The following is a 287,135-nucleotide window of genomic DNA, read 5'->3' as shown; positions in this document are numbered from 1 at the left end:
ATAAATACTTTGTTTGCTTGTTTGTTTGAGAAGAAAATGCAGGTGATCCCTTGATGGGGATGATGAGGGTGGATTCAAAGAACCAGATGGAGGGTGCTGGGACCATTTCAGTCTTTTCAAGTGTGAAAGATTCCCCAGCCTTGGCTCCTGCCCAGTGGTGTGGTGAGAGGGTAGGAGGGTCCTCTCCAGGCTTGGTGGCTCCCGATGCTCTGGGACAATGGCCAGGGCCCCAACCAGCACAGAAAATGTTTACTCCCCATGAAGCCTTCCCATCCTAGAAACACTCCATTTATTTAAGAGCCATGGTGCCAAGAGAGCTTTCTCCCTGCACTTAAACCTTGAGTACCCTGGAGTTTCAATCTTTTATGAAATAGCTTTTCATTTTTCCCCTCTCTACTAAGGGCTATTACAAGCCACTGAGTGGTTCTTCGTACATCAATTTTTAATCTTGTTAAGGTGGGTTTTTTTTTCTTTCACTTGACCAATGCTCAGTTCATAAATAAAACATCAAAAATTTGTTCCAGTTCCTTCTTAGGTTTTGTTTGTGTTTGTTTTAGTGTGGTCTCCTCCTGGGGAGGAAGAAACCATCAGATACATCACTATCTGGCCATGTCCTTCGCCCGCGTACAAACCTTCCATGGCTCCTTATTGCCAACCAAAGAAAGCCCATGATTTGCTTGCCATGACTTGGCCCAACTACCCTTTCTAGCTCAGCTTCTCTCTTCCAACACACTCCAAAAGCCAGGAACAACTGCTGTTCCACGCTCCAAATGGAGCATACTCCATTTCCAATCTTCCTGCCTCTGCTCACTCCATGTTCTCTGTTGGGAATACATGGAAGACACTTGGAGTGATTTTAATTTAATATTTTCTATATGATCCTCTCGAGTTGTGTTTGGGTTTCTGCCTTCCTAATTTTCCCTTGTTCCTTTGTAGGTAAGGCTGCAGCTTAACAAACATTGACTCGAGGTCAGACATATCTAGGTTTGAGTTATACTTTGTGACACTAGTCAAGAATTGGTAGTTCCATTTATTCATAAAATAGAGAAATGCCTACCTGATAGAGCATTAATGAAGATTAAATACAAATGTATATGTAAGAGTGCCAAGCAGTGGGCCTGGCATGTAGTAGGACTTTCATAAACATGAAACCTGAGTTTTAGGCAATATTTATGTATCTAACTACACCTAATTATCTAATTATGTTTGAAGCACCTGCATATTCATAACTTAGATTCAATAGTTGATAACATCTGGCTTATATGCTTTGTCTATCACCTAGCTCTATCTGTGCACATTCATCCATTATCTACATTTCTATTTATCTATCTAGATGTGTATAAACATCTGTCCTTTTTTTTTCCTGCAGCACTGAAGGAGGTGTAAGACACAATGATTCTCTATCCCTCATATATTTAAAAATAAGATATCCATAACCAAATGCCATTTTGCACCCAAGAACATTAACACTAATTTTTATTGTAATCCAATATCCAGTCCTCCCTAAAATCCCCCACTTGTCCCCAAAACATCTTTTATAGTTTTCCTTCAACCAAGAGCCAATCACAATTCATATATTGCATTTGACCATTATAGTTCTTCTATTTTAATCTAAAACATCTCTCTCACACAGGCCTTTATTGACTTTAGGAAATACTTGGCCTCTGTCTTGTAGAATATCTACATTTTGAAATTTTCTTATTGTTTTCTTCCAAGAAAACTTAACTTTTCCCTCTACCCCTTTTATGTTCCATGAACTAGTTGGCATAGACTATAGGTATTCCTAAAATGATCAACTAGGGCTTAATTCTTTCCTTTTCAATACCAAGTTTCAAAGTAAGGACTTGGAGTAATGGTCACATTCAGTGTTGGCATCTGAGTCTTTCTCTCTCTCTTTCTCTCTCTCTGTCTCTTTCTTTCTCCATATTCACTAAAGATTCATGAACTTTTAAATTCATGTAGTCCATTATAATCCATTACTTTCATTATTGATTTTGATACTTGGATTGTCCTAAGTTGGCAAATGGGAGCCTGGTCAAGCCAACTCCTGTGCCTTTTTAAAAAAAAATCTCCCCCATTTTCCCCTAACATAAATTTTGAAATTTTTAAGCATCTGGAAAATTTGAAAGATTCTTCCAGTGAACACCTATTGCACAGCACCTAGATTCTACTACTCGCATTTTACTAGAAGTGTTTGATCGCATATCTGTCCTTCCATCTACTTGTCCATCCACCCATGAATTCATCTAGGTACAATGTGAGAATTCAGTTTTGTGTTTTCCCAAGTGACTGTCCCGTTGCCTTATATCATTTATCTTAAATGTCTCTATTTCTCTGAGGATGAGATTCCTTCTTTAACAGCATCAGCTTTCCATTTGTAGTGGGTCTATTTCTGGTCTTTTAATCCCATTCCATTGATGTATCTGTCAAATTATGTGTCCATATGATGTTTTAATTTCAGAAGCTTTCTTACATGTTTTAGCATCTAAAAAAGCTAGTTCCCCTTGCCATTGCCCTATGATTTTGATGTTTTTCTGGATGTTCTTGCTTGTTTCCACATGAACTTTAAAATCAAGGTGTCTTTTTCCAGAAAAAAGAAAAATGCTAGTATTTTTGCTGTGATTGAGCTATGTTTATATTACCTTTGGATATAGTAAGTTGCCTTAATATAAGAACATCTATGGGGATGATCACATTATTTTTATTATTGGAATTATTAATATTTAGAATTGTATTCATTTCCTAATATTGAACCATCCTTGAATTGTTGTAATAAGATGTGGTTATATGGATTGTTTTAAATGTGCTGTTGGATCTGTTGATAAAATTCAGTTTAGGATTTTTGTATGGCCATTAATAAAGTTGAGGTAGATCTGCAGATTTCTTTTTTGCACAATATTTGTCAGGTTTATGTATCAATATTATTTTTATGCAAAAATTCAGAAGTTTGCATTCTTTTCTGTTATTTGGAACAGTTTCAATGGCATTGGGATTATCTGATTTTCAAAGCAATGGTAGACAACATCTGAGCCTGGAAATTTTATGGAGCTAACTCTTTCATAACTTTCTTGTTATTGTGAAAATTGATCTATATAAGCTACCCTCATTTGTGTCAATTTTGGTGAAATGACTGAGCTAACGGATGCCCAGTGAGCTGATAAAACATTATTTCTAGATGTTTCTAGATGTGTCTGTGAGAATGTTTCCAGAAGAGATTAGTATTTAAATCAGTAGACTGAGTGAAGGAGATGCCTTCCCCAATGCAGGTGGCAGCATCTGATTCATTAAGGACCTGACTAGAACAAAAAGGTGGATTAAGGGGAAATTCTCTCTCTGCTAGAACTGAGACATCCATCTTCTCCTGCCTTCAGACATCAAAGCTCCAGTTCTTGGGCCTTTAAACTCAGACTGGGACTTAAAACATTTTCTCCTTCGTTTCTCAGAATTTGGGGTTCAGACTGGAACTACACCATCAACTTTCCTGGGCCTCCAGCTTACAGATGGCAAATCATCACAGGACTTCTCAGCCTCCATGATCACATGAGCCTATCCCTTGTAATCTCTTTCTATATATTAGCATATATGCTATTAAGTCTGTTTCTCTGGAGAATCTGACTAACCCTACCTAATACAATGAGTTAAGCCTATCTACATTTGCTGATAGGCTTTAAGTTTAGACCCGGTTCTGTCCTATTTTATATCATATTTATTGTATACTTTTGTGATGGTATTTTCTTTAAAATAGAAATTTTTCTGGTTTATTTCATGTTTGTGTTTCCCTTGGTTTCTAGAAAGAATTGTGATTTTCTTTTAGTGGTTTTGTCCACACTAATGCCTTCATTTAGCACCCTTGTTCCCCCTCTCTTTTCTTATGTTTTCTACTATTTGGTTTGTTCATTGTAAATAGTATTCATTTGATATGCAGCAATAATGAACTTTTTCCACTTTGTTTTTCCTCTCTGCTTTCCCTTCTTTAGTTATATAATTCCAATGTTCTCAGAACAGATGATGTTTCCATATGATTCTTCTACAATTGTGGAATTTTGAGGTTGAATAAATCCAATGATCAGAATCAGTCTTTTGACCAGTGTTTCACCAATCATCTCTGGATTGGGTGAAGTTCTTCCCCTGGTAGATTCCTCAGGAAAGACATGACTACAATATTGTGTAAATCTTTGTGTATGTGGAACTATTTTTCTTAGTCTTAATATTGAAGACCAGATGATTGGATATAAAATTCTTTCCTTCCATGGTTTTATATACTTGAGGGTTTAAAAAAATTTTATTTATTTATTCATGAGAGACACAGGAGAAAGGCAGAAACATAAACAGAGGGAGAAGCAGGCTCCCTGCAGGGAGCCCAATGCAGGACTCAATCACAGGACCCCAGGATCACGACCTGAGCTGAAGGAAGACGCTCAACCACTGAGCCACCCAGGTGCCCCTATACTTGAATTTCTTGAATGTGTTACTCTCTTGATGACTAGTTTTATATATTCTTATTGAGAAATATAATGCCAACATTTTTTCCCTTGCTCTCTATGTCTGAAGGCTCAGATATTTTCTTTTACTTGAAAATCTAATATTTTCTTTAAGATAGGACTTGGCATTCACTGCTCTAAGTTTCCCCAGGCAAACAGGGAGGGTTTTTGATATTTAAATTTACATCTTATTTTATTTCAGGAAGTTTTCATGAATTAGTACTTTAAGTGGGAAGTTCTGGTCCATTGTTTTCTTTTTCTAATTCAAAACCCCCAATTATACATATATTGGTCTTTGCTTATGTTTTATATCTATCACTTTCTCTCTAACCTTTATTTTTTATTTATTTTTTTTTATTTATGATAGTCACACAGAGAGAGAGAGAGAGAGGCAGAGACACAGGCAGAGGGAGAAGCAGGCTCCACGCACCGGGAGCCCGACGTGGGATTCGATCCCGGGTCTCCAGGATCGCGCCCTGGGCCAAAGGCAGGCGCCAAACTGCTGCGCCACCCAGGGATCCCTCTCTCTAACCTTTAAACCATTTCTTTTGGCTTTAGTTTCTTGACTCTCTTCATTTCCATCCAATTGATTTTGCCTGTTTTTTCCTTGGGTACCTCATAATTTAATTTTTTGTCTCGTGTGATTTTAACTTTTCTTTCCATTTATTTCATGCATTTAGCCAGCTTCCATTTTTTGTCTTCCTATTACTTATATCTTCCCTTTTCCTACTTTTGAACTTATTTAAAAATGCTGATCTTTAATATCTAAAATTTCTTGTTGAATGATATTTAGCCCCCCCCCCCACCGAGTCATTGTTACAGTTTTCCTCCATGCCCTGTATTTATCTCTGTGTGTGTTTATTGGCTAAAAATAATTGATTTTCTGATTCTCATTTTCTAATTTCTTTTTAAACTTAGTGTGGATTCTGTGGGTTTCTTAAAATGTTTATTATTATTTCTTTAGGTTGGATCTTCCTACCAGGTGAGCATAAAGAGAAGAGGGAGGAGTTTGAGTGGTTTGTTGGATTCTGGGTTTGAAGTTTCCATTCCTTTGTTGCTACAGATACAGGCCAATTCTTTAAGACACTGGGTCTTTTTTATCTGACTTAGTCTGATTCTTTGATAGTGTCTTGTTTGAGTATTTTGGATTACTTTTTCTTTTCACTACTATGAAGCTAAATTATATTCTCCTTTCCAAGAATCTTTCCTCTCCCTGGAAGCAGTACAGTCTCAAGGCTGACACTTCTAGGATGCCACACTTCATGGATCTCTCCTTTTTTTTTTTTTCCATAGTCAATATTTAATCTGCCAGGACTCAGACCCATTCTTAGTGGTGCTTTCTTACTCAGGATGGTGAAATACCTCTCTTTCTGGAAGTAAAATCTGGTTGGTGTCATCCGGGCTCTATCACTCTTGGACTTTGCTGCCCTGATCTCTATTCCATGCAGACTCTGTCTGGAATTACACTCTGCTATGGACTCGGATTCAATTCTACTGAATGCAGATGTTTATTTTCCCACATACAAATAAACTGAAGCTTCCAGTATTTTCTGACTCATGGTTATGCCATAGACATGAGTGAAGAGTAATTTTATCTGCCCTCCTTGTTCTGTAAAGTTTTTAGAAGAATGTATAGGGAGCTTTGAATTCAAGCAGCTGTTCTTATCCTTCGGTATCCTGAAGGACAAATACAATCTTTGAAAATTATTAATGAATGCCATGAATGGTCCTAATTGGCCAATAATTGCCAATTCAGATAATTTTATTCTTCCAAAGGAAGCACCGTGTCATTCATTTATTCATTGAATTGATACTTATTGAGTGACTATTATGTGCTTGGTACTGAGAAAAATCTGACTTACCACTTGTTAAGGTCCTTGAGAGGTAGCTAGTGCAAACATTACCACACTCATCTCACATATGAAGATTCCCCCTTGCCCATTATTATGTAGGCCCATCAATCTCCCCCCCCCCTTTTTTTTTCTCTTTTAGAGAGAGGGCCGGGGGGAGGAGCAGAGAGAGAGAATCCTAAGCAGGCTCCATGCCCAGTATAGAGCCTGGCTCAGGGCTTGATCTCAAGATCCTGAGCTGAAACCAAGAGCCTGATGCCCAACCAATTAAGCCACCCAGGGACCCCTCCTCTCTTTCGTAATTACATATGCCTCAGGACCACTGTACTTGTCATTGCCCATCTACTTGGAACATTCCATCATTGACCTTTTTTTTAATCCTTCAGATTTAAATATCATCTCTTCAGCATCCAAGTAGATTTCTTCCATATTTATCTCCATTATTCTGTTGCTCTACATTATTCAGTTCCTTTATAGCTCTTATCAGTGTATATTCTGATATTTATTTTTTTGCTCATCTGCTGATGTGTATTATCTGTCTCTCTACTAGACTGTAAATCTCCAGAGGGCAAGGATTGTGAATGTGTTCAATTACCTCTCTCTACCTCGTAACTTTCAAAGTGCTGGGGACATGGTAGGACTGCAATAAATATTTGTCAGATGAATGATGCCCAGAGAGAGTAGGCAGTTAGCCCAAGGTCACACAGCAGGTTAATGGAGGAGCCAGAATTAGAGTCCTGGTCTCTCCAAGCTAAGTGCTCTGTTCATTAGCAGCTCTGCCTCTGCGGAGGGGTTGCTGTCTTCTCTCTGGGAGTAAAAGACAGATGTTCTCTATTTTTGCCTCAATTAACCTTCTAAAAAATCTTCATACTCGGGATGAATATGGGGGAACTTTTGTGATTTTTAAAAATTAAAGCAATTTAATTAAATTTCAGGCCCCAGTGTTCCAAAATCAGCCATGAAAACCCAATCCCTGCATTCTTCCAGGCAACCTAAGATCTGACTGGAAGGGTTGGGGGGTGGGTGGACAGTGATTGCAGACATCCAACCACTCTGCAATCAACAGGCTTGCAGTGAGCATTCACTAGGTGCCAAGCAAGGTGCGGGGCGCCGGGGAATCGGATGGACGTTTCCCTGCCTCCTGGTTGCTCCCAGTGCCCGAGTCACTTACAGAGCAGTGGGTGAAGTGTTATGAAATGGGAAGAACAGGATCCGAGGAAGCTCAGAGGGGACACCTAATCCAATCTCAGGGCTTCCAAGAGGAGGGGACTTGAAGGATGAGCAAGAATCAACCAGCTGAAAGAGGAAAGTGAGTATAACGGGCAAAGGACTCATGGCCCAGGTGCTGGAAGGAATAGAGCACTTGAGATGATTCCTGGGGCTTCAAGGTGGAACCCAGAGAGCTGGCAATGTGACGAGATAGCAGGAGGAGGTAGGGCCCAGGTCACTGAGAGACTCAGAGGTGGTGGCAGGAGCCAGATCGGGCCATGAGTGCCTTGGGGTGCAATGGAAGAGTATTCCACTGGGGACGGAAGAGTATTCCACCGGGGTGTGATGTGGGCAGGCAGGACCAGATGCAGAAAGGACCTCACTGGTGAGTATGTCCCTGCTTTGCACAAGGAGCCCTGCTGGAGGTTGCACACCTCTGGTGATGGGCAGCTCCTCTCTCCTCGACAGCCTGCATTGCTCTTACCAGAAGAGAATTCTTCCTATAATGAGCTGAAAGCTGCCTCCCTGCAGTCTGCACTCAACACAGCTCTGCCTTTTCTTCTCTGAGCCAGTGTCCCCGGAGTCCCTTGACCATGACGACCTTGTGAGACGCCCACAATGCTGAAAGGCATTGGCCCTGTTACACCTCCGAAATGGGTTTCTCTGGGGAGCCAAAGACCACCCCACGATGCCACTCCCACCGCCAAGGACTGCGGGGCAGATGGCCACAGGTTGCTCTCCAGCAAGGACTCTGACCCATAAGCACTAAGGCTCAAAATGCAGTGGCTCTTGTGGCCAATGCTGCTTCAGCCCAGAGGACGGAATAAAGCCACCCTGGTATGTCCCACTCCTGGCTTCGGCTCCCCTGTATCCCTCTCTCCGCTTTGCTGACCTTGCCCCTGAGTATGTGCCTTGCACCCCTTTAATCACTCCAGGTGAGCCCAGTTCCGGGCTCTTGGTTGATGCGGACCCAGGCTCGAGCCCCAACCTCTGTGCCCCAGCGCCCTGGCCGGGTCTCAGCCCTGGGCCCTCACTTCATCTTACCGGTCAGCTCAGCTGAGCCCTGCATGACACTGTGTTATTAAGCAAATTCCACCAAATGGAAGTATCTGCTGCCAAGCACATTTCACAAGGGAAAAGGGAATTTTCATCTATCAAAAGCGCATTTATTTCAAGGGGGTCTATCACTCACTGAAATTCACAAGAGAAAGAGAGTCCCAGGAAAATCAAGGGCATTTGCATTACAATCCACCTCGATGCCCAAAAATATCCCGCTGAACATGCAGAATTTCAAGGAAAAGACTGTGTTTTGCTTATTTGCAGGAAAGAAATGAATGTTCAAGAGAAGGGGGGAGCTGACGTTTAATATCTCAGACGTGCAAAAGAAAGCATTCAGTGAATTTTGACCAAAGAATCACCTTTGACCTTACAAATTTGGGAACAGGCCCTGGCAGGGGTGGCAAAGGGTCCCCACACAGGACGGAAGGAAAGGCACCGCACGGAGGATAGTTTCTTGGGATGGACCGAAAGGGTGCGGAGCTGCATGATCTTGACCTCTCGGTGCCTCTGGCTCCTTGTCTTTGAATGGAGGCAATGGGAACAGGTCATCCTAATAATTCTGGGTGCACCCTGCAGACGTGTCTCTCAAATCTCCCTAATGGCTGAGGAAAGGGACAAGCACCCGGCCCAACACAGCTCCCTCCCCCCACAGGAGCAGGCGACAAGGCCCACAGGCCCAAGGCAAAGTGGAAATGCATCTCAAGTTTTGTGCTTAAGGCTAAAAATTAGTAAGATTTGCACCCCACTTCATAGTAGCTTTGTGTTTATAACAGCAAGTGCTTGCAATGTTTCCCAACCAGGGGCAGCCCGGGTGGCTCAGCGGTTTAGCGCCGCCTTCAGCCCAGGGTGTGATCCTGGGGTCCCGGGATTAAGTCCCACATCGGGCTCCCTGCATGGAGCCTGCTTCTCCCTCTGCCTGTGTCTCTGCCTCTCTCTCTCTTTCTGTCTCTCATGAATAAATAAATAATATAAAAAATATTTCAAAAATGTTTCCCAACTAGGTGGAAAACCAAAAATCTACCACAAAAGACTTCCTACCTGGCTCATAGGTTAATGGGGGAGTCACTCTCCATAACAACGCAAGTGCTGGTCACCGGACACATCCTCTATGCCAGTTATCATGCCGAGAGCTTGCCAGCTATTCTTCAGCTCAGAGAGAATAAGTAAGTTGCCCAAAGTCATGCGTAGAAAGTGGCAAAGTAGGACGGACTCCTAGTCAAGCCTGTGTGACTCTAAAACTCTTGACAGCTGAGTCTGGCACTGCCCAGGAAAGGGGTTGCCCTGAAGGGTGATGACACTCTGAAAGTTAGACTCCAGGCCAGTTTTCTTCTCTTAGCTACAATATTTTAAGAATCCAGACTTAGGGGGATCCCTGGGTGGCTCAGCGGTTTGGTGCCACCTTTGGCCCAGGCTATGATCCTGGAGACCCTGGATTGAATCCCGCATTGGGAGAGCTTGCTTCTCCCTCTGCCTGTGTCTCTGCCTGCCCCCCCCCCTCTGTGTGTGTGTCTCTCATAAAAAAATAAAATCTTTAAAAAAAAAAAAGAATCCAGACTTAGGTATATATGTGAGTTCAAAGATTTTTCATTTTCCTTCTGTAAGACCCATCAGTGATGTGCAAGGGAAGAGCCTCAGAAAGTGATAGAAAGGTTCATGGTACAGTCAATGTTCTCCAGATAACCTCAGAAAATCCTCTGGGGTACCAGTCAGTAGAGCGAGTGGCTCTTGACCTTGAGGTCATGAGTTTGAGCCTCATGTTGGGTGTAGAGATTACTTAAATAAATAAATGTCCAAAAAAAAAATTCTCGATGATAGCCTTCTGTTGAGAGATGAGATCACTCGCCTCCTTGCTCCTTTTTTTCTCCAATGCTCAGCAGAGCCCGTTCCCAGTGAGGAAATCTCCCAGGGGCCTCAGGCCTTGGAGGGTCTCTAATTTTCTGTGACTCCTAGCATTTTCACCTTGTGATATTCTTACCCCCATCAACTTTTTCGTCTGGGTCTCAGACTCATCTTGGGCAGTAGATCATTCGGTTTGCATTGCAGTTGTCTGAGAGGGACCAGCCTGAAAAAAAAAATCTCTTAGATATTTTTAGAAATTCAGTATCTGTGAACCACATTTCCAAAGGTTTTATCCCCTCTCCCTTTATCCCCTTAAACTACTGACCTAAGACTGTAGGGGGCAGTTTTCATTCATTTTGCCTTCCAGCATCTGAAGCCCTTCGGGTCTGTAACTGTGTGCAGAGCGGTGCACAGGACCACGGACAGGCAGTAGGGTGGTTTTCCCCCATTAGGGGTCCCTCACCGCTTGGCAAATCCCTTATTGGCATCTCAGGAAGCGCCCCCTGGCTTTGGGGGTGCTTGTAGCCATCAGAAGTCAGTCGGGCCCGAGCCCATGACCGAGTCCACTTCCCCCCACCTGCCAGCAGCCAGAGCCATGACCGGTGGACCTGAGGCAGGTCGCACGGTCCACTTCCTCCTCCTCTGAGCTCCAGCATCAGACTGGGGGGAGAAGGGTCAAGACCTCCCCCTACGCCCCTTCTTGGACCTGATGCCCCTGGCGCTGTGGGCTGAGAGGAGAAGGCGAGAGGGAGAAGGCCCTCTTCACTCCGCCATCTGGGCTGGGTCCTGCCTCAGTTGGCCCTTCCAGCTTCTTGGGCCAGCACTGATGAGGGTCTGCGCCTTCCTGGGCAGCAGCCGCTCACGGGGCAGGGCTTCCTGTGGGTGCGCCCCAGATGCTTCAGACCCAGCCCTAGTGTGGTCCCTTTGGCTCCCTCAGCTCCCCCCACCCGCCGGCCGCCACCCCACAACCTTCTGCCTCTGCAGGGTCCCTTCCCTGCCGGGCAGATCTTTAGAGTGGGGTCCTGGCAAGATCGCAAGACCTTGGCCACCCTTCATCTGATCTACTGGAAATTTTGCACGCTCTCTCTCTCCATCCTACCTTCTCTTCTCTTCTTCTTGCTCAAAAAGGACCAAAGGGCAAATGAGCAAGTCTTCTGCTGAGTAAATACTAACCTGTTTTTTTGCAGGCAACTTCAGTCTCTATGAGCGAATTTCTTGGAGCCCTTCTGCATCATCGGCCTTGGGGCAAGGAGCAGCACCCTGTTCTCCCCCATAGAGTAAACGGAGGCAGGGGAAACACACTGTCCTTCCTATATATAGTTCACTCGTTGCCTCTCCCTCTAGTTTCTGTATCTGCTCAGCTGAGTCTCAAATAGACCCTGATTGGGGTGCCCCACCCCACTTGTTCCTGGCTCTTTAGAATCCAGAGTGCTTAGTGTTAACTCTTCATCTTCACTTTGGGGCCCTAATTGCAATCTATACCCCATTATACACAGTTGGACAGTTTTCGTCTCTACGAGACAGAGTGCACCTCTTGCTGTGAAAAGATGAGTGGTGCAAACCCACTTTCCCAGCCTCCCTCGCAGCTGGGGTACAGGTGTGCTACCCAGCTTCTAATGTCCACATATTTAACCACACATTTTGAGTTAGAAACCAGCAATATAAAGAATTAGAGACCTTGGGCAGCCCGGGTGGCTCAGCGGTTTAGCACCTGCCTTCGGCCCAGGGCATGATCCTGGAGACCCGGGATCGAGTCCCACGTCGGGCTCCCTGCATGGAGCCTGCTTCTCCCTCTGCCTGTGTCTCTGCCTCTCTCTCTCCCTCTGTCTCTCATGAATAAATAAATAAAATCTTAAAAAAAAAAAAGAATTAGAGACATTGTGGAAATTCGATGTGGCAACAAATGGCAGCAGCCACTGGAGCTATACCCAACCTCTTGGGGCCACAGTGACACCAGCGTGAGGGTCCCATGTCACTGGGGTCAGTTATGCAATCCACAGAGTCTGTGCAGCCACTATGTTGGTAATATCTTCGTGGGTGCCATCTGGCCTGGGGCCCTGCTCTGGGCTGCACAGGCTCTGAGCCTCCTGGGGTTCTGTGGTTGGGCCCAATATCTGCTTAGTATGTTCCTTAAACCTAGCACCCTCCCCCATCACAGCTTAAACAAATGTGTGGCAGTGTAGTTAAGAGGGCTTTCAAAGTTACTTCCTGTTTCATTACATATTTGTCAAAAAAGATGATGAATCAAACGATGCTATTTTTGGCAAAAGTTGCTTTAAAAAAAAAAAAAGCCTCACCAACACACTGAAAAAACTTGAGTGGAAAACACTTCTAGGCAAAGAATCGTTAGTGGCTGATACAGTAGCTACAGCTGCCCTCGTATTGTTGCAGTGGCTTTGATGAGAGCTCTTCCGCTTAAGCTTTGACCGCTGTGGGATTGATCCCACCTTCACAAGTACCCTGGATTTTTTTTTTCTAGTTGATATTGTTCTTGATTATAAAATAATTTTAAGTAATATTTTTAAAAATTCACCGGTTTTTTTTAACCATCCAGAAATTTTATTCAGGTTAAGTATCCAGTGTTTCATCTAATACTTAACAACAACCCCACGAGACCAGAATAATCATTCCCATTTTATAGATAAGGAAACCGAGGCTGGCCAGATTAAATCACCTCAGTCTTTCAGGCAGTTGTTCAAGTAGGTTCGTTCGGTTGATGACGTCGTTCAGTAACAGCACCTTCTCCGGGCTCTCTTTGACCTAAAAAAGACTTCTTCTACACTGCAGGGCGTAGCATCTCCTTTCTGTGCTTCCCGAAGTGTGTCTGTCATGGTTCCAGGGTAGAGAAAAAAGCCTTTCTAGCTGGTTGTAAACAGAAAGCACTTTGTTGCACAGTCAACGGGGAAACAAAGCCTGGGACAGGTGTGGAGAAGCCACTGCCAGAGCCACATGGCCAACCTGGGCCACCAAGGAGCTGCTGCTCCTGCCCCTGCAGGAAGCCACCTCTGCCAAGTTGTGAAGCTGCTCTAGACCTATCTCACCTCTGCTCAAACCTGGAATGGCAAATGGATGCCTGACCCTGATCCTTTCTATAGTCAACTTGCTTCCTAAGTCAAGTCTAGAACAATACAATAAAGAGATCAGTATTAACTCGTGGTCAGCTTGACACAGATACAGACGATTATGTCCTGAGAAATGTGTAGATACGTGGCTTAGGAAACACCCATGTATTCCCTTGATTTGTCAACTGAGAAGGTCCAGAGGCAGTGACATCCTCGGAGCAATGAACACACCTCACACCCAGGCCTCCCCCTCCTACCCATCAGGCCAGGGAGCCATGCACATAGAGACCCGGTGTGGGGGATAAAAGGGAGGCAGTGACAGGGAGAGAATCCAGGGGACCACAGCTCTTCAGATTGGGTGGGAGGAGGAAGAGTGTAAGAGGAGCCTCAGGGGAGGAAACCAGAGGAAGAGCAAGAGGGAACATAGTCACAGACCAAAGGGGTCTTTCTAGACGGATCAAGGGGCCCGCAGATCAAATGCTGTTCAGAGGGGCTGAAAAGTGGACATGGCAGGTGACCTTGATAAGTCAAGGTCAGTGGGATCGTAGTGAGATCCTTGTTCAAACAGTGGGATCTTAGTGCGATTTTGATGGGCAGAGAGCAAAACAACGTTCCAGGCTAAAGAGACTCAGAAAAAGAAGGGAGTCAACGAAGAATGAGCCATGTTTAGGGAACGAGGGAGAGAGAGGCGAAGTCCTTGGAATTTGCAGGTCTAGGAATTCCGACTATACTCTGTAGACGTTAGGGAACCAAGGCAGGGTGTTGAGTAAGAGGAGTGTAATTAAGAAAAGACAAACTTTTTTTTTTTTTTTTTTAAGACAACTGCACGCATGGCTCCTCTCCGGGAATACTGAGATCCAGCCAGATTTCTCCAAAGTGTAGTGTTTCAAGAATTAGGACCCAGTGCTTCCGCATCGGTCCTTATTAGGATTGAACAGGGGGAAGAATTCGTTTCATGTGATTACACGGAACCAAGCCACTTCCGGATGCACCTACACTTGAGGCTTGGGGAAATGGCATGTGGAAGATACGGGGACTAGTAATTCTGATGAGGATTTAATTAAGAACTCAATTTTCCCTGACTTCCAATACTGACTGCCTGATGTTTCTTTAATAGGAACTGTTGGTATGTTCTAATTACGGAGGGTTATTTATGGGATCAGGTCTCATCTCTCTGCTCAATTATGTTTTGTTTGGGAGATTTGCGTACTTTTATGAGTCTGGTTCTTAATTGAATCTATTGTCTTCCCCAAAGATGCACTTAGTCTGGGGACCTATTCGTTGTGGCTTTTCCTTCCTTCACCAGCGATCTTGCCACCTCTTGCCTTTCTCTTCCTCTCATTGATAAACCCCTAAGCCATCGGGAAGGAGACTCCCTCCCTTCCGATTCTCGGCACTACCTACCGTTGTGCTCCTGGCCCATGGCTTGGCTTCGCAAACTCAGCTTATAGCCCTTCCTTTGTATTTTGGAGACAGAGTTCTTTAAAACTGTGCCTGGGCATTAAATATCTTTGAAATTCTGAGAAAACGGGAAATCTCAGGTGCTTGGCGTCAAGAGACATTCGATATTCTGAACTGGAGCATATTTATAGATGTTTCTTTATGGAGGAAAGATTTACTGATTTACTATCCTGGAGAGGTTCTCAGCTGTGGGTAAATCACAATTAGGTCTTGGAAAACTGATATTGGTGTATTATTTTGTAGACTGGATTCCTTCTGGCATTGCGAGATGACTCTGTTTCCATAACAGACATGGATCCACATTATTTTGAACGGCCACATACGTATTCTGTGTTATGGATACATGATATTGTGTGTGACCAACTTTCTATTGGTGGATGTCCAGGTGGTTTTCAACGTGTGACGAGTAACTTTGGACATGCATCATTGTGCATATCATAGTTCTTGCTGAAAGATTGATTCCTGGGGGCGCCTGGGTGGCTCAGTTGGTTAAGGGTCTGCTACAGCTCAGGTTGTCATCCCAGGGTCCCGGGATCGAGCCCCATATGGCATCGGGGCTCCCTGCTCAGAGGGGAGCCTGCCTCTCCCGGTCCCTCTGCCTGCCACTCACCCTGCTTATGCACGTGTGCTCTCTCTCTCTCTCTCTCTCGAATAAACAAAATATTGAGAAAAATAAAGGATCAATCCTGGAAGGCAGATTGAGAATCCAAGGGTGAGTAGGATGTTGAGACTTTTAAAGACTACAGACTACCAGCTCCATCAGATCAGATCTCAACTGGAGCTGAGGGTACAAGTGGGGAAATGCAAGCTAATCGACTTAAAGACAATACTGGTCATGGGACGCCTGCGTGGCTCAGCGGTTGAGCCTCTGCCTTTGGCTCTAGGCGTGATCCTGGGGTCCTGGGATCGAGTCCCGCATCGGGCTCCTTACAGGGGGCCTGCTTCTCCCTCTGCCTGTGTCTCTACCTCTCTTCCTCTCTGTGTCTCTCATGAATAAATAAATACAATCTTTTAAAAAAAAGACAAAACTGGTCATGATGAGATCGGGTCAGTGACAGTCCCCTGTTGAGGCACAAACCTCAGCGCCACCATGATTTTCTAAATGTCTTTACCCCACTTCTCTCTTTGCAGAGGGTGGAGCATATGGTGGGTGCGAAATAAATGCTTGGTGGCCTGAACTAAGCCAGCATCGAAGTCTGTAACCGCCCTGTTCCTTCAAAGTCCTTTCAGCCCAGACTTCGTGGGATAAAAGCGCAACAAAGGAGGAGCTGGCCGAGGGGCCTGATTTATCATCATTTTGTGATTACAAGGAAGAATTTCATCCCACAAACATCCTCTGTCTCTGGTCATTTACATTTCTGATTTTGATTCTGTGGCCTTTGAGACATGAAGGAAATATGTAATAGAGGGAAAATGTGAAGTATTAGTGCAGTCGTTTATCATGTTCATTGAAGAGCGGTATTGATTCCCTGGAACGTTCCTGAACCCAGGGATGCTTCCCGCATGTAAAGATGGCTCTCCCGTGATACACCCCTCTCTGTCTGCTCAGCAGGGTCACCTAAGCCCCCAGGTACCCTCCTGGGCACTGATGTGGGTGTTTTCTGGGGACTGGGACCCCTCCTCCCTCCCCCCCCATGGAGGGAGCTGCCCTAGCTCTTATGTCTCTGAATCTGACGGACGCTCAGGTCTGATTCCAGAGTAGCACGCTCCATTAGGCCAGTGGCCATTGCTGTCTGTTTCTGAACCCACTTCTCGACCCAGTTAGAGCCTCATGAGGCCATGTGCTGCCATTTTCTCTCTCATTGGTCTCAACCTGCGACAAGAGGTCTGCATCCACTTTCAAGTGCTGCCGTAGCAAATTACCACAAACTGAGTGACTGAAAAAGCACAGCCATTTATCTCAGTTCTGTGGGCTGGAAGTCTGTGCACCATACCCAGCTGGGTCTTCAGCTCAAGGGCTTGCCTGGTGGGGGCTGGGCTGGGCTCTCACCTGGAAGCTCCAGGACAGATTATGCTTCTGCGCCCATTCAGGTTGTTGGCAGAATTTGGCTCCTTGTGGCTGTAGGACTGAGTCCCCGTTCCCTTGCTGGTTGTCAGCCAGGGCTGGGTCTTTGCTGCCAGAGGCTGCCTGCATTCCTTGTGGCTACTTTCCATGTGGCTCCTTCCAGCAATGCGGCCAATTGCTCTCTCTCTTTTCCTGTGGCATGTCTCCAAGTCCAGCTGGAGAGAGTCCTCAGCTTATAAAGACGCCTAGATTAGGTCACCTGAATAATCCAGGATAACCTCCCTACTTTAAAAGTCCCTTTCAAAAAAATAAAAATAAAAGTCCCTTTTGCCATTATAACCTAACATGTTCACAGGTGCTAGGGAGCCAAATGCGGATCTTGGGGGTGGGGGTCACTTTGCCCTCTTCAAGGGATGATGGCAGGAATCCAGCCATCCTCACTGCTGTCTCTCCCACAAGGTCTAGCAGGGGGCCCAGTGCTCCATCCCCCTGGTGTCACCCTTCCTCACTCTGTGGAGGTCTCTCTGTAGTCCATGGTCCCAGCCAGTTTAAGGGGAAATTGGCTTCTGTGCAAATAATGTCAGTTATCTCTTCTTCCGGTATAGCACTTTGAAACGGCTATAGCGTGGGAGGTGAGGAAACAGGCTCAAAGGGGGCAAGTCACATGGGGGAATAAGAGCTCCAACAGGTACTGAAGTCACTCCACAAAGGCCAAAAGTGGGTTTCAGGTCTCCAGGCTGCCAGGCCATCACTCTTTCAAAATCTGGAAAATTCTCTGCAACCAGAAGCCAAGTAGCTGAGGAACATATCTTCCATTTTTCCAAGAGAATCCCAGGGGAGAAGTTGGCAAGCCAGTTGGAAGTTTAGCAGGCTGTCACTGGGCTCCAGCTGCTAAGAATTTGCAATGGCAGGACTCCCCTATAGTGAATGGCATACTCTGGTCGTTGGCACAGCCTAAATGGAGACACCAGCTTGGACAAAGCTTCCCTGCCTTTTCCAAGCTGACACATGGCTCTGACTTGGCCATGGTTCATCTCTGGGTAACAGTTTGAAAGAGAGGAAAGAAAGTCAGAGAATCACAGAACAGTAGAGCCAAGAGACTATTTAGAGATCATTTAATCCAAACCCTTCACCTGATTATAGAGACAGAAAACGAGGCCCACACTGATGGGGAGATGGCCCAAATGAGCAGTAGACTCATGGCTAAGACCCAGCCATTCTTCTTTCCAGAGCAGATCCTAGTTCTCAGCTCCATATTATTTTGGTCCTTTCTGTGTGGCTGTCCTGTGGGCCTACCCATACAAACCACAGCATTAAGACTTACACTTGTGTGTACGTGCAAGAACACACAATTTGTGTCTACCCACACACATGCATCAGTAGTCTTTTCTTTTTCTAAGATTTATTTCTTTTAGAGAGAGAAAAAGAGTGGCAGAGGGGGAGAGAGAGTCTCAAGAGAGTCTCCACTGAGTGTGGAGTTCGACTTGGAGCTTAATCCAGGACACTGAGCCGAAACCAAGAGTCGGACATTTAACCCACTGCCCCCCCCCCAGACACCCCTACCAGCAATCTTGATAGAATTTCTGGTTGAGAGCCCAGACTCTGGGGCCAGGTGATGTGGGTTCAGATCCCTACAATGCTAACCTCAGGCAAGTTACTTAACCTCACTGTACCTCAGTTTTCCCATTTATAAATGAGAAGAATAATAGCACCTTTTTTTAATAGGGTTGCTTTGAGGATTCACTGAAATACTATACGTAAAAGGCTCAAAATGGTCCTGGCATATAAATGCTGAGAAATTGCTTGCTATTGTTATTTCTAAAAGGGTTACCGCCATGCCTGCCTGCTGTTCTCTAGGTTGGGGAATAATAATCCAATAAAAGTAATAATCCCATACAGCAATATTCACAAGCTGAAATGCCCACGGGGGCCAGGAAGAGAAGTGGGTGGGGTGTAGGAAACGTTGTGTGACCCCCTCAACTCTATTTGACTTTCCATTTTGAAAGAGAGATGAACCGAGAGGTACATTTCTCTACAGTAGGAAAAACAACAGTCAAGCATGGTTGAGAAATGGGGACTGTGTCTTGGCCTCAGTGGCAAGGACAAGAGGGAGTGGTGGGGTCTGTGGTGAACTGGAGCAGTGGCCGGCCCAAGCCCTGTCTAAAGGGATGGTCGCTACTCAGCTTCAGCTGATTGCTGCCATGTGGGAATTCAGATCTTTGCTGTCAGATCTCTTGACTTTTTTTTTCTTCCAAGAGAAGCCAGAAATCTGCATTTTTAATGTAAAATCTTCCAATTATTAAATGTTGGCTCAACTCTTTGCAAACATTGGATGAGCCAAACTAAACATCTGTGGACCAGATGCAGCTGCCAGGACTCAGTGTCTGCCCTATATTTGTGTGCTGTACTCATCCGTCTTACTTAATCCTACGGCGCCCACATGAGTATCCCCGGGTGGCTATCAGGGACCCCGTCTGGGGATGAGACGCAGAAATCCAGCGGGTGGCCGCCCTCTGCAGGTAGCTCAGCTGGTTGAAGAGGAGCATCTGAGGATAAAGACTGGATTTTCCAAAGAAGGCTGCGCCCTCGTTTCTAAGATTGGTCCTTTCCTTCTCTGGGCTTTAGTTTTCCCATTAGCAGAACAGATAAAGACAAGCTGGGTTCTCTCCCAGGTGCTTACTGAGGACGATCCCCGCTTGGAGCTGCCCCTTATCTCACATCCCAGAGTCCTCTGGGCGGTGCTCTTCGTGGGAGGACGCGTCTGCTGGTCTCCTTGCTTCCCTTCTGTTGGGGGAGCATTGCTTCTCCTCCCCATGCGTGCCTCGGTGGAGCCGCGGAGGGCAGCACACAGAAAACCTCCTCCACTGGCCAGTCTTGCTTCTCCCTCCTCCTGGCAACAATAGCTAATTCGCTGTAGAGCGGGGGAGGTGACCCAAGCAGGGTCCAGAGGGACCTTCTCTGGGATTGCCATGCAGATGCTCGGGAAATGGAAGCACTTGCTTTCTTGGGCTTGGGAAGCTGGGGCTGCCGGTGGCCGGGTCCCCACCACATTGGGAAGACGTCTCTGCACTAGGAGACCAAGAAGCCACCCTGCAGAGGGCAGAGTCAAGATTCACATGCAGAGGGACGGTTGTTGGTTCAGAATCCAGTCCTTGGTTCCAGGGGCCTAGACCCTGGTCCCTACGCTCTTCCTCGGCTTCATGGGCTACCTCATGATACGCGCCCATCCGTAGGAACCGGGCAATTCCCCCAAGCAAGTTGGATTTCCCTTAATTGCAACTAAGAAGTTCAGATGATTGCTACTGGCTTCTAGGGTCATGAGAACATAACCGTGCAAGAGTGGGGCCGGAGCAATCTCGGTCACTACCACATCCTCAGGTTGGGAACAGCACCTGGCCCGCGGCAGGTTCTCGGGAAATATTTGTTAAAATAAATAATGCGTGAATATTACCTCCTAGAACCCTTATGCAAACCCTGCTAGGGAGGCCTTGTTATCTAAAGCGCCAAGTGATAAGGGCCAAGTTCACCAGCTAGGTAGTGGCAGTGGCCGGGTTCTGACATTACTCTTAAACCTGAAACTGGGGATGCCTGGGGGGCTCAGTGGTTGAGCATCTGCCTTGGGCTCAGGTCATGATCCCAGGATCGAGTCCCGCATCGGGCTCCCCACAGGGAGCCTGCTTCTCCCTCTGCCTGTGTCTCTGCCTCTCTCTCTGTGTCTCTCATTAATAAATAAAATCTTAAAAAAAAAAAAAAACCCTGAAATTGTAACGCCTCCCAGCCCGACAACCCCTTCTGACCGGTTTCCTTGCCTCCCCTCATGCAGGGAGCAGACTGATCTTGCAGAGGCACTGACTTCATTTAATCCTCTCCTGCTGAAACCCTTTCCTGGGGTCTCCGGCCTGCCAGTCCGTTGCTGGGGCTGGAGCCCACTGCAGGCCCATTTCCCACAATCCGTGCCTTTCCCACCGCCTCCCGCTGCATGGCCTTGTCCTTGGGCAGCACCCACTTTCCGGACAGAGTTTTCCTGCCTGGTGGGCTCCCCCTCACCCCCGTCTGATTCTGTGAATCTGTTCCAAGTTTCTGGCGAGTTATTGAAGGCTCAGTTTTAAATCTTTTTCATATGCAAGTAGTTTATTCTCATTAAGAGAAATCCTATCTTCTGCTTGTATAACTCTGTCGGTTAAATCCGTTAAGTTTATTTGTGTTTGCCCAGTGGTAATTTTTATTGAGAGAACATCTGAAACCATCTGCAGGGAGGAAGATGAAGAAGCCCACGGAGTGCCCGGGCTCTGGGCCTGAGTTTCCCGGCATCTCCACCACCCAGAGCGGCTCCTTCCGTCCATGGGAGGCTGACCACGGGGTTGCTCATCTCTGGGTCCTTTTGAGTATTGAATTTGCATAGGAACAGCCTTGACTTTTAAGATTTCACACTGTGTGTGTGTGTGTGTGTGTGTGTGTGTGTGTGTGTGTTGGAGGGGCTTTCAGAGGAGGGTGGTCCTTAAGAGCCAGGTTTAATAATTTCATGCAGGGTGTAATGAGCAGTTTCCTGCCTTCAGATGAAGGGGAAAGGCCCAGAACTGATCCCCCTGGATGTAATCACATCCTCCTCTGAGCCCCTGCTGCACTTTGTGAAGCCCCTGGCTCCTCTTTTCCTCAAGCCAGATTCATCTACCTTATTCCCCTTATAGGCTCTGGAAAACCTTGAGTAAGGGCTGTGAATAATTCGTCTACTCCCTAGCTAATCCGATAGAGTGTCTCAAATATAGTAACCTCTTTTCATGTTCGATGGATGTGATGGATGGATGGATGGATGAATGAATGATTCCATGAACATCATCCCCTGCACACAGCTTCTGCCTTCCCGGAATGTGTACTGTTGAGACGACCACAAGTGAATGGCCCCAGGAGTTCCGGGGAGGTGATTATCATTGTTCCTGTTTTATAAATAAGCCTTTTTAAACATTTGTTTTCTTATCTTTTCTTTAAGGGGAAAAAAAAATCCTCACCTAGTTAATCAAAAGTTTCCTGTGTCGGTTCTTTCAATGCAAATTGCATTTCCCAAATAACGCAGAACAAAAGATAACCACAATTACAAAACCAGGCAGCTCGGAAAGATAAACTGTAGATATCAGAGCAGAAAAGAAAACTTACACAAAACTTTGTCAGCTCCCCTCATTCCCACCCAGGATTTTTCGCATCTCATTTTGATTTTAAAGAAGCTTATATTAGGACGCCTGAGTGGCTCGGTGGTTGAGCATCTGCCTTCGGCTCAGGGCGTGATCCCGGGGTCCTGGGATCGAGTCTCACATCGGGCTTCCTGCGTGGAGCCTGCTCCTCCCTCTGCCTGTATCTCTGCTGCTCCCTGAGTCTCTTATGAATAAATAAATAAAATCTAAAAAAAAAAAAAAAGCTTGTTTTAGATTGAGCTTTCTACTATAAGTAGGTTGTCCAGATAGATGGTGAGCTCCCCATCACTGGAGGTAGGCAAGTGGAGATTGGATGGCTAACATTGGAGAAAACAAAACAGAAAGTAATGGAATAAAATACAGAGAATAGTTGAATAATGGGCTCTAAAAACCCCAAAATGATAAATTCAACTCCCTAACTGGGAGACAGAAGATTATAAGAATTAGGGTCCGACAGTCTTGAGGCTGAATCTTGGCTCCAGTGATGACTAGCTGGGTGATCTTAAGGAAATGACATGACTTCTCAGGTTAAATGACCCCTAACTTTTAAAGAACCTTGCTGGCACAGAGTAAATTAAAATATGCTAACCTCCTTTATTTTACAAGGAGGAGCAAGAGAAGATTGGCCCAAGCCTGTCTCATCCCTGGAAGCATACCTGCCCGCAAGGTGACCTTACGTCACCTCCTGCCTAGAGACATAATCGCTATCTCCCGTGTGGGAACTGGGTATGGCCATGTGATTTGCTTTGGCCAATGGGGAATTTGCAAATATGGCACAAGCGGAGGCTTGCAAAATACACTTGGGAACCCTTAAACCGTGGCCACGTGAGTGAGCCCAGCCCAGCCTACTGGATGGGCCGAGACATGCTACTTCCCCTTCCTTCCTTGCTCTAGCCAATATGTGAGTGTGAGGCCGTTTCACACCCACCAACCCTCAGCCAACCCACCAGCTAATAACTATAGAGCTGTCTGGTGGGCCCACACGCTCATTAGCGATAATAAAATTATTGGTGTCTTAAGCCAGCAGGTCCTGGCGTGATTTGTTACGCAGCAGAAGCTAACTGTTACAAGTGGATTGGGAAGTTAATTTGCCATTTAATAATAGGAATCCATGAGGAGCTGAAATTTGCTTCTCAGAAACTCACTGGAGAAGTGACTTTGTCCTAATGCAGGTGTATCTCCTCATGCAAGAGCCATCTCCGTGAACAGAACTGTCAAAACACAGCTCAGTTGTTTGTCAGGCTTTTAGCCAACGTAATCTGCAGAAATGCACGCTGTGCCCAGAACAACAAAGTTTAAAGCTTGGGCTGCTAAATGCCATTTCGGCCGTATTTACACCAAGGTTGCATGCCAGGGAAACCCACCGGTCCTCCTGGCCAGCAGGCTGGCTTGGGGCGTCGCTGGCATTCTTCCTCTAGGATAGATGATCTGTGATCCCCGGGGAAAAGCAGAGAGATATTCAAACATTATTTAGAGCCCACTTTAATATTACCTAAAAAGCGCCATTCACAGCCTTTGATGTCTTAGCTTGGTAGAAATAACACTTCCCTCATCAAAAAAGTTGTTTGATCCCTGAATTCCATTTTTTTTTCCTTTTAGATATTAACTCAGAGCATTTCAATCTTCCCCGGGGATGAAGCGATGAAAGCGGGCAGTTGATTTAGTGACTATAGTTATTTAACGTTATTATTACTGCAGACCTGAAAGGGGGCACTATCCCTTTCCTGTTGACGATGCCCCGTTCCTGTCCCCACCCCCACGGGCCCCATGCGGCCCCACGCCGGTTCCCACACCATCCCACCCAGGATAGTGGTAGCTCTTCTCCCGCCTTCGCCTTTCCCACCCTTCCAGGCCCTGGGCCTCCGTACTGCTGGCGTGATCTTTTTAAAAATGCCAGTTGCATGTGATCCCCTCGCTCAGAAATCCGCAGTAGCTCCCTATTGCCCAGGCTCCTGGAAAGTCCATCTAGGATCATGGTGCTGGCAGGGTCGATTCCTTCTGAGAGTTAGAAGGGAGGATGTTCCGTCCTTTCTCCTAGCTTCCAGGAGGCTCGGGCAATCCTCAGCTGGCAGATGGCATTTTCTCTGTGTCTTCTTGTCACCCTCTGTGTGTATCTCTCTTTGTGGCCAATGTCCTCTTTTTCACGAGGTCACTGGTCATACTGAATTAGGGCCCGCTGTCACGACTTCACCTTAACCTGTGCATCTTCAAAGGCCTTATTTCCGAAGATGGTCATGTGCACAGGTACTGGGGTTAGGACTTCAACGTCTTTTGGGTGGGATCACTCAGCCCGTGACACCTGATGTGGGAGGCCTGTCAGGGGCTGTGCCGTCTCCCAGTCCCAGGGATGCCCAGTTCCGGCTACAACATGATCATGGTTATGTCTGAGCTCCCATTTCTGTCCTGCCACCTCCTGGGTCACTTAGGTGCTCTGTGCCTCAATTTCTTCATCTTTAAAATGGGGATACTATGGGGCACCTGGGGGGCTCAGTGGTTAAGCGTCTGCCTTTGGCTCAGGGCGTGATCCCGGGGTCCTGGGATCAAGTCCCTCACTGGAGCCTGCTTTTCCCTCTGCCTGTGTCTCGGTGTCTCTCATGAGTAAATAAATAAAATCCTAAAAAAAAAAAAAAAAATGGGGATACTACTAGTACCTTCCTCCAGCGGATTGTAGGCAGGGTTAAATGAATTCATGTAAGTGAATCCTGCGAAAGGTGCCTCGCTCGTAAGAAATGTTTGGTGAATGTTAATTACTATTATTTTTATGTTTTTTGAAGCCTGCCTTGTTTCTTCCCTCCAATGAGGCTCTCACTGTCCCCAAATAGAAGGTTGTGGTACCCCAAGGTCACCCACCCCACAAGGCCTCAGGACGAAAACCCTGACCTCGTTCCCAAGTCCTTGGTCATGAGGCTCCGAGCCTCCCCTTGTCCCCGGTCCCTATGCTGCTCACTACTCTTCTGGCTCCTTTCTGTGATCCCAAATGGTTGCAAGGTTGAGCCATGAAAATCTTCATTTTCTGAAAATCCTAGCTTCCAACGCGAGCTAAATGCCCTAAGTGTTAGCAGCCGTTGTTCTGTTTCGTGTTAATTTGTCACTCGGGGATACGGAGGGGACGAGAAAAGCCTTGAGCACTGGGTAATGGATTTCTCCAGAGTTCGCCCCCAGTCTTCATCAGCATCCTAATTATTCCACACCTTTTTAATAGAGGAAGCATTAGCATTCCTAAACTGCGTAGGGGTCTGATTGAAATAATGTCTCCTGAATTATCTTTTCATAAACCGAAAAAAATAAATAAATAAGTGGGAAGCTCCACAGACACAGCCTCCTCCCCCTGGGTGGGTGGCCAGCCAGGGGAGGTGTGAGGGGACGGTGCCCGGGATGTGGCTGCGCTTGACCCCCTCAGGGTCACTGAGGACCCACAGTTTCCTTTGCTCCTCCTCCTCCCAGTCCTTCCTCACTGTGCTCATCCCCCTGTGGCCCAGTTCACACTACTCCTCCTCCTTCAGGAAGCCTTCCCTGACTTCCTTCCCTGGTTATGTGTAGAAAATATGCCACCAGACCCTGTTCTGAAATCTCTCAAGTACCACTGGCGTCCCGTGGGTGTGGCCCTTGCCAGCTCGAGAGGGAACTTCTCGAGGACAGAGCCCCACTAGAACCTCTGTAGCTGTCAGCATAGGCCCAGCCCCTATGAGTCTCAGGATATAGCTGCGGACTTCACAGCCTGATTCTCGATGCAGCCTGGCCCCCTCCACCTGTTTCCCATCTCCACTGCCCCTCCGGATAGCGCTATTCCAGAAGGTTCAGCTAGCGGCAGTGCAGTGCAGAGAGGAGCTCAGTGGCAAGGGACATCTTCCCAACAGCCGCTGGTCTCCGCAGGGAACAGGCTGCCCTAGAAGATACAAAGCTCACCATCCCGAGGAGCATCCGAGCAGCTGATGGGAGACCTTCTGTGGCTCGAAGACTCTAAGGGTCCACGGCTCCAATGTCCCCAGGTTCCAGGGCCCTGTGACACTAGGGTTTCATTCTGTTGCTCATCGTTCTTTGCAAAAGGAAGGCTAGCCCCTTTTAGGAGCTCCCGGGCAGTGTGTGAAGACAGAAATGTGGAGCCGACACCCGCCACTTTGTTAAAACTGGTACAAACAGAACATCTCACATTTCAGAGCTGTCACTCCACTGAGAGTCATTCACATAAACAACAAGGTCCTCGTGGGTTTGATGGCAACACAAACACCACTTGTGACTCAATTAAGGAAGCGGTAATTAAAAAGGGGGAACAGCATGCAGTCTCTCCAATCACATCTTCCCACTGGGGCCTGGCCCACTGGATCGAGTGGGACCCAGGGCACTTGGGGGGTCTGCCCTGGGGCCTGTGCTCCTGGTCCAGGCAGGCGTGCCTGGGTGAGGCGCAGCGGGAGGGAAGACATGGGGACATGCCTCAGGGAACGTCCCATGTGCCACACCAGCAAGTGGTGTAAGTTAATAAAAATTATTGCAAATTAACAAAGTGCATGTGAGGGGAAGCAATGGTGCCCCCTGGAGATTAGCCACAATTCCTTGGTTCTCAGATCATCGTAGCCAATATTTTTAAATTTTTTACTGTCTTAAGAACTTGGAGGTATTGTCATATCGTTCTCATGAGATAAGCTACCGTTTGTGGCTCCATATTTCCAGTTAAGGAAACTGAGGCACAGGTCTCAGGTTGCTCAATAAGAAGAGGCAAAGTTAGGATTTAAACTCTGGGAGTCTGCTCAAGAGCTTACTCCCTGGGGATCCCTGGATGGCTCAGCGGTTTGGTGCCTGCCTTCGGCCCAGGGCATGGCCCTGGAGTCTCAGGATCGAGTCCCCCATCGGGCTCCCTGCATGGAGCCTGCTTCTCCCTCTGCCTGTGTCTCTGCCTCTCTCTCTCTCTCTCTCTCTGAATGAATAAATAAATAAAATCTTAAAAAAACAAAACCAAACTCACTCCCTTAATCACTATGCTCAGCTGCTTCTCACCTTCACGAAATGCTCTTTCCTAGGCACGGGCCCCCTCATAATAGTCAGCCTTGCCAGTTGTTAAGTGCCTACTCTGTTCCAGAAGTTGGGCTGTGCGCTTGACACAAAGGATCTCGTCTTATAAAGTAGGTATTATAATTAGCCCCATTTTACAGATGGAGAAATCTAGTGTTGAGAGATTAAATGCTATCTTTTATCCAGCTGAGAGACAGCACCTGGCATTAAATCCCTATCTGCCTGATGCCAAATATTCCAGGCTACGCTGCTTTCTTTTCATTGTATTTGGGACAGGATTGGTCAAGGCCAAATAGTAGCCTAGCAGATATCTTTTCACTTGTATCCTGCTAAGCTATGAGTGTGCAGGGAGAGGGCTCAGTAAGATCAGTAAGATCATCCTGTCCTTGAGGGCTGCTGCAGTTTGAATTGTGTTCCCCCAAATTCACATTGGAGCCCTAATCTCCAACTTGACTGAACTTGGAGATAGGGTTTTTAAGAGGCAATTAAGTTTAAATGAGGTCATTAGGGTGAGGTCCTAACCTGATGAGATAAGAAGAGGAAGGGAAAGAGATCTCTCTCTCTTTATGCACATGTACTGAGGAAAGGCCATGTGAGCACACAAAGAGCCGGGGGCTGTCGCTAAGCCAGGAAGAGAGAATAGAACTCAACCATGCTGGCACTCTGATCCCATACCTCCCATAGTTCCCTCAGAGCAGTGCAAAGATACATTTCTGTCATTTAAGCCAATGAAACTGTGGTATTTTGTTATGGAAACCTAAATGGACTAATTTAAGGGTCTGATAATTCTTTTGAAGCATTAAGGCCAAAGCATTGTGGCAAGCTGGGACTATAGCTGACCCATCATCTATCTTGTGGGTGACTGGATGGCTGGATAGATGGTTAGATGGATGAATGGGCAGATGTGTGGATGGATGGGTGGGTGGGTGGATGGACGGATGGACGGGAGGATGGATGGATGGATGGATAAGTGGGTAGATGGGTGGATGAATAGATGGATGAGTGGGTAGATGGGTGAATGGCTGGCTGGATGGCTGGATAGATGGTTAGATGGATGAATGGGGAGATGTGTGGATGGGTGGGTGGCTGGGTGGATGGATGGATGGATGGATGGATGATGGATGAATAAGTGGGTAGATGGGTGAATGGGTGTCTGGATAGATGGTTAGATGGATGAATGGGTGGATGCATGGATGGACGGATGGACGGATGGATGGATGGATAAGTGGGTAAATGGGTGGATGGATGGGTAGGTGGATGGATGGATGAGTGGAAAGCTAGATATACATGTATTCACCCAGAGTTCGAAGAAATGCCCATGGATCAACATTGGTCTGGTAACTGTTCCATATCCAACTTGGTAGCTTTTCCACCATTTCTTCTCACCTTTTGCAGATGACCGAGATCACGGAAAAGAAGCCTCCGTCAACTAATCTGGATGCTTCTCAGTGAGCTGCAGGCCTGACTGCATGACCGGTGGATTAACATTCTGTTCCACCCTACAAGGCGGCTCTCAGATGTATTCGTGACTAGCACAAATACACTGAACAACCACATTCTGAAATGACCCCAATGTAGGCATCTAACTCTATAAGTCACATCCTCTATGTTCAAGGCAGGATGTTGTTTGGAAAGATTAACAGCTGTGGGACCCATGCTGGGGTCCTTGGGTCCAGGCTTAGCTTGGAGCTTGGCAAACATTTCCTAGACACCTACTGTCTACTGGGTCCCTTAAAGGGCTGCCCAAAACAGAGAGGTGAACCCCATGCCTGCCTTGGAGGAGTCCTCAGACTTATGAAGCCTCCACCCTCTAACCTCAGAAGCTCAGCAGGTTCATAGAGTGTTGACTTTCACCCCCAACCCCTGCCCACCCAGGCGAACCAAAGGAAGACACATCCACCCTCTTCCAGGGAACAGAGCACTAAACAAAGTGGAACAGAGAGCAGAGTCCCCGAGGACAGCAGGCTCCAGACCACAGGGCCGTGTCCACGGTCAGGTCTAAGGGCTGAACAAGCAGAAGAACAGTAAAAGGGCAACAGTGGAGTAGGAAATTAGAACAAATTTTATTTTGTGGGGAGGGCATGGTGGGAGATGGCACAAGGAGCTTAAATAGGAGGCAGAGCCCAAAACATCAAGAAGGCAGAGGGAGGGACGTGTCTTTTAGGGCAGCAGACCTGGGGTGGGCTGGAAGATAGTGGCAGCTGCCGTGTGCTGAGCACCATGCACCAGGCAAAGTGGGACATCCGTGGGCGACAAGGCCAAGCCTGAAACGCCTGTGCAGTGTTTAGCCCAGGGCCAGGGCCACAGGAGGAACAACTCTGTGGCATAGGTTGTATTTTCCCTATTCTTTCCCTTGAAGAGAAATGAAAGGTCAGAGAGCTAGAACCTCAGGCCCCTGCCCCAAATTGACCAGAGCCATGACTCCCATCCAGGTGTATGCGGCCCAAGGACTGTACACCTTCCATCCCCACTTCTGCTGCCTCCCCCATAGGTGCCCTGAAACAGGCAGGACCTCTCCCAGATGTCTCTGGCTCTTCTTTTTTTTTTTTTTTTTTTTTTTTTGTCTGGACGATGGGTTTGGGAACTGAGGACTGGATGAATCCGTGTGACAAAGCAATGTTGCGTCAAGTTTGTGGGGTGTGGTCGCTCATTAAAGCAGCGCAGGGAAAACCGGGGCCGTTAACAGCGTTCAGTTCTGAGCTTTGAGCATCATTCATGACATGAGCCCACTCAATCCTCACCCAACCCTAGGAGGCGGGGACGACGCGCATGTTCATTTTACAGGCCCGGGGTTCTGGGGATCTTTCACAGCATCCCACGGCTGCACGCACAGAACCCGCTTTCCCCTCGGTCACCTGCATCCAGACCCCATCCCTTCCTCTCCAGAGAGCCCGAGGAGTGCAGGCCCGGTGCCCAGAGGGGCTCTCCCTGATGGTGCGTGCCCTTTGGCAACGTGCTGAACCTCTCGGGGACGATTCGTCTCTTAAATGAAGATTTAAATGCAAGTGCCCAGCTCACTGGGGCTGTTGGGAGGATTTCAGGACATGATGTATGTAAAACAGCCCCGTGCTTGGCACATGCAAGTGGTAGGTGAATGGCAGCTGCTATGAGAGCCAGGAGGAGGAGGAGGGGGAGGAGGAGGAGGAGCACGTTCCCTGCTCCAACTTGGCTCTGTCCTGGGACACCCCCTGGGCTGAGGTGAGCCAACCTGCTGCAGCAGCCATGGCAAGAAGCACCACAGGCCCCACACTGAGGCTCCTGTCTCCCCGAAAGTCCCTTTCTTGATCCCAAGAGCCCCAGAGCCTCCAGGGAAGGCAAGGAGCTCCATAAACCAACATATTTCAGGCAAGGCCATCATTTGGGCTTGTAAATCAATAGGCTTTCCTCGGCCATTTGCAGAATCAAAGGCAGAGTCGGCTCCAGATAATGCATCAGGCCACGGGCCCAGGGGGCGGAGCTGTCGTCTCCAGTCAGCGAGAAGGAAAATCTGTGTCCTCTCCCGGGCGGCGCTGGTGTCACCGGGGGCTGCCCACCCCGTCTCCTGCGTGAGCCAACGTGGGGCAAGTGGCCGTAGCTGTCGTGTGTGTGTGTGTGTGTGTGTGTGTGTGTGTGTGTGTGTGTGTGGTGTCTAGAGACATTTGTTAGGGGTTTTGTTGATGGTGTTTGTGTTTGTGTGTGGGGGGGGTTGTTTTCTGTTGTCTTTTTTTTTTTTTTTTTTTCCGAGAGGCCATCAGCATTCTGGCAGCGCCCTGAGAAATTCATCAAATTATTTAACCTTTGCTGGAATAAATAATACATGTGCTTTCTCAGGATTTATTCTGATTAAGCCGTTCTGGAGTGGTGCCAGGCCTGAGCCCGCCCCAGGAAAGGCAGGAAGGAGGCTGGTGGCACAGGATGGGAAATCAGGAGGCCAGCTGAGGGCTGGAGGGGAGGGCGCCGATGAGGCCGGAGGTGGACCCCCGTGGGCCCCTCCGGGGCGGTGGGACCGAGAGGAGGAGGATCAATTCCAGCAGCCCCGGCCGGCTGGCTGCCCCGTCTGGGCCGAGGAGGGAGGCCCAGTGGAGGAGCTGGTCCCGGGGCTCGGCGATGCGGCTCAGGCTGCGGGGACGCCTGCGTGTGCGGGAGGCTGAGAACCCGGAGGCCTGGGTCTGCCTCCCCGCTCTGCTCTCCGCCAGCTGCGGCCCGGGCCTCTCTGGGCGTCCTCGTGCACACGTACTTGCCCCCGTGGTGTCTGTCAAGTGCAGCATCTAATATCTGTTGAGTGCTCGATGCATATTAGGTTGGAACGTAAGAAGCTGCGGAGACGCTCCCAGCTTTAACCTGCAGAAGGCCGGATCCTTACGGCTCAGCCCAGGCGCGTGTGTAGGGACAATGGCCCCGCCACCGCGGAGCGTCCACTCCGTGCTCTGGCCTGTGAGCCTTCAACAAATAGCCTGATTTAACCTTGGATCCTGTGAGGTCTGTACGATGATCATGATCCTCGTTTTTCAAATGGGGAAACCGAGGCCCAGAGAGAGGTCAGTGAACCTGCTCAAGGCCACAGAGCTGACGATGGAGCCCAGTTGGGATTTGAACCCGGTGTGGCCCCAGAGCTCCTCTCAGTGGTACGTCCTAACGTCACTTCTGCTTTGCCTTCCCCTGAAGAACACCGCCGCGGTGCACGGGGTGAGAAAGACAGAGAAGGCTCTAGGTTTCCAGATGTGAGAGCCTGCATGGGGGGCGAGTGGGAGATAAACTGGAAAACCTGAGCCCCTCAATGACATGAACTTTGCAGAACCTCGATTTCGGCGAGAAGCTCTAGATAAACTGCAGAGACATGGATGGCGGGGCAGTGGGGACTGTCATGGGTGGGACTTTTGTGCCCACAGGTGTCAGAGGATCTGAAAGACTTTAGAGGTGGTCCAGAAGCCAGCCACAGCAAACACATCTCTAGGAAAAGCCTGTGGATTCCAGGAAAAGGAGCCCGGTCCCCTGCTGGTTCCCACCCAGGTCAAGCACAGATACTACATAGCAAGCAAGTCTTCGACAGTGTCTGAGTGACACCACACAGAATGCCACAACAGGGGGCTTCAACAGCAGAGACCTACTCGCTGGCAGTCCTGGAGGCCACAAGTCCAAGGTCCAGGTGTCAGCAGGGTTGTTTTCTGGCTTGCAGGTGGCCACCTTCTCGCTCTGTCCTCATATGGCCTTTTCCCTGTATGCACACACTTTTGGTGTCCCTTCTTGCTCTTATAAGGACACCAGTCCTGTTGGATTAGGGCCCCACCCTCATGACCTTATTTAATCATCTCCTTTAAAGACCCTTTCTCTAAATACAGTCCTACTGGCAATTAGGACCTCAATATATGAATGGGAAGGGGCGGTCCTCTGGACCAGCAGTCAGTCCAGAGAATGCTGGACAGAGCTGGCCTGACCCCAGAGGTGAGTGGAGGAGCTGGGGAGCCAGGCCACCCAGCCTACCTCAGACTGGCGAGTCCCTTCCCCTTCTGGGTCCTCAGTTTCCTCTGCTGCTCAGTGGGGTGGTCTCCCCTCTCCACAGTCCCTTTGAGCTATCACACTCTGCTTCTCCAGAGGTCTGCACAGCCAGGAGAGTTAAGCTGGGGCTCTGGAGTCGCGTGCATGAGTTCAAATCCAGCTCCGCCACTGAGCATTGTGTGGCCTTGGGCAAGCGACCTGAGCCCTCAGAGCTCATTTCTTTATCTGCCACCGCGAAGGTAATCGCAAATCCTACCTCGAGGCCGAAAGGTTTGGTTAAATGAGAGGATTCCATGGATCACCTGGCTGGGAGTGGGGATCCTGAAGTAGCACCTGCTACCCTGGTGATCAGGAAGGTCTGGGCAGGGCTGCTAGGAAGCTGGGAACAGAGGAGGGTATGAGTGCCAGGAGGCCGGAGGACTGTCCCAGCGAGGAAGGCACCCAAACCCCAAACCCACCTAGGGATTCAAATCTCAAAGACCTCAGCATTTCCTTACCTGCCCAGTCGACTCCAGTCCGTTGCTCAGGAGCAGAACCCCGGGATTGGAAGGAGTCACAATTGCCCGCCGATAACCCCAAATAATCTTTCTTGAAACCACATATCATTTTCCTCTTAAAGAACCGAAATCTCTAATTAGAGTTTGCTCTGAACGTTTTCTCTTTGAAAAAAAAATTAAAAATGTATAAGCCCTCCTGTGTCACGTATGTATATTTCATTGCCGCATAATTGGGATCTTTGTCAGTAACCAGGGGTAGCGGGCGACAGCCTTTTAACCGGCTACAGATGCTAATGTGGAGAGAGACGTTTTCTTCCCTCTTGCTCAACTGTTCCAGCCAGAGCCTAGAGTTCTCCCTAATAAGTATTTATGTCAAAATCCTTTTTGGGGAGTGGGGGGGAGAAAGAGCAGCTGTAGCACAGTTGAAAGACGGGTCTCTGATTACAGTACGCCAGCAAAGGGAGGGGGGGATCATTTTTAGAGTGAAACAGTGTTAATCAAGTTAATCACAAAACCCGCGCTATAATTGCTTCTGCTCTCAGACAAAATTTTACTTTTATCTAAATTACTAAAGTGAGGAGAGTGCAATCCACTCTAATTTAGCTTTTGAGCTAAGGAGAAAGCGTGTGTGGAAGGCTGGAGAGGTTTTTAAACATCAGGAGAACTCATGCTATGGAATTCAGCTCCCCCCTCTCCTTCTCCCTCTCCCCCCTTTCCTGCCCTCCCTCTGCCCCCCCCCCCCCCCCCCCGACTTCCTTCTTTCAAGATAGCTCAGCCCTGAAGTTAAAAGCACACAGACAGTCCTGGATCTTGAGCTCTGTTAACAAGTTGCCTAGCTTCTCAAAGTCCTCAGTTCCCTCATCTGTGAAATGGGGATGAGGACGGTACGCACTTCAGGATTGTGGGGTGGATCAAATGAATCAACGGGGACGGAGTACTTAGGATGGTGCTCAGTGCACAAACACACACACGCACACACTACAGGGAAGTATTACTTGCTATTCTTACTCCTCAATATTTCTTTCTTCCTTTTCCACGTCTCTTCCTCCTCCCCCTCCTCTTCTTCCCTCCTCCTCCTTCTCTCCCTGCCTCCCTCTTCTCTCCAGACTCCTGCCTTCTGTTGCTAAGCACTCACTCCTGTCTGCAGGGAGCTCATATTCTGGTTCTCAACGAGTTCAGATACAAGGAGGAATGTGGGCCTGGACGCGGGAGAATACGGAGACATTCTGGGGGTTTGGACCAGAAAGGATCCCTTCTTCCAACTGGGAAGTCAAGAAAGTCTTTGTGGACGAGGTGGCCTTAAAGGACACTACAGATGTGGAGTTAGAAGGGTGGTGGTGGGGGGACCCAGGTCGAAGGCCCAGCCTCAGCAGCGGGGGTCTGGGGGCGAGCCCGCGGGTGCAGCCAGCGCAGCGATGCTACGGCAGACCTGGGTGCTGCCAGCCGATGCGGCCCAACCTCCACTTGCCCCCAGATCGCCTTCCTTCCCTCACTCCCAAGAGCCCCCGATTGGCTCCCCTGAACCTCACGCCCTCCCCACCCGCCCTGCCCCTGGCCCCACGTCTCCCCGCAGTGGCCTCCTCGGGCCTTCCAAATCCACGCTCAGTCCAACGAGGAGCTGATGTCATCCAACTTGCCCGGAAACACAGATTAGAGAAAACACACACAGTCAATTTAACTGGCAATTAAACAGGCTCCCCTATGTAATTAGCGTCAAGACAACTCACAATTACTACGGGGCGCGCGTTCGCAGCCGAGGCTCCGCGTTTCTATAGAGCGACAATTACTGGGCGCTAATATCCTAATAGGAAGCAGAGGGAATCTGTGGAGCCCTTTCAGGGAGGCCGCCCATCCTGTCCCTCTGCACTGTAAATAACGCTTTGTGAGCGCAACTGTAAAATTAAGGGGGGAACGCTTGAAATGATGCAGAAGAGAAATATTTACTCTGGTGAAAGTAACTGATTGCTCTTCCGAGATGACTGATGTCAGGAAGCCCGCCCGTGCACCGCGTCCGTAACAACCAACGCCCTGTTGAGAGCCTCCGGGCGCCGGGCCCACTGCTACGTTACTGCCCTCGGCTCTCACGGTGACCCGCTGAGATCAGAGAGGTGAAGCGGCTTGCCCCAGCTCACATAGCCACAGAGCAGGCAGGTGCATAGAACCCCCTGCGCAGCCACACCTGCACCCTTGCACAAAGCCGCCTTAACACACAGCTGCCCTGGGCGGCCTGGCCCAGCTTACAGCCCGTCCCCAACGCTAGCTAGCCATGGGCACACAGGGTCTCCGAGCGGGCCGAGCTAGCTCAGGGCCAGCAACGAGCCTGCGTCACTTGACTGAGGCAAGGAACATCTGAAAGCACTGGGCACGGCGCTGGGCGCCCAGTAAGCCTCCTCCTTCCTCTTCCCTTCTAACCCCTTAGAAATAGCCCTGAGAGGAATCACAATGGTCCCCCAAACTAAAAACCCAGCAATTTGGAACATTTAGCCAGGCTTAATGCATAAGCTTAGCTCATCAGACACCTTTAGCAGTAAAATCTGCTCATCCACACCACTGGCAAGTTGGTGGACGTACCCGTTAGCCAGAGCTGCGTAACAAATCACAAAACTCAGGCTCTTAGAAATAATGATTTTTTTAGCACGTACTCATCTGCTGGTCAGCGAGGGTTTGCCTGGGAGCCTCTTCTTCTCACTGCAAGTGTGGGACTTGGTCGGGCAGTTTTGCTCCATGCATCTCCCAGCATCCTTGGACCAGTAGGATGGCCAGGGCATGCTCTTCTCACGGGGATGGGAGAGATGGACAGAGATGTACAATGAAGGCCTGGTGGGACGCCTGGGTGGCTCAGTGGTTGATGTCTGCCTTCGGCTCAGGTTGTGATCCCTGGGATCAAGTACCATATCAGGGTCCCCACAGGGAGACCCTGCTTCTCCCTTTGCCTGTGTCTCTGCCTCTGTGTGTGTCTCATGAATAAATAAATAAAATCTTAAAAGAACAAGGAAGGCCTGGGATTGGCTCTGGCAGGACACTTCTGTCCACATGCTCTTGATCACGTAAGTCACATGGCCAAGCCCGAGTCGCAGAGCAAGGGTGTGGATATGGGGAGGAGTGAAGAATCAGGAGGAAGAGAGGCATCCAACTTAGCACAGCACGATGAAACAACAAATAAGTAGTTTCTTTGTTTAAAAAAATCGGTATTCTAAGGGGTAAGGAACTAGCGGCTAAAGGAATATGACAAAGCTTTCATTTCAGCCTCTGAGATCATCCCAACTAGCTCCCAGAGCTGTTGTGGGATTCAAGTGAGATAATCCACATAAATTACCCAGCGCCATTCCTGACAAGTCATCTGCACTCGGGAATCACTGCCGTCCCCAGGACTGGGATCCCCCAGGACTGTCCATCCCTGGACCCCTCGGTCCCCAGCAAGCCAGGATGGCTGGTCACCCTAACTCTCCGCATCGCCCCAGTAATACAAGCTAACCTTCCTTTGGCAGGGGTGCGGGGTGGGGGGGGTAGACTCTTCCATTTAACCCTGGCAACCACTCTACTCAGCCAGGGGCCACAGCTCGCCACTGCGGCTTCGTGTGGGACTCGGGCGGTGCTGGGTAATGCGGAGGATGAAAGATGCGTGCTCAGCAGACTCTTCCCTCAAGGGGCTGACAATTGAGAGAGTGAGATAAAGAACGCATGTATAGTAAAAACTGTGACACAAGGGAAAAAGTGGTTCTGGCAAATCCAACTTCCCCAAGGAAGGCGAGGTTGGGATTTTTCAAAATTAACATTGATAGTTTTTTATAGCTACTCTATCTTGATAGCCAAGGTTAAGAGTCTGGCTTTGGAAATTCAGGGGAAAATATGTCTGACAACAGTTTCCTTGACAAAAGGAATTTGACTTAGTTCTCCCACTAGGGGCCTTTTTCTAAATAGATTTGTTTACAAATTGGAAAAACTTTTAAATCAACCAAGGGTGGGTGGGGGCTGTCCCACCTTCTGTTCCCTGGAAGCTTGGGAAAGAAGAGGAATCTATTCAGGGTGCTCTGGGTAATGTCAACATTCCCCCATTTACTTAGAAATGGATATTAAATCAAATTTATCAGTCCTGAACATTCATCTTTCTCCTTGTAGCTGGGTCCTTTAATTTTACATTTTCATTGTTTTAAAAAGCCATGGGTGAGGTCATATATTACTGGGAGCACAGCAAGCAAACGGAGTGTTAGGCAAGGAAGCCAATTTTGGCCTCAGCTTGGACGTCTTCTAGAAGAGCCAAGCCCAAAGGTACAACCAGGCACCATGGAGTGATTTTTGAGAACATCTTAAGGAGAGCTTGGGAGCTCAGTGCCCCATGTCTCTTCCCTTGTGGGCCAGATTTTGATTCACTTTTGCTTCAGTTAAGCTAGGCAGGAAGCTCACTTCTTCCCACCCTCCCACCTGCCCCAGAACCAGAGCTCCAGCCCATTCCTAGGGTCTCCAGGTTCTTCCAGCATCCAGCAAACTTTTCACCGAGGACTCTGTGGCTAAACAGATCAGCCTCGGAGAGACTAAACCAGACACGGGCATAAACAATGGCAAGGCAGTGCCAGCCTTGGGAGGTCCAAGGAGCAGGCCATGACATGTGTGATGAGGGCAAGAGTCAGGAAGGCTTCTCAGAGGACATGGTGTCTGTGCTGAGCCCAGCACATCCACGACACCTTCTTGAAAGCAGGCGTGGCACAGAGCCAATCAGCCTTCTCCCAGCTGGGGGGCTTTGGGTGAGTGGTCTCCGCTCTCTGTGCTGTTTCCTCGTCTGCAAAATGGGGGGTGATGATTATACCTAATTCATGGAGGTCCCATGAGAGTTAAATAAGATGATGGGTGCTGGGCACGCAGGAAATTCAGTCGTGTACTTAACTATTACACATCAAACTCTAATTTGATGCCGGGCACTGCGCAGGGCAGGTGAGTTCATGGTGGACGGGGCAGACCCAGGCCCACGAAGACGACACAGTACCTTGTGCCTGGGACCCGTGCACTACCTGGTGGCTGGCATCAGTATCACTGCACCCACCTCGACCCACGGAGGCGAAACAGGGCACGGGGGATACCACCCAGATGGCCACGGTTCCACGAACGCCCTTCGCCCTCAGCTGGGAGGCACTGGATCAAAGCTTTCACCCCATCATCTCTAAAAGGCAGGGAGAGAAGGGAGCTTTCCGAAGGCGGGAAGTTCACCCAGTGTTCAGGTGGCAAAACCCGAATGCGTATCAAGCTCTCGATTGGAAAGCAGTTTGGGGGCCCGAGGACCCCACTGTTCCCATTCTACCCCCCCACCTTGTTAGTGAGCCCACCGCCTCCCTTGTAATGACAGTGGTGATGGCCACAGGGCCACCGAGTGCTCGCGGCGTGCCAGGTGCTTACGGGTCTGATGTGACCTCCTGCACCCGGCGGGGGGCTTTGTATCAGTGACTTAGCAGAGGTTTGTAAAACCCTGTAAACCAGCCCCAGAGTTTCTGATCCAGTTTCTGGGCCTGGAGTAGGACAACAGAATTTGCATTTCTAGCAAGTTCCCAGACAAGACTAATGCTGCCGGGACAGGATCCCAGAGGTAAGGTGACGGGCCCAGCCACACAGCTAGAGAGAAGCAGGGCTTGCAGGGTGCCGGGCTGGCCTCATTTGCTTGGGAGCGAGGGGTTCTTGGGGCTGTGCACCTTTCCGGGCCAAACCAGGCCAGTCCCCAGCAAACCCGGGAGCTGGTCACTCCGATTTCAACCCAGACCTGAAAGATTTGTGGTCACGTCCTAGGAGCTCTGTGCAGTTCACAGGGGGGCCTTTGCGTCCGTGAACACTATCGTTATAATATTAACAACCACGATTTATTGAAAACTAATTATATTTCGTCAGGGCCCATCCGAGGGCTTTGCGCCAAGATCACTTTGGATTCCTAAGAAGTTGGAACCATTGCACGTTACAGTGGGAAACCGAGGCATGGGGAGGAGGCGACCTGTCCAGGCCACACAGCTATGAAATGGCAGCGATGAGACCCCGTGCTGTGCCCCGGGCCTCCCTTGGTGGCCTCCCCCTGGTGGGAGAGAGAGAGAGTGAGAGGCTGGAGCCCTCGTGCTGGAGCCAGAGTCCTCAGGTTCAAGTCTCAACACAGGTGTTTGCTGGTGGCATGACCTTGGGCAAGTCACTTAGCCTCCCCAGGCCTCTGTTTCCCTGATTGAACACGGATATCATAATATCCTAATGGATGTGGAAGCAAAAAAATATTTATATGTCTTGTCATCACTGACTTCAAGTCCTCCCTGGCGCCCCTGTTATTTCCCTATAACTCTCTTTTTCTGAGGCTGTTTCTAAGTTCCAAGGCCCCTATGTAATGGTAAGGTGTTAGGGACACCTGCTGGTGTCACCCCATCCTCAGCCATGGCCCCATGCCAGGGGGCCATAAGTCGTCTCCATGTCCCCTCTACAGGAACTCTTGAGGTGCTCCTCCTTTTGTGCCCCCTTTGGCACACCTGGCTGGGTATAGGGACCTCGGGGAGAAAGCCGAGGATCCCCTCTCTGGGGATCCCAGAGGCCCCTAAGGCTCCCCCTGGGATGTGAAGCCCAGGACCCACTGGTTCACGTCCCACACATTTTGGGGGTTTATCACCCCCCAGTCTTGATTTTTCAATTCGAGCTGCCACCTGTGGTGCTGACTTCATTGCTTGCTGAGGGGTCACACCCCGCAGAATACTAGCCTGGTGACTGAGCCGAGGGCAAGGTCAAGTGGCAAATGGAAATTCGATCCTCAAATACTCATTTCTGCTTCAGAATATTGTTCCACCTACAAGAAAATAAGTTCTCTGTGGCCACGACCCAGGCCTGTGGCCACAGCACGGCGGGGCAGGGAGCGGCGGAGGCCCTGTCCTCCCCGCTGTGCACAAGGCCATCGTCTAACAAATCAGGGTGGGCATGAGGTTATGTTTCTGAGCTTTTAAGGAAATTCCTGCTGGCGAGGACTTGGCTCTCACCACACAGCTGACTTGACAAGACCAACAGGCCTTGACTTAGAGCAGGTTGGAGAGAAACGTGGCCCATTCCTGGGGCCCCATCCCCCCGGCTCTCCCATCTAGGGGGACCTCTACTCTGGGACCTGACAAAGGAGGGGGAACTAGCCAGCCCAGGAGTGAGAGGAACGGTGTGGAGGGAACCGCATGTGCGAGGGCCCTGAGTCAGGGAAGCCTTCCAAGAGACCCGAAGAGGAAGAGGCCAGCGGCTCGCCTGGGACTGAACCACGCCGTCCCTCTGTGGGCCTCTGTCGGGACGTGGGATTTCATCCCAAGGGCGATGGGAGCCACTCAAGGTTTTCAAGTAGAGGATGACAGGGCCCACTTGCGAGCTGCTCTTTGTCTCCAAGGTATGGATGTTCCTGGGGCGGAGGGTGGGGTCCGTGGAGAAGGGTCCCCGGGTGCCTGCCTGACTTTTAACCAGCTCTCCCAGGCGCTCTGGGCGGGGAGACCGAGGCAGCCTCTGGCAGGTGGAGGAGGCGCAGCAGCAGAAGCATTCGGGGGGGTGGGGGGGCGGTCAGGAGATCTGGAGAACCCGGGCCCCCAGATCCTCCCCTGCCTCCTGCCCCATCCCCCTCATCACTGGGCTGGGCCCGGGAATTGAGCTGTGGCATCAGCCTGCACATGGCGAGCTCTTGTAATTAAAGGTCTGCTAATATTTCCGCTGGAAAGGCAATTTTCTGAGGGCATCTGGGTTTTTTTTTTTCTTTCTTTCTTTCCTGGGTATAAAGGAGACTGGGCAGGGCAGGCTGATTGTGCATGCGAGACAGGTCTTGAGGTCGTTATGCGAGTGTTAATGTTCCGTTACAATATACAGTAATGAATTGGGACTTTCAGAGTAATAGCAGTTTGTGCTATTGGCCAAAATGAGTGTATTCATCTTAATTTTTAACATCTATTGCCTTGGAGAAGCTTTTGTAATTAAATGTTTGGTTGCACCAGCAAATAAGAGGAAGTTTCCTTCACCGGATAGGAAGGACTTTCTTAGCTTCATCCAGCAACAATCCTGGCCTTATTTGCCTTCCCCACCCTCGTAGCGAGACTGAGGTTGTGGTTCATTATAAGGAGGGACTTTATGATGACAACAACCGACTGGGAATGGACTGAACTACCTTCTAAGGTAGTGAGTCCCCCGTGGCCGGTGGTATTCAAGCCCAGCTTGTAAACTGCTGAGCTCTAAGGGGGATTCCGACATTTGAGAAGGGATTAGGATTTTCGAGCTACAGGGGTTTGTGTGTGGGATCCGCACAGGAACCTCTTTCAGCAAGGGGGGCAAGGAAGGTTATGTGGGGAATTTATCACCAATTGACAGGATTTCAGTGGCACCTCCCTGCTAGTGGAAAGTGGCTTCTCATAGATGACTCACCCCTTCTGCTCTTTTCTGGTCACTCATTCCTGCAGGCCCCAGGTGTGGTGGGGTCTTCTGAGTCATCGCATACACGTCACATGGAATCTTCTTGAACGTGATTCTGAACCTCAGACTTGTTGCTTCTCTGATTTGCCTTCTTAAAGAAAGTGGTCGGGGGGCACCTGGGTGGCTCAGTCGGTGAAGCCTTCAGCTCCGGTCATGATCTCGGGCTCCCTGCTCGGCGGGGGGCCTGCTTCTTCCCCTCCTGTTCCCCATCCCCCTACTTGTGCTCTCGCTCTATCAAATAAATGAATAAAATCTTAAAAAAAAAAGGGGGGGGGGTCAGGAGGGCTAAGGAGGACTTGGTGGAGAAAGTCCCTTCTGGGTCCCCTACAAGGAGGGACCTTGTCTCAGGATTGGCATCTCCACCTCCTATACATCAGGAATCGGATTTGAGCCAATGCTGGGGATTTGGAACTACTTCAGGGATTTCTGGAATGCCCCATCGCAAGTTTAGGGCTCGCGGTGGCTCCCTGGCTGAGTGTCTAAACTGGAAGGGAAGGTAGGGCTCTTTTGGGGAAAAATCTCCAGGACTTCATGCTGACCTTTGTTTTGCTCAAGGGACCCCGGTGCCATCACGGGCTCCGGTGTCCCTCGGCCAACCCCATCCTCGTCCTCGATCGCCCGGCCTGTGTGCCTTGCCGGCTTCCTCCCTGTGTGCTGTCCCTCCCCCACTCTCTGCACCCCGAGCTGCTGGGCTCAGGGGAATGAATGAATGTTGTCAACGGAGGCCAGAGCGCTTTCAGAATCCCCCCTTCCCGGGGCCCCTGGGGGGCTCAGCGGTTGAGCGTCTGCCTTCAGCCCAGGGCGTGACCCCGGGGTCTCGGGATCGAGTCCTGCATCGGGCTCCCCGCAGGGGGCATGCTTCTCCCTCTGCCTGTGTCTCTGCCTCTCTCTGTGTGACTCTCATGAATAAATAAATAAAATCTTAAAAAACAAAAATCTGGGGATCCCTGGGTGGCGCAGCGGTTTAGCGCCTGCCTTTGGCCCAGGGCGCGATCCTGGAGACCCGGGATCGAATCCCACGTCGGGCTCCCGGTGCATGGAGCCTGCTTCTCCCTCTGCCTGTGTCTCTGCCTCTCTCTCTCACTGTGTGCCTATCATAAAAAAAAAAAAAATCTGTATTTCAAAAAATAAAATAAAGTAAAATCACCCCTTCCTGCCTCCTGAAGTCAGTTAAAACAGAAGCTTCCAGCCCCTTCCTCCTTGGCCTGTCTTCCCCTTGAAGGCATCTGACTGCACCAAAGCCACGATGCCTGGTGTGGGGCCCACACTCTTGAGCCCACAAAAGCCTTTCAGATTCATCATTTTATGTGACCCGCCCATCTTCAGGTGGGGAAACTGAGGCACAGAGTCTCCAGAGCAATGGATGGCAGAGAGGGGACCACCCCCCGGGTGCTCTGATTCGCAGCCCGGCGCTGGCACGGGCGCCCGGGCCTCTGCACCTGCCCGGACGGGGCCCAGCCCTTCTTCCCGGCCGCAGCCACGCACACCTCGGCTCCGGCCTCCCCTTCTGATGTCCTCGGAACGGCTCCAGGACTCGTTCGTGAGGGCTTTGCCTCGGTAGGCAATTACCTGAGTTCATATGGTTAATTGAAATATTCCTTTTCCTAGAGTTTTAATTCATCCAGCGTAGTTTCAGGAGCCACAGATAATAAGACCTAATTTATAATTAGGGCTTATCAAGAATCAGCTAATTTCTAGACCCCTCATTCCCAAGGAGGGAGCTGGCGGGGTGGGGGGCTCCTCTTCTCTTTCCAGGGAGTTGCTACCCACAAAGCTCAGAGAGGCACCAGGGAGGGAGGAGGATTGATTGGGAGCTGGCCCTCCATCTTGGACAATTTATTAATTGGATTATGGGAAATCTCGGGCCCCAGGCAAATCCCAAGGAGCCACCACTGCCTCCCCTGCTTTACTGGGAGACTATTAGGCACAAAGACAAGAGACCGAGGCTCCACTCAGCCTTTCAGGAGATGAGAGTCTCTAAAGAAGTCACTGAACCCTGTCTGGCCTCAGTTTCCCCATCTATACAGTGGCCTGGATTATCTGCCCTCCTGGCCTCCCAAAGCTCCCGTGGGAATTTCATAAGGCAATAGGCAGGTGCGTTTCAGGAGCTGTCACAGCCCCTTCTGGGGCCTTTGTGGCTGAGATAGGCCTGAAAAACAACACAAAAAGGTGTCTGATCCCGGGAAACTGCCTCAGGGCACTGGCCCAGACCCCACAGGTGGGAAGACTGGGGGTCTGCCTTTGACCCCAGCTGTCCTCGTGCCTGGGTTCCTGAGCCTTTCCTCACCCCTGCATGTCTCGGGGCCCTTGGGCTTGTCTCCCTGTTGCTTACCTACTGCAAGTTCCACTTAACCCTGGAAGCAGCTCAAACATTCACCCAACCACTTTCAGTGTCTGGAAGGGACTTTGAGTGTCCGTGCAGAGGCAGTGGAGAGTGGACAACTTTGGAATCATATAGGCCTGGGGTCAAACCCATGTTCTGCCCTTTACTAGCTGTGAAGTCAGCTTTTCACCAAAAGAAAGTGACAGGAGGCAGAAATCCAATTCAAATGATCTTAAGCTAAAAAAAAATAATAATAAAATAAATAAATAAAAAATTACCTACTGTATCTAAAACCCAGGGGGACGGGCTTTAGGTATGGCTGGATCCAGGTGTTCAACAAGGACAACTGAACTCTCTTTTCCTCCCCAACTCTTGGCTGTGATTTCCTCTAGAGTGACTTCATTCCTCAGCAGGGTTTCACCTGTTGGGGAAAGATGATGATAGTTCATCGCTGGGGTGAGCAAGAGGAAGTAGAATGAGCCTGATACTCAGACTGAGCAGGATTTCCAGGCAGTCAGAAAAAGTGGTTTTGCAAAGAAAAAGAGATCGGGAAGACAGAAAAACTTATAATCTTAAAGTGAGTCACTCATGCCATCTGGTCTTCTGTTTTCTCATCTGTAAAATAATGTCAATAGCAATGTCATAGGATTAATATACAAGATTCATAGACAAAAATCAATTATATTTCTGAATAGTAGCCATAAACCAAAAACAAAATTAGGAAAACAATTTCATTTAGAAAAGCTTCAAAAAAGAATAAAAATACTTAGGAATACATTTTTTTTAATTTTAAAAAATTGTATTTAAATTCAATTAATTGAACATGTAACGTAGTATTGGTTTCAGAGGTAGAGGACAGTGATCCATCAGTCTTACATAACCACCCGGGCTCGTCACATCACGTGCCCTCCTTAATGCCCATCACCCAGTTACCTCATCCCCCCACCCCGCTCCCCTTGGGCCACCCTGTTTGTTTCCTATGATTAAGAGTCTCTTATGGTTTGTCTCCCTCCGATTTCACCTTGTTTTATTTTTTCCTCTCTTCCTCTGTTTTGTTTCTTAAATTCCACATACGAGTGAGATCAGAAGAGAATTGTCTTTCTCTGATTGACTTATTTCACTTTCACTTATTTCTAGTTCCATCCACATCATTGCAAACGGTGGTTTCAATTTTTGTTTTGATAACTGAGTAGTAGTCCACTGTGTGTGTGTGTGTATCTCACATCTTCTTTATCCATTCATCTGTCGATGGACCTCTGGGCTCTCTCCATAGTTTGGCTACTGTGGACATTGCTGCTATAAACCCTGGGGTGCAAGCGCCCCTTCGGATCGCTACATTTGTATCTTTGGGATAAATACCCAATTGTGCAATTGCTGGGTACCAGGATAGCTCTATTTTCAACTTTTCGAGGAACCCCATACTGTTTCCCAGAGTGGTTGCACCAGCCTGCATTTCCACCAGCCGTGTACGAGCGTTCTCCTTTGCCCACACCCTCGCCACATCTATCGTTTACTTAGGAACACGTTTAAGAAAAGAAGTATGAGACTCATACACTAAAAACTGGAAACATTTTTGAAGGAAGTTAAAAAAGACCTAAATAAATGTGGACATCCTGTGTTCATGGAAGACTTCATATTGATAGAATGGTAACACTCATCAGTTGAGCGACGTATTTCATGGAATCTCTGCAAAATCCCAGCTGCCTTTTCTTCAGAAATTGACAAGCCAGGAAAGCCTGGGGGGCTCAGCGGTTGAGCATCTGCCTTCGGCTCAGGGCGCGATCCCAGGGTCCTGGGATCGAGTCCCACATTGGGTTCCCTGCATGGCGCCTGCTTCTCCCTCTGCCCGTGTCTCTGCCTCTTTCTGTGTGTCTTTCATGAATAAATAAATAAAATCTTGAAAGAAAGAGAGAGAGAGAGAGGAAAGAAAGAGAAGAAAGAAAGAAAGAAAGAAAGAAAGAAAGAAAGAAAGAAAGAAAAAAGAAAGAAAGAAAGAAAGAAAGAAAGAAAGAAAGAAAGAAAGAAAGAAAGAAAGAAAGTTGACAAGCTAACCCAAAAACTCGTATGGAAACGCAAGGTCCTGAGAATAGCCAAAACAATCTGGAGAAAGAAAGATAAAGTCAGAGAGCTCGCAGCTTCAACCACAACTTCCCAATGTCAAAACTTCCTACAGGGCAGCCCGGGTGGCTCAGCGGTTTAGCGCCGCCTTCAGCCCAGGGTGTGATCCTGGAGACCCAGGATGGAGTCCCACGTCGGGCTCCCTGCATGGAGCCTGCTTCTCCCTCTGCCTGGGTCTCTGCCTCTCCCTCTCTCTCTCTCTGTGTCTCTCATGAATAAATAAATAAAATCTTAAAAAAAAAAAACTTACTACAAAGTTACAGCAATCAAGACAGTGTGGTCTTGGCATAAGGAGAAACATAAAAATCAATATCATAGAACTGAGAGTGCAGGAGTAAATGCGTACATCTATGGCCAACTGACTTTTCAATAAAGGTGCCAAGACCATGAAATAGTTTTTGGATAAACTGGCCATCCACATGTAAAAAAATGAAGTTGGACCCTCCTCCTCATGCGTTATTCAAAAATTAGCTGAAAAAAAGGGGATCCCTGGGTGGCTCAGCGGTTTGGCACCTGTCTTCGGCCCAGGACGTAATCTTAGAGACCCGGCATCGAGTCCCACATCGGGCTCCCTGCATGGAGCCTGTTCTCCCTCTGCCTGTGTCTCTGCCTCTCTCTCTCTGTGTGTGTCTCTCATGAATAAATAAATAAATAAAATCTTTAAAAAATTAGCTGAAAATGGATCATAGACCTAAATGTGGGAGCTAAAACTGTAAAGCGCTTCAAAGAAAACATAAGTGTAAATCTTCATGACCTTGGATTAGGCAACGATTTCTTAGATATGGCACCAAAAACATCAGAGACAAGAGGAAAATAATTTGGACTTCATCAAAATCTAAAACTTTTGTGCTTCAAAGGACACCATCGAGAAAATTACAGAGAGAATGGGAGAAAATATGTGCAAATCACATATCTGATAAGGGAATATAGGAAGAAATCTTATGGTACAACAATGGAAAGATAAATAACCCAATGAAAATGGGATTTTTAACCAGATATCAAAAGATTTGAAATACGCATTCCTCAAATGCGCACATCCTCGAAAGAAGACAGGCCAATGGCCAATGAGCATATAGAAAGATGCTCAACAACATCATTAGTCATTAGAGAAATGCAAATCAAAAGCACAGTGAGATCCAATTTCACATCCTCTCAGGTTGCTATAATCAAAAAGACGAGCAATAACAAGCATTGTTGAAGATGTGAAGGAAACCGAGCCTTCCCCGTGCGGCTGGCAGGAGAAAGACGGCGTAGCTGCTCTGGGACACGGTGTGGCAGTCCTCCCGGAGCGAAGCACAGAGTTCCCGTATGACCCAGCACCTCCACCCTCAGCAGTTCTCCCAATTTCAAGAGAATTGAAAGCATATGCCCACACGGAAAAGTGTATGTGAATGTTCGTACCAGCATTATTCGTAATAGGCAAAAAGTGGAAACTGCCCGAAGGTCCATCAGCTGCAAGTTGGATAAACAAGACGTGTTCTATTCATGCAATTGAATATTATTCAACCGTAAAAAGGAACAAAGTACTGACACATGCTGCAGCATGGATGAGCTGTGAAAACATCACGCTAAAGTGAAAGAAATCAGTCACCAACGGCCACATAGGATGTGACTGCATTCACATGAAATGTCCAGATGCGACAGCTCCGTGCGGATAGAGAGGAGATGGGTGGTTGCCAGGGGCTGGGGAGAAGGGGGCGTGGGGAGTGACGATGGGCGTGGGATTTCTTTGTGGGGTGATGAAATGTTCTGAAAGTGGACACGGTACGATTGCACAACTTGCCAAACGTACTAAAGCCACTGACCCGTGTACTGCGAAAAAGACGGCTTGATGGTGTGATGGTCAATTGTATGTGTCAACTTGCCTAGGACACAAGGTGCCCGGGTAATAAGAAACATTATTCTGGTGTATCCTCGACGGTGCTTCTGGAGGAGACGAGCCTTTGAACGAGTGGACAGAGAGAAACAGACCTCCCTTCCCAGTGCGGATGGCCATCGTCACCCCCATGGAGGGTGTGAAGAGCACAGAAAGGCGGAAGGAGGTTGAATTCTCTCTGCCTGGACTGCTTGAGCGGAGACATGCGTCTTCTGCTGCCCCTGGACCAGGACTTACACCACTGGTGCTCCTGGTTCTCAGGCCTTCGGGATGGGACTGGAACTGTGTCGCTGGCTCTCCTGGCTCCGTAGCTCACCACTAACAGATTGTGGGACTTGGTCTCCATAATCACGGGAGCCAATTCCTTATAATAAATCTCTCTTTTTATATTTCTCTTAGAAATATATATTTATATATATATGTTATATGTATATAGATAGATATAGATATATATTTATATCTATATATCCTATTGGTTCTGTTTCTCTGGAGACCCCTGACTAGTACAGATGGTATGTGAATTATCCCTCAATAAAGCTGTTATTTTAAAAGCTGGTATCGAAACATCCACCCTACAGGGTGATGGCGGAGAAGAAATGAATTGTCGCACCTAAAGCTCCTAGCACAGGGCTAGGCCCACAGTCAGAGCAAAGCGTTCATTTTCTTTCCTTTCCCAACAAACACTCCCCCCTCTTCCCTCCATCACCCCCCAACCCCCAGCTCCTGAGGTAGAACTTTGAGGCATTCCACAAAGAAGGCTGCGCTATGCTTGGCTACTCACAGAGCAGCCAGGGTGGTTATGAAGATGGCTGGGCTGGTCTTCCCTGATATTAATGAATTAGATATTCATTTCCCTAAGAATGCATCAACCTCTCCAGCAATCGCGGGAACCTAGGGGGAGGCAGATGCAGCTCTTTTAATCCACACAGGCCCCGCATCCACTTTGATTCAAAGGTTTCACTCTGGTCGGTTTCCATGAGGGGGATGCTTTATTAGTTGGCGATGACAGGCTAAGTGAACTCAGGTACTGGGTGTTTGGCTAAGGATGACGACGAGGCTATTTTAAGTCACTGGAGTTCAAGGGTACCTGCCTCAGCGCTTTTGTTTAAATTGATTTGTAGTCCTGCTCGCTTGACCTTGCTGCATAAAGTAGTTCCAAGGGGGAAAAATAGAAGAGAGTAATTCTAGCCAAGGGAGCAGATGTGTCCCAGCCCCCGGCCCCTCCTGCATGGGAGGGAACCCACCGCCGAGCTGACCTTGAGCGTGGGCTTCGACTGCCACGTGGTCACCACACAGGTCACGGTGGTCAGTGAAGGGCCCAGCAGGGTGGTCCGGGTGGGGGAAGACCCAAAAAGAGGGCCGATTGCCCAAGGTTGCAAAATGAGTGAGAAAGTGGGGATTTTAATCCAGGTCGGCGTAACTCAAACTCCTCCTGTCGGGTCTTAGGAAAATATTTAATATTTATTAAGTGCCTTTCACAGTCCAGCGAGTGTCTAATGCTTTATGGACATTGGCTCCTGTAAGTCACACAGCAGCCAGTGAGGTGAAGGACTATCAGTGTCCCCATTTTACAGATGAAACTGAGTAGTTTGCCCAAGGTCGTGGGGGCAAGTAAAATGGCAGAGATGGGATTTGAGCCCAGAGACGGTGCCACCAGAACCGGCCTCTTAGCCATCACACCAGGCCACCTCTGTTTGCTTAGGACATTGTGCACCAAAAAAAAAGAAAGGAAAAAGAAATCAGACTGTCTGCCAGGGCCTAACTTGGAGAGTTCAGCTGTCTGCACGGACCAAAGAAACCTGGGAATTGTCACATCCCCCAAACCACCCCAAACCACCCCAAACCGAGGCGAGCCAGAGGATGTTGCTTTGGAATCACTCCTCCTTCTAGGTGCACGGAGCCAGCGCGCAGGTTCCACGCCCGTGGGTGGACCGTGTTTCCTGGCACCGCCGACCCGTCCTCCTTCCCGGGCCTCTGCTCAGAGATCTGCACCCTGCGCCGCCACCGCGCTGGGTGGGCTCCAGGCCGACCCCTGCTAACGCTGTGCATCCTTGGCTGAGTCACTTAACCTCTCTGACCCCCAGGCCCCCGGTACGAAAAGCATAAGGATATCGGCTATTCTCACAGGGCTGCTCGGAGGATTCAGAGAACTTTCGGGACTTGGATTTGGAAGAAAGGACCAAAGGGGTGAGGAGTTCCTCATCCCCAATAGAGCCCTCCGCGAGGGACGGGGTGTAATGAGAGGGAGTGACCGGTAGGTGGCAGTGCTTCAAAGCGGCCCGTGGGACGCCCGGAGGACCTTCCTATTATTAGGCCTTGCTTAGCAGGTCCGTGGAAGCTCCCCAACCCCCCACCCCGACCCCCCACCCCGTACCCACACCCAGAAAGGGAAGAGTGAGGCCCACAGAGCAGAAGTGCAGCAGGCGTAGAGCAGAGGTGCACCAGCATCATGCCCAGGCCAAGGTGGTCTCTGAACATCTTCCATCCTTCAGTCCCTATGTATTAGGTCCCTAGCGGGTACAGAGGCTGTGGGCTTGGCCCGGATATTGATTGCTCCAAACTGGGCGGTTCCCAGTCCAGTCCAACTTCCATGTCTGCCACCCCCCGCTGCTTCCTAGGCCAAGCTCACTGGGATAAGTCTTCACCCGCCCTAAACTGGGTACCCAACAGGGAGAGGTTGGTTGAAGGCACTCCAGATCCACTCGAGGCCAGGGGACCTTGGTCTTGCCATGTGACCTTGGCCAACACCATCACTGGTAGGTCACGAAATCCATTTAGTGGGTGTGTCATTGTAGAAGAATTTTTAAAGTACTAGCATGTATCTGTCATGGTAGAGCTGGACGTTTTATTAACTGTTCCAGCTTTATAGACACAAACACACCTGTGACAAGCCCGTGTGTCCTTGTGCGCATGCACACACGCGTGTGCCTACTACCCAAAATGCCCAATGTGAAAGGGGTCCTGTCTTATCTTGTGCATCACAGTCCTGGGTCTGAGAAGCCCCCTGAGGAGGATTCCAAGGTCGTATTCCACATCCAGGGCCTCCTGCCCTTGGCCGCCCTCACACCTGCAAGCTGACCCCGGCGCTGCCCAGGCCCCCCCTACCCAGTGGGATTTCCACTTGTGGCCATTTGCTTCCTGGGCAGCAGGAAAGCTGGTAAACTCCTCCCTTCATTATGCAACAGTGGGACAGCAAGCCCACGTGGTTGACAGTCCCCCATCTACAGGTGAGAAGGTGGAAGCTCAAGGAGGTGACCCAGCCTGCCCGAGGCCGGGAGCCAGCAAGTGCAGGGAGGTGAGACCTGAGCCAGGCCAAGCAGGGCCCTGACACCTCCCTGCGTTGTGCTGCCCCAAGCACAGGGCCTGGAACCCCTTCTCCCAACAGAAGTAACAACCACTTACCAGCACTTCCATTTCTCTTCCTCTGAGTCACTTTTATTTTCTCTCTCACTCTCAAGTTTGATTGAATTTACACTTAATGAATCCAACTTTGTCATTTAGGGGATGTTGGAGCAATAAGACCTGACAAGGCGTGAGTGATGATGCAATCAGCTGCTGGGGAGCTGGCGGGCAGGCGGCAGGCGAGGCCCGGAGCTGGGAGCCGGCCCTGCTCCCTCCCCGGGGTGCTGGCTGCACCTGCTCGGCTGGGGTTGGGGCTCTGGGAGGCACCCCGCGCCCTGTGCCCTGGGAGGAGAAGCAAGACTGGGTGAGGGGGCCCTCAGGAGTCACTTTATTTAAGCCAAGATCGAGAGCAGACCTTTCAGATCAGAATGGGTAAAGGGTCAGGTTGCAAAAGAGGAGGTCACCGAGATGGAAGGAGGGCCTGCTGGCTCCACACCCTTGGGCGACTCCCTTCACTCTCTGGTCCTCTATCCCTCCACCGGGAAGGCGGGGCAGGGGCCCAAGGAGGTTGCTTTGCTGGTTGTAAGGATGGGGGCTCAGGCTCTCGTCCCAGTTTCAAAGGCGGTGGTTTGGCAGCAGGTTATTAGCTGCCTGGAAGTCTATTGCAGGGCTTTGGCTTTGGCTTGATGAAGGGCTGCTGCCCCACCCAGCGCCCGCCCAGGGGCGAGGCTGGCAGGAGGGCAACAAGCTCTGAGAAGACAACAAAATGAGAAATCAGGGATCCCTGGTGGCTCAGTGGTTTGGCGCCTGCCTTTGGCCCAGGGCCTGATCCCGGAGTTCCAGGATGGAGTCCCACATCGGACTCCCTGTAGGGAGCCTGCTTCTCCTCTGTGTCTCTGCCTCTCTCTGTGCGTGTCTCTCATGAATGAATAAATAAAATGTTTAAAAAAATGTAAAATGAGAAATCATTACAGTGTGATCTCACTTTGGTTAGGGGAACCGGTACACACCCAGGGGGAAAGTGGCCAGGAGAATACACCCAAAATGTTCACAGTCGGGGTAGAATTTTGTGCATGTCCCCTTTCTTCTTTTTTTTCTGACTTTCATTTTATTTTATTTTCCCCCTTCTTATCTGAAATTTCAAATGTTTGTTTGTTTGTTTATTTATTTATTTATTTTTAAAGGATTTTATGTCTTCACAAGAGACACAGAGAGAGAAAGGCAGAGACACAGGCAGAGGGAGAAGCAGGCTCCATGCAGGGAGCCTGATCCTGAGTAGAAGGCAGCAGCCGCTCAGTCGCTGAGCCACCCAGGCATCCCTCAAACCTTTATTTTTTAGTGAAATAAAGCACACATCCAGAAGAGTACATGACACATAAATGTGAAGTTGAAGAAATAATTATAAAGTGAACCACCTGCAGAGGCGCCTGGGTGGCTCAGTCCGTTAAGCAACTGCATTTGGCTCAGGTCATGATCCCATGGTCCTGGGATCCAGCCCTGCGTGGGCTTACCTGCCCCGTGGGGAATCTGCTTCTCCCTCTGCCTCTCCCCTTGCTGATTCTCTCTCTCAAATAAACAAATAAAAATCTTGAAAAAAAAAATGGACCACCTTCACTGCCACCCCCTAGGCCTCTCAATGCCAGACAAACCATTTGCCAATCGTTTCTTTGTTTTTATTTTTTTTATAGTTTTACTCCCAGAGCAGACATCCCATCCATTAAAGAAAAGTTTCAGGGCTCCTGGGTGGCTCAGGGGTTGAGCAGCTGCCTTTGGCTCAGGGCATGATCCCGGAGTCCTGGGATTGAGTCCCACATCGTGCTCCCTGCAGGGAACCTGCTTCTCCCTCTGCCTCTGTCGCTGCCTCTCTGTGTCTCTCATGAATAAATAAGTAAAATCTTAAAAAAAAAAAAAAAAAAGAAAGAAAAAAAGTTTCAGTGGGAAGGATTGTGACTGTGAACAAAGATGGATCAAAGGGAGAACTTTCCAGATTCTTAGATTTTTCCCTTGGAACTCAGGGGAGATGTATCAGGTTAAAGCAGAAGATTGATGGGCGTCATCTCCATGTCCTAGAAAAGCCTCAAGCATATTTGGGTGTCCCATTTAAAACATGAGTAGAGTAATACTGAAAATGAAGAAAAATTCCCACAATCATTGCATTACAGGTATGAGTAGAGAAAATTAAAATTTACAGAGAGCATTACAGCAAAGCAGTTAGCTGGGATTCGGAGGAGCTGGGTCTAACTCTCAACACCGTCCTCAACGAGTGCTGTGGCCTTGGATAGTCGTCCTAACATCTGAGAAGCCTTTGCTTCCTCGTCTGTAAAATGGGTTGGTCAAGCAAAATGGCACAGGCGATTGAGTTTTGCAAAGGGCAACACAAATGCCAGGGTTTTCACGTGAAACCACAGGACAGAGAGCAGATCTTTCAGAAAGTCCGTTTCCTGACATCCATGCCCTTACTGCCCATCCCACACCACCCCCTGCTCGGGGCACAGGAGATGCAGAACTGAGGAGACACAGCCTGCCTATAAGGCTGGAAGGAGAGCCCAGTTTGAAGTCAAAGTCACCCCTGTTATTATTGGGGATCTGACTTAAGTGGGAAGGTTGGGGGCAGGGGCAGGAACAAGTGACTCCCTGGTGAGGCCTGCTGTCCTGCCCGCACTTTGCAAGAAGGGATTCTGATTCTGACTCTGCCCTCCCGTCTCCTTTCGGGTGGTATATGTCTTCAAAAAAGTCGACAAAGTTCTTCGACTCCTCCTGAAATCCCACTGAGGTCAGGAAGGCTCTGTTTATAACCATGCATCAGAGCAGAGTCCTTGACCATTTTTAGGGGGGGCCTGTTACTGTCTTTGACAGTCTGGGGGAGCCTGTTAACAGATCCTTTCTCAGAATAATGTTTTTAAATGGAAATAAAGTACCTATATTTAAGTGCATATGATTTTTTTGATGAAAATATTTTATAAGATTGCAAAGAAAATCAATTATATTGAAATACAGTCTTCAACGTATTAAAGGAACAAATACAAGAAATAGTAATAGATAAGTTGCCTTATTAAGGCATTAAATAACAAGCTCTAGCGACAGGTCTAACAGCTAACACGAATCTGAAATAAGAATGACCCCGAATGATATTTCGAGACGTCTGCAGCAACTGTATTGTGATAGAAAAAACATCTGTGATTTTTTTTTTCTATTGGTGGCACATCATAGTACTGCTAATGTGACTGTGGTTTGTTGCCTACATTCAAAGGGGGAGGAAATGCTACATTTCCGTTACAAAATTAGTGAAAGTAAAAAAAAATAAACACGGCTTTCCCCCCCCATCCGAATTTACAAACCTCCTGAACTCTAACTGGACACCTCCGGTTGAGAGCCTCTGCAGGTGTTGGAAACTGTTTTTAGTAATAATGACGTGTCCCACACTGCATCACTCTGTCCTTTTGGGAAAAGGTTTTATCTTTTTATAAACACAAGAACACAAAGAGCCAGTCACCTATGGAGCCCGAGGTGGCAAAGGGGGAGCAGGGAGACATAAAGGAATCCCAACCAGGGTGCAGGTTTGGGTCAGATACCGCCCCTGCCACGACACCACCACCTACTACAAGTCCATACCATGTCATACATTGGACCAACAGACAACTGGCCCAAAACAGGGCATGTGACGATCATGAGAAGCAACTCAGTTAGTACAAGGGGCAAATTCCATTTTAGATGCTTTTCAAATTTAAAAAAATAAATAAATAAATAAGTAAATAAAGACCTGAGCTTGCTGCTTTAGATCTTGGAAAACAGATTTCTCTGCCCCACCCCCGCCACACAAGAGAACTACAAGGACAATAGCCGGCCGGAAAGAAAGATAATAGCAGGAATAAACAAATTAGGAAACACAAAAACAGTAGAATCGGTACAGAAAACCAAAAGCTGGTTCTTTGAGAGTGGTAATAAAACAGACCAACCTCTGGCAAATATAATCAAGAAAAAAAGGCCCAAATGAAATCAGAAATGAGGAAGTGATTACAATGACAGATCTAACCGATGGAAAATCTCAAGGGGGGACATTGTACATAATTCCTTAGCAAATTTATTTTCAATCAGCAACTAAGCAGACAATGGGGGACAAAAATATAAAATAATCCAACCGAGTTGGCAAGAAATGTGGGTTAGATCAGCAAACAAGGAAAACTCGGAGAGAATGAGAGATTTATTAAAGAATGACCCTCCCCACCCCTCAACAGGACATTTGTACCGACCCTGAAGTCTCTAGAGAAATCTATCCAAATTTTACAGGAGAGTGCATTTCCATGTTACATAAATTATTCTTTAACATAGGAAAAATGGTTTAAAAAAACTGCTAATTCATTTTGCAAGGCAAATGCTGTCCTGATTTTAAGCCCCGATATGGAATTTTTTTTAAAGGAAACAGGATCCAATATCATTTGAAAGAACAGTCCCAGCAAATAGTGTTCAGCAGCACATTAAGAGGCCTAAAACACCATAACCGCAGAGGGTTTCTCCAGCAATGCAAAGAAAGTTCAGCACAAGGGTATCTATTAATACAACACATCAGATCAATAGATTAAATAATATGAACCATATGCTCATCCTAATGGATGCCAAAAAATGCATTTCAATAGATGTCAAAACATTTTTAAAAATAGGAATAGAATGACACTTCCTTAACATAATAAGGATCTATTTAAAACCAAGCCAGCATCCTTTTTAATGGAAAAACATTTGAGGTTTTCCCATTAGAAAAGGGAACAAAATAAATAAGGTCTCTATCACCATTATTATTTAATATCATATTGATAAATCTGGCTGATGTAATAAGACATGAAAAAGAAACCATAAGAATAGTTATTAGAAAGATAGAAAGCTGCGTTCGCAGATGATATAATTATAGCCTTTAAAAATCTGATGTTCTCATCTAAACTGCCATTAGCAGTAATACAAAAGTTCAATAACTGGCTAGCTATGGATACATGATAAGTATTTTAAAAATCAATAACTTTCTTAACTAAATGCAAGGAAGACAAGAGAGGAAACAAAGAATGAGATCCAATTCATAATCAAATATAACTAATTAAATACTCAGACATAAACATGGGACACAAAAAAATTCAGAATTTTCTTGGAAAGCATAGTAGAAAATCTGAATAATAGAAAAACATCACGTTTCTCAACAGAAAGTATAAGTATTCTAATTTTCTGATTTAGTAATTCAAGATAATCTCAGAATAATACAAAAGGATTTCTTACAGAATTTGACAATATGCATTTAAAAATAATTTTGAGGACACCTTGGTGGCTCAATTGGTTAAGCCTCTGCCTTTGGCTCAGGTCATGTCCTAGGATGGAGTCTGGCACCATGGACTTCCTGCTCAGTGAGGAGTTTACTTCTCCCTCTCCTTCTGCCCCACTGCCCTGCTCATGCACACACTTGCACACATGCTCTCTCTCTCTGTGACTCTTTCTCTGTCAAATAAATGAATAAAATATTTTAAAATAATAATTGTGAGGTGTGCCTGGTGGCTCAGATGGTTGAGCATCCAACTCTTGATTTCAACTCAGGTCATTATCTCAGGATCATGAGATTGAGCCCTAAATCAGTCTCCATTCTGAGTGTGGAGCCTGCTTAAGATTCTCTCTCTCTTCCTCTCCCTTTACCCCACCTCCCCCCAAATAAATAAATAGATAAATAATTCATTAATAAACAATAACTGAAATAAAGTAGTAGAGCAAATTAAATCTATAACTTGATAAAACCGAAGGTCTAAAACCCAATGATGACAAAAGAGAATTTAACATATGAATAGGATGTCACAAAAATGATAGGAAAAGGAAATGCCATGGAGTAAAGGAATTAGACAGTAGACAAGCAGAGAAATCAGTTTCGGTGTACACCTAAAAATAAATTCCAGGTTTAGAAGGGATCAATCAAAAAATATAGAAGACACAGTAAAATATAGAATGGTGTATTTATCCTATCTAAGAAATAATAATAGGCCAGGATAGAAGAAATAGAAATTCAAAGAAGAAAAAATGATAAAGTTGTATCATAATGCTAAATGTATGCAAACACAAACTGAAAGAAAAAGAAATTAAGAAAAAGATTGCTATCAAATGGGCTTCTGACTACTTTTAAAATTTTGATGTTTTTGAGAATCTGAAGAAACTTAGGATCTTTTCACATATATATATACAGACATGCATGCATACACATACATAAAGAGACACGGGAACACACACACATTCACGATGACACATACAGGCCTACATAAATACACATACACATAAATGGTAGGTATTCTTGTATGAGGATAGTAGACTTCCTAAGGCTCTCTGTGGCCCCAAGATTAAGAATACCTCATCTAGACAACATAGAGTACATTAAAATACGTGAGAACACCCCAAAGCCAAATAAATGAGTAAATGACATGACCAAACAATTCACTGAAAAGGAGATAGAAATAGTAAATGCAAGGACAAATGATCAATAGGCATAAAATATGCTCCAATTTTTGTCTACTAAATTATCAAATTGATATGAAACTGATTTTTAAAAGCAAACTAACGTTGATGAGGTTTCAGGAAAATTGCCACATTGCTGGTCCCTTTTGAAAGGTAATTTAAAATATCTCACAAGAGCCCCACAACATCAATACTGTTTGACCTAATTGTCCTTTTTCTGGGAATTCATACTCATGAAATAAATTTTAGGAACAAAGCTCCTCAAGACTTTCATCACACCATTTATGAATAGTGGTAGTGCAAAAGAAGAACCCTATAAATAGTAGAAGAAAGGACAGGGGACAGCTAAACAATTTGAGGAATCAACATAATGGAATAATATATGGCCATTAAAATGAAAATGATGAAAATTTAAAACTGATTATGATATGTTAAATTAAAAGGTAAAATGAAGTTGTGTAATTTTTATTACAAAAATGATGGTGAATGATACATTTATTTTTTAAATGGTCTTTAATGTAATACATGAAATGCTTTATTTAGGCTAAGGTTGGAGAGGACATCACACTACAATAGAAAATGACAAAGAGAGGGATTATAGAGACAAATGGGGCTGCTGGCAACTCAAAACCAGGACCTCTGACTTCATCTAATTGTGCACAGGAGCTATCTGAGACAATAGGGCCTTAGGAACTTCTATGATGAACTGTTAGCTCCCTATCCATCCGTTCTCTCTCTCTTTTTTTCCACCTTCTTCTTTCCTTCAAGTGGGTGATTTTTATACTTCATAATCATGATTTGAGTTCCTACCTCCCCAAATCCTATCAAACTGGTAAAACATTAAAAACCTCTGTGTCATTGCTAGAATACAAAGTATTTTAAAGTAATGTGATATAAATGAGCTCGGATTGAAGGAGACAGAAGTCCCCCACTCCTGTAATGTAACCCTCCTCTAGAATGCAACCTCCACATCTGTCTTTTTCCACTACTGAATCTTAAGCACCCAGAACAGTATTTGGCACATAGTAATGACTTAATAACTATGAGATGGATGGGTGGATGGGTGGACAGATGGAGGAATGGGACAGAAAAAAACCCACCAAAGAAGCAAAGACAAGAAGCTTGAAAAACCTAAAACTCTGAGCAAATCATGGCTGTAGAGGACTACATGATGATAAAGAGGAGCAAAGCAAAAGATTTTAGGAACTGCTGCAGGTCCCTACTCAGGGCACTCAGCTGTAGCATTTGCCTGATTTTTCCCTGGGATACACTTAAAGGTGGTGCACTGAGTCAAGATGGATAATCAGACTGGTTGGATAAGAAGCCTGTGTCTCCCACTAACTGAAATATTAATAGCAAAATATGCTTCATTGAACCCTGAATGTCCCTGGTATGTAGGACCCTTTAGTAGAGATCCTTTCCAATCCCTGCTGGCATCTGGACCTAAGACTTCATCCAGATGCATAGAACCAGGGGCTAGCATAGAAGGGGAGCCAAGAGGCAGTGAAAAGAGAGCTAATCTCAATCCCAGGAATGACTTGAGTTACTGTGTCTGCCCATGCCCACACCCAGAGAGGGTGAAAGAATATGTTCCACAGAGAGGTGAGCTTCCCTACCAAATGACTGCTTTATAAATAGTTATAACCTATAACCTGTGGTAAATTGAATGCCTTGACTAGAGAGCCAAATCTACAGAAACATAAAATTTCTCTTTCTCCGTGTTTGAAATCAAAAGAACTGAACTTCCTCCTCTGACAAATTTTCTCTGCAAACCCAGACCTGTCTTCAAAGGGTAAGTAAAGCAAGGACAAGCATCAAATTGTTACTTTCACCTGGAATTAAATCAGATATATAGTCTGGACAAAAGTTCCCCTATGAAACAGACTTACTTCAGAAAAAAAAATAATATAAAATTTATATTTTCCATGAGATTAGAAAATATATTGTATTTATGAAAAGATAGTAATCTGAGATAAGACAATTTTACTTTAGGATGAAAAATCATGATTACAGAATTTTTAAGTATACTAGGGGCAGTGAAGAGCATATTAAACATTGAAGAAAACTGAATTAATAATTTAAATTGACTGTTAAAAAAAGAAAATCTCTTAGAATTCTGAGAGAAGCATAGTGAAATGAAAGCAGATGAGCAAAAACATCAGAGTAAATCTATAAGTGGTGATAACAGTTTGAGGGAAAGCAGCCACCAAGGGCAGGAAAAATTAATTAAAAGAGTACCTACCTAGATATATCCTGGTGAAATTTCCAAATGTCAAACAAGGAGGAAAGGAGTCAAAGATTAATAGAATTTAAATTTTAAAAATAGGATCAACCAAAATAAAAATAAGAGAATACATGTAACTTGTGAAGGAGTGGAAAATGAGAAAATAGAAAATATGAACGATGTAACCAAAGACAGAAAGAAAATAAAAAACAAAATGAAAGAATTAAGAATGTAGTAGTCATCACGATAAATAGATCAACAGTTGAAAGACAAAAGACAAAAATCAAAAGACAAAGATTATCTTATTGATTCTAAAAGCAAACTCAAAATGATAATGTTTAAAGTAAAAGAATGAGTAAAGAGATATAAGGCAGCTATTAGTCAGCAAAAGAAATACAGGGATAATATTAACATAAAAAATCAAGTTCAAATCAAAATCTTAAATAAGAGAGGGCTAAATTGCTTTGATAAAAGTAAAATTCCCATGTATGATGTCATGAACTATAGGCACTAAATAATATGGCATTACAAATAATACAAAACATTCACAAGGAGAGGCTTTACAAACACTACCCACACTTTCATTTCTGATCATGATGGAATAACTGGAATCAGACTAGCCCTCCTGCCATAAACATCTAGAAAACTGAACATAATACATGAGGCAACTGAGCTCAGGTAAGTCAGAGATGACCCCAAAAAATTACCAATTATGGGGGCACCTCACTGGCTCAGAGGAAAAAGCCTGTGATTCTCAATCTTTGGGTCATGAGCTTGAGCCCCACATTGGGTGTGGAGATTACTTAAAAATAAATAAATAAAACTTTTTAAAAATTACCAATTATGTAAAGACATCTAAAAATGCAAGCAGTAAAGAAGAGAAAAATCAATGTATTGAAACTGACCCAGAAATGATATAGATGAGTATATAAGAACATTATGACAGTATTATAACTGTGTTTCATATTTTTAAGAAGCTAGAAAAGGGGGCAGCCCTGGTGGCTCAGCGGTTAGCTCTGCCTTCAGTCCAGGGCGTGATCCTGGAGACCCGAGATCGAGTCCCACATAGGACTCCTTGCATGGAGCCTGCTTCTCTCGTTCCCTCTGCCTGTGTCTCTGCCTCTCTCTGCGTCTCTCATGAATAAATAAAGTCTTTAAAAAATAAAAAAAAAATAAATAAAAAGAAGCTAGAAAAGGTAGCGTAAGTTATGTGTAGACACAGTAGATGTAAAAAATGACCCAACTCAACATTCTAGAGATGAAAATCACAGTATCTTGGATAAAACATGCAGTGGGATTAACAGCACACTTTGTATAGGAAAAGATCAATGAAGTTGAAGATGTGACAATAGAAACTATCCAAATTGAGGAACACTTGGGTGGCTCAGTTGGTTAAGTGTCTGCCTTTGACTCATAGTCTCAGGGTCCTGGGATCAAGCCCCACATTGGGCTTCCTGCTCAGTGGAAAGTCTGCTTCTCCCTACCATCTGCTGCTCTACCTGCTTGTGCTCTCTTGCTCTCTCTGTCAAATAAATAAAATCTTAAAAGAAAAAGAAACTATCCAAAATGAAACAGAGTAAGTAAAAGATGGAGAAGATGGAGTTATAGTTTTCCTTATTTCTTCCATTAAATAAAACTAAAACCCTTGGATTTTATATATATATATATATATATATATATATATATATATATATATATATGATAAATACACCATTGTACATCTCACTGGACCTTCTATATTTTTTTAATTGATCCCCTCTAAAACTGGAATTTACTTTTAGGTGTATACCTAAACTGATTTCTCTGCTTGTCTACTGTCTAATTCCTTTACTACACGGTGTTTCCTTTTCCTGTCATTTTTGTGACATCCTTTTCATATGTTAAATTCTCTTATGTCATCACTGGGTTTTGGACCTTTGATTTCATCAAGTTATAAATCTATTTTGGTCTTAATACCATACCATTTCAGTTATTGTTCTTTAATGACTTACTTAAATGTCATTTATTATTATTGAAAAACTAGGCATTTCCAGCAAAGAAACAAGAAGTCTTAGGAAAGAAATAGAAGACATGAAGAAGACCAAATGGAAATGTTCCAACTGAAAAATACAATAAACAAAACAAAGGACTCGATGGTTAGGCCCAAGAGTGGAATGGAGAGGATACAGGAAAAAAAAAATCAGTAAACTGGAAGGTCCAACAATTGAAATGATCCAACCAGAGCAACAGAGAGAAAATATACTGAAAATAAAAGATAAACAAGCCTAAGGAGCCTGGGAGACCATAACAAAAAATATAATATTTGTGTCATCAGAGTGACAGAAGGGAAAGAGAAAGATATCAAAGCTGAAAGGGTGTTTTAAAAAATGGCTGAAAAACTCCCAGTTTGGCAAAATATATAAATTTTCAGATTCAAAAAGCTTTAGTGAATCCTAAACAAAACCCAAAGAAATCCACACCAAGAGTTTCATAGTTAAATTTCTAAAAACTAAAGACCAAAGAAACACACAAAAAAAGAAAAAAACAACAGCTTTAAGGCAGTAAAAGACAAATGACACCGTATCTAGGGAAAACAATTCGGATGACAAAGGGGTTGTTATCACAGAGGCCAGAAGGAAATGACACAATATTTTTTTGAGTGTTCAAAGAAAAGAAATTTCAACTCAGAATCCTATATCCAGAGAAAATATCCTTCAAGAATGAAGGATAGGGATCCCTGGGTGGCGCAGCGGTTTGGCGCCTGCCTTTGGCCCAGGGCGCGGTCCTGGAGACCCGGGATCGAATCCCACGTCGGGCTCCCGGTGCATGGAGCCCGCTTCTCCCTCTGCCTGTGTCTCTGCCTCTCTCTCTCTCTCTGTGTGACTATCATAAATAAATAAAAATTTAAAAAAAAGAATGAAGGATAAATCAAGACATTCTCAGATGAAAGAAAACTAAGAATATTTGTTGCTAGAGAATTTACCCTAAAAGAAAGGCTAAGGAAATTTCTCTAAGCAAAAAGGAAACAATAAAAAAAAAAAAAAAGGAATCCTGGAACATCTGGAAGGAATAAAGAACACAGTGGGCAAAAATATGGGTAAATACAAGAGACTCTCCTGTTGAATCCTCTAAATTATGTTTGATGGTTGAAGAAAAAATTATAAGACTATTTGATATGCCTTAAATTTTATATAGAGGAAATATATCTGACAATGATATATAAAAAGAGGAGGGACATAGAGTCAAGTAAAGTTTTTAATTGGTAAATCAAGAAAACTAGTACACTGTGATAAGTTATATACATATTTATATATATAGTGCCTATTGATAGTAATATTTAGAGCAGCCACTTTTTAGAAATCCTAAAAAATCTATACAAAGATATATGCTGTAGACAACATGATAGATAAGTCAAGATGGAATTCTAAAAATCTTCAAGTAACCCAGAGATGATAGGAAACAGAAAACAAAGATATGAAAAAAACAGAACAAACAAAAAACAGAAAAATAAAATGGGAAACTTAAACTCTTAAATATTCATAATCCCATTACATGTAAACCACCTAAATATACCAATTAAGAGACAGATACTGACAGAAAAGATTAAAAGACATGACCAAACTGCAAGAAAACCATTTCAAATATAGTGATATAGATAAGTTGAAAGTAAAAAGATATGAAAAGCTATCTCATGCCAACACTAATCAAAATAAATCAGGAATGGCTATATTAATATCAAGTAAAGTAGACTTTAGAGGAATGAAAGTTCTCAGAAACAAAGACATTATAAAATGATAAAAAATTAATCCACAAAAAAGACATAGCAATCCTTAATCTGTATGCACCAAAATATAAAACTGCAAAATGTGAAGCAAAAACTGGTAGAACTTAAAGATGAAATAGAAAAACCCACAATTACTTTTGGAGACTTCCACACTCCTCTCTCAACAATTGGTAGAAAAACTAGACAGGAAAGCAGCAAATGTGTAGAACTCAATACCACCAACAACCAACAGTATTTCTGCCCAACAGGAGGACCCCCATTCTCTTCAAGTTCCTACAGGACATATATGAAGATAGACCATATTTTGGTCTGTAAGAGAAATAACAACACATTAAAAGAATCAGAATAATAGTGTGTTCTCCAACCACATGGAACTAAACTAGAAGTCTATAACAAAGAGATAACAGAAAAATCTCCAAAATCTTAGAAACTAAACAACACCAAATAACATGGATCAGAGAGGAAGTGAATGAAAGTGAAAATACAATATATTAAATTTGTGAGACATAATTAGAGAAATCCTAAAAAGGAAAATTTATAACAGTAAGTGTATACATTAGAAAAGTGGAAAGGGGGATGTCTGGTAGCTTAGTTGGTTAAGCATCTGACTCTTGATCTGAGTTTAGGTCTTGATCTGTCTTGATCTCAGGGTCCTGAGTTTGAGCCCTACATTGGGCTCTACACTGGGCATGGTGCCTACAAAAAAAAAAAAGGAAAAAGAAAGATCCTAAACCAATCATTTAAGCTTCCTCATTAAAAATCCAGAAAGAGAAAAATAAACCAAAAGCAAGAAGGAAGGAAACAATATATGAACAGAAATCAATGAAATTTTAAAATGAAAAACAATAGAGATAATAAATGAAATAAAGAGTTCATTATTTGAAAGATTTGTATACTTGAGAAATACCCAGCTATACTAACAAAAAAAGAGAGAGAAGGCATGGTTATTGATATCAGCAATAAAACAAGAGGAATCACTATAGACTGCAGATATCAAGAGTTTTAGGGAATACAAAAAACAACTTTATACACATAAATTTGGAAATATAGATATAATGGGCTAACATCCTTGAAAAAACACAAAATACCAAAATCAAATATTAAATAGATAACTTGAATATGCCTATAACTTTTAAGAAATGAAATTTGTAATTTAAAAATTCCTCCCAAAGAAATCATCTGGCCCAGAGAGCTTCACTGGAGAATTCTAGCCAACATATAAACATTTAACACAAATTTAACAGAATCTTTTCAAAGAAATAGAAAAGAAGGAGTCACTTCAAATGCTGTTTATGAAGATAATTTTACCCTTATACTAAAACCAGACCAAGAAGTACAAGGAAGAAGGAAGGAAGGAAGGAAGGAAGGAAGGAAGGAAGGAAGGAAGGAAAAGAAAGAAAGAGAAAGAAGAAAGAAAGAAGAAAGAAAAAGAGAAAATTCAACACCCATCTATGATTAAAACTTTTAGAAAAATAAGAACAGAGGGAAACTTCCTCAGGTTGATAAAGCACACCTACAAAACAAAACAAAACAAAACAAACAAACAAAACAAAACACCCTCCTGCTAACATTATACTTAATGGTGAAAGAAAATGATTTTTGTCTAAGTCTGGGGAAAAGGGAAGGATGTCTGCTGTGTTAATCTGATTCAACTTAGTGCTGGAAGGTCTAGCCAGTGCAATAAGACAAGAAAAAAATAAAAAGGGTATAAATCAGAAAGAAAAACAAAACTGTCCTTAGTTACAGATTCTATAATTGTTTACGTAAGGAATCCATAAAAAAATCCTGGAACTAAGAAGTTAGTTCAGCAGGGTCGCAAGTTCTAAAATTAAAAAAAAAATTGTTATTCAATTGCATTTCTTTTTTTTTTTTTTTAAGATTTGTTTATTTATTTTAGAGAGAGAAAGAACACAAGTGGGAGGGGAAGAAGGAGAGGAAAAGAGAATCTCCAGCAGACTCCACACCAAGCCTGATATGGAGCTCAATCTCCCTGAGATCACAACCTGAGCTGAAACCAAGAGTAGATGCTTAAATGACTGTGCCACCCAGGTGTCCCAATCAATTGAATTTCTAAATATTAGCAATAAACATGTGGACACCAAATTTAAAATGCAATACCACTTACAACTGCTCCAAACAAAATTAAATACTTATGTGTAAATCTAACAAAACATATACAAGACTTATATCCTGAAAAACATAAAATACTAATGAAAGAAATTAAAGAAGATATAAATAGATGCAGATATTATGTTCATGTTTTGGAAGACTCAACATAGTACAATATTAATTCGCCCCCAAATTGATATATAGGTTTAATAAAAGTTCTATCAAAATCTCAATAAGAAGGACGCCTGGGTGGCTCAGCGGTTGAGTGGCTGCCTTTGGCTTGGGGCATGATCCCAGAGTCCTGGGATCGAGTCCCCCATCTGGATCAGGGGGAGCGGGGAGCCTGCTTCTCCCTCTGCCTATGTCTCTGCCTCTTCCTCTGTGTCTCTCATGAATAAATAAATAAAATCTTTTTTAAAAATCTCAATAAGATCGTTTGTAAATATACACAAGATTTTTAAAAAATTTATATGAACCTGGGCAGCCCCAGTGGCTCAGTGGTTTAGCACTGCCTTTAGCCCAGGGTGTGATCCTGGAGACCCAGGATGGAGTCCCACGTTGGGCTCCCTGCATGGAGCCTGCTTCTCCCTCTGCCTGTGTCTCTGCCTCTCTCTGTGTGTGTCTCTCATGAATAAATAAATAAAATCTTTAAATAAATCAATAAATCAATAAATAAATAAATAAATAAATAAATACATAATTTATATGAGCCAACAAAGAGACTAGAATAGCTGAAACAATTTTGAAAAAGGAAGTGGAAGGAAACAATCTATTGAATTTCAATATATAAAGTTGCATAATCAAGACCTATATCAGGGGACTCCTGGGTGGCTCAGTGGTTGAGCACCTACCTTCAGCCCAGGGTGTGATCCTAGAGTCTGGGATCAAGTCCTGCATCAGGCTCCCTACACGGAGCCTGCTTCTCTCTCTGCCGGTGTCTCTGCCTCTCTCTCTCTCTCTCTCTCTCTCTCTGTCTCATGAATAAATAAATAATTTTTTAAAAGACCTATATTAGACAAGAAACTTGTATCAAGAATATATAAAGTAGGGCAGCCTGGGTGGCTCAGTGGTTTAGCACCTGCCTTCAGCCCAGGGCATGATCCTGGAGACCCAGGATCGAGTCCCAGGTCAGGCTCCTTGCATGGAGGCTGCTTCTCTTTCTGCCTATGTCTCTGCCTCTCTCTTTGTGTCTCTTGTGAATAAAAAATTTTTTAAAAAAGGAATATATAAGTAGAGTGCCTGGCTGGCTCAGTTGATAGAGCATGGTACTCTTAATCTCAAGGTCGTGAGTTCAAGCCACATGTTGGATGTGGAGCTTACTTAAAAAAAAAAAAAAAAAAAGATAAAATGTAAGGAATTCTTACAACTCAAGTATAAAAGGAAAAAACCCCAGCTTTTAAAATGGGCAAAAATTGAAACAGATGATTTCACAAAAGATGTATAAAGCATCAATGCACAATCATCTGGGAAATGGAAATAAAAAGCACAATGATATATCATTACATTTCCACTTTAATGGCCCAAATTTAAGACACGGATATCAGTGAGAATGTGGAACCACTGAAACTCTCACGTTGCTGATGAGAATGTAAAATGCATAGCCACTATGGAAAAAAAAGTTTAGCAGTTTCTTATAAAGTTAACTCTTCACTTAAAGTACAACCCAGAGAAATGAAATCACATGTCACATGACGATTTGTACACAAATATTTGTAGCAACTTTAATTGTGGTAGCCCAAACTGGAAAAAACCCTAAAGCCCATTAACTGGTGAGTGGATAAACAAATTGTGGTATATCCATACAATGAAGCACAACTCAGCAAGAAAGAGGAAAGAACTAGTGATACTACCAACTTGGATGACTCTCAAAATATTATGCCAATCAAAGAAATCAGACACAAAAGACTACAAACTCTATCTGTCCCCTTATATGAAATTTTAAAGAGGCAAATCTGATTGCTGGTAACAAGAAACAGAAGAGTTTCTGTCTGGGACCAACTTTGAGGAGAGAGGGAAGATGGGAGAGGGGAAGAGATTGAGTTGGAAAGGCCACAAGGGAACTTTCTGGAATGATGGAAATGCTTTCTATCTTGATGGGAGCGTGGGTTACACTAATCAAAATCAACACTTAAAATAAGTACATTTTAATATATGTAATTTATACACAAATTATTTTTTATTTAAATCAACAAAATTGATTTAAAAGAAACAATTCTCAGTCTTTGATAGATCAAAGAAGGAAATAGAGGAACTGAATAATATATTTAATTATGATAGATGAGAGAGAGAAAAATGAATAGAATATTCTGTGCATATATTATTCTCAGAACAGTCTTTAAATTGATGATCTCATAGGTTACCAAGAAAAAAATTAATCCTATAGAAGTAGGATTTCATTGATACATTCACATACTGCAATGCAGTAAAATAAGAAATGGATTGCAAAATAATAAATAAACATCACTTGGAAAATTAAAAATGCCCTCATAAATAAAGCTTAAGTCAAAAACAAAATAACATTGCAACTACAGGCTGGAAAATAATTATGATAACATTGTATCAAACTTATGAGATGCTAAGGTAATGCTCAGAGGATAATTCATAATTTTTAATGTTATTTACTATGAAACAAAGAAGAATCAAAATAAATGATCTGAACATTTCAGGAGGTAAAAAGGGAAAATGTACTGGATTTTCCAAAAGAAAAAGAAAACAGTTAATAAGGTTAAAGTTGATGAATTGAAAAAAAAAAAAAAAGAAAACCAATAATTAATGAAGCCTACATTTGAGTTTAAAAAAATAGTAACAAGACAAAATTCTGGCAAAACTAAGAAAGAGAGAGAGATAAGAAAGAAAAGCTAAATTAACATTATTTGGGTAATGTCAATGAAACTGGCAAGGCAAGGACATCCAGAAATTCTCTGCTTCATAAAAACAATGAGAAAACTGGCAAAAGTGGTCAGAATCAACTTTTTCAGAACTCTGGAATTTCACCAAAGTCTTGCAGTTATGTGGGAAGTGTTTGAGAAAAAGAGCTGGATCCCAGTAAGAACAGAAAACTTTGTGGTTATTTTAATTACTTTGATTTTCCATTCTCCAGCTCTGCAGTAGTCTTGAAAACTAACGTCTGCCTTTGGGGTGAAAACCAATAGCCTGCTGGCTAATAAATGGAGCAGAACAGTACTATACCTTCTTCAAAGCCTTATTCCTAGTCACATTTCATGATGTGATCCATCTGATGAGTTCTTGGAAGACTCCATGTTCAATGCTATTTTGACCTGATTCAATGCTTGCCCAGTGCAAGAATGCCTTCTCTAGAGGCATTTGTCGAAAACAATTACAGGCAATTTTTTAACTTCCTGGCTCCCTGAGGTGGTAGAAAATAACTGGACTAAACAAGAGATAAAACAAAAAAACTTAGTAAAAGATTTTGGGGAATAAGATATGCATTGGGCTTTGAAAAAGTCTCTGACATTACATTAAAATTTCAGCTGTCTTTTTTTTTTTTCCCCTCAGAAATTCACAAGCTGATCCTAAAATTCACATGAAAATACAAGGGACAAAGAATAGCCAAAATAATCCTAATCTCTAATTTTTTTTAAGATTTTATTTATTTATTCATGAGAGACACAGGCAGAGGGAGGAGCAGACTCTCTGCTGGAAGCCTGATGTCGAACTCAATCCCAGGAACCTACGATCACCACCTGAACCAAAGGCAGATGCTCAGCCACTGAACCACCCAGGTGCCCCTAGATCTACTTCACTAAGTGGATCAAAGGTAAAACACAGACTGAAATTATAAAACTCTTCGGAGAAAACTAAGTTTCAATTGTTGTGATTTTTTAAAAAGATTTTATTTATTTATTCATGAGAGACAGAGAGAGAGAGGCAGAGACACAGGCAGAGGGAGAAGCAGGCTCCATGCAGGGAGCCTGATGTGGAACTCGATCCTGGGACTCCAGGATTATGCCCTGGGCCGAAGGCAGGCACTAAACCACTGAGCCACCAAAGGATCCCCAGTTGCTGTGATTTTTAATTAAGCATTATTTTCTCAGATATAACATCTGAAACTCAAGCGACTGAAGAGCAAAAATAGATAAATTCCATTTAATCAAAATTTAAAACTTCCTCTTTCACTCAGACCCATGGTGCTGGCAGGATGGACAAGTGTCAAGGTATTTGTACTGGCAGGAAGCTCTGTGGCCACTGACGAGAACAGACGTGGCATGATAAACAGAACAAGAAAGCTTATTTGGATATAGCCCGAAGGCCAGCCCTTTCGGAGGCACTTCCCATACAAAGGGAATTGTGCTGGAAAAAGTAGGGTAGAAGCCAAACAGACAAATTCTGCCATCAGGAAGTGTGTCAGGGTCCAGCTGATCAAAAGTGGAGGAAAAAATCACAGCCTTTGTACCCAATGATGGTTGTCTGAATTTTAGTGAGGAAAATGATGAAATTCTGATTGCTGGATTTGATTGCAAAGGTCATGCTGTCGGTAACATTCCTGTTGTTCATTTTAAGGTTGTTGAAATAGCCAATGTCTCTCTTGGCTTTGGACAAAGGCAAGAAGGAAAGACCAAGAACATAAGTTTTGATGGTGAAAACACAATAGTAATAAATTTTCATATACCAAAAAAACATTTAAACTAATATGCTTCAAAAGACACTATCAAGTGAAAGGGAATAAAGGGGAAAGGAGAAAAAATAAGTGGGAAATATCAGAAAAGGAGACAGAACATGAAAGACTCCTAACTCTGGGAAAAGAACTAGGGGTGGTGGAAGGGGAGGTGGGTGGGGGGTGGGGGTGACTGGGTGGCAGACACTGAGGTGGGCACTTGACGGGATGAGCACTGGGTGTTATTCTGTATGTTGACAAATTGAACACCAATAAAAAATAAATTTATTAACAACAAAAAAAGACACTATCAAGAAATTGAAGGGGCACCTGGGTGACTCAGTGGTTGAGCATCTGCTTTCAGCTCTGGGCATGATGTCGTGGTTCTGGGATCGAGTACCACATCGGATTCCCTGCACAGAGCCTGCTTCTCCCTCTCCCTGTGTCTCTGCCTCTGTGTGTGTGTGTCTCTCATGAATGAATATATATATATAATCTTAAAAAAAAAGAAATTGAAAAGGCAACCCACAAGATAGAAGAACATATTTGCAAATCATATGATAATTGTTTATCTGATAACTGACCTGTATCCAGAATATATAAAGAGCATCTACAACTTAACAACAAAAAGACAGGAATACCTGGTTGGTGGAGCATGCAACTCTTGATCTCAGGTTGTGAGTTCAAGCCCCACACTAAGTATAGAGATAACTTAAAAAAAATGATAGGGGCTCCTGGGTGGCTCAGTTGGGTAAGCATCTGCCTTTAGCTCAGGTTATGATCCCAAGGTCCTGGGATCAAGCCCTGCATTGGGAACCCTGCTCAGTGGGGAGCCTGCTTCTCCCTATACCTCTGTCCCTCCCTTGCTTGTCTCTCTCCCTGTCAAATAAAATCTTTAAAAATAATAATAGACTTTAAAATAATAAAACATGAATAACCAAATTTAATACAACCCAATAGGCAAAGGATGTGAGTAGGCATGTGTTTTAGGGAACTATAAATAAAAACCATAATAAGATACCATTCCACATCTATGGATGACCATAAAATAGAAGATAGAAAATAAAAGGTGCTAGCAAAAAAAAAAAAAAGTGTTAGCAAGGATGTGGAGAAGTTGGAACTCTCATACATCACTGCAAGTAATGTATAATGGTAAAGCCATTTTAAAAACCAGTTTGGTAGTTCCTCAAAAGGATAAAATTAGAGTTACCATATGACCCAGCAATTCCACCTCTATGTGTGTGCCCAAGAGAATTGAAAACATGTGTTCACACACAAAAAAACCTGTACATGAATGTTCAGCATTATTCATACTAGCCAGAAAATGGAAACAACCCAAACACTCATCAAGGATGAGTATTATTCAGTCATGAAAAGGAATAAAATATGGATACATTTTACAATATGGATGAATCTTCAAAATATAATGCTAAATGAAAGAAGCCAAACATGAAAGACCACATAATATGTGATCCCATTTATATGAAATGTTCAGAATTGACAAATCCGTAGAGGCGGAAAGTATATCAGTGTTGCCAGGGGCTGAGGGGAACAGGGTAGTGGGGAGTGACAGCTTAATGGGGGCCAGATCTCTTTTTGGAATGATGAAAATATTCTGGAATTACATAGTAGTGAAGGTTGTAAAACCTGTGAATATATTAAAAATCAAGTAACGGTTCACTTTAAAAGGGTGAATTTTATATGTGAATTATGTTTCAATACAAAAATTTACAGTATTGAGAATAATAAGGTAGTCTGAACCTAAGACCTACAGGGCAAAATGTTATTTGTAAGCACATATTACATAGACATTACAAAATACTCTATGCTCCAAAAATTAAAAACTTGAATGAACTAGATTTTATGAGAATGTGTATCCCCATAATGGACTGAAAAAGAAATAGAAAATGTGTATAGACTACAAATCATAGCTGAATTCAAGATTGTACAAAAAAGACATTAAATCTATATTGTTTCATCAGAAGATCTTTAAAACTCAAGTCGGATAACACTTTTACACATACACAGAAAATAAAACTAATAACCACTCATGCTTTGGGTTATGGATATAAAATTTCTTTAAAAAAATAAAAGAATGATTGGATCCAGATGCACATTAAAAAAAATAATATACCAACCACCAAATAGGGCTCATTATGAGAATAGAAGGTCAATTCAATATTAAAAATCCACTATCATAACTAATCATATTAATGTCAGAGATGGGAAACCATATTAAGTTCTTTACATACCAGAGATAATACTTTTACAATTTTATTTTTTTAATCTATATCAAATCAAATGTCAGCATTATGCTTAATGGCAAAGCACTAGAAATATTGTAATTAAAATCAGAAAGAAGACAAGGCCCTCTACCATCAATGTTACTTAACTTCATTATATAAGTGCTTGCTAACACAATTAGATGATAAACTATACCAAAAGCATGGGCAACATTTAAAATATTTAATAAGGAGAGAGTAATATAAACTAATATATTTATTAAAAACATTAAAATTTAGTCCCTTTTGGGACCCCTGGGTGGCGCAGTGGTTTGGCGCCTGCCTTTGGCCCAGGGCGCGATCCTGGAGACCCGGGATCGAATCCCACGTCAGGCTCCCGGTGCATGGAGCCTGCTTCTCCCTCTGCCTGTGTCTCTGCCTCTCTCTCTGTGACTATCATAAATAAATAAAAATTTTAAAAAAATAAAATAAAAATAAAATTTAGTCCCTTTTGCTTTTTAAGGAAACTAAAATATAAAATTACCAATTAATAGAGGTTATAGTTAATTTTTTAATCAGATAGCTTATTCTAATGATTTCCAAACCATTTGCTGATTTTTAGAAATTGTTGGTGCAATTTTGTAAAACATAGACATCCTAATTAAATGATCCTCTCTCTGAGCTACAATCTGACACATGAATTGCGCCAAATTTTTTAAACAATTTACCATTAATTGGTAGTCAGTGAGTGACTTCATTAAAAACATTTTTTTTAAAAAAAGAGATTTTATTTATTTATGAGAGAGAGAGCAAGCGCACAAGCAGCAGGGAGGGGCAAAGGGAGAGGGAGAAGCAGACTCCCCGTTGAAGAGGGAATTGATGCAGGGCTCGCTCCTAGGACTCTGGGATCTTGAGCTGAGCCAAAGGTGGGTGCTTAACCGACTGAGCCACCGAGGCGCCCCTAAAAGCATATCTTTTTTTTTTTTAAGATTTATTTATTCATGAGAGACACAAGAGAGAAAGAGGCAGAGACATAGGCAGAGGGAAAAGCAGGCTCCTGATATGGGCCTGGATATGGAACTTGGGGATGATGACCTGAGCCCAAGGCAGATGCTCAACCACTGAGCCACCCCAGTGTCCCTAAAAGCATGTCTCTTAAGGTCCAAAATATTGTTCATAGTTCATCTCTCAGCTTCTGCTGAATTTTTTTAGCCTATAAAACAGTTGGGATTTCTTGTACCTAATTTTTATTATTAAATAAGCCACAAAATTGTTTACTGTAATGCTGTATTTAATTATAAAAATCATTTATTAATTTTTTAAAAAGATCTTATTTATTTATTTATTCATTCATTCATTCATTCATTCATGACAGTCACAGAGAGAGAGAGAGAGGCAGAGACACAGGCAGAGGGAGAAGCAGGCTCCATGCAGGGACCTGATGCGAGACTTGATTCTGGAACTCCAAGATCACGGCCTGGGCTGAAGGCAGATGCTCAACTACTGAGCCACCCAGACATCCCCATTTATTAATCTTTACCTTTAATCCATGGGCTTCATAAACGCTATTTTGGGTCAAATAATGGCCAAATAATTTAATAAAGAAAATAATTTATTAAAAGGAAATTAAATGAAATTTTTAAAAATTATTAATTTTATCTTTGTTTTTAAACAATAAATATAGGGCAGCCCGTGTGGCTCAGAGGTTTAGCGCCGCCTTTGGCCCGGGGCATGATCCTGGAGATCAGGGATAGAGTCCCACCCTGCAGGGAGCCTCCTTCTCCTTCAGCCTGTGTCTTTACCTCTCTCTGTATCTCTCATGAATGAATGAATAAATGAAATATTAAAAAATAAAAAACAAATCTATTTCTGATAATTTATCAATTTAACACATTTTCTTTTTCAGTTAATACTTTATCTTATTTTAAAAAGTATATTCTTTATTTCTATATAATCTCCATTTTTCTTTAGTTTTGTATATTTAAACATTTTTAAATTGGGGGCATTAATTGTCACCTCTACTTAGTAAAACTTTCTATTAGGTTAAAACATCATTGATATTTTAATAAATGAATTAGCTTAAAGTAAAATCTCTTTTCCCTTGATTTTAGCCAAAAGGCTGAGAAGCGATAAAATAAAATCTCTTTTTAAAAAAGAATAATTGTTACCCATTTGCTTCATGACACAATTTTTGTTCAATTGATAAACTTGAGATGAATTTCAAACTGCTTTTGTAGTTCTAGCATTATGGAGAACCATTCTAATTTTCATGGTCTCGATCCCCAAATCTTCAGATAGATTATACATTTTTCCTGACGTTTCATGACGTTACAGTAATAAATTAAGAAAACATTTATAATTACTTACTTTATATATTTTATTGCATCATTCAAGGATAATTGAATTCAGTGACTTGGACAGTGCCAAATTAAAACATTCAAAAATTTTCCTAAATTTTGGCTGAAACTGCAGACTCTGTCCCTTTCTATTCACAGGCACTGTTTATATAAAATCCAATAAGGTTTTCATGAAAATATTTCTCATTGAAACCATTTTTCTCATATGTCAACAATAAATTTTGATAAATTATTTCAGATGTTTTTCCTTCCAGCTTCATGAGATCAACAAAAACCATTAAATTATCTTCAAAGTCTTGAATTTCACATTTTAAGTAAATTATTAAAACTGGTTTATATGAAACAGTTGAAGCTTCATCAATAATGACTGAAATTTTACTGCCCTGATTTATATATTTTCCAAAAACTTGTTTTCTCATACCGGCAGATAAATATTTTGCAACAAACAAGTCCATAAATTTAGAGTGTTATGATAAACCCACATTGATACTGCTTCTTTTAAAAGTTCTATTAAATATTTTATATTTGACAATGTTCAATTATTTTTAACCATACGGATGGTATTTTCTAGATGTTTTTCATTTGCTTTATCAATATTGTGATACATTTTTTCAGAAGTTTTTCTTATTGCCAATGTTATTTATGTGAAACTGATTTATAACGTTCTTATAATTTTCCTTATCGAGGAGAGAAACTTTTCTTTATTTAAACCATGAGTTTTAACAGGACATAATTGCCATTTAATGAAAGTATCGCACCTCCAACATTTAATCGTATAGAGGTTTTGCACTCTGATCATCTGAGCAACAATTACAGGCTAACTATAGAGAGTCACTCATGTTATTTTTATTTGAGTAATTGAATTGTTCATGCCATTTATACGACTTCTTCATTTTATTTTGCTTTGTTTCTTACGCAGTATCAGAAGACATCCTGAGTTTTGGTTTCCATTTAGGACTAGAAGCTATTCCAGGGGTGATTCATTATTATCATTTTTCTTTGGTCTTCCACAGTCAGAAGATTCATGTTCATAATATCTTAAGAGAACATGAAGAAACTTATCCAAACTCTACTGTATCTTCATCCTGGGTTTCATTTTTAATATTTTATTATTAAGTTTATAAACATCAGAACACTGCACAATGACTACACAAAGAATTATAGCACATTAACTGTAAAACAAAAGTAAAAATAGAAATGCTTAGAGGAGGGCAATTACATACTTTGGGCATAATGATAAATTGTGAGTCCTCCCAAAACAGCATTTCTCAAACTTTTTGGTCTCAGGATCTCTTTAGAGTTAAATATTAGTTAGAGCAGCCTTAGGTCTTTTGTTTATGTGGGTGGCCTCTATCAATACTTATGATTTTAGAAGTTACCATTGAAAACTTTTCATTTTTGTATTTATTCAGTTAAAAATAACAGCAATAACCTGGTGAATATTAACATAAAATTTTTTATGAAGATAATTGTTTTCCAAAGTGAGAAAAAAGTGAGAAGGGTACCATTGTTTTACATTTTTGCAAATTGCTTTAATGTCTGGCTTAATAGAATTCAGCTGGATGCTGAGGTCCGCTTCTGCATTCAATCTGTTGTGATATCACACATCACGTAGCCTCTGGAAAACTCTACTCACACTGATGGGGGAAAGGGCAAAAATGGCAAATGATGTGTTGATATCATTAGAAGTTTTGTCCTCACAGATTCCTAAAAGAGTCTCAGAGACCTCCAGAGGTCACCACCCCACAGGCTGACAACACTGTCCTAACGTAGGGAGTGCTTCTGAGAGTATGTGCCATGAAGCCCTGCTGCCTTCCACAAAACAGGCCAGACTGGCAGGGAATGCTACACAAATTGCTCAGATGTCACTCTGATGGGAGGCCCACGTACCAGCAGTTGTCACATGCTACAGCCATTAGCTTGAACTAGTGGATTTACATTGGAATCTATATCATTAACTGATTTTGCTGTTCCTTGCTGTTACAGGTACACCATTTACCAATTGGTAGGGAAGCATTTCAAAATTCAAAGATGGGTAGATCATACCAGTAACTACCACGGAATTATCAGCTTTGCTGAGAATTATAAATATTTCAGATGGAGAGTTAGAATCATCACTCCTTGGTGCTGGTATACTGACATATGAAAGTCAGGAAAATAAAACAAAAATTCAAACTACTTAAGGCATTTGGTCAGAAAAATCTATTGCAAAATAAAAATGCATATGTGTCTGTGTGTTTGTATGTGAATCAACATTTATATCGATCTACAACTATATATACCTTTCCTTTAGAGCAAGGCCATTCAGACTTAATTAATATACACAGAACATACATGAAAAATAGACTGGGAACATGGAACAAGCTATATATCATTATCCTAAATGAGAGGGTTCAATACTGTAACTCTCCCCAAGTTAATCTATGTATTTAACATATCTCTGTCAAAACAATGCTATTAATTTTGAACTTGATAAAATTATTTTCTAACTGTTTATATAGGATTAAATCTGATTTAAAAATAAATATGCGAGAAGAGCAAAACACAATCTGGAGGAATAGAACAGGGTGGGAGTGTTGGGTCAGTTTGATTAAATGTTAATATGTATTAAAAATTTGCATTATGATATAGTTTTGAGAGTCGGAGAGATAGGCACATTATTGAAACAATAGAAAGTGCCTAGGACACCCCAGGTGTGTGCCACTTTAATATGTAATAAGGGGAACATCTCAAGTTCAAAGGAAAAGGAAAGTTATTCAACAAATGATAGTACAATTGGCTAGTCATTTTGGAAAAAGAAGTTAGATGCCTAACTCATATCATACACTGAAATAAATCCCAGTAGTGTCCAAGACTTAAATACCAAGGATATATTTAGAGCGAAAATGCAGAAAATATTTATATATTTTATATATGTTTATATATATTTTTATATATCTTTATATTTATATATATTTATACAAGTAGGAAGTAGGAAAAGCTCTTCTAAACATAGAAAAAAAAGATTCGACCACACAATAATTTAAAAAGTGTATAAGAGTAATGAATAGAGTAAAAAATAAAGACCGAAAAATCCATAAGAAAAAACGTGAACATTCCAGTAGAAACATGGAGAGCTACAGCAGATTTACTGAAAAAATAGGAGTCGCCAGAAAGCACAAGAAAAGATGCTCAACTTGGTTGTAATCAAAGACTGAACATAAGAATAAGGTATCAGTTTTCATCTTGCACATTGGCCAAGAGTTGAAATGAATCATGCTATCCACTGGCTAATATGTGGAGAAAAGAAAATTTAAGCTAGAGCAATGGTTTGGGATGGAGTGGAGGTGGATTTGAAAGTATTTAGGTGAATTCTTAAAATGTTCACAACTCTGATGCAGCAATTCAATTCAAAAAGGAAGGTTCGTAACCAGGAATGTTTGAGAAGCTCTTCACGATATCGTGTCTGGCGATGAAAATTATCAGAAACAACCTAAATGGTCACTAATAAAGGTTTGGAATATTTAAATATATATATAATAAGGGTTTGGCATATTCTGATATACCATGTGTTCTATCATACGTACCATATCATAAGGGTAAGGCATATTCCTGTGGTGAGATATTATGCTATTATTAAAATGTTATAAATAGATATTTATTGACTTGGAGACAGGGTTATGAAAAGTGCCATCCCAAGCAGCACATAGGATCTGATTTCATTGTTTTTAAAAGCTTATTTTTTAAAAAAAGATTTTTATTTATTTATTTATTCATGAGAGACACACAGAGAGAGGTAGAGACACAGGCAGAGGGAGAAGCAGGCTCCCTGCAGGGAGCCCGATGTGGGACTCGATCCCAGGACCCCGGGATCACGCCCTGAGCTGAAGGCAGATGCACAGCCGCTGGGCCACCCAGGCATCCCTACAGCTTATTATTTACATATCTGTATTATATATAAGTGTAGAAAATACTGTCAGGCTGTACAACAAAATGCTAAGACTCATTAGCTTTAGCAGGAGGCTTAAAAATGATTTTACTTCTTTGCAATTTTTTCTGATTTTTTCAACACTAGACATGCCTGACGTTTGTCAATAATATTTCTTTTAAATCATCCCTAGGCTGCCACCCAACTAAATCTGGTCCTTAATACTTTAGATATACACGCTGTCAGAGCCACGTGGAGGGAAATCCAGGGGATGGGTCATGAAGACGGGCCCAGGCTCTGGGAGACTGTGTTGTCGGCCAAAATAAATGGTATTTATAAATATATAACGAGAGAAGACTGCCAAGCTGTCTGGGTGTCTGGGGAGCTGGAGCCCATGTGCGTCTTTTTTGGGCTGGAGGGAATGCTCCCTCGAAAGCCCCAGACCTCCAGGAAGTCGGGAGCGATCTATGTGTTGAGTTGCCCCAACTCATGGATCTGTGGCTTCCATCCCCATTGCCAGGAGATCAGACACCGGTCCCTGAGCACATGGGTCCACCCAGCCCTCTGGTGCCATTCTGTTTCACTAGTGACCGACCACCACTCCTCTTTAGGTCCCACTGTACCACTGAGAAAGGGGAACACTGCTATGCCCTGCTCACATCTTCCACCCTCACCAACCCCATTGCTCAGAACACAGCCAAGTGATTCATCACCCTCATTTTTTTTTAAGATTTTATTTATTCATTCATGGGAGACACACACACACACACACACACACAGAGAGAGAGAGAGAGAGGGGCAGAGACACAGGCAGAGGGAGAAGCAGGCTCCATGCAGGGAGCCCCAGGTGGGACTCGATCCTGGGTCTCCAGGGTCACACCCTGGGCCGAAGGCTGCACTAAACCACTGAGCCACCCAGGCTGCCCCATCACCCACATTTTTAACTGCTTATTGACCTGTATCTTCCATCAGACTCTGGCTTCCACCAGCCCAGGAACCTACCTGGTTGGTCACTGAGGCCCTAGCACTTGACCAGACGCATCAAACCCCTTATGAACCCGTAAAAATTTGGGATGAAATCTCAGTTTGCCTGCTGTTCCCGGTACCATTCCCTCATTCAACAAGTGCTCATCGAGGAACGAGCCTCATCTCAGTGCCTGGCACATCCTAACCCTCTCCCGCTTTTCTGCCTAAGTGGTGCCCACCAGCAGCTGGCAAAAACCTTTTCCGTGGCTGGTGAGGAGCCAGAGTGGCTGAGGTTTTGGCCTGGGCTGAGGAAGAGCTGGCTGCCTTCCCCTTTCCCCTCCCACCTGGCTCCCTCGCCCAGAGGGGCGAGCCAAGGATTAGGACAGCGTACTCCAGGAACATAGGGTTGGGGGCTCAAATAACAATTGAACCGCGTGGAAGCTGTGTGACCTTGGGCAACTGACTTTACCTCTCTGAGCCTGCGTCCTCACCTATAAACTTGACGTTAATAATAGTGCTTCCCTCGTAGCATAGTTTTGATTTCATGTGAAATAACGCACACATCAAGGTCATAGACTTAAACTCAGCGGAGTTTCCCTTGTTGCTCTTATTTTCCCTATGGTTATTATATTTATTGGATGCCAGACCGAAGAGTTGCCCAAGATGCCACCACTGCCTGCCATTCCTGGAGACGTGGGCCATGGGGACAGTGGAGACCTCCTATGGGACCGACAGGACTACCGAGGCTCGGAGGAGACGGGACCCGCCGCAGGTCACCCAGGGAGCCTGCTGTGGCCATCGGGTCTCCCAGGCCCCTCCTTCCACCCAGCCACATGTTCTCCTAGAGGAAGAGGCCTGCCTTGGGGGAAAAAATTAAATAAAAAAGTTTAAGTTCTGAGAAGGAGGGAATCCCCCCATTCCCTTGCCCTGGGTTCCCCAGGCACAGCTCTCTCTGCACCACCAGTGGGTGGTGAAGCCGGGCCGGTCTTTCCTTGTGTGTGTTTTACATTCACTAACTCCAGCTGCCCACGTGGGCACCCCGGATAGGCTCTCTGAGAAGAGCTGCAGAGGCAGGCTGCCCTCCTCTGCAGGAGGCAGGTGCATCTCACCTGGAAGCCTGCCATCACCCTCGTGTGGCTTGTGAACCCAGAGCACCATGAGCCAGGGTGTTAGAATGCCAGTGCCTGCTTGCAACAAAACCACACCAGCAGCTGGGAAGGGTCACCATTCCCCATCCTTGGGGTCCCTGGCCGGGCGTTTCCCTGCCCCGTCCAACAGTGTGGTCCTGCAAGAGACTCTGGTGCGGGGGTGCGATGTCCAGAAACAGCGGGAAGGGGTGCAAACCATGTTGCCCTCGTGGCGAGGGCTGTGGCAAAGAGGCACAGTAAAACCCCTGGAAAATGCTCAGGAAAGGACCCGTCAGCTCACACTGAATTTGCATTTTCCAAATATATTTGCTCACGGGATACAACATTTTAAAAATGAAAATAACCATTAGGGTGGCTGGTTCCCTCACTTCTGACTGGCCTCTGATGAGATGTTGGCTCCTCGGAGGAACTTCCTGCTTCCCCTGCCTAAGATAGGACCCATCTCTCTGTATCTTCACCCAGGCTTATCTTTCTCCATAACACTTATCGCACAATGGGACGTTTGCTTTTATATTTATTTCATACATATTTAACAATTAAAAAAATATTTTAGGGATCCCTGGGTGGCGCATCGGTTTGGCGCCTGCCTTTGGCCCAGGGCGCGATCCTGGAGACCCGGGATCGAATCCCACATCGGGCTCCCAGTGCATGGAGCCTGCTTCTCCCTCTGCCTATGTCTCTGCCTCTCTCTTTCTCTCTCTGTGTGACTATCATAAATAAATAAAAAAATTCAAAAAAATTTGTTTTGTTTTAAAGATTTTATTTATTTATTCATGAGAGACACACAGAGAGAGGCAGAGACATAGGGAGAGGGAAAAGCAGGCTCCTTCAGGGGATCCCCATGCGGGACTCTATCCCAGGACCCTGGGATCACAACCTGAGCCAAAGGCAGACGCTCAACCACAGAGCCCACCAGGTGTCCCTATCAATGTTTTTGTATTTATATTTATCTCTTTATCATTGGTCCCTGACTGTGAACTGTGGTGGAAAAATGTCTTTTCCATGGCTATATTTGCAGTCTCTGGCACATAGTAGGTGCTCAACAGACGCTGTTGAACAAATGAACATTCTTGGGAAAGAATTCAGTGCCCAGCCTCTTGGTAAGAAAATTTCCTTAAATGTCAGCCACAGAGTGGTCTGGGATAATATCTTTGTCTCAGACACAAATTTCTTAGCCAATTGGTATAACTTCAACTTGGTTGGTTGCACAGACTACTATGGGCTCTACGAAATGGGAATTGAGGGACACCTTGGTGGCTCAGTGGTTGGGTGCCTGCCTTCAGCTCGGGTCGTGATCCCAGGATCCGAGATCGAGTCCCACATCAGGCTTTCTGAGGAGCCTGCTTCTCCCTCTGGCTATGTCTCTGCTTCTCTCTCTCTCAGTCTGTGTCTCTCATGAATAAATAAATCTTTGAAAAAAAGTGAAATGGGAATTGAAAATAGTCTGACAAAATTTAGCAAAAGCAAAAGTTGTGATCAAACTTGAAACAGAAATGCAGACAATTCCTTAAAATAGCTCACACCTCCATGAGAAGTGCCATCTGGACATCCCTGTCTTTCTCCCCTCATTCAAGTGAGCTCTTATTCTAGGCCGCATACTATGCTAATCACCTGACATACATTATCTCTTTAATCCTCATAACCACTTCATGAGGAAGGGAGTAGTGTGTCTACTTTGCAGATGAGGAAACAGACTCAAGGGCTTAAGCAACTTCCTCAGAAAGAGAATGGATTTATAGATCAATTGGAGAGAATTGATGACAATATTGAGTTTCCCAATCCATGAACATTGGATATTTTCCAATTTCAGCTCTTCTTGAATTTCCCTCAGAAATGTTTCATAGTGTGTAGTCTCCATGACTAGCACTTCTTTTGTTAATTTTTTTAAAAATTTATTTATTCATGAGAAACACACACACAGAGAGACACAGAGAGAGAGAAGCAGAGGGAGAAGCAGGCTCCATGCAGGGAGCCCGATGTGGGACTTGAACCTGGGTCTCCAGGATCAGGCCCTGGGCTGAAGGCGGGGCCAAACCGCTGGGCCACCGGGGCTGCCCCTCTTTTGTTAAATTTATTACTGTTTTATTCTTTTTCATTGTGAATGAAATCACTTAATTGTATGGTTTGTTACTGGTGTATAGAAATATAATTAATAGGGGCACCTGGGTGGCTCATTGGGTTAAGCATCTGCCTTTGGCTCAGGTCATGCATGATTTCAGGGCTCTGGGATCGAGCCCTGCATCAGGCTCCCTGCTCAGCGGGGAACCTGCATCTGCCTCTCCCTCTGCCTGCCACCCCTCAACCCCTGCTTGTGTGCTTGCTCTCTTTCTCTGTCAAATGAATAAGTGAAATCTTAAAGAAAAAAAAGAAATATGTTTAATGTTTGCACATTCAATTTGTATTCTGTGACCTTTCTCATCTTTCTCATCTTGTTTCTTAGCTGTCATAGCTCTTTAGTGGATTCCTTGGGATTCTGCACATAAAGAATTGTGTCATTTGTGATTTTAGTTTCTCCTTTTCAATTTGTATGATGTTGTTGGTTTTGTTTGTTGTTGTTGTTGCCTTATTGCACTTGGCAGAGACTTCCCATACAATCCTGAAGTGGTGTGAGGAAGCAGAGATCCTTCCCTTGTTCCTGGTCCTAAAGATAAAACATTCAGTCTTTCACCATTCAGTAAGATGTTAACAGTGTTTTTTGTTGTTGTTGTTGGTTTTTTTTTTTTTGTAGATGTCTCTCTTGTCCTAGTTTGTTGAGTTTTTATCTGAATAGTTGTTAGATTTTTGTCTAGCAATTTTTCTGCATCTATTGAGATGCTTGTTTATTACATGCTTGTTTTCTTTTTATTCTATTATAATATGCATCATATTGATTGATACCTGTGTGTTGAACCAACCTTGCATTTCTGAAATAAAACCCACTTAGTCATAGTGCTTAACACTTTTACAGTGCTGGTGAATTCACTTTGCTAGTAATTTGCTGAGGATTATTACACTTGAATCTGATGATGCCACAAATGCACCACCAGGGGTAGGAAAAGGTTTATTACTCACATAATAAACTTTCCGGAGAGACTGGTAAGGTTCCCAAGCAGTACATAAAAGAACTTGAGGGACACCTCGGTGGCTCAGTGGTTGAGCGTCTGCCTTCAGCTCGGGGTGTGATCCCGGGAATTGAGTTCTACATCGGGCTCCTTGCAGGGAGCCCTGCTCCTTCCTCTGCCTGTGTCTCTGCCTCTCTCTCATGAATAAATAAATAAAATCTTTAAAACAAAACAAAACAAAAATTTTAAAAAAGAACTTAAGAGGGGCAAGGAAAGGAGATTGGTTTGAGGGGTCATGATAGTTAGGAGCTAGGGCTGGGGTAGAGGTTCCCACGTGCGTGGGTTGGGACTTGCATAGTATCAAATTCTCCAGCTATTGTTGAATTGTCTGTTTTTTCTTTCAATTCTGTCAGTTTTGTTTCATGTATTATAAGGCTGTGTTACAAGGTACATATGTAACTGTTGCGTTTTCCTATGTTATTATGAAATGTCCCTTTTGGACGCTGGTAATGTCTCTTTCTTTTTCTCTCTCTCTTTTTTAAAGATTTTATTTATTTATTTGACAGAGAGAGAGAAAGAACATAAGTAGGGGGAAGGGTAGAGGGAGAAAGAGAAGCAGACTCCTCACTGAGCAGGGAGGCTGATGTGGAGCTTATCCCAGGATGTTGGGATCATGACCTGAGCCAAAGGCAGATGCTCAACCCACTGAGCCACCCAGGCACCGCTGGTAATATTTCTTATGGTATAGTCTATTTTAATGATATTAATATGGCCACTCCAGCTCTCTTTTGGCTACTGTATGAATGACATAGTTTTGTACATCTCTTATAGAGAGCATGCAGTTGGATCATGATCTGACAATCTCTTCCTTTTAAAAGATTTTAATTAATGAATTAATTAATGTATCTATTTAGAGAGTGCAAGCTGCGGGGAGGGCCAGAGGGAGAAGAGAATCCCAAGCTGACTCCGTGAGACTGTGGAGCCTGATGCAGGGCTTGATCCCACAACCCTGAGACCATGGTCCCAAGCTGAAATCAAGAGTCAAAGTCTCAACTGACTGAGCCAGTCTGGTGCCCCGATCTCTTCCTTTTCTTTTTCTTTTTTTTTTAAGATTTATTTATTCATGAGGGACAGAATGAGAGAGAGGCAGAGGCATACGGAGAAGCAGACTCCCCACAGAGCAGGCATCCCAATACAGGGACTCAATCCCAGAACCCCGGGATTATGATTTGAGCTGAAGGCAGATGCTTAACCACTGAGCCACCCAGGTGCCCTGTTTTAATTGAAGTAATTGGACCATTTACATTTACATTGGTTATTCTGTAATTTGTTTTCTATGGATATCTTTTTTATTCTTCTGTTTCTCCTTTAGTTCATATTTTGTTCATATTAAATATTTCTGTGTGCTATTTTAACTCCTATGTATTTTTTTTTAGTTATTTTCTTATTGGTTGCTTTAGGAATATACTATGTATGTTCACTTATCATGGTGTACTTTAGATTAATATGAACTTAATTTTGGCAAAATATAGAAACTTTGCTCCATGCCTACTTTTTTCTTTATGCTATTATTGTTTTCTATATATGTTATTATATATAACAATATTGTGTTAATATTGTTTTATATAGTTTTATGTCTTTTTGATACATTAAGAGAAAAAAAGAAACATTAAGAGAATAAAATAGATTCTCTTAACTCTTATTACATATTTATCATTTCTGATAGTTTTTATTTCTCCTATAGATTCAAATTACCATCTGGTGTCAATTCCTTTGGGCCTGCAGGACTTTTTATTGTATCTGGTAAGGCAGTGTGATAGCCATGAATTCTCTCAGCTCTTTTTTTCTTTAGTCTGAGATTGTCTTCATTTAGCTTTCATTTTTGAAGGATAGTTTTATTCAATATAGGATTCTTGGTTGACAGGTTTTTTTTTTCTTGCTGCTTTTAATACATCCTTCTAATCTCCATTATTTCACAGGGAAAGCCAGTAATTGGAAGCATTAATGTTTTCCTGTATGTGCTGAATCATTTTTCTCATTGTTTTCATGATGCTTTCTTTGTCTTTGTCTTTCTAGTTTCACTCTGTTGTGTCTAGATATAAATTTTTAAATTTAATTTTATTTATTTATTCATGAGAGACACAGAGAGGGAGATAGATAGAGATAGATAGAGATAGAGATAGAGATAGAGATAGAGATAGAGAGAGGGGGGGGGCAGAGGGAGAAGCAGGCTCCATTCAGGGAGCCCGATGCGGAACTCGATCCCAGGACTCCAGGATCACACCCTGGATGGAAGGCAGGGTCTAAACTGCTGAGCCACCCAGGAATCCCTAGGTATAGATGTTTTGTATTTAGTCTACTGGGGTTCATTTAGCCTCTGAGATGTCAAAATTAAAATTTTTCCTCAAATTTGGAGTTTTCTGCTATTATTTCTTCAAATATTTATATTTCTTCATCTCCTTATGCATCCAAAGCCAAATGTCTAAGTTTGAGGCTATAGTTTATACTTTATACCAGTTAGCTGATCCTGAGTATGTGTTTTCTGTACCACACCACGTGACCTCCATTATGTTGGTTTAGCACCTGACAATGTTTTTTATTTCCACAAGCATTAACTGTATTTGGTGACCAAGACATTCCTATAAAAAAGTTTGTTTTTATCTTTCTAGTTTTAAAGCTAAGGCAAATGTATAAGAAATATTGGAGGGAGGCCTGGGGGGCTCAGTGGTTGAGTCTGCCTTTGGCTAAGGGCATGATCCCAGAATCCTGGGATGGAGTCCCACATCAGACTCTCTGCATGGAGCCCGCTTCTCCTCCCTCTGCCTATGTCTCTTTCTCTCGTGAATAAATAAAGTCTTTAAAAAAAAAAAGAAAATAAATATTGGAGATGAATATTTACAAGTGAGAAAGCATGGATTCAGAGGACATTGGCCAAGGGTATATCATGAATCAACAAATCACCTGAACTAGGACTTGGGTTTTCTGTTTCCTAGTTGGGGGTCTTTGTGCATCACCCAACTAGCTGCCTGCTTTTGGGGCTGGATTGGGGATAAGAGCACTCCTCCTCACTCCCCCACCCTTTTCCCCTTATCTACCTCTGACTCCAGCACAACTCCTTTGATGGCCTTACTTGGGTGCCAAAAGCACAGGTCAAATGGCATTATGTCCTTGGAGGGCCCTGCCCCTAGATGGCGCTGCTCCTTCTAGCCCAAGACCACAGGTTGCCTAGAAAGGTGATTTAAATTTATAACATTTGGGATTTTGGCAATTGCATGCATTCTTTCAATCTAATTATAGCAGGATTAATCTGTCTTTAATAGATGACTATTAATAATTTATATTGTTATCTTTAATAATATAATTATGTTTAAAAAGTCCATTTGCATTACTTTTCTCAGAGCCTTTCCCTCAAGTCCTAGGTTTTAGTTAGAGCTTGTAGCGATCTATGAAAGCATCCATGAGTGGGGATTTAACAAGGCAATTGTTAGAGAAATAAAGATCAGTTTCCAATGAAAGGAGATGCCAAAAAAAACTATAGTATTAAAATAAGGAGATATCTGTGTGTATTGTAGTTACAAAATGAAAAATAAAAATCCTTTTAGACAACCTGAAATTCGTCCTGCCTCATAACTATAGGCTTTGGGATTCTTCCGGGACAGATCTCTTTATTTTGCCACAGCTGACTTTGACCGGAAAGCCTCATCTTTTTGCTTAAATCCAAATGTCAGGTTCAGAATGGAAAGCGTGGTGGACGTTTTCTGGTTGCCCCTCCAGACTCATACTCTACCCTCCTCTGTTTTGCTCTGTGCCCAGCAGGTTGACCTCTAACGAATGTGTCAACCGGCAACCTTGCCCTCTGGCTTCTGATAGATTGGACCAATGAAAGGAACCAGCAGGAAAGCCACGCAGGAGGAAGACAGAGATCATCCCATTTATTCCCCACCTCTCTCCCTGCTAGCTGTGCCAGAGGCTCTGTTCCTCTGCTGAAGACATGTTCATCCTCTTGGTAGCTCTCTCCTCCAGCTACAGGTCCTATATGGTCCAGGCAAGTTCTCTTCCTCTTTGTCCTTTAGCCAAGGGGTGGAAATGGCTTGGCACCTTTGCTAGTCCTGGGTACTTGCCAGCCCCTGTGGCTTCCCCTTGACCCTGCCTTCCCCTTTGTAAATAGACGAGTGATTAACTTTCCTGCCTTTCATTGCTTTTGACTACTGGGACCCACTGGGGATCTGAATGACCCAGGAAGCAGCACAGATAAGGAAAACCGGGAGGGGGTGGGAGGCGGTGTCCTGAGACTTTGTGTTTTGGTCTTAGCTCAGGTACTGGTCTGCCTTGTGACCTTAGGTAAATCCTTTTTCCTCTTTGGATTGCAAATGCCTCATCTGTAAAAAAGGGAGGTTGGACAAAATCAGAGGACATTGCTTTTTTTTTTTTTTTTCCCTCCTGTTCCTGCAGAAGAATTCTGAAAAACCACATAATCACATAGATTAAAAAAAAAATTAAAAAAACACTGTCCTCACGGTTTTAAATAGTTGTAAAGGATGTAATGGCCTGCATATTGTAAATATTAGTGCTTAAAAACAAAAACTGTGACATCACTCTTGTAACTCATCCAATGAAATTTAAACATCATACCAATTTTGTACCCACTGTCATCCATTTAAAAAAAATAGACGGACAAACTCTTTAACAGCTAGAAGTTTTGTGATGCTCCTTTTGCTTCTTAAAATCACTTTTTCCGTTCTGCTTCCCCACAGAATTGTACAGGAATGGAATATATTGTTCTGCTTGTAAGTCTCATATGGATCATCTTGGTGTTGCCTCTCAATCAAAAATATGTTTCTACTTCTGGTGATCATAAGGCACCGTGGGTTAATGAGCATGCTTCTGAATTAATCTCAGGATGCCGTTGATCAAAATTTCTATAATCGTGAAACATTAAATGTAATAGAAGTTTGTCTCTGAGGGAGATGGATGGGAAGAGGTTAAAGGAACTTCTGTTCCCCAGTGTTTGGAATCTTCCCTCCATCTGGTGCCCTCTCCTCCCTGCCCCCAACCTAGAGCTGTCCACGCAGGGTCATACCCCCGGGTGAGACTTGGATGGAGAAAGGATGCACTTCTACACTGTGGAATGGCAGAGGGCAGCCTCTCGCCTTCCTAATTTGAAGGCACAAGGTTTGATGGTATCTGAAGGGCACCCGGAATGGGAGCTGGTATAGGGTCATATCTTCAAGGATGGGTTCTGGAGTCAGGGTGCCTCCAGGCTAAGGTTCTATGTGACTTGGGCAACTTACTGTTTCTTCTTCTGGAAAAGGCGATGTGCACAGTTCTTTAAGAATTATTGAGGTAATGGAATATTCCTCAGCCATTAGAAACGACAAATACCCACCATTTGCTTCAACGTGGATGGAACTGGAGGGTATTATGCTGAGTGAAGTAAGTCAATCGGAGAAGGACAAACAGTGTATGTTCTCATTCATTTGGGGAATATGAATAATAGTGAAGGGGAATATAAGGGAAGGGAGAAGAAATGTGTGGGAGATATCAGAAAGGGAGACAGAACATAAAGACTTCTAACTCTGGGAAATGAACTAGGGGTGGTGGAAGGGGAGGAGGAGGGCGGGGGGTGGGGGTGAATGGGTGACGGGCACGGAGGGGGACACTTGACGGGATGAGCACTGGGTGTTATTCTGTATGTTGGTAAATTGAACACCAATAAAAATTAATTTATTAAAAAAATAATTTTAAAAAAAAGAATTATTGAGGTAAGGGGCGCCTGGATGGCTCAGTTGGTTAAGCAACTGCCTTTGGCTCGGGTCATAGCCTCAGGGTCCTGGGATGGAGCCCCTGCACTGGGCTCCCTGCTCAGGGGAGAGCCTGCTTCTCCCTCTCCCTCGGCCCCTCCTCCCTGCTTGTGCTCACTCTCAAATAAATAAATAAAATCTTAAAAAAAAAAAAAGAATTATTGAGCTAATGTGTGAAAAAGACCCGAGGTATAGCAAAGAGTAAATCCAGAAAAGATTCAGGGGATTTTGGAGGGTCCTCCCAGCTCTGACGTCGTCTGGGAAGGGGAACTGCTTGATGGTCATCTGTTTTCTTCCCACTTCGAGGCCACTGTAAACGTCCAGAGGCCTCTGTAACGAAAGGCGGAATGCTCCAGGCTCTTTAGTTCTGTCCTTTTCGTTAAGTTTTTCTGTCTGCTGAGTCTTCTCGGGTATTTCCAAAAAAGTATTAGTTGAGATTTGTCCACAGGTCTTGACCTTCACCCCCCAGAGAGGCTGATAGCTCTGGTGCGCTCTTGAAGTAGAAGCAAAGAGGCCGGGGACTGTGGGTTTGCAGATAAGTTTGGCTGTCGATCGGAGCTCCTCCGTTTCTCCGAGAAAGAATTATAACCCAGAGATGTGCAGGGTGGTGTGAGCCCAGAAAATGACAGCTCCCGCTTTCCAGGAATGGGAATAGAGTATACATTCATTTATACTCTCTTGGAAAAACTGGGGTGGCCTGCGGGCCAATTTTGAATCAGGCAAGCCAATATTTGAGCTTTCTGCCTGAGAAACAAAATAAGACATTGATATGCTAAGAAGTCGCTAACTGAGTCAATTTTGCTGTAGGCCTGCTCTGATGTGACTTTTGTGCTAACGTTATTGCTCAGACACCAGGCCTGCACAATGCCTACCCTGCTGACTGCCACTTTGCCACCAGAATGTGGGCCTCCCTGGCTGAGTTCTGAATTCTCGGTTTCATTTCCTATTGATACAGAGGAATGCTGCTGTTTCTCTTCATAAAGAAACCATTTGTGCATGTTGCCCCTGGTTTGCTCCCCTTCTCCACCATCTCTCAGAGCACGACTTTAATTTACGGAGTCTTGGGTGGCTTTCTCTAAATGGTTTTTCACTTTGAAATTTAATTTGGTTCTGACATTTTTTGAGAAGAAAGAAAATTGGTGCTAAGCGTAGCACATTGATTGCATTAATGATCCAGTTCTTTATCCTTCCCTGTACCCAGGCCTTGTGCAGTCTTCTCCGGCTTGGACGCTGGGCCCAGCTGCACGACTTGCTTTGGCCAACGGGATGCTCACAATGGGATTTAAACAGAAGCTGGAAATGTGCACAGTTGGGCTTATCTGCTTTTCGCCTCTGGTGTTGCCAAATGGATGGGCCCAGGCTAGCCTGCTGGAGGATGAGAAATATGTGGACCAGTGTCAGGTGGCCCTAGCTGTCCCAGCCACGGCCAACACAGGTCAGCTGAGAGCCAGCCAATCCCAGCCAGGCGAACAGCCCAGTCAAGAGCAGAAGAACCTTTCTATCGACCAGCAGACTTGTGAACTAAATTCATGCTTCTTATTTGAAGCCACTGAGTCTTGTACTCTGTGTTTCGCAGTGCTGTGCTGATGGATGGCTCTTAGAATAAGCTAGTGGCAGACCTGCCTTGCAGGAACAGCATCCAAAGGAACACTGAGCCCACATGCGACACCTCCCAAGGGCTCTGGAAACTGTGGTAATTAGAGGAAGGAAAGAAACTTCCTTGGAGTTTCAAATGCCTCCACCACGTGGGGGGGGGGACCCAAATTAGGGAGATTCAGGATAGCAAAGTCAATACAAGTATAGGCTCTGGAGTCAGACTTTGGAGTCCAAACCCCACGTGCACTTAGGAGCTCTGTGTTCCTCGGCACGTTGACTTACCTCTTTGTGCCTCAGTTTACTCATTTGTAAAACAGAGAGGATAATAAATCGTACCTACTTCATCAAGTTGTCGTGAGGACTGATGGTTTCAATGTGCTTAGAATAGCTCATTACAAGCCCTAGGAAACTATTTGTTAAATAAATAAATAAAGTGTGACCTCATTTATACCCACGGGCTAGTGAGTCCCGGGGGACTTCTGGGGATTACATTTGTCTTTTGGTAGGAAGGATACATTTGGATCATTGAAGCCTGTTTCTCATTTCATATAGTCAAAGAATGACTTCTAAAGAACCGAGTGCATACTCAATAGCTCTCAAAACTCTGGAAAAATAATCGTTTCCTTTGGAAAACTCACTCTATTGTGCAAATACCTGCGGCTCAGTTCATCTTCCTAGGGTTTAGGGCAGTGCTTGATGTGAGAGTTCAGGAAAGGAGGCAGGAATGATGTTATCCATTGTTTAAGAGACTGGGAAGGATTTCCATTCCAAAATATTGAAATAAAAATTTGGATGCACAGAGAGGTGATTCTCAACATACATTCATTATCCCACAATTTTTGCGGGGCAGGAATCTGCTTTTGCATCTCTTGTGAGTCTGCAAGCAAGGGCTGGTGTCTCATTGAAGGCTCAACTGGGGAAGATTCCACTTCCAAATTCACTCATAAGGTTGTTGGCAGGACTCAGGTTTTGGGTTGTTGGACACAGTCTCAGGTTCCTAAGTGGCTGACGGCTGGAGGCTGCCCTCCGTTCGTGTCATGTGGAAGTCCCTAACGTGGCAATGTGCCTCTTCAAATGCAGGGAGTTTTTGTGGTTTTTTAAAAATTCTCTCTCTCGGGAATCCCTGGGTGGCTCAGTGGTTTAGTGCCTGCCTTTGGCCCAGGGCATGATCCTGGAGTCCCAGGATCAAGTCCCACATCGAGCTCCCTGCATGGAGCCTGCTTCTCCCTCTGCCTGTGTCTCTGCCTCTCTCTCTCTCTGTGTGTCTTTCATGAATAAATAAATAAAATCTCAAAAAAAATTCTCTCTCTTTTTTTAAAGATTGTATTTAATGGGTGCCATTTTGGAGCCTATGGTCCCCTTTGGGTCTACTGGAGTGGCTATACCTGGTCTCTCGGGGTGGCTTCACTTCTTGACAATGTGGCAGTCCCAAAGACGTTGGGCCACTTCCATGACGGCTCAGGGCTCCAAGTATGAGCATTCTCATGAATAAGATGGAGGCCACTTTGTCTTCCATGCTTTGTCTAAGAAGTCCAACACCACATCCCCAGTGGTCTAGTAGGAAGCCATTACATCCTAGATCCAGAGGGAAGAGAATCAGACTCCAGCTCTTGAAGGGGAGAGCCAAGGTCCCATCGTAGGAGGGCCTGTGGGATGGCCAACTGTTGTGGTCAGCTCCGGATTCTGCTACACTTTCTGTGCTATTATTTTAAGCTTTCGGTAAAGGCTGAAAGTCCTGTTTAGCATTATGTGGGGGGCGGTGGAGAATAAAGGGATGACACAATAAAAAGAAGTGTGACCCGCTAAAGGGAACTATATAATTTATTACCCAAACGATGACACTATCAACAGTGCGAGGGAGTTCTATTAGTAATCATGCTGGGACAACAGGCATAAATCAGAGCTGTTCAGGGCAAAAGGAGCCTGTTTGGAAGAAATATCACTCCGCTGGGTAGACTTTTCCTGGATTCCCAGGTGGTGACCAGCAATGATAAGCACAGTGGTTCTTCACAGCAGTGGGGCTAAGAGCACCATAGAAGAGCCCATGATGGTTGCGAATATTGCAATCAGGGATGTGACCCAAGGAAAATGTAAGAAAGATTTTTCTTTTTTTCCAGTTAGAAAGGACAGAGTCCTTACTCAAATGAACAAAACAAGAAAATTACTGACTCACGTAACTAAAAATTTAAAGGAATACAGCTTCAGGCATGGCTAGACCTAGGGGTTCTAACTGTGTCATAAGAGCTCTATTTCTTCTCGTCTCTGGGCTTTGCTTTTCTCTGTATTAGCTATATGTAGGCAAGCTTTTTCCACGTGGTGGTCCCTGCTCCTTCAGACTTAAAATCTATCCTTTCAATAATCTCACTGGAAAAAGAAACTTTGCGATCATATTTTTGAAACTGAATCTCATGGGCTTAGCCTGCCATGTGACCATCCCTGAGCCAATCTGGGGCCAACGGGATGACATTGAAATTGGCCAGGACTGGTTCATTTGTTGATGGTACTCAGGGGGAATTAGAGCAACTCCACCCAGAATACATAGACCGAGCATGGCAGAGGTCTTGTTCTCTAAGGAACACTGAAATCCCACCACTTAGAATGAAGGGCAATGGAGAACAGATGCTGTCCATAGGTCTCTTTCCCAATAAACTAGAGAAAGGTAACCTTCAAGAGGGAAGAGAAGTCAACCTTTAGATTGTAACTGTCAGATGCTAGACCTTCCATTCCGGCATTTGCCTCTCATGTTAGCTCTGTGAAGTTGCCACATGCAGTCATCTCAACAGCCTTTGACAATGCAGGAGCTGCAGCAGCAGTTGACGAGGTGGAGGGGAGATGTATAAGTTATCTGTTGCCACAATACTGGTGTGTGACAAACTGCCCCCAAAACTCAGTGATGAAAACCATGTGCATCTATTTTGCTCTTGAGTCTGTGGTTTGGGGAGATTTACTTTGGATGATTCTGCTTATCTCCTCCGATCGCTCTCATACTCTGGGTGGGGGGGCGGGAGGAGTTAGCTGCTGGTTTGGGACTCACACATCTGGTGGTCATCTGGGATGACCATTCTCTCCTATCCTTCAAGCAGGCTAGCTTGGGCATGTTCTCATGGTCAAGGCAAAAGTGCAAGTGCACACTCAGTTGCACAAACACTTTTAAGGCCTCTGCTTATGTGAAATTTGCTAACATCTCATTGGCCAGAGCAAGTCACAGGGTCAGATCCAGACTCAAGGGATCAGAAAACAGACTTCACCTTTTGGGTGAGAAGAACTGAAAAGTCACATGACAAAGAGGGGTAGATGCAGAGAGGTGTGCAGACTTGAAGCTTTTAATGCCATCAGTCTACCACAGAACACAAGGGGAAATTAGCATCCCATGATCCTCTGAGGTTGCTAAATATAGATGAATGGATTTTGTTTCTCAGTAGACTTGGAATAAATGTCAGAAAGGATTAATCATTGTTCTCCCTTTGTTATTTTATTATTTTTTTTTTTAGTTTTTAGAGAAAAAGAGAGTGCGTATGAGTAGAGGGTGGAGGGGAAGGGCAGAGGGAGAGAGAATCTTAAGCAGGCTCTACGCCCAGCACAGGGTCTGACATGGGGCCCGATCCCATGACATCACAACCTGAGCTGAGATCAAGAGTCGTATACTTAACTGACTGAGCCATCCAGGCATCCCTGTTCCATATTTATAAAAGCAGCTTTACAAAATGTTTCTTCTTCAGCTGCTGTAGAAAATATTATGGCAGTCCCTCAAAAAAAAATCAACCTAGAATTGCCATATCACGATTCCCTTTCTGGGTATATATCCAAATGACATAAGAGCAAGGACTTGAACCTATCTATGAACAGCCATGTTCACAGCTGCATGATCTACAATAACCAAAAGGGAGAAACTACCCAAATGTCACCCACGGGTGAATGGATAAATATAAGTGGTACATCCATACAGGGGAATATTATTCAACCTGAAAAGGAATACAGTTCTGACATAAGCTGTATCATGAATTGACATCATGCTAAGTGAAATGAGCCAGACACAAAAGGACAAATACTGTGCGATGCCACTTAGATGAAATAACTAGCATTGCCAAGTTCACAGAGGCAGAAAGTAGAATGGAGTTTACCAGGGGCTGGGGAGAGGGGGAGGGGCAATGAATGTTCTGGTGATGAGCAGTGGGGATGGTTGCACAAGAGTGTGAGTGCACTTAATGTCACTAAGCTGTACACTTTTTAAAAAAGATTTTATTTATTTATTCATGAGAGACACAGAGATAGGCAGAGACATAGGCAGAGGGAGAAGCAGGTTCCCTGCGAGGAGCCCAATACAGGACTCGATCCCAGGACCCCAGGATCACGCCCTGAGCCAAAGGCAGACGTTCAACCACTGAGCCACCTCGTTGCCTCTGCAATTAGTATTTTTGCTGCCTAACCTATCAAGTCATGGGTGGGGCAGGCCATTCAGAAACCATCAGCTTATTCCCTCTCCTGAGGAGCTTCATAGTCACGTTGGGGAAGTCGGATGTTGAAATGAGGATAGCCAGGCCCAGAGAGTTTAATTATCATACTACTGATCGATCGTACAAGGCAAGTGGGGCACCACACCAAGCAATGGGCCAGTGACTGCTAAAAATACAGATATCTGAGTCCTGCCCCAGATCTATTGATACAGAATCTTGGGGTTGCTGGGGTTAGGGGCTGGAAAACCTGTCTTGTTCATAAGCCTCACAGGTGATTCAGATGCCCAACCAGGGTTGAGAATCTCAGTAAATCACAAGTGGTAAGATTAATTAATTAATTAATTTAAAAAGATTTTAATTATTCATTTAAAAGAGAGAGAGAGAGAGAGCACAAGCAGGGGTACAGGCTGAGGGAGAGGGAGAAGCAGATTCCTCACTGAGCAGGGAGCCTGGAATGGGGCTTGGCCCCAGGACCCCGGGACCATGACCTGAGCCAAAGGCAGATGCTTTAGCGACTGAGCCACCCAGGTGCCCCTAAAATTAATTTCAGAAAAAAAAAAAAACCTGTGTGAAGAATTAAATCTTTTTTATAACACTGAAAATCCAAAAATTGGAAAAATTTTTCTTTAGTAGAAATAAGCAAGAGGGGAAAAAACTGACAAAGATTGATTTTGCACACGGCAAACATTGTTATTGACTAAAAGTTGATGGAAGACCCTAAATCTGCTTGACAAAATTTAGATCACAAAATTTGCCTGGGAAAATTGGACATGGTAGGAATAATGGTCGCGAAAGAAAACTCATGTTGTTAGAAAAAAATAATCAGCAGGTTTTGATGTGGGCCAACCAGTGAACAATGAGTGAAATTTTGTTGTCAAACATACAATGAAGAAAGAGTTCATTCTGACGAAAGTAATTTCAGTGAAGGCTTCTAGCATTCCCAAACATTTCAGATACACGACTTTTCTTAATTTTTTTATTTTGAAATCGTTTCAAAGTTATATGGAAAGGTTGCAAGGACAGAACAAAGAGCCCTTGCATCGTCTTTACCCAGATTCACTATTATTAATATGAAATCATATATTAATACTGTATCTCATAGACACATGATATATACGCATACACAGGCATGCTAGATAGATTGATCGATTGATTGATAAATATAAAATTTGTTTTCAAAAAAAATTATAAAAAAAAATTTGTTTTCAGGGTGCCTGGGTGGCTTAGTCGGTTAAACGTCTGCCTTCGGCTCTGGTCATGATCCCAGGGTGCTGGGATCGAGCCCCACGCTGGGCTCCCTGCTCAGCGGGGAGTCTGCTTTTCCCTCTCCCTCTGCAGCTCCCCCCATCTCATGCTGTCTCTCTTGCTCTGCTCTTTCTCTCTCAAATAAACAAAATCTTCAAAAAAATTTTTTTAAATAAAGCTTGTTTTCTTGAACCATTTGAGGGTTGCAGACATCACATCTTTTCGAACAGAAGTGTGGACTTTCCAAGGGCAACAGCATCCTCTTATAGAACTCTAGAACACTTATCAATTCAGGAAAGTTAACACAAATACTATTGTCTAATGTCCTACCATCTTCAGATTTCACCAACGGTCCCCACAGTGTCCTTCATACCAATTTTTTTTCACTCTGCTTGAGGTTCCAATTCCAGATCACTCTTTGCCTTTAGTTGTCATCTTTCTTTAGTCTCCCATAATTTGAAACAGTTCCTCAGTCTTTCTTTGTCTTTCGTAACGTCGACAGTATTGAAAAATACAGGCCAGTTGTTTTGCAGAATGCTCCTCGATCTGGGTCCGTCTGATGTTTCCTCATGATTAGATTTGGGTTATGCATTTTTGGCAGGAATTCTGTGTCAGCACTGTTGGTTCTTCTCGGCGCCTCATGTCAGGAGGTACATCGTGTCCGTGTGTCCATTCACTGGTGAAAGTACATTCCATTGACCTTCTGCGCCTCCTGTCCCCGTCTGTTAAAAGAGAGACCTGAGGAGCATAATTGAATGGTGTCATGGCGGAGCTGTCATTTCAGACACGTCCCACCCTCGGGACAGTTGTGCAGATAGATCCACGCCATTGGGATCTTATGGGGATTAATCACCAACACGAACATCTAGGATACCTACGTGTGCTGGCATTCCTGGTTTTTACTAATCTTCATAGAAAACATCAATGTATCTGTTGTCATTCCCATTGAGCAGTTAGGGAAACTGAGGCTCAGAGATGGTCGTGTGAGGCGCTAAGGCTCACATGGTGGGAGTGGAGCTGAGCTAGGATTTGAGCCCAGCACAGTCTGAGTCCAGATCCTGACCCCACGCCACAGCACACTGTTAGCTAATCCCTGCACAGCAGAAAGGACAGATGGGAGCCTCCTTTGAGGGCCTCCAGATGGCATTAGGAGAAGAGATGAACCAGTGTCTGCCATCTTCATTCTTCCTCCTTCCTCCCCTTGGCCTGGGTCTCTTTCCATTCTGAGATCCAGCAAACTAGAATCAGGATCGATGCTGTTCTGGAGGGTGTAACCTACCGGGCTTGGGGCCTCCCAAGCTGACTTTGTTACCTTCTTGGCTGGATAACCCCGTTCACATGCGGGTGGCCCTACCCTCCCTCCCACCCAGTGCCTGCATTTCCTTATATACGTTGAAGTGGAAATGGGCCGGGGTAGAACAGTAACTACCATGTGTTTGGTGTATAACATGAGTTAATCCTTTAATGCTTTAAGTGAGGTACCTTATTCTGCCCGTGTTCTAGATGAAGGAACAGGCTTTTACGGTAGGTAACGTCACAATCTGGGGAGTGTACGGCCGGGATTCCCACACAGGTCTAACTGCAGAGACGGAGCAAGATCTTCCAGAGGATGCTAGACTATCTCTAGGCTTCATGGGTGGCAGGCTCCATGGAACAGGCCTATGAAACACGCTGTGCACTGTGGAGACATAATGAGCTTTTGCTACTGAATACCAGGGTTGGACCACTCATATTTGTTTTTTTTTTTGAAGATTTTATTTATTTATTGATGAGATACACACACACACAGAGAGAGGCAGAGACACAGGCAGAGGGAGAAGCAGGCTCCACGCAGGGAGCCCGATGTGGGACTCGATCCCAGGACCCTGGGGTTACCCCCTGAGGCAAAAATAGATGCTCAACCGCTGAGCCACCCAGGTGTCCCCCCCCCCTTTTTTTGGACCTCTCATATTTGCCACCTAATTCTGATTCTCCGTCTGGACCATCAGTTTGATCTCTCTCTTTCGATTCTTTGGTCTCCTGTCGTGGGTCCTCTTTCTTTCTGGCCTTTTGTACTGGACTTACCACCCTGGGTGCTCCCTCTCCAGAGACTTCGCCATGGTTTGCAAGGACCTCTCTTGAGGAAGTGAGCTGCTGCTGTATTCCCAACTTGAGAGAGAGGGTGAGAGAAGTATGAAAGGAAGAAAAAGAGGAAAATTCTAGAGCCAAGGCAAGATGATTGAAAGGATTTGTTGATTTTTATTCCATTCACCAGGAAGTTCACAGAGGGCCGCGGGGGCATGATGGGGAGAGCCCTGCATGAGAGTCAGACCAGGGTGCCACTGGCTGGTTTGGCCAAGGACTTAAGCCTCAAATTCCTCATCTTTAAAATGGGGCTGATTGTGCCTTCCCTGCCCATCCCTGCCCATTACCCAGAGTGAGGGGGAAAGCAAGCCCAGTTTCTGATGACGGTCTAGTTCCCGGCTTCAAAGCCCCGTGAGGCTTCATTTCATCTCCTGCTCTTGAGTACCATGATCTACCTCCTAACTTAACAAAAAATAATCCCCCTCTCCCTTTTTAAAGTTTAGTCTGATTTTTGTTTCTAGTGGTTCCAACTAAAAGAGTGTTGATAAGACTGGTTGGTTTTGGGACCCCCATTTTATAGAGACAGAAACTAAGGTTTAGAGATTAAGCCATGAGACCAGGGCCACAGAGCTAGTTGGTCAGTGGCAGAGGTGAAGAACACCTTGGATTCCCATGGAGGACGTGTGTGGGGTGCTTGATTCATACTAGGCCCTTTCTAAAGCTTTCCATGTCTTCTCGCATTTTCTCCTTGGAGTGCTCCTATGAGGTGGGTAACTACTATCAGTGCAATTTTTTTTAAAAGATTTTATTTATTTATTCATGAGAGATACACAGAGAGAGGGAGAGACACAGGCCAAGGGAGGAGCAGGCTCCATACAGGAAGCCTGACGTGGGACTCAATCCCAGGACCCCAGGATCACGCCCTGAGCTGAAGGCAGATGCTCAACCCCTGAGCCACCCAGGTGCCCAGTCAGCACCATTTGAAGGGTGGGGAATGGGAGGCAAGGAGAGGCTGTGTTGTCTGCTTAAGATCACACAGCAGGTGAGGGCCGGCGCCGGGCTCAGAAGCCAGGCAGCTGCTCCCCAGCCTGGGCTCTTAATAATTACCCTTACTGGGCGTTGGAGTGGCTGCGCTGATTCTGGAAGCGGTGGGCTGGGCATGGACAGGGTCAGAAGTTTTCAGAAATCGATGAACACATGGTTGTAGTTGAGTGATGGACCCTGGGAGGATGGGTAAGCCTTTGGAGTCCCCCTGGACTACGTCGCCACCTGAGGTACAGGTCTGTTCTTCAGCAGCTATGACCCATGGCCATTCCATTCCTTCTCTGTGATATGATGGCACCTGTTTGATCTTGAGCAGGAGTGGTTTTGCCCCCTGGGATCTCCTCCATATGGGGGCTCTTCGACCGGTCCTTCCCTGTCCTTAGACCCCTGCTGGTGGTGAGTCTACCCTTCGTTAACCTCCAGAGTGGGGTAGAGCACAGCTCTGGGCTACTGTCTGTGTAGCTCCCACCGTTGGTTGGGAAATGTGTGTGTTCATTTAGGAAGTGGATTTTGTCAGGAAGGGATCAAGCTCAACCTTCCTTTTTTTTTTTTTTTTAAAGATTTTATTTATTTATTCATGAGAGACACAGAGAGAGAGGGAGAGACACAGGCAGAGGGAGAAGCAGGTTCCATGCCGGGAGCCCGACGTGGGACTCGACCCCGGGTCTCCAGGATCACGCCCTGGGCCGAAGGCCACGCTTAACCGCCGAGCCACCCGGGCTGCCCAAGCTCAGTCTTCCCGTTCTTCATATACCATATGGCTTGGCAGGGTCAGAAGGAAAAAGGGACGGACAGACCCTCCATCCAGACCCGGGACCCCTGTTGGAGGACATGCCTCTCTCTGGGTGGTGGGGAACGCGCTCTGGGCTCTCTGTCGGGATGTGCTAAGGGAAGAAGAAGCCGAGTACCTGTGGCCCGTGTGTAGCAGAGAAGCAGAGAGGGCTTGCAGTGAGATTCCAGAAAGAGAAGGTTGAGGAAGCCCCATGATGATTTTCCAGGTACCTCTACCTGGAAACCACTCTAGGTAGTAGATCACTCTAGGTTGGGGTCACTGGCCCTTTTGAGAAATTGGTGAAAGGCAGAGATTTTTCCTCCCCAAATGCACGTGTAGACATAAATTTTCTTAAGACATAAAATTGCTTAGTTATGGATCCTTAAATCTATCCAAGGGTTTAAGGATCCTTGATCAAGAGAGACGCTCGCTGCCATCCGATTAAGAGCCAGAGAGGAAGGATGCTTCTTTCTCTCCACCCTTCCCGCAGGATGTTATTTCTCCTGGAGTCTTTGCTGACCCCCCCGGGGGTGGTCTGAGTCCTTCTTCTTTCTCCTACACCTGTGCATTTCTCTGTTGGCACCGTTTTGCCTTGATTTAAATAATGGTCCTTAGACCAACAGCATCAGCATCACCCGGGAACTTGTTTGCAATGCCAATTCTCAGTTCCAACTCCTGTCTGCTTGAATCAGAAACTCGGGGGGGGGGGGTTTGGGGGGGGGCGTGTGGTGGTGCAATAAATCTGTGTTTGAACAGGCCCTCCCGGCGGGTTGCTCAAGTTTGAGAAGGGCTGCTGCAAACAGTCCTCCTCTTTATGATGTGTCTGCCTTACTAGACACAACACACCTGGCACATAGTAAGTGCTCAGTGAACACCTACTGCATCGTGTTTTCCATATTGACAGGGCAGGATTTATTTTTTTTCCTTTGGTGCCCTACAGCTTTGAGCCACGGGGACTGAGACTTAGTGTTGTTTGGGTCCAGTTTCTTTCTACTCCAGGGCCTAAAGTTAGGCTTGGCTCCGCTAGGTAGAGGAGGTGGCTTGGCCTTAAGGCAGGTGCCCAGAAACCTTCACACAGAGATGGAGCAAGAGAGACGTCAAACCTGGAGCATCTTTCTGGGTGACAAGGCCTCAGCCACATGGTGGACGAGGGGCAGGCGGGCAGGGGGCTGTCTGGCCCTCACATGTGCCCAGGGCTCATGGGAGCCCAGTTGTGCCAAGCTGCTCCCTCAGTGCCTGCCCTACAGCAGCCTTGGCAGGGGCTGCCCAACCTCTGCCAGGGACACACTGGCCAGGCTGGCTGGGAGGGAAATGGCCACTTTTTATTTTTCATGCCTCCAGTGTTTGACAGAGGGATTGGCTTGGAAGATCCCTCCTAACTTCATTTGTGTGTTTGGTCTGGGGTAGAGCTGCGTCTCTTAATTCCCCGCCTCTCATGTAGGGTTACATTCCCATAACTTTCCTTGTTCGGGGAGAGAAAGTATCTTCCTATATATCCTGACATTTAAAAAAATGATCTTTCTGAGGGGTGCAGGGAAAACAAAATTCTGGGGAAAAAAGATCTCTTCCTATCTTCTATCAATCCAACTCTTTAAATGCCAGAAAAAAAATTTTGTTTGGATTTTTTTTTAAGGTGGGGACAGAAAGATGATACCTGTTTGTTCTTAATTTCCAATACATCTGTTTTTTTTTTAAAAAAAGTATCCTTATACTTTTTTTTTTTTTCTTTTTTGGTATCCTTATACTCTTCTTGCAGGAGGGGTAACTCTTTTCTCTCATCTCATATATGGACAGCTCTTCAAATTTCTCTTCTGAAAAATGAATCATTTGTGGGAGATGTAGGATGGAACTAGTAAGCCTTCTTGTGTTTTATGGGTTAGATCCTTTATACTTTTAATCAAAAATAAAATCAGATCTTTTTTTTTTTTTTTAATTTTGGAGGGGGAGGTGAGGACAGGAAGGAAAAAAAAAAAAGTGCCGGTTAAGCTTCCCAAGTCAGGGAGTCAAAAAACCAAAACAAAACCAAAACTGATATTTTGGAGTCATGCACAGAAATATTGTTCCCCGCTTATTTCACCTCGACTTCCTAAAATTCTCCTTAATATCCAATCGATGCGGAAATATGGGAGGAGGGGCTATCCCCGAGGGCTATCCCCCCCCCCCCCCCCCCGCTTAACCTTGAAGCTCTACTTTTATTTTTAATATAAATCTGTTCTTTAAAAAAAAAACGTTGGCGAGGGTGGACAGCAATCCTCTTCATGCCGCATTTCACATAAAAGCAGCTCCTCGAATACTTATTTCTTAAAGGTCCATCTGATGGGGGGGGAGGGGGAGGGGGCTAGGTCAGGGCCTTCCCTTAGCCCCAGTCGTCTGGCCCAGGGCAGTCGTTCAAAGTTCTATGTCTCGATGGCACGAGCTGCTGCTGCTTCTTCTTCTTCTTCTTCTTCTTTTTTTTTTTTGATTTTCATTTTGTGTTCCGTGTTTTGGAGGAGGGGGCAGGCGGGGGCCGGGGACCAGCTCTTCAAACTTTATTCTGAAAAATCTTGGCGGCGTGGGGGGCGGGGGCGGGGGCGGGGGCGCGGGGCAGCCCCGTTAACCCCTCGCGTCCCGCCGGGCTCGGCTCCCCAAACTTTCTCGGCACCGCGCGCCGGGCCTCGGCGGGGGCGGGGGCGCGCGGCGGGGGGCGGGGGCGCGCGGCGGGGGGCGGGGGGCGCGGGCGGGAAAGTTCGGGGGCGGCGGGCTTTGTGCGCGGAGGCGGAGGCCGAGGCCGGGGCGGCGGCGGGCGGCGGGCGGCGAGGCCGGGGCCGGGGCCGGGGCCGGCGGGGGCCGGGGGTGGGGGGGGGCGGGGGCGGGGGCGGGGGCGCGGCGGGGGCGGGCGGGGCGGCGGCGGCGGCGGCGGGGGGCGGCTCGGCGGCGGCGGGGCGGCCGGGGCGGGCCGGGGGCGGGGGCGGCGGCGGCGGCGGCGGCGGCCGGGCCCCCCCCCCCCCGCGCGCCCCCGGCGCCCCCGCCCCCCCGGCCTGAGCGGGGCGGGCGGAGGAGGGAGCGGCGGCGGCGGCGGCGGCGGCATTGTGCGCGCACCAGCAGCCGGCCCGGGAGAGCAGGACGCGCCGGGCCGCCTCCTCCCGCGCGGACCCATGAGCCAGCCGGGCGGCGCGGCGGCTCCGCAGGTACGGCGGGGGCGGGGGCGGGGGCGGGGGCGGGGGCCGCGGCCGGAGCCCGGGCCGGGGCGCGGGGCGCGGGGGGGCGCGGGGCGCGGGGGGGCGCGGGGCGCGGGGGGCCGCGGCCCGGGGCGCTGCGCCACTTCGGGGCCAGGTTTGCAGGATGCAAAGTGGCTGCGCACGTTTGCGGGCTTTTTGTGGGCGCAGAGCGCGGCGTCGGGGCCCGGGGAGCCCCCCCCGGGGCGCGGCGGGGCGCGAGGGGGCCGCGGGGCGACGCGGGGGTCCCCTCGGGCCCCCGCCCGGCGCCCCCTCCAGCCCCGGGCTCGGACCGGAGCCCGGAAAACAAAGCGGCGAGAGAGCAGAGCAGCCATTTCAGTTTGGACAATTCACGTTTTGCAGAAATGCAACCGCTTCCAGCCCTCCCCCTCCCCCGCAAATTTGCGATTCCCCCCTGACCCCCTCTGCGCTCCGGGGTCCCCGAGGGCCGCCCCCCCGCGGGAGGTCTTGCCCCTCCGGCCCCCCGTCTTTGCAACGAGCTTTTTTTTTTTTTTTTTTAGGCCATATTTCCCTTTCTCAATTTTTTTTTTCTGATTTTTCTTCAAACGGTAGTTTTTTCCCATTAAAACGACGCCACCTAGAGGATACTATTTTGTAAATAAAAAAAAAAAGAAATTAAAATTGAAAAGAAATATTTTTTATTTCTTATTTTTTCAAAACTTTGCAGTATAAGGCGGTGGAAGGGGGGAAAGGATTCTTTTTTTTTTCTTTTTGGGGGTGAAAATGTTCACTTTGGTCCTCCCTGGGAGCATGGACACAATTTTTATTTCTGAAGCCAAATCCGGATAATATGTAAATGAAAATTAAGCTGGAATTTGAATGAATTCAGTTTTTGAGGGGGAGAAAGCAGAAAGCCTCCTAAAACCGAAGTCGATTTGGCTTCCTAACTCATTTTAGTTTGACGATAAAACTAATAGGAATGAGGAAACGAGGGAAATTGTGGAGTTTAGAGGAAACTGAGAGAGAATTGGCTTTATGAAGCAATTAGAAATTGTACTTCATTGTAATTGGGAACTTGTTTAGCCCAGCGGGCAGAAAAGACTAATTTCACCATTTGGCAATATTTAAAGTTTTTCTGTTTTCAAGAGGGAAGGATTTAAAAGAGAAAATAGATCCTAAAATGTTGGCTTTGGACACACCCAAAAATTGTAGTTCTTTTTTTTTTTTTTCCTCTAATTTTTGCATTTACATTTTACTGCATTAAAATCCCAAGGTTCTAAAGAAAAACAGAAACTGGAAAAGTTAGAGTGGAATCCTGTCTTTTTTTCCCTGCATTTGCTGGGTTTTGTGTTGTTTTTTTTGTTTTTTGTTTTTTGTTTTGATGGGATAATTAAGACTATTTTCTGATTTTGTTTCCTTGAAAGGTCTAGGCATTTCTTTTTCTGTTGTTGTTTTATCCAGAAAATGTCAGGAACCTTTTTTGAGCAATATTTAGTGAAAAAAATGTAAATTCATTACATTATACAAATTGAGTAGCCCACAGATTTGTAGGAGAGACCGCCATTAAAATAAGATATGCATAATTAACATTATTATGAAAAAACTAACAGTGGATTCACAGAAGCTCATTTTTTATGACATGCAACTGAATCAGTTGATAAAGACAAGGGTTGAAGAATCCTTGCTAGGAGAGAATTTTCCCTTCTCTGTGCCTGCTTACTCTTCCAATTTGAAAAATTTATTATTTTTTTTTAAATCCAGATTGGTTTTAGGCCTTTTTGATTGTGATGTGGGGTTGGTAGTTTATTAGCATTTGTTATTTTTCACAAATTTAATTACTTTCAAAGGAGAAAAGAAAATCCATTAGCTTTGATCATTTTTGTATGTGGGGGGGTTGTCTGTGATATAAAAAACACAAATTTTACTGACTTAAGAAGGAAAGATAAAAGAAGAGAGGACAGAGAGGAGATGAAAATTCTGATTCTTATCCATCTTCTCTAGTGGAACACTTAGGTTTGCTGAAAAAATGGGGTAAAATACCAATTTGGCTGATTCTAGCATCAAAATTTAAATTTTTTTTTTTAAGGGGAAAAAAATGAAAATACACACAAAAGCCAGACCCAAAGGTACTGGCCTTTAGAACGTGAAAGCACAAATGCAAATAGTATTTGATGTAGTTTTTGGCCTTAAAATGAAATCAAATGAAGGTGAAAACCAAAAAAAAAAAAAAAAAAAAAAAAAAAAAATTTTTTTTTTTTTAGAAGACAAATATTGACTGAATTGAAATTTAACGAATGAAAAGAAGGTACCCACCCAAAGTTGAAGGATTATTTGTGATGAATTCGTATCTGGTTGAACTTACTGGAGATTTTTAACCAAAAAAGAAAAAAAAGTTTTAATTTTTCTGTTCAGAGGAGGGGGGAATACTGTTTGCATTTGCAGGGTGGGATCTTGTTGGGACCTTGTGTGGGGGTTGATGGTGGGTCACACGGGGCTAGGACAGGAAACCCTGTGTCCCTTTCTCCAGCTACCAGCTGGTCTTGGAAAAAATGGTGGCCTCAGTACATGGGTTCCCACCCTGTTTTGTGGAGATTCAAATTTCTGAGGGGATGTGAATTCTGTGAAATGTATTTGACAGTGGCAGAGGTTCGACGTTTCCCATCATCACCATTGCATTTGGGAGATTTTATTTTTTTAGTAACGAAATCCTTCAGGGCTGACTGGCCACATTCTGACATATTTGGAATGAGCTTTTTTTTTTTTTTTTTTTTTTAAGTAGCATAATTAAAAAAAAAATTTTTTTTTTCTGTTGAATTATTTAGGCCGATGCCTAGGACGGTCAAAGAATTTGTGATTTCCAAGGACTCTGGAGGCCTCATGAGACAGTAGGCCTGAGTTTAGCAAGTGATGGAGGGGAGCTTTGCCCTGAGCTGGGGAGGGATAGGTGGGCACCCCTACTGGGCATCTGAGAAAAAGTCAGGGTTGTAGATAACAGGTTATTTCTGGTGCAAGGAATAAAAATATTGCAGCACGTCCCTTTGTGTGTCCTGGGTCTCCTGACACACAACTCAGATTCCTTCAATTCCATTCTGCTGAAATTTCGTTGTGTTGTCTATGGTTTCAAGGGAATCCCAGGCGAGGAATTGAAAATCATTTCTGTTTTGTAGACTTGTTTTTTCCTTTAATAAAAAAAATTGGTTATTCTGATCATGTTTGTTGTAAAGGAAATAGAGGTGCATGATGGTACTGTTGGGGGCGGGGTCAGTTCTCTTTTGTTTCTATTGGCGCCTCCCAGGACTGAGATCTGACCTAGGCCTTGCCTCTCTCACCTCCTATTTCAGATGGGAGTGTGACCAGAAATGGACATGCGAGCTCTTTTTTTTATTAGCCTCCGTCTGTTCACCAAACTCTCTCATAATATTGGGCAAAAAATCTGGCAAATTGGACGTGAGGGGTGGTAATTTGATGATGGGCTGAGTTATTTTGGTGAAAGATCGTTTATACTGTTTCACAGTAGAGACTTATTACTTAATGTTTTGCTTTTCTGCCTAAGGAGTTTTTTTTTTTTTTTTTTTCTAATAAGGTTTGAAATTTCAAGGGCCTGCTTTATAGCTTGACTTTGGACCAAGCTAGGAAAAAGGGTTTGCTTATACTTTTTAGCCCTGCACAGAGGTGAACTCGAACAAGAGCTCTTGCTTTTGCAGAAGAAAAGCAACAAAGATGGCTGGTCAGTGTAAGGCTGACCTCTCCCTGGTTCTAGAAAATAAACAGCCAATGGTTTGTTTCACTTGGGAAACAGTTCTAAAAACTCCTCCATTGTCACTTACGATTTCCCACCCCCCCAACCTTTGACTCAGCTCTTGGCATGCTGCTACCTCTGACCTCAGAATCCTCATGTCTTCTCCTTGGTGGGGCGGTAAGAACCTTCCTGCCCGTGTTGTACTGGATGTACATAAGCTGACTTTTCGTGGTCGTGGTGAAAATTTGAGTTTTTGCCACGGTCTTGTTATGTTTGGTGTCCGTTGTGTCTCCTCCCTGGCGATGTCAAGTGGAGTGGCTTTGTGGGTCCATAGGAGCCCCCTCTCACCCAAGGTCTTGCTGTCTGACCTTGTGAACAAATCAGTTTTTCCTTCCGAGCCTTGGTTTTTGAGCGCTTTGGATCAGAACAAGGATAATAATAATTAGGCTTCATCTCTGGTTCTGATTTCAAGGGATGGGCTGGGGCCGCCTGGAGCATTGTGTTGAGAAGGATTCTGGGGTCCCATCTGATTGCCTGTACTCTGGAGAGAGGGGAGCCGTGTGCCTCACAGAGCAGGGAGCGCCCCTGGTAGTCACTGTGCCCAGGCTAGGTGGCGAATCGAGACTGCTGTACAATCCACGTAGTGGCTCAGGGTCAGGGTAAGAAAAGGGAGAAAGAACGGAATAGGCCATAGGAGGACACAAAATCACAGAGGCCTAGCACGGTGTGGAAGGTAAGTGTTGTCTCCTGAAACTTCTGTCTTATTTCTGTTTGTGACATGTGTCCACGGTCGGTGTCATCCCTACGGTGAGCCACAGTTGGAGGCGCCGGCAGGGTGCTGGGCTCAGGACCCACGTTGGTGTGCTCCGGGTACCCTGCACCCTCCCACTCCCACTCTTCTTACTTTTTATCCCAGTTGACTTTTTTTTTTTTTTTAAAAGATTTTATTTATTTATTTATTTATTAAACATACAGAGAGGGAGAGGCAGAGACCCAGGCAGAGGGAGAAGCAGGCTCCATGCAGGGAGCCCGACGCGGGACTCGAACCGGGTCTCCAGGATCACACCCTGAGCCGAAGGCAGACGCTCAACCGCTGAGCCGCCCAGGCATCCCCCCGGTTGCCTTTTTTGGGAACCCTGTGGTCTGGGTGTCCTGTGCCCCATGGTTTGTACCCTGGCTGGGCCACCCGGGGAAAAGTCTCAGCTCGGGGACAGGGCACGTCCCCCTCACTCGTTGGCCTCGGGGAGGCCTGGAAAGCCAGGTGCGGAGGGAAGGCAGGCAGCCTCTCTGCCCGTGTCCTCTGGCCTGCCCGAACGCAGATTTTTCCCCCCCAGAAGTGTGGAACACCTGTCTCGGTGGGAGGGAGGGCGGCCACGCTTCCTTCTCTTCCTCGCCAGCCGAGTTTCTCGGGAGGAGAGCCCTGTGTGTGCGGCGCGCTTGAACTTGCGTCGGACGCCGGGAGTGCCTGTATTCCAGCGTGGGCACTTCCAGAGCGCTCCCAGATTGCTCCTGTCTCCTCACCTTTTACACGTGTCACACCAGCACCATGTGATGGAAATAGGATTTGAGTCACCAATGGGAGCCCCACACCTGATTGGAGGCTTTCTGGGGAGGCCAAAGAAAGGCGATCCAAGGGGCATTAATTTTAATAATGTAATTGACGGAACCCAGTACGTCCACAATCAGACCGTCCTCTCAGTGGCTCATTCATGTACAGGAATTGCTAACAGGATACTTTGTTTTCTTTGGGAGCTGTTAGGTCGTTCCTGACTTGCCACATTTCATGTGCTTAGTAGCCGCCTGTGGCCGGTGGCTTCCGTCTTGGACAACACGGGGCCAGAGCAGTGTTGCATCCAGTTGTTGCTTCGGGGTGGCCTCGGAGCTCTGTGGTTTTGTCAGTGGGACTTCCTTCCTGAGCTCTCGATGCTCTGTGGTGTTTCAGCCTGTAGTGGTGATGAGTTCCACCCTTGAGCCTCTCCTGGCTGGAGTGGTCCACGCCTCTCCCTGACTTGTCCCGGAGCTGTCGCCTGCCAGGATCAGGCCAGGACGTTTTAGGGAAACATGACACGTGATGGCCAGAAGCCCCAGGGTGATGTGTTCTCAGTGCGTGTGCCCTGGAAGTCGAGAAGTGCAGGTGCAGGAGGCCGTCGTGGGAGGTGGGCTTTAAATAAAGTATGGCTTAAGGAGGGATAGAGGTGTCGGGAGACAGCAGGTGCATAGGCCCAGGGCAGGGACCTGAGAGGAGGGAGGAGATTGAGGGGAAAGGTGGTCTGTTAGGGGGATCCGTGCCTGAACTGAACGTGGAACCGCCAGAGAATCCCCCCTGGATGGGCCACAGGGCCTTAGGCCAGAAGCATAGGTGTTTTCTCATCCCACCCCTGCCGCCCCCAACCGGGCTGGTGAAATGGAAAGTGGGATAGTTGAGGTCAAGCAGACCAGAGTGTGGAATCCAGCCTCATCATGGAATCCAGCCTCATCACGTGGTTAGCTTTGTGTTACTTCGGGAAAGACCCTTCTGGTTTTAGGACCACAGCTTCCGCATCTGGAAAAAGGTGTGTGTGTGTGTGTGTGGTGGGGGTAATGATCTCGACCATGATGGATTGATTTACCAGGAAATGAAGAGGCGCACGGGAAAACACCCAGCCAGTCCTTGGAAGGTGGGCCTTCGAAGGCGGTCAACACGTGTTACCTCCTGACCCAGCAGCCGGCGGGTCTCTGTTTGGGGAGATTGAGTCACGGGGACAGCAGTTTTGGTCGTTCTGGAAACCTGGGGGCTTATCTTTAATAAGCTAGGGTTGGGTAACAACAGAGAATGTCCACTTTTTTGGTTGTTGCTCTAAAACGGACCGGGACGAGACATCTCCGGCACCTTAACACATCTGTCTTGTCAAAGTGTTGTTAATGCTTTCATTCCAGGGATGCCCTAGCTCCTCTGAATACTTCTGGATTTGTTTCAAAGCCTGTGGCACAGTCTTTAAAAGGGATAAATCTTAATCCCGGGTGAACTGTGTACCTTCGAGCTTCTGTTGCCCCTGGGCCTCCTGTCTCTAGTGCCCTGCCCCTTAGTCATCTCCGCTCTGAGGAAGCAGACCCCTCCCCCCCAAGACCACCTGCATGCCCTGTTCTCTGCAGCCCCCCACCCTGCCCCAGGTGGGGTTCTTCCGTGCCCACCCTGCAGTACTTCCCAAATACGGTTGAGCCCACAGATGAGAGCTGCTTGTTTGCATTTCCCTTTCTCCAGCCAGCTTGTGAGTTCCTTGAGGGCAGAGAGCACGGGTTATTCATTTTTAGGGTCTGGCACAGAGCAGCAGCTCAATAAATATTTGATGACTTAATTTGATTTTTGGAAATCGCTCAGATCAGTCAGATTTGACTCTACTGAGGAGTAGGTGAAGAGTATGTGACCAATTTGGGTTTGGCCTTTTGGTCAAAAGCACTGTTTTACCAGGGAGCCCTAAGCGTATCTTTTTAGAGCTGGAGTAGTAAATCAGAGGGGACTCCTTGGATGGGGATTACACTCCTTTGACTTTCCCGGTCTGGGGAGGTTTTTTTTTTGGGGGGGGAGGGGTTTAAAAAGAGTTCCCCACCCGCTTCACTCCTCTTGTGTAAACTATTTCTTTAAAATGGTTGGGGAAGGGGCGCCTGGGTGGCCCAGTGGTTGAGCATCTGTCTTTGGCTCAGGGTGTGATCCTGGTCCTGGGATCAAGTCCCGAGTCCCACATTGGGCTCCTCGCAGGAAGCCTGCTTCTCCCTCTTCCTGTGTCTCTGCCTCTCTCTTTGTCTTTCATGAATAAATAAATAAATAAAATATTTATAAATAAAATAAAATAACTGGTTGAGGGGGCCAATAGGGTCATCATCTAGATTGACTGATTGGCAGGTGTGGCGAGTGGACTCAGCATTTCTACAGAGATGGAAATGGGGAAAACCGGGAGGTAGAAAGGGCTGGCTGGTACCCTGTGTTTGCTCTGGAAGCTGGGTTGTCTTGGTCCTGGGCCCAGGGATGGGGGCACCATGGGACTGTTTGCAGACCACTTGCAGCACTTCAAATGTGTAGCAGCTAAATGTGTGTGATGCGATGTTCAATCGGGCCCTGTCTTTGGTCTGATTATGATTTACAGATACCAAAGATTCAAGGAACATTATGGGAGAAGATTGAAAACCTTCTCTTTATTTGCTTCCCCCCCCCATAAGTGCTGTAAAATGCTGTCACTTTGAACACTCATAGCCCAGCCCAGCAAGTGAGCATAGGATCCCAGTCTGAGGGAGACCGTACGTCCTCGATGGTCATGTTCCCACATTTTCAGATTGCTGAAATTGAGGTGTGTCTTACAATAGATGTTTTCAATTAGTACACTCCCTCTTCTTTCCTTCTCCACCAAAAACTGTTATAAAACCAACAGTTTATTAATTTTAAAGAATTTTATTTATTTACTCATGAGACACACAGAGAGAGGCAGAGACACAAGCAGAGGGGAGACACACCCCTGCGGGGAGCCCCACGCGGGACTCATCCCAGGACCCCAGGATCACGCCCTGAGCCATAGGCAGATGCTCAACCGCTGAGCCACCCAGGTGCGCCCCCCCCCCATGGTGTATTTCATAGTCAAAGGCATCTTGGCACTGAGAGTGTCATGTTCTTGGCAGGGGGCGGGGTGGGTGGATCGTGACATTAGGGACTCCAACTCTGCTCTTGTTTACCTCCCTTAGTTAGCTCTGGACTTGGCTTCTTTGCTCCAGCAGTGAGGGCAGGACTTGGCCTTGGGAAGAAGCATCTGGAACTTTGAATTAGCACCCATTTCCTTCCATGTCTTCGGGTGGGTTTCATAACTTTGCTGTGCCCCTTCTCTAAAAGATGTAAGAAGCTCGTGGGAGGGAGGTTTCGTGTCCTACCAGTGGGGGAACACCAGTTTGACGTTTCCAAGGGTAGCGCGAACAGGTCCAAGTTGAAGGGATAAGGTTTGGCTTCCCACTCTGCTCCGCTGCCTTATCATTTTGTGATCTTTGCCAAAGGTCTTCGTTCCCCTGCACTTTGTTTTCTTTATGTGTCATGGGGATGATGGTAAAAAGTAATATATACATATCACTGCCCCTGTTCCCCTCTCCCCCGCTCCTCCATGTTCAAGCCTTGGGCGACATTGCTGATCAGATTTGCTAGTCTTTTCTGTGGAGTGTGGCCAGTGACCTCAGAGAGTCCTCCTTCGTGTGGTGCAACCAGTCAGTTGAGTTTAGCATGGGACATGAAGCCAATTTGTCATTGCTGATCTAGTTCCTCGGACACACACACACACACACACACACACACACACACACACACACACACACGAAGGGAGGTGGACTTACTTGCTCCTAAACCTCAGTGAATAGACGGAGGTGGAACTTCAGGCCTCAGGTTTCCTAACTCCTCAACCAAGGCTTTTCCTATTATTTGCACATACACTGTGTCAAAAGAAATTAAAGTTAATTTGGTCTTGAGAAATAGTGAGAGGATCCTGACTCCTCCCTTCCCTCCCTGTTATAATTAGATACCCTTGGGGTTGTCATCAAAGCAGGGCTGGGTGACCTGCTTCTTGCCTGGTCCCGGAATGATCGGATTTCAAAGGGGGAGATGCTGGTGGCCAGGCCACTGGGTTGGGTGGTGTCGCTGCCTCCCTCACTGTGTTGTACAAATGCCATGGTGGAGGGGCAAGCAGGCCCTCCGGGTCCTGGACCGTAACCTGGGTTTGCAGCACGTTTGCAGATTGTACTCTCTCCAGACCCCAGATGAGTGTCTCAGCCCCTTAGAATCTTACTCTCTACACCTGGGAGGTGGGGTAGAGATCATCCTCCACAAGAATCCAGTGAGGGGACGTATTTGCAAATGCTTATTCATTTATCCATCTATCCATCCATCCATTCATTCATGTATTTATTTATTTATTATTATTTAGAAAATGCTGTTTAGACCGAAGCCCAACCTAGGCGTTGTTCTTTTACACATGGATTTTTATTTTTTTTATTTTTATTCTTTTTTAATTTTTATTTATTTATGATAGTCACACAGAATGAGAGAGAGAGGCAGAGACACAGGCAGAGGGAGAAGCAGGCTCCATGCATCGGGAGCCCGACATGGGATTCGATCCTGGGTCTCCAGGATCGCGCCCTGGGCCAAAGGCAGGCGCCAAACCGCTGCGCCACCCAGGGATCCCTACACACGGATTTTTATAACCAGCACTAGCCACCAGTTGTAAGGGCCGTGTTGGGAGATTATGTAAACTCAGAGTCACAGATGAGTGCCCACAAGGTGAGTTGGCCTCTTATCTTGTTTCATTTTAAATGCCGGCCGAAGGTTTAAAACGTTGAGAATTTGTAGGCCTCGGAACGGGGTATGTACTTTCCTGTTCCAGGCTGTTCCCACGTTTCAATCATGTATGTGACCTGCCCAGCCCCGGCGGAAGGCCCTGGGCGCTGAGCCTCTGTTTGTTCATCTGTTAAGTGGGAGAACAGTCCACTCGTGCATCCCTGGCGGGCTTCCTGCAGGCAGCATGTGAGTTGATGGTTTCAGGAGTGCTTCATGAACAGCCAGGAACTGGAGAAACACGTTGGTGACGACTCCTTTCTTTCCTTAAAAAGGGAAGGAGGGAGGCCAAGGTGAAGATGATATTGAGTCGACAGAAAAATGATATAAATATTTTGGCTGACGCAGCAGGAGGAGGCTTCTTCCTATGTTAAGCTAAAGAGAATAAAGGGAGTCAGGTGATGCTTGGCGCCCCGCCTGCTCTGGAAAACCCAGGAAAACCGCTTTCTAGTGAAGCGAGCTGTGTGCCAGGGATGGAATCTTGGAGTCCCTGGGGTCAGCCCTAGTTCTGCAGGAGCCGCGGATGCAGGGAAGGAGCCGGCTGCGGGGGCTGCTGCCTCCCGCCGTGGCTGGAGGTCCCGGGCAGAGCCACGGCGGCTTCGCTGCCTCACTGGATGCCGTGCTGTCCGAGACGCGGTCCGAGACGCGGGCTAGCCGTCCTCTCACTCGAGTGGGAGCCCAGAGGGACAAATTCCCACCAGCCCCAACATTTTTGTAGTGAATTAAGGATAGGAATTTTTAATCAGGTGAAATTTTTGCAGAGAGTTTGCATTTTGTTTTATTTTGGGGCTCAGACTTTTGTGAGCTGAGTGGACACAGGGCCCTCGGAATACCTAGAGAGAATAGATAAGGTTTTTGGATGCTGGAGATTTTTAAATTTGATTTAATTTTTTTTTCAAGTTGCATCAACTGGGAAAAATAACGATTTAAATGTGTTTGTGTGGGCGTTTCTCATAATGTATGCTGGAAAGGCAGAAAGTGAAACTGCTCTGAAAGAAAACTGAAAGTGGCCTGGAACAGGCCCCAGGGAAGCCTAACTTCCCTGGGGGGCTGCCGGCTGGAATTTGTTGTGAGGTTAGTCATCCTTTTGGATCTGGGGAGTCTAGAGCTGAAAAGGTTTGTAGAGGGCACCTGGGCGCCTCAGTGGCTGAGTGTCGGCCTTCAGCTCAGGGTGTGATCCCAGGGTCCTGAGATCGAGTCCTGCATCCTGCTCCCTGCAGGGAGCCTACTTCTCCCTCTGTGTCTCTGCCTCTCTCTATCTGTGTCTCATGAATAAATAAATTAAAAAAATCTTGAAAAAGAATAAAAAAAAATAAAAAGAGTTGTAGGGATGATCTATGCCTGTGCCATCCAGTGTGTACTGGTAACCTCTGGCCGCGTGTGGCTGTTGAGCAGTTGAAATGTGGCTAGCCGTAAATGTAAAATCCACACGGGATTTTGAAGATTTAGTAGGAAAAAAAGATTACAAAGGCTTTCAGTGATAATTTTGAGAATAGTGATTACAAGTTAACAGAATAGCATTTTATATATTGGGTTAAAAATAATTATTAAAATTAATTTCACTTTTTAAGAAACAACGTTGCATCTAGAAAATTGGAAATTACATATGTGGCTTGTATTACATTTCTGCTGGACAATGCTGATCTAAAAATCTGCTCCCCCCAGGGAGGGGGAGTGGCTTTCTCAGGGTCACACAGCAGCTTGCTTCATCAAGTAACTGGTGAAGAATGCAAGATTCAGGGCTTGAGATTGAGAAGGATGATGTGGTATAGACATCAGCATAACTAGGTGGTTAAGCAGAGGGAACTCACGAGAGAGGAAGAGATTGGTAATTTAGGAGGAAAAAATTAAACTGTTTTCCACTTTGCTTATCCGTTCCCCTAAACATTAATTAAATACTCTGAAAGAAAGTAAATCTAACAAGACAAGCAAAAACAAATCTAAAAGATTACCCCTGGCAATCTCTCCGCTTGCCAAAAAAATTCCAGTCTATTTAGTCTTTGGGGTTTATGAATCAGAGTGTAGTTCAGGGCTGGTTTGGGCACAGAAACCCGGGTCACATTAGGGGCTCTGGATTTAGGGTCCTGAGTGGCCACAAGGCATTCTCTTGTTAAGTCATGTCTGCTCCATGTACAGATTTGAGAAGCAAGGCTTCTAGAAGACCCAGAGGGCACGCTGTGGTAGTGGACCGAGCACACAGGGTGGGGAGGTCGCCCAGCTACCCTGACCCAGCCTGGTCCAGGCGGGCTCCACTAGCCCCAGTGGGGTAGGCTGTGGACGGGCATGGCGGTGAATGGAAAAGCTAGACTTGAACACAGGTCTCAGACTTTGTAGCCTAGTTCTCTGGCTGTGAGTGTTTTGAAAGGAGTTGGAACCACATGTTGGAAATCCAACCTTACAAATTTTTGTTTTAATCAAGATCTGTTGCCGTCAAAAGGCTAAAGTTGAGCATTCTTATTTATCTCACTTGATTTTTACAAAATAGCATTTTTCTGCCTTGAAGTACAGTAATCCTTGCACATTTGCCAAGTGCTTCTTAGGTGCCAGGCACTGGACTGATTTTTTTTTTTTAGATTTTATTTATTCATTTGAGAGAGAGAATGTACACAAGCACAGGAGGACCAGAGGGAGAGAGGAAGAAACAGGCTCCCATTGAGCAGGGAGCCCAATGTGGGACTCAATCCCAGGATCCCAGGATCATGACCTGAGCCGAAGGCAGATGCTTAACCAACTGAGCCACCCAGGTGCCCCTGGACTGATCATTTAACATCTAGTATCTCAGTTAATTGAGTCGCCCTGGAGAGTAAGAAATTTTTTTTTTTTTATAATATAAGGTTGTTGAGAATCGGAGGTAAAAGGGTACATAGCTGGTAAGGATGGTTGGCTTCAAATTCAGATGGCCGCCAGAGGCAAGGCTCGCAACAGCCCTTCGAGCTGCAGAGTCTTACATTCTCGCTTACGGTAGAGGAAGGGGAAGTTACTTGTCCAAGGTGCGGCCCTGGTGATTGGCTAGGACTTGAACCCAGCTCCCTGGGATGCCCTCCCCATTCTGTGGGGTCTGGATCTGGGACTCCCAGGCCCCCCCGCCCGCTCCCCAGCTCCCTGCGCTCCCCTCGGTGGGCCAGTGGCTTGTGTGTTTCTTGCGCACAGAGCCTTTAATACTGCGTTTGAAAACAGTTGCAGAAGGTTTGCTGTAATTAATTACATTTGACATACTTGGAACTGGGGCCTCCTGGATTCAGAATGCAAATTTATGCCCAGACAGATGTAAGGTATGCTTGGAGCCAAGAGCGCTGGCACGTCCCAGCCAGGGCCTGCGGTGATGCTGGCTGCCCTGATGGGACTACCGTCACTGGCAGTCAGCAGTGGGGGCGGGATTCAAACTCCGTGATACCTGGAGCTCACAGGCGGTTGGAGGAGAAATAACTCAGGGCTTCAGGGTGGGAACCATAGTCTCTAGTCTGAGCCCTGCTTCTGACTCAACCAGAGTCTGAGGTAATTTCTTTTCTCTCTTTGGGCCTCAGTGTCCCCTCCTATACAGTCTTGGATAAGACTTGGATTGGTTGCTCAGAAAGCATGTTCTGTTAGTTTGTTCTGGGGCAGGGGGGCAGTTAATCCGAGACAGAGCTTGGAGGGCTGGCTTTTGGAAGTGTAAGTAGTGGAGTTGAGAAAGGCTTGGAATAGGAAGGTAAGCAGGAAGCTATTGGAACACACAAGAGAGGTGTACAAGACCTGAAATTTAGCCCAAGGTGTTGCTCGTTTCCAGGGCTCCACATAGAGAAGTCATGCATTCAGCCTCAGACTCCTCTTGCCATCTTTATTAGATACTTATGCTGTATAACAAGTCACCCCAAAACTTAGTGGCTTGACACAACCCTGCTTATTGCGTCTCATGGATTCTGTGGGTCAGAAATTTGGGAGTAGCTCAGTTGGTTGGTCTGGGTTAGGGTCTCACTGTGATTGTGGTCATATGGTGGCTAGGATAGTCTTAAAGGCTTCTTCACTCTCGTGTCCGGTGCCAGGGTTTGGAAGACTTGAACACTTGGAATTTCTTGGGCATCCATCCATCCATCCATCCATTTATCCATCATCCATCCATCCATCCATCCATCCATCCATCCATCCATCATCCCTCCATCTCTCTCATGGGGTCTTTCCAGGAGGGAGGCTTCATACATGGCCTGACTTCTGTATGGCACCTTCTGTTTCCCACCTTGAGTTTCTTGTGTCCCAGTAGAGAGAGAGCCAAGCAGACCCAGTGTCTCCTTTTATGACTCAGTGTCAGAAGTCATGTAGCATAGCTTCTACCCTGGTCTACAGGTTGAGGCAGTTACAGAGCTAGGCCCCATTTCAAGAGGAAAGACATAGGCCCCACCTCTATGGAGTTGTGTCAACATTACATGTAACAGGGGATGTATCTTAGCATGGTCATCTTTGGAAAATACAAGCTGCCATACTATCTGTCTACCCATCAGTCCATCTGTTGGGTTGCTGTAGCTAGTCACCTATCCATCCTTCTCTACCCACCCACCCATTCACCCATCTTATCTTTCTGTCCTTCAGGGGTGTGTTCTTCTTATGACTATGTGTTCAACCATCCATCTACCCTATTCAAATCACCTGACACATTTTGAGTACCTAGTATGGGCCAGATACATTTAGGGTGCTTTCAATGATGAGCTTAAAGGGGAGAATCAGACTAATAATTATGGAGAACTTACTCAGTATTAGTTTCTTTATCCCCCAAATGACTCCATGACGGATAATTTTCATCATGTCTGTTTGACAGGTGGGGAAACCAGGGCACAAAGAAGCTAAATAACTTGCCCAAGGTCATTCACTTAATTAATGTGTGGGGCAGAATTTGAACTGAGGACTTAGCAGTTTACGCTGTCTCCATTCTGGTTTCTGAGTGTGAGATGGCCGTCCAAGGGCTGGTTCTCTGCTTTTATTTTTCTTCTGAGTGAGAATAGATTCTTTTCCCCCTTGATTATAAAAATAATACATTCATTACAGGAATATTAAAGCAGTACAGAAAAAATATCGTTTTTTTAAAAAAAATCACCCCAAATCCTACCACCCAGAGACAACCACTGTTCATGTTTGATGAACATTATTTAAGTCATCTGTCTGCATATTTAAATATATACGATTACAGTTTTATACAAATGGGATTATATTCTACATGCTGTTCAGAGTCTGCTTTCTTTTTTCTTTTTAAACTCCTGGATATCATTCTGCATCAGTAAATAGAGATCTTCATTATTATTTTATTGACTGCGTTGTATTTCTCCTGTATATATGAACCCAGTGCCCTATTGGATTTGGGTTATTTCTAATCTTTTAACACGCAGGGTTTCTCGCTTGCATGATCTCTTTATCATCACTCTCTAAAAGGCCGATTGCTGAATCGTAGCATATTCGAGTTCTACAGGTGATACTGGTTTACCCTTCTAAGAGATTGGGAGTGCTCATCTTAAACATTGTGGCCATCACCTGTAGTGCCAGTTTTTAATCATAGATGTCCTGATTGGCAAACTAATGAGATTGAATATTTCTTGGTATACATTTATTAGCCACGTGCGTTTCTTCTTTTGTGAATTGCCTGTTCAAGCATTTTGCCTGTTTTTCTCTTGGGGTGTTTATCTTTTCATTTAGTTTTTAAAAAGCTCTTTGGATTTTAGAGCTATTGACTCTTTGCTATTCAGATTCCAAGGATTTCTTTTCCTAGAATTTTAAGTGTTGTTTAGTAGTGGTTGAATAAAATGTTTACTTTTAAAATGCTTCCATTTTTGTGTTTTGGCTTTTATTTTATTTAATTTTTTTTTTTTTTGGTGTCACAGTTGTAAAAGACTTTTCCACATTAAGAATTTATAGTGAAAAAATGGAAGAATATATTTGCAAATCATGTATCAGATAAAAGGTTAGTTTCCAGAATATATAAAGAACCCCCTACAGTTCAACAACAAAAACCCAAATAACCTTATTTTTAAAAAATGGCAGAGGAACATTTTCCTAGAGCATATGGGAATATGGCCAACAAGCATATGGAAATACACTCAACATCACTGATCATCTGGGAGATGCAATTTAAAGCCACAATAAGATATCACCTCACACCCATTCGGATAGTCACTATAAAAAAAAAAACAAAACAAAACACAACCACCCAGAAAGTAAGTGTTGTGTGGAAAATTTGGCACCCTGTATACTGTTGGTGCAGCTGCTATGGAAAACAGTATGGTGGCTTCTCAAAAAATTAAAAATAGAATTATCATATGATCTGGCAATCTTGCTTCTGGGTATCTATCCAAAAGAATTCAAAGCAGAATCTCAAAGAGATAATTATACACCCATGTTCATTGCAGTGTTATTTATAATAGTCAAGAAGGGGAAGTAACTCATATGTTCATTGATGGGTGAATGGATAAACAAAATGGTCTGTACATGAAATGGAATATTATTCAGCCTTAAAAAGGAAGTCCTATCACCTGCTACAGTATGTATAAACCTTGAAGACACTATGCTACGTGGAATCATCCAATCACAAAAAGACAAATATTGTGTGATTCCACTCACATGAGACATTGAAAGTAGTCGGACGCATAGAAACAGAAAGTAGAATGGTGGTTGCCAGGCAAAGGGGGAAATGGGGAGTTGTTCAATGGGTATAGGGTTTCAGTTTTGCAAGTTGAAAAAGTTCTAGAGATCTGTTGCACAACTCTGTGAATATACTTAGCACTTCTGAACTCTACGCTTAAAAAATAGCTAAGTTGGGGGGAAAAGGAGAGTTGAACATGTATGTTACCTAACAAATCAGTTTGTCTTCCATGAACAAACACAGAAGAAATAGGTGTGTCTGTGTCTGTATACCATGTGCGATGTGTACGAGTGCTGATAATTGTTTATAAGATTAAATACCTGGAGGGGCATCTGGGTGGCTCTATCAGTTAAGACTCTGCCTTCTGCTCAGGTCATGATTGTGGGGTCCTGGGATCAAGTCTTGAATCGGACTCCGTGCTCAGTGGGGAGCCTGCTTCTCCCTCTCCCTCTTCAGCCCCTCCCCCTGCTTATGTGTGCACTTGCTCTCTCTCTGTCAAATAAATATATATATATATATATATATATTTTTTTTTTTTAAGATTTAAGAGCCTGGAAGCAAAAAAAGAATTTAAAAAACATCCTTATTTCTTTTATTATTTTATATAGCTTTTGTTTTCTTACATTTAAATTGTTTATCTATCTGGAATTTATTTGCTTTAGAGGAGGGACATAGAGATCAGGCTGTTTTGTTTTGTTTTTTGTTTTTTTTTTCCCCAAATGGCTGGCTACTTGCTGTTACATCATTAATTAAATAATCCATCTTTTCCTTCTGGATTTGAAATGCCATCTTTGCCTTTTATTAAATTTAGGTCTCTTTCTGGACTTTTTGATGTTCTGTGGGTGTACAGGTGTCCTCTTGTTTTAATTTGGTCACTTTTTAAAAAATTTATTTTTTTAAAGATTTTATCTATTTATTTGGGAGAGAGAACATGAGTGGGGTAGGGGAGGAACAGAGAGAGGGAGAAGCAGACTCCCCACTGAGCAGGGAGCTTGATGTGTGACTTGATTGTGGCATTCTGGGATCATGACCTGAGCCAAAGGCAGATGCTTAACTGACAGCCACCCGGGTGCCCCAATTTGGTCACTTTTAGATAAACTTGAGCACTAGAATCATATCTTAGGAACTGACCAATAGGGACACCTGGGTGGCTCAGCAGTTGAGTGTCTGCCTTTGGCTCAGGACCTGATCCCAGGATTCTGGATCAAGTCCCACATCAGGCAGCCTGTGAGGAGCCTGCTTCTCGAACCTCTGCCTGTGTCTCTGCCACTCAGTCTGTGTCTTTCATGAATAAATAAATCTTAAAAAAAAAAAAAAGAACTGACCTATAAAATAGCATGTACATTGCTATGTGTGTTGCTCAGCAGATTGGGGGCTGCTTTCTGGTGGGTTTTTTCACTGGGTAGACTTTCCTTGTTCTCCAGACTGGTCCTGGTGCCACATAGATACAAAAACAAGTTCAGTGAGGCTAGATAACTTGCTGTAGGTAGTAGCTAATTGGTGCTCTTGTTCACCACATCTGAACAGTGGTGGAGCAGAGATTGGAGCCTGAGTCTGGCCTCCAAGTCTGTGGAGTTCCTGTAACAACACGTGGAGTCCCCTGGATGCCCAGATCTCTTTCCCTGGGGACCGTACTTGCGCTGGCAGTGTGGTGTTGATATGTGCTGGTTGAAGTGCATGGGAAGCAGTAGTCCTGGTTTATTCAAGACAGATATTCCTAAACGGATTATTTCCTGGTTGCAGTTAGATATATACTAATATTTGTTTTAATAAGTTAATTTTTAAATAATTAAAGTAACCTAATGATATTACAGAGAAATCGGAAAATAAGGAAATAAAAAGACTGTTAAATAAATCCTCTCTTATATTCACCATTAAAATTGCAGTGTATTTCCTTCTAGTTATTTTATAAGCATATTTTTGTTATTGGAATCATAATGTATTAGTTTTGCCTCCTGCCTTTTCCTTCCCCCATCTTTATTTTGTCTTCCTAATTGTCATTTTTAAACACTGCATAATATTCATAGAAAAGAATGAACATAGTTTATTTAACCCGTACTCTGTTGTTGCATGCTTAGGTTGGTTCTCATTTTTCTCTTTTATAAAGTCCTGCTGTCATGAACAATTTCGTAAATAAAATATTCTGATATTTTAAAGCCATCTCCTTTGGATATGTTCCCGAAGAGAGATTCCTGGATCAAGGGTAGATATTAGTTTAACACATTTCTGTATATCCTGCCCCCTTTGGGCCAATTATTGGTCCTAGGCTTTGGGAACCTCTGTTGATTTGGAAAAAAAATATAGTAAATTCTTCAAAAAAATGTTTCGCTGGCTTTATTATTATGAGAGGGGTTCACGTTCAATTAGGAAACCTAGAGTATACATGCACAAAAGAAAAGACTCTGTAATTGCACATTTCTCCAAGATGAGCTTTGTTAATTTCATGTCTGTTCTTATAGTATTTACTTATACAAGTATTAATTTTTTAGTAAGTTATTTTTAATCTCATTTTATTAGCCAGAATTCTCTAATAACTTATTTTTCTGCATTGATACTGCTGATAAACCATTTTTGGATGATGATCCTTCCTCTTTGAAGATCTTAAACACCTTCTGAATTTATTTGGCCATTAGATATTTGTCCTAATTGTAGGTGATGACTCTTGATAGGTGCCAATGTGGTAAATCAAGATAGATTCTGTTCACAGTCATACACTGTTTGCCGCAGAAAGTGTTCAGTGTTGTAAAACTGGTTGCTGAGGGTGTTTTAGTGGAGGGAAAGATGAATCCTGATATAGAGAATCCAGGGCCACTTCCTGGAGGAAGTGGTATTTGAATGTGACTTTGAAGGACAGATAGAATTTGAGGGTCTAAAGATGGGTCTGCGGGAGGAAAGGGATGGAGCAGAGCAATCAAACCATAGGAATCATCAAAGAAAGATGACCTTTGGTGATTTTTTGGCATTGAGTATTTATTTATTTATTTATTTATTTATTTATTTATTTATTTATTTATTTATTTAAAATTTTTTAATTTATTTATGATAGAGAGAGAGAGAGAGAGAGGCAGAGACACAGGCAGAGGGAGAAGCAGGCTCCATGCACCGGGAGCCCGACGTGGGATTCGATCCCGGGTCTCTAGGATCGCGCCCTGGGCCAAAGGCAGGCGCCAAACCACTGCGCCACCCAGGGATCCTGGCATTGAGTATTTATTACTATCAATCTAATTCCTTGAAAGCCGGTGAGTCATAAAATTCTGCCCAAATGTGGTTGTCCTTTATGTGGGCCCACCAGAGTGTTCAGTTAATCAGAACTCTTATCTCTCGGGGGGTGCAGGTAGGTGGGGGCTAGAAAGGAAAGATAGCAGGTAGGGGAAGTTAGAGGAAGAAAGCCGAGTCTTTGGTGATCTGGCCTCAGGTCAGAATAGTGTTTTCACTCTGCAAAGTGCTTTTGCTGATGCGGTCTCATCCTGCCTCCCGGTACCTGGACGGAACTGACCTTTGCAGGGCCTGTGCCCTGCTGGGCAGCGGCATATCAGACTTTCATGCCTGACCCACTAGAAGAAAGACATTTTACATCACCATCTTATACACGTGGATTCATATGGGTAGAGCAAAAGCAGGGAATGGTATTTACACTTAACTACTTGCAATGCATTCTGATATTTTGAATTCTCTTTTATTTAAAAAAAAAAACAACAAAAAACTGCTAGCGGTGACTCATTGATTTCAAGACCCAACAGTGAGTCTTCCAGGTTCCCCTGCCAGGGCCTCCCAGGTGTCCTGAGCCATGGAAGTTAGAGTGCTGGCCAGCAGGTAAGGAACAGATCAGAAATGTCCTGCCTGCTTGGCTTCCCCAAGCCTCCTGATGAATATTGATCTTTGTAACTTCCCACTTAAGATGTGAGTGCATGAAGCAGGCAACTGGATTGGCGAACTGAGCTTGAGGATGGGCTTGGAGCAGCTTTGCGCAAGCAACTATAGACATCTCAGGGGTTCCAAGGAATTCCAGGGAACAAAACCATCAGTGGCAATGATCTTGGAGAGGTGAGGCAGAGGATTATGGTCTTTTTTTTTTCTGTTTTGCGTATACTAAGTTTTCTCTTTTTTCCAGACAACTACTTTTTTTTCTTTTAAGATTTTATTTATTCATGAGAGAGAGAGAGAGAGAGAGGGAGAAGCAGGCCCTTCGTTCCCCCACCCCAAGCAAGGAGCCCCATGTGGGACTCGATCCCAAATCCCAGGATCACACTCTGAGCTGCTTAACCACTGAGCCACCCAGGCGCCCCTACACTAAATTTTCTTAGAGGAAGAACACCAACCTCTTTCATAATAACAAAGTGAGTCAAAAGATCCCACTTTTTAAAGAGTTTACTATATTTTTCAAATCAATGGAAGTTCCCAAATCTTAGTACCAATAATCTCTCTTTGGGAATATACCCAAAGGCGAGGATGTTAAAATTTCAAAATATTTTATATATGAAGATGCTCTTTACAGGGTCATTTTACCAAAGTCCACTATGAGGTCTGGCAAGAGTGTGCAGGGTGGGTCTGAGTGCTATGGCACATGATGCCCCCAGGAAAAAAAGTCATTAGATTGCTGCTCTGAGAAGCAAAGTGGCTAAGGATGTCCCCTTTGTAGCTGGACTTCTGGGATGCAAAACCCACATCTGCCTCTTTCTGACCACTTGATGCTGGGTGAATTCCTTAGCCTCTCTCTGCATCAGTTTCCTCATCTACAGAAATGGGCAGAGTGAAAATTAGAGGAGTTAATAGTAAAAGCACTGGGGCAGTGCTTGACACATAGTAAGTCCTTTTTCTAAGATTTTATTTATTTATGAGACACAGAGAAAGAGAGGCAGAGACACAGGCAGAGGGAGAAGCAGGCTCTCTGCAGGTAGCCTGATGTGGGACTCGATCCCAGGACCTCAGGATCATGCCCTGAGCCAAAGGCAGATGCTCAACCACTGAGCCACCCAGGTGCCCCGATATAGGAAGTCCTCTATATAAGGATTAGCTGGCCAGTTCCATCCGAATACTTTTTTTCCTTCCTTGCACAGAATGTGGAAGCTTCCTGTAGGCTCACTAGTCCTGTGTCTGAGTCCATTTGGGGTATAGGACGGAGACGATGGAAGGACTGTAGGGTTGGATGCAAGAGGCTCGTGTGGAGGGTTCTGGCCCTTTTCAGGCCTGGGCTGAGTTCGGGGTGTCATTTTCCCTCTGGAAACGCAGTTGTCAATATTTCTGCTCTGCCTAGTAAAATTGTCATGAGGATAAAAACTGATTCACCCGTAAAATGAAGGGATTGGGCTCTAGAGATGATGGAGGGGTTTCCTTATGAATTCCAGCTGCTGTCGGTTATTGGTTCCATGGATAGACTGGGATTGATTAGTGATGTCTGCCACTGGGAAGGCAACGTGGTGGTGACCTAGCTCACATTGGCTGCTCCTGAGCTGGTTGGCTCCGCGGGTCCCACTTAATCCATGGCCAGGTGGTTTGAAGGTTATACAGGATTGAGGAACTGACTGTCCAGTACTGCTACCAAGATATGGGTGGCTCTGAGTCCATATTTTCTAAATGCATATATTAAAATATCTTAAAGCTCCAGCATCTTAATGAGGGTGGACCTGGCATAGGCGTATACAGGCAGATAGATTTTAATAGGTTACGGTCCAGGCACAGACTCAGCAGATTCAGCTATGTATCAACTTCAGATCCAGTATCATCCTGTTTTGGTTAATTTTGCTTGTAAAATATTCTAATATTTGCTAAACATCTCTCCCCATTGTTCTGTTTTCAAAACTTTCGTTAGTCTCACATATTCTACTACATGAATATTAGAATTGTTTTTACTTTTTTAAATTTTTTTAAAGGTTTATTTATTCATGAAATACACAGAGAAGCAGAGACATAGGCAGAGGGAGAAGCAGGCTCCCTGCAGGGCCTCAGGGATGTGGGACTTGATCCCAGGACCCCGGGATCATGCCCTGAGTGGAAGGCAGACGCTCAACTGCTGAGCCACCGGGTGTTCCTAGAATCATTTTTAAAGGTAAAAGTTCGGGGTGCCTGGGTGGCTCCGTCAGTTAGGCATCTGCCTCTGGCTCAGGTCATGAACACAGGGTCCCGGGATCAAGCCCCACATCCAGGCCTCTCTGCTCAGCAGGGAACCTGCTTCTCCTTCTCCCTCTGCTTGCAGCTCCCCCTGCTTGTGCTCTCTCGCTGTCAAATACATAAAATCTCAAAAAAAAAAAAAAGCCCGATAAAAATTGTGTTGTGATGTTAGTTGTATTAAATGTATGCATTGAATTGAGTAGGAATGACATTCCCACAATATTTTTGTGCCCTGTGAGGAGGTGTTTTTCTTCATTCATATTCCCTTATGTGACCCAGAGTAAAGTTTTCCAGTTAAGTTTTTAAACACATTCCTGAGTATTTGATATTTTTTAGTGTAGTGGGAGAATTTCCCTTATTGTTTATTTTGCCTAATTAATTCAGGTACCAGTAGAAGACCTACTGGTTTTTATGTGGTTGTTTTGTTAGTGGACAACTTACCATATTGTCTTCTTAATTCCAGTGGTTTCTTGTGGGTTTTAGATAGATGATAATATATGTAGATAATACTCATTTCCTTTCTTTTACAGCATTGTCCTTTTTTTTTTCCTTATATGTTGACTAGGCCTTTTAGCAGCTTGAATAATAGTAGGGATAACAAGTATTCTTGTATGTCTTATTCTTTTAGTGGGAAGGGTTCTAGCGTTTTCTAATTAAGTATGAATTTTTATTTTGGATTCTGATACATATTCTTTATCACTAAGCATCTTCTGAGTTGCTCAGTGTTTGCTTTTGCTTTTTTTTTTAATTTTCAAGATGAAGGTGAGTGGTATGATCTAGGAGCAATTTTCATTTTTCTGTATTTGAATTTTTCTTTTGCAATGGAGTGTGAATCAGCCCCTCCCCCGCCATAAAACTATTTAATAATAAGAGAGGGGGAAAAGATGATGAATTTTAAACAAATACGTTTTCATTATGTACCCAGATGGCCATATGGTTTTCTTACTTTGATCTGTTGATGTGATGAATTATATTAATAGATTTTCTAATATTAAACCATCCTGGAAGGAACCCATTGTGTTCATTTTGTTTCATTATTTTAATATACCTCAGATCCATTTTGCAGTGTTTTGTGTCTCTATTCCTTAGTGAGATTGTTTTGTGGTTTTATTTTTAGTGTACTGTTTTTGTCGTTTTTAAAATGGGGATTATGCTAGTACAGTGGGTTATAAATTGGGAAGCTTTCCATCATTTTCAGTGATCTGGAACAAGGTGGATAAGTACATTGTAAATTGTGTACCTACGGGTAGTAGTTGCTGAGATTGCTGTGTTGAGAAGGATTCTGAGGTCCTGTCATGTGTAAACAATTTAGTGTTTGGTAGGAGTGTAGGAAATGAGAGTTTAGGCATGCATGCCAGATGTTTATTTGTAGTCCCTGCCAGGAATGATTTATTTTGCATGGGAATTATCTATCTTTTGAAAGTTTAAAAGGACTTGCCTTTAAAACTCTCTATCTTGTTATGCTTTTGGAGATGATTATTTTCCACTGTAATCCTCCACATTATTTTTTTGGCTTTTGCTCTTGTTGAAAATAGTTTTGGTCATTTATATTTTCTTAGAAACTTACTCATCACGAATTTGAACCATATTTGCATAGAACAGTATATAACTTTAAAAAATGTCCTCTGGTTAGGTTTTCTAGTCCGATTTTCTTGTAATTGTATTTTTTCTTTATTTTTTGGGTGAATACTAATATCCAGGCCTATTTATTATTTTTGTACTCACCACTTCCACTTTGAAGTTAATGGTCAATTGTAACTGTTTAAAAGGTTTTCACATTGTTACAGTTACGTTAAACCCAACCTTCTCTTTCCTTTAGATTTTTAAAAAAATTGGATCCTTAGCTCCTTATTTTTTTTCTTTTTACTAGTAAAAGTGCTTAATCAATGAATTTTCCTCTGAGCACATTTTTGGTCACATCCCATAAGCCTACTTTGAAGTGTTATAATTCTTCTCTCCTAAATAATCCACAGTTTTAGTTTTGATATTCTCTTTAGTCTAAAGGTTGTTTAAAAGTATAATTTTTTATAAATTTTTGTGATTCCCACTTTTTAGTTTATTGTGAGAGAATGTTGCCAATAATAGTTTTGCTTTGGGTGATTCATAGAAAATTTTGGATTCCTTTTTTAAAATATTAGTTTGTGTAAATGTTTTATTTGCTTGCAACAGAAACAATTTCCACTTTGGGGTTTATGGTTTGCTAGGTGTATGTATATTTCTCAATTTCATTTGTCATTGACATTAATCATATTTTTTAGATCCCTGTAGAGTCCTAAATAATACTGTTTTTCCATTTATTACTTCAAGAATTTGGGACTCTGTTAATGTCTTCCAATAATATAATGTTTCTCTTGGTTTTACCGTTGGCTCTTTCTGGTTTACTTCATATATTTTATTGCTAGGTTATTTTACAGATATATATTTGCCCGCTAATGTTTTATTATGGATTGTCCTTCTAAGCTGTAAAAATAGATCCTTGTTGACCTTTTCCATGCTTTCTACTTTGAGTTGTTGTTTTTCTAATTTTTGTAAAGCATTTCCCAATTTCACCTTTAATTCTAGTAATTTTATTTATTTTGTTTTTTTATTTTTAATTTTTAAAGATTTATTTATTTATTTATTTATTTATTTATTTATTTATTTATTTATTTATATAAGAGAGAGAGAGAGAGAGAGAAAGAGAGAGGCAGAGACACAGGCAGAGGGAGAAGCAGGCTCCATGCTGGGAGCCCGATGCAGGACTTGATCCCAGGACTCCAGGATTGCACCCTGGGCCAAAGGCAGGCACCAAACCGCTGAGCCACCCAGGGATTTCCTAATTCTAGTAATATTCTAGTAATTTTATAAAGCACTTTCTGTTTTCTGTTGTTGGAATTTACCTGGTCTCATTCTATATTTAACTTTTTATTTTACTTTTCACTTTAAACTTTTCTGTGCCTTTAAAAAAATGACTTTCTTTCAGCTAGCATGTAGTTTTTTATATTTAAAAACTCAGAGTCTGAGTGTCTGGGTCTTTTAATGTGGAGCATACCCCCAGTTATGTTTATTATAATACCTAATGTAGTTTTTTTTTTAACTTCTTTCATCTAATTATAGTTTGCTTTTCTAAGTACTTATGTAACTAAGAAGGTATTTTTGATGCTTTCTCTTGTGAATGGCAGCTCGGATGAATAGAGTATTTTTGGGTTACGTATTTTATCACTCAGTATCCTGTAGATGTGCTGTAGTCTGATATTGTTAATATTGGATAATTCAGAGGCCACATAATATATTATTTCCATGATTGACACCCCTATCCTCCTAACCCTCCTTCCACCCTCAACCTTCTTGAAAGCCTGTAGCATTCTTTTTCCCCCTTGAAATTCAAGAGGTATTCCAGGCAGTATCCAGGTTTTTGGTGTCTTTTCATCAGTTTACTAAGGTGCACGGAATGTACTTTGTCTACAGATTGAGCCCTTAAGAATAGGAACATTTGGGCAGCCTGGATGGCTCAGTGGTTTGGGGCCTGCCTTCAGCCTAAGGCGTGATCCTGGAGACCCAGGATCGAGTCCCACATGGGGGCTCCCTGCATGGAGCCTGCTTCTCCCTCTGTCCGTGTCTCTGCCTCTCTCTCTCTCTCTGTGTGTGTGTGTCTCTCATGAGTAAATAAATAAAATCTTAAAAAAAAAAAAAAGAAAAAAAGAATAGGAACATTTTTGTTGCATGTGTCCCCACTGGGCTCATTTCTTTTTTTGGAGTGGGAGTTACCCATGTATATATTTCATATATATGTAACATATATATTATCTCTTGTATTGATTATTTGAGCCTCTCTTTCTTTTTTTAAATTTTTATTTATCTATTTGAAAGAGAGAGAATACAAGCAGGTGGGGAGAGAGAGGGAGAGGGAGAAGCAGACTCCTCGCTAAACTGGGAGCCCTACACGGGGCTGGATTCCAGGACCAGCCTGGGTTCCAGGATCATGACGGAGCCGAAGCCAAATGCTTAACCGACTGAGCCACCCAGGTGCCCTGAGCCGCTCTTTCTTTCTTTTGAGGTTTGCAAGTGCTTCTCAGGTATATCCTTTGCATCACTTAGCTCTCTTTTCCGCACTGCTAGGTCTGCCACTCACTGCTCCTGATGCTGGTTATAATCTTGTGCCATTATTTGATTCATTGCACTCTCTTTTGAATTCCCTGAGCTTTCCCTTCATTTGACTCTGTTCTTGTCGTCTTTACTGAGAGTGCAAGGGAGAGTTTGTCTCAAACGTATTCTAGCTTCCCAGAGTAAAACTGCTTTTACATGTTCCTTCTCTGAATCTTGAGTCGGATGCTTATCTCCCCTTTTTTGTTACACACTTTTGTTTGCTCTCCCCCCTGCTCGCTTCATTTATTCCTTCTAAATAAGGAAAGGTAGGACTTGGCATGGTGTAGAGCCTACAGTGATACCAGTAGCTGCTTCCTCAGGTCTTGAGCTGAAAAGGGAGGGCCAGATGTTGTTCAGGAACATGACAGGTGTGTGGAGGGGTGGCACAGCTGCCCCAAGGTTGAGGGGGTGAGGCTGGGGCTGCAGATTTTCTTAGTCTGGCTTCTGTCATTGCGTTTAGTAAGGCCACACTGTGAAGTGCCCAGTGCTCTGTGTCCGGATTCTTTCCTGATGGGGTCAGGGTTGAGTTGGAAAGTGGAAGAAGCTAAGCCACCACCGGAAGACCTGGGATTCCACAGCCGGAGGTCCCTATAGGTCCCTGCCAAGTGTGGTTTTCATCTTACCAGTTCTCGTCAGAATCTTAAGGGAGGACAGCTGTGAGATGGTTCCTCGTGATGCCCTGCGATGTGTCCTCACGTCCCTACCATCTGGCAGAAATCCCTCGGTGGGTGGCTTGTATGTGAAATCCCCTTCTAGATTTCAGGACCTCCTTTCTTCCATAAGTTTTTTTTTTTCCTTAAGTTTTTAATTGTATTAAGATATAGTACATAACATAGGATTGATCATCTTTACCATTTTTGTGTGTGTAGTTAAGTACACATGCATTACCGTGCTACCCACCTGAAGAACTTGTTCCAAATCTGGTGAAACTCTTCCTAAAGATCCCCCTTTCCCCCTCCCCATGGTCCCTGGCAACCACCACTCTAGTTTCTGTGAATTTGACTGTCCTAAGTACCTCACACAAGTGCAGTCGTACAATATTTGTCTTTTTGGGACTGGCTTATTTCACTTAGCATAGTGTCCTCCAAGCTCTTCCATGTCACAGCACAGGTCAAAATCCCCTTCCTCCTTGAGGCGGTGTAACATTCCACCATATGCTTCTCCCATTTTGTTTATCCTCTCATCCGTCGGTGGGCACTTGGGTTGCTTCTAGGTCTTGGCCGTCGCGAATAATACTTCTGTGAGTCCGAGTAGACTAACGTCTCTTCCCGCTTTCAGTTCTTTTGGGTCTACACTGCATAGTGGAATCGCTGGGTCATGGAGTTGACTGCACGTTTAGTTTTTTGAGAAACCACCATAACTGTTTTCCTCCTCTTTCAAATAAACATCACGGAAAATTTCAACAGTATGCCGAGTGAACAGAGTTGTATAGCACCCTACCATGTCCTTTGGTTCCGCGTCAGCAGCCATCGACATGCTGCCATTTCTTTACTTCTTAGACCTCCTCCTACTTTTCCCACTCCAGTGATATAGTGGTGGTTATGAAATATATATTTTTTAAAGATTTTATTTATTTATTCATGAGAGACAGAGAGAGAGAGAGAGAGAGAGGCAGAGACATAGGCAGAGGGAGAAGCAGGCTCCACACAGGGAGCCCGACATGGGACTTGATCCTGAGACTCCAGGATCATGCCCTGAGCCAAAGGCAGGCGCTCAACCACTGAGCCACCCAGGCGTCCCGGTTATGAAATATTTTAAAAATATTTTACTTATTTTAGAGAGAGAGAGCGAGCGAGCAAGTGGGTGCAAGCTGGGGTGGGGAGCAAGTCTCACCTAGAGAGAGAGGGACAAGTGCAAAGCTTGACGTGGGGCTTGATCCCAGGACCCTGAGATCATGACTTGAGCTGAAATCAAGAGTCAGACACTTAACCAACTGAGCCCCCTCCCCCCAGGAGTCCTGGCTATTACATTATTACTGCTGTTTCAGGAAAGCTTACATAAGTAAAATGGACAATCGTAGCTGAAGGTTTGGAGACATGGATGTACCCGCATAACTCATACCCTTATTGCCACATGGAACATTTCCAGCTCCCAGAATGTTTCCTCGGGTCTTTTGTCACTTGCCACCTCCTTCCCCAGAGGCTAGGGCTGAGCTGATTATCTTCCCGTTAGACTGGTTTACCTGGTCTAGACTTTTCTATAAATAGTGCCTTCTATTTTTATTTTCCTGTAGTCCGTTTTTGGGAGTGAGGAAGAGAAGGCCTCGGTGGTCCCTGTGCCATCTGCCACATAGGACTCTTATTCTTTCACCCCTTTGCAGGTCTAGGGTTCAGGGTCAGGTTAGTTTACCACTGCCTTTGGTCTTTGTTTTTGTTCTGTTCTGCTAGAGGTATAAATTAGGAACCCAGTGAAAATGTCCCAACTTTTTTTTTTTTTTTAAGATTTTATTTGAGAGAGAGAGAGAGAATGAGCACAACTGGTGAGGGAGCAGAGGGAGAGGGAGAAGCAGGCTCCCCGATGTGTAGGGGGCCCCATGTGGGGCTTGATCCCAGGACCTCAAGATTATGACCTGAGCCGAAGGCAGACACTTCACTGACTGAGCCACCGAAGTGCCCCTTTCCCCAGCATGTAAAACTCAGTGTATCAAACCCTTCCTTTTTGTTAAAAAAGCAGTTATTCATACAAGTTTGAAATCTAGAAAATTAGAGGAAAATAAATCCTTCATTCTATCATTTTATATTGACGAGTAGCATCTCTCTGCTAACTTTGTCTTTTTTCTAGGTGTCCTTTTATCCTTTGTGTAATATAGCCATTGTCACAGTGCGTACAGTTGTATATCCTGCCTTCTCCAGGTAACATTTATTTAGTATTTATTTCTATCTAGCTCCAGGAATGTCCAGTGGTCATTTTTATTGGCGCCGCGGTAGCAGTCCTAGGGGTTGTCGTGTGAGTGTTGGCTCCGTGCCTTGCTCTCTGCTAAGCCTTATGAAGTCATTCAGTCCTCACAAGGTACCTGTGAGGTGTGGACTGTTACTCCCATTTCACAGATGGAGAAATCGAGGCCGAGTGAAATAAGTCACACATTTGGCGAGTAGGGAAGCCAGGAGGCAAACCCAGGCCTTCTCACTCCCGTCCTCAGCACTTGTTCACCGTGGGTAACTTCATTTCTTTGAGTGGGCTGTACAGAGATCCTTTCCTCCATTTTGCAGAGGGGTAAACTGAGGCCCAGGGAGGCAAAGTGACTTATCTGAGGGTAGGCAGCGAGGAAATGGCAGAGCCGAGGCTGGGCCCCAGGCTGGAACCCTCTCCCCTGTTTCTGGAGGTCCTTTGTTCCACTTGCGGGGTGGGGTGGGGTGGGGTGGGGGGGCACCTGCCTTGTCTCCAGCTCTGCCTCACAGTAGAATCACCCCCTTCTTTTTTCAATCTTCTGGTTTTCTTTTCATTCTCGTTAGCTGCCATTCTCCCAGCAGCCCCAAGTCCCCTGTCCTCTCGGGGTCTCAGTATCTTCATCTTGAAAATGGGCCTCGCCTTTCTCCCGCTCTCCCGGCTGTCGCTTCAGCCCTTGTCTCCCGGGCTGGGGACTTGGCCAGCCCGGCGCTTTCCCAGACACTTGCAGGGAACGGCACTTGCGGCTCAGCTAGCATCTGCTTCCCCATCTGGTCCCAACTTTTTCCTTAATTACCCACTGAATTGGCTCTAACAAAATGCTGACAACTTGAATGAGACATTAGCTGATACATCAGCGCCCGTGCCAGGGCTTCACGGGCTTTTCCGGGACGTGCCGAACTCGGGCCCGGCGAAGTCCCTTGTTCCCTGGCTGGGGTCCCCATCCCGGCTGAGTGGCAGGCCCCGCCGGGGTGCACGGCTCCTATGGGAGCCTATAGCTCCCAGATGCCACCTTCTAGGCTTTCTTCTTGTCTCCGGGGCCGGGTCACAGATGTGGAAGCCAGTTTTGTCTTCTCTTTCGTCCCTCCCTCGGTCTCTAACCTCTCATGTCCTTTGTTCCAAGTTACTATTCTTCAGATTATTTTTGTTTTGTTTCCTTTCGTCATGTTCCCAGCAAGTCTTAGGCATTGGGGCTCCATGTGCCACAGCAGGAACAAGTTGGCCTGGGCCGCCTTGGCTTCACGGTGGCTCCTGCAGGCCTTTTTTGGGCCTGTTTTGCATCTGCATAAAGGGATCCGATGGGGTGTAATACAGGCTCTAATTCAAATTTCCTGGATTATGGGAAAAGGCTGAGCTTCTGTTTTCTCATTGTAAGTGGGGTAGGTAGACTCAGAGGCTGCCTAGTGGGGGTGAAGAGCATAGGCACTGAAGCCAGACATTTGGGATTCCACACTGGCCTCTGCTCCTTCCTCCTTGTGTGACCTTGGGCAAATTGCTAAGCCTCTCTGTGTCTCAGTTCCTTCTTTATAAGTTGGAGACCAGAGAACCTGATGAGAGTTAATAATGAAGAGGAGGGGCGCCTGGGGGGCTCAGTCAGTTAAGCATCTGCCTTCAGCTCGGGTCGAGATCTCAGGGTCCTGGGATCTCAGGGTCCTGGGATCGAGCCCCCATCAGGCTTCCTGCTCAGCGTGGGGTCTGCTTCTCTCTCTCTCTCTCTGCCCCTCCTCCTTGCTGGTGTGCGAGCGCTCTCTCTCTCTCTCTCTCTCTCTCTCTCTCTCTGTTTCTCTTAAATAATATATACTTTTTAAAAATAGTGAAGAGTAAATGAGTCAGTACATGTAAAACAACTGGCACATGGTTACTCACATGTCACCCATTGTCCCTCCTCCCCTTTTTTTCAATCTTCTGTAGAGCTGGTTAAGTTAATATACTTAGTTTAGGGTGCATGATCCTTTTTGGCTCATTGTATAATCCCTCCTTGCTTTAGTTATTTCTTTTTATCCCCATCCACTCTCTTGGCCCTGCTCCTCTGTTGTCTCCAATATTCTATATATTTAACATGCATCTTTTTGTTTATGTGTGTTCTTGCAAGATCTGTGCTGCTGTTATGTGTGCATGTTTAAAAAATGTCCCATCAGTGTTAGAGCATCCAGATCTCATTCTGTTTCTCGCTTTTGACCCTTGGCTCTAAGTGTTGGAGCTCTATCACGCTACTTGAGGCCACCTCTTGGTGATGGATAACCAGGCCTCAACTTCCCCTACCCCAAATAAAGCTGTGGCGAGCGTCCTTATACATCCTCCCACATGGATCTCCGTGAGACCTTTGCTATGACGTGTTACCTGGGTGTGAAATTTGGGACAGAATGAAATCGAGGATATTTGAAAGAAGCAAAAGGAATAGATGTTTTCATCCCCCAAATTGAGTATATCATAAATAGTACTTAGCCAGTCAAGAAGTTGACTATCTGTGGGGCTTGCCTTCAATCCCAGCAAAGGACCTCTTTCGTTTTTATACTTTTAACTTGAAATGACACAAATAGCTGCTCTTTGAAAACAATTCAGGTGACCCAGAAGTAAGTAGTATAAAGAATGAAATGGAAAAAGCTCCTTCATGTTGCTCCCTGTCCTCCGACGCCCCATGTCCAGTGGGCGGACACTGGTGACAATGGAGTATGTCATGCCAGGTCTTTTCTTACACACTTACAGGCACAAATGTGAACCATTCATGCTGTCTTACAGCTTAGCTTTGCTCACTTAGTAGGATGTCATAAGGCCATTCATTTCATGTTAGCTCCACTAGATGTGCTTCACCTTTTATCAGTGCTCCCTATTCCGTTTCAAGGATCTGATGTAGTTTATGTCACTGGTCTCCTTCTGCTGGGTATTTTGGGTATTGCCTGTTTTCTGGCTGTTACAGTCAGAGAACTGGCCCTTGTGGTGCTGGTCTGCTGGTGATGAATGCCTTTAGGTTTTTGTACTTTATTTATTTATTTATTGAAAAGATTTTATTTATTCATGAGAGACCCAGAGAGAGAGAGAGAGAGAGAGAGAGAGAGAGAGAGAGAGAGGGCAGAGACACAGGCAGAGGGAGAAGCAGGCTCCATGCAGGGAGCCTGACGTGGGACTCGATCCCGGGTCTCCAGGATCACACCCTGGGCTGAAGGTGGCACTAAACCGCTGAGCCACCCGGGCTGCCCCGTACTTTATTTTTGACAGATATTTTTTGCTACCTATCAAATTCTGGGTTGACGGGTGTTCTTTTTCTTACAGCACTTTAAAGATGTTGCTCCGCTGTCTTCTGTGTTCATGTTTCTGGTGAGGGAGGTAGCTGTAATTCTTATTTTGTTCCTCTGTACGCTATGGCTTCTTAGAATTTCTGACAACTTTTTAGGTGTTCTTTTTATCTCTGGTCTTAAGCAGTTTGTGATGTGCCTAGGAACAGTTTTCTTTGTGTTTGTACTGTTTGGGATTCATTGAGCATCTGGGTTCTGTGGGTTTATAGTTTGCACCAGATTGGAAACTTTTGGCCTTTATTTCTTCAGATAACTCTTTTTTTCCTCATGTCACTCTTTCTTCAGGACTCCAGTTGTGTATATATTAGGCTGTTTGACATCCCCACAGCTCATTGATACCCAGTTTATTTTGGTCTTTTTTTCTCTGTGTGTTTCATTGTTAACAGTTTCTATTGTAGTGTCTTCAAGTTCATCAGTCTTTTCTTCTTCAGTATCTAATCTGTTCTTCATCCCGAGCATTGTATTTCTCATCTCTGAAAGTTTGAAAGAGTCTTCTTTATGTCTCCTGTGTCTCTTTCTGATATGCCTGTTCTTTTCCCTCCCTTCTTGAATTTATGGGGTACATTTATGATAGCTCTTTTAATGTTCTTTGAGCCTCATCTATGTCATTTCTGGGTCCCTTCTATTTTTTAAAAAAGTTTTGTCCTTTATTTTTAAAATTTTTTATTTGTATGTTCATGAGAGACACAGAGGGTGAGAGAGAGGTAGAGATCTAGACAGAGGGAGAAGCAGGCTCCTTGAGGGGAGCCTGATGTGGGACTTGATCCCAGGACCTTGTGATCATGACCTGAGCTAAAGATAGATGCTCCCAGGCACCCCTTGGTCCTTGCCTATTATTGAGTTTTCCTGCTGCTTTGATGCCTAGGAGTTTTTGATTGACAGACATTGTGAATTTTACATTGTTCAGTGCTAGATGTTTTAGTATTCTCTTAAATATTTTTGTGGTTTATTCTGGTATTGCTGTTGTAGTTGTTTCCTGATTGCTGCCATAACTTAACTGCACACATACAGGCTTGAAAAAGCACTCTTATTATCTTATAGTTGTGGAGATTGGAAATCCAAGTTGGATTTCACTGGGCTGAAGGTAAGGTGTTGGCCGGGCCGTGTTTTTTCTGGAAGCTCTGAGGTAGGATCTGTTTTGTTTTCTAGCCTCTAGAGGCTGTGTAAATTCCCTGGGCCATGACTGCATCTCTCCATCTTCAAAGCCAGCAGTGTTGGCACAGTCCTTCTCCTGCTGCCTTGTCTCTGGTTCTGTCTTCTACTTAGAAGGACCCTTACATTGTGCCCATCCACATAATCCAGGATCATCACCCCATTTCAAGGTCATCTGATTAGCAAGCTTAATTCCATTTGCCTGTGTCCTAACATATCCAGGTGCTGGGGATTTGGATGTGGGGATCTCAGGAGGGAGCCATTGTTTTGGCTACGAGAGCAGTTAAGTTGTGTAGGACCACCAGAGCAGTCTGTAGGATAGAGCAGAGTGGGACACAGTGTAGCCCACGGGGCAAGTCTGGCTTGAGACCTGTTTTTGTAGATAAAATTTTGATGGAACCCAGCTATGCACATTCCTCTGTCTTGTCTATGGCTGCTTTCATTCCACAGTGACCCACAAAGCCTAAAATACTGTTTGGCCTTTATGGTGTATTGACCCTTGGTCTAGGGCTACTTTTCTCCGCTTTTGAGGCCATACCTTTCTGAGTACTCAATCCAATGCCATTAGGTATTATATTTGCCTTTTTTGGCTGTTGGGAATGTGAACTATTCTCAGCCCTATGTGAGCTCTGAGACTTGTTCTACTAGGTTCTTTCTGGTGGTTCCTGGCTCAGCCTCAGGTGGCTTCCTTATGCACATGTGCCGACTAGTACAAAAGCAGCTGAGGAATTTGAGCATGTTCTCTGGGCACCTCTGTCTTCTCTGACTCTCTGTCCTGCATATTATAGCCTCTTCACCTTCCCCAGTTCAAAACTATCCCCTCAACCCAGGGGGAAGTCCTCTGAACTCCCTGCAGGGGAGCCTGCACTGCAGCCTAGAAATTCTCCAGATAGTCCTCTGGGACAGTCACCGGACCCACCTTGTTTGCTTTTCCTGTCTTAGGGATTACTGCCCTGTGGATCTGTTGTCCAGTGGTTAGAGATCATTGTTTTGTATGTTTTGTCCAGTTACTTGGTGGTTTGAGGTAGGGCGGGGGTAAATCTGGTCCCTCTTGCTCCATCATCACTAGAAGCCACTTACCTCGATATTATTTTGCATTTATGAGGGTACTTTTGGAAGATAGTGTGTTGGAAGAGGCTTCTTGGAGTCAGAGAACCTACATTTTAATGATACTGCCCGATTGGCCTTTGTTAGGGCTGGGCCACTGTGCTTTTGAGAGTCTCATTCTAATAGCCTGGGTTGTGGGGTAGATGATGATAGGAAATCGCTTTGAGCGCTGTAAAGAGTTGGCAACATGCCAGGGGTTATGGCTCTTAAGAAAGGGCTTCTCCTAGCTGTTCCTCTTTTGACTTGGGTCTCTGATGGCCATTTTGCTCTGCCAAGCTATTCTCAGGCTGGGTCCTGGAGGACTAATATTTTTTCCTTAGCAGGCGGGGGTGCCTGGGGGAGAATCTTCTGTTGGGCTACTGCTCTCTTCCTTGACATCTATTGAGCACCTCCAGATACTAAATAACGTCTCAAGTGCTTCATGGAGTCACTGTGATATAGTATAGTTAGTTTAATTCTCTACCACCACCCTAGGAGCTTGGGATGACATGGAAACAGAGAGGTGGGGTGGTTTGCCCAGTGTGCACAGCTAATTCCCAGCAACGCAAGGATTCTTTCTGCCTTTAAACCCAATCTGCCAGTGCAGACAACAGAGCATCCATTTCAGTCAAGACCCCTTAGGCTGCACGTGACAGAAACTCATCTCATGCTTGCTTAAACCCAAAGGGACGTTTATTGGTGTGCCTCCTGAGACCCACGGCTGGAGCAATGCTTTGCTCTCCATCTCTCAGCTCTGCTTTCCTGGTGTTGACTTATTATTAAGACAAGCCCTCCCCAGGCGTTGGCAGAAATGGCAGTAGCATCTCCAGGCTGATTGCAAACCCCAGCGGAAAGAGAGCACCTGTTTCCTAAGGATTTCAACTGAGATGGCCCAGGAGAGGCTCCCATCGGCCCATCTTGGGTCACAGGCTCATCCCCTGGCCGGTCGTGGAGCCAAGAGTGTGTGTTCTTCTGACTGGACGGATGTGGGTCATTTAAGTCTCTTGGAGTGGAGGCCTCGGGACAGCCCAATGAAACCACTCGGATTATGGGCTCTGGAAAGGACAAGATAGTTCTGTATTAGAAGAAGGGACCCACCTGGCCTGGGTTTGAGAGTGGCACTCTGCCCTCCCAGGTTCTGGCCATCTGCTGTTTTCTCTTGCCGCCTCGGGCAGGTGTGGCTTCCTGGTCGTCACTCCCTCCGCTTGGGGTGGACTCACCCAGAACCGGACCATGTTGAGACTGAGCAGATTGGGGGAGATACCAGGCCTTGATTTTTTATGCTGGAGCCTCAGTTCTTCAACCCCAAGGTGGGGATGAACCGTCCTGGGGAGTTTAAGTCTGGGAGAGCAGAGGAGAGAGAGAGACAGAGAGAGAGACAGAGAGAGAGACAGAGACACTGTGTGTGTGTGTGGGTGGTAGGGGGTGTTACATGTCAGGAGAGAAGCCCATCACACTGTGCTCTTTCCACTGAACAAGAGGCCTACAAGGTTATGCCTTCTGCAGTCATTGGCACCCAGAGATAAAGGTGCAGCAGCCGGGGGACACCCTACACCCCATCTATCATCGTTAGTAGATGGGCACTTTTCCGAGGGTGCTCCAGGACCGCTGGCACTAAGCAGCTGGCACATGCAAACCCCATCAGCACACCTGCTGGTTCCGAGTCTCAGGGGCCGGGGAGGTCGAGAATCTGAGGTTCCAACCGGCCCCCCCAGCACTGCTGCCACACGCTGCATGCTGAGAGCCTCACTTAGGGTACTGTCCTTGAACGAGCTGAGTTTTCCTTGGCTAGATCTTTCTTGAAAGGATTCTCCTTTCTTCCGATGGGACTGTTCAATGAATTTATCCAGTTTTCAGGATTTCCCTCCTTCAGGTTTGAACCGCTTCTTTCAGAATAAAGGAGGTGTCACCATTTGAACTTGGGGGCGGGTGATCCCTTTCTCGAAGAGGTCAGCAGCATTATTTTCCATCGGGCATTTGCCATGTCCCAAGATGTACATTGGAAAATAGCCTGAAAAGGAAGGATAACTTACAACATGTTTACGTTTCTTGTGACTAAGCAGTGATGTGTCAGGATTGGTCATGAGAGCAGGGCGGTGCAGATGTGTCAAAGAAATGGAGCCTTTTGGCTTGGAAAAGCTCCGTTGGTTACTATGACACCACATCTCATCTTTTTTGTAAGTCAAGACCCCAAAGCTTTGGAGTGAAAAAATGTGATTTTCAACTGCTACTGAGACTCAGAAAATCTTTCTGGGCAAAGAACCCTTTTATAAATGAAGCCTTATGTAGGAACTCAGTATATTGAATAGATAAATGCAGTTTTTTTAATCGGGGAGGGAGGGCCACATTTTGACTTTTGTGAGCCATAGGCACTTTTGCCTTTGTGGGCTCCTTCCTCCGTATTAAAGATTATGTTTTATGACTGCATTGGTATAAAGATGAGTATATTAATATTATATGCTCAACATTTTCTCTGACCTAAGAGTTCAGTTCTTTTTATTCTGATTTTACAAGAAATTATTTTGGTGGGCCCTTGAAAGCATGTGGGGCCCGGGTGCTGTGACTCCTCTGCCTCACGTCGGGGGGATGGGGGGTCAGTCTTCAGGAAGCACGCCCACCTGCCTGGCCCCTCCTGGGCTGCCCCGGAGGAGGCTGGAGGAGGGGAACCCAGCTTGCAGACCTTGTTCAGGCTCATCTCCTTTTTTTTTTTTTTTAAATTTTTATTTATTTATGATAGTCACAGAGAGAGAGAGAGGCGCAGAGACATAGGCAGAGGGAGAAGCAGGCTCCATGCACCGGGAGCCCAACGTGGGATTCGATCCTGGGTCTCCAGGATCGCGCCCTGGGCCAAAGGCAGGCGCCAAACCGCTGCGCCACCCAGGGATCCCCAGGCTCATTTCCTGTATCTTACCAGACGCTGGCCCGCCTCATCGCCTCAACGGGGAAGAAGCATCAGCTACGCCAGTAAGGGTGGAATGTCAGAGTCATTCCCCTCTTCCCCGCCAAAGCTAGGCCTCGTTCTTGACTCTCCGGAGCATCATTCCTGCCAAGTGATCATCTGTCCAGACTCTGCTCAATCTCCTCTTGGGACAGGGAACTCATTCCCCTTTGTTCGTTCTCCTTTCTGGTCCACTTGTGTAGGATTTCATGGTACCCAGGAAGCCCCTGGATCAGTCCATTTATCCCTTTAAGCCAGTTGAGTCCTGAAGGGTCCGAGCCACTGCTGGGCTGGGCTGGGAGTCAGGGAGTGTGGGGTTGAGATGCAGCGCTGCCCCTCTGCTGTTGTGTGACCGCACAAGGACATGCTCCTCTCTGACCTTGAGGAACCTTGTTTGGGAAAGGAGCGGGTTGGATGTGAAGGTCCTCTCACCCACTGCAGTGTGTGATGAGAAAGGGAAATAGCCATGTCCTGGGAGGGTGGTGCCCACAGCCCGGGGTAGAGAGTTTGTTGGCTTTTGCTTGGAGGTCAGGGGCCAGAGGCCCTGCGTGCCCCTGTCCCCCCATCACCTGGGCCTTGTTACACCTTGACAGCAGATGTGGAGAAAGTACGGGGGTGACGAAGGGTAATGCTCAGGTTGTGCAGGATGATCTGTCATTCTTTCTCCCCCACTCGGCTGCCCACTGACTTTTTCCCCGAGATGAAGCAAACTTGGCAGTGCCGGAGCCCAGCGGCAGCTGGTCGGTGCCCCCACGGTGCTGTGTGCTGTCACACTCAGGTTGGTGACATGCTCTTCTCTCTCCAGCTTGCTGGCCCTGAGGCCTGGGCACAGCAGAGTGAAACTCTTCCTTCCCTTCCCAGCCTTACTAGCCCCTGGTGCTTGGGCGAGGGATGCTTCCATTCCGTAGCGCACCCCCGTGGTACCATGGCCCAGCCTGCCTCAGGACCTTAGCATCATCCCTGTGCCGCCTCTTGTCCCTGCCATCATGAGTGGCCTTCCTCGATCCCCCACCCTGGTTTCCTACCTTTTGTCCTTCCTCAGGGCACTGGTGTGATGGCTGCCTAGGCCAAACACCCAGAGAGGGTGTGGGGTGAGTCCTTGTCGTGGCCTCTAAGTGGGGGAGTGTCCTGCCCAACCAGCTTCTGCTCCACGCCTGGTGTTTGCTCACCTGGCCTCTGCTCTCTACTCTCTCACTATTGATTCCTGCTGCGTCCACTTACCATGAGCCAGCTGGAGTGGACTTGCCGCCTGAGTGCCAGCTTCAGGGATTCAGAAGTTTCTGAAAATAGTGACTTACTCCTGGCCTGATGAGCGCGTCTCTGCCAGCGGTGCTCAGGAGAAAGCGGGAGTGTGTGCGGGGCTTTCCTTTCTCTTGGGTCTGGTTCTTCCGGGTGGTTTTCTCTCTCACCATTACGTTTTAACTTAAATACTTCATCTGATTATATGCCATTGCGTAGAGTGGCTTTGGGGAAACTGCTTCCCTCCATCCATCTGTCCCTCCTCCCTCCCTTCACACCCACTGTGCGCACGGCCACTCCTGTCCCAGCCACCAAGAGCTCAGTCTGGCAGGAGGCATGAGCCCGAATGCTGAGCGGATTCCAAATCGGCGTGCAACCTTCTGTCTTCCAAGCAGTGTCTTCTCACAGAATCTTTGTTTTGTTTAAAACAGCTTGTTTTACTTCATTACATAAAGGAGCAAATGCTCTTTATAGAAAAAGTTGGGAAATACAGAAAATTATGAAGAAAGAAAATCACCTGTAGATCCCTCCCAGATGTTCACACCTGTGACACTTTGATCCTGTTTCCTTCTAATTGTTGTATGTGTTTTAACCAATAGATGCAGGAGATCGAATTCTCTCCTGCATACAAGAGGAAAAAAAAGCCTGACGATTCCCAACTTTTTTGTAAACCCTGTGATTTTGGCTATATGGTGTTCTGTGAAGTTTACCCAGCAGTGCCCTGTTTGGCGGATATTTTGCTATTTCTGTTCCTCCCCTATTAAAAATAACGCCGTGAGGAATGTCTTGTTAAGTGAATTGGTTTTCCTGTTTTGGATTGTTTCCCAGATTTTTCCTTCCAGAATCTCTGTAATCACCCAGACTGCTTCTCTACCTTAGGGTGTGCTCAGCACCACCTTAGGGTGTGCTCAGCATCACCTTGCTATAGCACAGTTCTTGTGGCGGGGTTGGGGGGGGTGGCCTGAGACCCTGATCAGTGGGTGAGACGGTACCCAGAGTCTGGAGTCTGCATTCTGACACCCTCCGGGGCAGGCTGCTGCTGCTGCTGCTGGTGTGCGGGGCACCCTTGGAGTGGGTCAGCCAGCCTCTCCTTTGTGGGGAGGGAGGTGGAGGCTGAGGAGGTGGGGGTGGGGATGGTCATGTCCTGGGCCAGACCCGTGGACAGTTCCCACGCTGGGCCCCCTTTCCCGCCTCCGCTGCCCCTGTGACCTGGGAAAGCTGGCGGGGGAGGCAGCACGCATCCGCCCACGGGGACCTCCTCTGTCCATTCCGGCCACGCATGGCAGGTGGAAGCCAGGTGCGGGTAGGAGCTGAGTGTTGGCTTACAGGTGGGGCGGGTGGAGAGGGAGAGGGAGAGCTGCTTTAGGAACAAAACCCGGTGCAGTCTCCAGTGGGTTATTGGAAGCGGCAGCGAGTGACAGCCTCTCTAGGATGCAAGGGGTTAAGCAGGCGGCTGGCACAGCCTCCCCGGAGCCAAAGGGGGAACTCAGGAGTAAGTCCTGACTGCCTAATTAATTCAATTAAACTACTTCATAAGCTCCGCTGGTGTCAGTAAATTGTTAAAGTCTATTAAAAACCCAGTGGAACGTGATGAGGGTTGGGGGATGCTGCATCACCTTCCCAGAGTTTTCCCCTCGTCCCCCGCACCTCTGGGAGCAGGGTGCACCAAAGGAGGGACGGGCGAGTGGTGCAGGCCCTGTCTGGTGCCCCTCTCACCTGCTGTGTGTGCTGAGGCAGATCCCAGTGCCCATGGGCCTCAGTTTCCCTATCTGTTCAGTTAAGTGACAGACTGGCTTTTGAACAGTCTCCCTTTGGCCCCCAAGTCACTAGTTTTTTCCAGTCCCTTCCGGTCAAGGGCAGCTGTTACTGCGGAGGGACGCACTGCCTGGTCTCCGCCTTCCCTTCTTATCAAGCTCATTTGGGCAGTTTCTTGGGGGCGGCTGTGAGGACAGGTGAGCCAGAGGGGAGGTGCAAGCTTTGGAGAGTTCCCCTAGCAGCTGTGCACCTTCTCATGCAGCCACCCCCTCCGAGCTGGGTGTGCTATCCCCTGCTCTTACAGGCCAGGATCCTGCATCTCCCAGCATCAGAACCACCTACCCCCCGAGTAACTGGTGGAGTTGAGGTTGGAATTCAGGGCTGCCAGGCCTCCGAGTCCCCATGGCCGACTGCTGGCTTGTGCAGATGTCTTTAAAATAAAGCTGCACCCCCACACCCCCAGGCCAAACAATGCAACAGGTAACAGTCTTGGAAAAGAAAACACCAGACCTATTCTTTTTCTCTAGCCACTATCCAGAGTGAGGAACCTGAAAGAGAGGGTGACAACCTGTGTCCCTGGGGCATTAGTTTGTGACAAGGGCAGATGGGGAATCGAGCAGGCATTGCTCCTTGGCACGTGTGGGCACGGGGTGGGGGGTTACTGGCTTCTGCCACATTGGGTCTCGTTCAGTCACCCAAACCAGTAAGCCAGCCCGGGGTATGAAAACAGCCTGGGTCATTGATCATCTGTGGCTCCTGGCACGTCCCTTCCTGTCCTAGAAGTTAGGCTTGTTCCCTTAATCTCTGAAAGGTGGCTCAGGCAGGGTGCATGGAGGGGGGGTGCTCTGCAGGGCGAGGGGCAGGAGGGAGGGAGGGCATGGATTTAGCGCCAGCCCACCTGTGAGTGGAGTATGCTCTATCTTAGACATCCACAGTGGCCATCCCGTCTTTACAGGCTCTGAAAAGTCCCTCGGTGAAGAAGGGAGATTAATTTTGTTTAGCTTCCCCCCACCCAGCTGTTCTTTACCTCTCCAAGCACATCTTCTGTTTATTTTTTATTTTTTAAAGATTTTACTTATTCATGAGAGAAGCAGAGACACAGAGGGAGAAGCAGACTCCCCGCAGGGAGCCCCATGCGGGACTCGATCCCAGGACCCCGGGATCATGCCCTGAGCCCAAGGCAGATGCTCAACCTCTGAGCCACCGGGCGTCCCCACATCTTCTGTTCAGTGACCTGTTACCCCAGGGGAGAGCTGCCTTTCAAGGTGGTCCCTTTTCTGGGGCTGTCATGAGAATACCCTTTCCAGAAGTTGGATGAAACTGGCCTTTAGCACGGTGGTATCTACATCCCCAGCATCGGGTCTTCTTAAACCAAAAGTCCATGTTTATTCGAGGATCTCGGAGGCCTGCCAAGTTCCAGGAGCCTCTCTTGCTTCCAGAAACCCTCAGTAGCCAGGCCCTCACGATAGGGAACGTAGGCGACTTGGGGATCCCCCTGGTGAGTGCTTTAGCTGTAGAACTTGCAGGAGCAGGGGAGTAGGGATGAGGGAGGGATCCGTCCTCCCCCCATATCAGAACTCGCAGAACCCAAGGAACAGCTTGGAAGTTGCCTCGCGCTACAAAATCCCAGCAATTTGGAGCTGCCAGTTTCAGAATTTGTGAACTGCAGCTGACCTTTTCAAAGGAAGGTTTGCGAATCTCCTGTAAACAAGATCTTCCGGCAGGGCTTGGGGCTGGGGGTGGTGGTGGAAAGAACTAGAAGGTGTGTAAGGAATCAGTCTATTTTTAATCCTTTCGAAAGCTCCTCTTGGAATACAAACACTATGCTAATTATGAAAACACCTTTTCTGTTCACAACCAGTGTAAACAAGATGGGCTGGGGGGAAGAGGGGAAGGCACGTGTGAGCAAAGGCTCCTCCCAAGATCTAACGCTGGACACAACACTAGAAAAAGTCCCATCTTCCCATTTGTTTTGACAACCCTGGTGCAAGAGGGGTGGTGGCGGTGGATGGCCCTTCCCACCGGCAGCAGGCGGCAGAACAGGTGAGAGCGAGCAGCGTGCGTGGCTTCCCAGCCCGGGACCCAGCCAGCGGGGTCACCTGTAGGCTCCTGACCTGGTGCAGCAGACACCCTGCCTTTCTAAGAACAATTCTCCCTGGTATTTTTGGAGCACTATTAGCGATTAGCGTTTAATCACTCATTTCCTCTCCATTGGCCTTAGAGGAAGTCCTTGGTCTTGTTCAGCAAAACTTTCAGAGATGAGCAGTTTCAGCAACAGCCCGCCGTGATTTACGGAGCGTCTACCAGGCCTTGGGCTCTGCGAGCTGCTGGAATTTGGTGCTGAGAAGAACCACGGCCCTGCCTCCCCGCGCTGGCTACCTGCCCCAGTGCCTTTGCAGAGTGCTTTGGAGGGTGCTTTGCAGCCCCAGCCCCGTGGCACTGGGGCTTCCGCCCTGCGTCCCGCCCGTGCTGAACGGGGGCAGAGGATTCTGAGACTGTAACGTGGTTCTCGCGCTTGACCTGCTGCTGTCAGAGAGATGAGATGGACAGGGAGGCAAGCTCCTGAGACGTCCGGCTCTGGGCTCCCTTTGCATTTTGCGGATGCCGAGGTGTGCGTCTGGGGAAAGGGTGAGGGGATTGGTGGGGCTCGGGGCAGGGGGGTGGTCAGGGACACCTGCCGGAGGAGGAGCGTGACCTTGTGGTTGATATTGAGAAAGGTGGAGTGGAAAGGGGAGGCTAAGGCAGGCGCTAATAAAGAGGTAGAAAGAGTATAATTAGCCAAGGTTTTATATGCAAATGATGTTTCACAATGCTTAAAAATATCTTTGGAGGAAGGCTGAAAATAGCAGGTGGTCTACTTGAACAGGTAATATTTGGGGAGTGGTGGGATATGAAGGGTATGTGGAGGGGGTAAAGGGGAGGAATAGATGTTGATGGCTGATTGGACGAAGGGACAGACAGATACCAGGTGTCCCTGTGGAGGACCCTAAAATCCAGGTGGAGAACTTTGCTAACCATGGAAACTACTATGACCAGGCTGTAAGCCCCATGAGGACATAGTCTATGTCTCTTCCTCATCACTGTGTCCTCGGCTCCCAGCGAGAGCCTGACATAGTAAATACTTATTAAATATTTGTTGAGTGAGTGAATGAAGGTACTTTATTGGGATTTATCACATTTATCTTTATGGCAGCTTTATGGGGAGGTAGTATTGTCTTTTTGTACCAGTGAAGATGGGCCATTCTGACGCATATGTGTATTGCGGTGTTGGGGAGAGGTGCAGAGACTCCCAGGAAGCTTTTTTTTGGTAACAGCCCCATGAAATATTGATCAATTTGATTCCATTGTATGACCCAGGGACAATTTTACTAGCAGAAAATATGACCGTGTTATATGGCCGCAATAAAAAAATCATGGCCACGAGCCAGGCCCAGAAAACGAAGCAAGCTGACGACGGAGAACAAGACTCATTGGTTCTGTGTCCTTCTGCTGGCGGTCCTTGCTGTTTGTTCGTTCCTGGTACCCATGATGAGCTCGGTTGCGGAGAGGAGGTAGCAGGTCCCAGCGGAAAGTACAGAAGAGAAGCCCGAGAGTGAATTCAGGGTGCCGTTCTCTTGCCATCAAGGACAGGGCCACTGTTGTTGAGTTGTAGAAGTAAAGTCAGGCTAGCCTGGAAACTGTCCCGTGGGGACGTGATCTCACCAGATGTGCATTTAACTGTGGAGACCAGGAATTGTGCAGGTGGCAGTGCCCCTGGGGTAAGATGACCAGGAGGTGAGAACTGCTGTTCTCTCTGGTCCCATAAAATGAGAGCACCCAGCCCGGCTGGTTGTGATTGTCGCGATGCAAGATGTGTGTCTTCTGTACGACACGGTCCCTTGATGCAAGGCAGCATCTTCTTCCTCAGGTGCTCAGACACAGAGGCATTGCTTTATGCCAGCTCTGGAGGACAAACTGGCCATTAGAATTCTAGAAAAAGGGGGAAAACAGTCTCTGCAGCATGGTGCCTTCCTAAGGAATAGTGGATTGGAAGTTTAAATGGTAAGATTTCAGGTTTATGTGTTGCTTTAGGAGTTAATCTTGTCCAAGATGCTACGCTACCTTACCTTCAGGTAGCTGATCTGGCAGCTTGTTCAGGAGGAACTGGGCCATGAAGAGGTTAGAATGAGGTAGCTGGCTCCCCTGGAAGCAGGGATGGAGCTGAGAGATTGTCCTGGTTTACTCTGGCCTTGTTTTTCCTTTGTCACGCCAAGTACTGTAAACGCAGGGCCTTTGCACTTGCTGTCCCTCTGTCTAGAAAGCATTCCCCCATTATTATCTTTGCTCATTCCCTCATTTTGATATGTCCTTCTCAGCAACTCTTCTCTGACCGTGATGTTTAAAATTACACCCTTTGCTATTGCATCCTTTTTTACCATCTTAACAGTATATATTTAACATTTTTTTAAAAATATACTTCTTTTCTCTCCCCCCAACCTTCCCAAGAATGTAAACTTTGTGAAGGCAGGGCTTACAAGTTTTTTTCAACTTTTCATTTGGAAAGAATTTCAGACGTAAAAATTGGCAAAAATAACACAAAGGGTTTTCCATCTACCCTTCACTCAGCTTCCTCAAGTGTTAGCACCTTATATCACCATAGTATCATGACCACATTATACTAACACATTAATATTAATACAGGAAATTAATAGTAATGCAATACTATGAACTAATCTTACAGGCCTTTTTCAAATTTTCCCAGTGGTCCCGCTAATGGCTTTTTTCTGGCCCAGGATCTAATCTGGGATCCCACAATTGCATTTGGTTTTCCCGTCTCCTTGGTCTCTGTCAGTCTGGGACAGATCCTTGGCTGTTGTTTGAACTCCATGCCCTTGACCCCTTTATTAGAGTCCTGACTAGTCATTTTACAGGCTGCCCCTTGGGGTTTGCGGGACGTTTGCTGGATGGCTGGTTAGGGCTATGCACTTCTGGCAGTAGGACCCCGGCAGTGATGCCTTCCCCCCAGCATCTCCGGGGGGTGGTGGTGCTGGACCCCGCTGTGACTCACCACTGGCGATGCTAACTTGGGACGCTCGGTGAAGGTGGTGTCTGTCTGGTTTCTGTTCCCTTACTCTTTGCATGAATAAATACTTTGTGGAGAGGGACTTTGCAACTCTGCAAATCTCTTTCTTCTCATTATACTTTTGTCCACTGGTTTTAGCATCCGTGGCTGGTTCTTGCCTGCAACAGATATTACCGTGGTGTCTGCCAGATAGTGATTTCCTGTTTCCATCGTTCCTTCCACATGTGTTAATTCGAATCCTACTATAGAAAGAACTCTCCTTTCTGCCTCCACCCCTGCCATTTATTCATTTATTCACTTATTTACATCTGTTTAGACTCCTGGCTATTTATCTTACAGGCTATAATTCATCACTATCATTCTGTGCTCGGATTATTCCAGAATTGGCTATTGGCAGCTCCTTCGTGCAGGTTCCTCTGTCCTTTTGACAAGTCCCCATCATTATTTTTGAGCACATTCTAATACCTACGAGGTATTCTGGGTTCATCGTGCACTGTCCCTGCCCCAGCTCTGGAATCAATGCTTACGCCATGAAGAAGGGCAAGGGTTCTTGTCTGTGTCCCTCATTTTGTTATATTCATAGTGCACACAATGTCTGGCACATAGTAGGGTCACACAGCGGGTAATTTTTGAATGAGTGAATGGATCCTAGAAAGGAAGATTGCTTGGGCCAGCTTACAGAGACTGAAGTTGATACTTGTAATAGCCTCCTCCTAGTGAGCCTGAATTAGTTCTAGAAGGGGAGCGTCTTTTTTCTGTTTCTTCTCCTTATGCCCCCTAGAGATTTGACTGTCCCGTTTTGTCCCTTTCAGCTGATTCGCAGCATGGCACAGTCTGAAAAGGAGCCCAGGGCATCCCCGATCTCATAGAGTAGAAAGAGCCAAGAGCATGGAGAGCATCCAAGGAGAACAGGCTGGCGGGAGAGTTAGCCGGAGCTGGAAGAGCCAGACTTGAGTCGTTTGCTGCTAATGACTTGGTTGGACACCAGCCGCGGTGGGCAGGATGCTCTCCAGTGGTTGATGGCAGAGGTCCTGGGGCCCCCGTTGGCATGTCTGTGGCCGGGGGGCTGTTGAGAGCCACTTCTCGTCTCCTGATACATGCAGGCTTCGCTTGAATATTTTATGAATTTTTCTTTATGAAAGATTAAAACTCTGTCACATTGGCTTTGGAAAAGCCTGTGTGATAATCAGATTTTTATTTATGAGCCGAATTGTATGTGTGTACCCCTGAAGAGGCAGACTGGCTGCCAGGCTCTCTTGCCATCCATTCTGGCAGACTGGTGTGCCAGGACCACACTTGGCGAGTGGTAGCCTTTTCATAGTCAAGAGAAGCCTGGCTGCCTGGCTCCTGGGTGCTGGTGTCTTCTGATACTTACTGGGGCAAGAGTGCAGAGAGATTCCAACAGGTATTGGAAGACCACCTGTCAAGGACAAGGAACCCTCTGTGGTCTCGGGTGAGGGCTGCTGGAGGCCTCTTTGCTCCACCTGGGGATGTAGCCATTAGCTGAGCCAAGCATTTCACCCATCCTGGGATACCCCAGCTTAGCACTCAGCATATCCAACTGCCTCCCCCCGCCCCCACCCCCAGGGTATCAGTAGCCCAGAATAGGGTCCCATGTTTTCTCCGTCCATCCGAGAAGTGTTTTTTGAGTGTCGTCTGTATACCAGGCATTGTTCTAGGCATGGGGCTGAACTAGACAGCAAGTCTCCTTCTCTGTGGGGTTCACAGGCAAACACACAGGCACTTGTTCAATATGTAGGGTAAGTGCTGTCCTGGTGGAAATCCAGGGATGTGTAGGAGGAGTACTTGGTCTATACTACATACATATTTCTCAGGACAACTCCATGAAGCGGGTGTTCTCATCGTCTCCATTTTACCGATGAGGAGACTGAGGCTCTGAAGTTGCTCTGCTGGCAGGGAGCAGGGCCAACTAGGAGCTGCGTGTGTCCCGACTCTGCAGCTTAAGGAGGGCACAGTGGCGACGTGTCAGTCTGCGGCAGAGCTGGGCCAAAGCCTTACCGTCACCCCAGATGCCCTGTCTTGACTGATATCTGAGTCAACAAGGGTGCCAAGGGCGTGTGCCCAGGGTCCTGTCCTGTCTGGACCGGGCAAGGGCCTGGTACTTGCTTGGAGGTGGGGAGCCAGTGGGGCCCCGGGCTGGGCCTGGGGGCCTTCACAGCTCCTGGGGCCAGAGTGGAGACTCTCTGCTGAGAGAGGAGCTCCCAGACCTGGGTTCTCATTCCCGAGCCCTTGGTATGCCCATGTTCCTGACAGGCCACCCTCGATCACTTGCCATGGTGATGCAGAACTGACCTCATGGTCTCTGAGAATTTTGCCTCAAGGGAAGCCATGAGTATGGAGCTCTTTGGAGGCTAGGAGGCCCGTTAGCCATGATGTTTGGGCGTGCATGTGCATGCATGTGAGTGTGTGTGTGTGTGTGTGTGTGTGTGTGTGTGTGTTGGTGGGTAGGGTCCTGCACGGTGTAGCCCATGCCGGGGGCAGTTCCCTGCTGTGTCAGGAGAAGGTACTGTAAGAAAAGTAGCTCTTGATCTTTCACTTATTTTCCAGAGTCTCAATTTACTTGTCTATAAAATGGAGAAAAATGAGTTCACATCATAGGGTGGTCACGAGGATCGAGTAAAACACTGGATACCAAGTGCACCCATAGTGCCTGGTACATGGGAAGAGCCACAGCAGTGACTGTGGTAGTATTAATAAGATTCAGGGACCCCTGGGTGGCTCAGCGGTTGGGCCTCTGCCTTCGGCCCAGGGCGTGATCCTGGGGTCCCGGGATAGAGTCCCACGTCGGGCTCCCTGCATGGACCCTGCTTCTCCCTCTGCCTGTGTCTCTGCCTCTCTCTCTCTCTCTCTCTCTCTCTCTCTCTCTTTCTCTCTCTCTGTCTCTCATGAATAAAGAAATAAATAAAATCTTTATTTAAAAAAAAATAGGATTCAGCAGGGGAACTTTCTGTAGGTTGCCAGGTGGCTAGTTGTAGTTTTGTTCAGCCATAAGTTTGTATCCCACCTGGATGAGGGCACAAGCCCTACCTGGGTAGCCCATGTCACAGGCGGAAGTCAGTTGTGTGGTTATTGGGAATTGTGTGCTGGGCTTCCCTTGCTAGCATAGAAACTCCAGCAGGCAGGCACAGTGGCCTTTTCATTGGTGGGCCTTGGCTCAGAACCTGGCACTCAGTTCCTTTGCATTTTAGAAAGTTATTGAACATAAAACTTCATTTATTGTGAAAATTTAGCATCTGTTCGAGCAGGCTTGGAATCTTGAGTCTTATTTCTTCCACTTAAAAGCTGGGGAACTGTAGGGAAGTTATGTCACCTCTCTGGTCTGTTTGCTCACCTGTCGAATCGGGTTAGTGTTACACACATAGGTTCTGCGCTGAAGCCAGAGATCCAGAGAATTGCCCTGGCCTTTCTTTGCTAGTCAGGCTGAGAGTGTTCTCTCTGTCTCCAGTTGGTTGAAGGCTTCTTCCTGGTTATAGCAGCCGAGAATCCAGATCTCTTTTTCCGGAGTTCCAAAACACCTGCATCTAAAGGAGACACCCCCAGAGGCTGATGGGGTCAGAAGTCCCTGAGCTCAGAACTGATGAACTGGGAATATGCTGTGACCTCCCTTGATGAGAGGAGGCTAGAAGGAAGGAAGAAGGAATAGCTTCTTCATTCTCCCCGGGGGAAATGGAACTTTTTGAACTTCACACCATCCTGAAAAGTTTCCTGCAAATCAAATCCTTTTTTTGGGACTACTCTTCACATAAAAGATTTTTATGTCAAAGCCTATACAAAGCCCTTCAAAGTGCCTTCTCTATAGTGAATCATCACTCCTGGTGTTTCCTTTGTATGAACCTGACCTTTCTTATGTTGTGTTTTCTTGCCTTTTTTTTTTTTTTTGCTTCTATGATTATTTTTATTATCAGAAGTAATTCATGTTCACTATTGAATAGTTAGGAAGTCCAGATGAGCAAAAAAGGAATAAAACCCCCAAATCACCCATAACCTTCCCACCCAGAGATAATCACTCTGGGTGTTGATATTTGATATGTTGATATTTTGATGTACGTATCCAGTAGACATATGACATGTATGAAACTTAAAAGCTTATTCATTTAGGAAGCGTTTACTGAGCGCCTGCTATGTGCACAATGCTAGGGAGGAATCAGAGACAAAAAAACAGCTACAGTTCCTCCAGGATGTGATTTATGTAGACCAAGGGAAGGGAAGATATTGGGGGCAGAAACGGAACTGAGGAAAGGCCTGGAATTGATAGTGGAAGTTGCCGCGAGCTCTGGGAATTTTGACTGGACTCGGGAGTGGTTGGGCATGAAATGCACTGGATGGGGCAAGAGGGAAGATTAAGTTGGCAACTTCTGGGAGAGCTGACACATCCTGCCCAGGGAAGGTGGTGGTGATTGGCATCCATATGCTGGGGAACCAGGGATAAGCCTCAGAGGGGTTTTTGGAGGTGGATGTCCAGTTCTAGCACCATTTGTTGAAAAGACTGTCCCTTCTCCATTGAATTGCCTTTTCCCAAAGACTAGTTGATTGTATTTCTGTGAGTCTTTTTCTTCAGAGCTCTGTGTTCTTTTTTTTAAATTTTTTTAATTATTATTTTTTATTTTTTAATTTTTAAAATTTTTTTTTTGAGCTCTGTGTTCTGTTCTGTGGATCTGTTTGTCTTCCTTCTCTTTTGAAAACACCGTAGTCTTATCGTAGCTTTATATTAAGTCTCAAGGTCAGTTGTGTAAATCGTCTGACTTGGTTTTTCTTCAGGATTGTGCTGGCTACTCGAGGTCTTTTTTCTTTCCATATAAACTTGAGCACCAGTTTGTTGATATTCACTAAATAACTTGGTGGAATTTTGATCGGAATTCTCTTGATTTTATAGATCAAGTTGGCAAGAATCGACATTTGAACAATTTTGAGTCTTCCTCCTGTGAACATGGAATATTTCTCCATCTATTTAGATCTTTGACTTCTTTCAGCACTCTTGTAGTTTTCTTCATATAGCCGGTACATATTTTGTCACATTTGTACCAAAATAACTTTTTTTTTGGGGGGGGGTGCCAATTTCAGCGATACTGTATTTTTAATTTGAAATTCCAGTTATTCATTGTTGGTATAGATGAAAACAGTTGTGTTTTTTATATTAGCCTTGTATCCTACAACCTTCCTGATGCCACTTATTTCAGTTTCTCTCTCTTTTTTTAAAATATTTTATTTATTTATTAATGAGAGAGAGAGAGAGAGAGCGAGCACGGCAGAGACATGCAGAGGGAGAAGCAGGCTCCATGCAGGGAGCCCAACGCAGGACTCAATCCTGGGTCTCCAGGATTAGGCCCTGGGCTGAAGGCAGTTCTAAACTGCTGAGCCACCCAGGCTGCCCTCAGTTTCTCTTTTTTGTTGATTCTTTGGGATTTTCTACATAGATGGTCATATTTATTCAGTTTTATTTTTTCCTTCCCAGTCCGTCTACCCTTTATTTTCTTGTCTTATTGCATTAGCTAGGACGTCAATATATTGAAAAAGAGTAGTAAGAAGAGGACATCCTTGTTTCTGATATTAGAGGGGGGAAGGCATTTAGTTTCTCACCATTAAGTGTGATGTTAACTGTAAGTTTTTTTTGTACATGTTCTTTTATTAAATCGAGGACGTTCCTCTTTATTCCTAGTTTTCTGAGACTTTCTATCATGAGTAGGTATTAGATCTTGTCAAATGTATATTTTTTGATATAGTAATGTGATTTTTATTCTTCAGCCTGTTGATATGATAGATTATATGAATTGATTTTCAAATGTTGAGCCAGCCTTGCATGCCTGGAATAAATCCCATTTGGTTGTGACATACACTTCTTCTTATACATTGTAGGATTTGATTTGCTAATACTTTGTTGATGATTTATGTATCAGTGTTCAAGCGATACCTTAGTTTGTGGTTTTCCTTTTCTTTTCTTTTTTTTTCCTTTTCTGTTATATCTTTATCTGCCTTTGGTATTAGAGTAATGCTGGCCTCCCAAAACAAGTTAAGAAGTGTTTTCTCTGTTTCTATTTCCTTGAGGTGATTGTAGAGAAATGGTATCATTTTGTCCTGAAGTGTTTGTTAGAGTTCACGGGAACCAACTATATTGGTGCTTTCCTTGTAGAAAGGTTTTAAATGATTGATTCAGTTTTTTGTTTTTTGTTTTTTTTAGATATACAGGTGTATTTAGATGATCTATTTCTCTTTATGTGAGTTTTAGTAGATTGTATCTTTTAAGGAATTGGTTTGTTTTCTAAGTTATCAAATTTATAGGCAAAAAGTTGTTCATAATATTCCATTATTAACCTTTTAATGCCCACGGGATCAGTAGTGATGGTTTCTTTTCCACTTCTGATACTAGTAATTTGTGTTTTGTTTCTTTGTCTGGGTTAGCCTGGCTAGAAGTTTATCAGTTTTACTGATCTTTTCAGTCAGTTTTGATTTCATTAATTTCCTCTGTTCATTTCCAGTTTGCAGTTTCATTGATTTCTGCTCTAATTATTATTATTATTATCATTATTATTATTTCTTCTTCTCCTCCTCCTCCTTCTCCTCCTCCTACTCAAGATTTTATTTACGTGAGAGAGAGCGCGAACGTGAGAGGGGGTGCGGGGTGGGAGAGGCAACAGGAGACACAGACTCTCCACTGAGCAGTGAGCCTAATGCTAGCTCAGTTCCAGGACCCTAAGATTATGACCTGATCTGAAGGCAGACGCTTAACCAACTGAGCCACCCAGGTGTCCTTATTTCTTTTCTTCTGATTGCTTTTTCCCCCCTCTAGTTCCCTAAGGTGGGTGTGTAGATTATTGATTTTAGATATTTTCTGGTTTTTCTAATATTCATTGCTATAAAATTCCCTCTGAGCACTGCATTCACTGCTTCCCACAAATTTTGATAATTATATTTTCATTTTCTTTTAGTTCAAAATGTTTTATTTCTCATGAGACGACTTCTTTGATCATTGTGTTATTTAGAAGTATGTTGTTTAATTTTCAGATATTTTGGAGTTCTCCAGCAATAGGCGCAGCAAATAGTTTGAAATTGAGCCACAATTTTCTATTATTTATTTCTAGTTAAAACCATTGTGATCTGAGAGCATATTTTGTATGGTTTCTCTTTTTTAAGCTTGTAAAGGTATGTTTTATGGCCTAGAATGTGATCTATCTTGGTGAATGTTCCATGTGAGCTTGAGAAGAATGTGTATTCTGCTGTTGTTTGATGAAGTACTCTATAAATGTCAGTTTGATTCAGTTGATTGATGGAGCTGTTCAGTTTAACTATATCCTTACTGATTTTCTGCTTGCTGGATCTGTCAGTTACTGGTAGGAAGATATTAATGGTGGGTTTGGCTATTTTTCCTTGCATCAGTTTTTTGCCTCACCTATTTTGATGCTGTGTTGTTAGGTGCATACACATAAAAGATGTTATGTCTTGGAGAATTGGCCCCTTTGTCATTATGTAATGCTACTCTTTATCTCTGATAATTTTTCTTGTTCTGCTTTCTACTTTGAAGTTAATGTTGTTATCCTAGATTTCTTTTACTTGGTATTAGCATCGTATATCTTTCTCCAAAGGTTTACTTTTAATCTAAATATATCTGTTTTTGTATTTAAAGTGGATTTTTTGGTAAACGAGATATATTTAGTTGGATCTTGCTCTTTTTCTTCAATCCACTCTGAGAGTCTCTTTCTTTTAATTGGTATATTTAGATCATTCACATTTAAAGTGATTTTAAAAAAGTATTTTTATTTATTTGAGGAAGAGAGAGAATGAGCTGGGAGAGGGGCAGAGGGAGAAGCAGACTCCCCACTGAGCAGGGAGCCCAATGTGTGGCTCTGTCCCAGGATTCTGAGATCATGACCTGAGCTGAAGGCAAGATGCTTAACAGACTAAGCCACCCAGGCGCCTCTAAAATGATTATTGATATAGTTGTATCAGTATCTATCATATTTGAAACTGTTTTCTATTTGTCATCTTTGTTCTTTTTTTTTTTTTTTGTCTGCCACTTTTCTCCCTGCCTTCTCTGTTTTTTTTTTTTTTTTAAAGATTTATTTACTTATGATAGACAGAGAGAGAGAGAGAGAGAGAGAGAGAGAGAGAGGCAGAGACACAGGAGGAGGGAGAAGCAGGCTCCATGCCGGGAGCCCGATGTGGGACTCGATCCCGGGACTCCAGGATCATGCCCTGGGCTGAAGGCAGACGCCAAACCTCTGAGCCACCCAGGCATCCCTAATTGAGCATTTTATATGATTCCATTTTCTGCCCTTCATAGCATCTCAATTCTTTTTTTTTTTTTAAGATTTACTTATTTATTATATATATAGAGAAAGAGACTGAGAGCATGTGAGCAGGGGGAGGGATGAGGGAGGAGAGAGAATCTCAGGCACACTCCCCGCTGAGCACAGAGCCTGATGTGGGGCTTGATTCTAGAACCCAAGATCATGATTTCTTCTTGCTTAACCAACTGAACCACCCAGGTGCCCCAGCATCTCAATTCTTTAAAATTTTCTTTTAGTGATTGTCCTTGGCTTTGCAATATACATTTACAATTAATCCACTTTCAGATAACATTCTACTGCTTCACAGGTAGCGCAGATACCTTGTAACAGAAATATTTTCAATTGCTTCCTCTCCTTCCTTGTAACATTGCTGTTGTTCATTTTGTTACCTGTAAGCTCCGATCATCTAGTATATTGTTGCTATCATTTTGGATATGCTGTTATCTATTAAGTGAATTACGAATAATGTAGAGTATTGCATTTTATTTTATTTGTTCTATCCCCAGGGGTGTTCATTTCCATATATATGTCGAATTTCTGACCTAAATAATAATTCTTCTTTCTGAAGGTCTTTTAACATTTCTTGCAGGGCAGGTCTACCAGTAGCCAGTTCCCTCCAACCTCATATTTATTTCTCCTTCATTTTTGAAGGATACTATGATTAGATATAGATTTCCAGGTCGGGTGTTTTTCTTCAAATGCATCAAGTATTTTACTCCATTCTCTTTTTGCTTGCATGGTTTTAGAAGAGAAATCTAATGTAATTCTTATCCTTGTTCTTCAATAGGCTAAATGTTTGTTTCCCCCTCTGGCTTTTTCAAGATTTCCTCTTTGCCTTTGGTTTTTCTGCAGCTTAAATAACAGCTTTCTTTCTGTTATTCTATTTGGTGCTCTCTGAGCTTCCTGGATCTGTGGTTTGGTGCCTGTCATGAATTTTGGAAAATTCTTACCCATTATTACTTAAGATATTTCTTCTGTTCCTTTTTTCTTTTCTCCCTCTTCTTTCTGGTATTCCCATTAGGCATGTGTTATACTTTTTATAATTGTTTATACCTTTTGTAACTGTAGCATTTCCATCCCTCTGCTTACATTACCATCACATAGATTTTTGCATCTTTTTTTTTAAAGGTTTTTTTTTTTTTTAGGACTTTATTTATTCATGAAAGCCTCAGAGAGAGAGAAGCATAGACATAGAGGGAGAAGCAGGCTCCACCCAAGGAACCCGATGTGGGACTTGATCCCGGGACTCCAGGATCATGCCTCGGGCGGAAGGCAAGCGCCAAACCGCTGAGCCACCCAGGGATCCCAGATTTTTGCATCTTGTCCACCTTTTCCATTAGCATATTATAGTTATTTTAAATTTCTGGTTTGGTAATTCCAAAATCTGGTTATACTGGAGTCTGGTTGTGATGCTGCTGCATCTCTTCAGACTGTGTGGTGTTTGCCTTTTACCTTGCCTTCTAGTGAGATTTGAAAGCCAGAGATGATACATTTACTAATAGGAACTGAGGTAATCAGCATTTTCATTCAAGGCTTTATGTTTCTCTGGCTAGGAGTTAGGCTATGTTAGCATTTTCTGTAGTCGCTGGTGTCAGAGAAGTAATTTAGATTTGATGATCAGTGCTGAGTCGTTTAGTGGGCCTATGCCTTTGTACTGTGACCTTAATAAGTACTTCTCAGATTTTGTTTTCCCCTTTTGGTTTTAGACTTTGGTTAATAGTTTCCCATGAGGGTGGGTCGGCCTTTGTTGAACAGAATACTCTGGGTGCATTTAAAAATTTCTACTTCTGTCCCCCCACCCCCACCCCGACCACTGGAACCAGGGGGAGATAATTCTTCCATTGTAAAACTCTGAGAACCTGATGAAGCTCCCAGAGGTAAAACTGAAGAAAGAGTTGGACACCCAGAGGCTTTTATTCACTCAAGCTCCATCTCCAGCTATTGTCCTAAGTCTTCCTCCCAGTGACTGTCTCCAATGGTGCCTTCAGCTCATGGCCATTCTCCTCATTCACCTGTCTGCCCAGTATTGGGGGCAGTGGTCGGTTGGCTCTATGACCTCAGTTCTCTGATGGACCAAATACAGATTGTTGATTTTCGGTTTGTCCAGCAGGTTTCTGGTTGTGAGGATGGGAGTGATGACGTCCATGCTCTTTGCATGTTGAAGTGGAAACCAGAAGTTTGTATCCTCTCATTCTTCAATCTATTTGTATATCTGGGTCCTTCTTTTGACCTGGCTTCTAACAGCTGTGGTAAGTCTGCTGAGGAGCCCATCAAGAGCATTCTTCGTTTCTTTTGCTTCATATTTAAGATTTTAATTATTTATTCATGAGAGACACACAGAGAGAGACAGAGACAAAGGAAGAGGGAGAAGCAGGCTCCCTGCAGGGAGCCCGATGTGGGACTTGATCCCAGGACCTGGGGATCACAACCTAAGCCGAAGACAGATGTTCAGCTGCTGAGCCACCCAGGTGCCCTCTAGCATTTTAGTTTTGTTTTTCTTTCCTTAGAGTTTCCATCTCTCGCATATGCTATACATCTGTTCTTGCATGTTGTCTGATTTTTCCATTAGGGCCCCTAATAGATTAATCAGAGTTAATTTTAAGTCATATCCCAAAAATCTGTGTCTGGTTGTGATGCTTGCTTCGTCTTTCCAGACTGTGTGGGGTTTTTTTTTCTTGCCTTTTAACATGCCTTGTAATTTTTTGTTGAAAGCCAGACATGAGGTCAGTAAGGGAACTGAGGCTGTGAGGATTTTATTGTGAAGCATCGTGTTTCTGTGGCTGTTAAGTTACCGGTCCACATTTAACATATATTAAGCAGCTATGCCAGTAGGTGTTGGAGTTGAGGGCGGAGGGGATGGGCTTCACCTTCCTCCTTGCCTGGTCACTCCATTCTCCTGTTGTCTTTGGGTTTCCCTGGTATCTCCTTCTTAAATAGAATCTGTGTCAGGCCACTGTCAGCTGTAATACGCTGTTGTTAGGCTCTAGTCCTTCCAGCATCAGGGTAGGCTACCAGGGAGGGGAATTGGTCTGAGCGCTTATGATTACATCTCAGGGTTTTTCAGTGGGCCTGAGTCCCTGGGATGTGACTTAGGGAAGCATTTCTGAGCCTTCTCCCCCTTTTTTTCCCCTTTATGTGAGACAGGGAAGGCTTTAGGGGCCGGCGTCCAGTTATTTCTCCCCCAGGCCCGATAAGCCTATAAGTAAAGTGTTCGTTCTCGAGGACAGGATTTTGTTCTGGAGATCAGAAAGCTCTGTGCTATTTCAAACTGGTTCCTTTTCCTTCTCCCTCTTACCCACCCCCCGTCCTGAAGCCCAAGCTTGCTGAATTTTCCCACAAAGTCCCCTAAGACTGGGTTCCCAGGGAGGTCTAATTCTCAGGCTAGTCCATGCCAAGCTTCTAGCACCTGGGCAGTTACAGTGTAAGCGTTCCTACCCATCACTAGCTTATTAGCACCGCTTTCTCTGCCCTGGTCCTCAGTAATCTCTCTTTCTCTGCATTTGTTCATGTTTCAGAGAGGTGGTGTGCTCTGTGACCACAGCTCTCCAATGAAAGAAGAGTTGATTTTCAGTTTGTTCAGCTCTTTCCTGGTTATGTGGGCTGGAGTGGTGATTTCTGTGCTCTTTTGCATGTGAGGGCTGAAACTGGAAGGCCTCACCTGATGGGTTTTGGTGTCTCTTCTTTCCTGATGATGCTGGGGGGCCTTGACGTCCTTCCCGTTCTCTAGGCGGTGGGCATGCAGCCAGAGTCTGGGCTTATCCTCATGCATGCTGCTGCCTTCTCCCTTCTCCCTTGGCCCTGCCTGGCCCGGCTGGACTGGTCACACTCTGGTTTGTGGTACTCCTTCCTCCCACCTGTCCCCTTCTGTCTGGGGGACAGAGAGGTGTCTTGCATTCAGGTCAAAGCATTCAGGTCAAAGCGGTGCTCCCTGGGCCTCAGTTTTTCCAGCTGTCCAGTGGGGAGGGGGTGCAGGTGAAAGCTTTTCCAGCATTCTGTGTTCTTCAGAGAATTACACCACCCTGAGTTGATGCTTCACCAGACATGAGGGAGCGATTCTGTAATGAGTTTGTGTTTTATGGGAGTATTTCCAGATGCCAGCTTTGTCTTTGTTGATGCGGTTAACTAATAAAATGGCCTTCTCGTAGGAACGGTGGGAATGGCAGTCATGTGAGGGCAAATGAATAACCAGTGACCCAGAGGGTGTTTATCTTGGACTTTTATTCCCAGGATGAGTGTGTTTTAAAAAAAGCATTTCCTCTGATACCAGGCCCGGCTTACGGGGCTTCCACGTGTTGTGAGGAGAGCAGCATGCTCCCAGGGTGGGTAAAACCAGGGGTCTTCATTCATGCAGCATTGTTTGCACAGGACACCCAGTGTTATCCATTTCTTTTGGTTCTGAAGCCAAAACTTGGGTTCCTTTTGGAAAACAAAGTTTGGCGGGGGGGGGGGGGACCGAAATATATGTCATGGTTATCTTCTGTTTATTTTCTTAAATAGAATATTGCTTATTTAGGGACAGGAAAAGCATTGTGCATGTTTTGCTTGCTCATAAAAAGTTTTATACATTTAGAACTACAGTTAGTTTAAATCATTATCTCAATTCTACTATTTGCAGATTCCTTCAAAATTGCTAATTTTGGACATGCACTGAATCTCGTGGTGGGCTGTAGGTTCAGGGGGATCCTTCTCTTCTCTTCTCTTCTCTTCTCTTCTCTTCTCTTCTCTTCTCTTCTCTTCTTTCTCTTCTTTTTCTTTCTCTTCCTGTTCCAAAGGAGCAGACTGGTCCTTAAATGGACAAGAAATTATTACCATTTTAGGGAAACAAACTCAGGTGTAGTTTTCATCCTGTTTCCCAGTACCTGGCATTGTGCCTGCGAAGAAGAAATGCTCATTAGTGTTTGTCGAGTGAGTTAGCGAGTGCAGGAATATGTCTGCATTTCTGCCCATCAAAGCTTGACAAGAAAGTGTTGGCAAAGAAGAGAAGGCTCTGAGGCCTTTCCTTCCTTGCTCAGACCTGTCGTCCTTCTCTTGTGACATTGGTGGCACCCCTGTGGGCAGCAGCGGTGACTGGCATGCCTCCGAACTACCACCTCCCTGGGTTCAGGACTGGTAATGACCTGGCAGGATCAGTTTTCACATAAAATTAGTTCCCTTGCCTGGATTGTAGCCCTCTTAGGAGTGGGGAAGGGAAGGAAAAGCCAGATAAGCACATGCATATATTTTACATAAAAATGCGTATTCGTCATTTCCCCCCAAATCAGAATCCTGGGGGGAGGTATGGAATTTTGCTCTCTTAGGATGAAATTCAAGGAAATGATTGGATTTAGAAGGAAGAAGGAAGGTTGCAGAGTTGGGAACAGAGTTGGGAACAGGACTGAGCAGAACAGTTGGGATCAGACAGGCTCTGATTTTGTTTGGTAAGTAAGGGCAGGGAGACAGAGCGAGAGAGCGAGTGCAAGAAGTGGGGATGGGTTATGACCTGATGGGGAGGGAAGGGAACTTTCTTTAGTCATTAATTCAGCAAGTAATTACAGAGCATCTGTGCTCAGCTCAGATGACCAAGATGGTCCCTGCACTTGAGGACACACAGTTTGTGGAGACAGCCAGTTTGGGAGCATAGAGGAGGGTGCTGCTCCTAAGCTTAGGGTATCCGTGAAGGCGTGCTGGCTGAAGGGGTGTTGAAGGTTGTGTAGGAGGTCTTCAGATGAATAGGAAGGGAGCCTTTGAGGCAGAAGGCTCAGAAGCGAGTGAGCAGTTGGCACTTCCAGAGATCTGAGGGTGTTCTCAGTACAGGGGTTGTTGAGAGCTCAGCGGGCGGGTCATTGGAGGCTTTTCATGCCTAGTGGAAGAGTTGGGACTGTATCCTGAGAGCGGTGAGGTGTCAGGGCAGAGTTTCGGGTTCAGGAGTGGCCTGATCAGATTCATGTTTTAGATCTGTGCTGGCTGGTACAATAGCCACTCGCCACATGTGGCTGTTGAGCCCTTGAACCATGGCTAGTCCAAATGCAGACATACTGTAAGAGTAAAATACACACCAGATATCAAAGACTTGGTAGGAAGGAGTAAAATATGTCATTAGTCATTCTTTCGGTATGTATTTATTTATTTTTAAAGATTAAAAAAATTTATTTGTGAGAGAGAGTGTGCGAGCGAGCACAAGCAGGTGGAGCAGCAGGCAGAGGGAGAGGGAGAAGCAGGCTCCCCACTGAGCAGGGAGTCGGATGAGGGCCTTGATCCCAGGACCCCGGGTTGATGACCTGAGCTGAAGGCAGATGCTCAACTGCCTGAGCTGCCCAGGTGCCCCTCTTTCAATGTTTATATGTTGAAACAACCTTTTGGATATGTCGTGTTAAATAAAAAATATATTAGTAAAATTAAATTCACTTTTTAAAATGAGGCTACTAGAAGATTTAAAGTCATGTACAGGATCCACATGACATTTCTATTGGACCGTGCTGTTTTCTGCTCTCTAGCAGATGGAAAGCTAGTTAGTGTAGTGATTGATTCGTTCATTTGTGGATTCATTTCTTCAACACATATTTATAGATTGCCTACTTTGGGCCAGGAACTGTTGTGGGCATTGGGAATACAGTAGTGAGTAAGACAAGGCCCCTGCCTTCACAGAGACTGAGCAACTAGATAAGTGATGGAATTTAGGTAATGTCAAGTGCCGTGAAGAGAAAGGAAACACGGTTGGGATATAGTGGTAAAATGCAGGGAATGGGGTGGAGGGCTTTTTGAGATTGGGAGTCAGGAAGGGCCACTGGCAAACAGAGGCTTGAATAAAATGAGGAAACCATCTTCTGCATGGTGGGGAAAGGGAAAGGCATGTAGTTAATTTAATTTTTTAAAAAGATTTTATTTATGTATTTGAACGAGAGTGTGCATGCATGAATGGGGTTGGGGGGGGGGAGAGGCAGAGAGAGAAGCAGGCTCCCTGCTGAGCAGAGAGCCCCAGGACCCTAAATCATGACCCAAGTCGAAGGCAGGTGCTTAACCGCCTGAGCCACCCAGGTGCCTGGGAAAGGCATTTTAGGCAGAGGGAACAGTGAGAGCAAAGGCCCTGAGGTAGGTAGGAATGGACTCGGTGTGTTGGGGGCATAGTAAAAGGTCGTGGTGGCTGGATGGAGTAGGGTGCTGCAAAGTGAGAAGAGGCAGAGTCAGATCCTGGGGGGTCTTGGAGGGTGCCGTAAAGAGGGTGGGTTTTAGAAGGTTTTGAGCAGGGATATTGACAGGAACTGATTGACATTTTAAAAGGATCCTGGCTGGTATAAGGAGAAAAATCAAACAGCTGGTTGGGGCAGTCCAGAGAAGAGGAGAGGTGATGCTGGGTGGGAGGAGAGCGCCCGGAAGGGGAAGGAGAGATGGAGAAGGGATCAGATGTGAGGTGAGCCTCAGCGTCACAGCCAAGGGGGACCTACGCTTGAGTTGGATGGAGAGTTGAGGGAAGGCGGGATGAGTCCGGGCTGCAGCGGCCCAGATGCAGCTGGAGCCCTGGTGATCCGCGGCACCTTTGCCGGATGGGCGGAGGCTCAGGGAGGAGTGGGTGCTGGTGGGGTGGATGGGAAATGGGAACCTTTACACATGCCAAGTGTAAGATGCCCCTGAGATAAGTAGGAAGTTGGATATCAGAGGCCAGCCGTGGCCAGGCTTGAACATGTGAGGGCAGTGGCTTTATAGATGGCATTCAGCTCTGGGCCTTGCTGCGGTCACCTAGGATGTGCGTGTGGGTCCGGAGGGGTCCCAGTATGAGCCTCTGGCTCAGGAAGAGACCAGAGACCCAGCCAGGAGATAGGGCTGAGGTGGGAGGGAACCAGGAGGTGAGGAGTCCTCAAAGCCAGGAAGAGGGAGCTTCAGGAAGGAAGGAGAGGTCAAGCATGCTGGCCGAGGCCAAGGTGAGATTGGAGGGTTGTCTGTGGGTTTGGCAACAAGAGAGTGGGTGGCTGATGACCTTGGGGAGAGTGACATCTGTACTGTTGGGGGACAGGGGTGGCCACCTGGAGCAGAGTGGAATCAGGAGAATGGGGGCCGGGAGGGGACCTCCTGCGTGGACAGGTGTGGACGAGGCCCTGGCCCTGGTGCTGGTGGTGTTGCCGTGGGAAGGACCCAGCGGAGGAGGGGAGTGATGTTGTGTAGGGGAGAGGAGGGGTTTGCCGGAGTGGTGACCTCAGCTGGGAGGGGGGGTGGCGCCTGGTGCCCTAGCGGGGCATTGGCTCGGGTCAGGGGGGGCACCGGGCAGTGTGACCTGCAGGAGGAGGACTCCTCCATCCGGCCGGGTAGCCTGTTGGATCTGGTGTCTGCATGTGTGTGTGTGGGGGGGTAAGTTCCTTTCTTCTGTTCGCTTTTCTTTTCTCAGGGAAAGTAGCTGTCAGCCGAGAGCAGGTTGTTTGAGGTTTGAGGAGAAAGGGGAAAGTCTCAAATACCCATCGAGGAGGGCGAGTCGAGGAGGGTTAGGCTGTCCTAAGGACCCACTTGAGGTTTGTGGTCATAAATTTAAAGTGAGACCATCCGCGCGGCTGCGTATGTTCCTCCGGCACGAGGTGGGCAAGGAGTTGACTTGAGGTTTTGCCAGGGTTTTAGTAAAAGGGTGATGGAGCTGGGGAGTTGACAGCTGCCACCAAGGTGGGGGGTGATGGGGACGGGTCTGGTCTTAGCTGGGCTAGGATAGCAGTGGGGGGTGGTGGGAGGGAGGGGGCTCGGGTGCCAGGTTGGAGCCTGGGGCGGGCACGGTGGAAGGTGCTGGGGCGCTGGGGATGGGGTCGAGGTGGGTGGGGGTGGTGTGTCATTGGCGAGGGCAGGGTGCAGGTGTGATGGGGGACTGGGTGGGGGACCTGGTGGTGGGGAGGAGGCAGGAAGGCCACTGGCGGAAAGGAGATTAAGGGACCGAGTGGCCAGAGTCCCAGGAGCCGTTGCTGTTGCCACGAAAGCTAAGACCAGGCTTCCCGGTGGGGGGAGGCCAGCGAGCCGGAGGCTGGCCTCTTGAGCGTGCGGCGTCCGCGGGGGAGGCCATCTGGGCCTCGTGCTTCAGCCTGCTCCGCAGGTGGCGGGGAGCGCCCGCGGGCCCAGGAAGCGCACCCCAGGCTCCCCCGGCTTCCCCGGTGAGCACAGCAGGGGCCCAGCCTCCCCGACCGCGGGCTCAGTGGGTCAGTGGGCGGCGTGCGGAGGACCCAGAGCCTGGCAGCCTCTCACCGAGCAGGACCATCCTTACGGGGGAAGGGGGATTTGCGGAGACGTCCCCCAGCTGGGATGGCGAGGATGACTCAGCCTCCCAGGGGCCCTCGGAGGGGGACACCTCCTTTTGGTCACGTGCCTTCTGACCTGCTGGTTAAGCGCCGTCTGGGCACAGCGAAGAGAGGATCGGGATACGGGCCGGGTCACGTTCACGCCTGAGCTGTGCGTGCGTGTGTGCTCCGGGCAGACGGGAGGAGCCGGGGAGCCCTTGGGCGTGAAGACCCGCTGGCCCTGGCGGGAGCGGGGGACGCCGGGGCCTCCCGGCTATCCTACTTGTACAGCCCTTTATGCTTTATAAGCTCGTTTGCCACGGCAGCTTGGGGAGGAGCTGTGGCAGCCTGGGACGGAGAACGGGGCTCCCGCGGCTGGGCCGGGCCCTCCCCAGGTGCAGGCCCGGTCGGCCCTAGACCCAGGGCCTGACGATTTCATGAATGGCCGCCAGGCCGGTCGGCTGGCCAGGGATGACAGGGAGCGCGGGTGGCCCAGCCGGAGGCCCTGTGGCCGGTGTGGGGCTGTGGCCAGCTCCCCTGGCTGCTGGGAAGCTGCTTTGTGGCTCAGGCCTAGGGACGGAGAGACTCGTGGTGGCTGCTCTGACCTTTCAGGCTACTGCCCCGGTGGAAGCAGATGGACCCTTCCCCCCAGACCACACTATGGCCAACTGCGCGACGTTCGCTAATGGAGCCATCTCCATCCCTGTGGCCAGGCAAGGTCGAGTGTGCCAACTTAGGAGCTCAGGTGGGAGCCCCCCAGTCGAGGGGCAGGTCCAGGAGAGGCCGCAGCCAGTGCCCTCTGGCCAGGTTCCCTTGAGGCTGCAGCCAGCTTCCTAGGAGGCCGCGCTGGGATGAGAATTATTCACAGGGACACGGGCACCGCGTGCTCTCTCCCCGGCCCTGGAAACACCCAGTGCTGGGCCCTGAGCACGTCTGTGTTCTTTCACCCCAGAGAAGGAGCACTGCCCCAGGACTGGCGTTGGAAACCTTAAATTTGAGCTCTACTCCCTGGCTGTGTGACCTTTGAACAAAACAGTTTTTTCTGGGCCTCTCTTGCTTCTGAGAAAAGAAGGGACGTGAGGGCCTCTGTGAAGCCCCTTCTCCCCCTGTCCCCAGTTTTTTTTTTTTTTTTAAGATTTTATTTATTTATTCATGAGAGACACAGAGTGAAAGAGAGAGAGAGAGGCAGAGACACAGGCAGAGGGAGAAGCAGGCTCCCCACAGGGAACATGATATGGGACTTGATCCCAGGACCCTGGGATCATGACCTGAGCCAAAGGCAGATGCTCAGCCACTGAGCCACCCAAGCATGTCTCTCCCCACCTCCCCCGGTCAGTCTTGATTGGTTTCGTCCTTACCAGTGAGGGCTGGATATTCAGTTCTCTGGACTGTAAGCTCTTTGAGGATGGGGCGAAATTTCTCTTATTCCCCACGGTGTCCCCAGGTCCTGGCACATCATAGCTGCTCAACAAATGTTTGCTTAGCGGGTCAGATTGGTGCTTACTTGCAGATCTGTGCATGCCGTTACCTGGAGGCCCATCAGCTGCAGCCAAAATAGATTGGGCCTGGTCTTCCAACATCCCAGGTGAGGAGGGTGTTGCCTTGAAATCACAGAGCGGGACCTTTCTTGTTCTCCGGAGGAACCTTCTCGGAGAGCCTGGCCCATTGAGTAGGCAATAGAAAAGATGATGCAGGCTCTGGGTTCAAATCCCAGCTCTGCCTGGCCTAACTGGTGCCTTGAGTAACTCACTCCTGGGATCTAAGCTTCTGTTATCTCAACTTGAAAATAGGTATGGAGAAAGCTACTTCAGGGGATCCCTGGGTGGCTCAGTGGTTTAGCGCCTGCCTTTGGCCCAGGGCGTGATCCTGGAGTCCTGGGATCAAATGCCACATCAGGCTCCCTGCATGGAGCCTGCTTCTCCCTCTGCCTTTGTCTCGGCCTCTCTCTCTCTCTGGGTCTCTCGTGAATAAATAAAATCTTAAAAAAAAGAGAGAAACCCATTTCATGATGATGTGAGAAATAAATAAAATAAGTGAGATGTCTATGATGGTGTCACAAAAAAAAAAGAGATTTTTTTTTAATGAGTAGTCTTTATTGAAAGCAAATGGGAATCTTCTAGAACCTTCCAGAATCTGGCTGCTTCTGGATTATTTTCTCAGTTTACTCTGGGGAAATTTCAAAGAGCAGGGGACTTTCTGCTGTGAGCAGCAAAGAAGGATGGGATTGGTGCAGAACTTGGAGTCTGGGACCCAAGACTCGTCCTTGGGTCTGGGACCAAAGGTTCTTGCTGAACGTCACCTATGTACTAGGAGTAATAGAACCTTTATTATCACTGGGTTGTTTTAAGGATCACTTGAGATGATATGTGCATAAAATATTTGGAACAGAACCTGGCATATTGGTAAATATTATTTTTTGTCATTGTTTTACTTTCTGTTTTCTGAAGATGTTTCGAAATACCTCTCCATTCTAATATTATTTAAAAAATTCTTTCATATTTATTTAGTATTTTTTCAGTGTTTTTCTTTCCTCCGTAGCCATTTAATCCATCTGGCATTTGTTTTTGTGTATTTTTCCAGGTGTCTGACTCTTATTTACAAACTTTATTTATTCCTTTTTTGCCACATCTGATTTTATTTAATAAAACTTTACAGTGAGTTGAAACCCCCTGCCTCAGGCTCAGTGTCCTCCCTCTCCAAAGGTAGCAGCAGTCCAGAATTTGGTGTTTATGATTCGAAGACATGTTTTCTAATAACGCTATATGTGGATGAAACCACAACTGTCCCAAGGGATCTTGGAACTCACATTTTCCTTTTTAAAAACTTATTTTGACATAATTGCAGGCTTACAGAAAAGTTGTAAGAATAGTACAAAGAATTCCTATATCACTTTCACCCTGATTCCCCACATGATAACATTTTCCACATTCCCTTTCTCTTTTCCTGCCCCCAGCAACACTCTTCTTAGTTGTATAGAGAGACCTTGCTTTCTGTGTAATTCCTTTCCTAAACCATTTGAGACAAAATCGCAGGTATGCAGTTCTTCCTTTACTCCTAAATACTTCTGAATGTATTTCCTAAAAATAAGGACATTCATTTATATAACCATGGTGCAGTGGTCAGAATCAGGAGCTTCACACTGATGAATACTATCAGCACATCTACAAACCTTATTCCTGATTCATCATCTGTCCCAATAACATTCTTTATAAGAGAAAATCCAGTATCACTGGCTGCATTCACTTGTTCTTTCTTTTTAGTATCTGAATTAGTTCTTCAGTCTTTGTCTTTTATGACCTTGACTTTTTTTCCCCTTTTTTTTTTTTTGAGTGTAGACCAGTTATTTTATAGAATGACCCTCAGTTTGGGTCTGTCTGATGTTTCCTTATTACTGTGTTCAGGTTAAGTATATTTTGCAGGAATACGCAGAATTGATGCTCTGGCCTTCTCAGTGCATCAGATCACAAGGCGCTGTTACTTATTGAATGGTCTGTGCTTTTCCCGCTGATGCAAAATGACACATTTACAATTTTCTGAATTCTCAGATATACGTTGGGTCTGCCTCTGGACGCCTTATTGTTTTAAATTGACCAGTTTACTTAATTCTGTGCCATTTCCCCGGCTGTTTCAGTTACTAGACCTTCAAACTGTAATAGGTTTGCTTCTTGGTGTTTTACGACTTGTGTTGCTCACGGGAATGGGATTCTTCCTTCCATTATATTTCCTGATTATTTTTGGTGTATAGGAAAGCCATTGATGTGAATATTTATCCTATATCTGGTTATTTGGCTCAGTTCTCTCTTGTTTTAATAGTTTTTCAGTTGATCCTCTTGGATTTTTTTATGTAGACCATCATATCTGCAAGAATAGCAGGTTTGTCTCTTCCTTTCCAGGAATTCTACTTGTTTATTTTTTCTACATTGACTAGGGTCTCCAGAGTAATTTTGAGTGATATAGAGTGAATTGAGCATTCTTGATCATTCTAACTTTAATTGGGATAGCTCTAGCATTATGTTAAGATTGAGGAGGGGTTTTGAGAGAGAACCCTTTACAGAGGCTTTAAAAAATTTGTAGTGAATTATATTAGTTTTTTCTTTTATCTGACACTGCCCAGAAGATGTAGGTTGAGGTTTATTTTTAGAGTTGATTACTTTTGTAATTTAGTGCCATCTCTTATGTTAACATTTATGTAGGAATTTTGCATCTATCTTTATGTACGATTTATCCACGATTTTCTATCTTTTAATACTTACCCAGTTTTAATAGGACAATATGTTGGTTCTGTAGCAAGCACTGAAATGCTCCCTTCCCCCCAACAATTTAGAAAACATAGATGTAATCTCTTTATTGAGGATTTGGTATAGTTTGTCAGTAAAATTATTTGAATATTCCCAGTACCTTTATAATTCAAATTTCTTTCTGATTATTGATCTGTTCAGGTTTTCTATTTCCTCTTGAGTCAATTTTGAGTAATTTTTATTATTTAGAGACTGATCTGTATTCATTAAGAATAGATAAACATAAAATTTAAAATATATAAAGTATTCCTTTCTCCCTTCTTCCCTCTGTCCCGATCTCCTGATTCTGTAGTTACACTATTCTTATTTCTTTATACTCTAAATTTATTTTTAATTTTCTTGGCTGGACGCTTGGGTGTGGAGGGGTAGGGTTAGCTATTTTATTAGTATTTTCAAAGGACTTGCTCTTGCTTTTATTATCTGGTCTTTTGTTTTCTATTTCTTTAGCTTCTAATTATTTTTGCTCATCTACTTTTGGTTTATTTTGTTTTTTTTCTTCTTCCTTTCTTTTTTGAGTGACTGCTTTGGAAGGATCCCATGGGTTTTGCTATATAGTGCTCTCATTGTTCATTTTTTAAACAGTCTGCAGTTTGTTTTAATTTCTTAAAAAAAATACTACTCTAAATAACCTTTGGGTTACATTTCCAAGTGGTTAAACTTTTTGTGGCTCTTTCTGTTTAATTTTTAGTTTTATTGCTTCGTGGTCAGAGAATATGGCCTGTGTAATTTCTAATTTAAAAAAATTATTGAGGTTTTCTTTGTGGCCAACCACGTGATCAGTTTATAGTAGTTCCATGGGTTTTTGAAAAGATGTGCATTATCTTATAACTACATATAAAAATATATCAAATTGGCTGATTGTGTTTTTTAAGTCCTTTGTTGCCCCCCCCCCCTTTTTTTTTAATCCTCATGAGCTGTCCATTTTGGGGAAGTATGCTGCAATCTCCTGTTATAACCAATTGTTTTTTCCATTTTTCTTTGTATTTTGAGCAGTTTTTACTCTGTGTATTTTATGGCTATGTGATAGGTCATTACTGCAAATCCTTTTGCTGGTTGAATTTTATATCCATTAAAACCTTTGTGTCCTTTGTAATTCTTTCTCTTTTCTTTTCTTGGAGTCTGTTGCCATTTCTGCCTTTTTTTTTTTTTTTTTAAGATTGTATCTATTTGAGAGAGTGCGTGCATGACTCGTGGGGAGGGGCAGACACAGGGAGAAGCCGACTCTCTGAGCCAGAAGCCTGGTGCAGGGCTCAATCCCAGGACTCTGAGATCATGACCTGAGCCTACAGCAGACACTTTACTGAGTCTCGCAGGCACCCTGCCATTTCTGCTTTTTATTGACATATGCCTGGTGTCATTTTGTGAATTTCTTGTTTTTTGAAAATGTTTCTCTTCAGGGCCATCTGGGTGGCTTAGTTGGTTAAGCTCAGGTCATGGTCTCAGGGTCTTGGGATCGAGCCCTGTGTCAGGCGCGGTGCTCAGTGTGGAGTCTGCTTGAGCATCTCTCTTTCCCTCTCTCTCTGCTCCTCCCCTCTGTCAAATAAATAAATAAAATCTTTTTAAAAAAGGAAAAAAACTTCGTTTTGAAACAATTTAAGACTTCATGAGGAGCAGAGTTATAGATCAATACAAAGAGCTCCTGTGTGTCCAGTGCCCTCCTTCCTCATTGGTAACATCTTACATCTTCTTCCCTTATGTTCTTAGCCTTTCTGGGTCTTTCTGTTTCAGCCCCTGGCCTACCCTGCGTCCTGTCCCCCCTGTCCCCCCCCCCCATTTGTGATACTCTGGTTTTTAATGGGGGGGATTTACATACCACCTGTATTTATTGTGATTGCCTGTTTAAGTTTCAGCTTCTTTTATTTATTTGAGAGAGAGCACAAGCAGTGGGGAGGAGCAGAGGGAGAAGGAGAAGCAGACTTTCTGCTGAGCAGGGAGCCCTGTGTGGGACTTGAACCCAGGGCCTTGAGATTATGACTGGAGCTGAAGGCAGACACTTTAACTGACTAAGCCACCCCGGAGCCCCAAAGTTTCAACTTCTTTCTGCCACCTTATTTTGCGTTTGGTTTTCCATCATGTTTTTTCCTTCTTTGTTGGATTGCCAGAGTTTTCTTTAGTTACCCCTTTTCCTTATTTCTATTTTTTAATCCCTATTTTGGCTGCTTGCCCCCCCCCTTTGATTTAGAAGTCATGACCTTATTTCTCATTTCTTATGCTCAAGTTTTTAACAAACATTTAAGCTTGGCCAGGAATTAATTAGTATCTGTAATTACCGTTGAACCCCTCCCCCGCCCCCATTCTTACCCCTCCTTCCCCAAATATTTGGCCCTTAGATGCACTTACATGTTCCTTATCCTCTCTCCATAAGCTGTTCTTGGTTGATATGATATGGAATTTTATTTCCAGCTTAAGAAAATACACATTGTATTTTTGGGTATTTCGTAAGAGCTGCCTGAGCTTCACAGCTCTATGTTCTCTGTTTGTTTTGTTTCTTTCTCTTCCTTTTTAAATTCTCTCTGAGGTCGTCTTTTTTGGATTCATTTTCCGTAATGTTTTCCAGGAAAGGTGATGGGGTGGCACAGAACGTTTGCATCTCGGAAGAGGTCCTTGCTGTTCCTCACACCTGAATGATGGGTTGGTTTGCAGTTGGGTTCTAGGTCCAGAGCCTTTTTTCTGAGAGCCTTGTAGCTTCTGCATTTTTCTGGCCCTTGCAGATGAGCAGTATAATGGCTAGACAGCCTCGTTGCTCTATCCGTGCTTTTCCCCTTTGTGGAAGCATTTAGGGTTCCCCTTTGTTTCTTGGAGCTGGGGAATTGTGATCCGGGTGCATCTAAGGTGTCTTGTTTCATTTCTCCTCCTCAGCACTCAGATCTTGTGCTCTGAAAACTCTAGCCTTTATTTCTGTTCTGTTCTTGGCTCCGGAGAGATGAGTGAATATCGGGTCAGTGTTTGGGGGTCCACTGAGGCCACAGAGACCAGATTGCTTGGGATGCGCATGCAGCTGGATGGCTGGTCGACCTTCTCCAAGCCATCTGGAAGAGGCAGATGAGAACGGCTCCTACCACGTGGGGTGTCTGGGAGATGAAGTAGGCAGCTAGGAGAACACATACCACAGTGTCTGGTTGGAGTAAGTAGTTGGCAATGGGAGCTTCTCTGTCCATAACCCTTGGAGGAACAGAGATGAGGAAGCAGTGGGCTCTTGAGTGGGACGAAGAGAGACAAGATAGGACCACCTCTGAATCTCATTCTCCCTACTCAGGATGATGGGGATTGAGAAGTTTTTAGGTACAGGTGTCCCTCCCCCTTTTTAAATTATTTATTTATTTATTATTTATTTATTTATTTATTTATTTATTTATTTATTTATTTATGATTTTATTTATTCATGAGAGAGACAGAGAGAGGAGCAGACACACACAGGCAGAGGGAGAAGCAGGCTCCCTTTGGGGGGCCTGATGCAGGATTGGATCCGAGGACCCCGGGATCACGCCCTGAACCAAAGGCAGATGCTCAAACACTGAGCCACCCAGGTGCCCCCACCCCCACCCCTCTTTTAAATTTCACACAGAGGAATGGCTTGGGAGGTCACTTCTCATTCCTGAATCTTAATTCTCTTCTCTTTTCTGTTGTATTTTGTCTTCCTGATTGACGTCACTTAGTTGATGACAGGATCCAGGGGCTCCAAAAGCCTTTCATTTGCTAAAGAAGAGAATGGACTGCACACTTGCCCACCTGTGTTTGTATTGGTGGAGTACCTGAAGAGTTAGATGTCCTTGGGCATGATCTCCATGCCCTCTGAAGTCTCCTCTGACCGTACTCACCTGTGTATCCCTAGGTCTCGCACACAGTAGTTGCTCCGGAAAGGCTCCCAGGGTGGCTGGTGAATCAGTGCTCCATTTTTCTGATGTGGAAAAATGATTGCTTCTCACCTCACTGGGCATGTCCCCTTGCATTTGCTGTTTTATAAAAGATTTTATTTGTGGCTGAATGACAGTCTGTTCTTTCAAGAAAACGGGAAGAACTGGTTTAGGACCATTGTGAAACTTCATTTTAATAGCAACAGACAGGGCTCTGGCAACTTCAAAAAGGGCAATCAAGAAATTCTTGTTTGCTCAACAGAAAGAGCTATTTAGGGTGGTTACATGGGTTCAAAGTCACTCCAAATTCCATATAATTTTCGACTTCTAATGACTTTTTTGGCCTCTAAGGTAATTGGTGAAAGTGTAATTTATTTAGAGTGGTGTTCTAGGTCGGTTTCACCAGGTTTGATGACTGTCCCAGCCGTATTTGGAAACCTCACCAGAAGACATTCGGCTGGGGAGGAGACAAGGGGAGGGTGTGATTTCCAACATGTTTTCTCTTCTCTTGGCACAGTTCGCCAAGCAAACATTCTTGAGCATCTTTCCTGCCTGGCGCCGATGGGACAGGAGAGCAAAGTGGTATATGATCCTTGCCCTCAAATGGCTTGGTGTCCAGTGGAGGAAGCAGGATGGGCACGAATTATTGAGTAGTGTATGGTAAGTGCAGACTCTGCACCCACCCTGGGAGAATGAGAAGGTTCAGGAGAGCCTGAGGCCAGAAGAACAGTGGCGGTTAAGGACCTAACTAACCATGGCTGTGAGAGGGAAGGGTGTTCTGGACACCAGTTACTGCACGTACAAAGGTTCCAAAGCATGTGTGTGATATGCTTAGCAGCTCAATTAGGGCGAGAATGCAGGTACATCTGGTCAGGGTGTGGCACTACGTGCAGCAGGACTGGGAGCCCCTGTATTCCGTCTCTCGGGAGCTATTGCCACTCAGCTACAACTGGTTGTGGCCATATCTGAACATAGGCCCAGCGTAGGCCAGATCGTCTGATTTTTTTTTTTCCTTTTCCAGAGGAGTTTTATGTAAAATTTTCTAAATTTCAAATTATGGCAACTAATTGAAAAAAACTTTTTAAATGCTGTGAAACCCCTCCCAAAAAGCCATTCCAAGGCCACTAGTTTGTGAAACCTGTTTAGAGGATAAAGAGGGACCTAGTAGGCCCCCCTGACCTGACCTTGACTGTCCCATCCATTGCCAGTGTTGAGAAAGGGAGGTGGGCCCTGAATTCTCCAGAGTCCAGGTGACTCTGGAGAACCTTGATCTTCCCCTCACCTCACTTTATTATGACACAGGGAGTGGGAGTCAAAAGAATTTGGGGTTTTTAGGTTTTCTTCCTCTCCCCCGCTCCCTTAACTAAGTTTGGATGGGGAATGTGATGTTGATAGTTGGGGCTGTTTTGCTTCTTAGAACTTTGGCCTCCTCTTGCCCCTGCTCCTACCCTACACGGTTCCGATCCTATATGGAAATCCTACCCTTTCCACCCTCCTCTTCTGGTTTGTTGGAGAATGGAGCCCAGAACCAGAGAAATACGCTCTTGGGCTTAACCTAGCTACAGTGGTTGTGAATGCTTATCTTCCCTCCGAAGTAGAGGAATAAATATTTTATTTTAAATCCTTTGTTCTTGGTAGCCCAGGTGGCTCAGCGGTTTAGCGCCGCCTTCAGCCCAGGGTGTGACCCTGGGATCCTGGGATCGAGTCCTACATCGGGTTCCCTGCATGGAGCCTGCTTCTCTCCCTCTGCCTGTGTCTCTGCCTCTCTCTCTCTCTCTCTCTCTCTCTCTCTCTCTGTGCCTCTCATGAATAAATAAATAAAATATTTTAAAAAATCCTTTGTTCTTAAATATGTAACCCAGAGATGTCCAACAGAAGTAGAATATAAGCTACCTATGTAACCTTAAATTTTCTAGTAGCAACATAAAAAAAAAAAAAAAAGGAAAAACAAACAGGGGAAATTAATGTGTTATCAAACCTGGAATTTCCAGTGTGTTGGTCATTTCGACATGTAGCCAGTGTAAAAATTCCTGTTAATCCCACATACTTCTTTAAAAAATTTCGCATGAAGTGTTCAAAAATTGGTGTGTATTGTCCACGCACAGCGTATCTCACTTTGGATTAGCCACGTCTCATATGCTCAGCAGTCCTATGCGGCTGGTGGCAAGCGTATTGGACAGCGTAGATATATAACAGGTGCACGTGAGAAGGTGATATTGTACAGACAAAAGATATACAGGTCAGCTGTGACCCAATTATTTAAAAGGACACATTTGATCATGTATCTCCTCTGCTGGAGCCTTGCTCAGCGCTCCATTCTCCTGGGGATGGGTTGCACCGGCCTTACCTCTCCGATCCCACCTCGCACCCTCCCTGCTTCCCTCCACCCCACAGACTGGCCTTCTTTTCCTTCCTCAGACATGCCACACACCCTCCAGCCTGTGAGCGCTCACACATCCTGTTCCCATTGCCTGGATTGTGCTCCCTCCCTCTACCTTCCTCCTCCCCCTCATTTTGCCTAGCTCATACCAAGCTACTTTTTCAGTTAAATATCCATTGTTCAGGGAGGTCTTTCCTGACCCCCAGGCTCATAACTCCAGGCTAGGTTGTGTTTCCCTGCTGGATGCTGTCAGGAGCGGAGAGAAGAGCAGGGTCTCTCTCCTTAACACCTAGCACAATTACAATTACCTGGTTACCAGTGAGATACTGTTTCACGATTCTCTACCTCGTCAGGTTGTGTGCCCCAAGAATGCACGGACCAGAGTGCTTTGTTTGCTTGATTTATGCACAGCAGCTCCTAGAATGGCTGCAGAATATAGATGATCAATAAATATGAGATGAATGGTACAGGCTGAGATTGAGTCTTGTAGAGTCACCATCCCCCGCCTCCCCCAGAGGACCTAGACCCCTAACAGTGAGGTCAGGGGGTCAGCCCTGTGGCCTGTACTAGATCCCCTGCTTTCTTACCAGCAGAATGAGCCACTCTCTGTCTCTCTCTTGACTGGCTTTAGGTTGGCTGTAAATTATATTTTTGGTGGCTGTTAATAAAAATATAGGGCTGGGGGAAAAAAAAAGACTTCTCCTAATAGAATTTTATTAAATGGCACTAGTTTAAAAATGTCTCGTAAAAAGTTAATTAATTTGGGATTTGGGGATGAAAGGCGTGATATAAATGTCAGTTATTATTATTACAATTTCAGCCTCACGCTTATGCTCTTGATCCAGCCCCTGATCTGGAGTTTCTCCTACACCCAGGGACTGGCAGCGCCGCTGAAATGTTAGAGGCAAATTTGAGCTTTGGGGGTCCTTCAGGGACAGAGGGGACTTTGCCAAAGTTAGGCCGTCCTGTCTTTTCATCTAGAATAATGCAGGGCCTGAGAGCTCACACCACTGACTCAGGGCCAGGTGCAGTTCAGAGCAAGATGGTCCAGGCGCCCCGAGAAGCTCCAGGCCACAGCAGCCAGGAACGTCAAGGTCACGTGCTTAGCCCAAGCCCGGTCACAGAATGGTTGAGCTGTCAGGGCTCTGAGAGATTCCCACTCTCATTTACGGAGAAGGAAACTGAGTTTGAAGAGAGGTGGTGGCTTGCCTAACCCAAGGTCACATAGCAGGTTAATTAAATTTATGGAGCAAAAGGCAGCGAAAGCAATTAGTGAAGTAGGGGAAACCTTCTTAAAAAAAAAAAGATTCAGGCAATTTATAGGTGACAAGTCTAGAAACTGTTTTCCAAGGAAACAGGGAGTCCTGGGATTTCATGTGAGTTCACAGAGGCAGACAGCCCTTCGCTCCTTCAAGATGCCCCACCTTCATTCCCCTGATTGCAGACGCGGTACCTACAGGGAGGGCCTGCAGACCTGACCCGGTGTGTAATTACTTAAGCGAGGTGGGGGCAGGCTGGGATGTTAATCGTCGTCAGGGCCCCTCACATCTCTACCGATTACAGGCCAAGGAGTGAGGATAAGTGAGCTTCATTCCCTCCTCTCTGGAGTGGGTGTGAATATACCCGTGGCAGGGGTGTGGTGGAGGCAAGTGGGTGGAGTATGTGCTTATGTGCTGTGTCAGTGGGCAGTGTGCAGCCTGGGGGTCTCACGTCCTTACAGTCACCTGTATTTGCAGAACCAAAGGGGAGCCCGGTGGTAGGTTATCCAGGGGACCTTCCTGGGCTCCTGTCTGCACGCCAGGCTTTATGGCCAAGAGCCACTTGTTTCCAGCTGTGGGCCTCCCCCACTTCAGCCCTGCCTCCTCCTGCCTGGCTGTGGTTCTCCAGTCTTTGTTTTGTGCTGAGGATTTCCTTGGTGGCGTCCCTCCTCTGTCCTTCCAAGTGGAGGCCTGCTGTTTTCTACACCTCTCTTCCTCAGAGCATGTGGATGGAGTGCCCGCTTCAGAGGTGGGGCTCAGGGCAGCTCTGTGGTAGGAAGGGAGGGAGGAGCAAGCTCATGCCCATTTGGCTCTCCCGAGAAAGAATCTGCCTTGGGGCCTTTTAGGGAATCCTTCTCCGCCGTTGGTCACTGGTTGGTCGGGATCGTCCAGGGAATTTGGGAATCCGAGCTGGGTTTGAACCTGGGTCCTCTGCTTGAACAAGAAGCTCCATCTGGACAGTTGAGGTATAGCACACCTACCCCACAGCATTACTGTAAGGATTAAAAGAGGTGATGTGTGTAAGATACTGTACCAGCTGCTGAGCATCCTGGTGGTACACGTGATTATACTGTACTCACGGTATCTGTGTGACTTCCCTGTGACATCACCTAAGCCCTCCTAGATAGCAAATTCCTTTGACGTATCCGTCAAGTCCAGCACAGGGCTTGATGCATAGACTCCTTCTAGAACCTTCCAATTCCCATGGCCACTTGCCAGACTGAATTGAGATTTCTGACTTATGTTCCCAAGCTCAGGGTCAGGCCCTCAGGAGACCTGATTTGGGCCTTCCATATCTCCCTGGCTGCTCTCTCTGGCTGGAACCAGCCTTGATGTGGAGGCTCCGGAGCAGGTATGAGGTCTCCCGGCCTGTTAGAACGTGGAAACAGCCAGTGATTGTCTCCTTTAGGAAAAAAAAAAAAAGTGCCACGGCTCTATTTTTATGTTTTATTATAAATACACTTTTACTCCCCGCTACTCCCTTCCAAGAAACCCACAGCTGCCTCAGACTTTTGAAGGCCTTTAAATTGAAGGCCTCGAGGAATGTGGGGGAGAAGGGCGAGGCCAGGAAGTCCCCTTAGTTGCCATCTTGTTGCTCTTGACAAAGAGCATCAGAATGGCAGCTTGTTTTCCCCTCAGTCGATGGCAGAGCCAAGCAGATTGTGTGGAAGGAGATGCTGTGGGCCTCCAGGAACAGAGGAGCCTCCCCCCGCCCCTCATCTTTATTGGATTTCAATGAGTCTTTCTGCTCTGGGTCATATGTGCAGTGCAGCCTCATAAATGGCGCAGTGGAATTTTCGTTCCCTTTGTACTGAGGGCCTCAAGCACACTCCATGGCCATTGTCAACCCTGAATGGGGAAAATGCAGAAAACTGGTAGAACTCATTTCTCCCAGGCAGCCCTGAGATGTGGAGTATGACAGTTTGCGTGCAGGCACAAGCTAGTCAGAAGGCGCGGTATGGGAGGCTGCCTTACCCAACCCCGTGGCATCTGAGTGTCCCATCTTTGCCTAGAAACCCAAATCTTCGCGCTTCACTCTTTTTTTTTTAAAAAAATTTTATTTATTTATGATAGCCACAGAGAGAGAGGCAGAGACACAGGCAGAGGGAGAAGCAGGCTCCATGCACCGGGAGCCTGACGTGGGATTTGATCCCGGGTCTCCAGGATTGCGCCCTGGGCCAAAGGCAGGCGCCAAACCGCTGCGCCACCCAGGGATCCCTTCGCGCCTCACTCTTAAAGAGAATTGCTGAGGGCACCCAGGCCTCACAGCTATGCCATTGTCAGATCGGAGGAGGTGGGTGGCTGTGGGACTCGGAAAGTTCTGGAAGGAATCTGGAGGCCCTCTGACCCTGAAACTGAGATGTTTCAGACCCAAGCTTCCAGGATTAAAAGGACACGTGTCGTTGCATCACAGATGCACATGGTAGTGGCCATTTGAGTGTCCACTCTGGCCATTTATCCGTCCACATAATTTTGGTGCCCACCAAAAATTGTGCCAGGAGCTGGGTGGGCAGCTGGGAGTCGACTACACTGTGGTAGTTACAGGGACAACAGCTTTATTTTTATTTTATTTAAAATATTTTGTTTACTCATGAGAGACACAGAGAGAGGCGGAGACACAGGCAGAGGGAGAAGCAGGCTCCCCACAGGGAACTTGATATGGGGCTTGATCCCAGAACCCCAGGATCATTACCTGATCCAAAGGCAGATGCTCAACCACTGAGCCACCCAGGCGTCCTGGGGGGCAGCAGCTTTAGAAGGCGCATACACGGGGTCAGTCCTGTCTGGTGAAGTTATTCTCTCTGCGCTTCCCAGCTTGGTAGGGAAGCATCCTGCTTTCCTACATTTTGGAATTGGGGGTTTGCTATGAGGTGATCCCCTTCCTCCCTCCTCCCCGGGGTGGGCACCTGAAGGACCGTGGGGCCATGGACCTCTGCCTGTTTTCTGAACTTGACAGTGGCAGAGATCAGGCTTGAATGCAGGCTCCTCGGTCCCCAGGCCAGGTGTTGGGCTTGAATGGGTATTGAATGCGATGGCGGAGGAGAAGGCCCTGGCACAGCAAGGCCATCGTGGTGGCCCTAATTGCCCATGAGATGGCCTTGCTCTTGACGCATGCGTTGGAGCTTCACTGATACCATATGGAAGTAGCTTCTGGTTGCTGCAAATTGCTGCCCGTATTTGGAAAAAAGCAATTAGAGAAGGAACATTTCCACTGCCACCCAGATAGAGGGGCTGGGTCTTCGGGGTGGCGGACCCACGCAAGGGGTTAGTGCTGGAAGGCAGGAGGTGTCCTCTGATGTGAGGAGAGCTTTTCTCTCCTCCATACCCCTTGGCCTCTGCGGCCTGGGGACGGGAGCTGTTTATAGAGCCTCTCCGAGGTGTTTGGTTCTCCCTCGGGGCAGCTTCTTGGGCATCCTCACCTCGAGATCGTCCCACTCGAATGCCCCTGTTGTTGCGCTCACTACCTCTCAGTCGGCCTCATTCCCTGAAGCGAGAGCCACCGTCCCTCCGAATTGTGTCCCCGGGACCCAGAGGCCTGTGCTGCGCCCCGCACCCCCGGCCACTGTCCCCCAGCGACGGGCAGGTGTCTGGCTCCGCACCGCCCAGCCCTGGCAGCGGCCACCGCGCTTGCTCCACCCGGGAGGATCCTGCCCGCCGGTGTGTAAGTGTGTCACTGACAGTAATAGTGCAAGGGCTCCGCTTCCGAGGGCCTTTCTAAGATCGTTTCCTGATTAATTAGGTCAGCGTCTCCAAAATCAATTTCCAGTGAAGTCGCGCCGCCTGGTAGCCTGGTTCCCCGCCCGTCGGGCGAGGCCGTTGGCGCAGGAGGCAATTCCCTGGCCTCTGACGCAGTTCAGGCCTTGCCTCTACCTGGGAGGAGAGTCACATGGCCCAGCTCTTCTGTGATTCTCCCGACTTTTTATTTTATCTGCCCTCCCCCTCACATCTTCCATTAAACCCCCGTAGATCCTGCTTCAAACAGGCAATTAGACTAACAACGTAATTACATCCCTCAATGCTAATTGTAACTGGTTTAGGGGAAAAACAAAGAGAAAGAGGCCTCAAAATCTCTGGAAACTAAAAGCAGCTGTTAGAATTTCCAGGTATTTCTGGGCCCTGTGCCGTCCTTTGAGCCCGGGCGGCTGGCGGGCCGCGGAGCTTTGCGATGGCCCCGACCACCGGGAGGACAGGTGGCCCTGTGCGGGGGGCACTCCCGTCCCGCGCCGTGGCTCCCGGGCCTCATTTCTCGGACCTGGTGCTCTCGACCTCTCTATCCTGGTGGAGCCGCCCAGAGAAGAATGAAGAGGCCGGGAGCCTGCGAGCCGCAGAGGAAGGGATGTGGCCGCTGGTCCGGGCGATTGTCCCTCGGGGAGGCCGGGGAGGCCGGGCAGCGCTGGCCCTGGGCCCGGGCTTTGAGCGTGTTGAGTGACCAGGACACCGCAGGGAGACCTCTCCTGCCACCCCGCCCGTTCCCAGTGCTTTCCAGGGCTCTCTTCCGGGCCAGGCCCCGTGCCGGGTGAACTGGCCTGGCTCCCGGCCTGAGGGAGGAGGCAGGCAGGCGGCCGACTGAGCGCTGGGCCCAGGGGCCCAGGGCACCTCAGAGGGGACCCAGCCCTGCCTGGGGTAGCTGGGTGGAGATGGGAGGTGGAGGAGGGCCGCTGGGGGTGTGGAGGTGGCTCTGGGATGGGACTAGGCGGATGGGGAGGAGGGTGAGCGAGGGGGCAGGAGGCAGAAGCCCTGGTGTGGCCGGACTATTGGGTGATGGGAGCTGAGGAAGAGGGTGGTTTTTACTTTGGCAGGAAGAGGGGAGTCTGCGAAGAGTCTGAAGAGGCAAAGGAGAGGGTCAGACTTGTGTCTTACACCAAATAGGCTCCAGGGGGGCATTGTCGGATCGGAGGGTGTTGAGTGGAGGCTGCAGGGCTGGTCCTGGAGGCTTTTGGAGGAAGCCTGGGTGAGTTTCCATGAGTGCCAGCCAACTGCCTGAGTCTCCCTGGGAGGATGCCAGGTGGTCACTTGACTTCTTGAGCCTCCTCCTCTTTGCCAGGTTAAAGTGAGGGTGGTTGTATTTATATCCCATGGTTTACGGGGCGTACCAGACGCAAAGTCTGTAAATGCTCTTGCTCAGTGCCTGACATAGAACACACATGGAAGCAGGACTTGTGAATAGGGACCATGAAGCTGGATGGCCGAGGGCCCTTTTCCCCAAATATAAGATAGATACCCTCTCCTGTCAACTCTGGCATTTCAGAGGAGGGGAGCTCGGGCCACCCTATGTCGATGGACTCCTCTTGGGAGTCTCAGCAATATGTGGTGGCTTTTGAGTTACTACGACTTTTTTCCATCTTGGGAGTTGAGTCCTGAGCTTTGGCTTCGTGCCTCAGAACACGTGTGGGCCTGTGCTGCTTTCTTTTCCTCCAACAGGGTTTACCAGTTCGCCGATCGAATTTGCTGACGACGTTTCCTTTAGGGTGGATGTAATCCACCGTGCCATGTCGAAGGAGACTTTCTCATCTTTCAGATGTCCATGAGTTTGGAACCCCAAACTTTCTTCTTAAGTTTTTTCCCATTCCCCCCCCTCCCCCAGTTTTATTGAGAGACAGTTGATACACATCACTGTATAATTAATGCTATATGGGGAACCTGGGTGGCTCAGTGGTTGAGTGACTGCCTCCAGCTCAGGGCGTGATCCCGGGGTCCTGGGATCGAGTCCCACATCGGGCTCCCTGCATGGAGCCTGCTTCTCCCTCTGCCTGTATCTCTGCCTCTCTTTCTCTTTTTATTTATAAATAAATAAAATCTTTAAAAAAATTATGACGTACAGCATGACAATTTGGCTTACGCGTATTGTGGAGTAATGAGTATGGTAGGTTCAGCTAAATTCATTTTTGCACATAGATATAATAAAGAGAAAAAGAAAGGGAAAGAATCTTTTCTGATGGGAACTCTGAGGATTTATTCTCTTAACTTTCCTATATACTGTGCAGCAGTGTTGGCTATAGTCCTCATGCTGTGTATTACATCCCTGGGACTTCTTTATCTTACAACTGTGAGTTTGAACCTTTTGATCGTCTTCCTCTAATTCCTTGTCCACCTCCCTTCCACCTCTGGTAACCAAGAGTCTGATCTCTTTTTCTAAGTTTGGTTCTTTCTTTTCTTCCTCTTCCTTCCTGCCTTCCTGCCTTCTCTCTCTCTCTCTTGCTTTCAGACTTCACATATAAATGAAATCACACAGTATTTGTCCTTCTCTAACTTATTTCATTTAGCATAATACCTCTAGGTGCATCCATGTTGTCATAAATGGTAGGATTTCCTCATTTTTTAATGGCCGAATAATATTCCATTGTGTACATATACCACAACTTTTTTATCCGTTCATCCGTCAATGGATTTAGGTTGTTTCTGTGTTTTGGCTATTGTAAATAGTGCTGCAGATATCTTTTTGGGTTAGTGCCATATATCTTTTTTTTTTTAAGATTTTATTTATTCATGAGAGAGAGAGAGAGATGCAGAGACACAGGCAGAGGGAGAAGCAGGCTCCATGCAGGGAGCCCAACGTGGGACTCGATCCCGGGTCTCCAGGATCACGCCCTGGGCTGAAGGCAGGCGCTAAACCATTGAGCCACCCAGGGATCCCCCCAGATATCTTTCGAGTTAGTGTTTTTGTTTCCTTTGGATATCTTGCCCAAAGTGGAATTGCTGGATGATATGGTGGTTCTGTTTTTAATTTTTTGAAACCGTCTTCCATAGGGATTGTACCGATTTACATTTGCATCAACAGTGCACCAGGGCTCCTTTTTCTCCACATCCCCACTAGCATTTATCATCTCTTGTCTTTTTCGGTGATGGCTGTTCTAACAGGTGTGGGGACATATCTCACTGTGGTTTTAATGTGCATTTCCCTGATGACTAGTGATGTTGAGCATCTTTTCATGGACTTCTTGGCATTTTGTATATCTTCTTTAGAGAAATGTCGCTTCAGGTCCTTTGCCCATTTTTACTTTATTTTTATTTTTTACTGTTTAAAAAGATTTTATTCATGAGAGACACAGAGAGAGAGGCAGAGACACAGGCAGAGGGAGAAACAGGTTCCATGCAGGGAGCCTGATGTGGGACTCAGTCCTGTGACTCCAGGATCATGCCCTGGGCCAAATGCAGGTGCTAAACCGCTGAGCCACCCAGGGATCCCCTCCTTTGCCTATTTTTAAATTGGATTATTTTTTATTTATTTCTGTTTTTGCTTTTGAGTTGTAGGAGTTCTTTATATATCTTGGTTATTAATCCCTTACCAGATGCACGTTCTGCAGATATTTTTTTCCCCATCCTGTAGATTGTCTTTTCACTTTGTTGATGGTTTCTTTGCTGTTTTGAAGCTTTCTTGTTTGATGTTTTCCCACTTGTTTATTTTTTTTTATTTTGTTGCTTGTGCTTTATGTATCCTTTCCAAAAAATCATTACAAAGACCCATTTCAAAGAGCTTTATTCCTGTCCTCTGTATGGTTTCTTCTGGAAGTTTCATGGTTTTAGCTCTTGCTTTTGAATCTAACCCATTTTTGAGACAGAACATGAGAGACTCCTAACTCTGGGAAACGAACTAGGGGTGGGGGAAAGGAGGTGGGGGGTGGGGGTGACTGGGTGACGAGCACTGAGGGGTCACTTGATGGAATAAGCAGTATCCAGTGCTATATGTTGGCAAATTGAACACCAATAAAAAATAAATTTACAAAAAAAAATAAATCTAACCCATTTTTGAGTTAATTTATGTGGGTGGTATAAGCAATAGGTCCAGTTTTCATTGTTTTACATTTATTTTACATTCCATTGAATATCGTATTGTCCTAGCACCATTTACTGAGAAGACTGTCTTTTCTGCATTCTTCAGTATTCTTGGCTCCCTTGTCAAATATTACTTGACGGTGCATCCTGGGGTTTGTACATCCTTGGTACTGTACATCCTTCTCTTCCATGGGTCTGCTTGTCTGTTTTTATGCCAGTACCCACTGTTTTGATGGCTGTATTTTTATTACAGTTTAGCTTGAAACCAGGAAATTGATGCCTCTTACTTTGTTCTTTTTTCTCAGAATTTCTTTGGCTCTTTGGAGTCTGTCTTGGTTTTGTGTAAAATTTGGGAGTGTTTTTTTTTTTTTACTTCTATAAAAAGTGTTGTTAGGATTGCGTTGAATCCATAGAATGCTTTTGGTAGTAAAATTGACATTTTAACATTAATTCTTCCAGTCCATGAACACAGGATACCTTTCCATTTATCTGTCTCTTGGTTTTTTTTCATCAGTGTCTTGGATTGTTTTCAGAGTAGAGATCTATCACTGCCTTCATTAAATTAATTCCTAAGTGTTTCATTGTTTTTGTTATTATCAATGGGATTGATTTCTTTTTCAGAATGTGTGTGGTGAGTGTACAGAAACACTACCGATTTTTGCGTGTGAATTTTACATTCTGCAACTTTACCAAATTCATTGATCAGAGCTAATAGTGTTTTGGTTGAGTCTCCAGGATTTTCTATGTATAAAATCATGTCATCTGCAAACAGAGGCTGTTTTACTTCTTCCTTTCCAATTCTGATATACTTTCTTCCAGTAAATGTTTTCAAGCTTTCATGGCGCTTGGTTTGGGCCATGCAGTGCCAGGCATTCTGGGCCTGGGTTTGCCATCAGTTATGCGGATGGGGCGTTTTCATTAAAATTTCCATTAACTGTTTTTTTTCATTTTAAGCCAGTGAGCAATTTATAGATTCATTAACTTTTTACTACACTTGTGAAGCCAGGAAGAAGGGAATAAAGGAAATGAAATATTTGGTCCGCAACGTTTCGCTAAAAGATGGTGGCCCTTAAATATGGAGGACAAAAAAAGCTAGGTAATTAGGGCTGGTCTGAAGAAGTGTTAGGAAGGGCTGGATCTGAGCATCCTCTGATGGCACACCTCCTCAGGGGAGCCCATGACTGCTGGGCAAACTCTGTGGCTCTGGACATATTTCTTTATATTGTGATGTGTAGCTGATTCCTTATACTTCTCATTTTATTTCCTTTTGGTGGAATTAGGTCTGGCAGGATGGCTGAGTGTGTGGGCTTTGGGGCCAGAGAAGCTTGATTTCACATACTGCTCCTCTTCCTTACTGTGTGATTTTGGTCAAGTTGCTTTACCCCTCTGAGCCTGTTTCTTTATCTATAGAAATCACAACAGTATTAGAACTCCGGGAAGACCCAGAAAAATGGCAACAGCATTATTCACCACATAGTTAAGTGGTGAGGATAAAACAAGATGGTTTACTAAAGATACCTGACCTACATTCACATTTCCGACTGTGCCATGCTGTTGGACTGCTCATCTCTGAACATTCTCACTTGGTGGAAGGTGGATGCCTTCCCTACCCTAGCAAGTCACTGCGCTTCTCAGGATTTCAGTTTCTCCAGTTGTAAAGTAGATGAATAATTCCTAGTTAATGAGGATGTTGGAGGAGTTCAAACGTATTTAACGAGCCTTTTAGAGTTGCTGACTCCTAATAGTATCTCTGTACACTCAGTAGCAGTCATGTGGTTGTTGTGGGTGCAGCTGTACACAATATAAAAATGAGGTTTTTATGAAGAAAAGGCAGTAGGCTTAAGATTACCTTCCCCCAGAGTTTGTCAGAGAAAATTGTAGTGCTTGAATGATCTCTGCAGGTCATCTTGAGCAGCTCCCAGGTGGATGCTTGAATGCCTGGAGTGCTGAACTTCGCAGTTGGATGGGCGTGTACCTGGGTGCAGCCACCATGTCTACTCAGGTGCCCTCATCCTCGACGACAGACTATAAACGGATGTCCTTGCAGAGTCACATGTCTTCTTTCTGGAGAAGCATGGCATCCCGGGAAATCACCCTTCCCTAGTACCTTCCTTTGTAGATGTGCAGCACGCATAAAGTACAATGAGTTTTTCCTCAAAAGCAGCGATGATAGAAAGCTAAACAGGAAGGAGGAAAGGATTTCTAAGCCACTCAGAGCAAGTGCTTTGGGAGTCAGCATGTATAAAGTTACACGGCAAGTTTTGATTCTGGTCTTGTCATTTCACTTTAGCACCAAAGTATTTCTCGTGTAGTTCTCCACTGTCCGCGAACATCCATTCTGATCGTAAGTAGGTACTTTCTTACATTGTGTGTATAGATTGTTTGCCAGTTTTTGTTAATAAATAATGCAGTGGACATCTTTGTGCACGAATCCTTTTCCTTCTCTTGTAGGATATTCCTAGAATTTGTTCCCCGGAGTGGATTACTATGTCAAAGAATATGAGAGTTTGGCAATACAGTTATGATGGTGGCATGTCACAGTTGGACAAAGGGAGCAGTGGATGTGACAGCCGAGGGCACACAGCTTCTTTGGGGGTTCTTGTAGAAAAACCCCGTTTGAGAGAGTTGACAAGAGTCCTGCCTTCTCATCTTCTCTCTTAGCTGAGGCTGCTAGCTGCTGACTTGTTTCATTGGCCCAAAGACCTGGCCAGGCCGTGAGCTGGAAGCTGGCATATTGATCTTTATGTGGATCAGCAAAAATACATATTCAGCCCCATGATTACAGAGCCCCGCACTGGATCCAATGAGGGAGCGCTAAGACTGACACTCATGAGAGGGCTTGTAGGTCATATCCAGACACACGTGACCTTGTGTTACTTCCACTCTGGGCCTCTGATTTCCCTTTGTACATCAGGCCTTCTGACTCAAAAGATCATGCACTGATGAGAAAGTACTGTAGTTTGTGCATGAAGTTAGAAAGGGAGAGTCTGGCCTCATTTTGAATAACGCGTTGGTGGTTGTCTGGTACAAGGGAGGTCAGTGCTTTGGGTAGACTTCTGAGAATCGTCCGCTATCTTTAAATGTCTCCTCTTAACTGATACATCATCTGACATTCTGTAATTTCCCCATTTTAAAAATATGGGCATTTTCCATATTCTGCTGCTTTGGCTGTGAGGTTTGCTAACTACGGGTGTTCTGGTGGGTTGACTTTTTGAAATGAGTTTTACTGCGATGGAGAAATGACCATGACAATGAAGGCAGTGGTAGCCATTACTTACAGAGCACTTAGTCTGTGCCAGGCACTGTTCTAAGTGCCTTACATTTATTAACTCTTTTTATCACTTAATGATTTCATTAAATCAATTCATTTCAGGAAAGAGAAGCAAAACATGGAATCTTGGAAAGGGAGACGAGAGCCAGGAGGGGGAAGAAGCTTGCTATTTGTCTTGGAAGAAGTCATGGGTTTGAATCTCAGCCCTGCCAGCAACTACTGACTTTGGGGAAAGTCCCTTCACCTCTACTCCCTCTTCTCTGAAATGGAAATCATGACTCCTACTTTGTAAAGACGTAAATGAAGTAATGGGTGTAAAAACCCTGTCGGTCACTAAACAAATGTGGGGTGCTGATAGAATGTGTTGTATGTACCTCACCCCAGACTCAGGCTCCTGGGGGACCTGAGCCATCTTCCCCGTTAAGGATGCTGTGTAGATATTTTCTCTGTCTTGGGCCATGTGTTGGGCCCTGGGGGATCCAGAGGCATGGCCTCTACCCAGAGAAGATGTATACTCCAGCCTGGAAGACAGGTTGTAAAAAGATGACTGAGTGTACCAGCCGGTTGATCAATACGATTTGAATGGCCCAGGCAATATATGCTTTAAGCAAACAGGGGAGGAAGATTGGTCCTGTGGCTGGAGGAGGTGGGAATGGAGCCATCAGTGAAGGAGAAGAGCGCTTTCTTTGCAGAATATAGTTTGAAATCAAGCCTTTAGCCACAGGCAAGACTAAGAGGTTCATAGGGTAGAGTCTGCACGTTGTGGGACAGGGACACTCTTGTCTTTCTTGATATGGTGCAGAAAACACCACCACGAAGTTCCAGTGTGGATCTGGAGTAGAGACCCCCCCGAAGGTGGAAAGTTCTGGGGCCGTAGGAGCATTGCCATCTCAGCCCTCCAGCTGGCATCAGACTTTGGTATCACCGAGCCTCCAGCCCTGACCCCCATGAATATAGTATTCCAGATCCAGTCAGAAGATGCTTCTGGAGTGTCTCTTGGGTGCTTGGGTCTTCTCATTGATGGCTTGGGCACAACTAGTCCTTACCTTGTGAATTTACTGTCCATTGTAGATTCTGAGCAAAGGCTGGAAGCAAATATAGAGTGGAAGGTCACCCAACCATCCCACGTGTTGGGAGACTGGGACTGGGTGGCCAGATGTCCATTTCTCAGACTTCCAGGGTCCCTTCAGGTCTGAGCCGTGACTCTGCTGGCCAGTGTGGAAGATGACAGACACAGTTCAGGGCCCAGGCAATAAGTGCTGCCATGTGGCAGAGAAAGTACTGAAGTTTGTGCATGAAGTTAGAAAGGGAGAGTCTGGCCTCATTTTGAATAACGCATTGGTGGTTGTCTGGTACAGGGGAGGTCAGTGCTTTGGGTAGACTTGGCCAGGCAGAGAGTCCTGGCCGTGCAGAAGTTAGAGTCCAAACAGAGAGCTAGTGGTCGTGTCCTCCAGGAGCTCCCTGATGGGAGCTGCTCAGCTGCTGGGATTGACCTGAGCTCCGTCCCTGCCTTTTCCCCTGTCTTGTGCTCACTGACAAGGAACTGCATTTCCCAAGTGCCCTTGCCCTCTGGCCTTCAGGTAGTTGAGCCAGAAGATGCCCAGCAGGGAGATTGGAAGGTGGAAGAAGGGAAAAGCCCAGGGTATTTGTCCCCACCTGTTCTTGCCTCTCATAGGGTTTTCTGTGTGACTGCCTCTGGGGTCCACTCCCATTGGGCAGCCTTTGCTGAACACCCCCAACTACTGGTAACCCCGTCTCTTCCTCTTTTCTCTCTAGGCTAGTCCTTGGTTGACTTCCTGTCCCCCGTTTGACTTCTCAGCCCATTCATCACCTGTGTCCTCAAATCCCTATGTTAAATTGCCTCCATTTTAAATACCTAGATTGGCTTCTCTTTTTCTGGTGCACACCCTGTGAGGCATACTCCCCCCCACTCCAACGTCCCCCATCAGGCCCGTTAGAGCATTTGGCTGTTCTCGCTCTGCAGAATCCCATGGAAGCTGTTGTAAGATCATGGCTGCCCTGACAAATTCAGAGTATCAGATTTTTTTCCCCTCCTGCAAAGAAAACAGAATTGTGGAATAATTTCAGAATAATTAGGCTGTGTAGATTTCTCAGTAGGCACCCATTGGGATGTGAGGAATGAAAATCTTTCTTTTCTTCCTGGGCCTCTCATTTTGTAGGCAAACGGGCGAACTTCCTTTCCAACTATGAGAGGGACTATTTTGATTTTTAAAAAATTCATGCAATCATTCTCCCCCTCCCCCTATTTGCCTGGGCTGTTGATCTTGTGATATATTTATAGAGATTGTGGTTGGCTGACCAGGAGTTATTTTGCAATAGGAATTTGTAAGATTTCTGCTTTGAGCAAGTGTTCCAGACTTTTCTTTCTTTAAAAAGAGTAAAGCCTTTCTTAGAGCATCTACTTTGCCCTTCTGTAATTAGTCTTGTTTCTCAACCAAAGTATGTCCAGTGTTTTATGCAGGTTTTTTTTCCATGTGGATTTCTTTTGTCTTTGGTCTTCTGTCTTCGGTGTCCCTTTACACTGAATTTTAAAAGGGCACAGCTCCTCTTCCATATAGGAATGTTTTTGCAAATGGGAATGGGGTGACCAGATCAAGGGTGCTTTTGGGGCCAGGAGATCTCGGTTTCTCTGTAAAGGGAGGATGTTGAAGTAGTTTAGGGGGAACAAGCGTGCCAGCATCCCAACTTTACCATGCTCACTGCAAACAATAATCAATCACAGCATTCTCTCTGTGAATGGGAGAATGAGCTCTAATGTGGCCCCTAGAATCCTTCTCAACACATTGCCCGGCCGCCACTAATAACTGATTAGACTCGGCATTGAAAATATAACCTGTTTGCCATTCTTGGACTAGATGATTCCCTAGATCCCATTCATCACCATGGTTCTCTAAGTAGTGGCAGTAAGTTCCTTTATGTGTTAAACCAATTGACTGACTTTTAGTAAGCCCCTTCTGTATGCAAGCATAGCTCTGAGTGCTCTGGAGCCACAGAGGATCCCTAAAAAGCTCCCCACCTCATGGAAACTTTGTAGTTTGGTTGGGAACAAAGCTGCAGAGGGTGCTATGTTTCCACGTGTTCTCAGGCACACCCTTGGTGCTCTGGGAGGTTGTTTCCATGGTCAGCGAAGGCTTTGTGGGGCGGGGCCTGGGATCCAGCTGGTCAGTGGCCCACAGTCTGGGCAGTGAGATGGCGTGATCAGCATGTTTCAGAACTTGTGTCCTCAGAGCCCATCTGGTCAAAATCCTCCCATTTATAGGTAGGGACACTGAGGCTCATAGGCAAATAGGACTTGCCTGAACTTTAATAAATGGTAATTACATAGCTAAAGTTCCATAAATGATAAGTCGTTTTAATTATACCTCTTTATAGAGCATTTACTATGTAGGAGGCATTGTTTTGAGAGCTTTATACATGTTAACTGATTCAGCCCTAAGTAACCTTGTGCGGTGCATACCGTCATTAACCCCATTTGACAGATGAAGAAGGTAAGTCTCAGTGGCTTAAGTGACTTCCCTAGTGTCACATGACTGTTAAGTGGTGGAGTCCGGGCTTGAACCCTGGCCGTCCAGTTCCAGATCAAGTAAATCCCGCTGGAGGATTGGAATATGTTTGAGTTTCTTTGTTTCTTAAATGTTTTAATTTTACTGACCACCATCAGGGTGATCATGATGACCTCATCCAGGTCTGTGGCTCATGTAGCATTGCCGGCTCTACTGAGGTGTTACAGACTTGATACCTTTGTAGCCACCCCCCCGCCTTTGTGTTTTTTGGGGATTTCTCCTCTCCTTTACACCGGGGGAAACTGAGGCTGAGGGGTGATGTTTCTTGAGCCCAGTCACAGAGCCACTTTCTGGCAGAATTTGAATCCAGGCTGCCTGACTCCAGATGGCAGAGCCGGAAGGTTTCTGAGAGGCCTCAGGGGGCAGGTGGGCAGGCGGAGGGCAGAAGTCGCCTGTGCCAGCAGTCAGGGGAGGAAGGGGTCTCCTGGCCTGGGGGTGTGGCTGCCCTTCCCTGCCTGGGCATGCCAGCATCCCCGTGGCCAAGTCCCAAGTCCCAGGAGACCCAAACCCTCCACTTTGATCTCCTTGAAGAGATCCGAGGAGTAGCTTTTTCCTTTACTGCCTTACTTAAACATACCTGGGGGGGGGGGGTTAAAAACCCCATCCCCCAATTCTAGGTTCATTAATTTAGAGTTTGCAACTCTATTTATAATAGGTTTTTTTTTTCTCCCGTGAAGCAAAAAAGTTTTTCTTTCTTTTTTTTTTTTTGTAAACCCCCCTCCCCACTTCCTGCTGATCTGAAGCGAATATTTATCACATATTTAATGAGTAATCTGAGTCTTGGCTTGGTGAGGCTGTACCAGGACATGGTTTATGGCCGATCTGGTTTTAACTCGCTCCAGGCAGTTTTCCCTGGAGTTTTCTGTAAAATCATAAACCTGGAGAGAGAATTTTTGTGGAATCCAGGCACGTGACTCGCTCTTTTGTAAATTGAGAGATTAACCGTGTGACTGCAAAGAACTGAGACGCATTTCTTTTTTGAAAAGAAAACAAACAGAGCAGCATTTATGCACCCAGAGGAGCGTGTCCCCTCCTAGAGATGGGAACGTCCCTCGCCAAGGTCAGCCCCCCGGACCTCAGGGGCCGCCTGGCCTGGGGTTTGAGAACATGGACCCGGAATCAGAGCATCTGGGGTGGAGGCCTGGTTGATAAGGCTCTTTCCCGCTTGTCCCTGCACCCGGCCCGCCTCTGGGACCCGAGCTGGTCTGCAGGACTGGGGACTGTCCCTACCACCCAGCATGCTGGAGGAGGTTAAGTGAGACCCTACACCCCATGCCTGAGCCTAGGGTTGTCAGCATCCCCCCTGTTGGAGGCCCTTCCTGCTGGAGTCTAAGCCAGTACTAGGTGGCCGGGAAGGCCCTGCCCTGAGCATGTGGCTGATGAGCTCATTTAGTCCTCACAGTAGCTGTGAGGTGGCCCATGCATCACTCCCCTTTTATGGAGGGAGGAACCGAGGCCCTGAGCGATCAAGTCACTGAGAGGCCAGGGTCCCACTAGCAAGTGACAGGGCTTGTGCCTCCCCTGACTCCCCCAGAGGCGCCCAGCAGCCGCTCGGAGCCTAAGGGTTTTGCTGCTGGCCCCAGGGAGGGAGACCAGGCGTCAGCTGCCCCTCCGGGATGCTGGCACCAGCCCCTACCTTGTCTTACTGCCTTTATGTTCCCCCCTCTGGCAGCCCTTCTGCAGACACGGTTCTGACGGTCTCTCCCCTGCCTGAAGCCCTTTCTGTTGGCTGAGAGGTGGAAGGGAGCTCCCCATAGTTTCTCTGTGACTCTCCTTTTGGAATTATTTTAATATAAAAAAATAAAAACCAACCCAGAACCAATAATCTTGCTGGACCTGACCTCACGCACAGCCTCAGCCTTTTGGGTGCAGCCTCAGACCCTGCTGTGATCCAGCCCAGCTGGGCGAATAGAGGTTACACGCGTGAGGCAGCTGGGAGTTCCCAGGGACCCTGCAGATCCACGCGTGGACCAGGGGCTCCAGCTGGCGGCTGGCACCCTGACACAAGGACAAGCCTCTTGGGGAGGCCACTGCCCCTCCTGCCTAAGGTCAGGACACTGCCCTCCTCCTGCCCAGGGTCCTGAGTCAGACCCTGGACGGGGAGGTAGCTTCATTCCTCACTTCTGGGCCTCCTCCTCCTCCATCCCTCGCTTCTGGGTCTCCTCCTCCTCCATCGCTTACTTCCGGGCTTCCTCTTCCTCCTCCTTCATCCCTCACTTCTGGGCCTCCTCCATCCCTCACTTCTGGGTCTCCTCCTCCTCCATCCCTCGCTTCTGGGCCGCCTCCTCCTCCATCCCTCACTTCTGGGCCTCCTCCTCCTCCATCTCTCACTTCTGGGCCTCCTCTGAGTCCCGGGGCTGTGCACAGAGGAGACCAGGTTCTCTGCACGCAGTCCAAGGCAGGAGTTTCTCCACAGCTGCCATTATTTGTGTGTTTTTAAACCTGCCATTTATTGAGTGACTGCTGCATACAGGCTCTGCCCCAGGTGCTCCCCACATGCTATCTTAGGGGATCCTTGGTGCTCCCAGTAGCCCTTTGTTCTAGCATTCTCTCCTCCACTGCTGTTGCCGACCATTGCCATCTCTTCCCTGGAAGATGACAGTGGCCTCCATGGGCTCCCTGCCTCCATTCTGCAGCTAGCTGTTGCTTTACAGGTGCATAAGCCTTCGGGACAGCCCGTGGAGCCTCAGGGTGATGCCCAAAGCCCTGTGCCTGGTGACGGGTGCCCCGTAAGCACCAGCTGTTGATGGCACGACAGAGACAGCCGTGACCGTGGTGGTGGTGGTGGTGGTGTGGGGGGACATCAGCATTAGAGTCCTGTTCCACACTGTCCGGCCATCTGCCAGAGAGGGGAGGTCCTTCCCGCACCTGGAAACGCCTGTGAGACTGAAAGAACCGTGCAGGTTCATTCCTAGGCAGCCTGATTTGTTTCTTGACACTTGACCTCAGAGAGCAAGGACTTGGGGGAGGGATGGAGGGGCGGAGGGGCATCGCGGCCAAAAGGCAAAAGACATTGGCCACTTCTCTTTGTTTTCCCTTCTAGTTGGAAACTTGGCCAGTTTCCCTGGGCCTCTGGGCTCCCACCTGGGGTCTCATCAGAGCCCGGGCCTGTCAGTGGGCTGGTCCCTTCCTCCCGAGATGAAGGTCTTCAGAGAAGGCCGCGGCCTGCAGGCTTCAGGGACCCACGCTTCCCTGCTGGGCAGGATGGTGCCCTTCTCGGTGCTCCCTGACACTCAGCTGGTGTCAGCTTCATTTGCATCTAGACCGAACATTTCCCTCATTGAGCAGGAGCTCCTGTTCCAGCATCTAGCATCCCTCCCTCGGGGAAGCTCTCCCTGACGCTGCCGTCTCCCTGGATCCTATTGTCAGAGATGCTTGTGGCGTTTAGGCCTTCCTCTTGAGAGCCATATCTCGGTTGGTAATTATAAATTGATAGCATGGAACGAGTAAGTAATCACTGCCCGTCTCTGCCACCATTCTTGCAGCTGTTGTGTCCTCAGTGACAACTCTGGTGTCCAGCACACAGTAGGTACTTAATAGGTTGTATTTGGGTGAATGACAAGGAGCAGGGTCTGATTCAGCATCGGTCCCCCATGGCCTCTCAGAATTTCACATCTACAGTGCACGACACAAATACCCATTGAAATACCCACTTCTTTTAGCTCAGTGTCTTCTCTGGCTGCCACCCCTGCCGCTTGGACCCCTGAGCTTTGAGTCCCCACATTTGGGTGGAAAACAATACAGAATCAAAAACCAGGCACCACATGCTAGAAACATATCACCAAAGGTGATCCAAGAATAAGAAGCAAGGTCTAATTAGGGAATTTATAATATAGTTTCCTGGGAATGGGGTCGTCCTTGTACCGTGCAAAGATATTGCTTAGTGTTGGGAGGGTCGCCCTTAATAGGTGTTTTTTGAGAACACACCCAGTGAATAAAAGCAGGGGCAGCCTGTGCTTGAGTTGGGACCTGATTGGTTCCGTAGGCAAAAGTTCACCTACGCTGCTTGGGGCCCAGTTTGACTTGTTGCTTTTAGACCCGAAGGGCCACATGTGTAGAGGAAATGGCCATAGAGTTGGGTGAGAAGATGTGTGAGCCCTGGCCAAGCCACTGACCTGCTGTGTGACGTTGGGCAAGTCACTTGGCCCCTCTGGGTGGCTGGCTTATTCTTGGTCAGAGGGGGGATAGTTAAAGCTGCAGTGTCCCCTTCGCAGGTTATTGAGAGGATTTGATGTGAGGTGCTGATCCTCATAGGATGCTGTGCCAGTGATTCATTTTCTCATGTATCAGAGAGGTACAAGTCCTTTTTTCTTGGTGTGGAGGCCCAAGATTTTTGGAATCTTCCCTGACTCTTCCCGTCACAGCCCAGATTCAGTTTATCAGGAGGGTCCTGCTGGTCCTCCCTTCCAGTATATTCAGAACCCACCTCCTCACCCCCTTGCTGCCACTCTCCTGATCCCAACTACCTTTATCTTTGACCTGGGCTGCGGCAGTGACCTCCTAACCCACCTCCTGCCTACTTCCACCCTTGCCTGCCCCCTCCCCCTGGTCCCTTCTCAATACAGCAGCCAGAAGGATCTTTTTATTTATTTTTTATTTTTTTATTTTTATTTTTTTCAGAAGGATCTTTTTAAAATGGAAGTCAAATCATGTCACTTTGCCAAAACCTTCCAGGGGCTTTCCAGGGTAAAAGCCAACCATAGGCCTTCCGTGGCCTCCAGGGCCCTGCATGGGCCAGCGTCCCTTACCTCTCCCCTCGCTTCCTCACTCATAACATCCTTGCTGTTTGCGGAGCACATAGGGCACACTCCTGCCCTTGGGTCTTTGCACTGGTCATTCCCTTTTCCCCAGATACCTTGCCTTCCATTGTTTGCCTAGAGACACCTGCTCTGATCACCTGACTCCTTGCCCCGGCACTCTGGTTACCCTTCCCCTTCTCTGTTTTCCCCTCATAGAAATGATTACTTCCTAGCATAAGATAAATTTTACTAATTTATTACACCTAACACTACTGTCTCTCCCAACTTGAATGTAATCGCCATGAGGGCAGGAATATATCCCGTTGCCTAGAACAATGTCTGGTGTACGGAAGATGCTCACTAAGTACTTTCTGGCTGAGTGACTGACTTCCTGATTTGAGCCTTGTGCCTCAGCAAGACAGAAAGTTCAAGTTAAATTTTGGGGATCCATTGGCTATTGGAAAGGAAAGAGTTGTGTAAATGAGTCTTGAGTTGTTTGGACCCATTTCTCCACCCATTTCTCCAGTCCTCAGTGTAGTAGGAGATGGGGTGATCATCTGGGTAGGGTTTGGGACTCTGGCAGGTGCGTCCGACAGATGCAGTGCCTCTGGTAGGCCTCCAGGTCAAGTGCACTTGGCCTCCCTCAGTGTTGAGGCTGAGCAGCTTCCTACAGGGTCAGTTGTACCTGTTAGTAATAACGAACAGTGTTTCTGTATTCTAACATACATACGTATGACGTACACAGGCGTATTTTGGAGTCACTTGCACTGGATACTTGTGCATATAGCATTCACGTGACTTAAAGGCATTTGAGCACGCAGAGAACTTCTCTCCTGGGTTCACATTCACTCTTCCCTTCCAAGGGTGGAGAGAAGCCAAGAAGCAGTGAACTTTGGGCATTTGGAATTGTACACCAGTGGGTTTGAGGTTGTCTACCCAAAGCTGAGCACAGTAGACTTTCAAGGAATATCCGTTGAATGAATAAAAGGAACGATCGATTATTTAAGATCACTTGTTATATTTCATCCTAGTTGCCAGTGCAGTTCATTATTCATCTAAGCAACTTCGTTATCCGTGTTTGCCGAGAAATAATAATTAATGGATTCAACCCTATTTGCTGAATATTTGCCGCATACCAGGCCCCAAGCCCGGTCCTGGAGCCATGGCCATGGGTGGGATGTGGTCTTCATCCAGGAAGAGTGCACGGTCTGGGGGTACACGGGCGCTCCAGGAACTGTGGTCCCCATCCCGTAGAGCGGGTGAAAAGTGCGGGCGGTGGCGGGTTAGGAGTGTTGGGGGATCAGTGAATGAGGACGCGTCAAGCCTGGTGGGGGAGATGGGGCAGTCATTGATGTTTCTCAAGAGGAAGCAAGTTTTGCATTGCAGTGGGGGAGGGAGGAGGCCAGATCCTCGTCGTCCCACCCCGGAAATGTGCTGCGCCAGGTCGGTCCTGGGCTTGCCGGGCCGAGGCACCATCTTGGGGAGACGCCGTGTCCAAGATGGCGGCGCTCCTCCATCCGCTCAGGGCTCGGGCACCCTGAGCACCCACCTCGCAGGGGCACCTCAGCCCCCCTCAGCCTCCGGCTCGGTTCTCTTATCGCAGAAAGGCATTTCATTCTTCGAGATCAGGCAGCCAGGACCCAAGGAGCTGTTTTCCTCCATTGTGCAAGCATGACAAATCATTAATTTTTGATTGATTTGCTTAGAATTATGGGCGCCCCAGCATTCTTTCCGCCGCTGAACAGCTGTATAACAAATGAATATATCAGTGTGCACAAAAGATTGGAGATCTAAGAGAAGCAATTACGTTGGCCACCCGCCCCCACCCTCACCCCTTCCCGGGCAGTGAAGGGAGGAAATTTTTACCAGAAATTCCTCAAGTGGCTTAAAAAAAAAAAAAAAAAAAAGCCTTTTTATAATTAAATTAAATCTTTATCTTTTCATCTTTTGCGGCAGATTTCCAAACACATACCAGTTCCCCCATGTGCTTGGGTTCCATCCATCCAGGAGGAATCTTTAATAATGAAATTTTAACTCGTGAATTAAAACCAAAATGAAAAAAAGGAAAAAAAAAAAAGGAGCAAATTCTACCCCTCCTTTTTTCCTTTTTTCCCTTTTTTTTTTTTTTTTTTCCTTTTTGGTCGCTGCTATTCCTTTAAGATTTTGGAACCGTACCAGTGCACTAAATGTGACCTCCATAACTTTTAAATTAAGAATTTATGCTGGCTTGAAATTTATGAAATATTTCAGCATGAAAGAAAGCCTTTTTCCCTCAGGAAAATTGAGCAATAAATCACAGCACTGTGGATTTACTGCCCTAGAGCCAGCGAGAGATAGGATTTTTTTTTTTTTTTTGCTTCATTCTGAAAAAAAAAAATGTAATCATATAAGACAGCTTAGCTGCTATCCTCCTACTCTCTAGAATTTTTAATTTCAGCTGTTTCTGCTTGGATTTATTTCCAATATTCCTGCTCGGCTTTTCAATTTCCTCAGTTATTAAATTTTAATTCAGTGCATTAGCATTTAAATTAAAAAAGGGTTTATTTTATCGAAATCGTTGGCCAGCCCCCATCCCGTAGCACACGAATTGCCTGTTTCTGCCATTTGCACAAAATGTGAAATGCAGCTAATGTCCTACAACTTACATTTGCACAATTTCAGAAATAAAATTTCTGGGTTTGGAATAATATTTTCTTTCCAAGAAAATCCTTAATAAGAGAATGGAAAAGAACAACTTAACATTCATTTGGGAGGGAAGAGGAGGGTCGAAGGAAACCAAACATAGCTTTGCCTGGGTCCTAAGGAGAAACGGGTGTATAAGGAATGCATAGGGCTGGTGAAGGGGTGTGGGGGCAGGTGCGCTTCCTGAGGAGTGGGGGTGGGGGTGGGGGTGAGGCGGTGCAGGCCTGTTACCCCTCCCCCAGCCTCCTGGGCCTGAGGAGAGGGTCTGTCCTGGGCCCACTGTGTCCGCCCTGGTTCACTTGCACAGGGATGGGGGGTGGGGGGAGGGGGTGGGCGGGTGGTTAAGGTTAGGTCAACTCCATAGAGAGTCACAGAGATGAAGGGCAGCAAGAGATGACCTGATTCAACTCTCTCGTGCCTCCTGTCCTGTTTTCAGCAGTGAGAACCTGAGGCCCAGGGAAAGGAAGCAGCCTGCCCAGGGTGAGACCCGGACAGAGCCAGACCGAAGCGGCACCTGTAGGAGCACGCGGTCCAGTGGCAGCCAGAGTTTCCGTTGCTGAAGGGTTCCTCTGCACCCCTGGCCTGCACTTAGTGCTTTAGCTATGTCACTGCATGTGATGTCGTTTTGACTGGCCCTTTGGAAGAAGCCTCAGAGCTGTCGGTCTGGTGGACACTCATGAGATGCCGACCTGCAGCACAGGATTCAGATCTTACCCCGAGACAGGCTGGGGACACGCCTAGGGTGGGTGCAGGTCGGCCCTGCCTCTCGCTCATCTGCTGTGCACTCGGTACTTAGCCCGTGCTAGGTACTCGTAACTGTGTTACCTCGCCGGTCCCGGGAGATAGGTCCTGGGGTTGGCACATTGCCATTTTGCACATGGGAAAGCCGAGGCCTTGAGAGTCCGGGTGGCTTGTCCAGGATCCCATAGCTAGGAAATGGCAGAGCCAGGGGTCCGGGCGCAGGACCATCTATCTGACGCTACCCCGTGAACTAAGGTTCAGATCGAGAATCAGGCCAGATTACACCTGGTAAAGGTGAGCTTGTGGTTTAGGTTGAATCATAGGAAATTGCTGGTATTAGACCATTTGGAAAATAGGCCATGTCAGAGGTTCAGCTTAATTCAAGCAGTAGGAGGTTGCGAGGACACAGAGCTGGCCCGACATCTCACGAATCCTTAGCACCGTGAGTTCCCTTCTGGGCTGCAAGGGCCTGGGAGGCTGTGTCCTTTCGTTATGGTAGGTCTGGACTTGGCCAGGCCCAAGTGCCATCATCAATGGGACCTGTGATAGTGACACATGCCATCTCGGACGTCTCTGCTTGGTGTGTTGTCTGCGGACATGCCCACCCACATTGGCACCCTCATCCGCCAGTAAATGTCCCCGTCACACCTGCCCAGGTGGCGCTCCTCCCGTGCATGGCTCCATTTCTCCTGTTGCTCTGCCTGAGTTTCTGTGCAAGGATTTGTTTGAACCACTGTTGGAACATTTTTAGCATTTTGTCTTTGTTTTATAAAAATTGGTGGAAAACAAAACTTGAGTGTTGCCAATGGTGGCAAGAAGCGCAAGTATCACAAACATAACAAGAGGGAAAACGTAGGTGGAGATGATGAGGTGTACTGGAGACAGAGAATCTCTTCTCCCCCCCAGCCACATGTTCACTGTCCACGTGTGGTTGGCTCTGGGTGAGACTGGGAAGGAAAAGGACCAAAAAATAAGACAGCGCGAAAATATGTGTGAAATGCTAGAAATACGTGCCAAGAGTTGAGTCTGTTCCGACAAGAGATCATTGGGGATTTTAATGATTTTTTAAAGCTCTCTGGGGCAGAGTTTCCACCCCTTACCTCTTCTGCCTCTTTCGATAGGAAGATTAAAACAACTTCTTCCCATTCACTTTCCATAGAAGTTTTGAGGAATGCAGGATGTCGGAAGGAGGCTGTAACTGATCCTGTTTCTTTGCTCCCAGTGAAATGATATGCAAACCATTTTCCGCTTTCTTGTTTCTGCCACTGAAATAATACACCAGCATCCCATTAATTTTTCCCTCCCAGGCCTCACATTTCTACCTCCCTATTTGTCCTTCATCTTTGCATTTCCCTCGTGTGGGCAGTGGGGGCCTGTGGGCAGTGGGGGCCGTGTGGGTTTACCTCATTTCCCTATTGGCTCTTCTGAATATTGGTGGGAGAGAATATTCCAGAGCTGAGGAAGGTGGACACTGGAGTGATCCAGACCTGGGCTTGTAGCTTGTGGGATGTCGGACGAACGACTTAAATTCTCTGAGTCTCATTGGCTGCACTTGTGAAAATGGGGCTACTGTGTATGTGTGTTGGGGGACCCATTGGGAGGATTGAATAAGAAGCATTAGATGTGGGTGCACTGCCCCCCCTTGGGGGAAGTTAGCTGGGGGAACGGGTCTGGTTACCCCTGGGGGCCAGGCTGGAGGGCTTGGTATAAGGCAAGAGGGAGTGGTGGGGACTGTGGAGAACTGGGTGTGACAGCTCCGACTGACTCTGGTCACGTGGGACTGGGTGCTGCGTTGACACGCTGAAATCTGGCCGCCTTTGGGTCAAATCCTTGTAATTTTTCTATATTGACTGTTTGAATCGACGTCCGCCATCTGTTTTTGCCAGTTTGTAACACCATCAAAAGGTAGCTGCTGCTGTTTTTATTTTAGGTCTTTGAATCCTGAAATTCAAAGAACTTGAAAGCAAAAAGATTTTTTTTGGTGACTGGTGAGTTGGCAGGACTTGACCTGAAGGCGGAAGAGACGAGTTGAGTTCTCTCTTCGTTTACCCTCCACAGGGCTGACTGCATTGTTTTCACTGTGGAAACATCACTGTGCTTGCGTCCAGGGGGTGGAGGGCTACCCAGACCCTTGCCAGGGTTGTTTTGAAATACAGAACACATACATTGCATTACCTTTCTAAACTCGGAAGGATTCTGAATTCAGAAACAGGCGTGTGCCAGAGTTTGGAACCTGCATGATTCTGTGATTACTGTTATTATAAATGTTTTGACAAAGCCAGGGGATGCATGTGCGACCCGTGCGTTCCTTCCATGTCTGCAGCCTCCTTCGGCCTCTGCACAGAGGTCCCCCCAGCACTGGCCTCGGGGGTCCAGCACCCCAGGTGTTTGTCATTCGCTCCTCCTGACACTTTAGGCAGCTCCCTCCTGGCCTGGGGCCATCGGTTTCTGTATCTGAACTGGAATTTTATGATTTCTGAAATTTTCATGTGGTCAGCCTTATCTCCCCATCCCCCCGCCCGACCCCAAATGAAAGAGATTAAGAACCAGCACTCTCTTGTCTCTCCCTGCCAGTAGGGTTGGGGGACAGAATATTTTAACATAATAGGATTTTCCCCCTCGGGTTGGTAGGAATAAATCTGCGGCTACTGTTTTATTGGAAATCCCAGATGAAAATAAAAATGGTGCAATTCAATCTCAGATTTAGCTGGTTACTTACTTTTCACTGAGTCCCCAGGGCCCTGTGGTTGCTGGGTTTGTGTTGGCAATGGGTGCTCAGCTGGATTTAAAGGGCCAAGCAAATTCCAGGGGTGGGGGGGTGGGGGCGAGAGGGTGGGGGTGTCCTGCCTCTCTCTTACCACTGGGGGCAGGTTTTCACAGCCTGGAGGAATGGAGCTCCGGGTTGTGCCAGCCCTCCCCTCCGTGTGAAGGCCGGTGTTGAGGGGGAGCTTGGCTGGGGGGGCAGTGGGTGGAATCTGGGCTTGCCCCCCTTGGCTCATGTAGTTGTTTTGGGTTTCTTTTGCAGGCTGACGGAGCCAGTACCCCCGGAAGGAAAAGCACGGCCAGCAGGTACATTCCCTTTCCCTCCACCCCTCCCTCCTGTTGGACACCCCCCCACACCCCCCCATTTCACAACCGGCAGCCACCTCTCTGAAAGGGGATGGGTGGCCCAGGCCAGCCTCCTGGGCCGAGACATATCTGTACTTCCCTGGCGAATGTGTGGTTATGGGCAGCACCCTCCAGCCGTCCTGACACCTCCCCAAGCACCTGTGAATGGACCTGAACAGGCCTTTGGGTGCTCAGGTCAGGAGGAAGTTAGAGGTGAAATGCAGGAGTGGGCGGAAGGCCCGGGCTCGAATCCTGTCCCGCTGCGGTGTGGGGACCTCCCATCCTGGTCTGGCACCTGTTGGCCCGGCCTGCACCCCGCACTCCCCTCCCTGAACCAGCCACCCCGCAGCAAGGGGAGGGGATACTCTGCTGAGGCCAACAGCCCTGGGAGCTGGCTGGAGCTGAGGGGAGGCCCCCAGAGGAGAGCTGGGCTGGGGTTACCAAAGAAGGCGGGAAGGGACCATGGACGGGCCCCACGGTGGACGTCTGCCACCAGTGGCACAGGCCGGCGCTTGGAAATCGTGAGCGCTGCTTCCAGTGTTCCCTCGGGGAGGGCAGAGCCCGAGCGGCCAGATGACCTTTACTGGGGGCGCTGGAGGCAGGAGGACGGCAAGGGACAGAACAGAGGTGGCTCTCCAGGCTGCACACGCGCACGCACATACACACACACACACACACAGGATCTGGAACACCTAGGATCACCTCCCGGAGTTTGGGGTCAGAGCACAAATGCCAGGCAGAGGAATTTGCCCTTCAGCCCACCAACACTAGTTCTTTACAATGTTGATAAATTTTTGTGGAAAAAAGGGGATTTGTGGCCAGGTCAGTTTGAAGGACAGTAGGTGAAGCAAAGTCAACAGAACCCTTTACTGAGGGACTTTTTAGTCTTTTCAGGTGCTGACGTGGGGTTTGAGGACATCCAAGAGGAGAATGCTCTGTTTCTCAAACTTGCTTAACCGTGGAACCCTTTTGTGGAAGTTCAGCCACAGGGCGAGTGTTCTTCAAGACATGCTTTGGGAAACCACGGGGAGCCATCATTCTTCGAGAGAAAGAGTAACATGTTTAGCTCTGTGTTTTGGGAAGGTCCCCCGGGCAGCTATTTGCAGGGCGGATTAGAGGGGGACAGACTTGAGGCAAAGGTGCCAGGCTGGGGGTCGTTGTGACCCAGAGTTCCTAGCACAGCCTGGGTGCCCCTCTGCCCCAGTCTCCATATCCCCGTTGCATGGTCTGTCTTAGCTGCCCCGACCACCTCTCCGTGCGTCTAACACTCGAAACCAGGGGTCAGCCAGCTTTAGCCATAAAGGGCCAGATAATAAGTGTTTTGCAGGTGGAAGGGCAGGGGTCTCTGGTAACCTCTGTGCTCTGTCAGCGCCCGTGAAAGCACCGAAGAGAAGGCAGCATATGCCACCCGTGGTTTGCCGGCCCTTGGCCTCAGCGGACTGTCGCCTGAGAGCCTTTGCAGTGGCTGTTGCCTTCGCCTGGAATGTTCTTTCTCTGATCTTCCTTCATGCCTTTCCTGGGCCTCAGGGCCTGTGGCCCATGTCCCTCATAGGCTGTTCATGCTCTTGACTTACTGTATGTGTTTGTGTTGTATATGCTACCTCTCCCACTAGGGTGCCAGGTCCATAAGCAGAAACCTCTAGCAGGTGCTCAGTGTTACTGGGACAGAGACCCGAATGAGATGGGAGGAGAAGTGGGGGTGATGTAGAGACTGGGAGCATGGGCTGGGATGGCGGGGTGGATGGCCAGCCTTGGGCATGTGGATGCTGGCAGTGACCATGTGCCCAGCAGCTGCCTGGTGCCTTGTGTCTATGTCCTGGGCTCCTTTAGTTGTGGGGTTTTGTGTTAAGAGCAGCACATGAGGCTGTGGTCTGTGGGGCAGTGGGAGTCCCTAGACTGGGGGTGCCGGGAAAGTGCTTCCTGGATTGGAATGACAGGACTGGAAGGGCCCTTGGGATTTGACCAGTCCCTCCCTCTCATGGGACACATGGGGAGGGACGGCCCTGGTCAGGGTCATGTGGTGAATAAGTGGCCGTGTCAGGCTGTGAACCTGCCAGCGCAGGGTACTTCTCTTGACTCCGCACTGCTGTGCTCGAGGGAGGGTCTGGCCAGCCTCTCCCACCGTCCTCCATGCTCATTGAGCACCTGCTGCGTTAGGCCTAGTGCTGTGGGTGATGGGCCCAGATGGATTGGAGGTTAAGGCATCATCCAGCAGACACTTGGGTGCCTACGGAAGTGGACAGAGGCAGACCTCCATCTATTCCTCATGACTTTCACACAGGGGTGTTCCTTGCTCTTACTTTCTAATGCACGAATTTCTCCCACATCGGGTCAGAAGATAGCAGGCAGGTTCCTCCCTAGTGATGGTGGCCACCTGAAGTTCTGAATGGAGTCTGACCGGCCGCAGGCTGTGATCAGAGTGAGAAGAGTGCAGGGATAGATTAGAGATGCCTGCCCTGGTCAGAGGAGGGGAAGGATGGCACGTGTGCCATCTGTTTGCTGCCCTGCCTGACCAGCCTAGGCTTGCACATACTCAGTGATGGATGGAGCCCCCCATGTTACCACCACAGTGCCAGAACATGTACCAGGAAGGGCCAGCCCAAACCTTAGGGCTGTGTGTGACTTGAGACATAAAGAAGAAATCTGCAATAATAACGACTGCCATTTAGTCGGCACTTGTATGTCAGTCAGGCTCTGAGCTAAGTGACTTAGTTTATTATTAACGTATGTAATCTATAAAACAGTCCTTATGAAGGAGGTGGATTTATTAGTCCCACTGTACAGATGGGAAAGCTGAGTCAGAGAGATGTTTAGGGGCCTTGGGCGGCGCAGTTGGAAGTAAGTGGTAGAGCCAGGGTGCCTACCCAGGTCTGACTTCCCTGATGTGTGTGCTTAGCCACAGTGCCCTTCCCTTTGTTAGGATGAAGTGGTCAGTGAACAGATGTTAGAGGGGCCCGTTAGGGGCCAGGGGCTGTGCCACCGGCCAGGGACTTGTCAGGAAGGCAGGGATTTTGAGCGAGCTTAACAAGTGAGTTTATATTGATGGTATCATTAGAGCCAATAGAGTGTCTTTGAGAAACCAAGACGGTCTTATTGTATCATGACCCAGCATTCCGTCTGAGGAGTGAATTACACATGACACGGCAAGGGAACATTAATGCGGCCTGAGGCCGCTTGCGAATTTGACCCTGGCCTTGGGTTAGATGGGCCAAGTTGGGGTTTAGACGTGTTGGTGCTCGATCGAGCATTAGATGCATTTAGTCCCTGTTTTGGATGGAGAAACACAGGCCCGGGGCTCCCTGAGGTCAGAGCTCGGCTCTGCAGCCCCAGCTGGGAATGACCTTGAAGGACCCCCAGCCCTCTGACACCGGCCTCCACCGCCAGCTCCCAGCTGTGCCACGGCGCGGCGCGCTCGGTTGTTGCACTCGGGTCTGCCTTCTTCCCAGCGCCTTTTTGGCCCAGAACGCCTAGTTTTGTGACTTCTCCAGAGGGCCTCTGGCTAACCCCCAAAACCAACAGCATGGACTGCTAAGGAATTAGTGTTAAATTGAGGGGGACAAGGAGAGGTGGTGTTTCTGATCCTAAGAAACAACCGAATGTGGTTTGGTTTACTTCTCTTGTAACCCAACCTGGGTCAATTTTACAGGACCAGTGATCCCAGCACTTGAGGTTAGTGCTGACTTGGGGTACAGATTACAAATCACGTAGCACAACGGCTGCCAAACCTCACTTATGCTAAGAGGTGTGGGGGCTGTGGGGCCTTAACTGGAAAATTCTAAAGGAAGTGCAGTTTTTATAATCAAGTAAATGTAGGTACAGGCTTGTGGTAATGAAGAATTAGGCCTTGTTTTTTTTTTTTTTTTTGGTCGGTTGAAGGTTTTCAGAGCTGATAGGGCTCTATAGATAATTTGGAGTAACTATCTCATTTTGGAGATAAGTTAACCAGGAGGAGAAGAGGTTAAGGGACTTATTCGTTTGCTGTGTAGACCAGTCGCCTAACAAGCAATCAGGATCTTGTAGACAGAGGGGAGATTTGGTGGGTCGAGATGGGGGTGGGGGTGGTGATAAGACCAAATCTCATTCATTCATTCTACAAATACTTAGCGCCTACTGAGTGCCAGGATCTGAGCTGGGTGCTGGAAATACAGCAGTGAACAAAACAGAAATCTCGTGGAGCTCATATTCTAGTGAGAGTGGAGGAGACATAATCAATATGTAAAATGTATGGTATGTCATAAGGTAAAACAGTGCTGGGAGGTGGATAGGGGGGAAGCAGGGTGGGGGTTGGGAGGGCCAGAAGGAGTGGTGTATCACCAGAAGGGGACATCTGAACATGGATCTGAAGGAAATGAGGGACTGGGCCAAGCATTCATTTGGGAGAAACACATCCAGACAGAGAGAACAACGGGTGCAAAGGCCCTGGGGCAGGAGTGTGTACATTGTGTTGGAGCCACAGCAAGGAGGCTGATTGACAGGGAGGCTATCGTCCACACTTTGGGCTTTACCCTGCACGAGATATGGGGACCCACTGGGGGTTTGAGCGGAGGCCTGGCATGATACGATTTGGTTTCAAAAGGAAAATACTTGCTACCAGGAGGTGAATAAACTGCAAGGGGTTAAGATTAAAGAGGTGTTGCTAAGGCTTCAGGACTGGCAGGACCTTAGAAGCCTGGCTTGGAAGTGAGTTTCCTAAAGGCTGTATCTTTTCAGGTATGAGGAACCCAGTTCAGCAAAGTGTTGTGTCACTTCTCCATCCAAAAATGCTCGCTTCTCCGTGGCCGGTCTACCGGGTTTCTACTTGCCTTCTCTCTTGCCAAGCAGCTTATTAGCTCAGAGGAGCCCAGACTGCCTGGGTTCGGATCCTGGGGCTACCTGCTGCCTGCTTGTGTGACCTTGGGCTACTTGCCTGACCTCAGTGTCTTCATCTATAAAATGGGAATTATATAGGATCGAGTGTAATAATAGTAATAAGTGTAATAATATAATAATGGTAACGTGCATATGCTTAGCACAGCGCCTGGCCCGTAGTAGGTGTTCCATAAATGCTTATTTTTATCAACACCGTACCAGATTCCCTTCCTAGGAGGAGAGAGCAGTGGGACGGCAATTGATTTCTTGTTGAGTCTGGACTCTGGAGAGAAGACTGGAGTCAGGGACGAGGGTGGGTGTGGAGGCCGACCTTGATCCCGTTACTGTGTCATGCAGGATCACGCCCAGATCTCCCTTGGTCCTCCAGTGGTCCTCTGAGGTTGTGATGCCACCCCCATCCCCAGAGGGAATTGGACGACTGGGCTTGTCCGAGGTCACACGCGTAGTAAAAGAGCTTGGAGCCTACCCAGTCTTGCCCTTCAAGCCAAGATTTTTCACGGATGGACCATTACTTCATCTGATCACCACGTGTGTGTGTGCAGCTGCATAATTATTATTTTTTTAAAGAATATCTTCTTGTTTAGCATTTTGCTTTTCAGCCGTAAAAATAAAAGTAGCCCTCCACAGATTAATTTCATTTGCACAAAAGCTCGCAGTCGCAGTAGGCTCGATGGCAGTCAGTGACCAGTGTGGTGTTAGCAGAATGAATTATTTAAGAACTCGGGGTGTATTTTAGCCAGGGCGCATCTTTATCTTGACTCTAGGCTTGTGTGGCTGTTATCGGAGCTCGGATTTGATTTTCCAAAAATGTGTATTCTCAACTTAGCAAACTTTAGGTGAAGTTGGGCCGCAAAAATCATAAATTGCAGGCCAGTTCTGGGGTCATATACTTATTCCCCAGGAGCCAGTGCTTTTTTTCTTTTTTTTTGTGGGCAGACTTCCTCTGTGCTTGATCAGTTGCTGTTAAACCTGGACTCCGCGGATAGGGCAGTTTCTTGAAAATTCAAGTCCATCCAGAGACAGCCACAGAAATGCAAACTAATGCACATCAGAACCGCTGAATCATTTTTGCCGAATGGCACTGTGGCTCTCAGGCGCGGGGGGGTGGGGGTAGGTGCCTGGGGTCCCCAGGGAACCTGTGCTCAGGGCATGCACCCGGCGGGAGTCTCCCCCCACCCTGACCCCCTGCTCCTTGTGAGCAGATTCAGAATGTGGAGCCCTCGTGCTTCAACCGTTCGAGGCGCTTGGAAGTCTTGCCTTGTCCCGAAGAAGCTCAATCTTGAGGATGGGAAGGAGGATGATCCAACCTGGGTGCTTCTCGAGGCCCTTGATGCCAAAGGCCCTTGACCAGAGAGAACAACTCTGGAAATCACCACAGCCTCGCCGTCTGCCCGGCTCTGCTAATGGGGGAGATGGAGGTGCTCCCCCTCAGCTTCTGCTCCGTGCCGAGCGTGGTGCTTGGGCGCGCCGACCCCTCCACGCCTCCCTGGCCGCCTGCGTGTCTTCCCCCCCCTCGGCGCTGCTGCACGGGGCTTGGCCATGCTGCTTCATTTAGGAGTACTCCGTCCGTGGCCTGAGAGCTGCTGTTTTTCAGAGTCTGACCGCACGGTGCACATTTCTGTCCAGCAAGCGCTCGGGCAGGACGGGAGACAGAACTAAGGCGGCTGGAGCCCCGCTGTGTGTGGTGCCGTCCTGGGTGCCTTGCGGCCACCTCTGCCCTCGAGTCTTCTGACCCACCCTTCGTGATTCCTGGTGACTTGCCCAGTGTCCACGCAGGGAGGGGAGGGGAGGGGAGGGGAGGGGGGTGTAGGTGGGTTAGGAAACTTGGCAACAGCGCAGCATCTAGCTTATTACCTCCGGACACCTCGGGAGGACCTGGCCGCATGTCAGGGCCACGTGGGCAAGACAGCAGCAGGGCAGGTCCTGTGGGCAGGATGATGGAGCAGAGGGGTCCTGTTGGGAAGCTTCTTTACCTTCCATCCCAAGAGGAAAGTGGCCAGAGAAGCTGGGCATCGGGGGTGGGGGTGGGGTGAGGGAGACAGTGGCTAAGTCACAGCCTGGGCAGGAAACTGAATTGGTGGCGGAGGGAGAGTATTTTTTCTCTGTTGTCACATTAGCCAGTGTGAGGACCGGCTTAGGGGCCACCTCAGTCTTGCGTGGTTGAGTTGGCTGCCCCCTTGGGGTCTGCAGGGGACCCCATGGGGGCCCAGGGGACTTCTGCAGGACAGTGGGCGAGGGACTCCTCTGGGGCCTCCCCTTCCCCACCGGCCGGTTGAGGGGTTGAGGGAGTTGGGTCTGGGTAAGGATTCCCGGGTGTGCAGCGTCCTGCCGTCTGGGTGAGGGGTGCGCGCTCACGGGCCAGTTGCTCCTTGCTCACGGAGCCCACCTGCATCACTGCCGCAGCCGTTGCAAAACGCAGGCCGTGTGTCTGCTTAAGATGCCCTTAACAGTAATTCTTTTTAATGACCTGGGCCAGCCCTCCCTGTGCCGTGACACCCGTGAAAGAAGTTCCCAGCTTTACCCGGCGGGCCCCGTCCTGCTAAATGTTGGGAGTTTGTGACTTGACAGCATTGCTCAAGACTCCTGCTTCTCTCTATTTTAGGTTTAAATTAACCAGGGAATTAACTCTTAATATTTAAATCTCCATGCTGTCTTTCTGAACTGCAGTATTACCCGGCGTCGTGGCTGACTGACACCATACACTGAAGAAAATTAAGTGCCTAAGAATTATCTCAAACTAATGATATATTTATGCATTGTAGGTTATTTTGAATTTCTAGACTGTTAAGAGTTGTTTAATAGGTTAATAGTTTTAATCTATTAATCTGATCTTTTCTACTTGACTATTTATTAAAATATATCAGTGATACATGACAAATGGAAGTGCAGATAATTCTGAGGGTTATGAAGGCATGGGTGGTGATGTGAAGATTCGAAACACGGGTGGAATAGTAAATACAGGCACAGGCCTCGTTAGCGGGGTTTGTGGAAATTGGGGTTTTGCTGTCGGTTCTCTCTCTGTCTCTCTCGGTCCTTCCAGGCTGGTGGAAGCTGCAGCCTTTATCTCTGTTAGGATTCCTGTCCTTTAGTCGCGAAAGACAGGAGACCCTAGGTCCACAGGACACGTCTGAGCACAGCAGCCATTTTAGAACACGTCAAGGAGAGTTAGAGGTCGACAGTGATCCTAAAGCCCAAGCACTTGCCGCCGTGGAACCCCTCGTTCCTTAGTTTTATCACATTTCTGTGTTACTGTGTTAAGCATCTAGGATGTACCCCCCCCCCCCACCGTTCCATCAAGATGCTGAGGATACAGGAGGAGACGAGGGGGTATGTTCCCCATCTTTTGGGACTTTGTGGTCAATTAGTCATTAATTTGTCCATTCATTTAGCAAGTGTTTTGGTTTTGGTTTTTTAATCCTCTCTTTTGAGAAGGGAAAGCAAAGAATCCAAATGATTGAAAGCCCAGGTGTGGGAGTTGGGCAGGTCTGAGTGCATCTCATTCTGTCACTAGAAAGCTGTGTGACTGTGAAAAAGTCACTCTGTTTCTCTGATTCACCGTTTTCTTTTTTTAAAAAAGATTTATCCATGGGCAGCCTGGGTGGCTTAGCGGTTTAGTGTCGCCTTCGGCCCGGGGTGTGATCCTGGAGACCCGGGATCGAGTCCCACGTCGGGCTCCCGGCATGGAGCCTGCTTCTCCCTCTGCCTGTGTCTCTGCCTTTCTCTCTCTCTCTCTCTCTCTCTGTCTCTCATGAATGAATAAATAAAATCTTAAAAATCTTAAAAAAATCTTTAAAAAAATGATTTGAGAGAGAGACTGAGGTTGCAGAGCGAGCGTGGGGAAAGGGGCAGAGGGGGCAGGAGAAGCAGACTCCCCACTGAGCAGGGAGCCTGACATGGGGCTCGACCGCAGGACCCTGGGATCATGACCTCAGCCCAAGGCAGGCACTTAACTGAGCCCCCCCCAGGCGCCCCTGATCCTCAGGGGCAAAAGAACCTAGCACATATCAGGCATTGGGAACAGTGGGATGTGTGTGGACGCAGGGTGAAGCACCATGCCTGGCATGTCAAGGCACACAGTACACCATAGCTGCTCTTGTCCCCACTCCCTCCTTATGATATTGTTACTGTAATCGCCTCCACCTTCATGCTGGCGTATGTACCTTGGGCCATTCTCTGTGTCATTTGGCAGACATCAGCCAGCATCTGCTACGGGCCAGGCACAGGGACACGGAAAGCAGGGGGGTAGAGCCTTTGCCCCTGGTGGAGGTCTCTCTCAACTACGTGGGGTCAGAGGGCAGATTCAAAACAGGAGCCCATTAGAAGCAGAGGAGGCCATTCCAGAAGCCACAGGAATGAGGTTCCAGGTTCCCAGAGGGATGCCAGTGAGAGTGGCCATCCTGGGAGCTCAGCACCCCGCCCTGGGCCCTGAGGGCCCTTGCGTGTGCCGAGCCATGTTGGTCATAGCAGGCCTGAACGCTCGAGAGTTGGTGGCACTTCGCAGCACAGATCATCGCAATCCTCCCCTTAAACTTCCCTATCTTAACATGTTAGTAATATCTCAGCAAAGCTGGGGAAGAAAAAGAGTTGGTGTCAGAGCATCCGCCAGGCTACCCTAGTTTGGCGTTTCAGGGAGAAGGAAGAGTGCATTACATTTGAGAAATTCCCGCTGGAGAGGAGCAAGATAAGAATGTGGCACTTCTAGAAGAAGCGTCAATATTCAGATCGTGGGTCATGTTGAACTTCTCCGGATCATGTGATACCGAGGGCCAGGGGGTGGGCCTTGCTGCTTTGGTTCTGAACATTAATGAAAGCAATTAAACCATCCACTTTCTTTGTGTGTGTGAGAGGGGGGTGGGAAGATAGAGACAGGGAGAGAGAAACACGCCCCAAAGGCCACGTTGGCACTGCCCTTTCTAGGATGCATTGCTTAGATCCTTCGGTGAACCGGTGCCTGCCCATCCCCTCCCCTGTGCCACGTGCAGCTGTAGGTGCTGGGATGCGACAGGCAGTGGACAAGAGAGAGTCCTCATCCTCCCGGAGGTCACATTCCAGCAGGACAGACCGTGAAGAGGATGAGAGGTAGATGAACCGAACGAGTAAAGCAGGGAATGAAGAGATGGGGTAGGGAAGGCCGGGGTGAGCTGCATGTGGTTTAGATCGAACAGTCAGGATGTCTCCACTGGCCCTGGAATGTTTGAGTGGGGACTAATGGTGAAGGCATCTGGGACTGGGAGATTATTCCAGGCAGAGGCCTCAGGCCCCATGTCCTAAGGGAACAGCGGGGAGACTGGTGTGGCCAGCAAGGGAGTGTGTCCCGGGGAGCCACAAGGGTCAGCGCGAGGGTTCTGGCTGTTATTCCTGGTGAGATGTGGGGCCATGATGGGGCCAAGGGGTGACACAACCTGGCTTGTTTTAATAAGGTCGCCATGGCTGCTGTGTTGAACATCGACTTCAAGGCACTGGGCAGGGGTAGGAGCAGGAGACTGGCTGTGCAATTGACCCCAAGGCAGGAAGCGGGGGAGGCGGTTGGGACCAGGGGGTGGCCAAGTGCTGGTGAGGAGTACTCAGGCTCTGGACATATCTTGAAGGTGGAGTTGATAGGTGTGCCTTAGTACAGAGTGAGGGAGGGAGGATGGGCTAGCTCCAGGGTCTGGGCCCGAGAAGCTAGAGGGTTGGAATTGCTATCAACTAAGATCGAGATGTCTGCGGTTATTTGATCGTGGCATCGTGGGCTGCAGGGTTTAGTGGCAAGAGCTCCGGGATAGGAGTCAGGGTTGTTGTCTTGACTTGGGTCAAGAGGTGTTAGCAGTAGCTCAGTTGGACCTGTTAAATATGGGTGTTTCTTGGGCATCCAGGAGGAAGTGTCCAGCTGGCGGTTGTGTGTGTGTAGGTCTGGAGTTCAGGGGGAGGCCCCAGCTGGAGACAGAATTTGGGATTCATCATCACGCTGTTAATATTTAAAAGCCTGACTCTGGAGGAGATCACTTAGGGAGTGAATGTGGTTAAAGATAGAAGGGGTTCTAGGACTGATCCTTGGGGCATGTGAGCGTATAAGGGTGAAGAATTGGTGAAGAGCAATCAGCACAGGACAGAGGAGGGGACAGAAGGTAGGTGAGCACAGAGCCAGAGGGAGCAAAGGTTTTGGACAGAGGGGACAGGGAGGCGCTTGTCCAAGGCCGCTGGTCGAGGAGGAGGTTGCAGAGGACGGGAAGGGACCATAGGCCCTAGGAGCCTGGAGGTCACAGGAGGCCTTGGGGAGAAGAGCAGCCCTAGCAGGATGCAGGAGGCAGAAACCTCGCTGGACGTGGAAGCCTTGACAGGGAGGGTCCTGCTGGAGCCTGTGAATAGGTAAGAATCGTTTGCAGCACTTGAATCATCAGTAGGTCGGGGGACTCTGTGGACACGTGGGTATGTGCATCCCCTGAGGTCATGGCTGGGTGTGCCTTAGCCCCTTTCACACCCCGTGTGTCCATGCATTCGTGGAGAGTGTATTTAAGCTCAGCGTGAGGCTACTTAACCCTCATTCCTAATGAGTGAAGTCTTTTAATGAAGTTTTATTCTAGCGGGAGTTAAACCAAGTCATTATTTACACTCTGTGATTAGAGATTTTCCACCCACCCTTAACATCGTTTCAGGTGGCTGAAGTACCCGAGTGAAAGAGCAGGAGCCTTTGCAAGAGGTGCGGTGGTCCTCAGGCCGAGCGCTGGGGCACAAAGGGGAGGTACACCCGCCATGTGGGGTAGGGGTCTGGCCTCTACTGCAGCCTTAGATTCCAGCTCGCTTGTCATGAGGATGGGAAAACCAGTCGAGCAGGGGCACCTGGACGTCCAGGGTGCCGAGAACCCCTTGTAACTACTATGACTTGGTAGAGTGTCAGGCATTAGCATTTTTGCTGGAAGGTTGGAGAAATTACACCCAGAGCACCCAGACATGAAGCCGTGTGACCCCAGGCCACATGACATCCCCTAGACCTCTTCCTCCAGCGTGGCCAGGAGGGGCATTTGTCTTTGGGCCCCAGATCCACTGATAAGTTGTTTGCTTGCACTGTGCAGTGGGAGCAGCACCAGGATAGGAGTCAGGAAAGACTGTTTTTGGCTGCGGGAAGTTGTGTGACCTTGGGCACGCCCTTCATTCACAGCGGTGATTGGGTTCCCGTGTGCCCAGGCCTCTTGCTGTGGACAGGAACCAGAGCATCGGGCCCTGGGGTCCTGTTCTGAGCTTCGGTTTCTGCATTGGCTGCAGGCCTCTCGTGAATGCTGGGTGGGGTGGGATGGGGCGGGTCCTAGGCTTGAGGAACCATCTGGTGAAACGCAGAGGAAGAGATTTGCTTCCAAAACTTTCCTGGCAGGCTCCGGCCACGCGCGGTGTTGGGAATGAGTAAGAATGAAGCAGAAGAGTCCAGGGGAGCCCGGGGGAGCCCAGGGGAGCGGCTTGCATACTGACCGCCCCAGGGCACGTTCTTTAGTTCCTCTGACCCAGCGGCTGCTGTACTCGATCTCGCCACTGACTGGGGAGCTTCCACTGGAGGCTCGTCCTCTCTCGGTTTTCAGGGCTCTGGGGGAGAATCTGTTCTTTGCCTTAAAAGTTTCTCGTGGCCGTAGCGTAGTGTTCCTTGACTTGTGGCTGCCGCCTTCCAGTCTCTGCCTCCACGGTCATGTTGCCTTCCCTTCTCTGCCTTGGCCCCTGTTCTGCTGTCATATCGCCTGTGTGTGTCATTGCATTAGGGTCCACGTAGGTGATTCGTGGTGATCTCGCCTTAAGGTCCTGAAATTAAATACATCTGCCAAGAGCCTTTTCCAAATAAGGTCCCAGTCATCGGTTCTGGGGCTGAGGACGTGGGCATATCTTGGGTAGGGACCATTTTCTCCACTACTGGGGGAAAGAAGCCGTACATACATGTATCAGGCTAAAATCAAAGAGGGAATAGGGGGTCTCGGAGCCCCACTCAACGCCACCCTCTTTATTCAGGGCTCCTGGGTGCTTCGGGGCCACTGCTGTGGAACCCCTAGGCTTTCAAGGAACATGCCTTGAGCACCATAGCCTTAATGAAGGGTCAGCGTTCTTGGGTGACTCCTTGGGCAGGGACCCTCTTGGTCTGGCTTCTCTCTTGGGATTCTGGCCCGAGCGGTAACCAGTGACCACAGACGATATGTGCTTAAAGAGAAATATCCTTTTAGTGCCTGACTTTAGAGTTTATATTGAAGTGTGACTCAGGTTAAATATAAAATTCATAGCATATCTTGAGCAACTATTTTGTAGTTATCTATATATAAATCTATTTTACAGCGACACAAATAGAATAGATTATGGAGTGTCAGCATGTAGATAGATTCCGAGTGCTTTTTCACTAATATACCTAATGATTCGTGCTGAGAATATCCAAGGGCTCCACTGTACATTTAAATGGATATAATTAAAATAATGAGCTCTATTTTAAAAAATGATATATGAAAAAAAATTTTTTTTGAAGAAGTTAGAAGATGCTACACCACTAACTCAAAGTGATATAAGTACTTCAGTGATTCCATTGTTATTAGGACACCTAATTAAATGCAGAGCACCCGAGAAAAGCAACATTTGGGCTTATAAATCTAAAGCGTGAAGCCAGGAGAAGAGGAGTTGCCAGTGTCCTTGGCGCTGCCAAGGCTCGGAGGTGTCTCATTTAAGGGAGTGCCTGCGGGTGACAGGATGGCTCAGAGTCTCCTGTGGGGGCCAGAAGGGGCCAGAAAGGAGATCTGATGCCACCTCGAGCAAGCAGGGAAGGTTTCCCAGAGGTGGGATGTCGTCATGAATCCATGATGTTACCCTAATGGCAGCTGCCATCCATGGAAATCCAGTCTGCCCCAGCTCCCTGGCTCAGCTCCCACCCCCGCGCTGGCAAGGATCACGGTCTTTAACAGACGAGGAAACTGAGGCTCAGAGAGGGAGTCTAGCCCAAGGTCACAGGGTGTGTGGATGCCCAGCCTGTCTGATTCCAGCAACGCCCCGCCCCCCCTTAAAGATATCCTGAGGCTGGTGTGGTCCTTGAGAGCAGGAAGGGACACTGAGTCTGTTCAGGTGCGACAGGCAAGTGCTCGTAGACCTGAGGCTGAGCTTCTGAACATTGGCAGTGACAGATCGGGCTTGACGATATTCCAGGCGAGAGTCTGTCCTATTGCCTTCCGTCCGTGTGACCTCAGTTGCGGGAGCACAGGCAGGTGGACCCTTTGTGTCCAGTGGGCCTCTTTGCTGTCCTGGAAGCACATCTGCCCCATCCCTGGGGCTTCACTTTCTGTGCATCTGTGCCAGGACAGCCAGTGCCAGGGTGAGTCCCCGGCTGCCCACCTGCCCTCCCAGCAGCCTGGCTGACACCTGTGGGCTGTGCTCTTGCCGGGCTGGCGTTCAGGCTCAGATGGGATCCCCGCGTTCCACCCCATGCCCAGCAAGCCTCAGGGCTAGTGGGACTGTTTGTTAGCACCCGAGTGCTCTCAGGCACGGAGCAGCAGTTTCAGTAACTGTCGCCAGTTCCCACGGGCATGATCCTCGTGCTCTGTGAGCCGCCCTAGACGAGGCGCTGGATTGACATTTTTGCGGTTGATCTTCACAAGACGTTTTGAGCGGACGTGGGGCTCCCCACTTCACCGGTGTGTGCATAGGCTCACTCAGGGTCACCAGCCCGGATGTGGTAGTGATGGGATTTGAACCCCTGTTGATTTGCCTCCACAGCACCTGCAGTGCCATCTGTGCCATGTCAGGCCTGCATCCTCACATACTTCCCTCTTCTGCACCCCGTATAAGACAGTAGATAAGTGTCAACCGTCTCCACTGGGGCGACTGTGTAGGGGCCCTTACAGGCATTGCCTTGACTCTGCATCACAGCACTGCGGGGCAGGTGCTGTGCTTGTCCCCATGGCACAGGTGTGAACACTGAGGCTTGGAAGGAGGACTGGAGCCACTTGCATAAGAACCCAGAGCTTGGAAGTGACAGTTCTGAGATTGGCCATGGGACCTTCCAACTTCGGAACCTTCCTTCTGGGTTCATCACATTCCATTCCAGCCTGATTGTCCTTTTACCTCTACTGTCCTTACCAGTGCCAGGGAGACCTTCACCCCCAGGACTTCAGGGCTGGCTGGCTGATAGGTTGTCCTCAAGCCATTGCTGTCCCCTGGTCATTTCTCAGACCTGCCGGTCCTGCGGCTCCCGGGGCCTCACTGAACCAAGATGCTTTTTGGCTTTGTGACGACTGAAGCGGGGGATGGGTAGACTTTGCTCCTTTCCCAGCTCCTTTCCCAGGGGGTGCCAGTGCTCGGCAAGGGGACCCTAGCTCAAGATATCCCCCCTTGGAGAAAGCAGCAGCCTGGAAAGCCAGGCCATCTGCCTTCCCCCTGTTCACCTACTAGCAGCTCAGTTCTGAGTCTCTTCTGGATGCAGAAGGTCAAGGATGGGTGACATGGGAGCTGCGCCAGGGGCAGGTGGGCACCCCGCTAGTCGCAGTGCTCCGCGGCTAAGAAGCAAGATGCCTACATCCAGTTTGGTTCCACGTCTTCCTACCTGTGTGACTTGGATCAAGTTATTTCTCCTCTCACTGCCTCCATTTCCTTATCTATAAAAGAGATAATCCTGGGACTTCCTCCCTGGTTGTACCCGAGATGAAAAGAGTCGGTATGTTAGGACAGTCACGGCACGTGGGAAGCGACTTCAGTGTTTTCTTAAATTGGTAAAAGAACTGAACACGGAGGCGATCGAACCATCCTGATCTATGTCTCCTGTTGTAGAGAAGGGCAAATGCGTCAGGCCCACGGGGAGGAGGTGTCATTGGGCCCACTGAGTGCTAGAGATGCTGCACTCATTTGTCATCATTAATGATAGTGACGGTGGCCGTGTCTTGTGCGCTGTTACGGGCCGGCCGTCGTGCCGAGTGTTCTGTTAGGTGATTGAAATCTGCCTGACGATCCTGTTAGCTCCATTCTGCAGATGGGAAAACTGTGGCTCAGAGGTCAGGGAGCTGGCTCGGGTCACACAGTATGGAGGTGGCTGACTGGACAGCCCTGGCTCCTGGCTGGGTCCCCCCACCCCCCAGCCTTCCTCTTCACTCCAGCTGAGTCCTGTGTGTTTGTCTGCCCGGGCTGCCGTAACAAAAGACCACAGACGGGGTGGCTTGGACAACAGGGATGTATTGTCACACAGTCATGGAGGGTGGAAGTCTGAGACCAGATTTGGTTACTGGTGAGAACCCTCTTCCTGGCTTGCAGACAGCCACCTCCTCTGCGTGCCTTCACGTGGCAGGGAGAAGGGCAGAGAGAGAGCTCTCTCTTCCTGTTCTTCTAAGGCCACAGCCCTGTCAGATTAGGGTTCTACCTTTATGAGTTCATTTATCCTTAATTATCTCTTAGAGACCCTGTCTCCAGCTATAGTCGGGGTGGGGTTTAAGACCTCACCATACAAACTGTGGGAAGGTAGGGGGACCCAGTTCTGGCCATAATACCTCCCCAGTGCCTTCTCCTTGCTCCCTCCTCATTAGCTGGGACCCTCCCCTTCTCTTTCCTCAATTTCCCAACCTCAGAGCAAGTTCACAGCTGGGAGGGACAGTGACTATGATAAAACTTATGCCCTTGGTGACAGATGGAGCTGCTGAAACCCCGAGAAGAGTAAGGTCTTGTCCAGAGTCACGCAGCAAGCCCACTGCAGATCCAGGGTCAGAACCTGGGTCCCTGCCCCCCGGCCCAGCACCTCCACGAAGCTCCAGGTGGTATGCTGGTGGATCTTGCCTGAGTGTGCCTCGAGTCTGCACCTTTCAGTGCAGTCCAGATGCTTCCCTGATGCTGTGGAGAGGGCTGGACGTGACAGGGTGGCTTCCCCGGGCTGGACATGATGTGATCTCCCGTTCTTGCACACCTTGGTTTCTGTACCTCAGAGATGGGAATGATGCTGATGATCCCTCAGCCAGAAGGACGAGGGGGCCCTTATACCCTAAGGGTCACATTGAACCATCTGTTTGAGAGATGGCAGGGACCTGGCTACATGCCTTGGCCTGCCACCAGTCTTGCGTGTGGCGCTGAGCGAGCCCCAGCCCTGCCCTGGCTCCAGAACCTGTGCCCTGCCCACCCTGGCGTTGAGCTCGTTACCTTAGGGATGTTTTCTGATTTTCGAAGACCTACCTGGAGGCCCGAGTGTTGGTCTGAGTGAGGCTTTTGGCTTGTCATCCCCCATCCTTCAGGTGGGAACAGGGAGGAACTTGGATGAAATCTCCTGCCCTTCTGCCAAGGAGGGACGAGAACAGCACGAGGCACTTTGTACACATCAAGCCACTTAAACCCTTGCTGCTCGAGGTGCGGATTGAAGACTAGCAGCGCCGGCCTTGGCTGCGTGCTTGTGGGAAAACCAGAATCTCAGGCTAAACCCGAGACCTGCTGAAGCGAATCTGCATCTTACCGAGCTGCTCAGCACCTCGGCAAACTCCTCACCTTGAGATGAATTGATTTCAACCACCCGGAGCTGCCCTTGTAGTTGTAAGAGTTAATTACTGGGCACATTTAGACCTCTTTAGATCCCAGTTTCCCTGGCTGTGAAATGGGTGGAACTGGGGCCACCCTAGCCCAGGAATTTTTCAAACCGTGTTCCTCGGAGCACCCTGGGTTCCCGGGCAGGCCCTGAGGGCAGCCGTGGGGACTGTGTGCTTTGGGCTGAGATGCCCGGGGAAGTGGGTCTGCAGCTAAACAGGTTGCGCCCCACCCTGGGCCGGTGGGCTTCCAGATGTCTGGGGGCTGGCATGGGGTCCACCCTGAGTGAACTCTCTTCTTCCCCCAGGGAGCGCTTGAAGCGCAGCCAGAAGAGCACCAAGGTGGAGGGGCCAGAGCCCGCGCCCGCCGAGGCCTCGCTGAGTGCCGAGCAGGGAACGATGACGGAGGTGAAGGTGAAGACAGAGCTACCCGACGACTACATCCAGGAGGTGATCTGGCAGGGGGAGGCCAAGGAGGAGAAGAAGGCTGTCAGCAAGGACGGGACAGGCGACGTGCCCGCTGAGATCTGTGTGGTGATTGGTGGTGTCCGCAACCAGCAGACCCTTGGTGAGTGCCCATCTGAGAGGGTCGGGGCTGGGACCAGGGCGGGGCGTGGGGCGAAGGCGTGCTCTCCGTGGCTGAGAGAGCTTCCATGGCTCCCCTCTGCCCTGAGGACAGGGCCTAGGCTCCTTAGACTTGCCTTTGCTTGTACAGTCCTCTCTGGACCTCCTTTCCACCTGACCTGCCAAAGCCCTGTCTGTGTTTAAGACTTCGTTCAGGTCAGATGACTGGAACTTTCTGTAGGTGGGGTGCAGTGCATCCCTCATGCCATGGGACTGCCGTGCCCCCCAGGGGGTCTAGTGCAGCTACTGCACTTGTTGCCCATCTGCATTTTTTCCTCCTTGGCTTTACCTTGGGCTCCTGAAGGCAGCTCCCAGTGTAGGTCCTGCTCTGAGCAGGTGCCCAGTTGGGGTCAGATTGATGACAGACCAGCACCTTCCCCAGCCCCTTGTGGACTGGGTCAGGCTCAGAGGAGCTCCATGGGAATGAGCCCCAGAGAAATTCCTCTCTTCCCCTCACTTTCCAGCGTGAGCCAAGGGATTCCCCTCGGAGGCCTGCTAATAAGTTCATGGACTCAGATGCTCACAGGGCCCAGCACACACGCGGAGGGGCTCAGTCCCCTGTTGCCGCAGTGCCTGGGTGGGAGCTCAGCGTGGCCGGATCTTTGGGTGTGTCACGCACCAGAAGTGAGAAATGTGATGTGAATTCTCTTGGCTTTAAATGTTGGCAACTAATTCGGCTTTTGAAATCGGACAAACCAAACACATATGTGGGTCAGAGTCGTTCCGTGGCCACGGGTTTGTAACCCCTGGCCTGTAAAATAAAGTCTGTGAGCCCCACCCCGGCATCGAGGCCTTGCCTGGTCTGTTGCCATCCGCGTGGTCCTCCACATTTTTGTGCTAAGTGTGTTCTCAGGTGACACTGTCTGTCACCTCCATTCCCTCTGCCCAGTCCCTCCTGGTCCAGCTCTGGCTCACTTCCTCTAGACTCCCGGGCTCGCATCCCATGTGGGCCTGCAGGGCCTTGTGTGGAGGTTCCCCTGTGCCCGTGTCCCCAGGTTTATGCTCAAGTCCTGTTGCCTTTTCTTCCCAGCTTCTGGGAGCAGCCTCGTGCTCCCTTTCCTGGCCGTCCCTCTGCTGTTCGTGTGGCACCATCAGTCCCGGCCTCCCACAAACAGCCATACCTTTGCATCTTCCTGCCCTCACCTGCTGCCAGGAGCCTTGGCAAAAACAAATCATTGACCATGTCACTCCCTGCTTATAAACTTGGGACTCCCCCCGTGACTAGGGTCAAGGCCATAGTATCAAGATCCTCCATAACCTGAGCCCTATTTCTTATTTATGATTTTTTTGGTCCTTTCATTCCTGCACACCCTGCCTTTCCCCAGCATTTCTTGCCCTTGGCCCCTATTCTTCTGTCTCCCTGGTATGCCTTTGTCCATCTCCACATACCAAGATCCAGCCCATCTTTCCAGGCCAGATCCAGTGCCATCTCTTCCCGTCTCCTTCTTTAATCTCTTCTGGTCACCGTGTTCTGTTTCTACCTTGCCCCTCACTTGGGTACTTCCCATTATCTATTTTAGATGACAGCGATCTTGCCCATGCCTGCCTCTGCCATGAGAATGGGAGCCTATGGTGATTGGCGCTCCAGGTCTTGTCTGATCATGTCTCTGGGCTCCCTGCTCTCACCCCACAGTGTCTAGCAAGATACGGGCTTCTAGGGAGCGGTGTTGACATTGGTGCCATAACTGTCAGGATGAGGTTGTGTTATGCCCCAGTAACAGAAGATCCTGAAAGTGATGAGATCTTGGTAGCTTAAACCCACAAAGGTTTATTTCTTAGTCACATTGCACGTCCATTGTGGGTCATCTGGGGGCTCTGCTCTGGACTGATGCTAAAAGCAGCCATTATGTGCAATGGTGCTGACCACGGGATGGAGGGAGGGAGAGAGAGAAAAAGATCTAGAGAGACTCACACTAACTGTTACCTGCTGCAGCCCAGAAGGGGGAAGAGTAAGTCCCCTCCCTGTCATTGGCCACATTCGTCACATGGCCCCACCCAACCTCAGGTGGCCTGAAACGCCATCCTCCCGCATGACAGCACTAGGATGAGCCCTCAGTACTTGGTGAAGAGTACGAGTGCCTTCTCCCAGGGCCGAGTGGAAGAAGGGCTTTTTCAGGCCTTCCGCCATCAGTATTCGCTCCCTGGGGCCAAGGACAGTGGTAGCCACTGGGTATGTGTTAGCTGACCCAAGAGAGGACGTGCCCTTGCTCACTTCGGGATGTGTGTTTTAAGACTCATTGGAGCGAATAGCTATTTCTGCCTCTTTACCAGGAGAGGCCCGGTGAAGGGTAGTTGAATCTGAATCTTGGGATGGAGCCAGCAGTCAGGATTCGGCAGGGAAGGCCTAGAGCAGCCGTGCTAGGGAAATGTTGGGAGGGAGCCCTCCCTGGGCCAGCTGCCGGCACAGTGAGAGGCTTCAGGGCCTCATGCCAGCCACGGACGCTGGGCTCCAGCTCAGCTCTGCTCAGCAGCAGGGCCCTTGGCTTTGCTTTGTGGTGCCCTAGTATCCTGTTCTCTTCAGTGGGGCTCCCCGTCCTGCCCACCTCATGGGTGTGCAGTGGACCAGAACAGCATTGTGCCAGGACAGTGAGCTTGGTCTTCAGTCTGGGAGTGGGTCCAGGCTCTCTGATGTAATAGCTGTTGGACTTCAGGCCGGCTGCTTGACCTCTCTGTGCCTCAGTCCTCACAGTTGCCAATTCATGGGGTTATGCAAAGATTCAGTAGGATGATATATAGAAAGCACTCAGCATTGTGCTTGGTGAACGATTAGCTATTTTCAGTAGTATTAGCATTGCTCTTCAAGGGGGAAGAGTACCTCTTTCGAGTACCTCTTCAAGGGGGAAGAGTAGTAACAGTCTTTGCCTTTTTCTAAAGCCTAAGGAATAAGCCAGAGTGATGTAGAGAAAAAACGGGCCAGGGAAGAAGTTGGCGATGGATTGAGGGGTCAGAACACATGGGTTCTTAGTGGGCCTCTGTTGTCTCCTCTGAATGGGGCAACCTATCCTATCCCTCCCGTCCCTGGAGCCCCTCCTAGTGCTGCATCCCTAGAATCCAGGGACTTGGAATATGTTGTGACATTCCTAAGTGACCTGCTTTTGGCAGACTCTTCAGAAAAAAGGAGGAAAGCCACAGTGGCAAGTGGGGAGTGGAGCTGCCATTTTGCAGCCCGTACCAGAGCAGGGCCTGGACATCCCCTGCTGGTTATTGGGGCTCATCTTGCATCCATCAGGGCTGACCTTCCTCCTTGAGGGTGTAGTTTCTGCCAAGGATCAGGCTCAGAGAAATCTGGCTTGGCCTCAGTACCAGGAATGAAAGGCATTTAAAAAAAAAGATCGATGTAAGAATTGAGTCTTTCGAATCCATCTGATCTCAAAGATGGCAAGTGAGTTTTATCTTGTGGGCCAAGTCTAAGTCATCGCTGCTGTTGATTAGGGGTTCCGTGTTAAAGATTCTAAGGGGGTGGCATGATGAAGCATGATTGATTATTGATGTCTGCCACGGATGTGGAAATGGGCAGTGTGGGGCTGTACGTGCTATGGGTTTGACGCCCTTGTCCCCTCATTATTATAGAGGGACAGACAGGCCCACAGAAAGGGGAAGAGTTGCTCTGGGCCATGTAGCAAGTCCGTCCACCTCGCAGCAACCCCCTCCCACCTGGAAGGAAAACGAGGAGAGAAGGCCCAGGGGATCTGGCCAGGGGTGGAATGCTGGTTAGAGCCATTGCTTTAAAGGCACCCATGCCATGGTGGCCGGGTGTCGCAGAGTTAGCTAACATGTTCCCCAGGTACTTGGCAGATGAGTGTGAGGTTCTGTGGGGCCGAGGGCCCTCTGAAGTGCCCTGCTCGCCCACCCATGCGCAGGGCTCAGAGCTGGCCTCTGTTGCTGAATTAGAGCAGTGTTCCCGAAGGTCACTCAGTGCTGCGCTGTGCGGGGACCTCCTGTTGGCCCTTCCCCCGAGCTCCAGCCCCTTGCGCCCACCCCCAGGTCCTCACTGGCCCCGGAACAGCCATCAGACAGTGTTCCGAGTGGTACGAACCTCCTCCAAGCCACTTCCCGTGGAGGAGCCAGGGCTTGGACACGCGGGTGGCATTTGGCAGCCTCTCAGGCTGGGAGAGGCAGGAGGGGCCTCCCTGCCCAGGAGGCTGGCTGCCAGGCTTGCAGTGGCGGCAGCTATTTCCCGGCTGCCTAGAAGTGCCTGTGCTCTCACTCTTAGAAAGAACGTCACTGCCACTGGAGCCAGCGTGGGGGAAACTTGGGGGTTTTCAGCAAGAAAAGCAGCGATAATACTGAACCTGGTGACTCTGTTGGATAAAACCAGAGGTGAAAGGAAGTGAGGTCACAGATGCCTGTATTCACCCAACCGGCCGCGTGCGGAAGCCAGCACAGCAGCCCTGAGGAGTGGTAGAGCCATACTTGAGGTTTCCAGAAGGCCATGAGGAGTGCTGGACATAGGGCGCTACCTTTGCTGCAGCCCAGCTGCATCCACACTCATGGCAGGCATCGCTGACCCACCACAGTGGGCGCTGAGGTCACCTCCGGGTCCTGCTCAGCGCGGGACACAGACGTCAGTGCCAGTCAGCCAGAGTTGAATCCTAGGAAGTGGGAACCTGCCTGCCATTCTCGTCCTGGATGGTGAAGGCAAGGCAAGCTGGCTTTACAATAGGCAGGACGTTCAGTCCGTGGAGTGTTTCCCGGTTCTGAGAGAGAAGGATGCTCAGGTCCCACCGTGGTGGTCATAAGGTCCTAACAAGCAGTGGGTGCTCCTCTCTGTATGGGGAGACCGTCGGGCCTTAACCCCAGGGAGCCTGCACTGCCCAGGAGGGGAGCCCAGGGAGAGCTGCAGGTGCCTGGAGACCGGGTGGTCAGGAGCCCACAGAGGGAGTAAGCAACCCAGCCAGGCTCGTCCCCAGATATGGGGTGTGGGCCAACCAGGCTATTTCCAGAGAGTTAATTCTGGGTGTGGGGAGGAGCCCCATAGAAGAGCTAAGGGCTCTTTGTCCTGGGGACCAAGAGACCAGGGGCAGGGGCCAGGGGTAGGGGCGCAGGGGAGATGATGGGATGTAAGTGTTCACAACTCCAGGCATTTGAGCGGGAGGGGAAGCAGTGGATGCATTCTCAATAGCCCCAAACCGTACAGGGGCGTCACCGGTGACCTCAGCTCAGTAGGGACTTTGTGACTATGGGAACTGTTTGGAACCGGATGGAGGCCTGTGAGGGAGTGAGTTCTGTCCTGGAAATCACTGGACAGGGTGCAGGAGGCAGAGTCAAGGATCGGATGGTGGACTCCACGGGATGTTTCGAGCAGCGAGCTTTGAGCACCAAGGGGTAGAGGCGTTTGCACGCCTGCAGGACTGCCTGGAGAGGGGGCGACGGCTCGGGCACAGCTCTGGAAGCAGCAAAGAGCAGGCAATCATTCAGACCCAGCCACGTGGGGGTTTGCTCTGTGACAGACCCAGGCAGCGAGGTGCCGGGTCCACTCCATTGTGCCAGCTGATAGTTTCCTGTTCCAGTGGGTGGTTGGCAGGGCTTTGCACCTGAGCCTGCCAGAACCAACAGTCAGCCCTTTGCCGCAGCCGCTGGGGAAGAAGAGCTCCTGGCCACCCTCCCTGGCGTGTCTTATCTCTGCTGCTGGCCCTTCATCCGGTGCTTCAAGGTGGGAAGGGGTCCTGGTTGGAGGGCCCCCCATGGGGAGGAGCCCTTGGGCTGTAAATCCAAGAGACGCAGGATCTGTCGCACTGTGGTCTTGGGGGGACCCCTCACCTCTCTGAGCCATCCTGTCTTCATCGATCGGTGGCTGTAGGACCATCCGCCTGTCTTTCCAGGAGGCTTTGTTGGGGCAGAGCGAGGTAACAGGTACGAAAGTTTTGACGTGGCGATTCAGAAAATGCAAAACAGCTACCAGCAGCATCAGCTGAAGCCCAAGGACGGGGACATGTGTGCAGTTAACGTCTGGTACCACGGGACCCAGAAAGGCCAGTGGCTTGGCTTTCAAGGTTTCTTGTTCATTACTTCCTAAAAGAATTTTGAGAAATTGTCTATTCTTTCGTGTGTTTGAGTTGACATCTCACAATCTCACACTTTTATCCAAAGTTTAAATAATTGCAAAGGATATAATTTCTGGAGTATTGTGTAAAAAGAAAAGTGTCATTTTGGAAATACAACCGTGAAACCAGTTTTAAATATATCGGAGAGAATCCAGAGCCGCTGCTGTTTAATATCTGCCATCATCCATTTTAAAAACATGTGAACAGGCTCATCTTTAACAGTCAGGAATTTTACATCTTCCCTTTCTCTCCTTGAACTCTTATTTCCAGTCCACTTCCTTCGCAGGATTTTATCCTACTGTAATATATTTTTTATGCCTGAGAGTCTTTTATTGATCACTGTTTTACACTCCTCTCCCACAACAAGATGTACGTAAATTGAAATCGAAATTTCTGAAAAATTTGTCAGGCTCATAAAACTCAACTTTTTAAAAACATTTCCCCCCTGCCCCCTGGCCTGGATCGAGTTATTATTAGTATACAGTTGGTCAAAAGCAAATTTAGGTAAATGATAAATGTAAAACTAAAAAATTATTGAAAATGCACCTCTTAATGAAATGGTTGGTGCTTTGTTTCTTTCTCAAATGACTCCTGTCTCTGTGAATTAATATTTCTTCTTGTTGAATGAGACAAGATTCGGGATTAATTTAACTCCTGTTTTTTGGTTTCCGTACATGTAAGTACTTAGAAAGCCTAATCACGCAGGTAAGGAACCAGGGATGGATAGAGTTGTGAGCTTCACTTAATTTTTGGAACTCTTTCCAAGTTGCGTGCTGAAAAGTGCATGGGGTCTGTCCGCAGACATTTTCAATGATCTCTCTGCTGACAGCTCTGTTAGATGCTGCTTCAGTTTTGTTGAGAGCAAAGATTTGGAAATCACCCGGTTCACAGAGGGCCTTGGCCTTGTTCCCCGGTGTTCAATTTTGCCCACTTTCTAGGTACTTGGGGTCACCTCTTTGCTTGGAGCCATGAGATGGGCAGCCCCCTGGGGGGGGTACCGTGGTGGGATGGGGAAGTGAAGGAATCGTGTTGCTTGTAGCCCGTGAGCGTGGGGGTGACGAGAGAAGGAGGATGGAGAGCCAGCTGAGTGGGGCCTCCCCGCCCATGGCACATGTCCAGCACGTTCATTTTAGGGAAGGGTACATCTGAAAGTTGATGATTGGGGTATTGATTCTCTTAAAACTGCCTGTGCTCATACATCCCTAGGCGATTTGGACTCTACTCAGAAGACCCTGGTCCCAAGGACATTTGGTTTCAGTCCAAGCCCCAAGAGCCTCAGGAAACCCACTGCCCGTGGTTTACCTCTCCAGCTCCCTTCCCCCACCCCCCCACCCCCACCGGCAGGCTTTGGGCCTAGCTCCTGCTGGGTCCCGGGACCAAGGGGGCTCGGTGCTCCTCGGCACCCCCACCTGCTTGTGTTTTTCCTCTCGTTCACCTGCTCTGGATTTCTGCCTCGGTGCATTTTGTGTATCTAGAAGGGTGTCTGAGCTTGTCTGGAGCTAGCTGGGTGTGGGTGGGAGAGCTGAGGCTTGCTGCCCTCATTCCTTGTCCTCAGGGGCAGCCTCCTCTGCCTGGGCCTTCCCTACTGCTGCTTCCCTCCATGGCCTCAGGAACTAGAGCCCCCTGGTCCCAGCTGGCCTCACCTGGTCTGTCCCGAGCTCTCCGGGAGGGAGCTAAGCCAGGCTGTCTGCCAGGTGCTTTCCAGAAAATGCTAGACAGGTTCTGTTACTCCATGCCTGTGGATTCTTCTGTCGCTAGTGATGGGGTTAGGAGAGGAAGAGCTTGGCTCCCGTGTGCTGGCATGCTCTGTCAGCTGCCCCTGGCAACCGTGAGAGGGGCAGGGGACTCTGGGAGTCCTGTGGTAGGACTGGACATGGGGGAGGGACCTCTGCTGCCCTGCAGCGCTAGGGAAGTCCTGTGACTGAAGGGGTGACTTGGTGCAGTGGCAGTAGGATGGCTCTGAAGGGTGGCCAGCCACTAGCTGAGGAGCCCCAACCCCGGACCGTCTGACCCCTAGAACATTCCCGCTCATCAGTGCGTATTGAGCTGTCCCAAGCACACGAGGACTTCTGAGAGGAGGGAGGACAGGAGCGAGACCTGGGTGCCCCCAGCGAATGGTCAATGTTAATGAGCACCATCTTTCCTTGGTACTTTCCCAGACGGGTGGTGGCCACACACACAGGCTCCGGGTGACCGCGGCCCTTACTTCCCTCATCTGAAAAGTGGGCGTGATAATCGCCTGTGTCTGCTGAGCATATGAGGGTGAGCTGAGCTGGCCAAGTGGCTGCACACCTCACCTGTGCAGCGGGCTCGGGGGACAGCCTTGTGCAGACACACATGAGAGGCTCGAATGAAGGGCATCACAGCACCTGGCTCTTAGTAGGCAGCAGTGGCGACAAAGGACATGGGTAATGGGGGAGCCCTACCCGGTCAGCAGTGGGGACTGGACTGTCTGAGCTGAGAATCCCCAGGAAGTCTCGCTAGCACCCCCTGCACTGCACTGGGCTATGCAGTGGCTGTGGCTGGGGCGGGGTGGGGGGGACACAGGGCCACAGCATAGACAGGCATGTCCTCCCTATAGGGTCATTTTGCTGCAGGGCCCTTTGGGGAGAAATATTATAGCCTTATTATAGGTGATTTTATGTGGTATTTGTGTTACAAGGTAGAATTACAGAGAAAACAAAAAGCTTAGGTGGGATTTAGGCCCGTGGCTGCTGCTTTTTGCCCTGTCCCAGCCTCTTAGGGGATGTGTGGATGCCCCCTGGCCAAGACAAGTTCTTTTTTTTTTTTTTTTAAGATTTTATTTATTTAGTCATGAGAGACACAGGCAGAGAGAGAAGCAGGTTCCATACAGGAAGCCCGACGTGGGACTCAATCCTGGGACTCCAGGATCATACCCTGAGCCAAAGGTGGATGCTCAACTGCTGAGCCACCTACGCATCCCAGGACAAGTTCTTTAATGAAAAAGTAGACCGCATGATCTTGGTCACCCTTCTGTGTGCAGATGAGAGGCCAGGGCTCCGGAAGCTCAGGTGACCGGCCAGCCTGAGGCATGGAGCACCCTCCCTCACCTGGCTCCTTCCCCAGCCTCCCAGACACCCCCAGCTTTTAAGGGCTCTTTCTGATTTCTTACGTAATTCAGATGGAAAAGCGCCCAAAGGCAGCCCCCACGGTGGATCTGTGCGAAGCCGCTATTCAGGGACCTGGATTTTTGACCAAGCGTTGAGATATGCATCTGGTACATGAGGGCCGAGGGACAGGAGGACCTGACCGGGGCCAACAGTAGGGTGGGGGCTCGGCTGGACGCAGCCCTGACCTGTGGCCCCCGCGATGAGCCTAGCCTGCTAGTGTCTGCGGGCCCATGGGGGGGGGCGCCCTTGTCCACCCCGCCACCGTCACAGGGCAGCCGGTCTGAGCCTGCCAGGGGCCTGGAAGACTTGGCCATTGGAGGGATGGTAGAGCATGTGGGGATTGAGAAGTCTGGAACGTCGGGACTGTTCAGGCAGCACCTGCTGCGGGCTGCAACCCTGAAACAAGCCGAGGGCGTAAAGGAGTTCTGTGGCCAAGTGTGGTGGAAGAGCTTGGCTTAAAAGTTGGCTTCTAAAGAACTCCGGAAAATGCTGGTAGTGCCAGCAGCTATGCTGTACCAATTGCCTGCTTTGTACGAGGTGCTGTGCTCAGTAGCCACAGTGTTATTGCTCACGACTGTCCCCCGCCCGCCCCCACCCCCGAAGTGGGTGCCATTTCCTATGTTTAGAGAGGCAGCCTGAGGCATGAATGTTTCCATGACTTGTCCCAGGCCCTTGACTGCTTAGACGGTGAGCCAGGGTTTAGAGCCAGATGTGCTGACACCACTGCACCCCGGGGCTGCCACCCTGGTGTGCTCTCCCCACGCCCCTGCCCCCAGCTACCTGCATGTCCAGCTCCTCTGCACACAGAGCACCTGAAGCCTGGGGCCTTAGGGTGAGTGGCCGTGAGGAGGCAGGCAGGACCTTGGACTCTGTCCCGAGACTCCGTACCCTGAGCCAGGGCCACCACTCTGCCCTGGGGAGCCAGCAGAGGGCACAAGGCTGACCATCATGCCCCCCTGTGACTCTCTATGTGGGTTGAGATCCGTGAGCAAGGCTTCAGGGATCATCTGCTCGCTCTGTGGGTTGAGGGCAGATCCCGCAGAGCCGGTGGGAACCTGACCTGCTTATAAACAGGATCACGGGGCGGGCAAGCGGGGGACCCATGCAGCCTGCAGTTACGCACCTTGAGAAGGCCCTTAGCTCATTGATGGCGGTTGGAGAAACAGAGGCCCAGGTCCGAGGCAGAGAGGGGCGGGGCTGGTGCCCCGAGGCTTCCATCTGGAAGTGGGTCGGAGCTGAACCAGTGCTGCTTGTCACAGGCTGTGGCCTCAGGCTTCTGGGGAGAGAGTCTACCTTCCTGGGGCGCCCTCCCCTCCGTCCACCCCTTTCTCTTGCCTCTCCTGCCTCTTCTCCCCCCGACTTCCGCCCATAGCTGTGGCCGTGTCAGGGGCCTGCACGGTGCCCGCCAGGTTCTGTACTTCACTGTCGTGACCCCGTCACCCTGCCCGTCCCTTTGCCTAGTGGCCTGTCTACTTCCTGTCAGACAGAGGGCGGCGATCGCTCATGGACTTGCCCTTGGTTGGGCTTCGGTGCCAGGCACCGTGGAGATGCTCCATAAATTCTCCGTCGGTTGAAGGCAAATTGGCAGAAACCATTGAAGAGTGGGAAGAGGCACAGGAAAGGGGTCGGGGTCACTGTGCCTGGGTGACAGATGAATAGGGCAGCGGGACACCGTGAATTTATCCAGCCCCCGTTGTGTGCCAACCACGGGGCTAAAGGCAAAAGAAATGCACAGTCTGAGCTTTGCCCTCCCCGTGTTTATATTTTCCTCTGTGAGGCGAGGGTAGCACACATAAAACTCCTGGCCAGCAGCCTGCTGGGCTCCACGCTGGTGTTGGGATGACAGTGTCTGCTTTATGACCCACAGCGGTCAGGTTGTGGCAAGGCCACCTGTGTGGCGGCCGGCTCAGATGATGTGCCTTGTTAACCCTGCCCTCGGTCCCACGAGGCGTAGGAATCGTCATCCTGTGCTACAGGTGAGGCTGCCGAGGCTCGGACCAGCAAGGGGAGGTGCCTGAGGTCAGCCGGGGGCAGTGGCAGGGCTAAGCTCATAGACTCCAAGGGCAGTGCTCCTCAGACTTCATCAGAAGCCAGGAGCTTGCACCCAGGAAACAGGCCTCTGCCCCCCTACCCCCAGGTGAGGCTGAAGGCGGGAATAGCTGGTGATGCCCACACTCACTGAGCACCTGGGCGGGTGGCAGGAGGTCTGCTCATGCTTCGTTCAGCCTTCCCGTGGATGCTGTTGCGTTATCCAGATCTTTCCCATAAGGAAACTGAGGCCCAGCCAGTAAATGGTAGAGCGGAGATCCTCTCCCAGGTCTGTCTTGCTCTTGCTCTCAAACCAATAGTTCCCCTACATGGTTGCTGGGCATTGGAATCCCCTGAGGATCCCTTTGGAAAAGGCCGATTTCTAGGCCCTAGCTGCAGCCATTCCAGGCGTGGGGCCAGGGCCTCTGTATTGGCGTGAGCTTCCAGGCCGTTCTGTTGGGAAGGATGCAGCCCTGGTGGTAGTGGGCCCATGTGAGGGATGAGCTGGCCTCTGCCTGGGAGCCTGCCAGGCCGGGTGTGATGGCCTGTGCCTGACTTCCTGCCGTGAGCCTGCCTTCCGTGTGTGCTGTGCATGGGCGGGCTCCGCCCTGACCTGTCTGAGATGTCTAGTGGGAACTCCACGATTTCAGTCCCAGCTCCTGGGAGAAGGGTCCGCGGAGGACTGGAGGAGCTGGACGGTTACACCATGGTGCTGTCTGCATGGCTGAGAGAACAGGAAAGCTTCTCAGCAGACTGGGGGGGCAGTGCTTTCCTTGTAGGGCTCATCTCTGATAGAGCTGGGCACTTCCTAGGGGGAATATAGGGCCATGCCTGTGAGGCAGGTGCTTATTGCCCCATTTGACAGATGAGCAGACTGAGGCTTAATGTGTCTAAGGGAGTCACATAGGGCGTGATGCTGGTAAGCGGCAGAACAGGGACAGGGATCAGATCCATCTGATGGGAGAGCCCTCCTTACCTCCGTCCTGTCCTGGCAAGGAGGAGACGTAGAAGTTACTGGAATGGATGTCGATTTCCTCATGGATGCAGTTTATTCCTTATTTTGGAAGAGCACTTTTACGTTCCTTTTTCCTCTCAAGGAATAAGTGTAAGAAAGAGTCGCCTTCTCCATCTTGCAGTTTCGGAAATTCAGGCCCAGAGATGGGAAGTGACTCGCCTGAGGTCACTTTAGAGAGTTGGGGCCAAAACTTGGACCTAGATCCCCGTGCTCCTGACTTCCAGCTCAGGGCTGTGTCTGCTGGTCCTCGCTGCCTCTCTCCTTGCTGGGGACGAGACCGCCCCCTGGATGACCCCTGGGCCCTTGTCATGGAGTTCCTGACACTTGGGGGCATCACTGCGGGTCCTGGGACCTCACCGTTGGCACGTGCTGGGTACCACCTGACCTGTCCCCTCCTTTCCTGTGTTTCAGGATCCTATGAGTGTGGAATCTGTGGCAAGAAGTACAAGTATTACAACTGTTTCCAGACCCACGTACGGGCACACCGAGGTGAGTGGCGTCCCCGGGGCAGAGCTGAGGGCTGCAGCGCCCCATTCTCTGCCAGCTTGTGGATGACCCCAGGGCCCCCCCACCCCCCAGAGCTCCGGTCCTCTCCCCCTTTCTGCAGTAGGATGGAGACCCAGGCAGAGAGAAGAGGCCTGCTTAACTTGGGAGAGCACACAGGGGCTGGCAGGAGGACGTGCACCAGGCTTCTGCCCCCCACACGGGCCCGCTTCCTCCCAGGGTACATCAGAGCCACCTCGTGTGAGCGGCCCCTGCAGGGAAGGTGCTCACCTGTCATCTCGTGTGCACCTCGTGGCAGCCCCGGGAGTGGGAGCGGGGCGCTGTCTCTCTTCTGAAGATGGGGAGGCTAAGGGGACAGATAGTGCCCGGGAGGAAGGGCGATGGGTCGGGCCGGCAGCAGGGGCCCTCGGGGAAAGGCTGTGAGGCTGCGTGCAACGGACACGTGGTGGTGGGCTCCCCACCTGCCCCCCGCCTGCCCCCACTCCTTGGCGCCGGCCCAGCCACGGGTCCAGCCCGCTCACTTCCTTCTCATTTTCTCTCTCTTGCAGACACCGAAGCCACCTCAGGGGAGGGCGCCTCCCAAGGCAGTGAGTATTTTTCCCTTGCTCTTGTCGCCCTCAGGACTGCCCCAGAGGGCTGTGGGAGACACTTTGCTGTGGCTCAGGCTTTGGGGCCAGAGGGTCTTTATGAAATTGTAGCGTGGTACCTCAGAGCAGCCTTTCCCAAAGTGTGTTGGTGGCACACATCCTGGGGAAGCTGACAGGTGCTCTGTCGGTAGCGGGACCTCTGGCCAGGTAGCCCCGGGAAGCCTCGAGTTCTGCTGAGTCCCCAGGTTTCCCTGTGGTGGACTTCTCAGGGCCCTTCCCTGGCAAACCCAGTGTGTGCATCTTGACTCCCACTCATGGTTGGATCTGGGGCCTCATAGCTGATGTTTGGGAAATGCTGCTTCCGAGAGGTCTCTCGTGGGCACCCTTGGGCGCTCATCTCTGGGCGCGCTACCCCAGCGCCTGCGCCGCACAGGGCCTTACCGTCTGAGGACACTGTTTTGCTGTTCACGTGGCCTGCTTGCCCTGCCCCCAGAGCTAAACCCGTGGGCCTCCGAAGCAGCCAGATGGGCGGAGGCTGGGATAGAACCTCTCCCCGCCCAACCTCTGGAACCGGAGCTCCAGAACCGAGCCGTTCCACTCCCACGTGTATCCCCAACAGAACCGTGTGTGCATGTCCACCGAAAGATGGAAACCAGGATATTAGTTTATTTCATTTTTTAAAAAAGATTTCATTTATTTGAGAGAGAGGGATGGCATGAGCAAGGGGGAAGGCGCAGAGAGAAGCGGACTCCCTGCTCAGCAGGGAGCCAGGAGCCCATCGCAGGGCTCCATCCCAGGACCCTGAGATCATGACCTGAACCGAAGGCAGATGCCCAGCTGACTGAGCCACCCGGGAGCCCCGGGTACTAGGATACTCTTAGCGGCCCTGTTTGTGACAGCCCCAAGCTGGCAATCACCCGAGTGCCCAGCGCTAGGCGAATGAATGGACAGATCAGTCATGTGTTCATGCGAAGCAGTTTGGAGGAATGACGTAGGGATGCCCCCAGGAACGTGGAATACCCACAAACAGAACATTAGCAGAAGAAGCCCGACGTGGGCGCCCCTCCTCTGAGATCTGCGTACAGGAAGTATGAAATCGGGGAAGGGATTCCTGCTGGAGGAAATCGTGGTTCCCCTTGGGAAGGGGTGTCTGGGTGCGGATGACACAGGTGATTTTGGTTTATGAAAACCGAAGGAGCTGAACAGTTCTCTGCATCAGGGCCAGCAGAACGCTTTTGTAGGGCCCAGATAGCAAATACTTGAGACCCTGTAGGCCAGATTCTTTGTCCCCTCCACCCAGCACTGCTCAGTAGCACGAACCCAGCCAGAGGCGTGATACGGAAATGAATTTTTCACCAAAGCAGTGGGCAGGCCATTGTTTGTCAACCCCTGTTCCTCCTGCCATAAAAGGTTTTTAAAAATAATAAACATGACTCCCACCCCCACCCCCACCCCCCAAAAAAATCCAAAACAAAGCAGGTTGAGGAGGTGTGTGGGATAAAACAGGGCCTTAATTGCACTTGGTCCTAAAAGCATTTCTTCTGAGGTCCTTGCCCAGCCACTCTCATTGGATTCGCACGTCACGCGAGAGGCAGGCAGGGCCAAGGCTGAGCCTCTGCTTTCTAGACATTCGGAGGCTCAGGTAGGCCAGACCCCTGCCGGAGGACCATGGCTAGGAGGCCGTGCTGGCCTGTCCCTCCTCTCGGGCCCTGTCCCAGCCTGGCCCCTGCCTCCCGGCCCCTGCAGAGGCTTCCTCCTCTTCCGGCTCCCATGGTCTGCCTGTGGTCAGCCACACATTTAAAGATCTTCTCTGTTGATCTTTCCTTCCTTGGCTATTCTGGGCCCCTGGCCTCTCCGGCTGCCCCTCAATGATCCATTGTGTTCCCTCTGGCTTCCACAGTTCCCAGAGTCCCATTGGCTGTTGAAGACTCTGTAGCTGGGGGTATTTATAGTCTTTCCATCACTTTCGCTTTCCTCCCCAGGGAGTTTTCTCCCCACGGCCACTGTGCCTTAGTTTATTTTCATCCCTGCACACCCCGACCCCGACCCAAGCCTGCAGTGCCTGCGCAGAAAGCCGGGCGTCCTCACACACCAGCCTCGGGGCAGGAGCCTGACTATGGAGCTCCGGAGCCAAGAGCACTGTGTCGAGAATACCAAGTCCAGCTTACCCATTTTGCAGATGAGGACACTGAGTCCCAGAGAGAACTCACTGCAACCTGTTAGTGGTGGAGGTGGGCATAGAAACCAGGCCTCACGCCTTCTAGTCCAGGGCTCTTCCATTTAGTTGTTAGAAAAACTGTACAGGGGATCCCTGGGTGGTGCAGCGGTTTGGCGCCTGCCTTTGGCCCAGGGCACGATCCTGGAGACCCGGGATCGAATCCCACGTCAGGCTCCCGGTGCATGGAGCCTGCTTCTCCCTCTGCCTGTGTCTCTGCCTCTCTCTCTCTCTCTCTCTCTCTCTCTCTCTCTCTCTGTATGACTATCGTAAATAAATAAAAAAAAATTGGGATCCCTGGGTGGCGCAGCGGTTTGGCGCCCGCCTTTGGCCCAGGGCATGATTCGGGAGACCCGGAATCGAATCCCATGTCGGGCTCCCAGTGCATGGAGCCTGCTTCTCCCTCTGCCTGTCTCTCTCTCTCTCTCTCTCTCTATCATAAATAAATGAAAATTTAAAAAAAAACCTGTACAGTCAGAAATGGAGGCATATACCCACTCACCCAGCTCTTGGCTAAGAAAATAAAAGATTAACTCCTTGTCCAGTTCTCTTGCTGCTGTCCCATCGATTCTCTTTCCAAAACAACGTTAGGTAACATTTACCAAGTATTTGCTGTCCATTAGGCATTGTGCTTGCTCCTTCTTTATTACAAGTCTGGGTGGGAGATGAAGGAACTGTCATCCCCATTTTGCAGATGAGAAGACCAAGGGGGTAGAGGTGAGGGAGTGTGTTCTGCGTTAGTCACGCTGGAGGGTGGCCGAGCCGGGTTGGGGTCAGGCAGTCTGACTGCAGAGCCCCTCTCCCTGGCTGGATTCGCAGTGCCATTCCTGGGCTCTCATGGAGGTTCTGAAAACGTGGTTTCACTGACAGAAAACTGTTTTGCCTTTCTTCCTTCGGCGAGAACTCCTTGCTCTAATCTACGCTGCCTTGGGTGGGTCCAGGAGTGTGGTCCCCACCTGCACTGAGAAGAAGTAGTGGATTCAGCAGAGCTTCTCAGTGTCAGAGAGCTGGGAGTTCTCGTTTTATTGGAAGTGGTGGGAGGGCTGTGTGAGCAGAGGTGAGGTGTGCTGCCAGCAGCTGTGGGGGGCGACCGGCACTGGCTAGTGGGGGAGAGGGATTTCAGGGACCGGGCTCCGTCTGGAACCAGACCCTGGATGGCCTTGACTTCTTCAAACCTGTGTTGCCTGGTATCTAGCACCGAGAGAGACAATTATGGTCCAGATGGGACACGATGGGGCGATGGATGGGGGTGAGGGAGAGGTTATTGTCTGGACTGGATTGAAGCTTGAGCCAGGCTTGGAATCCTGCCATGGCCAGCCTGGGAGAGGCCCCGGCAATCCGCTCATTACCACCCACCTGTTCCCTCCAGTTAGGGGGAAGAGAAGGGAAGGTGAATCCCGAGGTGGGGTGAGCACTTGCTGGCAGTCTGGGTGAGACAGAGCAGGAACAGGTCTCTCCTTGTCCACGCCCCACCGCCTCCCACCACCACTGCCTGCCTGGTTCAGGTGTGAGCATGGAGATGGTAGGCCGTGGTGGGATGGATGGTGGCATGCCTGGTCCCCAGACCCTCCGAATGACTGTGTGTGCCTCGCTTGGGGACCAGTTAGTCTCTGTGGCCTTGGCATCTGCCAGGGTACTTTGAGAGACTGCAGGTGCAGTGGAAGCAGTGGGGGCAGAGGCAAGGAGATGGCTGGTGTCATCTGTGCCCCCAAGTTCAGCTAAACAGGGGCCAGAAACCTTCCCATAGAATCGCCTGGCCTTGCAGCTTCGGGATGGAGAGAGTCTCATCACATCCTGTATTTGCTGGGGAGCAGAAGGGCCAGAAGGCTGTTGCCTGAGTCGGGAGTGGAAGGTGTCTTATGCAGACAGGGGGCCATGTGCCCTCACTTAGCTATGGCTTGGAGTTAAGTGAATATCGGAATCTTAGCCAAGGCTCCTCATCCCAGTGCACAGCCACTCAGTGTCCCTGTGCTGGGCCATATCAGGAAGACGGGGCGGATGGGCCATCCCTAGATCTGCCCAAGGGATACACACAGGGGGTCCATGCTGGTGCGTGGTGAGAGCCATGTCCTGCATGAGTCCAGCCTCGGAATTTGGGTAGAGGGATCGTCCACACTCTGGCCCTCTATTCATCATCTATTGCCTTTAACACATTTCCCCAGAACTGAATGACTTAAACCAACATTGGTTATCTCGGCTTGTGTGGTCAGAACTTGGATGTGGCTTCACCGGAGCCTTTGGCTGGGGGTCTCCGGGCAGGGGACGTGTTGGCCAGGCTGCGGTCTCTCCTCTCAAGGCTCAGCCGGGGAAGGAGCTGCTTCCATGCTCACTCAGTCACGTGGCTGTTAGGATGGGTGCTTCCCAGGCTGTGGGGCCGAGGGCCTCCGTGCCCACTGGCTGTGCACCAGCTGCTGCCATATGGCACGCTCCGTGGGGCAGCTCATGTGAGCGAGACGAGAGTCACGATCTTTTGTAACCTACTCTCAGAAGTGACATCCCATCGCTTTCTCGCATTCTCTTCCCTTAGGAGCAAGTCGGTAGATCCTGCTCAGGGTCAAGGGGAGGGGATCGCCCAGGACGTGAATGCCGGAAGGCCAGGGTTATTGGGAAGCTGCTCATCACAGGCCCTCGTAGCTGTGTGGCTTGGGACAGGTCTCTCCTGATCCTCAGTCTTCACGTGTGTTAAATGGGTTACTACTTCGTGTTCGGTCACAAGGACTAACGGAGGAAAGGCAGAGGAAGGGCCTGGCCCGGCACCTCGCACGTGCAGTGCCCAGGAAGCAGTAGCTTCGGTGATAGTTACTCTCCCGTAACCTCAAGAGGGGAGGTGGGGCCGGGCCCTTAGGAACTTGGCTCACGAGGAGTGGGACTGGGGGTTGGTTTGAAAGTTGCTTCGAGGCTCTCCTTAGCTCCCTGGTGTAGAAAACACCTAACACTCCCAGGACCAATTGTCCATGGGTCACCAGTTGGGGCCAGTGTGGGATAGTCCCGTGTTTGGTTCCTGAGGCAGACGAGCTGCCCTCCCCCTCAAGAAACCCCACCCCCACCTCAAGTGACGCAAGTCTCAGTAACTACATGTGTCTTTGCATCCCCTGCAGACAATTTCAGGTACACGTGTGACATCTGTGGGAAGAAGTACAAGTACTACAGCTGTTTCCAGGAACACCGAGACCTACACGCCGTGGATGGTGAGTTAGGCCCCTCACTTGTAGCCAGTAGAGTCGCGTGAGGAGTGGCACCTGCAACCCTCCACCCCTGCGCCTGGCCAGGGCCACTCATCTCCCCTCCACCCCAGGTGTCCTCTCTCTCCTCCCACCCCTGAGGAAGGTCAGGTGGCAGTCAGACCATGAGGGGAGTGGCCGACCCTTGAGGATTTGGGGAGAGAGAAGGTCCCCATACATACTGCGGGTTAGGGTAACCCAAGTGAAATTGCCATTTTTTTGTAGGTCAGTCCGTCGAATTTTAGCAATTTCATGTCGATGCATTTTACAATTTCATACCGAGTAGTCACATGCTCTGATGAAATTAAACCAGTTTTTTAAGATGAATGATGGTATTTTAGTGTCTTGGGTTATATTGTTAGAAATTAGAACAATAAATTTAGGTAATTTATTTTTAGAATCTCAATCCAGAAATAGGGTCTTGAACCTGGAAAAGATGGAGGTGGCTCCCTCTCTAGCCCCACACCCTGGCCCGTCGCAGGTTGTGACAACCAGGCCCCCTCTACCCATTGTCACTGGCTTGTCCTCTTTTTCTCCTCCTGGTCTCTTCCTCTTGTTCCCCTGCCCTGGGCCCTCGAGTGGCTGTTAGTGATTCAGAAACAGGCCGGGCAGATAGCTTCTGCCCACCTCCGGGTTAGGCCCTCGCCCACGGGGAGGATGATGAGCAGAGGCACAGGCTGCATCCTGATTGGGATATGCCCTCCTGTGGCCCCTGGTTTTCTGGGGCGCTCACGTTGGCCAAGGGGGCTCTCCTGGGTCCCGGAGGCTGGGAGTGCTGGGCAGAGGCAGCTGTGGGCAGGGACTAACGGGGCTCCTATTTGCTTCCTTCCTTCTGCGGCCACTGCCTCCCGCCCGGGCACAGTATTCAGTGTGGAAGGGGCCCCTGAGAATCGGGCAGGTAAGTCCTTGGTGACTGCCCACCTCCCTGTCCCCGGCTGGGCTCCCAAGACCTGGTAACCAGGGCGCTAAGGGCTGTGTGTTCTCCCATAGACCCCTTCGACCAAGGTGTTGTGGCCACTGACGAGGTGAAGGAGGAACCCCCGGAACCATTCCAGAAAATCGGGCCAAGTATGCGGGCCTCTTTCTAGGGCTGGGCTGGGCTGGAGGGTGGCGGCTTGCCATTGGAGGGGGGTGGCTTCCACTCATCCCACAAACAGGGTTCTGGCCGGTGACCCCTGGCTTCCTTATACCTCACTTTGCCCACCTGTCAAATGGGCCAGTCTTAGGAGGTCAGCTTTCGAGGAGGAGCAGAAAAGCACAGGGTCAAGGTCAGGGCAGTGGATGTAGCACATGCTTGGTGCCCTGGTAGTCTGTTAGCCGTCCTGAGCCTCGGCTCCTCAGCTGTCAATGAGGACTACATTTCCCCGAAGGTTTGTTGGGGGATTAAATGAGATCATGAATGTAAATCACCTGTTAGCACAGTGCCTGGTACATAATAGGTGCTCGGAAAATAAATGCTTGTTGTCATCTGCAATTGAAGGGGTTCATCGGCACATGAAGCCGTCCGGGGGAGCCGCGTGCTGACACTCTGTCCTTGTCCATTAAACTCCTGCGGGCAGGAGCCACACCTGCTTGCTCCCTACCTGTTTTCAGCACACTTGTGTTGAATGTGGTGAGGACACAGCAGTGGATGGGGTGGTTGTGATCCTGCCCTTGGGTACTTCACACAGGGAGGGGACAGTAAGTCAGCACAGCATAACCTGAAACACAGGGAGCCGTGGGGGCTGGGGAGGCACCTGACCAACCTTGGGAGTCAGGGAGGCTTCTGCGCTGGGGCCCAGGGTGGGGCATGAGCTCTTGCTTCCTAGGGTGGAGGTGGGAGAGACAGTGCTTGTTCTAGGGAGTTGAAAGGCAAATCAGGGTCTGAGTTCAGGTCTTAGAGAGCCTTGAATGCCAGAGGAAGGCATCTTGACTTCACTCTGAGAGAAATGAGCTAGAGAATTTACCAAGTGGGGAAGGGACTTGCTCAGATTGACATTTTAGGAGGACCATTTTGGCTGATTCTAGAAGAAGGGATGGGGTGGAGTCAGCCCTGAGAGGTGTCTAGTCCAGCTCTTGGGGACTCATATTCCCCCTCCAAGCTTACCACACAAGAAAAGACCTTTGTTGACTCTCATTACAATAAGGATTTAAGGCAGCTTGCAAAAATATCACACAGACACTGAATGAAGGCATGAGGAAATCTCAGGGCACAAAAATGGAGAGGTTCAAAGAGCCAGCTGGAGATGCTCCTTGGGGTGGAGCTTGGCCCTGATGTTTGGAAGGCATTGACTGGGTCGTCATTCTACCCCACTGCCCCCTTCCTTTTTCTCCCTCTTTCCTCTTTCGTGGGAGAGGGTGATTTGTTGGTTTCTTTGAAATCTGAAGCACTCTGGAACTGGAACAGGATCTGGGAAGTGGCTAGCACAGTGCTCATCATGTGTTTACTCTGCGTATGACCTGTTTCCTCTCTATAAAAAAAAATGAAGTTCTCAATACTAAGACTGCTAAGAGTTAAACTGTGGGGAAACCCACATGTGAACCAGACATGTTCTATGATGGACAGTCGCAGACAGACATGGGACGGGGACAGCAGAATCTGCGACCTGCCGTCTTAGTACCACCTGCCCCAGGATAGTACTGCCCTTCCATCTATAACATCATAATTATGAAACTAGAATTAGAATCAGGCGCAGGTTTGAATGCTGACATCATCAGTTCACTGTTTACTTACCTCCTTCTGAGTGTCCTTTGATTCATCCGTAAGTTGGGGACAAGAACATCTCTCTGCTCTGTAAGTTCATTGGAGGATGTGTGCTGGAAGGGACTAGCCCAGCCCCTGGCTTGTATTCAGGGTCTAACAAATGAGTGAGCCAAGAGATGGCCAAGAGTGGGAGCTTTAGAGCATCTCATCTCTGAACCCCAGCTCTACACTTACTACCTATGTAACGCCCTACATGCTTTATGACCTCCCTAATCCACAGTTTTCTTAACTCAAGAATCGGGTGATGACAAGAAAACTCCCCTCTCAGGATTGTCATGGAGATTGGATGAAGTCATGTTTGCAAAGGAGTCAGTGTAGTCCTTAACACATGCATGGAAGGCATTAAATAAGTGGTACCTATTGCCCAGGAAAGTACAGAACTAGATGAAACTTGTTTTGTGCATCAGTAACTAAGTCATACAGATAACCAGTGCTAGGACCTGGGAGGAATTGACCCACACCATAAGCAGTTGGGAATTATATTGAGAAAACGGAACTGGGTTTGGCTCCCTGCATGTTCCCAGCTTGACATTATGGAACTGAGATTGCTAAAATAGTGTGAGCATCTCCTGTTACCACTCAGGAGCTGCCTTATGAGATAAGAATGCTACGTCTTGGGTTTCAGCCAGGCCAAGGTCACAGAACCCTAAAAATGACAAAGTATAGAGTTAAGAGGAGCCATGGGAGGCACAGAGCCCCAAGAAGGGACTTTGCCACACGTTGAGCTTTGTGGGTCTCGGAAGAGGAAAAAACCCAGGAGCAGTGCATGCTGGGAAGTGTACCTTCCATATCCACGTCATCTGAGCAAATTGAAGAATTGGGTACTTAGGGAGAAGGAAGCTGGAGCCATGATAGCAAAGGAATCCTTCTAGAAGGAGAGAGTTGGCCACAGGGGTCCTGCATGTCAGCCTGCTCTCCAGCTGTAGATCCGAGAATCACTACCGTGGTAGTGGTCTACGCTGATAATGGGAGGCCCAAGGACAGGTCACGCTTATCTACTGAAAACGATAAGTGTGGATTCATCTGTAGTTTGATTCTTACATGTGGCTAAGGAAGAGTAACTTGAGAAATTTTTTAAATTAAAAAAAAAAAAAGCATGAAACTGTAAAAATTCCACATAAGAAGACAGAATTTAGGAAACTCAGAGGGAAAAGCATACGCCTGAAAATGACCTACTACATAATCTGGAAGAAAATTCTGTTTGACAACCATAATTGAACATAAGAAAGTATGACTTATCTTAGGCTGCTTGGACTGTCACAACAAAATACCAGACTGGATGGCACAAACAACTTTATTTTCTCACAGTTCTGGAGGCTGGAAGTCTGAGATCAAAGTGCCAGCCTGGTCAGGTTCTGGTGAGAACCCTCCTTGTGGCTTGCAAATGGCCCCCTGCTGTGCTCTCACATGGTGGGAGACCAGTGCAAACAGGCTTCGCGGTGTCTCTTGTTAGAAGGGCACTGATCCAGATAGGAGGGGCCCACCCTCATGACCCCAACACAACCCAATTACCTCCCACAGGTCCCATCTCCAGACACCCATCCACAGTTGAATTGGGGGGTGGGGCCTCAGTTCAGTCCGTAGCATGACTCCTGTGAAAGAGGAGCCTGAATTCTATGGTGACAGAGCAGCAGGATGAAACAAAGAGGCAGAGAAAGGAGTGAAGGACTGCAGAGAAATAGAAAATATAGTTACAGCCTACATTGTGCATCGTAAAGAGCAGAGTTGATCTGCAGAAATGGAACTAATTACAGGCAGGAGAGACCTGAACAGATCAAGATAACAAGGGGAAAACAAGCTGAATATGGAGGCTGGGGAGCCATTTCCAGATACTCCAGACACAAGAGAAGAAACATTTGCTAAACACAGACCCATGTATGCAGACTTAAGGGCTTGTCATATGTCAAGGGATGACGGGATTGGGCTATCATCTACCTCAATATAAAGAGACCCATAATTCAGTAGATCTTAGCGACTTTTTAAAACTTAAATATAAAGGAAAATATAAATATATGCAGGCATCTAGGCATAAGAAAAGCCAGTTACTAACTGATGGATCCAAGGGGGACTTGCCTCAGGCTCTGTATACTACTAAATGCAAGAAGATAATGAAATACATTTTGGAGGGAAAAGGTTGTAATCTAAGAATTTTATATTTAGACAAATTGTAATTTATAAGTAAAGGGAAAAATGAGGGCTTGAAAACACAGTTTTTCCTATGAACCTATCTTCAAAAAAATTCATAGAATACACTCCAGTTGTGAGGAATGAATTCATAGCACAGGAGGACTTACAATGTTAAAACCAGATAAACTAGAAACAAGTTTAAAATGTTGTGAATCTCATTATGAAATTGAATGCAAGAGACAAAGTTCATTCTACAGTGTTAAAAATGAATTGTAAGAATACGAGAAGGAAGGAATAGGTGAAGGGTACGGTAGGGTAGGTTAAACCAGGCCTTCCCACGGTGTCGCCCCAGACCAGCAGCAACTTATCAGAAATGTAAATCCTTGGGGCTCCTGGGTGGCTCAGTGGTTGAGCATCTGCCTTCGGCTCAGGTCACGATCCGGGGGTCCTGGGATCAAGTCCTGCATCGGGCTCCCCTGAGGGAGCCTGCTTCTCTCTCTGTTTCTCATGAATAAATAAATAAAATCTTTAAAAAGGAAAAAAAAAAAGAAAGATGAATTCATAGACTCCACTCCAGACCCAGGGAATCAGAATCCCTGTGTGGAACCCAGCAATCTGTGATGTAAACGCCTTTCTAGATGATTCTCAAATCTGCTCAAGTTTAAGAAGCACAGTTAAGCCACCTTTCTCAATGGTAATAGACTTGAAAATACAATTTTCTCCTTATCTGTGACAGACAGATGTACCTTACATGCTGTGTAAAACAAAGGAGAATATTGGAAAATAATGAAATATCAGAGAGTGTTTGGAAAGACAGAAGATTTCATGCCTCAGACAACTGAAAAGGAAGGAAAGAAACCAGAAAGGGTAGAACATGAAAATAGAAAGAACCAAAACATAAAACAAGTAAAATAAAGTCAATTATAGCAATAAAAGCAAATGGCATGATTTCTTTTATTAGAAGACAAAGGCTCTCTGGTTAATTTGAAATAATGATTTATTAGAGACACACCTAGTTAATTCTTCATCTTTTACTCTTATCTTTCTCAGGGAACTTGCTCTTGCTTCCTTAACTAAATTGAATTCCTTGTTAGGATTTCATAGCACCATAAATGTCTCTTTTAAGAGCACATATCGTGGCTGCAGGTTTAAGTTTGTGTGTGATTATTTGGTTTTTCTGTCTCCTTTTCCAGACTGTAAGCTCCTTGACGGCAGGAACCATGACTGCTTTTCCTCGGCATTTTGTGCTGGCATTTACCAACTACCTTTTTATTTTATTTTTATTTTAAAAAGTTTTTTTTTTAAAGATTTTATTTATTCATGAAAGAGAGAGAGAGGCAGAGACAGGCAGAGGGAGACGCAGGCTCCCTGCCGGGGAGCCCAATATGGGACTTGATCCCTGGACCCTAGGATCACACCCTAGGCCGAAGGCAAACGCTCAACCACTGAGCCACCTAGGCGTCCCAAAAAAAGAAGGATTGATCACAACATTCAGTCTTTAATAGAGCACATGGACAAATAGGAATATAGGGTTTGAAAAACATAATTAGTATAGCTGGTCTAAGAACTTTGAAGCCTATCAATGGCAAATAGTATATATTTTTCCAGTGTTCACGAATCAGTTATAAAAGTTACTTATGAAAATGTCCTCTAAGTCAATATTGAGAGAAAAAACATACACAGAATTTAAAAACCACACAGTTGTGAAAAAAAATACTTGTAATACATAGAACAAAATTGTTGATGTCCTTAGTCTACAGAGTTCTTGGCAATTAAAAAAAATATGCCCGTGGGAACATTGGCTGTGAACACAAATGGGAAAGTCACAAAAAAAACTGCAGTGAATTAAACATGAAAAATGGTCAGTTTCCTTAAAACTCAAACAAATACAAAATGAAAGTGGCAGTGCAGGATAGTTCCCCCAATACGCATCTTTCTGATTGGTATGAGAATTGGTCCAACTTTTGTTTGTTTTTTAAAAAGATTTTACTTGCTCCTTCGAGAGAAGGAGACAGAGCACAAGCCAGGGAAAAGAGAGGCACAGGGAGAAAGCAGACTCTCCATTGAGGTGGGAACCGCCATGAGACCCAATCCTAGGACCCCTGGATCATGACCTGAACTGAAGGCAGAAGCTTAACCATCTGAGCAACCCAAATGCCCCTGGTCCAACCTGTTGATATAAGTAATTGGTGCTCTGGTTAACAAAAGCCTTAAAAATGCATACCCTTAGTTTATTCTGAGGAAATAATGAGCCAAGATTATGCACAATAATCTTGATTTTGCAGCATATGAAAAATAATGAGCAAAGGGCCAAACATATCTACAGGGATATAGATCACAGCATTTTTTTTTTTTTTTTTTTGGTAAGGGGAAAATTTTGAGACGATCTAAAGCATCCCCTGGTGTAGGAGACTGGCTCAGCAGATTTCAAAGTCCAGTGGGAACCGTGCAGCCAATAAATGCAGTAGGGATCAATGTTTATTGATTGAGCAAGATGTCCACAAAGTATTGTCGATTGAATACACCAGGTTACAGAGAGGATATGGATCAGGGCCGGTTAATTCAAGGCCCACCGGAGCCAGACAGATGATGTCAGGGAGAGAAGCCTGCTCCGGATGAGATGGGAGTGAGGGGTGGGGCCTGGGGTGGCTGGCAAGGTTGCGCCCTCCACCCTAAGGGGTAGCCGTTCCTCTTTGTTTGGGAATGACAGATGATTGAAATTTCTCTTACTCTTTAAATTTTGTATTTATATTTATCAGTATTTTATAATTTTCCTCCAGTGAACAATATTACATCAGAAATTTTTAAGAAGAAAGAAGTTAGGCAGTGCCAAAAGAGAGGTAAAGATAAAGTCTGGTGGGACCTGAGAGGAAGATGTGACCCCTCCTGCTGGGGGTGGGGGTGCTTGGGGGCGGGGAAGGTCCTGTAGACGAAGGGACCCAAGTGTGGCCATTGCAGAGGGCAGGGCTTGCAAAGGAGCTGAGCGAGAGGTTGGCACTGGGGGGTCAACTCAGATCACCACACATTTCCTGAGCACCGGGACCTGGGGGTGGTGTGTTGGAGAAACAGCGTGTGCCAGGTACTGTTCTAAGCACTTGACATATGAATTTAATCCTCGCAGCAATCCTAGAAGGTGGTCCTATTACTAACCCCGTTTACGGATAGGAAGACTGAGGCACAGAGAGGTTAAGAGATTTGCCCAAGGTCACACGGCTGGACGTGGAGTAGCTGGGATTTGAACCCAGGCAGTCAGACTTCAGTGGGCTCTTGACTGTAGTTGGTCCCAGGATGGTGGGGGGAGTGGGGGGAGTTGGAGGGAGGGAGCATGCTGCTGCTGCTTCATGGGAGCCAGGCGCCCATTCCCACACTTTCCTCTCCTTGGACAGAAACTGGCAATTACACCTGTGAGTTCTGCGGCAAGCAGTACAAGTACTACACACCCTACCAGGAGCACGTGGCCTTACACGCCCCCATCAGTGAGTACCTTCTCTGGTTGGGGGCTGGGGGAGTAGGGGGAGGGGTGGGCAAGCCACAGGCTGAGGCTTGGCCAGGGGAGGGTGAACGCCAAGGTGAGCTTGGCCCGGGCAGTCTCCGGGCGTCCAGGTCTGACCCGGGCCACCTTACCGTCGACTCCGGGTGGGGGCATCACTCCTCCAAGTCCTCCAGTGGTCCTGTCCCCACCTCTAAGCACCTCTGAGTCATGTGGTTCCTAAGAGCCAGTGCCACGTGACGCAACTTCAGTCTGAACCAGTGCATGGCCGAGCCCGGGCTAAGCCCTGGTCACCTAGACAAGACGGTTCCCTCTCTGCCCTCGGTGGTCGAAGGGGTGGAAAGCTGGAAAGGCACTAAGCCAAGACTCAGAAGCCTTGGGTTTTGATCAGCTGGATTCTGGGGTTGCATGACCTTGGACAGGCCCCATCCTGTTGCTGCCCTCAGTCTCTCTTCTCCCTTGGCCTGTAAGGAAACGAGTTCTAAGGGCCCTTCCTGTGGGACACCCCCACCTTCTTTCCATTCTCCTAATATCACTGATGTCTCAGCTTCCCTCCTGCGTGTCAGAGGGGCTCTATTCCAAGTATGTGGGCTAGGAGGGTATGAGAGATTTAGGCTAGATCCAACAGAAGATTGGCTTGCCAAGGTTGAACTAGCCCCTGCACTGGCCTTTGGGTCTGGAGATTTGTATGCTGATGGGTCCCATGTGGAATTAGGGGCTGGACTTGTCAGCTTCAGGTGGTACCCAGGGCTTGGGCTTGAGGACCCTGGCTCTGGTGAGAGTATCTGGAAGGATCTGCACTGACTGCAGGAGAAGTCCTTACAAGTGGAGTCATACAAGAATACTCTTGTGTGTCTGGCTGCTTTCACTCAGCGAAATGTCATTAAGACTCACACACTTTGTTAAAGATACCAGTTCGGGGATCCCTGGGTGGCGCAGCGGTTTGGCGCCTGCCTTTGGCCCAGGGCGCGATCCTGGAGACCTGGGATCAAATCCCACGTCGGGCTCCCGGTGCATGGAGCCTGCTTCTCCCTCTGCCTGTGTCTCTGCCTCTCTCTCTCTCTCTCTCTCTCTCACTGTGACTATCATAAATAAATTAAAAAAAAAATAAACTATAAAACTATAAAGATACCAGTTCGTTCTTTTTGGCTGCTGAGCAATATTCCATTTTGTGAAAATATCACTGTTTGTTTAGCCATTTACTTGTTTCCTTCAGTTGTTTCCCATTTCAGGCTATTATGAATGAAACGGCTATGAAAGTGTTTGTAGGAGGCTTTTTGAGGGCATATGTGTTTATTTCTCTTGGGTACTGGGGAATAAAATTGCTAGATCACAGGGGAGAGCGTGTTTAACCTTTTTAAAAGCTTACAAACCATCTTCCAAAATGGCTCTATAGCATCTTACACTCTGACCAGGCGTTGAGGGGAGTTTTCCTTGCTCCACATGTTTGCCAATGTTTGGAGGCGATGGGCTGTTTAATTCTAGCTATTGCAGTGAATGTGCTGTGGTCATTCTGTTAATTAAGCCAAATTTGTTATTTTCTTAATGATTGATGATGTGGAGCACTTTTTTTTTTTTTTTGGAGCACTTTTTCATCTCCATATTGGCCATTTGTTTATTTTACTCTAGAGATTGTCTGAAGCATTCTGGCCTTTCTGTGTTTGTGGTGTTTGTATTATTAGGTGGTAAGAGTTCTTTATATGTTCTAGATCCAGGTCGTCTGTCAGACACATATGATGCGAATATTTTCTCCCTGTCTTCAGCATGCCCTTTGATTTTCATACAGTATCTTTTGATAAGTGTTTTTTTTTATTTTGATAAAGTCTGATCTATCCATTTTTTCTATGGTTAGCGCTTTCTGGATCCTACCCAGAATGTCTTAGCCACCTCAAGATTGTGAAGCTGTTCTCCTTAATTATCTTTTAGAAGCTTTGTAAGGTTAGCTTTTTTTTTTTTTTTTTTTAAGATTTTATCCATCTATTCATGAGAGACACACAGAGGCAAGGGCAGAGGGAGAAGCAGGCTTCCCGCAAAGAGCCCAATGCAAGACTCAAATCCCGGACCCCGGGACCACACCCTGAGTCAAAGGCAGGCAGACGCTCAACTATTGGATCACCTTTGAATTTAGGTCTGTGATCTTTTCAAGTTAACTTCTGTGAATGGTGAGAGGTAGGAGTTGAAATTCATGGTATCCCATATGGACATCTGATTCCATCATTTATTAAAAGGGTTGTCCTTTCCCCATTGCATTGCATTGCATCCTTTGCTGGAAATCAGTTGAATATGTAAGTATACGTGAGTTTCTGTTTTGTCAATCTATTTGTCTATGTTTATGCCAACACGGTCTTATTTCCTGGAGTTTTATAGTAAATCTTAAATTCAGGTGCTCTCAATTTTTCAGCTTTGCCCTTTTTTGGGGGAATATTTGTCAATTTTAGGAACTTTGCTCTTCCATATAAATATTAGGGGAATTTCTGATTTCCACATTCTGCAAAAAATCCAGCTGCGATTCTGTTTATGATTACCGTGAATCTATAGACCAATTTATAGGGAATAGATATCATAAAATACTGGGTTTTCCAATCTATGAATATGGTATATCTCTCCAAGTATTTAGGTCTTTTTCTCTCAGCAGTAGTTTCTATTTTTCAGAGTAAAGGTCTTGCACATATTTCATAAAATTATCTCTAAGTACTTTATGTTTCTTGGTATTGTGATTTTTAGTTTTCAATTATTTGTTGCTATTACATAAAAACACAATTTTGTATATTGATTTGTATCCTGAAATTTGGCCAAGTCCACTTACTAGTTCTAATAGCTTTTTTGGGTCATTTTCTTAGGATTTTCCTTGTACGTACTGATGTCCTCTACTGATATAGATAGCTCTACTTCTTTCTTTCCAGTGTGTATTTTTTAAAGCATTTTTTTCATTTAACTATAGTGGTTAGGACTCTCTATCTAGTACAATGTTGAATAGAAATGAGTGAGTGTTTCTGCCTTTTTCCTAAACATAGGGTTCAGTTTTCATCATTAAGAGTAATCACTTTCATCATTAAGTATTAGCTGATGTAGGTTTTTATGAATGACCTTACCTTTATCAATTGACGAGGTTAACCTTTTATTTCTAGTTTACTGAAATTTTCTGTCACAAGCCACCGTTTTATGTTTTTTCCTCCACCTATTGAGATGATTCTATGACTTTTATCTTTTGTTCTGATAATATGGTATATTATATGGATTGACTTGTTGTCATTGCTCTTAAATAAATTCCCATGCCTATCCTTTGTTAAAACACATTAAAGATACCAGAAAGTCCCAACTATTAAATGAACTGGAGAAACAATGTTGGGTTATTTCCTCTTTGCCTGAGAAGTGACTTTCTTCTTTGAAACTTCTTTTTCTTGGAAAGGCATCTAAATTACTTTAAGACCTAGGGTAATTTGTATAGTGATTTGCTTTCAAGAACATATTTTCTGATCACTTCTATCTAAAATTCCCCAAGATTTTACTTAGTTTTTAATATCACTCCCAAAACTGACTTCTCAGGGCTAGGGAACGAGAGTCCTAGAATAAGCTATGCCCCATGAACATCAGTGGTTTGTGGATGATGGTCATAATCAAGAAAATAAATATTAAAAAAAAGAAAATAAATATTTCTGCTGACTTTTTAAAAATGGTATCAAGGCATATTGTCATACAATAAAATGCCTGTATTTAAAGTGTACAGTTTGATAAACTTTGACCTATGTATACACTCTTGAAAGCATCGCTGGAATTAAAATAACAAACATATCCATCATTCTAAACTTTTTTTGTGTTTTTATAATCCCTTACTCACCACTTCCCCATCTCCAGGCAAACAGTGATCTGCTTTCTGTATAGATGAGTTTGCATTTTCTAGAATATTGCATATATAGCATCTTACAGTATGTACCCCTTTTTTGTGCTTGTGGGGGGGTCTGGCTTCTTTAACTCACTATGATTGTTTTAAGACTCATCCATGGTTACATATAGCAGTAGTTTATTTCCTTTAATTGATGAATAGGAATATTCCATTGCATAGATACCTATACCACAATTTCCTTTATTCACTTATGGATGGACTTTTGGGTTGTTTCTGATTTGGAGCAAATGCAAATAAAGCTGCTCTGAACATTTGTGTACCAGTCCTTGTATAGGCAGTTGGTTCCATTAATCTTGAGTAAACACCTAGGAGTGGAATAACTAGATCAGAAGATATGTGTGTGTTTAACTTTTAAGAAACAACCAAACTTTTTCAAAGTAGTTATGCCATTTTACATTCCAACCAATAGTGAGCTTTTCTTTTTTTATAATCTAAGTTGGGTATCACGGTAAAACTGGCCTCTTAGAGCGAGTTGGGAGGAGTATTCCCTGAGTGTAGTGTCAATTAGGTTAGATTGATTAATAATGTTCAAATCTCTACCTTTTCAGATAAAAAAAAATGCTCTTGTTCTATCAAGTACTGAGAGACATGCATTAAAATCTGCAACTGTAATTATGGATATGCCGTTTCTCCCCTTAGTGCTGTGAGTTTTTGATTCATGTACTTTGAGACTTTGCTTTTAGATGCACACACTTAGGATCATTATGTCTTGGTGACCCTTTTAAAATTGTTCAGTACCTATATTTTTCTCTTTATTTCTTAATTTCTTTATCTAACAGCTAATAGCTGTTATCCTGAAATCTATTTTATCTGATACTAATAAAGCTACTATAGCTTTTTTTTAGGATTAGTTTTTGCACAATAGATTCCTTCTGGTCTTTAATCTTTCTGTGTCTTTCTATTTGAAGTGTGTGCATACAGTTGGTTCTCACTCTTCTCTCATATGGTAATCCCTGCCTTTGAAATGAAGTGTTTAATTCAATTATATTTAATATTATTTGTTCATATGGTTGAAATTTTGTATTTTATCTTCTCTTTTTTCTATATGTCTCATCTTGTTCATTTTTTCTTTTTCTTGCCTTCTTTGATATTAATCAAGAACTTAAGAAAATTTCCTTTGTTTGGTTTCTAGCCATACTTCTTTTTCTTTAGCAGTTACTCTCTGGTTTATAATATACATGTTTAATGTATTATAATCTACTGTAGATTTAGTTAATAACATCACATATAATGTACGAACCTTGTAACAGTGCACTCCCTACTCTCCTGTCCTTTGTGTTATTCTTATCATGTATCTCTGTGTACATAAGTTATAAACCCAACAACTATTCTGTTTGCTTCAAACAATTGTTTGTTAATTAAGAAAAGAGTAAATGCCTTTTATATTTTCTGACATATTTACTGCTTCCAGTACTTTCCTTTGCCTTATCTGAATCTGAATTCCATCTATTACCATTTTCTCTTACTCCTTGAAGAACTTCCTTTAACATTTCTTATACTGTAGGCCTGTGGGTGAAAGATTCTCTTCACTGAAGATGCTTTTATTCCACTTGTTCTTTTGATGGATATTTTCTCTGTATATGAAATGCTAGGTTGAGAAATTTTTCCTCCACACTTTAAAAATGTCATTCTTTTATCCTCTGGTTTATGTTGTTTCTGACGAGAAGTCAGAGATCATTCGGATTGTTACTCTATATTTAATGTGTCTTTTTTGTCTGAGTGATTTTAAATATATCTGTGTTACTGTTTTTTAGCAATTTGATTATGGTGTATAGTTTTCTTTGTGCTTATCCTGTTTGAGGTTCATTGCGTTTCTTGGTTCAGTGTTTTTTTTTTTTAAGATTTTATTTATTCATGAGAGACATATAGAGAGACAGAGACACAGGCAGAGCCAGAAACAGGCTCCCTGTGGGGAGCCCGATGCGGGACTCGATCCCAGGACCCCAGGATCACTCCCTAAGCCAAAGGCAGACATTCAATCACTGAGCCACCCAGGTGTCCCTTTATTTACGTGTTAAACTGGTAATGAAGCTTTATTCAGTTTATCAGCTCTGTTTTCCTTTGAAGCTTCAATTTGGATAGTTTCTAGTATCTTGTCTTTAAGTTGGCAGATCTTTTTCTTTTCTAGTATGCAATCTGTTTTATTAAAAAAATCCATCAAGTGAATTTTTCATTTCAGCTATCCTATTTTTCATCTCTTTAATTTCCATTTGGTTCCTTTTTATAGCATTTCTTTTTTTCATTATGTTCATATTATCCTTTAAATCTTTGAGCATATTTATGAAAGCTGTTTTAAGGTCCTTCTCAGCAGATCCTATCATCTCTGTCATTTCTGTATGTTTCTGTTCATTGGTATTTTCCTTTTGATTATTAGTCATATTTTCCTGCTTCACCTCACAGGTAGTTTTTTTATTCTGTGCTGCACATTTTGATGTTTTGTTGAGCATCTGGATTTTGTTATCTTCCTTTGAAAAGTGTTGAATTTTGTTAGAGCAGGCAGTTAATTTACTTACAAATCAGCTTCATACTTCAGAGGCTTGTCTTTAAACTGTTAGGGCAGGTCTAAAGCCGTTCTTATTCTAGGGTTAGAGTAATCCTTCTAAGGCCTTGCCTTTCTGGGTCTAAACTAAACACTTGAGGTGTTTAATAAGGTCTGTCTTCTCTGGCAGATGGGAACTCAGACATCTCCTAATCTTGTAAGACTTCTGAATCCTTGCTTAGCTCACAGTCCCTGGTAGCAGTTACCTGCCAGACTTTTCAGAGGCTCCTTCTGAACAAATCAGGTTGACAGCCAGGCAAAGACTTTGAGGGGTCCCTCTGACTATTTTTGGAGTTGTTTTCCCCCCCTAAAATTCCTTCCTCTTTGTGATTCTGCCCTGCTATTTCCAGCCACCACAGCAGCCCTGAACTCTGACCATTGTCTCCTCCATTCAGCCAGACTGCTGTGCCTTCTTTGGGTCTCACCCCTGGGCCATGATCCAGATGGTCTCCAGGCAGAGACCAGAGTGATCTCACATTGGGTCTTCTTTGTGAATCACAGCGGCCTACTGTTCAAAGTCTGAAAACTGTTGTTCTGTGTGTTTTGTCCAGCTTTACAGTTGAATCTGGAAAAGGGCTGATTCCCTCACCAGATATTCAATGATGGCCAGAAGTATAAGTTCCCCAGTTCTCTTCCTAAGATGAAAATCCACGAGGAGGCATTCCCAAATTAGACTCCCCTGGTGCCACAGCTCCTGTGCGTTCTCACCTCCAGCCTTTGGGCACGCTATTCCCATTGCCCAAAGGAGTCTTCATCCTTCTCTGCATGGTAAGGGCTTCAGGGAGACCCCCTGGTGTCTCTATGCTCTCAGCTGCGTGGTTGCTTTCCTCAAATCCTTATGTTCTCTGAATTGTTTTGCTCCTGTTGAATTTTCAGCTTTACAGAAGGGAGAGACCCCAGTGCTCTCTTATTTTTAAATATCTCTTGGATGGAAACATCTCCTCTGTGTTCTTTATTAGGGCAGTCAGCCGGTCTGTCTGAAACTCTTTCTTCTTTTCCCAGTGAGAGCTCGGATAGGAATTCTAGCCTGATAACATTCCACATGAGAAGGTCAACAGGTGGAGAAGCCATTGAGTGAAAGGAGTTAGGAGTCTGGAAAGTTCATCCTGCCCAGTCCCTACCTGCTCTGTGACCCCGGAGAGGCTCCTATACCTCTCTGAGTTCTGACTACATGTCTGCCTTAGGTATACCTCCGGGGCTCATGGAAGGGTGACACATGAGATGGCTTCAAATGTCCCCTCTCGGGCATCCCATCTTTGATGTGCTCTGTTTAAGTGGTCCTGAGTTTTGTTCTTCTGGCCATTCATGCACTGATGCTCTGATTCCACAACATCTCTGGAGCACTTGCTTTGTGTCGGGGAATGTGCCAGGTCCTGAGTGTGTGGTTGGCCTAACTGGCAGAGGCTGCCCTCGTAGAGTGTTCAGGCTAATGGGGAAAGAGACTCCAGTCTAAAGATCACACCATGTGTCATCATGGGTAGTGATCAGTTCTTGGAAGGGAAGAGGAGAGGGGAGGGAAAGATAAATGACCAGGTGAGATGTCGGGGAGTTAACAGAGGAAGTGATGCTTCAGTGGAGGAATGTTGGACCAGTACTAGTTACCCAGGCAAAAAGGAGGTTAGATCATTCCAGCAGAAGAAATAACATGTATAGAGCCCACATGGCTTGGAAGAGAGAGGGCGTTACAGAATGGGAAAGGCAGGAATTGAGCAGGTGCCTGAGTATTTCTTGTACCGTGTGCTTCGTGCGTGTTCGAACTCCCTGCCACAGCGAAGGAGGGACTTTCACACAAATGCCTGGATTTTGACATCAGGAACAGTAGACCCTGGAAAGAGCTGATCCGGACAGTGTCCTAGAAACCATCCTTCAGGGTAGAGTCTGGGGCTTAAGAAAGCAAACCACATGCTCAGGGTATTGCTCAGAGATTCTCTGTCCCTTATGCCCAGGTTCCCGGGATGTGGGGGTTGATGCCACATGGCCTTGTGTAGCGGCTCCCTTCAGTAGCTGGCAAGCTCGAGCTCTTGTCTCATCCGGACATGGATTTTCCATGTGGCTCTAACCTTACTGATCGTTCTAGGCCTCGGTTTCCTTATCTGTAGAAAGAACCAGTCATAGCCGCTTACATGTGAAGAGCTGTGTACCATTCAGGGTACTTGCTGTGCTCTTGTGTGTTCTGGGTTCCCACAGAATCCCCTTGAGGCTGGTCGCAGAGGTGGGTGTCCTACTTTGATGGGTGGACAGGACAAAAGGGGTGTGGGGGGTAGTAACTAAGGTCAAGAGAGGGGAGGTAAGGAGGCAAGACCACAGAGACCAAAGGTGAAAGACCTGGCACCCAGAGGTGGCTTCACCTTGCTCCACACTTGGTCCCCAAACTGTGCTTCAGGGAGGTAGTGGGGGAACCCTGAGATAGAAGCCCGGACAAGTGCCACGGAGTTGGATGTGTAGGTGGTACCGTGGCTGAAAACACTTGGATATTGGGAGACAAGCTGCCCTTTTGATTGGACTCCAGGGACCTCCAAAGTTCTTGGCTCCAAACAGGAGAGGGGGCAGGGAGGGAACATACAGAAGTGTTCTTCCCCACCAGACCTCTCCAGTTTCTGAGGAAGAAAGCCAGAGTCCAGAGAACAGGAGTGGAGACAGTGAGGGACACCTGTATCCTCTGCGGACTGCTGCGCTGGGGGCTCCTCCTGGGGCTGGGGGTGGGGCGCGGGCTGGCTCATGGCGGCTGTGACCCGAGTGTCCCCAAGCTCCTGGCATCTGGCCTCCACTGTGAATGGGGGGGTGACCCTCCCTGGGGACGGGGGCAGCCGAGTCCTCTGAGCACATCTCCGTGTCTCAGGCTGGTGAAGCGAGCGCTGAAGAGCCCCGCTTCCTGCTTCTCTGGGCCTGGGCTTCCTCATTGGTGCCCCGAATGGCCAGAGGTGGAGGATCAGGAGGTGCCTTTTTATTTCTTGGCTCTGCAAGCCATGGGTGGGTGTCTGATGCCCAGGATGGACGCCGTCCTGGGACCAGGGATATAAGGAGGCCCCTCTTCCTCCCCCAGAGGCAGGGGAGCAGCGGCAGCGTCCTGGACCCTGGGTGACGTGGGTGCCCTCGAGATGGTACCAGTTCCTGAGATCCATGAGCCCCCGGGCAGCACTGAAGGGGCCCCTTCCCACATGGCCTAGTCCCCTTCTCGCCTTTGGGGGGAGTTGCAGTTGAGCCAGAAGACTGCTGGCCCCTCCTGTTCTGTGTTGAACGTGGGAGTGCGGCCAGGTTCAGGGCTGGGCCACCAGGGGAGTTGAGGGGCTTGGGTGTAAAGGAGGCGGACTGCTGGCCACCCGGAACCGCCAGAGGTGGAGACCACCTGGGTGTCAGCCCCCAGTGACTCCGGCTTCTGCAGAGGACTCGGGAGGGAGAAAGGTGACCCATCAGCTCCCCGGGAGCCACAGAGCCCCCTCCCCTAAAACCCCAGGGCAACATTGAGCCCCTTGCTTCCCCCCACTGCCACCAATGAACTCCAGCACGTCCTTGCCTGGCTGCTGTCATTAATTATGAGCCAGCAGCCAACATGCCTTGGAAGGACAAGAGGCTTCGGAGCCAACGTTCTAGAAAATGCTCTTGGGCCTGGGTTGACTGATTCAGGTGCCCAAGCACAGGTCATAGGCTGTGTTCTCAGACACTGGGAGCCTGGGCTGGTCAAGGGTGATAGGTGACCCTCCCAGGGAGCTGATCAGTGGCCTCTGGGAAACTCTGAGCCTTAGCTGACAATCAGGCTTCGCTTGAGGAGAAGCTGGGGAAGGTTCTAGAATGCTGGACTTTCTTAGGCTCTGAGTGGGAGCGAGAGAGCCTCTGCGTTCTGTGAACCACGAAGAGGTTTTGACCCTTGAGCATAGGGTTCTGTGGCCCAAGAGACCACTCTCTTGGCCGGCTCCGAGGGCCCACGGGGACTGAGAGCGTGACCCTCTCAGGTACCGCCCCCGGGTGGGAGCCACCGGACGATCCAGACACAGGCTCTGAGTGTTCACATCCGGAGGTCTCCCCGTCTCCACGCTTCGTGGCAGCGAAGACCCAGACGAACCAGTCGGGGAAAAAAGCTCCGGCCTCCGTGGTCCGATGCGCCACCCTCTTACACCGCACCCCTCCAGCCACCCAAACCCAGACGTTCCGCACTCCAAACTCGGGATCTCCGGCAAGCAAGGCAACCGCAGGTACCGATGGCCTATGTTACCTTCACACTTCCTCCACTCCCCGCCCCGCTTGCACCTGCCACAGCTGTGCCTGGGGTCACTGTTCCCTTACAAGAGCGAGTGGAGGTCCTGTAGCAGACTGGGACAAATCTGGGTCCCAGCCGTGCCCCTGGCTGGCTCTCACCGTGGCGAGCCACCTGACCTCTCTGAGCCTAGGTTTTTGTACCCTGAATCAGAGGGTTTGTATGGGATGGTTTGCAAACTTTTTTTTTTTTTTTTTTAAGCAGGAGAGTATTTTTTTCCCAAGTCATGGAGTTAAAAATTTTTTAAATTAACTGCCAATATTTGAGCATCAGATTTTGTATAAGACGTTTGATGTCTTGCTGACGTTGAAAATCAGACCTGGCAGTGCTGGGCCCACTTTCCTGGAGGGCAGCAGTTGGCCTGGGGCTGAGCCACAGTGGCCCCCTCGACTAGAGCCCATACTGCCCAGTATTCCGTGGTCCTCACCACTCCCTCCTGCCTCCCCAACACAGTGGCTACGTGGCAGGTGTCATTTCTCATTGTGATCACGCTGTTGTCTGTCTTGCATCCTGCCCCGTTCATTTATTTACATCACCTGCCTGGACCTTCTTGGCATGAGTTTGCATGCCCCGTCCTTCTGAAAAACCCAGTCTAAAAACTCACTTCTAGGACGAGCTGCTCCCCACGAAGCGGAAGCCCTGTTCTTTTAGCCTCCCCCTCCCTGGTACTACCTGTGATGCCCCTCCGTGGGCCCTAGCCCAGCGGGAAACCAGTGGATGCCAGCTCCAGTGTGTTCTGAGTCCATGCAGAAAGGGGCTGGGGCTCCAGGAGGTGAACAGGCAGGGAAAGGTACACAGCAGCTGATAAGACACACCGGATGCCGAGTAGCAGCTGTCGGGAATCCCGATTCATATCTGGGTGGACTGAGCCTCGGGCTGCCTGCCGGGACGTGCGGGGTGAGGGAAGAGTGATGATCTTGTCCTTCTGGGATTGTGGGCTTTTCAGTGCCCTCAAGAGGCCCAAAGCCATCAGATAAACACACAAGCGATCAAACTGAGAACTTCGTTAAGTGAACTGGTGGATTGGAACCAACCACATGGCCAAGCGATTGGTTTTGTTTGCCTTTGCTCTGTGGTTCAGGAGGCTAATTTTAGGCAAAGATTTGGTTCTTAAAAAATGTTTGAAGATAGATTTATCGTGGTTAGGTCTTCCAAGAGAGGAGTAAGTAGCCAGTCCACCTTGAAGGTAATGGATTTTCAGGTACTGCGCTGAGAAGAGCCAAGAGCTGTTGTCATTTTATGACATTTTCATGAACTAGTTGGAAGCAGACTGGTCATCGTGGGCTCAACTGAAGAATGGGATCCTGGCTTTCAAATCTTGCTTTTACCCTTGATCGTGTGGCTGGGAGTCTGTACATGGATAGTTTGTGCAGAAAACAGCCTGCAAGAGCCGTGTGGTGTGTGGCAGCTCTCGGGCCTCAGCGCCTCAGAGTTCCACATCCAGCAAGCTGTGGGACGTGCCTCTGGCTGCCTTCATGGGATCTGGAAGGCTTGTGGTGTGGGGGTCACAGGGCAGAGGGCATAGGAGGTGAGCAGGCCCCTGCGTGGCAGAGCTGGGAGTTGATCCTGCCCCCATCCCTCTAGCGGGCCGTGCCCCGCGAGAACGAGCACCTGGGTGGACATGGCACTTCCGGGGCAGCCGGGGTGCCGGTGCAGGGGTAGCTGTTCAGATTTGCATTGTCGGCTGAGCAGCAGGGGACTACACGTGGGAGTCTGTGACCTCTGTTGGGCGCATTCTACCTCTGTGTTGGGTAGGCCGCGTGGAACTCCTCTGCAGCTGGGTAAGCATCGAATGAATGTACGGGGATTAATGAAGATGGAGAAAGGAATCCCTTCCCTAGCCCAGGCCTTTTTAAAGAGACTGCATCGGCCCTGGGAGTGAACTCCTTATTGTGCCATCCGAGAGGTTAGGCATACACCCAGCCCCGGAACTGGGCATGCTCAGTCTTTTCACCTGTAGAATGGGAATGACAGTGTGGATCTCATAGCGCTGCCGGGAGGACGGTGGGAGACCACAGGTGTAAGACGTGCGGCCCATGCCTGGTACATAGGTGCTCAGTGCATGAGGGCACCCACTCCCTCTGCCAGACAGAGAATTGAGGGGCTTTCTTTGCCGATTTACAGATGGCACCTTGAGGTAGGCCCGCATGGAGGTGTCAGCCCAGGCATTTTACAGACACAATTTGGAGAGTGGGTCTTCCTTGTGATGTTACCAACAGCCTCTGCATCAGGAGGCGTCGGGCGGGGGGCGGTGTCGGAGCCCGGGCACGGAGCAGGGCCTGGAGGAGCCACCGCCTGTGGCTTCTTTTCCTGTTGCCCCATCATCGTTCAGAACCCTGGCCCCCACGGTCTGAGCACTTGGCCTTCTGACGTAGGGGGTTGCTGAGCGACAGTGGCATTTCCCAAAGTGGGTTCTGGGGAATCACCATTTTTGAGGCATCCTAAAGAATATAGTGTTTTTAAAATGGGCTTTGGTGGCTAACTATATTTAGGAAGCCTGGGTCAAACAGAGCTAAATGGGTCTCCTTCCAGTTGAGCTTCTCAGAGCCTTTGATATCTCTGTGCGGGTTGTTTCCCCGTAAAAGGGACTGGGTCGGCTGCGCACCCCAACTTGACTTGCTCCCAGAAGCCTTCATCTCCGGGAGCATCCAGTGACCCCACTGTGCCCAGAGCAACTGGGAAGAGCAGAGCTCCCTTCAAGCTGAGTCTTCTGTCTCCGGACCTTCTGCGGGTGGGAGTGGGGGTAAACTGCTCTGTGTCCTCTTGGCCGGACCCCATCTCTCACTCTGGCTTTCCAGACAGTGCCAGGAGGGGCTCTCACTCTGGCCAGAAATCACTTAAGGAACCGGCCCCTTCCCCTGGATAAACCCTGAGCAGAACTCCTCTGGCCTTTGGGCTCCCAGGCTGTGGGCCTGCCCTGGTGCTCTCGGTCGCACTGTCACCTCTCCCAGGATGCCCTCCCTGCCACCCAGGGACCAGTAGGCTTGTGGAGCTGGGATCAGCTGTCTGGCCCTCCTGCTCTGCCAGTCACCACCAGGAGACAGCCTGTCATCTTCCCTGCTCCATGGTGGAGTCTGTAGCAGCAGATTTCTGGCAGAGGGAGTAGTGGGTGGCAGGTCCAAATGACTTAGTGTCCCAAATGTGGCTCCTTAGGACCAAAGATAGGAGACCCAGGCCTGTCTGCCATCGGCCCACGCTGGGCACTGGGTGGGGGGATCTCCTGGGGCTCTGATGAGGCATCAGGCAGCTCAGGTGAGCCCGAGCGGCTGGGGGTCTGGTTTAGGGCCCCGGAGCCCCTCACCGTGCAGGTTCCTCAGCAGAAAGCCCTCGGACCGGAGGCAGTTCTGGGGTACCCTGGCCTCAGAGCCCCCCGCAGCATGCCCTTCCGCTCGGACCTCGTAGTGCTAACCAGTCACTGGTGTTTCTCGCTCTCTCCCGTCCCCACCCAGCAGAAAGCGCTTTCAGTCGGAGAGTAGAAGGCAAAGCACAAAACCACTTTGAAGAGACGAATAGCAGTTCCCAAAACTCCAGCGGTGAGTGTGCCCGGTGCCGACGCCTCCACCCACTCCTCCCCGGGGTGGCAGCAGGCAGCCCGGGCTGGGCTCCTCGTGGGGCCCGATGCTGTTCCCGGGGGGACACGGCAGGCAGGGAATCAGCAGGGGGCCAGGGCCAGAAACGGGAAGGGTGTTTCCTCCCAGGAACCTGCCCCTGGGCCTCAGCGGCATCTGGGGACTGCTGTTCTTGGTCTCTTCCCATGGAGAGAGGAACTCGCCCTCCCCGTACCCTCGGCGTTGACTCAGAAGGCCCGGGAGGAGTCCGAGAGCTAGCGCTGTTGTTGGAGTAAACGTTATGGCCAGTTCCTTTCCAGGAGAGGCAAAGGGGGTGCAGCAGAGAGAACTGTAGCCCTGAGTTCTGGCCCACTTCGGACCAGAGGCCGTCCACGAGTACGCTTGCAGCACCACCTGCCCAGGGAGCTCCGGCCGCGGTTCCCGGTGGGCGTTTGGCGCCCCCTGGCGGCTGCCCTAGAGTCCCTTAAAGCAGAGCCGCCAAAGGCCACCCTCCCCCCAGGGATCCTTGGCTAGCCTAGCAGGACCCAGGACCCGGGGTGCCTGTCCGGAAAAGGCCCGGCAGGCGGGTCCGCAGTGACACCCAGGGCAAGCTGGGAAGACCGTTCTGAATCCTGGGCTACGTGAGGGTAGGGAGCCTACCTTCTCGCACGGCTGCAGTTCAACGCGCCGGGTCGGGTGCTGGCCACCGCCTAGGCACAGACAGGCGTCCGTCCTGAAGCAGCCAGGGGCGCAGACTTGAACGCGGAGGCTTCGGCCCAGTACGCGGAGCTCCAGCTTTGACCTCTAGCCGAAGGACGAGCTCGTAACCCGGGCCAGCCTCGTCCTTTCCTCCGCCGCAAAGTGGGAATCGCGCACCCATCCCCGTGGTGGTGGACGGGCGGCAGGTGCCCCGTGGAGCTTACGCACTCCCGTGGCAGGGTGTTGTGGTGGTGGTGGCGGTCTGAAGTGAACCAAGTGCTATGTGGAGCCCCGAGGAGAACCGAGCGAGGTGTGCCGCTGGGGGGTGGGGGGCGGCGCTGAGAATGTCAGCGTAACCCCCAAAACCATAGAGAGCTTACTGGCTTTTCCAAGCTGCTCACCGTTTTGAGAAATGTAATCCCGTCTCCAAGAGGTGGCCCTAAAAGTGAGGGAGTGCCTTGGCCAAGGCCATACAGGAAGAAGTAGGGCCAGGACTGGGGCCACCATCTCCCGGGGAGCCTTCCCTCAGCCTCCAGGCTGTACCCTTTGCCTCTCCGTCCTCCAGAGCTGCTACTCGAATCGGGGAGGACAGTGTGAAGTGCTGCTGCCAGCAGCCACCATTTATTGAGCGCTTACTACGTGCCTGGCCTGTGTTCAGAGCTGTATGTGTCTTACCTGTTTTCATCCTTACCACAGCCCCGGGATATGGGGGTTGGGGGGGGTCAGTGTTACTGTGTTATCCCCATTTTCTGGATGAGGAAACTGAGGCCCAGGAGAGGTCAATCATAGCCCCCCCGGGCCCCAGCCTGTAAGAGACGGGGCCGGGACTCCGGGCCTAGTCCCTCTGGCCCTCCCCTGCCGTCTACTGCCTTTGAGGCTCACCTGACAACATCAGGAAGCAAGGGGAATCCCCCAAAGCACAGAACCCCCCCTCCCCCCTTGCAGCTGCTCTGGTGACTGGTGCCAGGACCTAGAAGCAGCTCCCAGCTCCCTGTCCTGAGCGGCAGCCACACCTGGACATTTATTTCCCCATTAGAGCTCTGTGGGCTCACTTTCTGAGATTTGAGGGTGTCCTAGAGGCGTGGCCCTGGCTGACCTTGCCCTGCCCGGTACCACAGCACCAGCCCAGAACGTGGGCCTTGGCTCTCAGATCCTCCGAGAGCCCCGACGGCTTACTGCTTCCTAAGACAGAAGTCATAACAGTCATCTCAGAGCACCAGGACGGGAAGAGACTCAGCTAAACTGTTTCTCTTTTGCAGAAACTGCAAGTCCCCTGATTTCCAATCCTTTCCCTCTCCTACAGAGTAAGTGACGGTCCCACGGGGGGCTGGAGAGGGCAAGGCAGGGCAGAAAGTGAACCCAGCGGCCACATGCTCAGGACCTTCAGGGCACCTGCCCGTTGCCCACCCCGAGGCAGACCTGGCAGCCAGCGGAGGCAGGAGGAGGGCCCAGCCCCGGGCGGGAGGGGGAGTCTGGACAGGGGACGAGGCGGAGCCCTGACCACGGGCCACCTGCCTTCTCCACCCCAGCCCTGGCAGGAACCCAGGCCTTCCCGTTGCTACTCGCAGGGGGGCAGCCTCAGGACGCCTCCTCCAAGCCCATCTCCGCCTCCCTGTGTGTCCCTTTGTCACCCCTCTTCCTCCCACATTCCCCCGTGCCGGGCACTGACCTGAGTGCCGGGGACACGAGGTGGAAGCTGAGGGTCCACCTGCGCACGAGGCCCCCTTCCTGCCTGTGCTGTCGTCCTTCCATCCCGCCCGTCCTGCCTTCCCTGTCCTCGCCTGTCCTGTGTCCTCTCGCCCTGTGCTGCCTCTCTCCACTTCCCACCTTCTCTCTTGCGTACTTCCCGCACCCTTTACTGCCCTCGGTGTCCTTACCTTGTTACTGTTTCATCTGCACATCCATTTGTTCACTGGGCAGAGGATGGGCTGTGGTGGGACGTGGTCTCTGCCCCCTTGGGGCACTTGGTCCGTTAGTGTCACCCCCTCCCCTGTCCCCAGAACGGTGCCTGGCACACAGTAAGCACTCAATAAAGGTCTGCTTGATTGAATTAGGCCCTCTCTGGTTCTGCAGGCAACTCTTCCTCTCCCCATGGCTCCTCCCTCCCCCAAGCCTCTCCCTCACTAGTCAGTGACAGGGGCAGACAGGCTGGGCCAGAGCCCCAAGCGCAGAGCCCCAGTGTGTGTCTGGGTTCCCGGATCCAGGGCTTCCAGGGCCGTTCTGCCCCTAACACAGCTGCCTCATTTCTCCCTCTCCCACCCCAGAACCCTACACCTGTGGCGCCTGTGGGATCCAGTTCCAGTTCTACAACAACCTGCTGGAGCACATGCAATCCCATGCAGGTAAGGGGACCAGCCGCCGGCCCCACCCCCAGCCCCAGGCCCCGCCCAGCCCTGGGTACCGTCCTGGCCCCACCTCCAGCCTCGCCCTGGGTGCTGCCCTTTGCCCCGCCCTGGGTGCCGCCCCAGCCCCAGCCCCACCCTGGGTGCTGCCCTAGCCCCAGCCACGCCCTGGGTGCTGCCCTAGCCCTGGTCTCAGCCCCGCCCTCAGCGCCACCCAGGTGCCACCCTAGCCCAGCCCTTGGCACCGCCCTGGGTGTCACCCTGGCCCCGCCCCAGAGCCTCCATCCTCCTCCTCAGGAAGGGGTCACAGGACCCGGGACCTGCCCTCAGGGAGCCCTGGGGCCCACGGGGGTGGGCGGGCGGGGGTGCGGCACAGGCCTGACCAAGCACAGTTAGGGCCCGGGCTGCAGAAGGCTCCGGAAGGCTGTAGCCCTGGTGCTGAGCCCTGCACCCGACGGGCGGCCAGCGGGAAGGACCGCTGCCCGGGAGGAGGGGGGTGAGGCCTGCCATCCCCGGGAGCAGGGGCGGGAGCTGGGAGCGGGAGGGCAGCCTGGGCCCCAGCCGAGGCACACTCGCCCTGATGCTGTCGGTCCCCAGGCCGGGCCCAGGCCCCACCTGGCATCGGGGTCTAGGTCGGAGGCAGGCCTGGCGCTGGCACCTCGGACCAGTCCTGGGCGCCGCGGGGGAGTCAGGCCTGCGCTGGCCGCTTGCTGTCTAGGTGACCTTGTTACCTGCCCTCCTGGCGCCTTCCAAGCTTGTGGCGTTAGCGCCCTTCTCTGAACCGTCCTGCCTTCAAAGCTGTGCCTCCCGTTCTTGGGTTTTTTTTCACAGTAGCACCCCGCTTCTGCTCCAGTTTCCGCTGTGGTCAGGCAGGCGCTCTGTGCTGTAACAGATAAACCCCAGATTCTCGGTAGCTTGACGTAATCGCTTCTCCCGTCACATCTCAGCCCGATGCAGGTGGCCTGGTTGGGTGGCCTTGGACACGGTCATTTGGGGACCACAGCTGTGTCCTCCCCGTGGCCCCTCAGAGCCTCCCTCTGTCTCGCACCGGGCGGCGGGGAGAGAGAAACACACTTCCTCCTTTTACCCCCTTTGGATCCCAAGCGACACATGTCATAGGTGTTCCGGTCCCAGGGGCGGGGAGCACACCTGTCCAGGGACAGCCTGACACTCTGCAAAGAGAAACGGGAACCTGGGGAAGGCAGCCAGCCCCCCCCCAGAGCCCCCCCGGGACAGGAACGGTGGTGGCTGCTGTATCTGGGATGGTGACCGTTGTGCCCCCTTAGGTCTGGTCTGACCTACGCTGAGTAGCGCAGGACTAGCGTCTCAGGCTGCGGACTGTTCTGTTAGCGCGACCTCTCTGCGTCCAGCGTGTCCGTGCACTTGTTCAGCACGTACTCGGGGGTGCGCCGTCCCCCGTGCTCTCTGGTGGGGGAGCTGGTATTTATTTCTAAAGGACTCCTGAGAATCAGAGCAGAGCCCGAGTGGCCGCCAGGACACGGGAGCTCCAAGCTCTGGGGTGCCTCCAGGCCGCGGGCCCGGGCAGGACACAGGCCCCCCTGCTTCTCCATCTCAAATCCCGGATGTCGGCTGCCCTCCTGCACGTCCTCACGTGCCTCCCACCTCCTGCTCGCCTTTGCCATCACCCGTTCCCTCGCCACCAAAGGCCTCGAAGGCCAGCTGAAGGCGTTCAGACGTGACGCTCTGGGAACCGGGGACAGCACACCTCTTGGACCCCGACTCCCAGCGTCCAGCACCTGCCTATCCCAGCCCAGACCCTCCACCTGCCGCTCCGCCCCCCTCCAGCGGCTTCTGGAAGCTGAGGCTAATTAAGGAAGAGTCAGTCTGGGGGCCTGTGGCTCCCCACCCCTCAGGCAGTTGGGTGGAGGCCATTAAAATGCAAATCAAGGCTGTGCCTGTGGTGGCCCCGTGGCTCCCAAGCAACCCCGACTTGTTTTCTAGGGAGAGCTTTGGGCTGCTTTGTTCTGGTCCACCGCGGGCAGAGAATGCCTCGCTGGCAATCCGGTGCAAAGCCAGCCTGAATCCCAGCCAGGCTGAGTCGGGATTAAAGGATTGACTCCACAGAGAAAAATTAGGCGTCATGATCTGTGCAGTTCACAGCGTCGCTGATAAGGGGGATCAGCCTCGAATAACACCAATCTCATTAAGAGGCTGCTGAATGGCACAGGGTAATTCCCCCTAATAAACTTCTTTTCTGGCCTGTAGGAAAATTTGTCTTGCCCCTGGTGACAGCTCCAGAGTCTGTTTTGGCAGTAACAATACCGCAGATCGCTAACGTTTAGTGAGCAATTACTACAGGTCAGACGAGGCTGTGTCATTAGATCTGCTGAACGAGCCGACGGTCTCATCCCCATCTTAGAGATGATGAAACTGAGGCTCACGGATCAGAATCACGGGCCCAGAGGTGCACAGCGCAGCTTGTACACGGCATCTAAGGTCGTGTGTGCCAGACCTGCCCTCGGAGCTGCTTCACCTCTCTGGGGCTTCAAGCTTTTCATCTGCAAAGTGGGCTAATCCGCGCTCCCACAGGCTGGGTGAGGGTCCTGGAGACGACACGTGTCAAATGTTGAGGGTCGTGGGACGTTCTCGGATACTGAGCGACAACAGGTGCCTCTTCTCCCCGTCCTCTGCCAGGAACAGCAGCTTTCTCCTTCCTGCCCTGGTCCCTCCCCGGGAGATGGCCTGGACTCTGGCTTTGCATCTGGCCCTTTGCAGACGGGGCTGTGCGTGTGCCTCTGTGGTTCTTAGGGGAAAGGCGCACTGAGTGAACTTTATTTTCGGCTCAAGCTATAAATCAAGCCTTTTCACAGGGCATTTACCGAGGACGTCACCTGTGGCAGGACCAGTATCGGTGGGATACGGAGGGGGGAAAAAAAGGTGTTTGAATCAACTGCTGCTAGACCTTGGTCTCCACCGCCTGGTTGAGTCCTCTCCATTCCTGGTCCTGCGGAAAAGCAAGAGGATGAAGGACTCCCCTGTAGCTTTCTAATGGGCTTCTTTTCGTTCATTTTATTTTTTTATTTTACTTTTTGTTTTTTTTTGAGATTTTATTTCTTGATTCATGAGAGACATAAAGAGGCAGAGAGACACAGGCAGAGGGAGAAGCAGGCTCCACGCAGGGAGCCCGATGTGGGACTCGACCCTGGGTCTCCAGGATCACGCCCTGGGCCGAAGGCAGGCGCCAAAAGCGCCAAGCCACCCAGGTGTCCCTTTTCATTCATTTAAAAACTGGATTTATGAAGGGAGAATGTGACATATGGGGAACTCACCAATTTGAAGAATGCAGTTTGATCATTTTGACAACCGGTGGTCATCTAATCACCTCTCGATCAAGATATGGGTATCATTAGCATCCGCCCCAGAAGTTCTCTCCTGCCTCTCTGTAGCCAGGCTCCTCCCCGACCCCAGCCCTGGCAGTCACTCTGCTGCTTCTTGCTGTAGTTTTGCTCTTACTGGAATTTTATAGAAATGGAATTACATGGTATTAAGTTTTTTGTGTCTGGCTTCTCTCAGGTAGCATACTTTTGGATTAACCTGTGTTCTGTGTTCCCAGTAACTCCTTTTTATTTCTGAGGAGGACATCCCCTGTTCGGGTATCCCATGATTTGTTTCTCCATGTCACCAGTGGATGGGCATTTATCTCCAGTTTGAGGCTATTAGGAACAAACCTGCTGTGAACGTCCAAGTACACGTTTTTTTGTGTGTGGACACGCGTTTTTCACTCTGTTGGGTGCGCACCTGCGAGTGGAAATTCTGGGTTACACGATAACTCGTGTTGAATTGGGAATTGCCAGATTATTTCCACCAGGAGCTTGTACCACTTTTCCTTCCCCACAGTGTGTGAGGGGTCTGATTTCTCCACGTCCATCCAAGATACTTGCTATCATTTGACTTTTTGTTACAGCCATTCTCGTGTGCACGAAATGGTATTTCATGATGGTTTTCATTTACATATTCCTGATGACTAATGACACTGAACATCTTGTCTTATGCTTATTGGCCACTTGAATATCTTCCTTGGAGAAATGTCTGTTCAGATCCTTTGGCCATTTTTTAATTTATTTTTTTCTTTTTGTTGTTGAATTGTAAGTGTTCTTTACATATTCTAGATACATGATTTGCAGATATTTTCTACCATATTGTAAGTTGTCTTTTTTGGTGTTTTCTTGATGCTGGCCTTTGAATCACAGAAGTTTTAAATTTTGGAGAAATCCATTGTTTTTTCTTTTATCGTGTGCTATGGGTATCCTTTTTTGTTTGTTTGTTTGCTTTTGGTGTTTTATCTGAGAAACCAGAGCTTTAGCTTTTACGTTTATGAATATATTTCGAGTTAATTTTTGTATGAGGTATCAAGGAAGGGGTCCTGCTTTATTCTTGTGTATGTGCATATCCAGTTGTCCCACCATCATTTTTTTAGAAGACTACCCTTTCCCCCATTAAATTGTCTTGGCACCCTTATCAAAATTCAGTTGTTTTTAAGTGTGAGGGTTTATTTCTGAAATCTCAATTCTGTTCCATTAATCTGTATGTCTTCCTGTCCTACCACACTGTCTTGATTAGTATGTAGCTTTGCAGTAGTTTTAAAATCAGGAAGTGTGAGCCCTTCAACTTTGTTCTTTTTCAAGATCATCTTGGCTACTTTGCATCTCTTGCATTTCCACATGAATTTTAGGCTCAGCTTGTCATTTTCTCTTGAAAAGCCAGCAGGGATTTTAACAGGGATTGTGTTGAATCTAAAATAATTTGGGGAGTATTGCCGTTTTGACAATATTAAATCTTCCATCTATGAACACGGATTGTCTTTCCATTTATTAAAGTCGTTTTAGAGTTCTTTCAACCACGTTTTTAGTTTTCAGTGTACAAATCTTGCTCTTTTGTAAATTTATTCCTATTTTATTATTTTGGATGCTATTATAATATGGAATTATTTTCTTAATTTAATTTTTGGGGTGTTCCTTTGCTGGTATAAAGAAATAAAATTGATTTCTTCTTCATTATGTGTTGATGTTGTTTCCTGCAACCTTGCTGAATTTCCTTATCACTTCTGATAGTTTTTTTTGCGTATGGATTCCATAAGATTATTTATGTACACATCCATTTTATCTACAAATAGAGATCATTTTACTTTTCCTATTCCAATCTGGATGCTTTTTAAAATTATTATTTTTTCCTCCTTGCCCTGGCTAGACTCACTAATGCACATTGAATAAAAAAGATGAGAATGAATATTCTTTTTTTTTTTTTTTTTTTTTTGAGAATGGATATTCTTGCCTTGTTCCTGATCTTAGGGGAAAAGCTTTTAGTGTTTACCATTAAGTGTGATTTTAGCAGTGGGTTTTTCATAGATGCCCTTTGTCTGGTTGAAAAAGTTCTCTTCAATTCCTGGTTGGCTGATTGTTTTTATCATGAAAAGGTATTAGATTTTGTCAAATGCCTTTTCTGCATCTATTGAGACGATCATGTGGTTTTGTTTTTTGTTCAGTTAACATGGCATCTTTGTACGTTGAACCAACTTTGTATTCCTGGAGTAACTCCCACTGTTACAGCTGGATTTGGTCTGCTGTTTTATTGAAGATGTTTGTATCTGTAGTCCTAAGAGATAGTGGCCTGTGATTTCTTTTCTTGTCATTTCTTTGTCTGATTTGATTATCAGAATAATATTTGCCTTGTGAAAAAAAATGGTGAAATGTTCCCTCCTCTTCTGTTTCTGAGAAGAATTCGTGAAGAGTTCCTTTAACCTGATTAGAATTCACCAGTGAAGCTGTCAGAATCTGGACTTTGCTTTTCTTTCTTTTTGTGGGAAGTATTTTGATTATTAATTCAGTCTTCCATAGGTCTGTTCAGATTTTCTATTTCTCAAATTGGTTTTTGGTAGTTAATGTTTTTCTAAGAATTTGTTTATTTTATCCAAGTTACGTGATTTGTTGGAATACTGTTCATAGTATTTCCTTAAAATCTGTTTAGTTTCTATCAAGTCAGCCGACTTAAGTTTTTTTTTTAGATTTCCTTTTTCAAATCCAAGAAGTTTCTTTTTCTACCTGGTTAGGTATGAGTTTATGTCATGAATGGCTATTGAGTTTTGTCACATTTAAAAAAAAAAAGATTTACTTATTTTGAGAGAGAGAGAACGCGCGTACACCTGGGGTGGAGTGGGGGGCAGAGGGAGAGAATCTCGAGCAGACTCTCCACCGAGCACAGAATTGATCCCACGGCCCTAAGATCATGACCCGAGCTGAAATTGAGTTGGACACCTAACAGACTGAGCCACCCAGGCACCCCTGAATTTTGTCACATTTTAATGTGTACTTATAGCTATAGAAATCATTTTTCTTCTCATTTTCTCTTAGTATAGGGAATTGCACTGACTGGATTTATTTTTTTAACCTCAGCTTAACATTTCTGGGGTAAATTCCACCTAGAGATGATAATCTTTTAATATATCTCTGTATTTAGTTTGCTAATATTTGGTTAAGGGTGTTTATGTGTATGTTTATGAGGGATATTGGTTCGTAGTTTCTTCTCCTGCAGTGTTTTTCTCTAGTTTTGGATCAGAGTAATGCCAGCCTCATAAAATGAATTGAGAGATGCTCTTCCCTCTCCATTTTCTGGAATAATGTGTGTAGAATTTATATTACTTCTTTCTTAAATATTTGGTCAGATTCTCCAGTGAACCCAAATGGGATTTTTCTTTGTGACTGGTTATTTAACTATGAACTGAATTTCTGTAATAGATACAGGATTATTTCAGGTTATCTATTTCTTCTGGAATGGGCTTTTCATATTTTGTATCTTTTAGGTTATTTGTTTGCCTCACTTAAGGGGTGGCATCATTTCAGTCTTTCTAATATCTGTAGCATATATAGTAATATCTCCTTCCATCATTCCTGATACTAATAATTTGTGTCCTTTTTCTTTTGAAAATATTTTTGCCTCAAGGTTTATCCTTTTGTCTTCATTTCTACAAAGAACGAGCTTTTAGTTTCATTATTTTTCTCTATTGTATTTATTTTCTGTTTTACTCTTTTTTGCTTTTAGCTGTGTGATTTCTTTTCTGCTTACTTCGGACTCCATTTACTTTTCCTTTTTAAATCTCTCTCAGGGTGGAAGCTTATGGTACTGATTTTAAACCTTTATTCTTTTCTAATGTAATTTTTTAAAAATTTATTTATTGATTCATGAGAAACACAGAGAGAGAGAGAGGCAGAGACATAGGCAGAGAGAGAAGCAGCCTCCTCGCAGTGAGCCCAATGTGGGACTCGATCCCAGGACCCGGTGTCACACTCTGAGCTGAAGGCAGATGCTCAACCACTGAGCCACCCAGGAGTCCCTCTAATGTAATTATTTAATGCTATAAATATGCCCTGCTTTAGATGGATCCCATAAACTCTGAAAGGTTATATTTTAACGTTAAGTTCAAACCATTTTCTAATTTCCCTTATGGTACTTTTTTTTATCTGTGTGATTATAGAAGTGTGATGTTTATTATGCATATAGTTGCAATTTTTCCAAAGACCTATTTGTTACTGATTTCTAATTTTTAATTCAGTTACAGTCAGAGACCATTTATGTGATTTCACTATATTTCTTCCTACCTCCTTTTTCTGGGAACCCAATTATATGTATATTAGGCTGCTTGATCTTGTCTACTCTCTGTTCATTTATGTACAGTCCTTTTCCTTCATTTGTAACTAACAATTACTCAGGGAAGAGAGTTGAAATCCCCAGTTACACTTGTGGGTTTGTCTACTTCTTGTTTCAGTGTTTGCTTCATGTGAAGATATATATATATATAATTTATTTATTTATTTATATTTATATTTAGGATTATTATGTTATTCTTGGTATTTTGACCCTGTTGTGATGGTATAGGGTCTCTTATTACCCCTGGTAATATTTCTTGTCCTGAGGTCTGGTTTTTTATTCTGTAAACTATCACAAACATCCCTAGCTTTCTTCTCCACTATTTGTATAGTATACCTTTACTTAGCCTTTTACTTTGTCTTCATATTTAAATAGATTCCTTATAGATAACCTATGGTAGAGTCGTACCTTTTTATTATTAAGTATGATAATCTCTAATTTTTCTTTGGAATGTAGAGACCGTTTATATTTAATGTAAATTTAATATTATCGAGTTTAAATCTACCATCTTGTTATTTGTCAGACTCAGAAGAGTCATTTGAGTTTTTTGAATCTGGGCTTATATTTTTAATCCAGTTTGGGAAAACTGGCCATTTCTTCAGATATTTTTTTTCTGCCTTTTCCTGGGACTCAAAATTATATGTATATGAAACTCTGATAGTCTCCATGCTCTGTTCCTCATCTTCAGCCTTTTACCCTTTCTGTTTTTCATGTTAGGTAGTTCTCTTGCTCTTTCTCCACTGATTTTTTTCTTCTGTGGCACCTGATCTTTTATCACATATGGTGTGTTTTTTCCCTGGACAATTTATTTTTATATCTACGAGTTCCATTTGAGTTGGTTAGTTTCAGCTTTGGGTTTTTCACATCTTGCAGTTCTCTCCTGATGGTATGCATGTTTCCCTTCGTGACTTTGAGCACATTTATGGTATTTATAACCACTGCTGTAAGCTCCTTACTGGATAATTCCATCATCTCTGTCCTTTGTGGCTCTCTTTCTATTGAGTGGTTTTTCTCCAGGTTGATAGGTCATATTTTCTTACTATTTTGAATGCCTGATAACTTTTACTGTATAATCAACATTGCAAATTTTTATATCATTAGGTGCTAGACTTTGAAAAAGGATTGGACTTTGTTCTGGTTTACAGTTTAGTTACATAGGACCCCCTCGATACTTTGAAGAATTATTTTTAAAATGTATTATAGCAGAGGGGCTCCTGGGTGTCTCAGTTGTTTAAGTGTCTGCCCTCAGCTCAGGCCATGATCCCGGGGTCCTTGGATTGGTCTCCTTTGGGATCCCTACTGAGTGGGGAGTCTGTTTCTCCCTCGCCCTCTGCCCCTCCCTCCCCACTCAGTTCTCTCTCTCCCTTCCTCCATCTCTTTTTTTCTAATAAGTATATAAAACCTTTTTTAAAAATGTACTAGGACAGGTCTAGTGCAGCCCTTAATCTATGGTGAATTTTGCCCCATAGTGAGGCCACCCTACCCAATTCCTTATGCATTGTGGTGTCTCCCTTCTGGTTGAGGGAATGCAAATTATTTCCTCCCCACCCCCACTTCCTGCTTTCTAGTGATTCTTTACCCAGTCATGCAGAACTTGACTCTGCACTTGGGCAGGTGAGTAAGTATTCAGCAGACTTCAGGGAACCCTACTAAAGGTCTCCAGAGCTCTTTCTTTAGGTAACCCCCTCCTCTTTGGTGCTTTATCTGTAAATTCGAGCTCCTTTTGACCTCCCTAAACATTGGTTCCTGCCTCTTCAAATCAGTAAGACCACTGGGCTCTGTTCCAGCTCCCTGTCCCTATGCTGCAGCTTGGAAACTGCTTTCAGGCAAGCTGGGCCAATCGTATTACTTAGCACATTTGTTCCTCTTTTTCTGGGGTCATGCTCCTGGGTTACCTGTCTGAAAGCAGTGGTATCATGATTGACAGTTGTTTGCAACTGGATGGAGAGCAATACCCATGGCAGGTTATGCTTCATGGATGGAAGTGAAAGTCCCCTCTTCCTCTATCTTTGATGCGTAGGTTGGTTTGTTCCTGGACTTGCAAGTCTAAAATACAAATATAAACAATATGTATAAAATTATGATGAGATCTTTTCCTTATGCATTTTCTTTTGTTATCACAGTCTGTGCAACCACCTTTCCTAGTGATTGTAATATGTTCCTTCAAGTGAATGTCTTGGAGTTTCTGTTGTTGTTGTTTGGGGGGTGCTCTTGGTTTTCTTTTTGTTTTTTCCTGGAGTTTCTTAATTAGCCTTGCAGGGCTGAACATGTACGTATTGGGGAAAACTCTTCTCTTGGTATGAAAGTTGTGGCCTTGGCCTCCAAGGCCTGATGCCTCTAATGGAGAAGGATGGAAGATATCTGGCTGCCCCACACAGGTGTCATGGACCTATTCATGTCCTTGGATTTGTGATTCTACCTATAAGATGATGTTGCAGGGAAATAAACCCACAACAACAGAAGCACAGAGAAATGATATTAGAATATTAGGCAAGTAGGTTCATAGCAGAACAGTAATATTGGAAACAGCCCAGAAACTCGGCACTTGGTGTGTGGTTCAACAACCTGTGGCAAATTGTACAACAGAAGCCCATGTGGTCACTTGTGATGACAAGCATGTTACTCAGACCATGTCTACTCAGAAATGATTCTATAAAAATGGCAAGGAGTAGCCATGAAGGGAAGAGAATAGGCATGTGCTATTTTATCATCTCTCTCTCTCTATCTGAGAGAGAGAGGAGAGAGAGAGTGCAGGCCGGGGGCGGGGAAGGGCAGAGGGAGAGAGAGAATCTAAAGTAGACTCCACGCCAGCACAGAGCCAGACACGGGGCTCGATCCCATGACCCTGAGATCATGACCTGAGCCAAAATAAGAGTTGGATGCTCAACCAGCTGAGCCACCCAGGCACCGGGCATGTAGCATTCATTTATGAGACAGTCACACATGCACAAGTAAACAAAAATTAGGAAAATGCATGGAACAGGCATTAGGAGTCAGGGGACCCGGGATCTCTGTCTCAGCCTTGCCTTTGGTTTTTTTGTGTGATCCAGGGTAACTCACCTGTATCTGGGCTTCAGTTTCCACATCTGACACCTAGGGCTCTGGTTTTGCTTTTTTCCTTTAAATTTTTTAGTAAATAAACTGAAAAGATAAACACCCTTAAGAGAAATGAGAGAATGTGAGGTCCCTTAGGCCACTCACTAACTGATCCCCCTTGCCCATTTCTGAGCTGGAACATGTGGTTGTGTGTGGGTGTGGGGCTCCCCAGGTAGACTCCAGGGCAGCGGTTCCCACCCCCGAGTGCTTACTGTGCTCCTGGCCCTGCGCTTCAGCCTTTCTTTGCATTTCCTTCTCTGGTCGGTCCTTCTGGCACGTGTGTCACATCCGTGTGCTCATCTGCATTTTCTCAAGTGACACCGTGGGGGTTTTGCAAGCAAAATATGGCTTCCCGAGCAAGAGCCAGGATTTGGACCCAGGCCTGAGTCCTAGAGGCCTTGTTTGGACTTCACCCGCCATGCTGTAGTTCTTGTTTTGTTTGTTGGCGGGCCTCTTGCGCAACAGGGTCCCACGCTGTCCCCTTTGTATCCGCAGCGGACAACGAGAACAACATCGCCTCCAACCAGTCCCGATCACCACCTGCTGTCGTAGAAGAGAAGTGGAAACCCCAGGCCCAGAGGAACAGCGCCAACAACAGTAGGTCTCTCCCAGGCCAGGGCCCAGGGCCTCACAGAGGTCTGCCCCCTGCTCCTCTAGCCCCGGCTCCAGTCGCTCCCTTCTGCCCACCCACCCCGGCCCCCAGTCCCACCGCCTGTGCCTCTCATGGTGATACAAGACTGCATGCGAAGCTCTTATATACCTAAGACCTCATTCTTGGGAATTGTGACCTCACTGGACGGGCAGAAGGAAGCCCAGGGAGAAGAGGTGATCTTTTTGTGGTCAGAGAGCACATATTTAGTGATGGTCAGAAGTGGAACCCACTCTCCACAATTTCTCTTGGGTGCTCTTTCTTAAGATGCTGTGGCCTCATTTATTTTATTCACTAGAGTCCTTTATTAGAGGCAGGCAGTTCCCATGTTGAGAAAGAAGTTAGACCAGTTGGCTTCTAAAGTCTAGGTGCCTGATACACGCAGCAAGTGTGTTGCATACGTACCCTTATGTTCTAGTCCCATGCTCATGGCAGGCATTGCTAGTCGATCCTAGAGTGTTACTCCGTGAGAGTCACGTGTTAAAGACCACCAGCACCACCAGTTTGTGTACAAGATGAAACCTCCCCGTAACACCTAATGCCAGATGCTTAGAGTAGTAGGCTGCTGCCAGACGAAGGAACCTCAGATGCCAAGTTTTTCTTTCTAAGGTTTTATTTATTTGACAGAAAGATAAGGAGCAAGAGAGCACAAGGGGGGAGCTGCAGAGGGAGGGGCAGGGAACCCCATGTGGGGCTCGAACCCAGGACCCTGGGATCATGACCTGAGCCAAAGGCAGATGCTTAACTGACGGAGCCACCCAGGCGCCCCTGGTGCTGGGTTTAATCACATCTCTCTCTGTGTCCCCTGCCAGCCATGAGCAGCGGTTTAACACCCAACAGCATGATCCCAGAGAAGGAGCGGCAAAATATTGCAGAGCGGCTGCTGAGGGTCATGTGCGCCGACCTGGGTGCGCTGAGCGTGGTGAGTGGGAAGGAGTTCCTGAAACTGGCCCAGACGCTGGTGGACAGTGGTGCCCGCTACGGGGCCTTCTCAGTCACGGAGATCCTGGGCAACTTCAACACACTGGCGCTAAAGCACCTGCCACGCATGTACAACCAGGTGAAGGTGAAGGTGACGTGCGCCCTGGGCAGCAACGCCTGCCTGGGCATTGGGGTCACCTGCCACTCGCAGAGCGTCGGCCCCGACTCATGCTACATCCTCACGGCCTACCAAGCCGAGGGCAACCACATCAAGAGCTACGTGCTGGGCGTGAAGGGCGCGGACATTCGTGACAGCGGCGACCTGGTGCACCACTGGGTGCAGAACGTGTTGTCGGAGTTCGTGATGTCAGAGATCAGGACGGTGTACGTGACGGACTGCCGGGTGAGCGCGTCTGCCTTCTCCAAGGCCGGCATGTGCCTTCGCTGCTCAGCCTGTGCCTTGAACTCGGTGGTGCAGAGCGTGCTGAGCAAGCGGACGCTGCAGGCCCGCAGCATGCACGAGGTCATCGAGCTGCTCAACGTGTGCGAGGACCTGGCGGGCTCCACGGGCCTGGCAAAGGAGACCTTCGGGTCGCTGGAGGAGACCTCGCCGCCGCCCTGCTGGAACTCGGTCACGGACTCGCTGCTGCTGGTGCATGAGCGCTACGAGCAGATCTGTGAGTTCTACAGCCGCGCCAAGAAGATGAACCTCATCCAGAGCCTCAACAAGCATCTGCTCAGCAACCTGGCAGCCATCCTGACGCCCGTAAAGCAGGCGGTCATCGAGCTGAGCAACGAGAGCCAGCCCACCCTGCAGCTGGTGCTGCCCACCTACGTCAGGCTGGAGAAGCTGTTCACGGCCAAGGCCAACGACGCGGGCACCGTCAGCAAGCTGTGCCACCTCTTCCTGGAGGCCCTCAAGGAGAACTTCAAGGTGCACCCGGCGCACAAGGTGGCCATGATCCTGGACCCGCAGCAGAAGCTGCGGCCCGTCCCGCCCTACCAGCACGAGGAGATCATCGGCAAGGTGTGTGAGCTCATCAACGAGGTGAAGGAGTCCTGGACCGAGGAGGCCGACTTCGAGCCCACGGCCAAGAAGCCCCGCTCCGCCACGGGCGAGAACCCCGCAGCTCAGGAAGATGATCGGCTCGGGAAAAACGAAGTGTACGATTACCTGCAGGAGCCCCTCTTCCAGGCCACCCCTGATCTCTTCCAGTACTGGTCGTGCGTTACCCAGAAGCACACGAAACTCGCCAAGCTGGCCTTCTGGCTGCTTGCGGTTCCGGCCGTGGGGGCCAGGAGCGGGTGTGTAAATATGTGTGAGCAAGCCCTTCTGATCAAAAGGAGGCGACTGCTCAGTCCAGAAGATATGAACAAACTCATGTTTCTGAAATCCAACATGCTTTAAGACTTCAGAACACTAAGAAGAGAAAAGAAGAGAAAAAAAGAAAAGAGAAACGTTAGAAAAAAAAAAACCACAAACACACACACACACAACACTGTCGCAAACAAAGAAAAGGAATTTAAGTTCTAAACACTGTGGACCTCATTATAAACGCCCCCCTGGAAACTTAAGTGCTTTTTCAGTGTGTGCGTGCATGTGTGTGTGTGCACGCCCGCCCGCCCGTGTGCGGATGCGTCCGAGCACGCGTGCCGTGGGTGTGCGGTGTGGGGCGCGGGGGCCCTGTGCTCACCTGTGGGGCCGCCGCAGCCTCACGCACCCATGCACACACACACACTCACGCAACCCTGGTACATGCACACACGCCTGCCCGTGGGCACGTGTGCATTAAGCCAGGTGTGTCAGGAAAGCTGAGTGGGAAAGAGGGAAGACACTTCACCTCCTTTTCTCAGTGAGGGGGCTCGAAAGACTCCGTTTTCAGGTGTGCAGATTGGTAGGAAGCTGATGTTGTAAAATGTTCAGGCAGCTGAGATCTGAAGTGACTTGACGCTCTCTGTCCTTGACCCCGTGCGCCCCCCACCCCCTCCACCCCTCCCCGCCCCTGCACCCCCTCCTGCACCCACCCCGCCCCGGCTGCTCTGCCATGGATTCTCCAAACTGCATCAGATGGACAGTTTCTGCACTGGACTTAGTTCTCGTTCACCTTCAGGGCATTGAGCTGTTGCCTTCGAGACACCCACGGGTGTTCGCGGGGCAGCCGCCTTAGAAACACACCTATCTATCTCCCCAAATCAGGAAAGGAGACTTTAAGAATATAAAGCTGACTTTTTGCTTTTTAATATAAGATAGAAAAAAAAAGACATTTTTTAAAGAAGTATAGAGACCTCTCCACTCCTTAATAATGTTTTTTTCCTAACGTTTTAGCAGTTTTTACCTTTTTTTTTTTCTTTACAGATTTGATTTTAGACTCTGCTAGGAGGCACTGAATGTCTGTAACTTATATTTTGGAGGTTTTTTGTTCGTTTGTTTTTTTCCTCAGTTGCCCTTTTTGTTCCTCAAATCACACTGTAAACTAGCTCATCTCAGTGGTATATTCAGTAGCCTGAGGTTTTTATCAGCCCTCCCTGGACAGGCCCATTTTCATGTATTCGAACAGCCGAGACCACGAACTCGGCTTTGCTGTTTGGAAACCAGGAGTGGGTTTGGCGTCACACGTTTCACAGACGCGGGGTTCGGTGGAAGCCATAGGGGCCGCATGTGGCTCGGGAGTTCTCCTGAATGTACGCGCAGGAGCCGCCCTCCTGGTTTGCTGTGTCTGGTACCGCGAATGTCTGACTTCTATACCCAGAGTGCATTACACTACTCGCCACACCACGGACACTTCCAGCTCAGCAGGGACTCCCGCGTCCATCCGTGTTCATGTCCGTCTCACCTCAGACCCACGGCCCCTCTCCCCCCCCCTCCCCGGGGCCCCCAGGGGCGGGTTCTGGTCGTTCTCTGGCCCACGCCCTGTTGGGGGGGACTCCCCCCACCCCCCCACCTGAGCCTCCTTCCACGACAGTAGTTGAGCATGGTGCCTTGCGGGCCAAACAGTTGTCGTCTTGAGGGGGGAATGGCATCAGGCCACATTGAACTTGAGGCTGTGCAAGATGGCTTTGCTCTCCATGAGCAGTTTAGGTTCTACACACTCGGTCCAGATGCCAAGACGGTGGCCCCTCTGCCCTCCCAGAGGTGGTGGTCCTGTCGGGGTCAGCACGCCACCCCAAGCCCCCACCCCCAGCCCCGTGAGTAATGTGCTGGTGGCCCTGTGGCCCCCCACTCTCCGGTGCCCATGGCTGGGGGATAGATGGTTACACCGAGGACTTCGCTAAGAACAGCCACCATCGTGGAGGGCTCCTTGGCAAAGGCACGTTTTACCATTTTGAGGGTTGACTTAAGTCCGCTCCATCCCTTCCTGGAAACAAAGCATTACTTAGCAGTGAGATACCTCGACTCCAAAAAGCACTGTACAACAGCCCCCTCCTCGGCTCGTGGCAGCTCGGGAAGTCAAGCTGGCTCAAAAACTCGAAAAGGCTCAGGACTGTAGACCAGAACGGTGTCCCTGGGGGGCCGTGCCTGCTCGAGTCACCTCATGAGAACTGACCCAGCTTTTCCCTCCAAGTCTCGGACATACTGAAATGTGTCAGAACGGGCCGTCGGCACCTTCGCTCCAGCAGGCGGTGGTCTCAGGAACCAGTGTGCCCTTGCCTCTCCTGGAGAAGTTCTAGAGATTTCCCCCACGTTTCCAGCCGGGGTCACACCACCAGAGGAGCCTCCATCTGCGCTGGACAGTCACCTGCTGTCACTTTCTAGAGAGCGTGGGAGCATCCGCATACCCTTTGATCCAACCTTTGCGGACGTTCTGGAAGGTGGCTACAGGGTTGCCCAGTGACAGCTGTTTTGCTTTGCTGCTGGGGAGCAGCCCTCGACCTGGCACTTGGAACCACGCGAGGAGGGACCAGAGCTGCCCACGCTGTGTGGTTGGTGGGAGCAGGGCTGTTCTGGCGATGCCCCATTGTTGGGCCAGTAGGTCAGGAAACAGACCTTTCTCTTTGTTGCAAAGCCATGGGAGGCCGAGCCCGGACGTGCAGTTAGAGCACTCGCAGTCTTGTGGGGACGCGGGCACGTCTGCCCTCCAGAATGAAAACTCAAGTCTGTCTAGTTACACTCTGGGTGTCGAGTTATCGGTGTCACCCCCGTTCTCTTCTTCCTCCCCACCTCCGTTCAACCCTCCGGGCTTGGCTTGCTCTGCAGGTAGAAGGTAGACGCCACTGGGCGCCCTGGAAGCTGCCTCGTGGGGCTGGCCCCATCCAGATACGGTGACAAGGTGGCAGGCGGTCCTCTGTCTCTTGCAGCCACCGGTTCCCCAGAAACTGGGCGTCACCGACAGGAAAGGCTGCATCACGGTGCCCCTACGGTCGGCTTTCTCACACAGGCAGTTCCCAGAGTGCAGATCTCGCTGCAGTGAACCGCTTAGTAAAACCCAAAGATCTCACAGGTCCAGCCACTGGCGGCCCCTCGTTTCCAGCAATAGCCACCTGATCCAGATTCTAGTTTAGCCAAAGGATTGAGGTAGACTCTTCATCTCATCTCCCGGCACCTCCCTGGCGCCGACCGTCAGGAGGATGTGTCCTGCTCCCCAGTTCTGTGACCACGATGGGACTTCCCACCGCAGGCCCTCGGTTGCCAGCAGACCAGGGGATGGGGCCGTTTCTGCCGTGTTCTCGGCGGCTCTGTGGTCTTCTGCTGGCTCGGACACGGCTCGCCTCAAGCCATTCCCAGGACAGAAATGGTCTTGTTTTGACATAGGTGGGCCCCAGAGGGGAGATGGAGAGAACAGCCCCTCCATCCTGCAGGGTGTTCTCCCCTCATCTCACATCCGCTGGCTTCACCTCCCCACCCCACTCCCCCCTCAACCTCCAAATCCCAGGCCAAGGACTGCAGCCCTCTGGGCTGTCGTTGTGAGCAAGGCTGGGCACAGATGCTCTTGTCCCAACACTGTTCTTCCCTCCCTGGGCCCGGGCCCAGCAGCCAGGCCTCAGATAGCGGTCAGAAACCAGGAAACAGAAACAGGAGGGCCACTTGAGCTAAGCGGCCCCTGCCCGTGCTTCTCCTTGGGGGGTCCAGGGCACAGAAAGCCGCTGCACCGTCTGCAAGCAAGGCGGCTTGGCCCCCTGATGGCCTCTGGTTGGTGTTGGGATTGGCCCTCCGTGGGGACAGGGGCTGAAGGTTTCCTGGAGGAGAGAACCGTCCGAGGAAGGACTTCCTTTTTACACCGGGTCCGTAAGCTGCCAAGTGTTCTCCCCTTGAGTTTGCTCCTTTATCTCCTGCACTTTCAAGACACACCAGGGAAAAGCTCTGCAAGGCGTGTTTTCCACTGTGAAGCCGAACCTCTGCCTTCCGGAGCCCCCCCTGTGCTTGCACGAGGCCACCTGCTTCTGCCCGGCTCGGCCTGGACCCCTTGGGCACCTGGAGAGACGTCAGGGCCGCAGCACACACCCTCGAGGGCGCACGTTCCCAAGCAAGGTTTGCGAGGAAGCTGGGGTGCGGATGGAGAAGGGAGGTCCCGTGAGAAGCGGCCCAGAAGGGACCGTGCCTGGAGGTTGTCACCATGATGATGTGCTCGCAGAGACGGGAAGAGGGGGTGCCCTGGGCCTTGGGGACGGCGGCAACGCCCGTGTCCCTGGGATGCACCTGGCGGGGAGCCCCTAGAGAGGCGGAGTCGGGCTCGGGGTGTCCCCCAGAGACGGTAGGCGGGGGCTCCTGGCTCAGCCCCCCGGATCCAGCTGGGCCTGCCCCGCTCTTCACTGTGGCTAATGTTTGCTAGGCCAGTTATGGTGAACCAATGATACGGTGTTGTGGTTTTGGGTTTTTTTTCCCCCCCCTTACGTTTCCCTCCCGGGTTCCCCTCTTCAGGGTTTTCTGGAGGCGTTTGTTGCCGTCGTTCTGTTTTTCTTCCTCTCTCCCTTGGGTGTGAGGCCCGTGGTCAGCAGAGGCCCGCCTCTCCCTGGAGGGCCCCGTGCTTTCTGGGCGAGGAGGCACCTGCTCCCGCTCCGATGAGGGTGAAGATCCGTAGGGCACTGTCTGCTACATTCACGTCCCCGCCGCCGTCGCCGCCACCCCGGGTGTCGCTTTCAAGATCCAGCTCCGCACAGAGGAGGATCTGCTAGGTCTGCAGCTGGGCGTCCGCACCGGGACCCCCGAGGGTCCTTACGCACCCGCGCGTCCCCACCGGGCACCTTGACTCTTCGAACCAAAGTTCCTTAAGGGGCACAGCCCAGCCTTGTCCGCAACCTCAGGGGCCTGGGATCCCTGGGCGCTTCCTGAAGCCCAGGCTGGCAGAGACCGGGGGTCCGAGACTGGCCGGAGGAGGCCTCCTCCCGCAGCCCAGGTGCCAGCCGGTCCCCGCCCGGGGCCCTCCCACGGTGGCCCGGTTCCGGGCGGCGAGCCAGCTCGGGGGCCCGGGTGGGGCCGGGACTCGCCGGCCAGGACAGAGGGGACCCGCCGGGTGGCGGTCCGGGGCCATTCAGATCCCAAGCATCAGGAAATCATTTTGTACAACCACCCGAAGCAGAGATATTTTTTAAAAAGCGTAAATTATTTTCGATTGTTTTCTGATCCTACCTTTTTCTTTCTCTTACCCCCCCTCCCCACCCCCGCAACGTCACATCGGTGATTCTTTCACATCAGGTAAATCTCGAGAAAGCCTTGGCGCCCCTCCCTCCCGCGCCCCGCTCAGTAACCACGTGCGTGCACCCCCGTCCTTTCTCAGTAGTTACGACGTTCTAGGCAAT

At 47.5% G+C, this 287,135-nt stretch overlaps 1 protein-coding gene and 1 pseudogene across 15 annotated transcripts; both read left to right on the top strand.

Moving 5' to 3' along the window:
• The first annotated feature begins 69,949 nt into the window (after positions 1–69,949).
• LOC129495243 (40S ribosomal protein S23-like) lies at positions 69,950–70,378 on the top strand (annotated as a pseudogene).
• Positions 70,379–104,074: 33,696 nt separating this feature from the next.
• On the top strand, positions 104,075–285,725 carry ZNF618 (zinc finger protein 618). Of its 15 annotated transcripts, XM_055302653.1 has the most exons (17): positions 183,867–183,916; positions 205,629–205,672; positions 222,778–223,069; positions 223,368–223,627; positions 236,313–236,390; positions 236,954–236,992; positions 242,306–242,395; positions 243,291–243,326; positions 243,419–243,496; positions 250,079–250,138; positions 250,685–250,774; positions 261,182–261,421; positions 264,933–265,016; positions 266,990–267,034; positions 267,995–268,072; positions 279,326–279,427; positions 280,292–285,725. In XM_055302653.1, the coding sequence occupies exons 4-17, from the start codon at positions 223,459–223,461 to the stop codon at positions 281,806–281,808; spliced, it is 2,706 nt and encodes a 901-aa protein (XP_055158628.1). In that variant the 5' UTR covers positions 183,867–183,916; positions 205,629–205,672; positions 222,778–223,069; positions 223,368–223,458; the 3' UTR covers positions 281,809–285,725. The 15 variants fall into 15 exon arrangements, with proteins under 15 accessions (XP_055158620.1, XP_055158623.1, XP_055158628.1 ...); XM_055302645.1 differs by lacking the exons at positions 183,867–183,916; positions 222,778–223,069 and adding an exon at positions 104,075–104,189; XM_055302648.1 differs by lacking the exons at positions 183,867–183,916; positions 222,778–223,069 and adding an exon at positions 176,813–176,834.
• The last annotated feature ends 1,410 nt before the right edge of the window (positions 285,726–287,135 follow it).

Source organism: Nyctereutes procyonoides, unplaced genomic scaffold (genome assembly GCF_905146905.1).
Source record: "Nyctereutes procyonoides isolate TBG_1078 unplaced genomic scaffold, NYPRO_anot_genome, whole genome shotgun sequence".
Taxonomy (NCBI): Eukaryota; Metazoa; Chordata; class Mammalia; order Carnivora; family Canidae; genus Nyctereutes; species Nyctereutes procyonoides.
Note: the sequence above shows the minus strand (reverse complement) of the source record. Positions and strands in the feature narration are given on the sequence as shown.

What these genes read in the sequence shown, in the direction of transcription:
- ZNF618 (XM_055302643.1), top strand. Translation starts at nt 202,539, where the DNA reads ATGAGATGCCGACCTGCAGCACAGGATTCAGATCTTACCCCGAGACAG. An exon ending in GGCCTTACACGCCCCCATCA is followed by an intron (nt 250,775 to 261,181) that starts GTGAGTACCTTC and finishes TGACCCTCTCAG; the next exon opens with GTACCGCCCCCGGGTGGGAG. An exon ending in GCACATGCAATCCCATGCAG is followed by an intron (nt 268,073 to 279,325) that starts GTAAGGGGACCA and finishes TTGTATCCGCAG; the next exon opens with CGGACAACGAGAACAACATC.